General features: G+C 46.0%; 5 protein-coding genes and 1 long non-coding RNA gene across 6 annotated transcripts in view; 3 read left to right on the top strand and 3 right to left on the bottom strand.

Moving 5' to 3' along the window:
• The window catches only part of cacna2d1a (calcium channel, voltage-dependent, alpha 2/delta subunit 1a), a 55,492-nt gene extending 27,474 nt beyond the window's left edge, over positions 1-28,018 (top strand). Inside the window, exons 7-38 of the mRNA XM_076158968.1 lie at positions 400-531; positions 695-764; positions 1,402-1,452; positions 2,759-2,858; positions 4,938-5,096; positions 5,477-5,581; positions 5,671-5,749; positions 5,860-5,909; positions 6,014-6,103; positions 6,816-6,878; positions 7,607-7,690; positions 8,122-8,196; positions 8,927-8,998; positions 9,106-9,177; positions 9,270-9,331; positions 9,983-10,059; positions 13,414-13,474; positions 13,579-13,685; positions 15,406-15,490; positions 15,710-15,772; positions 16,000-16,115; positions 16,204-16,275; positions 16,626-16,693; positions 16,787-16,825; positions 16,929-17,000; positions 18,342-18,494; positions 19,518-19,570; positions 20,667-20,722; positions 21,622-21,748; positions 22,397-22,509; positions 23,107-23,189; positions 25,033-28,018. Of these exons, the coding sequence (XP_076015083.1) occupies positions 400-531; positions 695-764; positions 1,402-1,452; positions 2,759-2,858; positions 4,938-5,096; positions 5,477-5,581; positions 5,671-5,749; positions 5,860-5,909; positions 6,014-6,103; positions 6,816-6,878; positions 7,607-7,690; positions 8,122-8,196; positions 8,927-8,998; positions 9,106-9,177; positions 9,270-9,331; positions 9,983-10,059; positions 13,414-13,474; positions 13,579-13,685; positions 15,406-15,490; positions 15,710-15,772; positions 16,000-16,115; positions 16,204-16,275; positions 16,626-16,693; positions 16,787-16,825; positions 16,929-17,000; positions 18,342-18,494; positions 19,518-19,570; positions 20,667-20,722; positions 21,622-21,748; positions 22,397-22,509; positions 23,107-23,189; positions 25,033-25,155 (2,732 nt within the window). The 3' untranslated portion in view covers positions 25,156-28,018. The remainder of the gene's footprint in view (positions 1-399; positions 532-694; positions 765-1,401; positions 1,453-2,758; positions 2,859-4,937; positions 5,097-5,476; positions 5,582-5,670; positions 5,750-5,859; positions 5,910-6,013; positions 6,104-6,815; positions 6,879-7,606; positions 7,691-8,121; positions 8,197-8,926; positions 8,999-9,105; positions 9,178-9,269; positions 9,332-9,982; positions 10,060-13,413; positions 13,475-13,578; positions 13,686-15,405; positions 15,491-15,709; positions 15,773-15,999; positions 16,116-16,203; positions 16,276-16,625; positions 16,694-16,786; positions 16,826-16,928; positions 17,001-18,341; positions 18,495-19,517; positions 19,571-20,666; positions 20,723-21,621; positions 21,749-22,396; positions 22,510-23,106; positions 23,190-25,032) is intronic.
• Positions 28,019-39,328: 11,310 nt separating this feature from the next.
• Positions 39,329-58,329, top strand: hgfa (hepatocyte growth factor a). Its single transcript, XM_076159001.1, has 18 exons — positions 39,329-39,564; positions 43,529-43,691; positions 43,847-43,959; positions 44,480-44,594; positions 47,981-48,123; positions 48,223-48,340; positions 48,427-48,545; positions 50,073-50,244; positions 50,368-50,501; positions 50,900-50,993; positions 52,015-52,154; positions 53,032-53,064; positions 53,313-53,421; positions 53,526-53,600; positions 54,242-54,379; positions 54,521-54,627; positions 54,719-54,852; positions 54,991-58,329. The coding sequence occupies exons 1-18, from the start codon at positions 39,501-39,503 to the stop codon at positions 55,165-55,167; spliced, it is 2,148 nt and encodes a 715-aa protein (XP_076015116.1). The 5' UTR covers positions 39,329-39,500; the 3' UTR covers positions 55,168-58,329.
• A 1,355-nt stretch (positions 58,330-59,684) lies between these two features.
• On the bottom strand, positions 59,685-62,596 carry pax4 (paired box 4). The gene is made up of 9 exons (XM_076158890.1): positions 62,563-62,596; positions 62,200-62,330; positions 61,848-62,060; positions 61,692-61,773; positions 61,019-61,159; positions 60,855-60,937; positions 60,689-60,757; positions 59,982-60,099; positions 59,685-59,776 (listed from the first exon to the last, which is right to left on the bottom strand). Exons 1-9 carry the CDS (start codon positions 62,594-62,596, stop codon positions 59,685-59,687), a joined length of 963 nt encoding a protein of 320 aa, XP_076015005.1.
• Positions 62,597-66,185: 3,589 nt separating this feature from the next.
• On the top strand, positions 66,186-206,804 carry snd1 (staphylococcal nuclease and tudor domain containing 1). Its single transcript, XM_076159021.1, has 24 exons — positions 66,186-66,433; positions 68,885-69,034; positions 69,760-69,880; positions 70,006-70,087; positions 74,131-74,291; positions 75,321-75,412; positions 76,303-76,461; positions 76,571-76,677; positions 76,848-76,938; positions 81,495-81,599; positions 88,910-89,011; positions 94,999-95,099; positions 97,632-97,742; positions 99,220-99,292; positions 103,025-103,166; positions 111,998-112,107; positions 155,952-156,140; positions 174,829-174,970; positions 185,820-185,943; positions 187,431-187,500; positions 189,597-189,710; positions 192,160-192,363; positions 204,715-204,759; positions 205,885-206,804. The coding sequence occupies exons 1-24, from the start codon at positions 66,359-66,361 to the stop codon at positions 205,948-205,950; spliced, it is 2,736 nt and encodes a 911-aa protein (XP_076015136.1). The 5' UTR covers positions 66,186-66,358; the 3' UTR covers positions 205,951-206,804.
• lrrc4.1 (leucine rich repeat containing 4.1) lies at positions 129,317-133,405 on the bottom strand. Its single transcript, XM_076158833.1, has one exon. The coding sequence runs from the start codon at positions 132,529-132,531 to the stop codon at positions 129,673-129,675; it is 2,859 nt and encodes a 952-aa protein (XP_076014948.1). The 5' UTR covers positions 132,532-133,405; the 3' UTR covers positions 129,317-129,672.
• On the bottom strand, positions 191,494-210,390 carry LOC143007606 (uncharacterized). Its single transcript, XR_012964492.1, has 3 exons — positions 209,915-210,390; positions 208,600-208,697; positions 191,494-191,564 (listed from the first exon to the last, which is right to left on the bottom strand). It is a non-coding gene; the product is annotated as an uncharacterized LOC143007606 (long non-coding RNA).
• Between the last annotated feature and the right edge of the window lie 66,677 nt (positions 210,391-277,067).

Genomic DNA, 277,067 nt, shown 5'->3' with positions numbered 1-277,067 from the left:
AGCTCCTTTTGACAAATGGGTAAATAAAACATTTACATTTCCTCTCCCTGAGTAACTGGTGGATGATTTCATCTCGCTCTAGAAATATCAAATTTAATCATTCTGTTTGCCTTGTTCTCTCTTTTTTCTGTGGCCAGATATTGTGGATTATTGTAGAGTTTGTGTGTTTTGTACAGTACAGTAGGAAATGAATGAATCAATCTCAACAGATTGACCATTTCAGTTCACCGTAAACGTCCTCTCGCAATTAACGGGAAGCGGCACAATCCTACAAAGTGTTTTCTAGCTTCTCAGAGTAAAATTGTTCTTGAAGAGCTTTGACATTTAGCTTCTGTGATCATTTTGTACTTCTGTGCAGACATGACTAATTTTCTATGTGTGTGTGTGTGCGTGTTCCAGCAACCATCATTCTGAACGAGTTGAACTGGACAGAGGCGTTGGAGGATATTTTCCGGAAAAACAAAGAGGATGACCCCTCGCTCCTCTGGCAGGTGTTTGGCTCTGCCACCGGATTGACTCGTTACTACCCAGGTGAGCTGCCCAGCAGCCAATGGGGTGCCTGCGTCAAAATCCTGCATTCAATCTCCCTCACATACGTCACAGAACATGAGCATCCATTTTAGAGTACTATTCAGAAAACTGCATTCATGTATGACCTCGAAGTTTAAATACTTTCCACTCTGCCCGCTCCCAGCGTCCCCTTGGATCGACTCGAGCACTTCCGCCAATAAGATCGACCTCTACGACGTACGAAGGCGCCCGTGGTAAGTGCAGACGCTCATTACGACGCACACTATGCCGCTGTGCGTCTGTGTTCTTTCCAGACCCTCTTTGACGCCTCTCTGTCATTCATCTCCTGAATTAGTGTTTCCCAAGGGCACACAGGGCTCATGCTGTCTGTCTGTCTGTGTCATGGCTGTATTAAAGATGCATACACGCCTGCACAGAACCATATCAGCAAAGAGCAAATACAATGTATATCCATATACACATGGTTCAAATAATTAGACTTAAGTCAAAGCACTCTGGATCACACCTGTAGGTCAAAGGTCATAAACACAAAAGCTTCATTATTTTCTGAAAAGCAATTAACATCTGGCTGGAAGCAACTGCAGCACTTTTACCTTGTTGTGAAATGTCATCAGCCTCCAAATCGCTGACGGCTCCCGAGCGCAGACACGCAATTGTTTGTTGTTTATTAAGAGACTGGACGGAAAGATTTAATGAAAGAATAAGAAGATGCAAATGCAAATGATCCACGCTGATATTTGTTGACTCGCTCAGTGATCGCAGGTTATACAGTTATACAGTGAATTTTCTGAATTATAATTTTATTTGCAATTCTCTTTCTTATTTGTGTGTGTGTGTGTGTGTGTGTGTGTGTGTGTTATTACTCACCAGGTACATTCAGGGGGCGGCGTCACCCAAGGACATGCTGATCCTGGTGGATGCGTGAGTGGCAGCTTCATGATTCATCTCATGCAGTCAGATTCCTCTTTTTCCTTTTCACACCAGAAGAATCGGATGGTGACTGACTGACTGTCTGACTGACTGACTGACTGACTGACCGAACTCACCCCACAGTGGGAGTGTTACAGTCGGATAATCTCTTCCTGATATTTATGCATGATAAATTGATAGTTGTTGTACTGAATTCTGTATTTAAGGTTTCGTTTGCGGTGCTTCTTTATTTATGTATTGACTTAATTTTGACGTTAAAGCATTTACATTTTTTGATTTATGGTTGCCATTGAAATAGAATCAAAGTTTTAATGCATCCATGCATAGGTTTCGTGATGTATTGGTTTTTCTTTTGTCACCGAGCTTCAGAGGCTCTGCGAAAGAATATGACATAACCACTAGATGGCAGCATAAGCATTGTTTTCAGTCGGGCATAGTAACTCTGATCTGATTTCATAGCAACAATTTACATTTTGATTAGTTGCAGCAACAATGTTGCGTAAATAGGAAACTTAATTAATGTCTTAATTATTGTTTAGTACACATGGGTATTTGTTGGCTTGGTTGTGATTCATCAAGTGGTTATGCTCGCCTCTTGTCTTATATACGGTACATGAAGTGCAGTAATGTCTCATGGGATCCTGTGTGAGAGGTGGTTTGTGAAGTGATTTGTCTGACAAATAATAATCAGTAATGCTATGAAATGAGGCTCATGGCACAGCACTGGAGGATAAATTATTGTTTGATAAATGAGGTAAATGAGATAAGTGAAAATGTCCATTCACAGCTCTAAACACCGCTCTGATAATTGGCACACACAGGATTGATGAAGCTTTGTAGACATCAAAAGCTTCCGCCACCGTACTTTAGTGCAAACACTAAAGGGGCTCCTCTCCTTGTTTTTCCTGTCTCTGTCCTTTTCTTTCCCCTTTAGCTGGAGGAACCAATTAAGTGGGATATTTATATATCCAATTTTGCCGCATCCACTTCTCGTTTTAACGAGAGAACTGCAGTATAGAGCGTCTTGGTCTCAAAAACAAAGCCGAGGTCATTTTCACTTGCACGCCAAACGCTCACATTAAGTTAAAGCGCCTCATTGATGACTTAGTGGGGCAGTTGTTGACCCTCTAGCCACCATGATGTCACTTAGTCAGTCTATCCAAATCTTTGCTCTGAGGAAGATGTCAAATTGAAACATTGGTTAGATTTTCAACAGTGAAGCTGAACAGGATCGGAATTGCATTTCTTCTTCTTCTAATGACACTTTCATATTTACATTTATGTTGCAAAACTGCAGGAGTGGCAGCGTGTCGGGACTCACCCTCAAACTCATCCAAACATCAGTCAGCAAGATGCTGGAGACCCTCTCAGACGACGACTACGTCAACGTGATCTATGTAAGTGTCCATCAGGATTAATGCCTATAATGTCTTACATGCTGTGTTGAATTTTTGGGTCCACACGTGGATGAATATGAATGTAGCTCATCTCATCCGCAGTTTGACTCACTGCTTTATACATGGCAGTGACCTTTAGAGCGGCTTAATGCGGCACACATGGATGGATCTGTATTGTGGCAACATACACTGTATTTGTGAATGCATGCATGCTTGTGTGCTCATTTGTCTTAACTGTCTAGTATCCATATATACTGTATCTACGTGTGTATGCGTGTGTGCATGGGTGTATATGAAAATAACAAGAGCACCCGAGCTGAATCTGCGTGTGTGTGCCTAATAGAAACGCAAACCCTGAAATGCCAGGAGAGGAATCTGACAGATTAGCGCGTTGTTTGGCTACGGCCCACGCTTTGAAATAGTAGAATTTAATGCAAAATTCTGTGGGAGATCTTCAGGCTTCAAAGGATTTACTGACAGGGCTAGAGGAAGTTTTCATCCATCACTGCTCAAAGCTCTGTAGGCCGGTTGGTTAAGATAGATTCATGCTGACGAGGAAAATCAGCCATGGAAAGACAAATGTTGTGGTTGAAGTAGTTAGTAGGAGCTGTTTGTGGGCAGGCAGAGTTTGTAAGCAGTTGCCATCATAGTCATCGTCATTGTTTGAGGGGACTCGAACCCAATTAGCTCTGCGGAGGAGGTGGTGTTTGTTGGTTTGGTCTCAAAATTCACTGATGCACACGTTAAACAACAAATTACCAGAATGCTACGTCACACGCGTCATAGATGGAATATGGAGTTACCCAATGGTGACAATGACAGACATTCATTACTTATAAATGAATGCATAATGTTTTCCTCTTTAAAGATACACACACGTACAGCGACCCCCGCTTAATAGATCGCGCCACTCGTATAGATTCTAGATCTATAGGGAAGCAATGTGGGCGTGAATCACCAGATGGACAACACTCGCCAAGTTGCTTTCCTATTGAGAATTCATCAGTGAATCCATCGGCTCTCGATTAAGATGCACTTCGGTTTTTAAAAATCGCTCCCTGGTGACCTAGCATTCATCCTGAGGGGCTTGTCCCTTTGTCCTCCTCCTCCTCCTCCTCTATGCTCTCCAGATGAAGGATTAATCACATTTTCTTTCCATTTCCTTAATAAAGTTTTTGTTTATGCTCTCGTTTGGAGTTCACACGCCAGCTCAGTGAAAGGGCTTTTAAACCTAATGGTATCAGACGGCCGTGTTGTGAGTGTTTGATGGCGTCCAGCAGGCAGGGCAGACTTGCACATGCGTGCATTTGTGTTTAATTGTGTGTTTGTAACAATTATGTGTGCATGTGTTTGTGTAGAGCTGAAGATGTACCTGCTTTTAAAACTTCCAGCTATCCTTTGGTGCATGTTGACTAGTAAATGGAGGAACACGCAGCCCCTGTTCCCGGTCACGGACGTAACCTGTGTGCCATCTTTTATATGAATAAAGCTACATTTATTGAGAGAGAAAAAAACGGAAAATGCTTTATTCCATCAGAGGTCAGAGTTGTTGAAAATGTGTGCATGTGTGTGTGCATGCATATTTTGAAAACACACTCTTGACTCTTGAAGATTTCAGTCTTGGACAAAACAGATGTTGGGCATTAATGAGTCATGTCCCAGTCCTCTGTACTGGGTGTGTGCGTATGTGTGTTTGCATGACTTGATTGGGCTCCATCTGTTCCTCCACATTAACTATTCACCAATATTAATCCTAGGACATTTCATGTTTCGAGCTGTGTTGATGCAATTCAATGGAATATTCCTTCATAATCCAGATCTTTGTTTGTGTTTCACCTCCTCGTGCCACCGTGTTTACTTCCCTTCCTGCTCTCCTTCCTTCTCTTCCTGTAGCTCCCTTCGGTCTGTAGAGATTATATTAATAAGTATTTTTAAGAAAATCTACTTAAAGTACAACATAATTTAGCCCCTTGTGACTGACGAAAGGAAACAGCTCACATATTTATCAGAAAATATGTGCAAGCCCTGAGCACCTTCCCTCCACTTTCCCATCAACCCTCCTTCCCTCTCACCCTCCAGTTCAACGACAAGGCCACCCAGGCAGCGTGCTTCGAGAACCTGGTGCAGGCCAACGTGAGGAACAAGCACATTCTGAAGGAGGCTGTGCTGGCCATCTCCGCCAAGGGCATGACCAACTACAGGGCCGGCTTTGAGCTGGCCTTTAAGCAGCTTGCACAGGTCAGTGTGACGAGTGCGTGTGTGTGGGGGGGGGAGCTCATGAAGGTGTGTGTGGCGTGTCCAGGGAATTCATGAACTGTACTTACACTAACACCTCTTTTTCAACTGGAAAACAACTAAATCTAAGTCAGAATTTGTATGTGAAAATCATAATTGGACAAACTGTAAATCTAGTGGGCTTGAATGTTGAGTGTATGCCACCCTCTTCTGGTTGTTTTTGAGAGTGCAGGTTTTCAAAAAAAACAAGTTTCTCATCCCTATTTGCCATGAGTGTGTGTGTGTGTCGCCACGAGCTCCTTCAACACTGACGCGTCTTTAGTGGCTTTATTTTGTTGAAGCATAAGTTAGAACAAAACATTTAGCGCCCGTGTGTCTTGTAGATGAATGTGTCAAGAGCCAACTGCAACAAGATCATCATGCTGTTCACGGACGGAGGCGAGGAGAAGGCAGAGGAGATCTTCAAGAAATACAACCCCAAGCAAGCGGTAGGACAGGAGACGCACACACTGCAGTCACCTTCATCCTCTACACATGTTTCTTAGCTCTTCATCTCTATCTGTTTCCCTCCTCACAGGTGCGCATCTTTACGTTTTCAGTAGGCCAACACAACTACGACAAAGGACCAATACAGTGGATGGCCTGTACGAACAAAGGTAACATCGTCCGACTCAATAATGACACCCACTCAATTTTGAATGGGGGTGTGTCATCCATCACCAATCTTCTTCTTCTGTGTTCACAATGGATCTGATCTCTGTCTCAGGGTACTACTATGAGATCCCATCTATAGGTGCCATCAGACTCAACACTCAGGTAACAGAACAGCGATTCACTCTCTCCCTTTCTCTATTAAATCATTGTGCACTGTACCATCTTGTGGTTGAGAGTGGAACTGCCTCTTTCGTCCCGTTCTGCAGGAGTATCTGGACGTTTTGGGCCGGCCCATGGTCAAAGCTGACAGGAGGGCCAAGCAGGTTCAGTGGACCAATGTCTACTTGGATGCACTGGTACACACACACACACACACACACATTACCACCCTTCGCAGAGGGGTGAGCAATTGAGGGTTCAGTGCCGTGCTCAGGGGCACCTCGGCAGGGGCTCGAACCAGCAACCCTCCGGTTCCCAAGCGGAAGCTCTAACCACTGAGCTACAGCCTACCCTATACTCGTAACAGACGAGTATAGTTAACATTTCTGCAGAAGTATTTCTCAGCTGTCTTCTAGTAATGAAGTGAAGTCTTGCTCAACAAATACATGTTTAGGGCCAAAATGTGCCCATACATCAGTTTTTTTGCCGCTTATACCCTTGTCAGCGTAGGCGACCATGCAGATAAGGAAGCAGTCTGGTAAACTGAGAGTTGTTTGGACGTTTGTCATCCTACCACTGATAAGAGGCTGTCATGTGTTGTGACCTCCGACCTCTTTTTTCAGCACCAGACACACATCAGCCACCAATTACTGGTGCCAATGCTTATTTTTAGTCTGTGTTAGTTGTTATTCCATCGGCTCGTACAGCAGCACTTGCACCAGATGACACCAATGGCAGATCTGTTTTACAGATGTTTGGCGCATGTCAGGCCATTAGTCAACAGAACTGTGCAAAAACAAACGATACTTCAGGATGAGCTGAAAGATTTGATAGCGAGCGCTGGTTGTGACATGATTTAGTTGCCATTGTAAACACTGTTTGTATGATTTTGTGTGTTTCATCTGCCAGGAACTCGGCCTGGTGATCACTGGGACGTTACCGGTCTTCAACAAAACCAACACTGGCTCAAAGGTAGGCTGACTGCTGCTTTCAGAACCTGACACCACACATTTCACCTTTGCAGATACAGTTAATACAGATTCTATTATAAATGCACAGCTCTTATACATCCCTCGCACACACATTTCCATGCTGCTCTCTTTGCATACTAACTGAATCTATGTCCGACACGCTGACCCCACTCACAAACCAGAGACTTAAGCTCTCACACAGCGTAATGTTTACCAGACAAAAAAACAAACATACATTATGAATACACTCAATTATCATCTCATCCTTTACTTTTATCCTCTTCATACTTTCTTGTGGCTCATCATTATGCCCTTTGTTGATGCTGTGGTCCCTCAGAGCTCTCCCACGTGGAACGTCCACAGGAAGGGAATCTAGTTGTGAAACAAAATCGAGAAGATCAAACCTGCAGATCAGAGAAACGAATAATCCAGTAGCTAAGTGCTTCAAGATGAGCAGAGGGATCCTTTACATGTCTACCTCGAAGGACGCACGGGTCTACCTCTGCCGTGACTGAAAGCAATGCTGGAAAAGCCTCGTTAGTGAGTCATGGCCAAATGTAAAGGCCGTGAGACTGTCCAGATTTTGGATTGCACCCCATTTCCTTGAGGTCATTCACAATCACAGAGGGACGTGACTCACCCAGAAACAACAACAGGACTCATGAGTGAGAGAGGAACCTCAAAGTGATTCACTTTGTAGTATTTGACTCCTTGTTTTTTCTCCCTCAGAAATCTCAAAACCAGCTCATCTTAGGTGTGATGGCCATCGACGTCTCCCTGGAGGACATCAAGAGACTGACGCCTCGGTTTACTGTAAGTGCCCGCACACATGCTGGACACTGGGGGGGGACAGGAAGTACCAAAATCAGAGAGCTGTTGACAGTGATGTGTTTCTGAGTGATGCTCGGGTCAGGCTGTGGTGAAACGTTTCCCCTCAGCTTAGATAAAAATACATTTAGGTTCCGGCCAGGTCCAGATCCGCTATGCAAGTGTCACCGCTCTTGGGTAGCACATTATATTTGTCTTACCACCACATATACACATTTAATTACATACACACTGTTGTCTAAGCTACTTTGAAACGAATGCAAACTGCATTGACATTTACTTTAAGGGATAATATTACATATTGCTGTTTCACTTTTAAAGTAAATGAACTGAAAAATGTAGAAAACAATGTATTCATGAATATGAAAATCTGTGTATCTGTGTTTTCAATCTCCTCTCTTTGGTTCCTCCTGTAGTTTGGACCAAATGGCTACTACTTCGCCATGGACCCCAACGGCTACGTGTTGCTGCACCCCAATCTCCAGCCACTGGTACGCCAAGTCATTAGCTCATAGCACAGAGAAAGCAGATGCGCCGGTCATTTAGTAATCTCATTGAAATTCAAAATTGATTTCAGCTGGAGCCGCTGGTTCTGGTCACTAGAAACCTGGAATTAACTTCCCATTACTATCAGTCAAAGCCTTATTAAGGAACCAAAATGTTAAAACTGGATGGGCAAACTGTTAGAGTATGGAGCACAACAAAGCACTATGCTTCCCAAAAAAGAACATCTCTTTTCAGTAAAAAGATCCAGTTTCCACTTTGGCCTGCAAATCATCAAAGATGGTCTTAGGGATTCGGTCGCTCCCTGGTCGGCGTGCCTTTGAGCAATAGCAGTCTGGCGTGCCGCTGTGTCTCTGCCAGGCTGGCCCAGCCTGCTGCGACGAGCTACACTTATTTAATTTGGCTTTAACATTTGTTTTGGTTCGTGAGGAGGTTTACACAAACGCCCACGTGGCAATATGTTCCTCATTGACCTTTTACTCATCGTAACTCCACACGTTAGTCACTGATCACTGCAACACACAAGGGTGAGAGTTAAGAGTGTATTGTTGCATAATTTAGATGGAGATATGTGCAGTATTCATGTTTGCAGCATGTGGCCAGACTATGCGAGCGCTCCAGAACTAAAGTGATTGCGACTGGTCCTCTGCTATAAAAAACGCCGTAAATTACAATTTTAATATCACATGCTGATTAATTGCTTTCTCCTCTCCACAGACTGTCAGGTTTCACGAACCTGTAACGCTGGACTTCCTCGATGCCGAGCTGGAGAACGAGATCAAAGTGGAGGTCCGGCGAAAAACTACATTAATACTTTTCCCCGAACTCACATAAGAGTCAGTAGACCTCATGAGTCTCTCATTAAGCTATTTTTGTTTTTCCATGTGGTCGCACAGATAAGGAGAAAAATGATCGATGGACTCAAAGGGAATTTCACAATAAACACGCTGGTGAAATCCCAGGATGAGGTAATTTAATGTTGTAAAGGTGACGGCACTAGATCCTCGGAATTGGAGTTCATAAACTGACCAATACGCTGTTCTTTTCCCGCCCTCCAAAGCGCTACATCGACCACGGTTTGAGGACGTACAGCTTCACGCCGGTCATAGGAACGGACTACAGGTAAGACATTTTAGGGTTACTTAGTCAAGGAATGGAAGAAGAACTCCAGATGTTTCACACTGAACTGGATTGGGGAGAAAAATGGGGAAAATCTGTCTGGAATGCACCGCGCGGACCAGGATAAACTGCAGGAGCAATTTCAGCAATGGAGATAAAGACACCGGGGAGCGCCTTTCTCAACTTATGTGTACTTTTCAATGAAAGCTGCTCGTGAAAAACACTTAGCAGAGCTCCCACAGTGTTTACTGTGATGTATTGTTGGACTCGTGCAGTTTTAGAATACAGTGAAGATAAAAATTGCATTTCTATTTTAGTTTATATTTTCTGCTTTTAAAGAGAAAGGATAAAGCCCCTAAAAATGTAATAATATGTTATTATGAAGATGGCGAGGCAATGCAGTCATGATAGGTTTGTGCCTTTGATCTCATTTTTTAAGAAGGAAATGCTTTTGTTTTACTGTGTCACATTCAAGCTTCAGTCCCCTACGATAACCTTTTGATCTATCTGTGTGTGTGTGTGTGTGTGTGTGTGTGTGTGTGTGTGTGTGTGTGTGTGTGTGTGTGTGTGTGTGTGTGTGTGTGTGTGTGTGTGTGTGTGTGTGTGTGTGTGTGTGTGTGTGTGTGTGTGTGTGTGTGTGTGTGTGTGTGTCAGCCTGGCCCTGGTCCTCCCAGAGTACAGTCTGCATTATATCCGGGCCGCACTTGGCGACACAATCACCCAGGCGAAATGTAAGTGTCTTCCTTAAATCAGTTAGAATCTGGTCGGGGCCTTTCAACATTTTTCCACTGGCTAACATTTCCCTCGTATTTACACACACACACGGCAGATTAATGCTTCTGAATGGAAAATGGGCCGCTAATGTTATCCGATGGCGTTATTGCGCTCCATGTAAGGCCGAGACGCGCTCACGCTTCAGCTTATGTTTCCTATCCATCACTCATAGCACTCTCCACACACACACACACCCACACACATTCATATCCCGCCCTACACGTCCTCGTCTCTCGTGTCACTTCAGTTGTGGTCCTCTTCAAAGCCGTTTGTCCCCAGACAGCGGGACGAGCGGGGGGCTCTGGACGGCTCCAGTGTCCCCTTTCACACACACACATGCAGCGCTCATCACTTCCAGTACCTCGCGCTGTACATGTGCATGTGTGTGTGTATGTGGAGACACTATATATAGTGGATCAGAGGTTCCATATGTGTGGCGTTGTCGTCTCGAGTCTCTTCTGAGCCCCGTCTTTTCCCACTTGTAAAAGCTGTCGTTGACTCATAGTGTTACTCAAAGGGAGCTTTTATCGCGCGTGTGACGGAGCATTTAGATGAGTCGATCCTGCTTTGTCTGCTTACTAGAGTATTATATGTCCATAAAAGTCAAATCACACACATTTGACGTTTTCTGACCTTTTTCGGATACATTTTAAGGCTAAATCACCTTTCATTTCAGCGGGGAGGGGGGAGATTGGGAGCAGATTTTGAAATTGCCTGTAGTTGCATGCAGCTGCAGGACAAATCTCTTAAGTAGTGTGTTTAAGACCACATTTAAGGTGCCTAAGATTTGGAGGTCGGCCTTTCTGAAGCGCTGCATTTATCAGACTTTTTGTCACAAAATGTCTGTAGGATAAAGAGCAAGCAAACATAGATGCTTTTCAGACGGGTAATGTAAACGTGGTCATTTTGTGCATGGTTTTGCAGCTGAAGTCTTTGAATGACGGCATGTCCTTGAACGCATCAACAGGGGAGATTTCGGCTATAACTCATCCGCTGCTCACAATTGCATGGCCATACGATGATCTTTACTGAAACAAAGAGGCCGACGACGAGACGCTGGCCGTGATGAACGACCTCTCTCGGGGGCAAAATGTTCATCTCTGTGCTGGTTAGCGGAATGAATGTATAGCGGGTTAGAGGATCAACCTAAAAGCAGTGTGTTTAGGGGAAACTTCAGCAGTAATGTAAATGATGCCTTATCTGTAGTTAATGGTTTAAATCCGCCCCTGTGGTCCTTTTTAATATAACGCCTTGGTCTGTATGAACATGTTAAATCGCCAAAATGACCCCAAACTGCACATGCCACTGAATGCTTAATTAACCTTTACATGCCTTGTACTTTGTCATGCAATATTATTATTCAATACTATTTGAATAAAATATTGTGTAACCCTGTTGGCTTCTCCCTCTTTCCTCTCCTCCGCCTCTTCCTGCTCCTCCTGCTCCTCCTCCGATTCTCCTGCTCTCCTGGTGTGTTTGACCCTCCGCAGCAATTTTCGGTAAATATTCCTTCTCCTGTTCATCACCAGTGTTCTTGTCCCAGCACTGCCAGAACGCCAGCAGGCAAATCTGTTCCAAGGTTTTGTTTTCACGGTTGCGTTGTTCGTTTAGCAACTTCTTGATCATTACTAATGATGCCGTCTGATGTCGGAGCTTCGCATGCAACGCGGCGCCCACACAGCTGGCTGAGTCAGACAGAAGCGTGTGTGTGTGCACGCTTGTAAGTATTTAACCCCCACCTGTTCCAATGGCACTCAGATGTGGTTTTGGCACTAATCCACGAGCGCAGGATGCTTGAAATTTTTTAAGGTGAACTGTGAGTGTGCACCCAGAATATGAGGTTTTTAAAAATGTTTTCATCCCTGTTTTGACTCATTTTATAGAAATGATTATAATTAAAGTAACACTAATGGAAGACAGGATCCACTGAGCTCCTTCTCTAATCATTCTGGTCTTCTTCTCTCACCCATGTGTGTGTGCTGTGTGTAATTTTACAAAGATGAACGTCAGTTTCACTTAAAATCAAGCAAATACGAACACGCCACGTATCCTGCCTCAATTCCCAAATCTACTTGTGAATTCCTGACAAATTGTAACGCAGGTTTCTTGTTTGGGGCAGTTTTGCAAGTTTGACACTGATTCTTGTTGAAATCTGTTCTGTATCTTGGATGCGTCGTGTCTCACTTATTTCATGCTGATTTGCACAGTATCCACGAAACGGGAGGCAACGTCACGATCAATAGGGAAAATATATGCGGCCGTCACTCCTCAGATATCCCTGCTATCCATCACTGCAGGAGATACGTGGTGGGATTAGTGAGCAGCGACCACATATCAAAGGCAAAGCACATGGATGCAATTATTTTCCAATCGTGACCACCAAAGAGGACAAGATGTAGCCCCCTCGTCGTCATGAGAACAGCACAATCAACTGTCGACACGATGTGCTTTGGTTAATGTCAGCGGGATCCAAAAAGGTTACGTGGTTAATGTCACAGTGCATTGTAGTGCTAATGCATCACAGTGTAGCGGCCAGTCGGGAGGTTTATCACCAAAAGAATGCTAATAGGAAGACGTCTTGGCCTCTCTTTGCGTCTCCACTCACATCCAACGTTCCAAAAACCCTTTTTTGTCTGGAGCTGTGCAATATTTCTATTCAGGACTCGTTCTGTGAATGAAATATTGTGTTACCTTTGACCCCTGTGGTTTTCACCCTGTCCTTTTTTCTACCCCCTCTCCCCTCTCTTCTCCTCTCGTCTTTACCCCCCCGGGGACGATTTTGTCGTTCGCTCACTCTCTCTCTGCTGGGACTTTTGTGTTTCCACTCCAGGGAAAGATGGCAAGTACTTTTCCTTTTTACCTTTCATCTCTCTCTCCTCTTGTTGTTTGATCTTTTACCCAGCATGCTTGGCAAATGTCTGTTCCACGCCAATGCTCCCTGCTGGCGTCTACCTGATGTCTAGGTTCTCGTTGATTATTGGCTTCCTGTTGTCTGTCCACACCTTTTGTGAATGCAGATTTTTTGTCAATATTCTTTTCTATTGTTCTATTTTACCCATCACCCATAACCTCATTTGTGGTCTAAGTTGCACAGAAATAAACAGAGACTGGGTAGAATGGGTACTTCTAACACCCTTTGGTCTTTTTAATTATGAACTCCCATCACTGCTTTGTTAAATATTCACCAAACGTTGCATTCTGCCTGATGTCGCACCATCTCGTCTGCATCCAGTGATTATTTCAGCTCGATATTTGTGTCATACTCACTTGTAACGGGAAGAAAACACATAATACTTTGCATGTTTCACCAGTTTCCGAAAGCCTGATGGCTGATAAGTTTGACGAGTACGGCTACACGTTCATTGCACCAAGGTAAGAGGATATTAAATGTTAAATGTTTTTTGCTTTGACAAAGTACAAACACAGCTTTTTGTTTTTGTAGTTGGTTCATTGCAAAGTTGTTCCTGTTCCCACAGGGAGTACTGCAAAGACTTAAAGACGCCCGACAAGAACAAAAACAACACTGAGTTCCTTATGGAGTTCAACGATTACATTGACACCAAGACTCCAAACAACCCGATGTGTGAGTACCAAAAAATGAAGGAAAACTGGCGAAAACCTCCCTGGAGTTCCTTGTTTTCCACCTTATGATTTTGTAGCACTAGCATGTACGACATACGGTATTTGTGTTTTTCCTTGAAGAATCCAAGCTTTTGGGTTGGATTTGTACCCCGTAGACCTTGCTCTCAGACTCCCTATTTGCATCTCAAAGAGCCGCTAATGCTAGACGTCAACGTAAATGAACCTCGGCCATCTGGCTCGGCATTTGGGCGTGGAGTTGAACATTTAATGGACGAGGGCCAAGGGAAACGTATTCCCAGCGGTCTTCCCTTTCCAGGTCTGGCTCGGTGGCTCGGCACACATGACCAGGCAAAAGCTTTGTAATGTGGAGCCCCCGCGTTCGTGTTACCCATTTGATGCTAACTCCAAAAGTCCGACCATCACACGCCTGAGCGCACATGTGTGAAGCGCGTCGGCTTAGATGTGACACACACACACACACACACACACACAAACACACACACACACACACACAGCTTCGGCCAGTAATATACCTTCCACACCCCACCTATAGCCGCTCGACCTCATCCAATTACTGTGTGTTTGTGAGAAAGAGCAGGACACGTCAAGCCGAGCGCGAGAGCGGAGCAATAAAACACAAATCAGGGGCCAGTGGACCTCCCCAACATCTGACCAACGCATTAACATCCCTGCCCCTCTCTCGCTTTCACTCATCGATATGCATCACTCGCTTTAAGTAAAACAACACTCCCAGAGTATTTATTAAAGCGCTCCTTTGCCATGTTTACGTCCAAAAGTTTGGCTTGATGTTTGCAGTCTGGGAAGCCACTTCAGACGTCTCAACTTCATCGCCGCTATAAAACCCTTTCACCCAATTGAAATATTGGTTTCACCGTTATTAGCTGCGATTTTAATAGAGTCCACAGGGAGTCCACAGGGAGAGGGGAGTGAGACACGGAGCGTACAGCCCATGCGATGTTACACCACTTCGCTGGTTAAGCCACTGCAGTGGCAAAGAAGTTGAAGTATATTAAGAATTCCTGGGCTGCCTTCAATAAAGGAGCCGTAATTGAAACCACTGGACGGGAGGGATGGAGGCGCAGGGGGTGGGTAGGGGTGTTCAACCAGCTGCTTTCTCTGATGTGCACTATAAAGGTTAGAGGAAGAGGTGGAGGTGGGAGGCGTATCAACGAGTCCTCTACGTTAATGGACCAAAGCGGGTTTGTCATGGAGTTCAAAGCGACGGGCGTCTTTTAACGGCTTGTGGTGTTTTTTTTTACACCTGTAGCAGCTATCCATCACCAGCTGCACGGATGTTTGAGGACGTTGATTGTTACTGGTAGTCATTTCTCATGACTGTAATGAAACAAAGAAGAAAATGTGAATTTACTGTTTGGAATATTGCAATTCATTTATTTATTTATCTTTCAATCTTTTAATTTTGCATCTACATTACTCTACCTTTTCATGTGATTCTTGCATTCTGCCGTTGCTTTTAAGCATTCAGAGAAAACCTGCCACCTTGGTTTGAAGGCTGTGAAATGGCACAAGCAGGCTGAATGGTTGTCTATGGTTTCCCCCCCCCCAAAAAAAGTTTAAATCTACAGCAAACAACACACCTCTCCTCGCTTAGTTTTCCTGCTTTCCTCCTGGCACAGACAGATCATTTTGAGTGTCAATCGCCTGTAAATGAAGTGGCCTATGTTGCCTTTGTGTTTCAGGTAATGTGGAGCTGGTGAACCGCTTGCTTTTGGATGCTGGAATCACTTCCGACCTGATCAAGATCTGGAAGCAGAACGAGCTGCAGTGAGTGAAGAGACAAAACCTGTGTGTGACGCAGCGAAACGAAAACGAAATGTGGCCCCAATTACATGTTACTCTGTATTTGATAATGAACGTCCGAGGGGAGAAATTGAACGCAGATGGCTCGAGTATTTCAGAGCGACTTGTGTTGCGCATGCATGAAAGCACATTCCACATTTCTGTAACTGTATGTTTTTTAGCTTTATCTTCTCTGCCTGTCAGGCCCGGTGTCTTGGCCAGATTTGTTGCCACTGACGGAGGGATCACGAGGGTCTTTCCCAAAAGGTACATGTCAAGCTGATGGGTGGGGGCGGGGTGGGGGGCAGTTGATTTAGAAGCATGGGAAGGAGCTGCTAATGTGTTTAAGATTGTTTGATAAAGAATAATGTAATGCATTGCACATGTTACTCTCATATTAAAGGTCAAAGCAACCTAGAAGCCAATTAAAGAGCTAAAAACAGTACTGTGTGTGTGTGTGTGTGTGTGTGTGTGTGTGTGTGTGTGTGTAACAGCGCTGGACAGAATTGGAAAGAAGAAGCAGAGACGTATGAATCCAGTTTCTACAAGCGAAGTTTGGACAATGATGTGTACATCTTCACGCCAACGCCCTACCTCGCAAAAGAGAATGGTAAGTATACTCCAGTGTGTGTGTTTGTGTACATGCATGTGTGTGTGCATGCTGTATATACTTATATAGCTTCCCTTTCTCCTCGCAGTGAGTGATGACTCGATCCTGGTGAGCAGAGTGGTGAACCTCGTCGTTGACGATATCGTACTGAAACCAGCTGGTAAAGACACAAACACACACACAGAAAGAGAGAGCAGCTTGAATTTACACTTGCAGCTCATATACACACACCTACACCCTAATCAAGCCTCTATTTCTTCATTTCGCTCTGACACACACACTCACACAGGGAGGCCCTTATTTACACATGGTGCTCCTCATTTGTCCGTTTCTACCACTCCCCCTGACATACACACACAAACACACACACACATACACACAAACCACACATCATGTTGGCCAGTTTTCCCTGTGATCCCTCGCCAAGTTTACCCGAGTTCAGAGAGTAAAGTTGAGGCGGAGGTCCAGCGTGATCGACGGCATCTGGTGCTTTTTTCTGTTTGATCACAGTGGTCGGCGTGAAGCTGGACATCAGCACGTGGATGGCGAGCTTCATCAACACCACGCAGAGGACCAACGTGAGTAGATGGCAAGACACACGGATGCGCACACACGTACACACATGCACGTACACGTAAGTAACTTTTCAGGTGTCTGCTCTGTTTTTGCAGTGCAACGATGAGATCTGTGGCTGTCAGCGGAACGACGTGGTGAGAGATCAATGATGATCAATTATATTTATTGCTTTAAATCCATTAATCAATACTGAATGATTGAGGTGAGTTTGACCCGGTGTCTCTGTATGTCTCCCAGTATGTGGACTGTGTCATTCTGGATGACGGGGGCTTCCTGGTGATGTCCAATCGGGATGAATATATTGATCAGGTAGGCTCGTACAGCAAATGTGATGTTATTTCAATATCAGCTTAGATACTTTTATACAAATCATTAATACAAGAAAGCTCAAGAGCAGTTGAGTCGTGGATGTGATGAGATTGTGAAGTTGTGATTAGTTTGACTAAAGGAGAGGTTGATGACCTGATCTTCTTCTTGGCGAGTTTGTCCTCTGTGTTATTCCAGTTACCATTTGTCAAAACAAAACATTTGTGTCTGTAACTTCTCCACGTCCCAAATCGAACCAAATTAGCCCCTTAAAACTGCAGCCCACCAAACCAAGCCTCACAAACCAGACTCCATCAGTTTTCTCCTCAAACTCTGAGACGACACAGTACGCGCACATTATTCTCCCCTACATGCTAAAAGCTACCAGTGGGCCCCTGCCGTCGTCTGAGCAAATGTTTTTTCATGCGGCCTGGGCTCTTTCCTAATCAGGGCTGAGTGTGCGCCGGATAAATCAGCCCCCCTCTGAAGTTTGGCAGCGGCACTAAAAACCCGAGGACCTGAGGCTGTGTTTGGAGAAGCCAGCGTGCCCTCAATCATGTTACCTACACCAGCAAAGTCTCACTCTTTCTCTCTCGCTTTCTCTCCTTCTTTGTGTCGCTCCTCCCTTGCTCTCTGTTAATTCATTATTTGTGTTATTGCACCAGGGGGGAGGAGAGGAGAGGAGAGAGGGGCTCCATTTGCGTTATAGATGGGAAGATTTATCTTTCCTTTGGCTGTCAGAACAAAGGGAGATGCGTTGATACGTGGAGGACGGGCAGTTAGCGGTGACCTCCAAGTGGATGGAAGGAGGGAGCGCTTGCGTTTTCCCTGGACTTCCAGGATGCAGAGGCGTGTGTGTGTGTGTGCCTGGCACTCACACGCTCCCTCATGGCTACGCAAACAAAAAGCGCTGAAATGCTTACACGCACGCGGCTGTGTCGCACCTCTCAGATGCCGAGACAAACCACTTCCTCGAACCAGAAATTTATGGCTGCGCAGTGAACTGTGTTAATCAGATTATACTGAAGTCCATCATGTTGCCGAGGCTGATTTATGGAGCGTATACGTGCGTCTGTGCGTCTTGTATGTTTCCCCACTGGCGTACACGTGGGCTTCTTTTTTTAAGCCAGACTTCACTGGTGTAAAATGAAGGTGTTTAACTGCTCTGTAAATGAGTAATATTGAGGAAATCCTCCTTTTTTTCCTTATACAGCCCATTAAAACACTAAAACACAGCCGTTTATTTATGCAGTTACAGTTACTTCTTAATAGTGTTGTAAAGGTCTTCTCTCTCTCTCCTTTTGTCTTTGTTTCCGCCTTTCATTCCCTTCTTCTCGTTGGCAGATCGGGCGCTTTTTCGGCGTGATTGACCCCATCCTGATGCTGCACCTGGTCAACTCCTCCCTGTTCACCTTCCAGAAGACCTTCGACTACCAGTCGCTCTGTGACCCCAAGAAAGATGGCAAGAAGGATGCAGGCCTGCGATCTGTCTACGTGGTGTGTTACATAAGCCAGCGACCATACACACTCACACAACCACACACACGGACGTACGTACGTGTCGACACATTCTGATAGCCAAACAAATGCGTGGACGTGTACACACACTCTAAAAGGGACACGTTCACATATATATAAGTACACATGCAGCTACACATTTGTGCTTGTACCTGCTCTCACACACACACACACACACACACACACACACACACACACACACACACACACACACACACACACACACACACACACACACACACACACACACACACAGTGTTCCTCACCAGGGAGCCATAAATCTGGTTGGAGCAGATGAGAGGGGAAGCAGAGGGTATGGTGAAAGCGTTAGAGTGGGAGGTGGAGTAACAGTAACAGGATTAGGTGGTCTAACGCGCTTGGCGAACTCTCCAAGTGATGTAAAAAGAGGCCCTGTTTTTCATCACTCACAAAACACACAACTTCAAGCTAAATAATGCAAATTGCCTGCTGTGTGCTGCACGTGTTGATGACCTCCAGGCGATACCTCTTTCAAAGCACTTCTGAGTCTGGCGAGATGAGGGATGAAGACAACGTGCTCGGCTAAGACTCCCCTGATGACTCAAGGCGGCATCATCGACCCGGAGAGAGAGAGAAAGGATGCGGCGCAGACCAAAACAAGGCCCTTGCATGCTAAGACTAATCAAAGCAATATGCAGGGGCCTTTTTATTCAAAACGTGTGCCACTTTGTTTTCCCCTCTGGCTCTTTGTTTACATATTTATGCCAGTATCTGTCGGGGAGGATTGTGCTCTGATTTCATCCAAAAAGAGTGAAGAACATAAAAAAAGAGATCTGGTGGAATGTTTGGTCTTTGTGCCTGGCTAAGGCAAACAACCTGCTGCCACAGTAAACGCCAGAAGGATTTTCAGAACGGTTTGACCAGCTTTAAGTGATCTGGCACAAAATTAAGGTCAGATGGCAGCGTGTGCTGGTTTGCTAATTTGTTTATGCTATTGATTTGCATTTCATTTGTCCCTTCTAGCCCACCATAGCAGATATTCTGAGTTTGGGATGGTGGGTGTCAGCTGCAGCCTGGTGAGAACCTTTTTACTATAATACAGTTTGGATGTGTGAATGACATCAATCAAATGAGGGAAACCTTTTATGAAATGATTACATATCTTGTGCATTTTTAGAGAGAGTTATTATATCTTCGGAAGGGATTATTACATCCTCAAAATCCACCCTCATATTGTAGGAAACAAGTGAACAATAACAGCCGGCATAGTTTGAAAAAAGCCTGGGTTCCTGCTGAAAAATAGTGCTGACACAATCGATATATTTTATACCAATTGACAGATAAGTCAAGGAAGAGTAATTCAAATTACAAATTTTATAACCAAACTAATGATCATTTTAATAATAAATAATTCAAGTTGTGCTAATTTTACACGGAAGAGTGAAAATGTTAAACACAATGCAGGTGATGCTGCAAGCTTGAAATAATGCATTCTTCTTATTGAAATCGCATTTTATACCATTTGTTCCATCAGTGTTACACAACAAGTGATATTTTCCCAAACAAATTATGCTTCTGGCACATTACCGTCACCTACTGGTCACATGACCAAATAGTGGATTATGTGCATTTTTAGGAGTGGATTAGATTTTGCCTCATGAACAAAATTATCCTGGACGCAATTTCAATATCAAGTTCAGATGCGTGTTTGCATAACAAGTTTGGTTAAGCAAAGTTTGCTTTACTTATTACATCATTGAGAAGAAATTCAATCGCCATGGGAGAGTTTTGGTATGTAATTGGGAAATAAATATAGACAGCGAATGATTAGTCCCACAAATATGTAAAAACATCATCGTCATTATGGTGTCTTCAAGCTTAGATCCTAATGGATGCCAGGCAAGGCTTCTCTCTCCACAGAGATGTATTGCATCTGTTCAACCAATACAGCATTCCGCACAACCTTGATTTATGCTCTCCCGCTGGCTTGATGTTGTTAAATGCTTGTTTTACATTATGTCCACTAAAATTGGATTTTGATTCCTTGATGATATTGCCATATTTAGAATTAAGTAAGAGGCTTTGCACGCTCATATGGAACTTGTTTTTAAACGTTGAGATTACATCCAACAGGGATTCGTGTTAACGTTTGATGTTTGTTTCTGCTTCCAGGTCGATACTGCAACAGTTACTGGTCAGCATCACATTCCCCAATTTCCTGGATGCAGGTGAGTCCACATCGGAATGTTGTAATCACAAGTATGACTGTTATCTCAGTGACGAAAAGTTGTCTTAAGGGCCTCAGTTAATTCCCTGTGTGGCGACATCATATCCATGCAGCACAGAGGAAAGGACAATTCTTTGAGGGGTTTTTGCATAAGATCATGATAGCCAGCAGAATGAAGTGAGCATACACAGGCTCGCCTCCAGAAGACCCAAACGGCCTCATTATGGAAAGCAAAATGGTATTAGATGTTCGTTTCTGTCGGCTTTGACAAGGCTAGCATTTTGGCTCTTTATAGTGGAACTCTGCAGCATAACACACCAGGCGCCAAGAATGTGAGTTGAGTAATAACATTTTCGCTGTAGGAACAGTTAAAAGCTCATTTGTCTTCTGCAGGTTTTTTGTGTATGCAACATTTTTCACACATAAGTGTGTGTGTTTTTTGTGTATGCAACATTTTTCACACGTGAGTGTGTGTGTGTGCAGATGTGCTTTTAGAGGGCTGTGGGTTACGAGCAGATCCAAGAGTCTTCCAGGTCACATGATAAGGAGGATACTGATTTACTGGCTCAGTGAACATCAGCGGCCGTGTGTGCTCTTTGGTTCATTCATCAGCTTTTTCCTGTGTTTATTCATGTTGTTTGTGCCTTGCAGGGGATTTATGGTATGTGCGCCATAAGTACTGTAGAGCTCCTCCATAAGAGAAATCCAGTGTGTGCTTTTACACATGGGGGTACAGAAGCTCTGAGCCAACTGTAGTTTACCGCACTATAAATCTTACTACACACACACAATCTTACTGTGTGTGTGTGTGTGTATGTATGTGTGTGTGTGCGTGCGTGTGTGAGAGTTTATATGCATACACCTGAATACACGTGAATGTGCTTTTGTGCGTTTCCACAGCCGACATGGACGATGAAGCATCGGACGCCATGCTTAAAGAGGTTTGCATCACGGAGCAAACTCAATACTTCTTTGAGAACAGGGATGCGTCTTTCAGAGGCACTGTGGACTGTAAAAACTGCTCCAGGTACAAATATCCACACACACACACCTAACGCACATCCAGAGCACTGCGATGCGTTTAGATCTGTGACACAGACCTGAAGTCCCTGTGGCGTTCAGAAATGGCTATAAAAATTCACATGCCCTGAAGGTGAAGTCGTCAGTGGCGTGGGCCGCTGTCCTGCCATGTTCTGTGCGTGCGCGAGCACCAGTTTTTAAGGTCCCCTCGCGTCGGATAATGGAGTGTCTGCCCGCATGCCGTGCAGTGTTCCTGCACATTAGTCGCACACACGTTTCTCTTTAACGAGCACCATAAAGAAAGGCACAGAAAATCATTTGCGGACCGGTGACCATGTGGGATCGAGTAAAGGTGTCAGAGGACGGCGGGGTGGCACAGCAGGTTCACGTCGCTGCAGGAAAGCAAACAGTTAGGAAAGCATGTTCCAGCATAAAAGGTGGTTTGTTTAGGCACATATGGAGGATAAATGCTGCTTCCTTGGCTTAGCTGTTAGTGTAAGAGATATAACCCAACAAACAACTTAGCATCTCACTCCTGTCGCTCTTTCATTGTCTCTGACTTCCTGCGTCACTTTTAAGCATCACTTTTCCTCTCCTTCCATCTTTCCTGGAAAAGAGCCCACGTGACAACGTGTATGTGTGTCTCTGCTCTCAGGATCTACCACGCCGAGAAGTTGCCGGAGACGAACCTGGTCTTTATCATCGCTGATGCAAAACACACCTGCTTATCCTGTGACGCCAAGCCACTGATACAGGATGAACAGCAATGTATCCTTTGACCCAATGTGTTGATGCTGACATGCAGTAATGGTAATATGCTGAACTTTGAAGGGAAACAAAATGTTCTTGTTTTTCCCCCCTACTCCATCATCTGTAATTCGCAAATATTCATTATGACCTCATCTTGCAAATTCTCAGTCCAACAGCATTGCAACCAGCAAGTGTTTCTGCTACAAGCCACACTCGACACAAATTTTGCCCAAAGTAGGGTTCTCACCGCGACTGTATGGCAGATGCTCATGTGGGATGCGCCCTCAGAGCAGCTTACAAACAACCTATGAAGTTCTCCCAAACACACAGGCAGGGCTGCGGCCAATTACGGATCAGACCGCCATGTTTCAAAGTGACAGCCACGTTGGGAGGGATTGTGCAAGTCCCTCACAGACAAATGTGCTCCAAATTCACCCTCTACTTCCAGATCCATCGCTGTATCTGCATGAGTTGGGCCTGATTACAGATGACATCTCTTGGAGGAGTTGTACTTTCTGTGATCCTTCCAATTTGGCACTCAGAGCTCCAGCGTAGCATCTGAAATTGTTAAATGCTCTAAAAAGCCAAGTCACTTTCCTGACATCAGTCATCCAGCCAATGGTCCCAACCCGTGCGAGCTGGCTCAGAATCCACGCTACAGGAAAGGACCTGCAGTCTGTTTTGATAACAACGAACATGTAAGTCTGGTTGCACCACGCTGATCAAGGGAAATGATGAGGTCGCTGCTGCTTTATTGCCCTCACAAGGCATGAAGAAGCTTGCAGGAAACCCAGCGTGAAATCTAAAAAAGCTTTTAAGAATTTGAATTGGTGCCCCAAGGCCACTAAAGTCATTGGAGAATCACGTAGGGCTGCTTACACTTACTGCTAACCTGCAGATCAGAAACATGCAGTATTTAATACCACAAAGTGCCCGTGAATGGGATTTGTTTTCTTTTTGCTTAGTTTTGTTGGCATAGTAAATATTATTACAAGAAGAAGATTAGAGGTGAATTAATGCTGTCAATCATTTTTAATCAGTTTTCCATCCGCTATCATCCCTCCACAGTGCATGTCCGTTTATAAACGTCGCTCTGCTTAAAAATGGCTGCGTGCTTGAATGCCCGGAACGCCGCGCATGAACAGATTTCCCACGCAAAAGACGAACAAAAGTTAGTCGTTTGCCCTCTGAATAACAAAGATAAACAAACGTTTTTGCGAACTGTCAAGAATCCTCTGCGTGTGAAATCTCTGTGCTTGATCACTGTTTGTTTTTCTCTCTGTACTCTTTTTGCGTTGCTTGGCTCTTGAATGTACTCTCATGCTTGCACTGTCTTGCTCAGACACACACACACACACACACGCTCATACTAACGCCAACTTTCTCTGACAAGTGATTGCATCTGTCTTTTACTTCGTGTCACGATGATCTCTTTTTCTACCTTTTGTGCATCTGTTTGGTTTCTAACCTTCTGCTCACTGTGTGGTTGCTGCATGATTCTCTCTCTCTTCTCTCTCTCTTTTCTCTCTGTCTCTCTCTCTCTTTGTCCGCTGCTCTGTGATTGGGTGGCGATGGTTAGGATGAGGCCGTGTGCTGGCGGAGCGCAGGCTCGCCACTGGCCCCCTCTCCGCTCATAATACTGCTGCCACTGTTCATGTGCTGTCTCGGGTCAGTCCCATAACGCTCTCTGTCTTTCTGTCTCTCTGTCTCTGTTGTCTCTCTCTCTCTCTTTTTGCCTCACTATCTAACTAACTAACACTATCTTCCACTTAATCTTCAGTTGTCCTTCCTCTTTCCATCTTGCTCTTGCTGTCTTTCTCCTTCCCTCTCTCTCTTTTAGTCTATCTGCCTCTCTCTCCCTTTGCCTCTATCACTCAGCCCCCTCTCACTCTTTCATTAACACTATCTTACGCATAATCTTTGGTTTTCTTCCCGTCATGCTCTCGCTCCCTCTCTCTCTCTCTCCCTCTCTGTTTTTTCACTCTTGTTTTTTTTACCTTTCTCTTTTTATCTGATGTTCTATCACCATCTGTCTTCACCTCTCCCGGACATACCTTTATTTCTCTTTCTGTCTCCTCCCCTCTCTCCCCCCCCCCCCCCACCTCACCTGTCTTTGAACTTCGTGCTTCGTTCTTTGTATCTCTGTCCATCTATCATTGTCCGTCCGTGCCCATCGACTCTCCTGTCTGTCTCTACTGACATCTGTTTACTGATGCAGCCAGACGTGAGCTAATGCAGACCCTTCACTTCCCATTTGCATCGGGATGTTTCCATGTCTCTTTAAAGTTTCTCAGATTTATCTACAAAAAAGGAAACATTAAAGTAACCTTTTCTTTGCATTTTGCCTCACCGCAAGCTAAGCCAAGATCAGACTGCACTCAATTTCTGCTTTTGCATCCTGTTTGAATCATTTTTGTAACGTCTGACCTCTTTGCAAACCCTGCATAGTTCCTAATTCAGACGTGTTTATTGTTTTGTTTTTTATTTTAACGATCTTACAGCTTAACTTCTTTTTCTCCCCGCTCGGTCCATTTACACCAGGAGGAGGACCCTGACTGTGGCGGGGCATCCAGCCTGAGTCCCTCGCTGTGTCTCATGGTGGCCGTCCAGCTGGTGCTGCTCTGGGTTATGAGTGACTCCAGACACCACACCGTTCCCTTATGACCTTTGCACCCACCAGTCACGCACTCTCACCCTCCCGCCGTAACCCTGCCCTGACAACCAGCATGTCACGCTGCCATCTAACCGACGAAAACCCGATGAGAAGAGAAAAGTCGTGATCCCTCAACCTGCTGATTCTGTTTTTGATGCCTTCATTTACAGGGGTTACAGCGAGGGTACAAATAAGGAAGTTAATGCCTTTTTTGGATGATTTAGGATTTGAATAATAAGCGAGACCTTGACCTTTGACCACCCTTCATCTCTCTATGTGTCCTCGCCAAGCGAATATTGATGGCCACTTGTGAACTTTCTCTGGCTCGATGTGACTGCCTTAAGGTGTCAGGGGGGGGGGAAAGCTGCAGTTTCCCGATTATGCTGATCAGTTTTACTCAACACTGCCCAAAAACAGCGCCATTCATTTTTAAAAGTCAATCTACAGTCGATTGCTATTTTTGGTTTTTGTGGTTTTGAATTAGGCTATGATAGCTGTCAGGGAAGCCAAATTCTTCCATCAATCGCCCTGCGGTTTCAGGTTGCTGATAACAACGCTGTCTCACGTGTGTTGTGTTGAAGGTGATGCTTCCCAGAGCATTTTTGTGACATCTCTGAGGATTTGGCGCAATGCATCATCCTCACTTTCACCTGGCGTAGGAAAACCTTCAGCTTCCGCCGTTGGACTTTGAAGGATCTGGGCTTTGACCCGTCGGCCCTTCTTCCCCGTTGGGACTGGATTTCGTCTCTTTTGGTTTTGAATTGCTCAGACGAAAAACGTTGTTGCCATAGCGCACATAAACCAACCAGCACAAGTCTGGCTGGTCTCTGGTTTGTGTGAGGAAAGAAATCTCTCGTGCCATGTTGGACTGTGTGTGACTCCGAATGCTTTAGCTTTGTAGGCGTTGGCACTGTTTGCTTTACTGCCACCATGTCGACTTACTGTTGAAAAATGTGCGTCTGACATTTTGGTCAAAAAGAGGAAAATGGTGTATTAATGCTCAACGCGGCCACTTTGTTTGAAATCAAATGACTACTTTCTGCTTTAGCAGACTTTTAACCATTAATTCTTGTTTCTTTTTTCACATTCATAATATAGCTCCCCTGAGTGAAGAACGGTCTCCATCTCTTCACCTTGCCGTTTATTAATCTGTGTACTGTGACCCGGGGGTCCATCGTTGAGTCTCTCTACAACTGCTGTGTGTCTCATTGTGTGTGCTGTGTGTGACTTTCATTTTCCGTGCCTTCTTTTTCATCACGTACATATGAGAAACACCCAACGCGAGTGTGCCCATTTGTAGACCATTCAGACGTTAACGTAGAAGATTTTTATTTGAACGCAGTGACGTCATTTGAGGAAGCGCACAAATCGGCCAATCAAGTTCTTTCGGGGGCAAAACAAAAAATGTCATCTCACTAGACCAAATCTGCACATTTAAGAGGGATTTTCCTCAATTTCAGTGCCAACCTCACACCTTTCAAAATAGTCATGAATTACGCACAATTGGATAAAGTGAGATGCATAATGACTAATTGTGTAATCTCATTTGACCAGTTCCTATGTTGACTGTTTGTAATGCCTCATTAAAACAGGAGCTATCATGGAACTGTCGCGCGTGATGTTCACATACTTTGAAAGCCACATTGAAGACTGAAACCGTGTCATCAAGCTGTACCGGACCACCATGGTCTGTAGTTCTTCTCGAGAGTTGATTAAATTAAGTATTTTCGATGATATACCCTAACTCAGATGAAGGAATGTCTTGTAGTCAAACCTGCTGGCGCCAAAACTGGCCTGCTACTCTCCAAGTGGTCTTAGGTGCACTTTTAACTGAATAATATCTCTGTCAAACTGAAACAACATGGTGAAACTAACACAATGGTATTTAAGCTCCTCATTTACTAACACTCAACAATATCAAGTGCCATATGACTCTTATTCTCTTGTGGAGAAACCCATTATAAAACAGCATTTATGCAAAGGTAAAAAGGTGAAAATGTAAGTCTGATGAAAATGTTTTTTCCTGTGCTGCATGCTTGTGGCTGGCAGTTTGAAAAATCATATCTGGTGTGCTCCTGCTTCAGTGTGTATTGTTGGGAATCATCATAATCTGGGGTGTCAGACCTTTGTTCATGATATGATTCAATATGATCAGCTATTACTGCCTTTATCTTGGGGAGACAGCATTTGGCCCCACCCTCATCTGAGCGCCGGGGCGACCCGATCGGACAGCACGGTCTATGAATCTGTCTTGGTTGGAACCATTTTCGATTTTTTACCCTCATTAAGTCACTTCGGGTGCAGAGGTGCATTGCGCAGATGTGAAACGAGTGAAAATATACATGGGACTGGAGGAAGAATATGATGTTCCGTGCTACTCTTAAGTGCTAAAATCAGATGCTGTCACCTCAGGAATAGTATACTATCAATGTGATATGAAGTGTTTTTTGATTCTGTTGGTGCTTTCTGTGTGTATCGTGTGGGCTGGCCTTTTTCTTTCTGAAATCTTTAGGACTGCTTAATGTGTGTTGTGTCTGTTCCCTGCCACAGTTTGGCAGATGATTGGCCAGCCTGTCAGTCAGTCTTTCACTGCCTTTGGTTTTTAAGGCAGTCCAGTGATGGATGTGTCCGTCAAGTCTTGCCAGACAGCGTCTTGGCAGACTCTTGGTGGGCCTCTCTGTCAATCTCCCTCAATTGTGCTTTAATATGCTACACTTTAGTGGAACTCGATTCTCCAAATCGGTAGTGTAAAGATTTGTACAAAACCAATGTTCTCAACAAAAAAGAAAAAGAACGTGTTTATAATCCCTGGAGGTAAATGTGTTTCTTCATGTGCAAACAAGGTATATTCAGAATAAAAGTTTATGATTAATATCTGTTGTGTGGCATTAACTTGACCTTCCGCTTTTCTCACAAAATGTTTGTTTTGTTTTTTCCACAGTGGATCAGATTACCGTTAGTAACATCTGTTGCATTGCCAGCACGCAGTTCCCATCCAAATGTGTGTGAGAATGAAAAGGAAGCACCCCGAGTCTGCGATCCCAGTGTCTAGCCAACATCAGAAATTGACACCCAGCCAACATCAACAATGTCCAGGAAAAGAAACAAGGAGAGGCGTAGTAGGGCTAAGCCATATCTCTGTACTGCGTTGAATTTGGCCGCTGGACATGTCCATTAGGACTGACCCATAATGTGTCTCTGGTCATAAATTTACTGTAATTTCTCTTTTCCCTATTGCATGTTGATCAAATGGTAAGTGACTTTCTTGTTAGTGCAGTCTGCTTTGCACTCGAACCTGAAACCAGCTGTGCTCAAATCCAGATTCTTAGAGTCACTATTCCTCACTGCCCCCCAAAGACAAACTACAGGCTCATTTTACTCTTTATTACACACATTAAATACTAGTGTGAGTGCGGCATGGTATACTGCAAACCCACCAAGCAAACTCAAATCCTTGAGGTGCTTGGGGACATTTGAAATGAGCCCAATTACACTGTCTTTATTTTATTCTAATAATAAATGGTCTTTATTGTTGGTAGCACAGCTGGTGAACGACTATACAGAGACCAATAATATGAAATGACTTCTTTTACAGACGGCGTGACAGAAATTGATCGCTGCCGTTTGCAAATTTAGTAGCTTATTAAGAAGTGACGGACTAGGTCACCTTTCAATCGGAGGAAATATAAGAGAATTTTAAAACAATCAACTTGATAAACAATCCAATGACTCGTGCTTTTCTTAACCTTGTGTTTTTTCAATGAATACTGTACATAAGATTTATAATCAGGATTTATAATCATCATGCAAGAAATTTGTATTTTCCAGTGTTTCCTGGACTAAACACTTTCTCCAAACTGCCCCCCTTCCCAAAAGTGTTATTCCTTGTCTGTCATGGACGAGTTGCGCTGAGTTGGACTTCCTGCTAGGGCCTCTGGTTTTTGCGTCTGGCAGTGCGATGACCCAGTTGGTGCTCGCCAAGAGGTCGCCCCTGTTGTGCTCTTGATTGTTATCGAGCCCCCTCCGTCAGTGATTGATATCCGGCTCAAAGTCCCATTAGAAAACACCCACTTTAGTAAATATGATATGATGATGATAGAAGTTTGTGATTGGAAGTATTCAGGTCATTTTACACGTATGCTTGTATTTGCTGCATCTTACCAGTGGAATCAATCTTCCATGTTTGACTCATCAGTAGTCGTCGTCTCACAATGAGGAAGGAGCTGCTGGGTCAAGCTCGGAGGATGGATTACACAGGTATGATGCAGCAAATACCAGCAAATGTGTACAATTCCAAACACTCACTTAAACAATCCTCCTTCCGTTACACCTACAGGTTTGTTTTTCCCCGGATGGTCTCATTTGTGCAGCAGAGTGCACCTTTCAATCAGGATGCAGGAACCATCTCGGAGCTCGCCACCTCATTTACATTTGCTGTGGGACAAACCTTCTCTCTGTCCTCCCGCATTCCACGCCGCGCCAGTGGAGAGATACGATTCCTGAACTCTCCCTGCCAGTGCTGTGGGGAGCGATCCTGTAACCGACTCGCAGCCCCTGGAGAGAACAACGTCCCCCCACACAAAAGTGTCAGTACCCACAGGGAAATGCTAACTGGCTGCACTGAGAGAGAGTTTTGTTTTGATGCTGGCTACAAAGCGTCCAGTAGGCACATGGTCGCTGGGGAAGAAAGAAAAACTTTGTGGTTTGCGGTTGGAAATGGCGACATACTCAGGCTCAGCTTGACAACAAAGAGAGAGGATGAGACCCTGCTGAGGCTTTGGTTCATCTCTCTGCCCTTCTGTTTTATTAATTTGAGAAGTTTTTATCCTGGTACGTCTGGAAAGGACACCAGATTTAAATTTCAGACACCTCATAAAGACTTTAATAGTACTGGACTATCTTGTGATACTGGACGATAAGGCAGGAGGGTGGATCTTATTCCAGGGAAACCAGAGTTGATATATATATATATAAGCATATCTTGTTCTTCCCCCACTACAAAACGTCTGTTTTCACTGTACTTCTCTCTTTCAGAAGGCCTGCGCCCCAAGGCAGCGGGTCCCATCGCATGCAACCGCTTATGTTCTTATTTCAATTCGTAGATATTAGATTAACATGGAGGAGATTGCAGTGAAAGTATGACATTGGGTAATCGCATAGGCAGAAGCTAAGCAGCTCCAGGTCGAGACGGGGAACAAAAACACGGTTGTGTCGTGTCCGAGCAGTAAAAACGCAGAGCTGTTTATGTAGAAGGGGCGACGCTGACGGTAACATCCGCTCCGACAGTATATTTATCATCCGAGTCGGGGTGCTGATATGAAATCATTTCTGCTTTTAGCATTACAATGAATTTGATAACCATAAGGGACTCAGTGAGTGATTCTTGACCGCCATCCAACTCTGAGATAAGCAACTGTCCCTGAACTCTGGACGCTGGATCGTGACTGTTCCTAAATGTTATTCTTTATGGAAGGAAAAACTCCAAACTAAATCTGGTTTTACACTCGGGTTTGTCGTAGAGTCTCCCCCCCTCTCCGCAATCTGGTAGGATTTGTGAAGTGTGAAAGCTGTTGAGGAATCCAGGTGCGGTTTAGAATGGTGTTCTTGTGTCCGGCGGACTCGGGGTTCACTCGTGCGGCGGTTTCCCGGGGACCATCAACAGCTCGCCGTGGAAGATGAATAACAGGAGCGGTTGGATGTGTAGCATTTCATTATGCGGCGTGTCATTGCGTCGGGTATGAATCACGGTGGCTGGGAGGAGGAATGTGCTGGTCTGCAGATGAGAATACGGAGTGTGGCGTAGGAAAACAAACGCAGGCGCCGTATTATATGGAGTTCAGCTTTTACGAGGCTTTAATGTCACCCTACTCAACGTTACTGCAGGACTGCTGTGCACACTGAGTGAAAACTAACACAATAATACAGTGGCTACCTGCAAATACTCAACATTTATACAATTTGAGGTGAGGGGTTATGTCGTCTGAACTTACAGCGACACTATACACACATTCATGCATAACCGAGAAATAGGTAAACCACATTTAGGTGTCATGTGACGGCGACACAATGTCCCCTTGAATGTACAGGTACTGTAGTAATAGAATCATCATCACAAACAGATATATACGTTATTAATCTACTGTGCAGTGCACCTGTAATCATGTTTTGTGTAGCAGGAAATAGGGGACGGCTGATTTCAGCGTCAGTCCCTCAACAGTCATACGGGGAGAAATCCATTGTAGCACAAATGAACTCCACTGACAGTAACCTCAACAGACCATAATGCAATGCTCCCAGAGGACGTGTCTCATTTTGGAAAACCTGGCTCGCTCGTTGCACAAGCGATCCATCACGATCCGTATTGCTCCGTCTCCGCCTGCGCATCCCAGAGTAATGAGCATCAAACCTCTTTTTCTGAGTATCGGGAGGCAATCTGGGAAATCACAAACCGAAGAGGATAAACACGACGTACACATCAGTGGATGATGACAGAAATCAATCAGATGACCGCACGCAACTGGACGTCTACAAATGGAGACCACCCGAGAGGCCAGAAGGAGAGCAAAACTGACTCCGCTGATAATTCTTTCCTCCCTTAATCTTTTTCTGAAACATCCCAATCCATCCAAACTTCCCAAACCTCCTCCACCTGCGCTGCTCTGTCACTTCCCCCTTTACTTTGTGAGTCACACGCTGGCTGTTTGTTGCCTTTGCTGTGTTGTAATTGCTGCAATCTGGCATCCACGCTTCTTTCATGTTTTCCTGGCCGAGGGAGAAAGTGGAGGGGAAAGCAGAACAAATACCCAGCGGGCAGATGTGGGACACCCACCTTCATCCCGGCCCGCGCACTGACCAGCACCCCGAGGCTTGATGTGGTTTTTGAATCACCGGCGTCGCTCACGGCTTCTTTCGTTTTTTTCTTTCATGCGTCGTCCATCCTTGACTGGAAATTCTTATCTCAGGGGGGGAAGCAGGAAAACAAGAGGAACACTCACAGAGATTTGCGGCCAGACTCCAAGCGGAAGAAGAAACCAGCCGTCAAAGGTTTGTCGTTAAAGGACGAGGAGGAGGGGAGAACGTGGAGATTGATGAGGATTCTTAAAATGGCCGACTCAGCAGAAACCTGTTTGCATCTGGGACATGAGGAAGGCTGAAGATCTTTGGACAAAGCGATGATGCAGCATGAATCAGTTCACACACGCTGAGTAATTGGCAACAGTAACTTAGTCTTAATAGGGGTGTGATCGCTTCCCCTCCTTCGCTCTTATCTACAAGCAGATGAGACACTTTTGACACCTCATCGTAAAAAATGTAACCTCAAAGCCCTGTTAGGTTATCACATGAGGATTTCTGAAACTGATTCCCGTTTGGTCTGAGGGTCTTTGGGTTTGCGTCCTTTTTTGGGCAATAAAGGCGTAAATGAGACTATAAAGGGCAATTTGTGCTCAGACACGCCAGCGATGACTAACGTGGTAAACAAACGTAGCAGACAGCAACAAAGACAGAGACAGAGACACACACACACATAAACACATCAGCTAGATCAGATACCAACACACACATGCAGCCAGTCAGACTTCTACTAAAGTGTGAGTTATTTCCTCTGCCGAGAGCTCCAGGTGCGAGATCAGGACAGCGAGTCAGCATTTTCTAAGATGTCTAATAACAACTGCTGTGCATGTGTGTGTGTGGCTGTGTGTGATTAAGCAACACACACAAGCACACAAAACTGTGTCTTGTTCTGGCCTAGTTCAGATAAAGATCCTCTGACACGACAAGCCAACTTAACTGCCGGCTGGCTCTGGTTAGAACAGCTGCCGCACACACACACTTGTAACTTGCACGTACACAGATGCTAACACACAAACACACACACACACACACAAGTTCCACTTCACAGACCAAAGGTGATTGTGCTGACTCAATTACAGTACAAACCATAATTTCAAGGCCACTCACGCAAACACATACACACACTTGCAAAGGAGTAATTACAAGCATGCAAACATGCACCTGGACCACCTCATTCACCACAACTATCAAAGAGGATGCCAGGACTAATTAGTGTGTGTGTATGTGTGGTACAGTTATGTAAGCATGAGTGTGTTTAAAACACAAGAACAACAAAGTACTGCAGTAGAAGTACTACATAGCTGCGCCTCTGTTGTGACTCAGTGCGGGCGTGTGTGTGATTTTGGAATTTGTGACACAGGCGTGTGTCTGGGGTGTGTGTGTGTGTGTGTGCTGTCGAGAAGAGGTCAAACGTCGGTCTGGGGTAATTTGCCACATATGAAACCTAACTCCACCCCAGGAGAGCGGCTCAACGCCACGTTTCAAAGCTGCAGGAAATCTATTAGCACCTGGTGGGACTCCCCAACACCACCCGCACCCCCGCACCCCCGCACCCCACCCTGGTCTGTCCTCTCCCTCCCCCCTTCCATCCCTCCATCACCTCTTGCTGCCCCACCCCAGTTAATAAAGCCACACAAGACCACTGCGCTCCCGCTGTGCTACTAAAGCCGGCGGATTAGTACTTGTGTGTGTGTGTGTGTGCGTGCCTGTGGCGTGTGGCGAGGTGCATTCATGCCTGGAGGAGCAGGTTAGCAGCGAACGACGAACTCAGGTCTGTCGTGAAAGGGCTAAGTCTGCGTCCAGTCCAGGGTCACCAAGGCCAACAGTCAGAGCTCCCTTGCCCCCCCCCCCCCCCCCCCTCCCTAAGTGCTTCGAAGTCAGGGCCCAAATGTGGACAAAATATTCGTCCTCCTTTCTTTACGAGTGGGGCCTTGCGTAACAGCGGCCTCCTGGGGGACGTGTTGACAGGGAGCCCTGATTACAGGCACCGATCGACCCGACTCCGTGTCCCCAAAGACTGCTTTGAACAGAACTTTCTTTCACTTTTATGTGTGTGACAGATGTAACAGAGCTGTCTTTTGTGTGATTGTGTGGTATTTTGTGCAAAGTATTTGTTAAAACCCGGTTTGTTTCGTTTCGGTGTCTTGTATGCATTGTCTCGTCTTGTCTCGTCTTGTCTCTTCTTGTCTCTTGGTCCAGAAGAATTGCCGCTTTCCGCCCCCGACCAATGACAGCCCAGTAAGTGAGCCGCACCGATTATCAGCCGCACAGCCACCGTGCAATCAGGACTCTCCTATCCAAACCCATGGGGGTTTCCAGTCCGCCGCTGCTCAAAGCAAATATTTACAAGATCTGATGACAAACTGGTCCGCTGCATGATTTCAAAAACGTGGTAGGGAAACGACGGCTTTGAAGACGTAACAGTCAATAAATATTCAGGCCGCATCGTATTCACAGATAAAAGCCCCTGGGTGTCATCTGGCTACCAGTCTCTTGCCGGATTGGGTTAGCGAAACGACTCTCTGAGGAACGACGATTTCTTCCAAAGTTGTCTGCCTCCCGCTGCGTTATCTGCTCCCAGTGCAGGTGAATCACAAACATGGAGTGTTTCCAATCGATGAGACCACTGGCTGCGGACTTCTGCGTCCTCTGGTCCAATTCTGCTTGCAAAAGCCTTAGGGGCTTTTTTTTAGCGTTCAGGCTGTAATATTTTCTCAGGGTTGCGCCGTGTTTTCTGGAGCAACGTGCTGTCAGCACAGCTCGCCGTCATCATCAAACCAGACAAACCCAAATAACCAAAATCAAGCGTTAGGACATAGGTTTACTTAGGCTCAGCTAATTAAAGCAGGCGAGAGAGCTTTTACCACGACTGCCGCCTCGAGTCGTCCTCTACCTGCCCGACTCAAATCTGATTATTTAAGGCAACTGTGTCCCGTGAACGCGCTCGCCCACCCGCCTGCCGCTCGTGTGCGAGGTCCGACCTAATTGGATTTATGTGCGGGAATGTTTTCCAAAGCCACACTTGTGAAATCGCTCCACATCTGCTGGCCATTAGCAGTGGACATAACACACACAACAGAGGGAGGAGGAGAGCCCCTCCCCCTCACCCCCCATGCCTTGATTCATTGGACCACAGCTCTGCTTTTATTGCGGCGGAGGAAAAAGCGTCTCAGCCCCGCCGAGTTATGGCCTTATCTCTCTCTCTCTCTCTCTCTCTCTCTCTTTCATTTCATTGCTTTGTTGTTCCAGCAGTCACTCCATCTTCCATCACTCCATCTTCCTCCCTCTCACTCCCGTCTTGCCACAGCCATCCCGTCCCATCCTCAGGTGTGGCCTTTATCTCACCACAGGTTCTTTGTCAACTTCCAACTATCTGCACCCCCCCCCCCCCCCCCCCCCCTCCCCGCCCGGCCTTTCAGCTCCTCTCTCTCTCTCTCTCTCTCTCTCTCTCTCTCTCTCTCTCTCTCTCTCTCTCTCTCTCTCTCTCTCTCTCTCTCTCTCTTTCCTGTGCCCAGTCATTTATCTGTGTCAGCCGCTCTTCCATCCTTTCCCTATGTCGGTCCCCAAGGCGAGGACGTCCTCCTGTTTCGTCCCTTGGTGGGCACCAGGAGAAACTACCAAGGCGGTCCTACAACCCCCTGACCCCTCATCTGTCATCTGCGAGGGGAAAAGCACCCTCCTAATTGGGGAGGGGGGGGGCGGTATGGAGGTTGTTATTTTAGTGTTGGGGGGGTCAGAGGTGAAAAGGGGGAGATCACACCGGTGATTAGCCTCCTTCATGTGGAGGAATGGAGGGAAGTGGGGCAGCAGGGTGTGTTTGTTGGGCAGCTGGGGGTGTAAAGTAATTAGGGGGAAAGGGTTAAAGTCCTGCACTTAGGAGGCTTTAGTGCTGTTAATGGTGGCAGTGCATGCTCGGTCACTCCAGTGCGTTTACACTCATGTTAAAGCTTCGATTGGGCCCCGGCGAGCATCTTCAACCAGTTTACTCATTATGTCCATTAGCGTGTACAAGTCACTCACAGGTTTTCGCCTCAATCACAGGCGACTGCTGAGGTGAATCGAAGTAAAGGCCACAAAATCAAAAGTAGTTAAGGACGATAATGCTGCAGATCTTGCTCATGGCAAAACTCTAATTGTGCCTAAATAGTGCAATTTAGTGAAATTGATGGTGGTATTTACTATTTTTATTTGAGAATATTTGACAGGGAATCGACTCAGTAATGACGGCCTGTGTGTAGCTGCTTTGTTTACATAAGTACTTGACTTTTCCTTGTATGACACTTTTCCGTTCAGGGTTTCTGTGATCTGTTTCCGGCTGTTTGCACTGTTAGCAATCAAAGCCTTGAAGCTTACATATACAGTTTACACATTGCATACGCGCTGATGTTGCAACAGGCGCCGCCACCGCCGAGTGGAAGAGGAGCCGAACGGAGGCCTGCTGTGGGTGCTGACAGGCTCTGACCTCAGGGAGCCGATGGGTTGCTGTTCTCCCTCCACTCCCCTGACCATCAAAAACGATCCCTTCCCCTCACTTCTCCTGTCCGCACCTCTTCACTCGGCCACGGGGTAGGTGTGTGCACGGGTGGGAGGACGACGGGAGAGGAAGCGAAGCAAAGAAGGTGAAGTAGAAGTCATGAGTATTGGAAAAGTAATGAGTGTTTGCATTTTGGTGAAGGTGATGTGCGAATTGGGCCTAATCCAAACATTTACGCCGCACACAGTGAACTTGTGAACGCATGACGACCCGTTTTGGGTCTCGCCTGTCATGAAGACACCGCTTGTGCTATTTTTGCGAACTCTGGAGTGTTGCGGCCTACGTGAAATTGGGATTCAATCGGCAGGAGCAGAGCCAGGGTTCTATCACGCTCCGTCTTCAGACCACACGGCTGCCAGAAGAGTGTTTGATGCGTGCGAAGGACGACGGAGAATTATCTGGGAATCTTTTAGCAATTAGTTTGGTATCTGATCAGAAGTTGCTTGTGATTAGGCTTCTCCACACACACGACCTTATTGTTACTGGCAGCTGTGTAATTCATGTCAGTTACTGCGATAGCATCTTAAGCTTGTGTTTGATGGCGGCCGTTCTTGTGTTCGTTCGTGTGTTGCGGCGCTACCAGCCTTCCCACACTCTAATTTGCAATGCGGGCGGGAATAACTGACATTTTGGAATCATCAAAGACAGGCCTGGGATTTGAAATGTGGAAATTAATACCCCTGCCGCTTTGGTCTGTTATGAAATATGCACCGGCCACACTTCCAAAAGCTCCTCTCCCTCGACGCATAATCAGCTGTCAGGCCTCACTTGCTTTACCTGAGACATGTGCAGCACATGAGAAGAGGCTCGCCGCAGTTCAAAAGGTACTAGACGTCAAAAAAATCCACTATGAGAATTTTCAGTGTGTCTGGATTTCTTCTTTTGGCTGGTCGCTGATTGACATGGTGGGTGTGATGTGTTGGAGCCGTCTGTTAGCACACCTCTACACCTGCTGGACACACATGCACACACACACACACACACACACACAAAGGGGGAGGGGGGGGGGGGACCAAAGAAAAAAGAAATGTACTGCACGCGTCTTAATGAGGGGGGAGGGGGGGGGACCTAGGCGTCTGGCATTCACCTCAAACCATTTCTTCCCCCTGCTGCTCTCTCTGGAGGGCTTTAAGTCCGCCGCCCGTTAACGGCTGAAGTGTGGATTTCCTGTCAAATAAGGGTTAGAGCCCAACAAAAGTCCTGTAGCATGGTACCTAAATAGGATCACTTCCAGCTGCCCCACAGAAACACACACGCGTGTGTCTTGCAGCAAAGCCCTTCAGAGACTTCAACTGCGACTGTGGTGCTTTATACTGACCTTATTGCACCATATGGTACTTTTAAACCCCTATAATCACTGTGGTATAGCTGCATACTGTAGTTTGCTCTTTGCGCTGTTCCTTCCTCGTTCTCTTTGCATCGTTCCCAAGTAAATATCATTTATGGATTTGGATTCTTTGGAAAGAGTTTGTTTGTTTTGGTGCTGTGATTGTTTCTCCCCCTAGGGCATTTTCCTAATGAAAAAGAAACAAGAATTCCTTTTATTTTTATCTTTCACCACGCGCGTTTTATGTGAACGAAGCCCTGCGCTTCATTGGAAGAGCGATGATAGATTGATAGATTAGTGCGCTTCAGTCGTTTCAGGTTTGTATGACGTGTCCATCAGGCTGAGTGGTAACTTTGCTGCTTCCTGTCACCAGTGATGGATAAGTACTTGATGAAATTGCTTTAACTGACACATGTAGTTTTTTGGGATAACTGTATTGTGTAATGAATGTACTAGAGATTCCTCATTGTGGTGCTGCAGCCAACACAGTCCATCATGGTTTTGACAAAAGCAGAAAAGTAACATAAATACTCCACCACAGGACAAAGTCTCCCAAAACATATTGTCATGAAGTAGTTTCCTGCTGCATTTTACCACACAGACAGAATCCTCCATCATGTTCTGAGCTGCACTAATGTCAACATGACAAATCATCAGACTGAGCTCTCAAACCTCCAGGGCCTCAGGTTGGTGGATCAGGTTGGTCAAAGCGTAATAACAGCATCTCTGGACTTAGTGCACTCTTCTAGCTTGACCTGTTGTGTGTGCGTGTGTGCGTGTGTGTTTTATGCCTGTGCACCGCATTACGCGTTTTGGCAAGCAACCGATCCTCCGAGGACGCAATCATTGCTCCGTGCCAAGTTGCGCTCTCTTTGCGCACCGTGCAAATCCAAATCCGCCCATCTGCGTTTTCGGTTGTGGTGTGTGTGTGTGTGATGGGGGCGTGAGGGGCCTAAGACGCCGGCGATTTCGGCGTCTCAGGCCATCCAGTCACACACACTGTATGTCCAATGATTATTATGGCGCCGATAACATCAGCTCATTAACTTCATTACAACGGGACCGAATATATTGTTGATACAAGGATTGATGGATTAGAAATGAGTGACGTGACTTTCACAATAAAAGTTTCATCATGAAATGGCACAATACACAAATCTGCGTTGGAGGAATAGCAAAATGATTAGAACTGTTACAGCACACTTATATTTAATTGTTTGATTAAGCATGAATATACATTTCTTTATGAAAAAGTGTGCCAACGTTATTTTCTAAATTTCATACCAACTATTCAACTCTTATTTTACTACATATAAATACACGACGTATTTTACGTAGACACCGAACGGCCTCAAACACACACCAGATGGTAACCCAGCTTTGTTTTCTTTTGAAAGGAGCCACAGGAAGTCCCGCCGCCTATCCAAGGCGCTCTTGACACATGAGAGTTGAGTGGCGACGGTGTGATAGAAGGGAGCACAAACTCAAAGTAAAGGGGGTTGAACCGAGGACGTGTGGCTTCATGGAGAGGGGGCTTGAGCTCATCACACACTGTCGACTTCACCAATCCACCGAGTCGGTCGCTCCATTAATGTAAACTCACAACCTACCGGATTCTAACCTGCAACCCCAAGTTGTTAACCATGAGGACAAACGTGGGGATTTACCAGGCTGCGGTGTGGGTTGTGATCTCTGTTCTGGCTACAGGTAAGACGAGGAGCTGCTGGAGATCTGCAGCATTAATGCGTTTATGGACACTTTCTGCTCTTTAAAATCCTGTTTTGCTGCGAAGATCTTTTGGGGGCGAAACTTTAGGTCTGTTTCCAATTTAGAAGACTGTCAGAAACCAATCCAATGTTTTAAATGGGAGTCCGAACCATTGCAAAATACATAAAAAGTAATGTTTTTATGTCTGCCATCGTAATCATTTTCATCACATTATTAACTATGAGTAATGGACTGGATCTGGAACCTTTTCTTGCACTTCTTGCGCACTTGTTCTCTGAATATGATAAATCACTGACGTTTGGGTAAGTAATTTTGTCACATTATTTAGAGGGAAATTTTGTTACCATAGTCACGTTCAATACCAAATCCAACCCAGACACTTTGAATAAAGCAGATCCCTGATCACATCTCCTCTCCCAAAGCCACATGGAGCCCCAAGAGGGCCCCCGGTGCCCCCCCCCCCCCCCCCCCCCTCTCCTCACATCACTCTGACAACCCAGTTTATCGCTGCGATCTAACAGCCACATGTTTACGTGCAAAGTTTAAAATAATAATTCATAGTCGCCAATTGGCCACCTGTCTGCACAGGATGGGGATGCACGCTGCGCCACCAGCTGCGTCAAAGCGTGCCGATAGATCCGATAGAGGCGCGTTTGAAGCACATCTGCTTTGTAGGTAAACGTTTTTATAGGTCACGGCCATTTACGCATGAGACACCCCTCCATCTGCGGCGCTGGGAGGCAACTGAGGAGGTGCCGTGCGTCCTCCTAATGTTCCAGCGCCTGTCATCCCAAAACGAGCCGGTTGCGAGTCTGCGCCGAAACCGCGTCAAAGCCCCGAATCCTTCCCAAATCCAGGGGTGCCGACCCTGACCCCTGAACATCTGGCTGTTGAGCCCAGGTCCACATTTTGCGCTCTGGAGGTAATGTCTGCTTAATTCCCAGACAGAGGCGCACCTTTAACCTGCTACTTTCCTGTTTTTCATATAACACGCTTCTTTCCCTGCATGCTATTAAATCTCTGAGTTATACACGGCAAGGCTGTTTAAACACAACTCAGGCGCTTTGCTCAAGGGCACCTCAGTGGCAAATGCAAAGGAAGGGTGGACTCCCCTACAGACTGGGGGCTCATCCTGCCCCTTTAATCGTCCACTCCCTTGTCTGAACTGTCATCGGCTCTCACCCGCGGAGGACCTTTTTATTGTAATATTCTGCTTCAGCTAATGTTTGGGATTTGGTGATAGCAGCAGTTTGACTGGAAGGAAAGGAAGAGACTAAGTGAAATCTAATTGAGCAGCCCGGCCAGACATCAGGGCTGGAACAACACCGTGATGATGAGTGCCAGATGTGGTCCAGTGGAGTCCAAACATTAATAACACGTCCTCCCTGAAAACCATTTTCAACCACGAGGACCCACTAAATGCTCCAGAGTTTACAATATCCTAAGTACACACACCACGACTTGTGTCTGCTCTTGGCACAAGAGCGTGTTACTGTAACTCAGTAGCATGAGATTTTCCTCCATGATTTATATCGCACTTGCCCCTAATTATGAAGGGAAATCTTCTGTAACTAAACACATAACGCATTGAAAAGTGGCTCTGTGTGACCTCCTGAAACGGCTTTTTCAGCAGAACTCCATCCTCTTGAATTATGCACTTTATCTTCTCCCAGTAGGTAAAAATGAATGATTTGTGTGAGGGTTTTTTTGACTTAAAATATGGTTTGGTCTGTTTTTGATCTCAGTTGGATCTCTTATACATTATGCTACTTTTTTGCAGTGATAAAATTCCCTTTTGATGTACTGTTTCCAAAGGAACGGTCCTCAGAAAAGGTCCATACATCAAACAACATGAATTATTCGGTTTCTTTACACAACTTACTGCCCCCCCCCCTCCACACACACACACACACACACACACACACACACACACACACACACACACACACACACACACACACACACACAACTGTATGTTCCCTTGTATACGTCTGATGCCAATAGCCGAGACTACGTTGAAGCATTCATGGGAAATGGGAATTCCTTGAAAGAAGTATGTCACACTTAATGCACTAAACAAAGAGGAATAAACAAAATGTCACAGTTGTTATACAACAGGGGTTCAAGTGAGTTCTGTTATGTTGTTTGTGACTCTTTCGTAGTCTTTGGCTTTATTGCCAAAAAAGTCACCGAAATCGAAATTGACAAAGTGAAAAACTATACTCTTACAAAATCAACTGCGTGGTAGAATCTCGTCAATCATGTCATCCATCTGGCTTCCCTCACTATCCAACACCCACTCTTGAGTTTCTCAGTGTGTGAGAGTGCTCGCTGCGTTTTCTGGTCCTGGACACATTTCAAACATCGCCTCTAATTGTCCGACACAATTGATCACCAATAATTCATCATTGATCTGAGCCGTAGGAATCCCTCCCCCTGTTGCTCAGAGATCCCTCAGCAGGATCAATGCAAAACATGGCAACATCGGGCTAGAACCCCAGGTGCAGTTGAAGGATGATTTTATTGACTCATTCTATGCACCTTTTATCAGTAAAACAGAACAGAGATGCTTCTCAATACGCAGTGGGGAAACTTAAGGAAATATCAGTGACTCGTCAGTATTTATGTTCATTTCCTTTGCTGTTTCCTTCCTTGTAGGTAATGGAAACCTTTGGAATTGTATGCTTTTTTTCCAGCGATGTTTGTGCAAGCAACAGGAACACTTGTGTTCTTTCCTCTAAACGACTTCCACCTGTGGAGGGAAGACAGATTTCACTGGAACGAGAGCATTAGCCGAGGGGTAATCTCGGGCCAGTATCACCTGTCATGGCAACCGCCCATCCCTTGATAGAAGAGACGGAATATGTGGCACATAAGAATCCTGGCTGATCTGGCGTGCCCAGGCTCTTCAAGTAACAGTTACATACACTGTACCAACATACGTCAATAAGGAGTATTGTAGCGTTTGCGTGCAGAGTGGCACACATGGCGCGAGTTAATGTGATCTTGTTCCAGCTGATGGTTCTTCGTTTGGCTGTAAGCTGCGTTTGAGTGTTCATTGGGAAGGTACTTACCAAATGTGACAGTACAACTTCGATGTGTTCAACTCCTCTCTATCTGGTTTATCTGCATGGGTGACATCAAAAAGGTTGCCTCACACATCACAGCCGGTAACCTCGTTTAGCAGCAACAATCCGGCGTTTACGACTTGTAACAACTTCAGCGCATTGCATCACAATATCCAAGTTGTAAATTAGGTGTTTCTCAATTTCCCGTATCACTCAAAATGCCCTTTTCAACTCATAGGTACTTGAATTGACCGTGACGCACCTCAGAAAGCCATAGATAATCGACGCATCATCGCTCTGCCATGTTTAGATGTAGCGTAGTTGCTTGTAAAATGCTTTAACAGAAACATCATCTCGCAGTGTTTCGGTTTAAGGTGATGTCATGTCCTGCACTTTGGTGCTTTACAGGAAAGTGTCGGGACCCATCAAACTCTAGTGATAAGCACCCCCCCCCCCCCCCCCCCCCCCCCCCCAACCCTATTGAGGCAGGAAAGAGGCTCGGAGCAAACAGATCTCAAAGAGATCACAAAGAGGACGTGACCTCCCGGTAGGGTCGGCGGGAACGTATAGCGGACAGATTAGTGAACACGGCCCAGCTTAGATTCCGGCCAGATGTTATGCTTCCATGTAAATGCTCAAATCCACATTGATAGACCCTCTGGGGAACACAGTGACATCATTCAAGTATATAGAAACATTCAACTACGAGATCCTTGCGTGAATACGCAACCTGTGTGACCCTGTGTAAGATTGTGGCCACCTGCCCCATTCAACCCACAACCTTGATGACTTCATTCCTAATGTGAATTGAGTTTCTTCCTGGTGTGAATTCTGTTCATTCCCAGTGTCTTCTCTCTAAACTCGTGTTCCGGCAGGTTGCTGCAGAAGGAATAACCACTCATTGCAGAAGTTCGAGAAGACGGAGAACCACATGCTGGTGTGCACCGATTGTCCTCAGCCCACTTTGTTACGCAATAGCCGGTCGCAGGAGCACTGCGCCCGCAAGTGTAAGAAGGGCAAGAAGAACTTCAACTGCAGGTAATTCCTTCCCTTTCTGCTTATCACCAACCAATCCCCTCGTTGAATTTCTACGAGGCCATATTCCCGCTCTCTCCTCCTTTCCTATTTACATATTTTTGTTCTTTATCCGGCATCATCATCTCTTAAACGACTTCCCCTTTTTGCGTCTACAGGGCTTTCAACTTCCAGAGGCACAACAGGAAATGCCACTTGCTTCCCTTTGACCGCTTCACCCACGGTGTACAGAAGCAAGCCAACGTCAACTTTACTCTGTATGAAAAAAAAGGTAAAGCTCTCGACAGATCTCCTCGACTTTGACTACTGCTTGTGCTTTTACGGTCTCGTGCGAACGTTCATCTGGGATTGTTTGTCGTGGATGTTGGCGTCTCGGCATCCTCGCCTTGCCTCCGTATCTTTGCTCTCTCTGTTGACACAACAACACCAACCCCCTCCCGCCGTTTAATCGCGCTGGCGGGGAGAGTAGCACGCACAAATATGTGGATGTGTACACAGAAAAACTCATTGTTTACAGTAGGAGTGCAAAGGCTTGTGCTGAGGAATCTCACACTTAAGAATTTACTGCAAAATTTACAAAGACTCCCACAGGTGACATTTAATGAAGCTCTGGGAGTTGTCTGTTTTGGGAATAGCAGACGTGAATAACACAAAAATCCTTTTTGACCATAAAAGGAGAATGACAATATGTGTTCAAGGTGGTGATACTTTCGTATGCAAATCACATTGTAAAAGACAGCATGTGGGACAGCTGCTGTCAAACTGAGAGGATGTTTTTCGGCCTTCCTCAGATTATATAAGGGAGTGCATCATCGACGCCAAGGACAACTACAGAGGAAGGAGGTCTTGGACCAAGTCGAACATTACTTGCCAAGCCTGGTCCGATACAAACATCAATGACCACACGTGAGTCCTTGTGTTCCTCCGCTCTCTCTTTCTTTTCTTTTCACCATCTCGCCCCCGCGGCAAACCCGACAGTTGTTTTGGAGGCGAGCGATAATCACTCGCTTCCCCTTTTAGATTTGAACCAGCAGCCTTCAAAGCCTGCTTCTCTAATCGTGAGGTTGCCGTCACCTCCCCGTCTGTTCCTCCTAACCCCTCTCCCTCCCACTCTCTTTCTTTCTCTATGCCTGATATTGAGCAGACGCCAGCAGCTGATTTATTGACTCTCAGATCATCTTCTTGCACCTTGGGGGTTAAAGGAAGGTGGAGGCATGGAGATGGTTGAGCGTTTATCTAGAGTTAAGTCAAATTTCTTTCAACACAAGTGTGGAATCTCCTCAGATGTTCCTTCTTTTTTTTTTATAAAACCACTGTTGGCCATCAGGTGGATACCAAAGATGTTTTGTTCAAGCTGCAACAAGGCGAGAGGAGCTGTGGGCCAGGATCTCATTAGTTATGTGATACTTTCACTGCAGGAAGAGAGAGAGGAGGTTATTGTGTAACGCCTTCCCTTAAGAAATGTAGCAATGACACAATCATGACAATTACCCCATTACTCCTGTCTAAACCAACCATTCAAGTAACCAAGTAAGTCTTTATGTAACAAAACAGGATAAGCTGAGGTAGGAAATTAGGAAAATAATGGAAGAAAGGGAAGAAAAATTGGAAGGTGGAGCGAAATGCAGTGAAAAGAAGAGGAAGGAATAAATTACAAAATGCGGAGACATTGATTTTAAGGAGGGGAAGAGGGAAAAGGAAAACTTGTAAAGGTTTACTCAGAATGAAAGAGAAAAAGGGAAAGGTGGAAGGGAAGGGAGTGAGGAGGGAAGGAAGGAAAATGCTGATAAATGGGACTCGATTCAAGAGGAAAGGAAGAAAGCGCAATGACTTATAGTTTGTGCGGTGGTGTTCTGTTTGGTGTCCACCTGAGCTATTCCTCTCTCCTCTCCTCTCCTCTCCTCTCCTCTCCTCTCCTCTCCTCTCCTGTTCCCAGCTTTCGTGCTTTCCTGGAGAGATTTAGGGGTACCGAGGGGTTTACTTACACGAGACCGTCCCGCTGTGTGAGAGTTACCACCATAATGAACCACACGCCATTTACATTTCACCTAACTATTCCTTTTTATGCCTGACCAGTCGCCGTGGGGATTAGAGGGCAGCGTGGGATGTAGGGGTTCCTTTCTCTTCTAGGAATGGCACTTCCACCTGTTCCACAGTGATTTCTCAGGAAGTTCCCCTCAACGAGAGGAACTCCCGCCCAAACCCAGTAGTTCCCAGCAGTTTATAATCGAAAATAATTCACTCTTTGGGAATGTTGTATTTGGACAGGCCAATGGAAGCTTTTCGTTATCCGTGTTGATGATTTATGACGGCGCAGTCATCTCTGTATTCCCATCGGGGGAAAGAGGTCAGACCCCTGAAACTTCACACTTAACTCTTTATTCTCTACGATTGTCAGTGGTGCTCAGACTCGACCTGGCCGACCTTTTAGAGATTCTGTGCAGGCTTCCGTGTCAATTTATAAGCAAATCAAGCCGTTCCTCATAAAGTTGGAGTGAGTTTTTTTTAGGGTTCTCCCTTTTAGTGGTGCTGTTTTATTTGTTCATATAAAGCCATCTCTCTGGAGTGGTGATAGCTGTAAAAATCTCCACTGCCCTACGGTGCCTTGGAGGTGTTATGTGTTCTGTTTTTGAGCCACTTTAAAAGCACTCTTATTTATTTACTACAATCCATTCAAGTTCCATTCCACTCCAGTTCCTTGCTTTGATATCTGAAAGCACTGAAGCGTCTTTAAGCATGAATACATTCGCTCCATCAACACCAGCTGTGTGGACCTGGACATTTTGCAGCAGTTACTTCAGGTTCTAGATTTCATCTTTGGTCATATCCCAAATCTAGCCAACATGTTTCGCCGGCCCCCGAAAGCGAAGCATGTGTGGACAGTGTCCGCCTCTGCTCCGACGGGAATAGGCTTTGGCAAGGAGATGAATAGCTGGCCAACATCTGTTAGCGCAACATCATTACGGCTAACTTGCTCCCAAGCCTCTCTCTGCCTTTAGCCGAGTCTGGCCAGATGCAGTTTTTCGTACAGTGACTTGCGAGGAACATTGTAATTCCATTTATGAACTGAGGACATACAGAGCTGCAGATGCATGTTTGGCCTGCGTCTATAACCTGGAGCACAGGAGTGTCACGGTGGCTTGGATCCACGCCACAATCAATTTGGGGCGTAGATTTACAACAAAGTCTCGACTTTGCCTCAGCTCGGCTCTCTCCCTCCCCTTTCTTCTCTGCTGCTCTCCCTCCCTGTCGGTCTCCTGGTTCAGATGCCTGAGATTTCCTCCACTTCTGGGTTGAATGATGTTGCGCATTAGCGTGGAAGCCTTGTGAAAGCCCCCGGGGCGCAGAGGGGAGAGCGGCGCAGACTCCCCTAAGGAAAGAGTCATTGGCCGGGCCGCGGCGCTCAGACAAGCTGCTGAAGGGAGGGCGACTCTGGTTCTCATTCCTCCTCACCCCCCACCCCCCTACTCTCCTGCGTGCATTGTTTCTCTTTACATCATCACTTTAGCGTCGAGCTCACCCTGCTTCGTTATGCTTGCCTCTCATCCACTATTCATTCTGGTTTCATCTGTTTACTGCCAGGCAATTTATTCATTCATTTTAACGATCTTCTCCTCGCACTTTCAAACTTTTTCCCATCTCCTATGCGTCCATCTCCGTCTTCCCCTCCCATCTCCCTGGGTGGGAGGGAGACTGCGGTGAGCCCGGATCAGGGGGTGTTGACACGGCAGCATTTCATCATCCCGACCTGACAGAAGACAAATTTCACACACTGTCCATTTAGTATGGTCTGTTTCCCATTGTTGCATTCCATCTGCTGGGCTCCTTTTCCCTGCAAAGTGTCTTACAATAATAGCTTGTGTACACGCTGACATGATGTAGTGGACGACAGCGAGGGATTTGGGTTTAAACGCGTGCAGAGGTTGCCAGAAAACTGACCTGCTCGGGCGACTCCAAGTGGTTCGTGGCGTTGTTCTGTGCTGTTGGCGGTTAGTGTGCTGTGACAGAGTCTGGCGGGGTCACACACACGAGGGGGGGAGCTGGGATAATGTATGAACCTGTAAGGCGATCGGGCTAAAGGTGCAAATCTGTGGCTCTTTGTAGAAAACAAGGAATGAACCGATGACTGCAGAATGTCCTTTACATTTACGCGGATTGTTTGAGAGCGCTGCCAGGCAGGGGAGGTAGACGACTCGCAAGCAGCCAAGTGTGCGAGCACGCTGAGTGCATGTGTATAGGTTACAGTATCGGGTCACAATTTGAATAATGTCTTACACCCTCTCTCTCTCTAGGTTTTATCCCGACAGGTTCCCGCGGCAAGACCTGAGGGAGAACTTCTGTCGGAATCCCAATAACGACCCCGGCGGCCCCTGGTGCTACACCACCGACCCCAACGTGCGGGCCGAGGACTGCGGCGTACCTCAGTGTTCAGAGGGTGAGACCTGACCCAACAACCAGATTAATGACCCGTTTACTCTGAATGTAATAGTAAAAGTCATCTTATCGATATGTTTGTGTTTTGTCCTGGCAAAAGTGTGTATGACGTGTAACGGAGAGGACTACCGTGGCAAAGTGGACCACACAGAGAGCGGCAAGGAGTGTCAGAGATGGGACTCACCTAGGCCTCACAAACATCGCTTCCAGCCCAAAAAGTAAAACGATTTCCTCTATGGTTGGTTACGTGTTGTGATGTTCGTAATAACTCAACACACCCTCCTCCCTTTTCTCCCTCCGTTAGGTATCGCAGGAAAGATTTAAAGGACAACTACTGTCGGAACCCGGATAACCGCCTCCGCCCTTGGTGCTTCACCATGGATCCCAAGACGCCGTGGGAGTACTGCAACATCACCGTGTGTGGTAGGAGTCTTGGAAAACTCACAACTTACCGCACCAGACAAAGGAAAACACCTTTCAAAGTTTCCGTGAGGTCTCCGCTGATCCGGTGGCGAGGATCTGCCTGCTTTCATGGTGGTTTTGCGGAGAGACGGGGCTTGCGGTTTGTGGAGTACCAGCTGGTGGTTTGAGGTCGCCGGAGGAGAGGTAGAGGGGGCAGGAGGCACACACAGACTTTTTTTTGTGTTTACGCCACTTAGCATTTCATGTGGGGCTCGGTTTCAATCCCTCCACCTCAACAAGGAAGAGAGAAGAAGAAGAAGAAGAAGGGTAAATAGGTTGTTTGCGAGGGCGGGTTTGGGGGGGATCTGACTTCAGAGTGTCAAAGCGTTTTTTATTGAGACCACTGGCAGATGGCAAGGGTCCGTGAAGTGGAGCGTTGTTGTCATAGAGGCGACGCACAAAGATGCCCCGTGTCGCGTTTTCCAGAGATGATCTGATCTTGTTTTTTGGTCACGGCGACTCCATTGTTCTCAACATTGTTTTATACGGTATGTAAAGTCCTTGTGAGACTTGCGTGAGATAAAGGGATGCCAGAGAAACAGCAAAACTGCGCTTGAGTGGTATTAGATCTGACAGAGTTGTAGTTTAGATATCATGTCCCCTCGTGCCTAATGGGAAAAGGCAAAGAAGAGGCGGCGAGAAGAAGAGGTTATGGTGTTTTTCTGTTTCATTGAAAGCACATTGAAATGTTCCCACATGTGCATGCACACACACACACACACACACACACACACACACACACACACACACACACACACACACACACACACACACAAACACAGTGCGTATCTCTCTGTGTCTGTCTCACACACATGCACACATGTATGATACAGTACATGTTGTGATTTACAGCGAGAGCGGGGGGATCTGCATTTGTCCAGATGTGTGTATCCCTCAATGCCTGCCCTTAGAAAAGATAAAAACCGCTGACCTGTACTACACACACACACACAGAGACAGACAGACAGACGCTGGCATGCGTTACATCAAGCCAAAGCATCCCTCCATCCCTTCTCTCTCTCTGTCTCTGTCTGTCTCTCCCTCCTCCGTCTTCTCCCGTCCTCATTTGTCAAAGGCCAAGGAAACAGAGACAGAAATCCGAAGGGGAGAAATCAGACCCCCCCCCCTGCGAGAAAAACCTGTGTGTGTGTGTGTGTGTGTGTGTGTGTGTGTGTGTGTGTGTGTGTGTGTGCGTGCGCGCGTGTGTGTGTGTGTGTGTGTCCTGCCGCGCAAGAATGTGGGGTGCTTGTGTTTTGGGTACACAGAAAGCTTCGTATCTCACCGGCGAGGAGGGGGGAGTGCTACTGTTTTTGATCATCTGTCTCGAGGTTAAACATGACACATTCTTCTGGGGATTAATATCTCCACTCTCCCTCCCTCCCTCCTGCTACAAGCTGTTTATTTGGCCTCTCTCTCTCTCTCTCTCTCTCTCTCTCTCTCTGTCTCTCTCTCTCTCTCTCTCTGTCTCTCTCTTCCCTCCCCTCACAGACTCGGACCCCGGCGAGGACCCGAGCCTCAACGTCACTTCGTTGTGCGTGCGTGGAAATGGCGCTAATTACCGCGGCACCATGAATGTCAGTCCGGAGGGCGTGACGTGCCAGCGCTGGGACTCACAGTTCCCTCACAACCACTCGTTCATCCCACAGAACTTCAAATGCAAGTGAGTGACGGTGACGCGTCCGCCCCGCCACCCCTGCTCTGCATCGTTTTTTGATATTGAAATGTCAAAAAGGAGGAAAGTGAGACTGGATATTGACGGCGGTGTGATTTCATTTTGTTACAGAGACCTGAGAGAGAACTTCTGCCGTAACCCTGATGGAGCGGATTACCCATGGTGCTTCACTACAGACCCTAATCAGAGGCGAGCCAACTGCAGCCACATCCCCAGGTGTGATGCTGAGGCAGCACAGAAAATAGGTACATCGCTTTCCGCCGTGTAATTTCTCAAATAAGATGCTAGAAATGAGCTGCAGACATGTGTACTATATGGGTGGTGCCTTTTCCCTGTGTTTGCCTTTTGCCCTGCTGCTTTGCATTTCAATTTACCACACGACTCAGCAGGGCCGCTTCTTCATACACGAACGTAAAACACTTACTTTACTTTAGGGAACCACCAATTGCACAAGGGCTCCCTGGCAATAAATTGATCTAAACCACAATGAGGAGACGATACTTTGCTCTCACTTATGCTGTGCCGTTGTTGAAATCTGGTCTGACATGTACTGTATTTGCACATGTGGGCCCCATATCTCGCAAAGGCTCTTGGGAGAACTCAAGGTTGGTCTTTAAAAACACGATCCCTGCTCCTTTCTCAGAGTGTTACGAGGACAACGGAGATACGTACCGGGGGACTTTGTCTACGACGCGATCAGGGATTCCCTGCGCAGACTGGTCTCATCACATAAACAGGTAACGTTGACGCTCCTCCTCTTCCTCCTCCTGCATGTGTGTACAGTGTGTGTGTGTTTGTAGAACATTCTTTACAGCTCTGCCTGTTGTTTGTTGCCATGTGAGAATCCCCATCGTATGAATGGAGCAAAGCAGTGAAAGCAAACAGCAAGAGGAATTGGTGGGGTTCCTCAGGGGTCAGCACCGGGCCCAATTATTATTCATCTAGTTGACGAGAGGAGACCCCGGGGTGCCACGGCGCTGACCCACCTCCACGGAGAGGTTTGTTTGCCTCACACCCAGGTCAGGGCTGTTGGAATTACTTAATTTACAGGAATTTTGAAAGGAAGAAAAAATGGCACGGACAGATGGACATGTTCCAGAGGCCGACCCCTGACCCCCAGGAAGTGCTTTCCGAGCGAAGCAGATCAAAGCCAATCAGCTCCCTGCGCGTGTTAAGACTGCAGCCAGCGAGTCTACCCCGTTCAAGGCCAAGGGTCACGTCGGGAGAAACCGCTGCGAGCTACAGCTTGTTTAACATTCTCTTGGGAAGTGGAATTATCTTCACCCTCTGACAAATTGTTGCTCATCGTTTGCTTTCTTTTTTCTTTTTTCTAAACTCTAACACGTTAATAGCTGGGAGGAGGTTGTGTTTGCTTCTATTCGAGCCACAAGAGACGCGATCAGATGTGAATTCCAAGAATCGGGAGCCAGACCAAATGTTTCCGTGGAGAATGCGGGTTCCTGCTGGTCTGAGCCCTGGTGAACGCTCAGTGTGCATACTTTCATACTCCCATGAGCGCTCTTCACTAAACTGAGTTTTCCTTCTTCGGGCCCTGCACAGCAAACACAGAGGATAAGGAACTATAGGAATGCAACAGTCCCACTTTCCATTCCAAGGATGCCGTGATTGTTTAAATGTGTGCGTGAGACGACGTGTGCGATTCCTCGTGTGTTTTGATGCCCCGGCCCTGAGTGTTCTTATACACTGTGCGCAAAATAACAAACGGAGAATGAGAATGTGTATTTGTGTGTTTTACAGTGGGGATTCTCACTCCACAGTGTCCCACGTCGGGCTAGAGAAGAACTACTGCCGGAACCCGGACCGGGACAAGCACGGGCCGTGGTGCTACACAAACCCAAACAACCGCCTGGCTTGGGACTACTGCAGGCTGAAGCTCTGTAAGTGGCTACAGTACTTGCGTAACATAAGCCATACTTACCGTCAGAGCTTAGAGAAGTTTGATGTGACGAGAAAGACAGCGGTTCCATGCTAGTATCTGAGTAATACTGTTACTAATTGTGGAAATGTGTCAGTACTGTTACTTCTTCTGCGTGCATGATGTAACTACCACTAGATATTTGATTAAATGGTCTGTGTTAAGCCGTTGTTTCACTTCAAATCGGCGATATATCTACATCACAGTACTACATTTACAAGCACAAGCACACAAAACCATTATTGTCCTCTTTTATTGGGATATTTCAGTACGATTGACGATTCCCAGGTTGTACAGTTATATACCACAACTGATTTATCTCCTGCTCTGGTGTTTTTATGCACGCTGTGAGGCGGGCTGGTAGCTTCATGTCATCCGTTAGCCGCGGTTTTGTCCAATTGGCACAAAACACGCCGCGCTCCAACGGCAAACAGATGGCGCTCTTATCTGCCGAAGGAAAACACACACACACAGGCAAAAAACTGTTTGGACCCAACAATTTCCTTGGCTGGTTTCAATCTGCAGCGCATTGAAGACGATTTCTTTTGAGTGGCGGTGCGATAATTCCCGTAATGCAAAACATGCCCACCGTGAAGCCTCAGAGGTCTTGAGCTCATTTATTTGCTGCGGTTGCCCACTGCTAAAGCCTGCAACAATAACGCGTATTCAAAGATAAAGTTAAGTAGGTGCGGTGTGGCGGCTTTGTAGTTTGTCTTTGGTGGTGTTGTGCCTTTTCGCATGTTCGTGCACGGTCAGCGGTCTGTGTCGTTTCCTGCTGTCGAGCCGCCTCTTTGCTGCGTTTCTGTTCTCACCCTTGTGCTTTGCTTTACTTCTTTCAGGTGAATCTCCAACAGCGTCTCCCCAGACCAGCAGTGAGTACCGTGTCTCCTAATTGGCCTTTCTTTTTTCTCCTGCCCTTTTTCTTCCTTTGTCTCCAATCTGGACCCCCTGCCTTTCCCTTCCTGAAATCCATCTCGGATCTCCCTCACCTTGGGTGAAATCACATTTTATGGTTTACCTCCTGGGACTTATCAAGGCACGTTTTTCCACTGGAGAGTGGAAACATGGATTCGCACCAGCCTGTCTGTCTTTAACGTGTCTATATCGCCTCCTTGTTTAGCTCCGACCAGGGCCAAGATCTCGTGCTTCGTGCATATAAACACCAGGATTGTCGGCGGACACGAGGTGCGAGGTGCCGATGGCAGCTGGGTCGTCAGCATCCAAAGAGAGTAAGCACGTTTTAGAGACTTCCTTTTGCCTGAGTCTTATAAATCTCTATACCTTCTGCCTTGGTACTCTATAAAGTGGTTAACAACCCCCTAAATGTTCTCAGGAAGACTCATTTGTGTGGAGGCTCATTGATCAGAGAGGACTGGGTTCTGACGGACCAGCAGTGCTTCACCTCCTGGTAATTCACACCCTCCTGTTTGCCACTCATGGGTTTACCTCTCAGCCAATCCCCCTTCTCGTGTGTGTGTGTGTGTGTGTGTGTGTGTGTGTGTGTGTGTGTGTGTGTGTGTGTGTGTGTGTGTGTGTGTGTGTGTTTGTGTGTCCTCTGCCTGATAGAGTTTAAAGTGAAGATACAGGCTTATATCCTGTTTATGGTTGTGGCTGCTGAGAAATGCCCACTCCCCACTGAGTCCTGCAGAACTGTTTAGCTTCTGGAGTTGTCTGTTATCAGAGACGCTCACACACACCCACACACCCACACACACACACATATTGCGCACATGCATCTGCTTTACAGAGTTGGATGAAACCCTTTCTTTGTAGTCTGCAGCAAAGTTTTGAACAAAGTAAATGGAGACTTCTGAATCCGTTTTAGTTACTTTTGTGATTTTAGTGTAGTGTTCATTTGAATGTTTTAATTTTCTTTCGAGCAAATGTTTCCTTTTACATTTATCTATAGATAAATCCTTTAAAATAAAATAAATAAACAAATAAAAAACAACATACGGTACTCAATAAATGAATTCAATTGAATTGAATTAAAAATTGTCTCAAGTTTCTGTCTCACCATTGTCTCACTATTGTCCCCATGCTCGCCAGCGTTCCAGATCTCAGGGTCTACAGCGTGCAGGTTGGCCTAAGACACCTCAATGAGTCCTCGGCCCACCCGAGGCTCCGCATCTCTCGCCTGATTTGTGGCCCAGAAGGATCCAACCTTGTGTTGCTGAAACTAGCAGAGTGAGCGCTTAAACATATAGATTTTTCTCTTATATTTAAACCAAAAACAGAAATCAGATCCTTCTCAGTATGACAAGGATCATTTCTCTAGGTTTTGCTGTGACTATAACTTATTGTATGTGATGTTATTGTTTGTTCTAGGCCCGCCCCTGTGTCTGAAGGTGCCTCCACCATCCATCTCCCAGTGAAAGAGTGTCACATTACAGAGGGCACCAACTGCACCATGTATGGATGGGGGGAAACCAAAAGTACTGCCTCCTTCCCTCACCCACAAGCAGATCCCTTATTAGAACATACTGATGTGTGTAAGGTCCAACACTGTCTTCCCTCTCTGTTTAGATACAGGACATGATGAGGCGTTGAACGCCGTCACCATGCCGATGGTCAATAACGAGATGTGCTCGCAACTCAAAGGCGACGCTGGGGAAAGCAGAATATGTGCCGGCGGCCAAAGAGGCGAAGGTGTTTGTGATGTAAGGTTCACCGATCTCTCCACAGCATAAACGCCAGCTTATTGTATAGACGGCATGCTGAGGTTCAGTGTTAATGTCCTGCTGTGTGTGCTTGCGTGTGTCCCTCTTGACGTGTCTCCGCCTCTTCTGTCCGTTCAGAAAGACAACGGCGGCCCTTTGGTTTGCCGGGAGCACGAGCGCAAAGTCATCATCGGCGTGAGCATCCAGAGGACCAAGTGTGCCTCGTCGCAGCCGGCGCTCTTCGTCAACGTCGCCTTCTACTCGGAGTGGATATACAAAGTGTTCAAACTCTACCCAAGCGTGGACAGGAACTAGTTCAATGTCGTGAGTGGTGACAAATGGAATTCCGCACGGTACTGCATCACAGCCTGCTAGAGGAGGAGGAGGAGGAGGAGGGGGAGGAAGGGGAGGAGGAGGAGGAGGAGGAGAAGGCTTTGGACCAGAAAATTCCAAGATCTCTCCTACATGGATGTATAACAGTAACAAGCCCAGCGGGAGAAATCATTTTAAGCTGGCTTTATGGAAAGTGGCCATATTGGGATGTTGTGGCTGAACACATCACAGACTTGGATGTACTGGGACTGGAATTCCACCCATTCTCTCACTTTGCAAATGAAGACATTCCGGTTTTTCGCTTCCATACCATTTTTACGACCAAAGTCTCGGGCACATGGACAGTGTACTAAATGTATTTTTGGCACATTCAGACACCCTGAAGCCATGCAAGCTAAAGACAATGAGAACAATGATGCTTGTGTCTCAGTATTGTCTCCTGGAAAATACTTGAATGCGATTTAAACCCAGTTTTCTTGCGGCTGCCAGATCGTTTCCTGTGACTGAGTTTGTGTTTACTTCCAACACGAGGGATGGACAGGAACGTGTTTCCAACTCCTAAAAAGACAACCACATTGATCATTTGTAGAAGGAATGATACAACAGCACGGAAAGTACTGTGAACTTACACTTAAAGTCCCTGTGAGAGTATTGACACGTGGTTATTTTACCATTAAGTCCATTGGCGTTTAAAGGTGTGAGTTTTTTTTTACACCACCTTAAATCCAACAAATGTAAAAAAATATGGCTTCAGACATTAAATGTTTCTGCATATTGCACCGTTGCTGCTTGGAAAGCGAACCCGCGACCAAACCTTGGCAAAGGCAGAGCGCTAATTGTGTGCAGTAGCTGGTCTACCTTCTCCCCAGTTAGCTGTAAGTGTTAGTTTTTCCCAGTGAGAGGGTCTAAGCAGGACTGAGCTTCAGATCTTACGCTAATATTTGTAGCGTGAGAGAGGGAAGAGCCGTGCCAAATATAACACGGCTATTTGGTCTCCATTTTGGAGGGAACTGTGGCCCCTGGCGGGCTGTGTGTGGTCAGTAGAATATTTGATGCTTTTTGATTCATGGAAAGTGACTCTATATGTACATAACTGCAGATCTATCGAGTGTATTTCTGCCACGCTGTAAGATTTTATAGGTCTTATAGATCTGAGATTTTTTTTGGGCTCACTCTGTACAAATCGGACCGGCGTCTTCGTCTTCGCCTCTGATTGCGTTTTGTATTTAAAAAAAGATTGGTGACTTGTAAGTAGTGGCAAGGTATATTTATTTTCTTATTAGAAGATTCCGTTTTTGTTTAAGATAATCCATATTTTTCATGCAATATTTAAAATTCCTTCTATTTCTTTTTTTGGTCCGGTCCTTAAATCACGAGTTTGTTTGTTGGTTCAAGTCAGAGCCGGACAAAGATCACATCATATGGTTGAACCTCTAAAAGGGGACGTATTATCTTTTTTTGGATTCACTGCCACCCTCCGTTGCTGCAATACGGCAGTGCACGCTGAGTGAAAACAGTACGATTTCAGCAGCATTTTGTAACTGTGTAACGGGCATGACCAGGGTGTAACTGTTTGTATGTACACACCTGCACCATCACAGACGCTTTTCGTGCACATGAGAGAAACAGCCGACCCTCTCTGTGAGGCGCCTCCCTGTGGTGGGCGCCGGTATTTCTTGGGCTCGCTGGATTTTCCCAAATCTGATGCCAGAAAAGTGCCAGAGTGACCTGATTTTTCACAGAGCACTCAATTTATGAACTCCTATGAGGATTAAGTTTGGAGTTCTGCAAATGCAACTAAATGTCTTTTTAGAAAACTGTAGCTTTAAGGTCCCCACAGACCCCAAACACTCACTTGATAAATCCTCGCACTTTGTGGGTAAATTCAAATATTGTTCATGCTTATGTGAACACACATCAGGAGTGATAAAGCAAACGCTTTTGAGACAGTTCAGGACCTTTAGGTTTGGCTTATCGGATGCATTTCTACAATCATAAACCTCCAATTTGGACATCTTTCTACACTTTCCCAACTACCTTAAACTATAAAACAAAAATCTATATATGTCCTCTTATCAGTGCCTTTTCCACGCTATTGCAATACTAAGGCATTAATAGTATTGCTCTGAGCAATGTGGGAGTTGTTAAAGTGCCTCCTTATCATCCCCCAATTTCTACTAGCAGACATACTTTTACTGTTTACAAAACCATGTTCTGTCTTCCTGTCCCCTCTTGTTGTTTTAACATAAACCCGCAAAAACAAACAACCAAATTCTGCAGCTTTCGGGACCCTGTAGCATTCTTATTAACATTATTATTATTATTAACAGAGCACATATGACAAAGAAAGTGGTGGTTAAGTGTAATTTGTTGCAACCCCACCCTAAAGTACTTTCTTAGCAGGCTTTGGTCTTGCTCGTGTTCTCAGTTGTGTATGTACTCAGCTGGGCCTGGCCCACATCCAGTTAATCCCCCCCCCCACCTCAAAATATAAACTTGTTCGGCCTCTGTGATTCCCATTAGCAGTTGAATGATTTAGTTCATGTTTGCGAGGTTGTTACGGGAAAACGAAAGCATTCTGCAATCCTGCATATCACAACAGAATCAATGGAGAAACGCAGAATGGTAATGTGAAGGATTAGAGACGATGGATTGTATATTTTCCTATCAGTCCGTGAGTCATTCTGCTCTGCATTTCAGAGGACGCAACTGTGTACAAATATCACTGTGGCCTCCATTATACTGTAAGTTGAAGATTAAAGCACTGTGGACTTGAACGCTCTGTGCTGACGGGCTGAACAAGTTACAACCAAGTGGAAGTGTGTGAAGTCGTGTTCGAAGAGCAAATGAATGGTTGATGATGTCAGGGAAACTAAATGCGTTTTCTCACCTCTGGCAGATCAAACCCTCATGTTGTAATTTGTCGAGCATGCTCTTTTGTTAAGGTAGCTGTTATTTAAATGACTTTCATGTAAATAGCTCAGTGCATATTGTACATTACTATGTATAATTGTGTGTTTATATGATTTGTATACTGTATACTCTTAACTATAAGAGCTGCTATTTTGTGTTACTGAGTTGTTTTATATCTTTGACTTTTTCTGAATTTTTGTAGCCTTTTTTAATATTATAATTTTAATAAACAACTTGACATTACTTTCATCACTATTTCTATGTGTTTGTGTTTAAAGGCCCTGAATGCATCTGAACCCATTTGACATACAAAAGGTAAGGAAATAACACAGAAACACAGTACATCTGTCAGCAAATTATAATACATGAAAAATACTTACACAACCACGAAAGAGTAAAAAAGAATGTGTAAGCAAATGTTTAGATTGATGAGATAAAATGGCAACGTTTCTTCGGACTCTTTGAGTAATGAGTATGAAACAGTCGGGCTCTGGAAATCTCGGTTGCTCAACATGAGATAAGATGTATTCCATAATGTGAATTGTCCAAATATAAGATAAATTTTAGTGTCAGGTCATTCCAAAGCTGGACTCTGTAATTGCATTTTACAGGATAATAATATGGCCCCATTCCAGAAACCCAACAAAAGCTTTTTCTGAAGGGCCACAAATGATTTACGCTATGGTATAAATTACAAAACATACTCGCTGCGTCATGTGGAAATGCAATTTACTTTTCTGGCTTCACGGTGGCAAATTCCAGGAGGTCATTTTGCCAGTGGGTCACTTCCACACTGCTGACCGAGCGCTTTGCTGTCTGATCCCAACTTTTTCTCCCCAGTGACCAATCAAAGAGCAGCTCGGAGTCTTGCCGTCTCCTCTCTGCAGTAAAGGGAAATGTGAAAGATCTCCACGCCTTTGTCCTTTTACAGTCATAAAAACTGATGGCGAGCAGAGCAGATATCGGGTCGTGTTTAGACTTTTTGAAGCTTATAGTTTTACAGATTTTCCCACTGGCTTTCAGCCCAAAGTGCCTCGGCCTCCCTCTGCACTAAAACAAACAGCCGGTTCACATAGTAAAAATAACCTGCATATCATCCAGTTGTATCCTCAAACGATCCATGAAGCTAATGAACGATTGATGTCACATTAACCTGCATTTAATCAGCCGCGTCACTGTTAAGTCACATCTTTCAAATAGAACCTGACCTCTTTCATTACCAAATTGGAATTCTTTCTCTTTCTCTGTTTGTAATAATTTACATCAAAAGCTGTGAGTCATACTTGAGGTAGATCATTCTGTTTCCCCCCCATAATTCAACGCTGCAGATAGAAGTAGGTAGGAATAATGGAAGCAGATTGTAACTTTAGTCCTTTGTCGCCCTCTGCTGCCTAAAACATTTCCCTCCACATGACACATAATTCCAGTCGGAGAGCTGTATAGCCGGTTTTGCAGTCCAGCACCATGTTAGAAATGTGACGTGGCACATCTGTACACCCTCTCCTGAGGCTGCCAGAACAAAGACCTCTCGTCTGTTTGATACTGGCTCCAAGTGAGAGGAATTCCCGCTTGGTTCCAGCTCGGGGTCAAGCGGCAGTCTGTTCTCGCAGCCTCAGGTGCCAACTGGAAGCACGTCCTCGCATCCGTGTGATGGTGAACCAGCGGCAGCGGAGCAAATCTGTCGGCGTGAAGAGCCTTGGATGCGTTTGTGTCGTTTCTCTGGTGGAGGAGTGATGGTGTCGCTGAGATGGATGTCAGCAGCTCGTAATTTCCCATACCTGTGCGTGTGTGTTTGTGTGAGATGAAAGGAATGAAGCACAAAAGCATGTAGGCAGCTGTATGCCTCTTTAACAAAAAACACAATCAGGATTTTACGATCTTACCTGTTTCTGGGGGTATAAAGTAGCTGGGTTGCAGCTTCCTGGTCATGGTGTTGAGGGCCTGGTAGGCATCTGAGGCGTCACCGTAGCCTCCTGGCACTCCCGTGTCCCTCCAGTTCACCTAAACATGGCGGTAAGCAACATTCTCGTTGCTTTTAAACTGTAAATACGCCTTGCGGAGTTCAAATTGACGCTGTACCTGCTGCGGCCTGAAGCTGCCCGTCACTGTTTGAGGTACCGGAACACAATCCCTTTCCTTTTGAAGAGCAGCAGCTGTTTAAAAAAAGTAATTGTTATTTATGTTGCTTAAATGAAGTTGTTTTTGCACTAAACTGGCTGGGATTTGTACTGTTGATGGATGCCATCGTCCCACACTGCATTGCAAATGGAAATTGGGACGCTATCCACAGGTGGAAAACATTGGAGCGCAGCTTTTCTGAAGTGTTTACTGAAGTATGAGCAGTGTGTTAGACAGATCCAGGAACATGTCGGAAAAGTATAAAACATCTTTGGAAAAACACTTTACTTTCTCTCGAAACTGGCAGGAGTTTAATTTGATTGAAGTCTGCTGGCACACATCTGGTATTTCCTGTTAGTACAAAACCATGCGTGTTTGTTTATTGCATACCGACTCATCGTTGCCTTATTCACCCTCACACACAAACGCAAGTAATTACACACGCAAACACACACAAACAGAGACACGCGACCTTACTGTGTGTGCTGCTCCTCTGCTTGGCTTCCCTCCTCCACTTGGCCCTTCTGTTGGAGAACCACACCTAGGAGAGAGAAACACAGCTGTCAGGAGCAGGAAAATCAAAGGTGGTGGTCGAGCACCAACGCCTCGATGATGACGTTTGTTGACGCTGAGTTTACCTTGATGGTTTCCTCAGGGAGTTTGATCTGAGTGGAGAGTTTCTCTCTTGTGTACATGTCTGCATACTGGCTGTGAGAAAACTCTGCTTCAGGAGGAGACAGAGGTGACACATCTGAACACTTAGTGGGAGTGGAGTAAAGTCGTGTTTTTGCTCTTTTGTCACCTTGCTCCAGTGTTCTGCTCTGCTCTGGAGTGAAGGTTGTGCGGTTGCGGTGCTGGGCGCTCTCAGGTTTCTGCTGGTGAATGTTCGCTCCCGCCAACATCTTTCCCTTGCTCACTTCCGCTTGGATCACGGGATAAAAGCCTGGACTCAAATGTTTGGAAAAGCTTTACAAATTGTTGTTCCAATGTCTAAATAACAGTAACATTATACACACACTCACTGGCCACTTTATTAGATACACACACCAGTTGCTGTAAATCCTAATGCTTGTTTTTGTCCAAACCAATTACATACATGATACACCTCTCAGTCCAATCCAGTCTTATTTTATCAGGTATATTGGATTATATTGGATTGAACACTTTAACATAATAAAGTGGCCACTGAGTGTGTAATCTCAGCATACTGTGACCTCAAATCTGGTTCAATGGGTTAAATTCTTGTGGGTGTTAATGGGTTTAGTGTTTTAAAAGGTCCAAAGTTGTAATGAGATCAGGCCAGAATGTTATGGTTAGAGCAGTAAACCCAAACATTTTAGGCTGATATGTCTTTATTTTGATATTAAGCAAAGTCCTGTCCAAATAATCTTTTCTGTGTGTGTGTTTAGATTAGGAGGTCTCTGCTGTTTTGATTGGGGTTTTTTATTCTATGAAGTGTGTTTTCAGGGACTTACTCTGCTCTGTCCTGATGGTCTCCATGCAGTCCGGCCCCTGGTCCGAGTGGATCTTTCTTAAAATCCGATTTATAGAAGACACCTTAAAGACAACAAAGTGTGTTTTCTCACGTGTCTAAACTGTCGTCAAAGTTGCGTAATCCTGACAGGACTCACGCTGGGGATCCTGGAGGGTTTGATCCGCTCGGCCGCGAGTCGTTTGCGGATCTCCCAAGCAAAAGTGGTCGGGTTCTCCCTCTTGCACCGGATGATGGAGGCGATGACCCCGGGGGTGAGGAGGCGAGGGCGGCTCCCTCCGATGGCCTTCGGCTCCAGCAGCCCGGTGCGTCGGTACCTGCTCAGGATCTTACTGACGCAGCCGCTGGACACCTGGAACGCACAATGACACTCAGATCAACGCCATGTCCAGCAAATCCAGGTTATCATAGTGATCGATTATTACCAAATGTAACTGACGGAGATCAACTCTGCTGCGTGTTTAGCAAAGCTTGTTTAGTTTGTTTGATACCCGCAGGATCCTGGAGATGTGGCTCGGTCTGACTCCCTCCGAGGCCAGTTCGACCATCGTCCTCCTCTTGGACACTGACAGAGGTCTGCCGTTATGAAACATCCCGCCCAGCTGGTTCACACTGCCACAACCTGATCACAACACAGCCGATAATGGGGTTCGAGGCGATAATCGAACCAGAGACAGTGCAGTAAAATACTTCACATCCGCTCTTCTAAGTGAAAAAATATCTTGTGTTAAATTAATTTTTGATAATTCTGTCGGTTTTTAAGATTCACCTTTCCGCACTGATTTAATAATAATCATAATAATAATAATCATAATAGTAATCATAACATCATCATAATCATAATAACAATGAACCTTTGTCATCCAGATCCACGTTTGTCCCGCACATCTCCACTTTGATGAAACAAACCGAGATAATTACAAATAAAATGCTCCCAGGTGAAAGATATGAGTGGGATAAATATATTTAAAAACTCCTCCTGGTTCCCTGTGAGTGTGGTTCACTCCGTGTGTCTCTGAAGAATCCCGCCCTTCAGGACACATTTATAGGCCTGCAGGCTTCAATATGACGTAGTGGCCCTGATGCCTAGTGAGTCAATACTGCTTGCAGGTGAATTCAGTAGATTAAGAATAAGAGTTCAGTTTGGTTCCGTCTGCTGCCACCACGATGGCAATGCAGCTCCATGTACCACTGCTATACGGACAGGTGCAGTGATCCAACCTCACACACAAACCAACACACACAGGTTTAAAAATGTGTTATTTTAACTTACACTGTTACATGTTACTTGGTGTGTTTCGCACGTAACCTTAACCTCAGTAACGTACGATTTGATTTTATAGCATTTTATCATTACAATGAAAACAAGTGCACAAGTGATAAAACAATAGAACATTTAATTCAAATGAAATTGTATAAAAGTAAGATCAAAGGGAGTTGATTCTGTTTGGTAACTCGTCTCAAATATGACATCATCGCGACCCAGTATCAGGGTTTGTCCGGGCTTTGTTTGGCTCCTCAGCCTGACGCTCTCCTGGACTCTCTCCTTGATTTCTGTGCTTTATAAGATGAGATCATTTGTAAGGACACACACCTGATTGTTTCCTCTAAAAAACGTGTTTCAAACATATCTGTTTTATGTTCCACTTCGTAAAGCAGCCCAGAGTGTGGCTACAGTATAACGCTCAGGTTTGGGCATTCAGACTGCTTTCCCTTTGCGCAGCTGCTGCCTCTAACTTAATACACAGAAAACCCCAGTTTAATGAAGCATATGAAGGTTTTTGACTTTGTTTTCTTCGGAACACCATCGTATATTTTTCGTCTTATATAATGAAATGATCCACATTAGTGTGTCTCTCACTCTTTAGGGCACTGCTGGTCACGTGACTTGAGCATCCTTTCCTCAGCATGAGTGGCTCAGATTAAAAGGATGTCTGGTCCCCTTCCATAAAACAAACATTTGGAAATCTGCTCCAATGACGACTGCCATATGGTAAAGTGCTTTTGATAAATCATAAATCCATCACGCAGTCTCTCTTTATTACATTTTCTTTCAAAGCATGAACAAATAGACTCGGATATGGGCGCAAGGCAAGGACCAATTGGGGGACCTGGTTTATCCTGAGGAGGGAGGCTAGAATAACCCTCACAGATGTTCCTTGGGCAGCAAGCAGATAAAAATGCGTTGTAAACATTTCAAAGGGAAATATTTGACGAGCAAATATTAGCCTATGTGAAACCCCACACACAAGGCTCGTCTTTGGGCCTGTTTAATGACTAATTGAATATCATTAGTTGGGTCCACACAGATCGAAGTGCCACCGAAATAAAGGCTCGGATTTTAAAATGCCATATGGCCCAAATTATACATTAACCACAAGCTAGAGGACAGTAACACTGTGTGTGTACAATCAGCCAGGTCACATAGAGGACAGCCATTTCTGGACACCTTCGTCTCCTTGCCAACCGAGACAAAGGACAGATAAAATGAGCCCTTTTTATTTATTACTGGGAAGATGATGTAGCCATTTATTTATAGTGCTTTATTGCACATAGTGTGTAAGCGAGCTGAGGTTAATGAAAGCAGCTGGGGATGATGTTCAGACTGCAGCACATGTCCGCGGTGCGTAAATTTTAATCTGAGGTCGCCAAAAGATGAGCGGAAGTTTAAGCGTTTTAACAGCGCGACACGGTCTGTACACGTTTTTCTCACACCTGCGGGGGGTTGTTTTGTGTATGAAACAAGCATTTCGGTGCTTATTTGCGTCTCGAAACGTTGAGAAATTGGCGTAATTCATCCGCGTAAAGAGGCTTCCACGGCGCTCTCCAAAGCGCACCGAGGTGCCGTGTGCGCAACGCAGCTGCCGCACTGACTCTGACTCTGACTGCTCTGCCTGTGACGAGACTGCGCACAATCTGTCGTGTAGTATGACATTTTGAATCTGAATGTGATTCTATATGTTCATACTGTGAAAATATATGATTGTCTTGATTGGCCATAGATTTGTTTCCCCTCAGTGTGCTTTTCCATTAGCGTGGTGATGTGCGCCGCGTTCAGCGGGAGGCTGCGCCGCAAAAAAACCAAATCCATCTTAAAATGTTATTTATTTATGCATTTATTGTTAATGTTAACGTTCCGTGGTAAGTATAGGGACACTTCTCTGGTAATTGGATACGTTTGGGTAAGTTTGTTTTTCATAAAAATGCATCACTTGCACCTCAAAATGATTATTATAGCCAGTTTGATGTGCCTGAGAGAGGAAACATGCTGTTTTGTCACGCAGCACTGTTTATCACATTTTACTGAGAGCAAAGGGATCAAATGACACCCACATTTTTCTCCTACCCATCTCAAGTGTATTGTAAATGTGCCATATACGTCACAATGTGTGTGGTTTATCTCGTTATGGACGCTCCCTGTGAGTTTTATTTTCTATTTTTATTTTTATAACAGCTTTGTTATCTTCAGTGGCAGTAAAACAGCTGATGAAATATATAGAGTGATTGAGATCTGTTCCCCATCAACACATTTTTTGTAATATTAGGTTGCTTTCTTAACCTGCTAACATTAGAGGGCCCCTGTTAGAGTGGAATATTCTGGAATTATAACTATATAAATACAATAGTTATGCTATAGCTGCAGGTGCTTACAGTGGGGTATGACTGAAGCTCAAGTCATTTATTGACAGCGTTGACCCAGGGGTGCCATCACCTGTTTGAAAGTAGAATTACCACATTTAGACAAAACACAAAGCAGTTTATACAGCAAACCGTATGCACGTACATATTGTGTTTAGTGTATGTATATTGTGTAGATAGTGTAATATTTATGTGTTATGAGTACAATGTTAATGCACTATAAATCTATAGATAGATAGGCCAAACACTAATAAATGCACTCGGTTATATCAGGTATGTAAACATCGGGAAGGAAGGGAGGGTGAAAGGTTTTCATTTCAATATTAAAACTTGAAATACATATATTCAAATTCAAAACTTGTCATACAGGCCCGTGTTTCTTAGGCTCTATTATATCTGATACACATTCTCCCATTTTATTTAAGCAATACTTTATCCTCAGTAAATGGAAGAAGTGGAAACTATTACAGATGAATTTATCATTATTTATTATTCTCAGCGAAGTGAACACCAACTAATACTAACACTACAACGTTTTAACCAATATGTCTCAAATCATCTGGGTTGCTTTACCATGAAAAAAATATCTCTAAACTCAGATCTGTGCATAAATGATTCATACTGAAGTAGAGCAGCCGTGCGTAAAGAGTCACTATTTTGCTGGTGTTTCTCGCAAAGTTGGATGATCATATTTCGTACGGCGCCTGAACGCAGCAGCGCCGGGTTCAACGCTATGCTGACGTGTCGCACGTTGTGCTCCGGAAGATCTTGTTTCAATTTGCCGACGCGGTCGTGGCTCCGCTCCGTTCACTCCCATTCACTTCGCTCTCTGGACCCGGAAAGTAACGGTTTTGACGTGTGCATGCATGGCAAAGTGTGTTTCCGGTCTAACGTGTGTGTTGATCAGCGCTCAGCCTTTTCCCCTTGGCTTTCAGTAGAACAGTCACCTCGGACTCCCGGCTTCCTCACCTGGTCACCCCTTTAACGGCGTTATCTATTTAACCGGTGGACATGGCTTCTGTTTCAGCCCCAGCCCAGGCAGCCGCGCTTTCGGCTGCTCAGCTGCAGAGAGGAATTGTTAAGATGGTAAGAGCCCCGAACACGGAATAGAAGTGTAACACTGCTTGAGTCTTGATTGGCTACAGCTGGTAAGCTGAGTGAGCGTGGAGCTAATAGACACTAACGCAAACTTACTGTGCACTGTCAGGCAACTTGTGTTGAACTCTTTGCACGACATTTCTGCTCGTATCTGTTGAATGTCGGTGCTTGTAAAATGACACGAGAAAAGTCTCCAGCGGCTCACTTGGCTGCCTTAACGCGCCAGCTAACATTAGCCGGGTTGCTACTGAAGTGGCTAACTCGCTAACCAGCTGAAGCCCACTGACGTTAGCAGACGCTAGCCGAACCTAGCTCGAGCTAACAACAGTAGTAGAACTTAAACTTAGCCTAAATGCTAACCCATGGAGTCAGCTGTGACGCGTTCAATGTACCCTCTCACGCTCATTCCTGCTCGGTTATTGTAATAGACACTTATTTTCCCAGAGACATAAATGCTAATGGTTTAGCTTAAAGTTTATGTCAGTTCAGGTTGGTGTAACTAGCCAGCAGATGTTACATTATGAATGAAGTTTTTTGCCTGCTTTGCTGTTAAATATGAAGCAAAAATGTGCGCAGAAGTGACCACCTGTGCGTTATTGGCTGTTAACTCACTATCCAGCTAATATCGCAAGTTTCCTCAAATATCCCACACTCCATTCCTAAGCGTCCCACATAAGTGCCATCGTGCCCTATTCCATCTAGGAAGCAAAGCGGTGAGTGGGAAATGTATGGAAATTCCAGTGAGAATAACAGCTGTACTTTGCGCAAGTGTCTGGGAAGTGCCGGTCAAAAGCGAGTTGGACAAACTGACACGTAGACCTTTCTTGCCCCCTGTAATCTCCCCATTCATGTTTACAGTCTCGGTACGTCATGAAACACCACGTGTCTTAAGTACCAGCTTTCTTTTTCAACGAGACAGGATTCTATTCTAATAAAGTCGGTCATGTATCAGTTTATGCACCACACCAGTACAGGTCGGTAGTTTGAAGCTTGGAGTCAGCACACTTAGTTTCTGCACGAGATAGAACTCCTATTTGGCTGTCTTGCTCAAGAGCCTTTGGCTGAGACCTTCTGTCTCCCCATGACAGTTCATACAATTGTACTCGGGTTAAGTTTGGCATCGATGTTGATCCATTAATCTGAAAGTTTAAAGACGCATTCTTAATTGTCACAGAGTTAAATGTGAATGGATTAATGTGTTCAGTATTCAAGTGCATGGCCCTCAGTCATTTACTTTCACAACATCACATCGAGTGTATTTATGTTTGAACTTGTTTTTGGCCGCCCTCCCCTGGGAAGGAAGCATCTAAGCATGGGCAGCCTGTCCTCCTGTGGGTTTACTGCCCAAAGGAATAGAGGAGGGGAGGGAAGGAGATTGTTATAGCGTTGCCTAGTGGACCATATACAATCTTTGGATCTGGAACACCCTTGTCTGTATTTATTATGTATACAGTATACATAATTGAGTAATACAGTAAAATCTTAATTACTGTCCCTTATCTAACGCAATCGACCCTGGGCCTGGAGAGGTGCTGGGAGAGTTAAGTGAGGCCGTGTAGAACATTCCTCATGGAACTCTGCTCTTTGTAAACACATAAGGGGGCAGCAATGCCTGCTCGCCTTGCTTTGCCGTAGTTGGCCGCTGTAAAACACTTTTAACACCCCTCTTGCTTAGCTTCTGCTCAGAGAGGGAGAGAGAAGGATCCAGTTAGTGTTTCGAATGTTTGTAATTTGATGAAAGATGTTATCTTGCCAGCATCTTAGATCAACAGCCCACGGTGATGCTCCCAGCAGACACACTGGAGCGTCCACAGATAAAAGATGTTTGCTCAGATTTGTGTAAATGCCACGGTTGTCAAACCCAAGAGTGGGTTATCTTTTTCCCCCTTTTTTTTGTATTTAGCGATGTTATCACAAGGTGTGATCTCACCTTGCTTTCCAACGATACCGTAGACTGTCACCATGGCAACATGCGGTGTTCAGTGGGTTCCCAGCTCCATAGTAGTTTCAACGTGATCTGTAACATCTTTTAGGTAGATTTTGGTAGCCGTCATGTCATTCTGTCTATGGATCCTTGCATGCACCAACACTACATCAACACAGGTGTGAAATCAATCTGTCAATGTGCCACCCTGTTTGTCTTACACTCATTTCAGAATCCTGCCTAACCACCTTGCTTATCAGTTGGATCATTGCAATAATACAAATGCTCAGATAGTTAACTGTTTATGTCAGAGTGCATGTGTAATGTGAGTGAATGCTTTACCCTGTTAGTTACTGTTTTTTCAGACTTGATATTTGCAGAATGATTTTGTTATAGAATAATTTCTGACAAGTAAAGGATCCATATATGCTTAAAGATATTATCCACCAAAGGCAACAATGACTGTACTGTTGGGTTTATCCTCAATAACAGCCGGCCCTGTGTCATTACTCCAGGTCTTGTCAGGCTGTGCCATCATTGTTCGGGGTCAGCCCCGAGGTGGACCGCCCCCGGAGCGCCAAATCAACCTCAGTAATATCCGGGCAGGGGCCATGGCCCGCAGAGCTGCTCAGGGCCAGACCGAAACAAAGGACACCCCCGATGAGGTGAGTGGCTCTGCATGCTCCTGGATGCTTCTGTTTGCATCTGTGTCTAAGGCACAAGTCCACAAATGTAGTAATGTGTCTTATTTGGAGACTAATCTGAATGTGTACATTTGGGTTGATTCTATGGGAAGTAGTATTTGATTTACATTGCAGGGGTCATTTCTGGTGAATAGTTGCTTTGGGATTACCGTGTAAATTTGCTTCCAAAATGTGATGCTGTACAGTGATGTAACACGCACTATTCCCAAGCCAAGTTTGATACCTCTGTCACTGCAACGGTGTACTTGTATGTAGTATTCCATACCTGCCAGGTGTCTTAGGATGCCATTATGTAAAACATTTAATACAGCTCAGAGATTTAGCTGTCTGCTGTCACAGTGAAAAACAGGCCATCATCGAGCGACTTAGTTTAGCTTTTGGGAGACAGATTTGTTGGGGTATATTTCTTTACGGGCCAATTACTGATATCAAGAAATAAAAGTGACAGTTATGTTGCAGCATCAGGGAGATTGAACCCTTTCAAGAGCTCTGTTTATAGCATGCACCTCACTTTTGGAAAGGGGTAATCAATTTTCATAGCGCCGACATTTGAAAACTGGAACACCTTAATAAATAAATAAATTTGTCACATATCTTATCTCGTTAAATAAGTCTGTCGTCAAATTTGATTTCTGATACTAATTCAGGTCATAAGTACACAGTAACATTCTTGTCCTTGCTTGCAGCCATGGGCCTTTCAAGCCAGAGAGTTTCTGAGGAAGAAGCTAATTGGCAAAGAGGTTTGCTTCACTGTGGAAATCAAGACGGCTCTGGGCAGAGAATACGGCATGGTCTACCTGGGCAGAGGTGAGGGTCGGCACCGCTGAAGCCATGAGGCCACACCGCCACAGTTGTAGAGATAAGCTGCTAACTTGCCTCGACTCTGTGTTGCTGGGTTGTTCATTTTGCACTTCTGTACTTTCTCACCGCAGACACAACAGGCGAGAATATTGCTGAATCTCTGGTGAACGAGGGCCTTGCCACAGTCCGCAGGGAAGGAATCAGAGGCAACAAGTAAGATTATGGCTTATTGATCGCTCTGCTAAAACCAGAATTTATTCACACGCCGCTGTCTCAGAGAATGGAGCTCATTATGGTTTGTTTAGGAGGCTGACAAACTAAATGTGACTGAGGCTGCAGCTTGGCAGGTTGAATACTTGGGCCCAGTCCACTCACTTTGCCCATAACTCTACGCCTCCATTCAGGGTGCCCGCTGCTTGACAGTGGCCCTTTAGAATGGAGCTGTGGGGCTAGGACAGTTGTTAAAAATATGAAACGGATTCCACACATTTGTCTTCAGTGGCCAAAAATCAGAAATGCATAACAAACCCTGAAATGCATTTGAGATAATCTACATTGTAGGGATCTGACCTCTGCAGTTCTCTCCCCTCCAAAAACAGCGGCTGCTTCACGAGCTGCCCTGCCTGCTACTGTACAGCCATACTCATTGTTTCGTAGAGCTGAGAGGAAATCATTGGGCAGCATGATGTAATCTTCTCCTTGCTTAAGCTTACGGTACTGCCACAGTGATGAATCTGCGGGTGCTATGAGCACATCCTGCTGTGGCAGAGCAGAGAGCAGAGACGGAGCCGCTGTGTCCCAGATGGTGGCAGTAGTACGCCGCTTGCAGAACCGATGCTTCGTCTCAAACTTCTTCCTTGCCACATTGCCTGCCCATATGCAGTAATCCCAACACACCCGCCGCTTTATGATGGAGTGCGGCCTATACCCCCCAGTGGCAGTATTTGCACATAACACACATTACGAGCAATTTGACTCGGACTGCTACATTTGTATCTCCCAACATGAACGGAGATGATGTGAATATTTTGCCACTAATGACCCCGTTTCAAGCATTCCGTCCAATGGCCCAGAACAGGCACTAATGTAAATGATGCTTTAAGTGTATGCGGGTGTCGTTTGGCCAAAGGAGAGGGCTATTACTCTGCGAGGACTTCAGGCCTTAGCTTCTCCCTCTTTGCACTAGCCTCCAATATCCATTACTCCCCGTGATTGGCTACATTGATCATGCTAACCACGGTGTGATGATAATTATGGGGGTGATGATAACAATAATGGCTTTGGATGGTGCTGTTGAACATGTGTTCAGAGGCCCACTGTGTGGCTCGGGACAGCGGCCAGCCAGCGTGCCCAAGTGAAGGCTGGGCCCAACACTCAGCAGTTCACCGGAGCAGACTGGAGCGCAGTCGTTTGGCTTGTAACCGATTTACTGGAATGAGCGTAGGCACACACACACACACAAGGACGTAAATAGCTGTTCTTTATTAACTGGGTCGAGTATGTTTGAGTGACTAATTGTCTTACGGCTGTTACAGAATTAATTGCAAATTGTATGCATGTTGCTTTCCTTTTTCTACATTTTCCTTTTGGGTGATTAGACGGCAAAGAGGAATTGCGGGAACTGGATCATTATTTTGAATGTTGCCTTGTGGAATAAACATATCGTCAATTTGGAGAATATCTTTGTGGAATTTGGTTCCTCACAAAGTTGAATGGCAGTATACCCAAAAGAACTGGACACTTTTAATTGAATTCCTAACCAAGATATCCTGGTCATATAGCGGGACAACCAAGTCCAGGGTCTATACTGTACTGTGTCCTGTAAGCAAGAGTTGGTCACATAATCCTTTAGCCTGACTGGGGGAAAACATGGAGGTTGCTTCTATCTGAAGGCAGATGTATAAACACCATATGGTCTCCTGCCACTAATGAGGCTCAGTGTGTGGGGCAAACAGCGTCCACGCTCGCTTCTAACACGTAAATATAACTCAGAGGTGTAGATGAAGGTGAACCCGTTTGTTTTCCCTCAGACTGAAAATGCTGTGTTTTCGCAACCAATGATGCCTCATCATCATTCATCTTGTTCATTGGTGGAACACAATTATTCCACTTTGTTTCACCTCAATTAAAATTAATCACTGAATAGCTTTAGATGAAAGATTAGATTCAATGTGCTGTTTCAGTAAAGGTATTCTTCATACGCACTGCAGCTGTCACGCAGATTTACATTTATTAAAGCCGTGGGTTTTTTTTTTTTTTTGCCTTCGGAGGCACAAGTGTCACTTTGACTTGATCAGTCATAAAAACGCCGTCCTTGATGTGGAGCCACACTGATCCAAGCAGACACTCGCACTCTATCAATCTTCCCTTCTCGCTCTCTCGTCTCAATCCCCGTCCTCGGCCGGGCCGGCGTTCTTTAGAAGCCGCTCACTTTAGTCACTGTGATGCCGAGACCATGAAAATCTGTCAGATTCCCTGGCAGCATTCTAGACCCTTTTTGAAAAATTAATATTGCAGGCTTGACTGATTGGTTTATGTAACAGCCGCCCAGCTGAGAAAACACAAACAACACTGCAAGCCACTTTAGAAAACTTTTTGGGAGTGTCTGGGGCAACATACAGCAACGCTAGTATGGGCCTCAGTGGACACCAGCCATGGAACGCTCCTCCTCCAGGCTTGCACTCAAAGCAATATGGTTAACTAGATCAGAGCACGTTTCTGATCTTTAGTGTTTTGGGTATCGTCTATTCATCAGCATATTCAGATTGATGTATTTATTTTTCCTCAATCTAAAATGAAACTTAAGGTCTTAATCCGCGTCATGAATACATTCACCATCATCCGCTTCCACGTTTCTGTAGCTTAACTGATTTGCGCCGGGCTGTTAACTTTCTGCGTTGCTAGTTTATCTCACTTTCCCGTCGCAGCTTCCTGCACTGCAATTCAGCGCTTAAACTCTTAAGTAGCTTAAACACAATTGACTTCTTATAGCTGGAGCCTTTTACCCCGGAAAGTTTCCCTCTTGTTGTTCAGTAAGCAAGAATTGGTTTCCTTTCAATTTCAAGTTACCAGTTAAATCGGTACAAAGGGGAAGGAGAAGTTGATAGTGTTTCAGGCACGAGTCCAAAACCTCAATTCTAAGCGCACAGCTGGAGTGTGCGAGTGTATTTGTGTGTGTGGCATTTTAATTGAGACCCATTTTGTTGCCTCCGTGAGATGAGCTGTGTCTTTTTTAGCCGTCATTATTTGGAAAAAGCCACATGATTGACGGTTGGTTCCTACAAAGCACCAGTCACCTCTGCTGCCGCCGCCTCTCCCACATTTATCAGCCGGCTCTGTCTTGGCTCTAAGAAAAACAAAAGCCTGCTGGCCATTTGAAGTTCTGAATAATTAAAATCGTACAAGGGCCCTTATAATGCATTAGGCCGCACGTTATAGTGACACAGCGTGGAATTAATTGTGGCGTTTATAGCCGGCTGTGTGGTGGTTTTTAAAGAGCTGTCAAACACGGTTATTGTCTCTTTACAAAGTGCTCCGGTACGTTTAAGCCGTTATAATAATGAAAACAAGCTGCAATGAGAACTGGTAAGTGTTTGAATAAGAAAGTCAAATTTGCCTTGGAATAGGATGAAGTCTAATGAGAAACCAAACGTGGTTAAAGTTGCTGTATAAGAGCAACTAAAGCTCACTAACTGCCCTTTGTGACATCTTTCCACCTTTTAACTGGTGTGAAATTCATTGTGGTCTCAGATCTTTTCAAGTGTGTGGAGAAGAACTTTTCACATTCGAAGACTCGATAACAGAGTTGTTAAAATGATTTTAAGTGGAGCCATAGCAGCATTTATTCAGCAAGGTCCTTGCTTCCCAAAGGCCTTTGACTGTGATGTCGACTCCAAAAGTCCCACTGATATTTTTGTTTCACTCTTGTTTAATGCCAGTGCGTATTAATATTTTTGCTCCTTAACCGATTTAGATTTCATTTTTGTGTTTTAAGCCTTTATTTCATTATTTTTGTAGCAACATTCATTATTAATGTAATTGGGTCTGCTGGGGAGATATGACCATGAGCACCAAACTATTCATACTCTTGTTCTTAATCACATTGCGATGGCTGGAAACCAGTCTTGCTGCGGTGTTTGATTGAACACGTTGGACTGTCTGCACCTCTCCTCCTCTTTCTCTTGTTCTTGTCATCCTCAAATGTGTCATGTGGATTTTGCATTTTACAGCCTCTCTTTGTGTGTTTGTGTTCCCAGTCCAGAGCAGGCCAGACTCTGTGATTTGGAGGACCAGTCCAAATCGTCCAAGAAGGGCATGTGGATGGAGGGCGGCGGCTCACACACCATCCGCGACCTCAAATACACCATAGACAATCCCCGCAACTTTGTGGACTCCATGCACCAGAAACCAGTCAATGGTAATGACAATGGGAGGACGCTCGCTCACACACACACACACACATATATAAAACAAGAGGCTCCCTTTTCAAACAAAAGTCCACTTTCAATGCCGTTTCACATTTCCACCATTTTCTCTCAGATGTCCTCTTCACGTAACTCTGTATCAGGCTTCATCGGGTCGTTCCTCCAGTCTCTCATCTCTCCTACCCGAGGTGTAATGTGCCACTCAATTTATTCCAGGCGACTGGAGTTAACAGTGGCTCAGCTCATTTCACTACCCTTTAATTGAAGGGGGAAATGAACAAGGGAAGAGTGTTTCATTCCTTTATGTCTCGTCCATACCGTTCCTGGCAGACAGTCGGGGCTTTTTGGAGGCAGAAATCCAGCCAAAGTGCTTTAAATGTGCCTTGCATTGAGCTGCTGCAGCTCAAAACCAGAATACCAATTTCCTTCACTTGTCTGCTTCTGCCTCTGTCTGTCCCCCCAGATAGCTTAAAGACACTCAGAGCCCATTCCGGAATGCCACTTTAGTGTGAAATGTGTTTCACATAACTGGCTCATTGGCTTGTCTCATCCTTTAGAGGTCAGGTACAACCGCCGTAAGTGGCATTATTGTCGGAGAAAAAGCGCATTTTATCCGAAAAGCTTTCTGAATGAATGTTGCCTCGAGGCTTTAGTCAGGTTGCACGTAGTATCGTATTGATTGGGAGATGCACAGTCTCGTCTCTGGACAAGCACTGGAGAGGAACCCTTCAGCAAGGCACATCAGCCCTAATGCTCAGTAAAAGACAAGAGTAACTGCTTGGAACTGAGTGTAAAGCTGAGAGATAATACACCATCCAATTTCTCCAGGATCAAGCAAGATTAAGTAAATTTGGACAAATGGACCAGATGTGTTTGGTTCTGGTTTTCTGAATTTATGTGGACCAATAATACTTCAGTCGACTCACTTTGGCAAACTATTGCGCAAAACATGAAACACGGCACAGATTAGATAACTGCGCGCGCGTCCTCATTGTCCTCATTGTCTTTCTTCCTGCTCGCAGCCATCATCGAGCACGTGCGGGACGGCAGCGTTGTTCGTGCCTTGCTCCTCCCAGACTACTACATGGTCACCGTCATGCTGTCTGGAGTCAAGGTGAGCCAGCTGCTCCTTGCGCACGCACACACACACACACACACACACACACACACACACACACACACACACACACACACACACACACACACACACACACACACACACACACACACACACACACACACACACACACACACACACACACACACACACACACACACACACACACACACACACACACACACACACACACACACAAGATGAGATTTGAAACATTGAGCTGATTTCACTTTTTCTCTCTCTCTTTCGAATAGTTGAATTTAATCTCAAATGAAATGGAACTAATAAGAAAGCAAATAATTGAGTTCATAAATATCTTGATCGCAGTGTAATGAAACTTCTTCTTCGTCTTCTTTGATGCCTTTCCCTGCTCCACATCCTTCCTGCTAAAAGCTTCAAAAACTAAAACTGAATTAGGTTTCTCTGTCAACCGTTGTCTATTTGGAAAATCTATTAACAGACATTCTCGCACAATAACATTTGATCTAGCGGTGTCATATCCTCTCTGTACAAAACTTCAGAGTTTTTCCCTCAATCCTCTTCGCCGAGCTTTGCCGATGGACCACTCAAGATTATCTATCTTTTCCATCTCCTGCTTGGAGATATTACATCCTTGGCGAGGTGTTCTCTGTCTCGTCTTATAAAAGCTTATCTCCTCAATGCGCCTCTTGCTTTCATATCTGTCTGTGTTTTTTGCAATGCCACAAGAGAATCACAAGAATAAGAATGAAAAACATGAGGATTTTGTGTAAAGCAAATGCCTCCTGTTGGAATCGCTCCAGAGCGTTTGTTTTGTTCATGTAATCGTACAAATTGAATACAGGTTAAAACTCAAGTTCTCCTGTTTTGTTGAACCTGCGAGCTGTTGTGTTCACTCTTATCTCCAGTGTCCCACATTCAAACGGGAGGTAGATGGTGCAGAGACTCCAGAGTCGTTTGCAGCAGAGGCCAAATTCTTCACCGAGTCACGGCTGCTGCAGCGCGATGTTCAGATCATCCTGGAGAGCTGCCCTAACCAGGTCATACTGGGCACCATCCTTCACCCGGTAAGACAGCCGAGGCATCACCCGGAGACGGCCGTGTTATTAAGGTCCCAGCTTTGAGCTTTTTTCACTGAGGAAGGGAATCTGTCCACTTGCTATGTCTCTTTCTCAGAATGGGAACATAACAGAGCTGCTGCTGAAGGAAGGCTTCGCTCGCTGCGTTGACTGGTCCATGGCCGTGTACACCCAGGGAGCTGAGAAACTCCGAGCTGCTGAACGGTACGGAACTCCGTGTGTAATCACTGAAATGTATTTTCATCTATCGAAGCTTTGCTAATCAGTTGTAAAGTTAAGAATTTTGTGAAGAACGCTTTGTTGCATGCTTGACAGTTGCAGTACTACAAGTTTTATGTACTGATGAATAACGATGCAATTCTGCCTTTGGTCAGAGCTGCGAAAGAGCGCAAAGTCCGGATCTGGAAGGACTATGTGGCACCGACGGCCAACTTGGATCAGAAGGACAGACAGTTTGTGGCCAAGGTGAGATGCTGTAGTGGCTTCCTATTTTTGTGCCGCCTCATGTTTGTAAGTTTGGATGATCACAGTGGAACTACTTGCAGTCCTTCCCCCTGGAGCAGGACATGCAGCCCTTTGAAAGGCTTTGTTTCCGGCTCGTTCCTTCTCTTCTGCCACTGTGGCACTTCCAATTTTCTCCCAGCAACTGCAGCAAAAGCAAAGCCGCTTTGAGTCGTCGGAACACATTATATCCTCCTGACACTTCACATTTTCACATTTGCACCTCCTGTTGGAAAAAAACAAACGGAGAAATAAGCAACCCTCCACTAAAGGTACAAGGAGGAGCGCTTAGCTGTAACCTTGAAGCACTCCCCAGTCAAATTAGGTCCGAATCGCTGGCGTGTGCTGTCGCAGCAGAGCAGAATGACCCCCAAAAGCCAAGAACCAGAGATATTAGCTTTGGAGGATATTGGCCGGAGCCACAGGGGAAAATTAGGTTCCTTAATATCTAGAACAAGGGAGCGCATCCACTGTAGTTGTCAGCACCCATTACTTCAAAATCGGGTGACATGTTGTCCTGGATACATTTGGTGAAGCGCTCTCACCTAGTTGTCAGTTTGAGCTGAGGCATTATAGTTTCCAGTTTGCACCTTTGATGTCGTAAAGCAGCCCCGGCGTAACATATAGGTTTGAAATCCGCTCCCCTTTGTGTGCATTCTGATGTTGCGTCGCCCCACACGCCTCACCTAAGTCAATATATATAAGGTTTTTTCACGAAAGCAGAAAATTTAATACACCTGAAGTTTGTCCTTTGTCTGCTTTTTGCTCCCTCCAGTCGCTGAACTTCTAAGACCCTGGGATGTTTAGAGCGAGCCCCGGGGGGGGGTTTACATAAAAGGTGTTACTCGGACAATCTGCTTACAGAATGAGTTCAAGAAACTGCACACATATATAGACGGTTCAGAAAAACGGATCTGCTTGTATGTATATTTTTCCCTGAGTCAGAGGGAAGAGGCTTGAGGGGATAAAACACTTTATTATCAGCATGGGTCGCTCTCTGCTCGCCCTGAACTCCCCACAAAGTGTGTGTGTGTGTGTGTGTGTGTGTGTGTGTGTGTGTGTGTGTGTGTGTGTGTGTGTGTGTGTGTGTGTGTGTGTGTGTGTGTGTGTGTGTGTGTGTGTGTGTGTGTGTGTGTGTGTGTGTGTGTGTGTGTGTGTGTGTGTGTGTGTGTGTGTGTGTGTGTGTGCAGAAGAAAAAAGGTTGTAGGAAAGGAGGGAGGGGCCTGTCAGGAAGAGTCTCAGGGTTATTAGTATGTAATAATGTTGACGGACAGATGTAAGGAAATGCACCAGAAATAAGAATTCCTTATCAAGATACTGCACTGCTGATGTCCCCAGGTGAACCAGGATGCATTCTGCCATCTCCGTGTCCTCCCTTCGCTTCCCCTCCGCCGCTGCTGTCGCATTGATCGCCTTGTTTAGGGGTTAGAAAACGATCGACGGCTCCTCAGACAGACACACACACACACACACACACAGGTTTCATTTGGATGAAACGGAGCGGTGAGGTGAGCTTGGTAAATGGCGCGAGCGGTTGAGCAAGGCACGCTGAGGTTACCTTGGCCTGTCATGTTCCCAGAGTATTTGTCCCTCGTTGGGCATCGCGCTGTCTTTGTGACGCATTTATCCATCATCGCGTCTTCTCGTCCACTCGCCTTTTCACTTCCCATCTGTGTGATGGATTGAGTGTGGAGGGGCAGAGCTGCCCCAATCCACACAAGGCAATCCCGCTGACTCATCTTCCTCTACGACTGTCATTTTTTGCGCCCCGTCCCCCGTCTACTGGGACAGAAGAGGCAGATGTAGGCCGCGTCCCTGTAGTCTTCCTCCTTTCCTTTCCACCCCACTCTCCCCCCGGGTAACCACTGACCTACCGATGTGATGGATAAAAGGTGACACGGCGTAAACCCCCTTTTACCTTCCTCTCATCAGGAGCTTGACATATCCTGTGAGTACGTGCAAAGGGAGAAATGACTGCGCGTTCAGGAGCATTATAGGCGACGATTTAGTGAAGCCATCACAACACATTTCTTTGTCTTACCAATACAACATTGCCCTTCATCACTGTCATGTCTTTTTCTGGGTAAATGATCAAATATGAGTAAATCTTGCCAAATCTTAACTTTGCCTTGTACTTGAAGCCAACTTAACGATTTCACTAACCACAATGCGTCTCCAGACTAGCCAAAATCCCCATCTTACTGGCCACTGCAGATGTCGTACCGACAGTGGCCAGAGGGTGTCAGTAGATCCCCACCACTGGGCTGATGCGATTGCATCAATGAGTCATGCTGGCTGCCTGTTTGTCTTTCCGGCTGCTTGCTCAACCCTCTTCTCGGTTGCTACTTTGCCAAGACTTGTTTTTTCAAATATATTTTGCTGTATTTTCTCTCTTTTCTCGATCTTTAATTTCAGTTTTTTTGTGACGTTGACAGAGATTGTTCTGCCTTTTCTAGCTGTTTCTATCTTCCTCTTCCTCCTCTATAATGGTGTCAGCTAATGTGTTCTCCCTCCCTCCCTCTCTCTCCCTCCCTCCCTCTCTCTCTCTCGTTCGTTCCCTCTTTCACCCCCCCAGCTGATAATTAGCCCGTAGACGCCGAGCCATTTTCGTCTGTGACATTCTCTCTCTTTTGCACTTTATTTACTCAGGCAGGCCACAAAATGACCTTGTTACAGTGTGAGTTTGTGTAGGCTGACGTGTGTGTGTGTGTGTGTGTGTGTGTGTGTGTGAGAGAGAGAGAGAGAGAGAGAGAGAATGTGCACGTGTGTATGTCTGTGTGCATTCATGCTCCCCCTTGCACCTACTTATTACATCTCTCCCCCTCTCCCTCCCTGCTCCCTATATCTCTCTCCATCTCTCCCACTCAGCTCAGTGATTAGTGTATGATGTATTTTGGCTGCTGTTGTGGGCAGCCTATTTAGCACGTGGGCAGCTCTAATTTCTGTTCTCTGGTGGCAAATGTAATGGTAGTCTGATTTGTTTCCATAGAATAATTAATGTCCCGAGGAGGCTCACACACCTGGATTTGTGTCTGCTGCACACGCTACTGCAGAGACTCCATGTTGGCTTAATAACCATCTGATTCGTCTGTTTTTTTTCTTCTCCAATACACACACGCACACGCACACACACACGCACACACACACAAGCCCACACGCTCGAAATTGAGCTTGACACACGGTGTGGGTGTCAACATGTGCACAGCGATTGATTCCTCAGACTCTGCAGGTGGCCTACTTTCTGGGTTTGGATGCCTCCTCCATCTGAGTCACATTAAACCCCAATCTGTCTCCACGCTCGCGAGGGCACGGGGAAGATGAAGGCGACTCGGGCCCGCGCGAACAATCGGAATTTAGATTAGAATCACAGGATGGAAACGTGCGGTTATTGAATCATGAAGGCTGGCAATTTGTTTCATGGAATACTATCCCAATGTGAAGCCTCATGTCAGAATGACTTCATCCAGCATAATCTCAACATGAGGTTTTTTTGCAAAATCATCCAGTGCTGGACTTAAAATATGTAAAACTTCTCTTAGATCAGTTTGATATGTGGACTTTGACTCTGGGCCAGTGCTTAATTCAAATTAGAATGATTGTTTAAGGCCAATCAGACGCTTCCATGCTTTAATTAATAGAGTTCATTGGTTATCAACGCTGAAGTTCTACACTAGACTCTCTTGGGAACTGGCTTTGGAAGTTGAACGTTTTTTTTTTTTAATGGCTAAACTTGTATCGTTAATACGATGCGGCTGCTGCCTTTGCTACATGGGGAAATAATCCAAAATGCCAAATCTGTATTACTCTGGTGTCTTTACCTGCACTTGTAAAGGTCTCCTGGATGAAACACCGCCTGCCAGCCCAGAGCTGCGTGTTGCTCTGCCATTCTGTCTTTAAGCTAGTCTTCACCCTCACACACATGCGCGCGTGCACACACACACTTACACACATACACACCCAACTCTAATCCCCCCGTCTATCGCCCTCCCACCCAGGGCCAATCTCTAGATAGCGGTGCGTCCTCTCCCTGTCCTCTAAGCCCCGCTGTTCTGCCGGGACGCCTCCACTCGCTGACTCACTCAGTCACTCAGAGATCACTCTCGTCTCAACTCTCACTCCAGTCTCCGCTCTCACTCCCGTCTCAGCTCTCACTCTCTGCTGCCTGCCGCTTGTGACAGCACACAATCTTCTCTGTCACTCTCTCCTCGCCTCTGATCAGATCCCTTCTTCTTTGTTTATCCTCTACCTGCTCCCCTGCTCCCATCCTTCTTTCACCTTATCTGCCTGCTCATTCAGCACCACACACTGCCAGTCTATGGCCTCGCCATTCCTCAGTCTTGCAGGAGTGTGAATTGGTTGAGGGAGCATTTTCCTCTAGGAATTACACTGTTTTAGACCCTCAAATTAATTACAGAAGTTTTCCTGTGACCATTGTTACCTCGTCGATGTTCCCTCACTATGCGCTTTCCCTCCCATCTTTACACACGCACAACTCACTCTCCCGGCTTCTGTCTCTCTAGGTGATGCAAGTGGTCAATGCCGACGCCATGGTGGTGAAGCTCAACTCTGGAGAGTACAAGACCATCCACCTGTCCAGCATCCGGCCGCCCAGGATCGAAGGAGAGGTGAGAGCGTGTGTGCGTGTGTCCGATTGTCTGTGTTGACGCTATGTTTGTTGTGTTAGTCAAGGTGTGCGTGGAAAGATTGAATGCGGTCATATATTGAAGAGTTTGTTGTCTTGCGTAATCAGCCTGTTAATAAGACCAATTATAAGCTCCACAGAGCCGCCTGATGTGTCGACAGAGTTGATTTATTGGCACTCCTCTCCACAAATCTCACTCCTGCCTCCCTCCATTTCATCCCAAAGCCTCGCAGTCCTATTCATGCCCTTGTGCATTTGGCTCCTCGCCTCTTCAAGTGGCCATGGGGATCAATTTAACCACTTGGTGGCGCCCCTGCAACTGGGGCACATGCAAAAGCAGCAAGACATACACACACGCGCACACACACCTCCTGCACACCCAGTGGTTTGGATTGCAGCACTGCAGAGAGCGAGGCTGATCGATTTATCCCCCCTCCCACGTTCACACACACACACACACACACACACACACACACACACACACACACACACACACACACACACACACACACACACACACACACACACACACACACACTCTCTCCCCCCGTCCTAACTTCACAACTGTGAAAACACTCACACATGCACACTCACTCACACAGTCACAGAGGGCGGTGTGTGTGTGTAGGTACAGTGTGTCTTGGCCACAGTGTAAGTCTGTGCTGTGGTGGCTGTCGCTGCCCCCTCCGCCCCGCTCGCCCCCCTTCACCTCCTCCCTCCTCAGCACTGTTTATCCAGGAGGTTATTGCTTGTTGGACGGATATAGAAAAATTGTTCTACAAGTCCCTTTCATCACGGCACGATCGAAACTCAATATTGCTCTTCGGCTCAAAATGGACATACAGCGTTGGAGAAAGGGAGAGGAACGAGCACCGTGTTTCCTTTTTCCATTACCATCGCTGATTACATCCTCTAAATGCGTGAACGCTGTTCATGTTATAATTTTCTTAGAATGACCGGCTTGGGATGACTAAAAGGTGATTCCCTCGCCTTAAGAAATTGTGGATTTGCATCACAGGAGCGGTTACATGGCGCATGAAGCCCCTTTTCTCTCTTTAGTTTAAAACGTCTGAGGCTGTTTCAAAGCCTCACTCCTGCCCGGCGGCGTCGCCGTGACGTCCATGTATATGTATCCTGTCCTCATGAAGAGGCAAGAGAGAGGGGGAGGGGTCGAGAGGATGATGTGCCTGTCCGTCGAGGAATCAGCTGTAAACGTCAGCAGAATATCCGCAGCAGGCCGTCATTTCCCCCGACTTTGATTGTTTTTCCTTTTGATGTTTTATATTTATTGACTCTGCCTCGTTGCAGTTTTACACTTACTCTCCCCATTCTTTTCATCTTTATTGTTATCTAATTTAGTTTTTACTCTGACCTCTCCTCTCACCCTCACCCCTGCCTCCCTCTCCCTCCCCCTCCCCCCTTGCCTGTTAGTGCCCCTGCATCATTACGAGAGCGCTTTGTATCTCTCCTATGCTCCCTTTTCCCCTGTCCTCCCTCCTCCTTAGTCGCTCTCTCCCGCCGTCCTCTCCCTCCGGGTGCTCAGGCCGCAGTCAGATTATTGACCTGCATCGTTGCCCTTCGTGTGTGTGTTCATGGTCCTTAGCTTGCCTGCGTTTGTGCCGGAGCTTGTGGGCACAAACGGCTCTCCATTTTGTCTCTGTGCCCTTTCTCTTGTCCCTCGCTCTGCATGCTTATTAGTCACAACTGACTCCGGGCCCCTGTTCCATCCCCCATTTTGGAATCTCTCTTTTTCCCTTATTCCCTATTTTTCTATTTTCCTTCCTTCTTGTTATCTTCTGTAACCTTTGCTTCTCTTCTCCTCCTCTTCTCTTCTCTTCCCGGCCGTCGCTGCTCTGTCTGCCGCTCTCTCTCTCTCTTTCTTTCTCCCTCCCTCTCTCTCGCCCTCTCTTTCTGGCTGCACCAGATGCTGCAGCAGTATGCGCTTTGTGCTTCATTACGCGGTCGTATGTTGGTGGGAGCCTGCAGAGAAAGGGAGAGAGAGAGCCCAGATGTGATTCTTTGCACTTATTGTATTGGTGTTATCTTGGTACAATGCAGTATTTGGTCCTGCTTTTTAGCTTTTGTTTTGCACTTCATGCATATTTAATTGCTCCTGAGTGTTTGTGTTGTATTTTGTTCCGTGTGTGTTCACACACACAAGGTACTAGCCTACTGGACTTTAATGTGCACTAGCCTCGACCAAGGGTGACAAAAACAGTAAAGGTTGATTATGTCCAAGTGGACGGTTGCAAAAAGACACATTTGCGTTATTTTCCTTTTTCAGTTTAACAAGCTCATTAACTTAAATTCTCAAACTACTTGAATAGAATATAGATAAAGGTAGATAAATATTGCTTTTCCTCTTTTAAGCTTGATTCCGTGAGCATTTGTGGATTATCCCTAATGGTCTTCATTGATCCTGTGTGGCTGCTGGCATCCAGTTTGTTTTGGAAGGTGCTGCTACATAACAATGACAGTGATTTTGGTCATTTGATAAGTGTCTGTCAATGGCGGTGCTGATTACTTGTGTCTGTGAGCTAAAGAGGCTCGCTCGCTCGCTCGCTCGCTCGCTCGCCCGCCCGCCTGTTGGCTCGTCATTGAGAGTCGTCGCTATGGCAGCAGTGTGGATTTGTAATAGATTGGCTGAGGCAGTGATGAGCCTTTGGATTGCAGCGGAATGACGGCGTCCAGCAGAAAGGCACTAGGAAGTTCTTGCACACCTCGACTGTTTGTAACGTCTGCATGCACAAGATTGAAGAAGTTGATGCCAAATCTCATTTTCAACCTCGGCTTGTGCTCCATCCTGGAGAAGTTTCAGTTTCCTAAATTACCTAACTCTGCTGGGTGGCTGAGCTCCATTTCATGGCCCGTCTACACACACATGCCTGTACTTTGTTAGTCCAATTTGACATATTGTGTCACTGCAGCCCAATAAATTAGGGATGAGATGTGATCTTTCTTGAGCTGCTTTAAGGTTTTGCCAAGTATGATGCAGAAGTCACCTGTGATCATGGATCCTTTGGACAGTTAGAGCAGCTGAGTCAGATAAGAAAACACACACACACAGACATGAAACACACATGTAAGAAGCCCAAAGTGTGATGGCCTGTTGGTGAGTGCGGTCAGCAGTGAGTTGTCCTGTCGCTCGCTCACATGGCAGCAGACAGACACAAAGACTTGTGCGTGTATGTCACGCCTGGTTAAGCCTACATTAGCCTATGTCAGGAAACATCTTGGAAATTGGCATCAGTGTGTGCGCGAACGCGGATGGCCCAGCACTGTGCCGCATGAGTGTATGTGTATGTGTGTGTCAGTACTGTAGCCTATCTATTAACCTCCAAGCAAATCTCTAGGGGAACCAAACTCCACAATTTAGTAATGTGATGTTGTGTGTGTTGGACTCCGTCTCTATGAAGAGAGTTTATTTTGCCAGCTGTCACTGTGTGTGTGTCTGGAGGTATGCGTGTTTGGCTGCGCATTGTGCACACCAGACCATTAAAGCTCTAGTCTACTGGTTTGGGTTTGTGTAATGTGAAGGTACTGAGGCCAGATGTGATGTACCAGCGCACTGATGGACTATGACAGCCCACTCACGTCCCTCTCTCTCTCTCTCCCCCCCCCCCCCCCGTCTGTCCCCCTCTCCCCCCACCCTGTGACTTAACTCATTGCATGTACATGACCCCCCCCCCCCAGTTTTGCTTCCCCCCTGGTGTAATTGCCGTGGGCGCATGTACAGATGTGAGTTATTTTGAGCTGGAGAACCGGAGTCAGCTTTTTCTCCCCGCCTCGCTCCTCCTTACTTCCTTTCTTTCTTTGCCGCTCGCTCTGTTTCTCCATTTTTCTCTTGTGCAGCAGGACGAGCGCAGCATAAATACAATTGGGGAGTGAGAGAGAGAGAGATATGTTGGCGCTCAGTGACTCACCATCATACCCTACCACTCACTCACGTGTGTATGTGTTTGTGTGGATGTGCTTTGACAACACAAGCAGCAAGTCCCACGTGTGTGCGCGCGCTATAGCTCATGCATTGTAGCGTGTGTGTGCTTCACTGTATATGGTTTAAGTAGGGTTAAGGACACGCTGACGGAGCACATAGTGAGGTCATCCTGCCGTCCTTATCAAGCAGCACAATGGCTCCCGCCCCCCGCCCCCCTCTGCCCACAGTCCACCTCTGCGACTGTGTTTTGACTTTGTTGATGATTTAGCCTCACAGCGCATATTTCTCTGTCCCGTCTGCCTCTGCCCCTCATAAAGCATCTGTCGCTCTTCCTCCTCCTCCTCCTCCTCTCCCCCTCCGTTCGCCATTTTTCTTTTCCGATTATTAGATTTATTTTCATCCCGGAACGCTGTAGACGGATCGGCTAGATGGATGTGGTTGTTTTGCGTGGCCACAATTTGATTTGATAGTTTCCACTTGTTCATTCGCAAAGCAAGTGATTTTTAGAGTTATGGACCCGTAGACGTTCTTGTTTTTATGCATAAAATAAGAAACCTGTTTGTTCAATGACAGTGACTTGAAGAGATTTGTTTGGGAGCGTTCGACTTCAAGTGCAGACGGGATGGATTAGCTTGGATCAGGCTCACTTGCTCCTCCTGTGTAGCACTTTAATTGTGATGTATGATTGAGTGACGTTAACATAAATTGTCAGAATAAATGTGGATTTGTCCAGTACAGTGTGTTCACGTCTGCCCACAGATCACACACTCCGAGTACTTTTAATGCCAAACGGAAGGGAAAAAAACAGACGTTTCTCCTGCCGACTTGCAATTTTCCATTTTAAGGTCGAGGTGAAGTAGTTTCTGGGAGCAAACCATCACCCTTCCTGCAGAGCCCCGTAAAGCTGTAAAATCCAGCTGCCATGACGCCTTTACAGTTGGCAGAGATGATTGCCAAGCTTGTAATTGAGAACGGACCAAGCTTAGCCCATATAGAGCACATTCACCTCGAGGATACTGTGAGCAAACTGCCGTTACCGGGTCGTATTTGAGACCTAGAGACGCCTCTCCAATTTCTTGCAACCTTCCCACAACTTGGTTGTCACCATTAGCGCTTGATGTGCATTGATTTTGTCTTGTTTAGGTGCTTCAGCGATGCTAATGTAGTCGATGTCTTGTCACTGAAAGCTGGAATTGGCTCAGAGTCAACAAGATGCGCCGCGGTCCACATTCTCACACACACTGTGTTGGTTTGTTTGAAAAATGTCGGCAGAGGTTCACCTCTGTCATTTGCTGCTACCTGTTTCCACGACGATTAGAACCAGGAAAACTTTTCAGGTTGAAAACGTCCTCAAGCCCCGTTTTCGGGTCCAGCTACACTTAAACGTCCCAGCATTTATTGTAAGATAGATATGTGCTTACCACTGCCGCCTGTCATAGTGTTTGAAAAGTCTTGGAATGCTAGTTTATTAATTAGTATTCCTTTGAAAATGTCTACCGAAGCCCAATGTGAAATATTGGGCAGTTGCAGCGGTCAATTGCCGTTATTGATACTCCTCTATGCCTATGGTCATGATGGCTGCCCCACGACCACCAGGGTGACCAGATCACTGCCTGGGGACACGAGTCTGTGTGACTGGACAACTATCTGACGCCTCTATTTTTAGTCCATATTGTTTCATTTCCAGTATGCTTCCTCCTTCCTGCTCCAGCCTTGTTCCGCTCCCTGTAGTATCTCTCAAAGATGGAGTACTTGCCTCATCCCCCCACGTGTCTACATTTCTGCTCCTTGTTTCTAATTGGCATGTAGTGCTGACATTTACACTTCTTGTGCCCTGTATGACACAGATCCCCTTAAACCTGGAAAGTCTCATTACCTAGAGATGAAATTTCCTTCCGCTCTTCTATTTTTTTCCCTGTGCTTTGTGAGTTATTGGGTTTTAAACTGCGTCCATCAGAGCCCCAGTGGCCCCTGGATCAATAGGCCACATGTAAAAGCCCCTCAAGATACAAACCTATCATTATTTTTGGAGTTTCCAGTGACAAAAGCGGAGACGTTCAGCTGTTAGTGTTGTGTAGAAGCAAACGAGGAGGAACAGCTTGAGGTGCAGCAATGCCGAGCCAGTGGGGCACCCACACCAAAGCCGGGTTTTACGTCAGGTGTAGAGTGGAGGATCTTGCTGCTGGCAGTTCTCCTCCTAAAGGCCCCATCATCCCATCACAACTGGCAGACACAAAATGGAGGACACCAGCTCTCAGCCCACAGCGGTGAGGCATGTGTGAGATCAAGTCACCTCTGAGGTTCCATAGTGTGCTGACTCCGCTGGTGGAAGTGGAGAGGGGCTGGAGCCGGGGAGTAAGAAAGATGGGAAGATGGAAAGCTATTAGACTCAAAGGTTATTACATCCCTGCCAAGGTTAAAGGAACTCTGTTGGCGGGTAGATTTGCCCGTTTCCAGAGAACAATCTGTCACTCTGAGCTTTACTCCAAATACCCACATTGTTCTGAAACACTTTTGTTCTGCTATTGGACATCAATGGAGTTTGTGCCCCTGTCCGAGGAAGTCGGGACCCCTTTTAAAGCGGTCATAATGTGTGTGTGCTTATCCCCCACACACACAGCCTTCTGTCCAGCTGTACACCACGCTTGGTCCCGAGCTGCTGGAAAGGAAAGAAGGAGAGATGAAGAATAGAGGGAGTCTGTGTTTATGTAGTGATAGTGGTGTATGTATGACAGATAATAATGGTCCTCACTGAGGAATGCAGGGCCGGAGAACAACACGATGCTATTGCCATTCACAGCTGCATTTCGTCCGTCTGTCATTTAGTTTCCCACTCTGTCACTGTCATTCTATCTTTTATTTATTTATTTACTCTCTGTCTAATCCAAGCCCTCTGAAAACTGCACCTGTCACTGTGCGTGTCTGTCTCGCCGACACCAGGAGCGACACTAGAACCTCCGCCTCCTTTAGAAAATGCAAATGGCTTCTATTTGTGGCCGGCTCAAGTCAGAGAGTGTGTGTGTGCATGTGTGTCAACTTGCCTTTGCGCATCAGCGTAACAATGTTGTTTTTATCTCGTCTGTTTGCGTCTGTGTGTCCTTCGACAGTATGTGTGGGTTTGCGTGTTTCATCGTCTTTGAGGTGTGCGCGTTTTGGTGAAATGTTTCCACGTCATTCCACAGTTAGTCGAGAGACGAGATTTTCCTCTGACAGCACGTGTGTGTGTGTGTGTGTGTCTCTTACCTCTGCATCGGCTACGTTGAGCCTTATACCATTAAAAGTGAATAATTTTCTCCTCCCCTTTCTTTCTGTCTCTCTCTCTTGCCTTCCCCACATCCCCTTCCACCTCTATTCAGGAGAAGAATAAGGACAAAGACAAACGCTTCCGTCCACTCTACGACATCCCTTACATGTTCGAGGCCCGTGAGTTCTTGAGGAAGAAGCTGATTGGGAAAAAGGTAAGAGTGGACTTCTCACATGGTTTCACACACACACAGACATATTCGCACTGGTCAGTAGCAATACACTCATGGCCGCATCCCCAAGTCAAACTTCTACTCGGGCTCGGTCTGAATACCAAGTCGTCTCTATTGATGCCCCGGGGCTCGGCCGGGACAAGCAGCGTTGAATTCCTTCTCCTATGTCTATCGATCTGCCAGACCTGTTCACCTTCGGGGGTTTGCTATGATTTACACACATCTGACCCAGCAGAGCCTCGGCTGAGCTAAAGAGCACCCCAGACACACACACACAACGTGAAATGTCTGCTTATAATGTGTTTGCTATACAAGATGACACGGAGTCTTTGGCCATTAACCATAATTGCCTCAACCGCTTAATTAACCGACTTAAATTGGGCATATTTGACATACTTTAGTTGACAGTCATTACTGTCAGTTGGTGAGATAATGTAGTTACAGCTTGTGTTGTCAAAGTCAGACTGTTGAGGTAACAGATTATGTTGTTTTGTTACTCTGCCCAGTCTTAAGCGTAACTTATGTCCCAATGTAGCAAAATGGTATGGAGGGTGTAGTAAACATTCCTGTGCCACACACTTGAAAGGCTAGATGTACATTCATTTGCAGTGCGGGCTGACAAACGCAACCGCACCCGCACAGCCCCACGAAAACAAACGTGTGGGGAGTTCCTCCCGGCACGGGTAGATTCATATCCACATCGCAGCCTCTCATCACACTCATTTGAATCATCCTCATTAATGTTTTTTTAATGACAGAAAATTCCGCTGTAAGCCGGCTGTTGACAAGCAGAGCGAGAATGATTCCAGCGCTTGTTCGTAATGTGCGGCGCAGATAAACAGAGTGAGGCTGTCGAGATGTGAAAACGCTATTAAATGGGGGAAAGAATGACGGTAAAGATGCGTGAGGACCAGGATGAATGATGATGCGTCAAGCTGAGGCCTGTGATGAGGGCGCAACTACCTCTGTAGCCGTCACACACTCCCCCCCGCCCTCCGACCATTGAGTGTTTGTGTATGCCAGCAATAATGTCCTCCAACCTAAAGAATGTGCGCACACACACACACACAATCAGTCAGATCAATGCTCTCCGCTTTTTTATCTGGCTCGATTCCTCAGTATTGCTCGTTCAGACTCTAGGGTGTTTCAAAGTCGACTCAGCTAAAATATTTCTGTGCCTCAAGCAAAATAGCTGTTTGTTGTGTTGTATCAGACAGGAACACATGCACAAGTGTGTGTGCCTGGTGTGTGTGCCTGGTGTGTGTGTGTGCGCGCACCCGGGTCAAATGGAGTCAGTGTCGCTGGTGTCCGTCAGTGTCCAGCCGATTATGATCAATGGGCAGATTCAGAGCGAGTTTACAGGAGGCAACGTGGTCTCGACTGCAGCTGCATTTAATCGCCTCCTCGTCATTGCAATATGCAAATAGCGCAGCCAACATCTCCCCATAACAAAGACGACACCATCTTCCCTGCTCGTTTGCATCATCATTCCTCTGTCTCTCTTTTTTACAACTTAGCTTTGCATTTTGTCCTTGTCTCTCTTTCTCTGTCTCTGTCTCTGTCTCTCTCGCTCGCTCGCTCTCTCTCTCCCTCCCCCCCTCCCCCCTGTGCTCGGCAGCGTTTCCTCACTGTACCTGACATTTCTTCCAGTGCCCGCCATATATCCAGTCTCTCTCTCCCCCCCTCTCAGTCATTAAGCTGAATATATAGGCTATACGCGGCTGTATTCCTCTGCAGTTGATTGGTATTGAAGCTGGGCCTCCCCAGCGTGTGCTTATAAGCTCTTTGAAGTGAGTTAGGTTTAAGCGGAGAGCCCTCGCCCATTTGCCAGCAGTACAGTCTCTCCTCCTCGCTGCAAAATCAATAACGGAAGAGCTCTGGAATGTAGCTTTCCTCCCATCCTTTGTTGTTGCTAAGACACAAGGCTAAAGCTCAAATTAAACCCTCGTCACCGTCAGGTTTTTTTTTCTCGCAATTGCAGAGCCTCAAAAACTGAAGTTTTTTTAAAGGTACAAGCAACACCCTTCGGCTGCCTTGGCAACAAGAGAGAAGTAGCTGCGCTGAGATGATCACAGGCTTGCCACTGGTGATTATTATTGCAGTAGATGGCCTTTACGTCCTGCCGCAGTCTGCATAAATGATGTCTTAATCTGGTTGGTCTTTGAGTAAACGCGTCCGTGAATTATTCTATAATTTCTGATGTGCCTGATTGACTGATGGTAACGGGCAGTTTTGTGGCCCCTGCAGATAGAACACACAAAGTGAGCCGCGAGCAAACACTCTGCCGGGGGAGATGAGGCACCGCGCGTCATCAAACAAAAGAATGCGTTTGATCTTGGCCGAGACTGAAGACAATCCCAAACCCAGACAGCACAAACTTAGACGCTTTGATGCAGTGGTGTTGGTGTGTCTGCGCGCCTAATTTTTAATGAGCAGATTTCAGAGCGAGAGCCGGATCGGTCAGGAAAAAACCTCGGCTCCCTAATAAACAGTGTTTCCAGTGACATAACTGTAGGCGGAGCTCCCAAAGATGGCTCGACTGTTGGAAACACAGATTACATCACTGCACAACAGTACAGGTACAACATGCCTCTTAACTAAAGCTATAATGAGAAACTGATCAGCGGTCAGTGTATGGAGAGTTTTCTGGTTCAATCAATACTTCCTTCTCATCGGTAATCAAAACAAGACTGGCAATTTGCCTTTTATCAAACGTTCCTAGATGAGGAAAACCATTTCTCAGTGTGGAAATGAAACGGCATGTTTGCTGATCCGTCTTCACCATAATTTAACTATTCGTCAATTGTGGTAAATAGAAGATATTTCAGAGTAGAACTCTGCTGAGATCTTGGCTAAGGCTAAATGCAGCACTAGCATAAACAGTATGTGCATTTGACCTGCGCGCTGACGTCCTGTCTGAGACGATACTAAACCGAAGACAGACAGGGATAGTTCTGGAGCAAGCCGGCTTTGGTGGAATTAGTTCCAACACAAACGGATTCTAACTGGACCGGGTAGATTTGAGAAGGGGAGCGTCTATGCCTGACGGCTCCCCTACGAGATGAAGGGATAAGCGAGACGGCGTGCTTCACTTTCAGGCTTTCCTCTGTAACAAAAGTACACAGCTTTGGCTTTGTGATGATACACGTGTAAGATCTATAATTGAAACCTTGACTTTTTTTATTCCGCTGCTGATTAGTGCAATAGTAGACTGGCTTTCTCCCTCCGCCAGTTTGTCCCAGCGGCTGATTAAAGTTATTTGGCCTTGTATTTTGGTGTCTGTCTCTGTTGTTCTCTCTGTCTCTCTTCTCTTTGTTATCCGTTCTCCTTCCCTCTCTTCACATATCCCCGCCCGCCGCCGCCATTGAAATCGTGGCTCTCGCATGCTGACATAATCCCCAAAAAAGCTTGATTTGGGTAACTTTATAAGTAGCGTTTCTCGTGAGCCCGGGTCTCAGCCTCAGCAGAAAAAAGTCCAATGGAAACGGCTGCATTAAGCCACTTATCAGGCCTGAGCACATTCGGATAATCCTGCAAGCTCAAAGTGGCTCCTGTTACGCGGCTGCTTGTGTAGTACTGTTAGCGCCAGAGTTTTACCCCCTCTTATTGCTGTGAGCGTGTGTGTGAGCGAACGTGGCGAGAATGCAGGGTGGCGTCCGTTTGTGCGAGTTTGTCAGTGAGACTTGATTCGCGGGAAAGCTGGAGGTGTGTGTGTGTGTGTGTGTGTGTGTGTGTGTGTGTGTGTGTGTGTGTGTGTGTGTGTGTGTGTGTGTGTGTGTGTGTGTGTGTGTGTGTGTGTGTGTGTGTGTGTGTGTGTGTGTGTGTGTGTGTGTGTGTGTGTGTGTGTGTGTGTGTGTGTGTGTGTGTGCAGATGCAAAACGTGCAGACCGATGCATCATCAGGTCCCGTGGTTCAAAATCCAGATGGGACTCCCCTTCCTCCTCCTCTTCATCACTGGCTTGTGCCTTCCCAGCCTGAGGTTTGTCCTCTCAGCACAGCTCTACTTCATTACATGATAGCCAGCTGCTGTTACAGCCTGCTGAAAACGTGGCAGCAACTTGAGCGCATCACTCTTGCACACACTCTCGCTCTCTCGCCTGCCCGCCCGCCGTTTACCTACCAGCCTACCTCTCTTTCTTGGATCTTAAGGAGTCCAAAGATCTATTTTTGTCTGACCATCAATCCATGTCTGACATTCAGGCTCCAGCAGGTTAAACCTGGCTGACATCCACAAGACAATTCTTGAGGCTTCTGCAGCATCAGACACTTTGTCTGGCTGAAGCTCCCCCCTGCTGTGTTCCTCATCAGTCTCCCCCTTTCTTATCCACCCGCCCCCCCCTTCTTCCCACTCTTCTGGGGCCTGTGTGTGTGTGTGTGTGTGTGGGTCTTATAGATAGCTCTGCCCTATCAGGAGATCAGTTAGATGGCCCGTGGAGAATGGGCCTGGTACTCCTGTAATCTAATATCACTTTGTCAAAGTTTTAAATCTATCATCACCTCCCTTAATGGGGAAGCAATGCTGTTCCAGGTGCTTGGCTTATGAAATTCCAGTTTTACGCCGCGTTTTCGTTTCGGTTCCTTTTGACTGACTCTCCTCCAATGTTCCTCTCTTCCTCGTCTTCTTTCTTCTTCAGTTCATTTCATTGTGTTTGTTGTCACTCAATTCAGGTCGGCCCACGAAAAGCCATCACACGGACGGCGCGAAACATGTTGTTTTTCCCTCATTCAGACGTTTCACTTGTTAATAAGGCTGCACAGCGTGTGTTTTTCTGTTGAGGGTCTGCTTTGGATGAAAACTTTCAAAGCTGGCAATTAAATAAAAAGTGTTGCTCGCAGCGAGCGGACTTTTCTGTCGGGGGTTAAATCTCATCTTTGAGGCCAAACGTGACGGGTCAAACACGGTATAGATGCCAATGGGCTAATTAGGCTCTTCCTTCATAATGAAAGGGAAATGCTCCAAATATTATTTGGACATGTCCTTGGATTGAAATATTCCTGTGATCCCTTCCTGACAATATCCTCTGACCATGAAACGTTCATTTATGTCAACCCAAAAGCCCCAAATCTAACACCAGGCTTCCAAAAACGCTCTTTTGTACTTGAAGCACAAACGGGCTGTAGCCTCCAAACAAACCCCCCCCCCGCTCCCCGTCCCTGCTGCCTGTGTGTTTTCCCTCCTGTCCACAAAATGAACCAGGCCCGGAAACATCCATTCCGACTAGACAGAACCTCTTTTCTTCTCCAGCCCACGTCGCTGCGTCCTCGTCCCTTCATCCACTTGAATGAGCAGTTGTCACACTGCTTCCTGTCTGTAGAGACTTTCATGTTTGTATAATAGCCTTGTCTCTGTCTTTATGTGCCTCGCGTGGAGGCCGTGATGAGGTGCTGCCATGCAGAGCCCGATTTCCACATTTCCCTCCCATCGCACTTGTCTGAGTTGGTTGACGCATCCTTTTTTAACTGTCCGTTGTGTGTTGAGGCGTCTCGCTGCTGCTGCTGTCTGTTTGTGTCCGGCCGGCCCACTAACGGATTGCATTCCTATGGATGTACACGCACGCAAGCACAGTCGTATCTTCAGGGTGGGCGTCTGTGTTCAGTTTGGGGCCCTTCGAGTTCCATGGCTGTTGCCCGTGTGTGTTGATTCTTCCAAACACCCACAGCGCCATGATACTGCTCTTCTGGGGGGCGGACCACAGTGCTGCCTGATGTGATTCACTCTGACTGGGGGGTGACCTTGAGAGCTGTGACACACACACACACACACACACACACACACACACACACACACACACACACACACACACACACACACACACACACACACACACACACACACACACACACACACACACACACACACACACACACTCCCACAACTCAAAGTTCTCCAGCATTAATTATTGAAGGGATGTTGTCATGCCTTTGCTTGTGTTTTTGTCTGTTGTTGACCTTTGTTTGCTCCCCTGCAGGTCAACGTGACGGTGGACTACATCAGAGCGGCCACAGGTCCAGGTGAAAGCACACCGGCTTTTTCAGAACGCACCTGCGCGACGGTCACAATCGGTGGCATGTAAGTCACGTGAAACGACACGCCGCAATGTATGTTCATGACGTAATCACAGAGCTGCTTAAGAGCTGTTTTTATCTAAGGTCGACATATATGAGTTTCACACAAGGTCAGGGGTCTGGATCAGTATCGGCAAAATGATAACTTACAGACAACACACATCCAAGCCTGCTAAATACAGCTAAATATTGAACATTCTATTCTCACGTCATGAACGAAGCATTCTCCTTAATTTAAAAAAATATATTTGATAGACATTTTAATTGAAGAAAGCACTTGACATGATGATGAGCATACACTTATGGGACATTTGGAAGATCGTTTTTTGATACAGAAAGTGGGGGGGGAAGAAAGAAATGTTGACTGGCGACCTGTGGAATGTGATACACAGGTGGACAAAATGTATAAGGAGGTGAGGGGACGGTGACCGGAGCCGACGACCTGTACAGGCGGGTTGTTTATAACAGCGTCATTGGAGATGAATATTTGTCTTCAGCTAGTGAAGCCACCTTATCCCACTTCTGCCAGAAAAAAGCATTCTTTTAATGTTGTGATCTGATATCTATTCGAAGCTTTCAATGGAAACTCGTAACGGATAAATACCCGTTCCATCGGCACATTCAATCTCTTTCCACCAGAGCAGGGTTCACCTGATGTAGGATGACACAGAATCAGCACTCTGCAAATCAGTAGAAAGTCTGATGTCAACATGAATGGAAGAAGGAGCCTGAATGAGCTTCTTTGTGGGATGAGTATGAGGAGGGTCACCTTTGTGAAAGCGATTATTCCCAAGCTTCAAACGGTGTTTTGACAAAAGTCCAATTGTCCAGTTTGGAGCATTTTTATCTTCCCTGTACCGCTGCCCATATAAACTTTTCCATGGTTCAGATTTAATCAACTGCACAGAGACGCTTTAATGCCACATAAGCTGTTGCGAAGCTTCCCCCCAAAAGATATCTGTACGGATTCTTTATCTCCTCAAGTCAAGTACACGGTGTACAGTGCACAAAGGGCTCGCCTGCATACTTGCTGATTGGCACACTTGAGGCGCACGAACAGGCAATGGCTTTTATCGTGCATCTGTGTGTGTGAGGGACTGGTAACCATCATGGCTTTTATTCTCTTAAAAACTATAAAAGCTTTCCTCGACCTTACAAATCTAGTGAATTGTGTGAGGGCAGTTTCTTGTCAGAGGAAACTAATCATATTTATGTTTTGGACATATTTTTAGTTGTGCAGTGAATATTTCCCATTGTGGTCCCTTAAACCTCAAACAACTTGATTTCTTTTCGGGACTAGGCACTCGCAGATTAAACAGGTGTGCCAGTGTGCCGTTGACCTGTCTCGCCCTCCCTGCTGTGCCCCCCCGCCCAACGCGAGCCACCAGATATACTGAAACAGGTGCAGGCAAGGCACAAACCTCACGCAGCAGCAGGAAAATGCCACTTCCTGGCGCTTTGCACAAAGGGACCCACTGTATGCTGAAAGCCACCCATCATATGTGCCATAGCGCCCACGTAAACAAAGGTCGGGGCCCTGTCTGGGGGAAAACGCCGCTCCGCTCTGAGGGTAACAGTTGGCGCGGCTGCTCACGGACTCCCGGGTCGAACCATGAAGCAGTTGGCGGGGTGGAAAGGGTTTGAACTATCACAAACTTCTCTTGCCGCTGACCTTGCGCCAGACTTTGCAGAAGCTACAATAATTTTCTGAAGCAGCCATGGAGGTGATAAGGGGGAAGAGGATTAGAGCCGACTGGTTCTGATGTGACATCCCGGGTCATGTTTGTGTTTTTCCCCCTTTGAGTGGATCGAATTAACTTGTTTACTTACTGAGGCGTTGATAACGAAGCACTGGAAGTTCTGAACTGGAACGCGGCCAAAGCCCTTAATTATATTTGTAAGTTGAGTAATTATCAATGTGTCCTTTACAGATGCACTTCCTGTCTTGTGGCCAGTAACCTCGCTGACACACCAGCACACACGCTTCTCTTGCCATTTTTGGCTATATAAATATAAAGCAGAGACTACAACAAACAAATGTCTGCTGCTGCCGCTATCTCTTGTCTTGCTGTTATTTTTGCCTTCTGCTATATGCCAATTAAAGCCTGTTGCGATTGTCTGTGTGTGTTTGTGTGTGGGGGGGTCATTTTAGTGTTGACATCGGGACGCAGTGCTGTTAATTACTACGCCTGGGACAATGTGACCAGCAAACGCATCCGGTGACACAAGCTCATTTCAGAAGATGAGCAGGATATCTGTGATCTCCCACACTTCAATTAAAACTGTTATGTCCAAAGCTTGTGACTAAATGCATCATTATGTACAGCAACACCCCCCCACCCCCCAAATCTTCCTCCATTCAATGTAATGAACCCAGGCAGGATGTGGTCAGTGAAGCGTGCACTCTTCTTATGGGTTTAAACGACCTTGGGTTCTAACGTAAAATGTGACCTTTTGGTTTTTATCAAAGCCTGAATTGTGTTTGATGTGTTTGTTGTTGAAGCCAATCTCCCCTCCTCTTCCTCCTCCTCCTCAGTAACATCGCCGAGGCTCTGGTCAGCAAAGGCCTGGCCACAGTCATCAGGTACAGACAGGATGACGACCAACGCTCCTCCCACTATGACGAGCTGCTTGCCGCAGAGGCACGGTGAGGACGAAGCACAAATATCGCTCACACCAACAGCCTTCCAACTCGCAAACTCTCACTCTCTTGCTTTCTCTTTCTCTCGCTCTGCCTCCATCCACTACTACTTATGCTTGACCTTGAGGAATCTTGCTCTCGCGCTGCAGAGCAGGAGGACTGACCACGAGTCGCGCTTCCTTTAATTGATTTAGCTTGCTTTACTTTAGCCATGGCGGTGCTGTTGTTTTTGAAACGCTTCAGGAAGGAAGTACTGCCGTTTAAGACATGGCCCCTGTCAAATAATTTGGCGGTGCTGCTGTCATAACTCACAGCCGATCACTGTCCTGCCACGTGTTTTCCTTCACACACACACACGCGCCTCCCTGTCACACAGTCACTCATACATATATTGGCTCCCTTTTTTTTTTGTGTGTGCGCGTGCAAGAGCTCATCCATCCTCTCAAATGCTTTGTGTTAAATCAGAAGTTCACTTTGCACCGGCCCTATGAATATAATTATGTGGAGGTGCGGCGGAGAGATTTAGTATGAGCTTTATTACTCTGCCAAAGATTAAGATCTGCTGGCTATAGCTGGAGTAGATGCTGCCACAGCCTCTATATGGGACTAATTCTCTCTCTCATGCAGTGTTGCTGCCCACCCGGCCTCCTTTTCTCCTCGCTCCCTCCTCCTGCCTTTCTTATTACGCCTTTGCACATTTTGTCCCTATTTCTACACCTTAGACGTCTATTTTGTCCTTCTATGGCCTTGCTCTTCTGCGTCTTCTGTCCTTTCTCTGTCGCTCTCTCTCCCTCCCTGTCTTTCTCTCTCTCTCTCGCTCTCTCTCTCTCCCTCCCTGTGGGGTCTTATTAGAGCTGATGAGAGGTTTCTGTCTATAGCTTTGGTCTTATTTTTAGTTCCTGGTGCACGCGGGGTGGGGGGGCAAAAGCCTGCAGCCTTTAAGGAACCACCCCCCGGCCCGTAAATGCACATAAACACATCCTTGCATATACATCCATGCGTTATCCTAGAGAGACTGGTGCACATCTCTGCAGTGACAGGGTCCTTCTATAGTCCCCTCCATCAATAGACCCTTGAGGCTTTTTGTTACAGTAATCGCCAGCACGAGTTCTCATCACTAAACCCCCTTTGCTGCTTCTTAAGATGCTGCCTCTTTTCTAGCTCTGCATGCATAGGATTTCACTTAATAATCTCTCACACTGTCATTCCCAATTTGTATCGCAACCTTATAGATAGATCTAGTAGTTTGGGCGACATCTCCCCCTAGCAGACCTAGTTGAGCCACGATGGCAGTATAGGCTAACTGCTATGAAACTTCATCGTGCTTCATGAGCAGCAATTTTGCCACTTTCTTTTTGTGGCATCAACCGGTATTACTCAAAATGCTTGCATCCCTCCAGGTCACTCAAGCCTCCAGCGTTGTATGTTTTCACTGTATTACCACAGTTCTCATGCGATGTTGCTGTGTTGTGTCTGACTACAGGGCCATCAAGAACGGGAAAGGGCTGCACAGCAAGAAGGAGGTGCCCATCCACAGAGTGGCTGACATCTCCGGGGTGAGTATCTTGTTTTGTGAGGAAAGTATTTGCTTCCATGACACATGGTGAGATCAGCATCGCTTTCTCTCTCTGTGCAGTGATATAATTGAATATCTATGAACTTATTTGCATGCAACCCCAATGAGGACTGGGAGCTGCGACCGGGCCCAAATGCCACTGACTTGTTCCATCACACGTGGCCGCTCTCCACAGACCATCTGTGAACTTCAGCCCGCTCCCTAATATACACAGCTGTCCCTCCTCCTATTAAAGAAATGAAGCAGCCTCTAAAAATAATCAGGCCCATTAATAAGGCCATCAGTGGAGCTCGGTCCTAACTTGTTTACATGTGCTCAGGGGCTTGATAGAGGCATCATTTGGCTAATGAAGCCTGATTGGGAGTGTTCACCAAAAGAAGATTAGCTCCAGTGAAGGACCTCCATAAAATCTCTCTGTAACAAGTAATGGGGGGATTGGTTCAGACTCATTCGAGCGTATTGCTTGTGTTGACGCAGCTAAGAGAGGCGGTTTCAGATTCGATCCCACAAGCTGTCTTAAGTCGGTGCTGTGCTTACGTTCTCTTGCAGGCTGTAGTTCTCAGGCGTGTAATTACCTTTGCCGTAGTCCCCCCCCACCACCAACTCCCTGACATTCCAAAGGGGCGTTTGCTGTATTCAGGCGCTGGTTTTGATTCTTCATATCGTCACAGATGCAGCCTGACACGACTACAGGTTGTCCGCCTGCGTTTTTGGATCCGAAAGTGCAATTGTGACATGTGCTCCTCGCATTGTGCCGCACCGTTGTACCTGCTCACACAGAATGGCTGGTTAATATAAGTGCGTCGGTTTGCATGACGAGTGGAGGAAAGTGCTGAAATGTGCACTAATGGTGCAGATAATGGCGTGAAACGCTGCCGCTGGAGCACTCGTAGCAGCTCGCTGGCTCGTATTGCTGCTTATTTTTAACTTTGCGCTATATCTACAACAACTAGGAGGCAAACTCGGGCTTTGGATTCTACCAAACTGTATCATGTCACGGATTTTCGAAAGTGTATTTCTGGAGATTGTCTTGTAAGTGATCGTTATCTTGTGAATGAAGCAGAATACAGCGAGCTCAGTTATAAACTTTTGCCTCTCTTTTTCCGGTTTCATTATGTGGTTGCAGTGTGCTGCTTATTGCTAATTCCCAGTGTTGCTCCTGGGTGAGTTTTGACAGCCGCGCGTCTCCTCTGCTACAAATGGAACTGGGGAAGCAGCTTCTTTTCACCTGACAGCAAGGAGCTTCACTTTTAATGATTCGCACTAGATCTCCCCCCTCATCCCCGCCAACACCACATAGGAACATGGGGCCCGCCGGTCCAATCGCTGGTGCAGGGATGTGGACGCACCTCCAGCTGTTAATGCTCCCGTTTTGTTGTCATGGAGCCAATAAATCAACCCCGGGTACCCAAAACTTTTAGATTTACTGAGAAATCTGTGCAAAATCTGAGAAAAGGATCAGCTAGTTTGTTGCGTACAGACAAGAATATGCAAGACATTAACTCCAAATTCATGCTCTGGGCTCAGATTGGTCCACCGGTTTTCCTGGTCATATACGATCCCCGCAGAGTCCAGTTTGACCTGTTAGCCGCCAGTGCTTGATTGCCTAATGGAGGCGTTTGGCCAAGTTATTTTAGCTTTTTTAACACCAGCAGGATTTTTAAGATTCTGGCTATTAAAGCTACGTAATTACTTTGGGATGGTGCTCTGCCATTGCACGCCGCCGCCGTCAGAAGCTCTCCCTCCATGTCTTAATGTGTCAGCAGGACAGATAAATTGCCAGGCCCTGTAAAAAATAATTATGACGGGGAATTGATGTGCTGAGTGTGCAGACCTATACTTTTTCATCAAGGGCCGTAATACATTTTATACTTACACCCCCTTAACTTAACTTAACTGGCCAAATTGACAAGGGGCACATTCTACATAAAGTAATGACCTGGGAAGTGGCTGCAGGCAGAGACGGGTGCTCAATAATGAATTTTCTTAATAACAGTAAAAAAAAAAATATAATAAAATATTCACCCCATCCAGCGAGAGATTGTACGCATCCTACATATATCGCAAGCAGCTGTCCCAGTAACCCAGTAAAACCAGTATCAGCATGCTCTGTCTCTATATGTGTGTGTGTGTGCGCGCGCTCAGCGTGCAGGTCAGCTGCAGCCTTTTTACATTTCACTCTCCGCCTTGCATTACGATGCATGCAGGACTAGCGGCACTTCATCAGTCCAGGGGCGCTGCCAGTCAGCTTGGAGGTGTATGTGCGTGCGCGCGCACACACACTCTCACACACACACACACACACACACTCCAGTTGTTTGGCTAGGCTAATGTAATGAGTGTTGTAATAAAAGGACCAAAATAGCAACATCCCCTCCCCCCCTTCATCCTCTTTTCTCCCTCCGTGGTGCAGGCCCATGCACAGCTCAAACGCCTGCCCACACACACACACACTCCTATACATCGGCCTCCTTTGCGGTGCTAAAGGTTGTCAGATGGGGATTATGTGCATTGAGTGGGATTCGGATGAAAATAGAGCAGCGATACGTTTATAAATCTGTATGTAGGAGATGAGCAGGGGAGGTGGGAGTTGTGAGAGAGGCACTTGACTCACCTCATACCTCTGAAGGTTGTATAATGAGGTCCTCTCCTCTCTCCTCCTCTGGGTCTTTCCCTCTTTCCCCCCCGAGCCACGTCCGGCTTGGCGGCGTGTGACACAATGTTTGCCTCTGTTGTCTCCCACTCGCGGGTTATTTTGGATGAGGGGAGTTGGAGTTCAGGTGGGGGGTCTTGTGACTAAGGTGCACACATAGTTAACTCACAGCATCGTGTGCTTTAGTCCCACCAGGTGAGGTTTGTTGCTGGAGGCTTTTTCCTCTCTACTCTCCCCTGTTTGTCTGCCTGAACAGAAGAAGGCAAAGACATTTCAGCAGGACAGACAACTTCAAATCATCCAAAATATCCCCATTCCTCCCTCCAAATGATCCTTACATGTAGTTTCCCAACTGATATATTCCGGCTGCTTTTTGGCTCCAATCCTGATTTTTCACATCAACCTCCCCTGAGCTGAACTCTGTCCTTCCCTCGCAGGCTTTGCCCCTTCTGCCACATGCACTCACCGTCCATGACTCACTGGTCTGTGTTAACTGCCCGCTCTTGCTTGGGATTCGCCACATATCTAATTATTTTTATCTGTACCTGTTGATTCTCCCCATTCTTTGATTTCAGCAGTCCCTCTCCACCACACGCGATTTGGCTTTGCCTGTAAATTTTGGGTGACTCACCCATGGAGACGGAGAGAGGAATTATTTTTGATTGCTTGAAGTTCCAGACGTGCCACAGTGACGCAGAGAGGACTTCATTAGTCTAGTCTCAGATTTGAGGTTGCCTGGAAATAGACCATTGATTCAGTCAGTAAACCAAAGTCTGCTTTGGTAACTCTCCATTTGGCTGATTACATATCTGCATCGGTCACAGATAAATTGTGGAATGAATTTTGTGGATTCGGTCTTCTGACATGGAATGTGTTTTCGGTACTTAATACTTTGAACATTAATTGAACAATTACATGTAGTCGCCGAATGCGGAAGAAGGCATTGGGCCAAATATTCAACAACTACAGAACAGATAAACTCCTGAAACAAACCATATGCATTATATAACACTTTTATATTGCCTATTTAACCTCTTGTCTCTGTCTTTGCTCCCTCAGGAGACACAGAAGGCCAAGCAGTTCCTGCCCTTCCTCCAGAGGGCCGGCCGGTCAGAAGCAGTGGTAGAATATGTCTTCAGTGGCTCGCGCCTCAAGCTGTACATGCCCAAAGAAACCTGCCTCATCACATTCCTGCTTGCTGGTGCGTAGCCTCCATTCATCTGGCCGTCTCCCTCCCAGATCAACTTTGTGATGGATGACGGGCTGTTTCTGTGTGTGTGTGTGTGTGTGTGTGTGTGTGTGTGTGTGTGTGTGTGTGTGTGTGTGTGTGTGTGTGTGTCTGTGTGTCTGTGTGTCTGTGTGTCTGCTTGTTGCAGCCGGCGCAGTACATATTGAAACACTGTCAGTTCAGAGGTGGAAGGTTAAGCCCTCTCACCCTCTCGACAGTCAACGATGAGAGAGGGCAGGTGTGAAAGGTGGGTCACTGTGTGTGTGTGTGTCTGCATGCGTGCCTTCTTTCACAACACAGGTTGGCTAAGAAGCGCATGTCCCCTTTGGCCTCACCTTCCCCCTCTCCCCACGCTCTGGCTCCCTGCCAGGGTGGACAGGTTTTTGCCCCCTCGCCGTCTGCTTCTCCTTGAGCTCGGCATCACGTTCATATGGAAGCTGCCACAGTTCACTGTCCAGGAAAATGGGCCAGTTTGATCGTCCACGCAAGGCTGCTTTCACTCTGGCTTCACCCCCCCCCCCGCTGCCTTGGAGCGCAAAACTAACTGGGTTCCGACCCAACTCGTAAAGAGCTTGCGCAGGTTAGAATGTGAAAACCTAAAATGAACCCTGAGCGTCTTGTTAAGTGTAAGTAGACACTGTAAAGTTGTGCGTTTTAGCAACATCCTTCTTTTTTATGGGTTGTCTCTCATACCTAATGTGTAATAAAGACACAGAGGCCCGATGATGAATAGGAATCTAATTCATCCTTTTCCCAGTCTTTCATATCCGCTTTCAGCGGGCGAAATTATGAAGTTCAGGGCAAGATGCAGATGGGATGAAATACGGACGGCGGCTCAACTCGTTTATTTGAGCTGTTCGGCTGTTATGACAGTTTGTGCTCGTAATAAAAACTTTGAGGTCGTATCTTTGGCAGCCACCAATGATTTGCACATCCGCCCCGAACACGGCAGTGGTAAGAATTCATATCCCTTCCGAAATGGATGATCCCCCGTTTGTTATTGTGGCAATAAAAGAAGACGTTTTTCAATCCATCTCAATTTCACTCCATCATTCGCCGTTTGCAATAGAACAAACGCTGTATATTTCTGACGAGCATTCAGGTTACATTTAATTAGCTTATCTTAACTGTAGATGCATCAGTTCATTAAGTAATTTCCTCCTCATTGCGTTGATTATACACTGCTGGTTTTTGTAGTCACACTTCCTGTTCTGTCTGATATGCAGTGAGATACGTCACCACGCCTGCCTCTACATAAGCTGCCTACCACTTCTTGGGCTTTTGTTTAGTGCCCTGACATATTATCCCTGCGAGCGCGCAACAAGATGGTGTCAAATGTGAGAGATACAGTTTTAAACAGGCGGCCTCATTTTTGGAATGATTTCATTCAATCAGCAGTCATTACTAAGTCACAGTAAGCACATTAGGGCTGATGGCCCCTGAGTGGATTTGATTAAGGTCGTCCCCAGTTGAAAAGTTCATTTGCTGGAAATGAGACGATACTTATTGTGTTTAATACGCACATAAGCCCATGATTAGCCCTGATTGATACAAACGATCATTTGTTAGTTTGTATATTTTTAACTTAACTGTTCCAATTACTGTCCTCAGCATCACAGCCTTTTGGCCTCCGTGTCTCCCTCTAGGTGTGTGTGTGTGCGCAATTACTACTTCACAAAGATGGGACGCCCACCAATTGTTTTGGTGGGGGTCATTGGGTCGCGAGCTCATCACTTCTTGTGTCTTTGTGTCCGTAAGCGCAAGTCAAAAATGTAATGGGTACGTGACGCAAACGACTTGGGCACAAACAAGCCGCTTATTATCTCTGTGCCGCTAATCTCCAAGTGCTTCCTATCTGCTCCCTATTTCTCTACCCTGTCAGTTATCTCTCTGTGTTTTATTCGCCTGTCTCCACCGCGGGCTGCGCTTCAAATGGCGTGTTTGTGTGTGCGTGTGTGTAGAGTGAGAGCAGTTTGTAGAAAACTCAACAGGCTTACCTAACGCAGCAGTATGCACCGGTCTGTAAGGAGTTAGTGTCACCAATACAGCAAGTGATCTTGAAAACATAAACCTGTAAACAGCAAATGGATTTGGCTTCTTCACATGTAGCGCACATGAGGCGTAAAGGTATGATGTCGTTCTGTAACCACATTCCTTTTCCATTATCCTTCCAGAAACACCCCCGATGTTCAGCTATAAAAGAAAGCGCTTAAAGCAGCCATGGCCAACCGTGTCAAGTCTTAAAAGCGTCAATTCAAATGGACACAAAGCACAAATCCTTCACAACAATAAATGTGGACATGGAGAGAGAGAGGGAGAGATTCCGACTGCATCCATTAGCTGTTTTTATTCATCCCTTATTTATGTGATGGCTGCACATGTCTTCTTTCCTGTCTGGAGACTTCTCGGCGTGTTGGTGTTAAAGTTTCCGCGTCCTTAATTAGACGGCTAAATATTTAACATGGTGATATACATGAATTTGATCGATACATGTCTGCATTGATTTGACTGATTAGTCCGTGATGCTTCCTTTTCCCCCCATTGACTCAATTACCCGCCTCCTGTTCTTATGTCAAATGTCGATGCCTAGCCAACGCAAATTGGTCAGAAGCTCATCTCGAGAGCCGACCGTTGTTATTCCTAGAGTCTCCTTAGGGAAGACACGTGCAAGGACTCCTTCCTCTACCAGACTTTACCTTGATTGATAAGGACAATCAGGAAACAGGAGGTGAGAGAAAACGAGGGGAAAGCCAAGCGGACGACTTCAAAGCGGGCCGGAGGTTTGCCTCAGGTGTTGGAGTGAAAGTTTCCTTCCCTCTTACCTCACCTCTGCTTTCTTCTGCCCTCACTTGCTGCCCTGTGTGCCGTTGCTTCCGTTCGTGCGGTTTGATAAAGGCCAGAGGCGTCATCCTGCTTCTGAGAGGGAAAGGTGGCGCACTACAAAGGAAAAGGGAATGCACTGTGTGGGGGGGGGGGGGGTGACAGGTGAACGCGGCGAGACAGAACAGACAAAATGCAGTGCGGACGCAGGGCGAAGCAGTGTTGGAAGTGAGGGAGGTCAAGCAGTGTAAGAGGCTGCAGAAGTTTCCCAACCGCCGACGCTTTGATGGAGTTTTAGTCAGGAGGCCACGGCGGGTGAACTGTACTTTGAAAAGTGCTCAGAAATGTATGTTGAGCAGCAGTCTGTCAGAAAGATGAAACACCCTTAGCTTAGACACAAAGATCTACAGTGTCAGCAAGACGCATTAGCCATCAGTGTGGCAAGGTGCCATTCGTCTGATTTTTGTGTCTATGCATATGGCTGTTTGTGTGTAAGTGCGCGTGTGTGTGAGTACACCTGAGTGCTGGAACACTTGTGCGTGCGTGTGTGTGTGTGAGAGACGAAGATGGGAAGATGGCAGAGAAATGGAGCGTAAAATTTGTAGAAACTGTCTGTGTGCAAGAAAGAAAGTTATGCCTGCAGAGTAACGTGTGAATGTTCCCCTGTTCTAAAGGCTGGTCTCAGTTTTGTGACATGAATATAATACCACTTATTAACCTGGCTTTGTGTGTGTGTGTGTGTGTGTGCGAGTGTGTGTGCGCGAGTGCCCCAATCCCCCAGGTCTCTATCCACCTCCTGGTCAACGTAAAAGGTTTCTGGTTAGGCACGAAATTAATTTAATAACATTATCTTATTGCGAAAGGCACGGCGCAATAAGCCATATACTTGAAACTTCATTACAGTTAAGCGCAGGCTATTAGATCCATCAACCTGCAGACAGATCAATACGCATCCACTTGAACCCCACGAACCGCCGCGTTGGGAGGAAAGCGGCTCTCACACACACGCACACAAAGGAAATAACCCCATGTCTCTTACGTCGATAAATGAAAACATTTTATTTCCAGCGCAACAGATTTTAATTAAACTTTAAATGTGTTATATTTTATGCTGCTGCACACACAGGATGTGTCTGTGTGTGTGTGTGGTACAATACATCAGGTCGGTGGAAAAACATTTTTACTTGGTCGCATTAATATGAGGAACCTGTCACCTTCCCTTACTGGGCCGCACATTTAGGGGAATATGGGGATGTTTTGGTTTATGACAATGTAACCAATACACAGTGTTTACAGAATGTCAAGGCTTTAATGGGCTTACTGGAGGAAGGGACGCCGCGCTTACTCTGCCTGCTCCGGGCTAATGGACCCTTGCATTAGAGCGCCGCGGTGAAATGATGTGTGCAGCGCAGAGTGATAGAGGATGAGAGGGGAGAGACGGTTACACAATGCCGGGGTTTTACCTAACAAGGTGCCCCCTTCATCGCCTTCTATGCCCCCAACAGCCGCACATCACCAGCACCCAGCATGTGAGATGGGTGAGAGACGGGGACGAACAGTTGGACAAGGACGGTGGAAAAAGTGAGGGCAACACATTTTGATGTCAATGTTAGTTATATGGCGGATTTAGGGAGGAGTTATTAGTTTTAGGGCAGACGAGCATAAACGCATAACCCAAGCTGAAAGTTAGCACCGTAAATTGCACGTTGCATTGCCAATTTGAAAACGTGCATCTCTGCCGATAACAACCTGTCCAAAGGTAAGAACAGGTAACCTTACCGTATTGAAATGATAAACAGTAACCACATACATTGCAGAGCCCATTGTGTCCCGTAAGGACTCATTTAAATCTGCAGGGGCACCGATCGTGAACACAAGGCGTCTGCCATTCGCCTGAGCAGCAGCGTAAGTCACCAGCTCATCAATATGCACATGATCAGGACAGGAATTTGCAAACATGATGTATGTGTCCATAAATTGCGCAGATGACACCCGGGGCACAGCAGTGGCACCGGCCCACATTCCTCACACAGGAACTATTTCTGCGGTCTGAAGCTCATTAATCTGGCTTGGTTAGCAGAGGAGGAAGGTCAACTCCATCTCATTCTTGCCATATGTTGGGTCAGCTGAAAGCACGTTCAATTACATATTATTAAACATACATTGGAGAAACAAGCTGCTGACTGCGAGTGAATGCGTGTCACACTCTGTGTGTGTGTGTGTGTGTGTGTGTTGGGGGGGGCCCAATCCAGGCACGTTTTAATGAGCTGGTTAATCTGGATCCTTTTGTTTGTTGTGAGTGACTGAGCTCTGTTGGAACACTGAACTCATCACAGGCACGTCGCCAGCAGACCTCAGCGTTACACACAACACTCGCACAACCAGCAAACTATCTGTGTGGTTATCGAATCGGGAGCCAAATTACTCTTTTAGCTCACATTTTGTGGCTGAACTCCCCATTTAAAGTACCGCCGGTGGTTAGAAAGTGTTTTTCTAACTTCAGTACAGTATATGTGGAAGACGAATTCAACTGCATGTGCACCATTTAAAAAAAACCTTAGTTTAGATATTTTGGATGATATATGATGGGTCCTTCTAGTTGTCTGTCTTGATGGCTGTAAACGGAACACATATGTCAGGACACAACAATTTATGAATGCATATATGCATCAGAGTTCACCGCTGCCCATGCAAAGTGATTTTGTCTCACTGCATTCCCACCTTCGGGTTTGCAGCTGCAGAAATAATTATGTTGACAAGAGAGCAAAAAGAGAGGAGACCGAGACGGAACAAGGGAAACAAGAGCTGAAGAAAACCCTTTGGAGAGTTGCGACCAAATAATAGAGATGGCTGTCATGTTTCTGTCGGGAGTTGAGGAGATAAAAATGATGCCTGAATATCTGGTCTGTGAGTGTGTGTGTGTTTGCCTTTTATATTCCCTTTATTTGGGGAGAAAATTTGCATTCCTCTTTTTGAGACACACAAGAGGTAGAGAGATGGGCTTGACGAAGGGGCAATTGGCCAATAGTCCGGTGCAGATGCGTGTGTATCTGTGCGTGTGTGTGTGTCTATAGAGTGCAGGCAGTATTTCATCTGGTCCACCCGGGATCGAAGATTAAAACGTTACATCTTCTGCATACAGCAGTCGGTCTTGGGGCGGTGCGATGGCGTGGCGGCGACACCAGTCCTCTGCATTATTAAATGAAATCTTTGTCACCCCTCTCTCTCTCTCCTTTAGTGGGGCATGCTCGCACAGTTCCCGAGACGGTTGCAGAGAGACGGGCAGAGACGCGCTGTGCCTACAAGTGTTTTATCTTGAGTCTTTGGTCCTCCGCTCAGCCTCATTTATTCTAACAAACATTCCTAATTAAGCGGTTTTCCAGTGCAGCCAGGGAGGCCTGAGGCAGAAATGTCCCCCAAATGAGAATCCTTAAGGTCAGTCAACACCAGCGTGATTGATTTGGCCGTGCGGTGTATTGACGCGTCGGCGTTTCCCCCCCTGCGGTGCGATGACCACTCCGTTTGCTTGACGTGTATGCAAAATCTGTTGCCATGACGTCCATACCGATGTGCGGTTTGTTCGTCTCTTAAGATTTGGACGTCCTGTAGCTTGTAGCTTCCCAGCCTGTTTTGTGTTCTGCCCGTTCCTTTGCCTTTCCTCTCTGCATTATTGATCACTTGTTAGCCCCTCGTCTCTCCCCCTCCTCCTCTTATTTGGGTTCTTATGTAGTGAGGACGTCCCACATGAAAGCCCCGTCCCACTCCACTTCTATAAATACGCTGATGATCTCGCCCCTTTGTGTCTCCTCCTCCTCCTCTCCTTAGGAAGCTTTATTTTTTACTGTATTTGATTTAACCTTTATTTCAAAGGGGACCGATACATAACCGGGAAATGTCCAACCATAAAGTGTAATGCCACATATAACGTTTATAGCACCACATCTCTCGCAAGTCATTTACATGTCTGAAGAGGTTTTTTTTTCACAGAATCGTGCTGATTTTGTGAGTCTCTGGTGGATATTTGGAGTTTAATTTGGAATTTATATTGCCGTACTTGCTCAATGGACCATTTCTGATATGAATTGTCAATAACAGTAATAATAATTGTCGGTACATTTCAGTTGGTGAATCCAACTGAAATGGCGGTATCGCTCTGTGGTTGATGAGCCGTTCTCATCGTCTCCACACACAAACTATTCGGCCCAAACTGCTTTTCCTGCGTACTTTGGTTCCTAAAAATGTCTTTAAATCTTCAACTGTGGCAGCTATAAAGCGCTTTGAACGTAAATAAATAAATTCAATTTGGTGAAACTCTCACATCAGGACATGCCAGGCTATTTAAATGCTAATCCTGGTCACTGCACTATTTAGCAGCTATTAGCAGCTAATGGAGTTGTTGTAGTTTTCCTCTCCTGGGAAAGGCTGAGATGGATGTTGTGTGATTACGTGTGTGTGTGTATGTTGATGCACCTGAGTGTGTGGGCTTGTGAAAGACCTTTTTTTTTTTCTCGCTGCCTCTGGCTTTGGGATGAGCAGATGCCAGGAACGCTCGGTACGTTTGCAATACGAGTGTTTGTATTGAGCCGCACGTACGTGGAGCGACTCAACAGGAGGCCGACGCGCTCATAGTAAACAGGAGGTGTTGCGTAATCGTACTAGGAGGCGAGTCCCCATTCAGGATATGCAGACGAGATGGCAACACAGATTAAGACGCTTACAAGCATTAATAAATCAAGGCTCATACACATTTGAAAAAGCTGATTTATTGCTTTAAAGGCAGTATATTCAAAGTTTTAAAGTGCTTGTAAATGCACCGACTTGACTGTGATCACCCTCAGTGTTCAAGTACCATCTGACCCCGTCTCCATTTAACGATTAAACGATCACATAAATTGTATTATGGAGCAAATAAGGTAGTGAGAGCACGAGAACGATGCTTCAAATAAAAGCTAGTGGGGTACAGCCATATTCTTTGTGCAATATGTAATACATTTGTACAGCCACATCTCCAAAACCATCGTTGTCTGCAGGAGTAACCCCGAGAAGCAGAATCACTCCTGCATGCAGGTGACCTGACTCGACCTCTAGACAAACACTCACAGCGTTACAGTTTGACCCCTCCGCAGCACCACAGCGTCATAACGTGTGGTGTCATCTCACAGGTGAGAGAGGAGGGCTTCTGATGTTATGTCGGCGAAAGAACGGCAACATTTCAAAATCGCTCTCAAACACGATCGTCCGTTCATCATCATCATGTCACGTACCTGCCCAAAACTATCCCTGTGACAATCAATACGGCTAAGATCTGCGTGAGCGTGCGTGAGCGAGCGTGAGCGTGATGTGCGCCGCTAAAAGGGGCTGAATGAATAAGTGGAGCTCAGCAGATGAATGTGTAGCTCCTGTTTTGTTTTTCATTAACAGCCTTTCCGTCTGTTTGAGCATACGCCGTAGTGCACGGTGCATTAACTTATAACAAGTGGAGGTAATGTATGAGCCGCGTGCCCCTAATGCAGAGTTTGTGTACGAGTTTGCATGGAGCTTAGATTCACGAGGATCGGATGAGACGCGCGCTGTCACTTCCTTATAGAGCAGCCATGGAGAGCAGGTTCTCTTATTACTCATATTTTCTACTCTGCAAGAAAGGCGCTGAAGATCTACTTTAATGTAAGATAAAGTGGAAACTCGTTGAATGTACCCTTGGCCTCGATGACCAGTCACTCATGTCGTACTCCACCAGTGTAGTGAGGCTCATCTGTACTGAGCCGCTGACATGCCTTTGTGCAATCGTGGCAAGCTGTGTTTGACACTGACCTGATAAGTGTGATTTTAAAAAGAGGACGCTCGATGGCGGCATCAGCGACTGGGAGGCATCAGGGGGCCAGAGAAATGAGACTCATACCCCGCCTCCCCATTGTTCCCATTGTTTGGTGGCTCTTTGGTCGCTGTGCTAACCTCCTACCGTTTTTTTTGCTTTTTCCGACCAGGTATCGAATGTCCACGCAGTGCCAGGAACATGCCGGGCGGGATGCAGGTGGCCGAGCCCTTCAGCGATGAGGCCATGCAGTTCACCAAAGAGCTGGTGCTGCAGAGGGAGGTAAGCACAACTTCCACCGCCGTTCACCGTGTCGGTAACTCTTGGTGTTCCACCAGTCTGGGGGCCACAATGCTGCCGTTTTTAAAACAATTTCATATTCAACAAATGTAGTTTTCCTGGATCACAACTATATAATTTAGGCTCACATGTGACAAACATATCACAGCTACTTCTCCACTTAGTTGCCCGCAGAAAGTTCTTTGGCTGGAAACGTCTAATTTCTAAAGAGGACGGCGTTGTGTTAAAGTAAATGACACGGAATAAACCAGACAAGGGAGAAGCTGTGAGAACAAAACTAACAGTAATCATGATGGCTCTAATAGTCCTAATCATGGTGAAAGTGTGTGTAATGGAGAGGCCATTGTGTGCTGTGTCCTCAGAGGCAAGCCGCACTTGTGGAAGGAGAAAGAGTTGAATTAAAAAACAAGGACCAACCTTGGACTTCAGTGGAAATGCTTTGCATGTTCATTTGCATATAGGAGCCTAAACACTTCAAGAATGAGGCCCAGCAGAAAGCTTCTGGTGCACACTTCCCTTAATATTCCCTTTTCCGCATTTCTGGGAAAGCGCCTGCGTAGACTAATAGAGAGCTGATAACCATCCCCCCTCCACACACAAACAAAATGCCCTTCCTTTCACCTTGTGGCGGTTGGTTCCGTTCGCACGGCTTGCCACACTGTTACAACGCCGAGACAGATATGTTATATTAGCACCGCACCAGCTCTCCGACTCGGCGCAGCAAGCAACTCTGGTGAGCTTTTCCCTCTCTTTTTCGCCACGTGTGCCTCATTGCAATTGTAACCCAGCAGAGAACTCTGATTTCTGAATACACACACACACACAGACGCACACACACACACACACACACACACACACACACACACACACACACACACACACACACACAAACACACAAACACACACACACACCCCTCTTCACTTATTCCCAGTTCATGGAAAGCTCACCTGATAGTGGATCGGTGCTCCAGGGCTTTAGAAAGTCCAACCACTGTGTTGCCTGTTCATTCACATGCTAATAGGTTTTTATGGGGAGCAGTGAACGGACCAAAGCCATGATTGAACCACGTTATAATCCTGCTACCACTTATCCTGTCCACCCCCCCACCCCCCCTCCAACCGCTCCTTCTCTCCCACCCTCCCCCCTCTTCCCCCCTTCTATCTCTAGTATATTAAAGGGGCTTTTTGTGTGTGTAGGGTGGCTAACTCTGCTGTCCTCTGGTGCTTGATTGTCATGGAAATGTGGCCTCTGTCACCCTCGGAGGTGGACTTGTGTCACAGAGTGTGTGTGTGTGAGAGCCAGTAGTACGGATCCAGAAAGCCTGGGCCGTGAAATAATGATTGCAAGCCGACAGGGGATTTTGATTGACATGGGTACAAACCCTCAACCGTGACTTTAGTGTTGCAGTCGTGCGGTGGCCGACACACACAAACTGATTTGAATTCGTAGCATTTTTTCACACACTCAAATAAATGATCCAACCTTTATTAGGCTTTGCATGCTTGTTGTACCACACACACAAACACAAATTAAAGCAAGGGATTGTTGAAATACACACACACACACACACACACACACACACACACACACACACACACACACACACACACACACACACACACACACACAAACTCACGCACACATTTTCACCCTCGCTACTCATTGGCTGCGTCAGCAAGTTTTTCTCGCAGGTAGGAGGGAGTTAACGGGGATGACGGAACCATATAATGAGTCCTGGGCCCAGTGCGGGGGCCACTTGGCTCGCTGCACTGACCTGCTGTTGTAGACTGAGCGCACACATACACGCGCACGCACGAACGCACACACTCACCATCTTTCTCACAGTGACATTTCAGGTACATACAAACCACACAGTTATGCATTCACACATATGAGCTGTTACTTCTCAAGAAAATTTATTAATTACCCAGAAGATTTTTAAGTGGTTGATAATGAATTTTTGAACCAATATGAAGTATTATGGAGCATAGGAGGAGACATTACATTACATTACATTACGGTCATTTAGCAGACGCTTTTATCCAAAGCGACTTCCAATAAGTGCGTTTAACAAAGGTAGATAAATGAACTTCAGGTCACAAGAAATCGGTAGAGCATTTCCTTCCAAAACCAACAGCTAAGAGACAAAACGGGTACTTGCTTCTTTCAGTAATATAAGACTTAAGGATAATTCTGACACTTTCACGGAGTTGGCGATCCGGCGTTTCCTCTCCCGGTGTGTGTTTGATTTAATGTCATTGAAACATTTACGTGCTCCCGAAGCTCAAACACACTGCGCGGCTCTGCTTCCCTCAGACTAAAGCCCCCGTTGGTTTGGGCGGTAATGAATAATGTGGGGACGTCGGGAGAGATGTTTCTATCGCTCGTCCATAGAGGAAATTCTGGGGCTGAATCACCTCCCGTTTTTTTGGGCCGAGAAACCTTTCCTGACCTCTGCTAAACGCCTCGGGTCATGTTTGCGTGCGGTAATGAAGGGAACGAGGCGAGCGTGCCAGAGGAAATCAGGTTGAAATTGAAGCTTCCTGGATTCAATTGATTCAAGGTGGACGTACGTGACCTTGACCTAGAGGGTTGGTAGCCATGTGTCTCGCAACGACAACGGCACACACACGTGCAAACCTGTGACGGCAGCCTTTTGATAAAGGTATACCTCTCCTAAATGAAAAAGATGGATTTGTCTCTGGGTTCCTGGGTTGTTATTGAGGTGTGCCCTCATCTTCCTCCTCTTCCTCCAGCATTGCATGTGTTGTGTTTGATTTCATTAGCATACCTCTCTGCTGTTGGTTGGGTTTGAATAGCTTTTGATTGCGGGAGCCTTCGAGAGGCGCCAAGCTGGCAGCCTCACGTGAATAACATTTGATTTTGTTTCGGTTGTGTTTTTATTTGCATTCACGCGTCTCGTCTGTGCGGCTCTGTAGGCTCATTTTTTTTCCGAGTTTTCGAGGACTTCATTGATCTTGACAGTGTGGATGTCATTGTCGTTGTCTCCCTTCTTCATTCCACTTTTATATTGTTAACCTTTCTTTGGGGTCAGGATGAACTCCTTTTCTCTGTCACTTTAGTTCTCATGTTTCTCTCCACCTTCCTTTGTACCCCTCACTTGTCCCTCTCCTCTCCTTTCTCTCTCATGTTCTTCAGCGTCTCGTCTACAGTCTGACTGACACTCGCTCGTCGCAGCTCCCTTCCTTCCTCGCCCTGCCGCCTCTCCTCTTCCCCTCCTCTCTTGATTTCTCTCACTCTTCTCTAAGCTGCCACACAGCTATGTCTTAATTTCTCCTGATGCAGATGCGCATAATTAATATGGCGCGCAGTGAGGGGAGAGGCCCTGGTTTCTGTCCTCTCTATTTATAACCTCCTCCCATCCCTGCTCCTCCATCTCTCTGGTGAATCTCTGCCTCTTCTTCAAGCCTTCATCCTCTCTTTCCAAAATCACTTTTTGTGTTTTTTCTGTCTGCAGCTTTCTCTCCGCCTTGTCCTTTCATCCCTCATCCCTTCTTTCCCTCCCTCCCTCCCTCCCTCTCTCCCCCCCTCGCCCTGCTCTCTGTGTAGTCTTAATCTCTGACAGACACTGCTCCCGTTCCCAGCATGGAACCGAAGCAGCAGCAGAGAATTCTGAGGGAAAAAAGAAGACGAATTGGTAAACATCCCTCCGCAGATATTCCCCTTAGTTTTTGATGTTTTCCATTAAATTTTTCCCCTCACCTTCCACCTCCCATTGACTCAAACATCCATTCAGTATCTTGGTGATTGAGCGTCTCTGTTGATGTTGCTGAAAGCATTTGGGTGGCAACCCAAAGAGTGAAGCACAGCCTGAACAGTAGGAGGGGGAACAGCAGAACTGTGCTGCATTGAAGTGTTGATCCAGCATGAGTCGGCTGGAGACGGAGCATACATTCAGTCAATAACACACAATTTAACCTTGTGATCTAAAACATTATTCATTTCCTATTAATCAAAGCTGAAACCTTACCAGATTGCAATCAGCGGTTGTTAGTTGTGTATAACTTTGATAAGAAGGGGAGAAAATATTGACACCAAGAAGAGGGTGAAAGCAGCGAGCCGAGTGTTTGATTGAGCTGAGACGAGAGCAGGCTAAGTGGACAGTAATATGCAGTGTACTGTGCCACCTACGTACGCTGTCAGTCCTTTTGACCTCATTCAGTCTGGGTGGTCTCATCTACAGTGCTGCCTACTCGCTCATCATTGCGTATACAGGAGTGCACACAAATGAGTCTCACTCCATCCCATCGGCGTACAAAGAAAGGCACGGAGACCAGACGCATGTCCTCCATTTGTGCATAAAGCTGATGTTAAGATGATACTTTATGTACTTGCGTTTGATTCAAAGGCTTTATTGTTTTGTCACACAGGCATCTGAGTCCCAAATTAAGTGAAATTCCACCTCGCATGAATAAGCAACTTGGAAGCTGCTCATCACCACACGCAGTGGAATCATTGTTGCCTCTGAAATCTACGCCGTCTAAACACAGTCATTGTCCTCAAACAACACAAGAGTAGCTGTGACTTACTGTGACTTACTCTTTTACAATTTGTCAGATCTTTTATTATTGTTGTATTGCAGCTCTGTTAAATGTCAGTACTTTGTTTCAATCAGGACTTCCGCTGGAAATGAAGACAATTTATGACGATTTGAACACGAAGATGATGATTTTGGCAAATGTTGAAAAAAGGCCAGATTAGTATCTTGAAATAACCACACAGCCCGAACGCACGCGCGCGCGCGCGCGCGCGCGCGCACACACACACACACACACACACACACACACACACACACACACACACACAGACACACACACAGACACACAGACTTACCTCCGTCGGTATTCACTGCCTAAGTTTGGTCCCACCCCCCTGTGACCGTGCACAGTACGTACCCCATGCATCAGGCTCCCATGGGTGGACATAAGCGCAGGCTGGTGTGGGACCTGCGGGAGGTTGAGTCGAGGACCTTTGAGATGACTCCTAGATCTTTGACTGATCAGCTTCAGTGTTTCTGCTTGTGAGTTTGTATTCCAGTGAAACACTTGGAGCTCCCACACCTTTGCAATGTCAAAAGGATTCTGCTTTCTGCACGTTTTTTGTTCCTTCTTTGTAACGTCGTGTAATGTGACTGCAGTGCTAATGCTCCTTTACCTCAGTCACGCCTGTACAAAGGCGCCGCTTGGCAGGAGGATTATAAAGCGTTCTACTTCCCCTTGATCAATCGTTCCCTGTGAGCGATATGCCAGTAGAATGGAGATAGATTCACTCTGCATTCTTCACACACGCACATACACACACACACACACGTCTTACATGCTCTTTAACACATCGTATTTGGCTGCCGGCGCCATAGGACAGGATCCGGTTTCTCAGCCTCTGTGCCCATATTGATTTCTGATCATACTGGAATTCTTTGCTTTCGGGCCTCTCCGTCTCTGACCATCGCTCTCTCTCGCTCTCTCTCTCTCTCTCTCGCTCTCTCTCGTTCTTATTCGCCTCACGCTGCTGATGTAGGCGTGGGTCTGTTTTGCAAGCGTGCTTTCGTGCGCCTTTTTTGTTTTTGTGTTTATTTTTGACTTGTTTTTCCCTTTCTTGTACTCTAGCGTTCCCATACGATGAGAGAGGGAGATAGGAGAGAAAATGCTCCTGATGAATAATGCATGGTGTGGTTTTCTGGCCGGAGCGACGGGCGGTGGGAACGGCGTCTCCTGGGGCTTGTTTTTCTGTTTAAACAAACCAGTACAGAAAACGTCCACCAAACCTAGACCTCTGCAGCTCCAGGCCACAGGCGGCGTTTGTCTCCATACCTTCACAGCTGCAGCAGTTAAAACGGCAAAGACCAGTTTATGTAATTTCCATACTAAAGCCCTAGATTAATATTTTGATCTGTATCAAATCTCCTCCATATTAATATTGTCACGATCCAGTTTGAGATTCCTAAGCTGCTCTTATGTGGAGGGACAGTATTCACTCTACCGTTTTGCTGTAGTATTTGGTGTCTTCTTGTCAAGTTTAAGCAACTTCATCAGCGTTTTAACTTGTGATTTCATGTTATTTATTATAAGACTTCAAATGTCTAATTTAAAGTTTGACCTTGAAGTAGTTTTAGTGAGTAAAATGCCATAAACAACAGTTTATGTGCAGTATTGACCATAAATTCTGATCCTTACAGTAGCCAGTCGACACCATTTAATGCTGGCTGTCAGTGTGGTTCAGGTTCTGTTTTCCTCTGCAGTTTGCTAATAAAGTGCTCTGCATGTTGTTCCCCTCGGGGGTTTTCCCCTTAAAACCCTGAATTATGGCTTGAAGGTGCGTTAAGCGATCCACATTAACATATTCACGCTATCTCGGCAGCAGAGAGATGGATGACGGAGAGGTGGAGGGGAAAGAGGGAAACCTGCTCACTGTTTTATTGCCCCCAACTCGTTTATGAGGGCGACCTTGTCGGTACATGTGTGTGTGTGTGCTGTGTGTGTGTGTGGTAGAACAGCAGCTCCTTTGATTCTGATAAGCACAGCTCGACACAGGCGCAGATTGTGCTCAGGGACCGGCTCAATCCTCTTAGCTTCTCCTCTCCGTCAAGGGCACTGCAATACTCATCCACGTCAGGCAGGGTGATGGTGTGATGTAGTTTCTGAGCCTTTATTCCTGCCACACTTCCTCTTCTCTTTCATTAGCATCCTATCATTTTCTTTTTGTCCCTCCAATGTATCTACTATGTTAGCTGTGTTCTCCTGCTGCTACTGAAACATTCCAACTTCAGGGCTTGGAAGTGTTAAAACTTGAAAAGTGTGGCGTGTTTGTTGACATTCTTAGACAGTCACATCTTAACCAGAGGCCAGAAAGACCAAATGTGTTTCATAAGTGATTGAAGTGGCAGGAAAAGAAATGGCCCCGGCCGTCTGGCCTCCTTTGACAGTCTGTGTTCTCCTCCCTCTCCGTTAAACAACAACAACAACAACATATTGAAGTCTGATCCGACAAGCACCTGAGCAATTACCTGGCTGATGTCTCAGTCATATTTACCGGTCTCCTCTGTGTAGACTGTTATGTTGCCTGTTGTTTTGTCTTCCTCTATCAGACTTTCCGAAAATGGACCCTGGCTGTATCATTTGCATTATCATGTGGCAAAGCCAGAAAGGAAAAGAAAGGATGAAGTAATTTTGTCCTCTATAACACGCAAACACATGTCCCCTTGGAGTTGCTGTCTATGAACTGACCCACCAAAGTACACACGGTGTTGCAGACCTCAAAAGTGTAAAAAAGCATTGTTAGAATACATTGACAGTTCATATGAGCGCACGGTACACAGTAAACAATACTGTACGTACTCAGTTCTATGCCATGTGTTGGTTAAATCTAGGCTGAGCCGGCCTTTGGATGCACCTCCAGGGCTTTAATGCTTTATTGATGCTTAGATTGATCCTATTCTGTTGATGACTGACACATTAACACAACCTATGTACAATTGTTGGCAGTTAACAAATGCACGCACACACACACGCACACGCACACACACACCTGTCTATCTCTCCGTTTCAGTGTCATACATACACAGTTAGTATTCACTTTAGAGATGAATAGTTTTCTTGCAATGTATCTTTCATATCTATACGTCCATATATAACGGCCATGTAGGGACATTCTGATCCCGTCATTCACCCTTGAAGTGTGTGCGAGTGCAGAGCACATGCCGTCCTCTCATTCGTGCTCATGGTTCCCTTGACAACACAGCAGTTGCTACACATCGACTCTTCTTGGCTGTAGGGTTAAAACACACACACTTGCGGGCACATACATACACATGGGGCAGCTGTCATGGTAAAAAGGGCCAACCCTCTTTTCATATACACACACACACACACCCGCTGTGCGCACAGGCCATCCTCACCTGTTCCCTTTCCCACCTCTGCTGTGTGTGTGTTTGCGCCTCACGGCGGCCTGCCATTACTCGCTCGCTTATTGAGTTGTCACTGTTTGTCTCCTTGCTGCGTCGAGGGCAGACCCCCACACAGACATGCCCACACCTTAAATCACAGCCGGGCACTGCTCTCTCTCTCTCACACACACACACACACACACACACACACCTACTGCTTTATTTTCCCCACAGCTTTGCCTTTGCCTGTGCATATAGACTAGGTGCCCCAAATCAGCCTCAAAGGAAGGGCAAGAGAGGAGTGATGCAATTGTGTGTGTTCTGGTACCGGCTCTCCCTTCTCCCTCATGTCTCCCCATCGTAGCATCTCCTCCCATCTCACCCCGTCCATCTCCTGCTTTATATCCCTTAACAACGAGACGAGGGCTATCTCGTCGGCTGTGTCAGCGATTGGCATCTCTTTGCTTTTCCCTCCCTCCTTCACTCACTTCCTCCCTTGCTCGCTCTCTTTCTCCCACCATCCCTAAAGGAGAGTTAGTGGCTTTTAAGAGAGGGAGAAGAGGGGGTGGGGGCTCCTGGCAAAAAATCTCCTTCAGATACCAATGGGGATCTGGTTCTTTGCTTTGAATGAAGATAAATCTAATGGCTGGAGTGGGGGCGACACGCACAGATCTGTGTGGGTGTGTGTTGGATGGGTGGGTTGCCGGCTGTAAGAAATGTACTTTCTTTAGACTCCTTTTACCGGCTGAATCCCCCTGTGAAAGACTGGCTGGGCCAGTGCAGCTCCCTAAAATGCTCCAGGATTGTGAGTGTGTTCAATTTGGATTGTCCAAACGGTGATCATACTGCACGCTGATCAATACTTACTGGGTTTAAATCTCATTAGTGTTGACGTGTGTGCTTGCCTGATGGGCTGCCTGCGTCTATGCAGTCGTGCCATCAAATGTAATTGCGACTGGGGGAAACATATGGTCGCCTGATGAAGATGGCACCCTCCCTGTGCCACTGTGGCCCGAGGTGGATGACATAGTGTGTGTCTGTGTGTGCAAACGATATACTTTATACTCTGAGTTTCAGAGTCCCTGTTGAGCCAAACGTTGTCACTGTGACGTTTGTGTAGTCCCAATATTAAACACTAATGCCAGAGAGAGAGAGAGAGAGAGAGAGAGAGAGAGAGAGAGAGAGAGAGAGAGAGAGAGAGAGAGAGAGAGAGAGAGAGAGAGAGAGAGAGAGAGAGAGAGAGAGAGAGAGAGAGAGAGAGAGAGAGAGAGAGAGAGAGAGAGAGAGAGAGAGAGAGAGAGAGAGAGAGAGAGAGAGAGAGAGAGAGAGAGAGAGAGAGAGAGAGAGAGAGAGACTGACTGTCGCAGTTCCTATTGCAGCTCCATACTGTTTCTCTGCCGTCGCTAGTCGTTTGCCTCTTTTGGCTTTGAATTTACACTTTAAACATGCGCGCAGACACATAGCGTTATTATCTCCTGGAACAATGCTAATAGATGCATGTACTGCTGTGAGCAAACAGTTTGTGCCGCTGCTGCCAGCTGAGTGGGAGGGGAACGCTTGCCAAGTCTGTTACCCTCAGCCTCCTTGCCGCATCCTTTCCTCCCTCTCCTCTCATTCCTTGCCACTTCCCTTCCCTCTTTGCCTCAAATCTTCATCCCGGTTCTCCTCTCACCCTCTTCCCCTCGCCTCCTCTTTGTCGTCCTCACTCTCTAATTTCTCGCCCGCATGCGTGCATTTCCCTCAGCTCCTGCTTTCTGCTTGTCCCACGAGCCTCCTCCTCCTCCTCGTCCTCCTCCTCTCTCTCGTAGTATTAAACTGCAGTTGGAGTGGTGACTGCGTACGGCTGTGCTCAGCATATTGTTGTTGTGTGATACCACCTCGTTTCCTTTTATTTCTCCCCAGTTAATTGACCGTTTATGTTCACATACACACAGACGACGCTCCCCTCTGTAATTCCATATGCTTATTGATAGGACACCTAAATTGAGATGCTAATCCTAATGTTTTTACATCTATCTCCATAAATGTAACTGATGGACAAGTGCCTGCACTCCTGCATGCACAGACTGCGTCCGTTTGTGTTTAATTAGCTGGAGAGAGGGAGGGCAGAGGGGTAAGCAGAGAGGAGAGAGCAATATAGTCGGCTGTCTAATAATTTGCTCCCCCACCGGGCACGTACTCGTATCGCTAGGATTTTGCGAGGTCACGCTCAGCTTGGGGCTGCGCAGCGCCTCTCTATCACCTCTCGTCAACCAGGAATTCTCGGTTCTGTACTGCTTTGCCCACGGGCCCCAAAACAGCTGTTATCTGAGGAATCTGTGCAGGTCTGATTAGAGTATAGCTGATGGATCGGCCCTGATGCACACAGGCTCCCCTTGAAATGTCGGCTAATATTATACAGTTTTCAATAAAGCTTCATAAGGTCATAAAAGGTTAATTTTGAAGTGTTTTGGTGTTATGGCTTCGGCTAGGGCATTAAACGGCTCTTGGATGTAAACGTTCTTTGCCGTTTGCTCTCGGGGATGACATGTTTGACACTTGCCCAGGTCCATCTACAGTCACTCCTACATCCCACTTAATTAGGTACAGGCCGGATCCACTGTAATACATTAGAGTTGCAGTAAATCCTGTCTTTATTAAGCCCATCATAGCTTTGTAGATGGGACATCGCAGTGTTGATTCAGTCAGGTTTGAGTCGAGGCGTAGTGGTCAGATTGCATGTTACATACATGACGTAGGTGGTGCTGTTGTGTATCTTTACCTGCATTAACCATGCGGTCTCCAGGGTTTATCCTTTCTTAAATCATATCACACCAACACTGTGATTTGCAGCTTTTAATGAGACCTGCTGTACAAGTAAACTTTGATTGATGTAAATTTCCCTCAACCGAACGATAAAATTAGAAGTAAAGGTAAGAAGCTTCGACTCCCCACGGTGCAATGTGCCATGGATTTTCCACAGCAAAGCGAGAATGGCTATTGATTTGTTTGATATTTAAAGATCACCGCTGACCCCTGCTATGCACACACACACACGCACACGTTTAAACATACACACAGCAGCTTATTGCAGCGACTGAATTCTCCCTCCACCTTGTGAAAGCCGCTCCAGCTTTGTGCAGCTCGCCAAAGCTTTTTATTTATCTCCGACGTAGCTTTCATGTGCCACTCCGTGCTCGGCAGTCGGCGGTTTCGCTCGCCGAGGCCTCTGGATTAGTGCACAGCTCGTCATCTCAGGAGTCCACATTAATGCAAATTTTTGCTCCTGCCTACCGGTGCTGCACAGCTGATGCTGCCCTCCTTAATTGCATCAAATACGTACCTCTTATCTGCCGCAATCACCTCGCCACTTCCCCTTTCTGCATGTTCCGCTCTCCTTTCCTTGCCCACCTCTCCATCTCTCCCTCCACATCCTCCTTCCTTTTCTGTCTCTCTCTCCCCTCTCTCTCTCCCCTCTCTCTCTCCCTCTCTCTCTCTCTCCCTCTCCCCCTGATATCGTTGATAAGTTCTTTATCACTGCTGTCCCCCTGACACACTGAATCGGCGTGTCTGCGATAGCACGCTGCCCTCGCTATCTACCGTCGTTATTTTTTCCTTCCTCTCTCCATTTCTCCTCCTTCCCTTTGATGTCTAGAGGAAAGCGGGAGGCCATTTTGTCACCCCGGTTATACCTCTCCACCATCACCAAAGCATCTAAACCCAGATAATGGCATTCTCATGCTCGCAAAGATGAAATCCCCAAACGCTCCCTGTGATTCTCCACACAACCCCAAAACAAACTTGGCCTACTTGCTCTATGAAACGGCCGACGCTCTCTGCTTTGCCTCGCCTCGCTTTACAATTCAGTGTTAGAGGTAAAGATATATCACACTGCTTGATGGTGTGTGTTTTACTTGTTTTACATGCCCCTAAAATCACATTTACCACCCAACACTGCCCTATATTTCACTTCTGCAACCAATCCTGTCTTGTTTGCGTTGACACTGGAGAGGGAGAACTATAGATTCTGCATTCTGTGTGTTCATCTTTGAAGTCATTTTTTGTGGCGTTTCTTGTATTCTTAACCCCTTCGTATATGTAAGTGGAAGAAGCATTGTGGCTTATATACAGTAGGCGTGGCTCCAAGTGGCCACTAGATGGACATGCAGATGTGGATAAAGTTAAATATGTTGTACGCAGCGATGGCAGTGTTTACATTTGGAAAAGGCAGTTGAACTGTTTGCCCCGTGGAAATTAATTTTGTGTGTTTTACGAGTGTGTTTGTGTGTGATCCCAGGCACTGTAGCCTTGGCCGACGACTGCGAACAAGATTTCTCTCCAGACCGTAAATCTCAACAATAGCAGTGAAATTAATGGCCAATGGCTTCATTTTCTTGCTTTGTGCCTGCGTGTGTGTGTGTTTATGTGCCATTGTGCGTTGTCGTGTTTGTGCACACAAATGCACACCCCCCCCTCCACACACACACAAACACATATGTCTGAATCCCGGCGCTCTCTGGAACATGATTTACTACATGCACCTTGATCTCAACTAGTGGACAGGGGATCATAAAAGTGAGGCTTCGTCTCTGGCTGCTTGGACGGAAAAAAAGATGTTTTTCACCCACCAGAAGGCCAATAAACTCTCTCATGGGGAGTACCACACTTGACTGGGCCTCCGTATCGCAAAAAAATAGCCCACGCAACCCGACCATCATTCCGTCTTCCAGCAGCGAAATATGTGTGAATTTCACGGTGGTGTATATCTTCAGTATAGTCTGTCGGCGTGCACTTATTCAACACTACAGCCTCACAGCACCGGGGCCGTAGCCAAGGTGATGCCACCATGGAGATTTTTCTTCCGCCTCTGACCTGACTAACAACAAATGGTAGCACAAGCTGGTGGTTAAATATGGCTCTTTGCATGCATTTTCACACCGCTGAAGTCCCTATGCACCTGCAATAGATCCCCTGACTCCATCATCTCCTGCTGCTCCTTATCCGTTTGGACTCTCTTGGATTTAATGTAATGATACAAGAAATGGTGTGTAGTATAGTCCTTGAAATAGAACAAATTGCTCACTTGCTAATGAATGTCTTTTGTCACGAAAGCCTTGCAATTCTGAAATCACTAGTTTCCATAACTACCACATCCCTGTCCCTCTGCTTGACATTAGGACCAAATCGCTCTCTGCCCCTGACTCATATTGACTCACGCAGCAGCACGCTCCCAGGCCTGCCTAGAATAGCTGCACGTCGTCCCCCACTAGAACACTGGTTACAAGGCACAAAGTGTGCACGACACTGCTCACTGCGGTGCAATTTAGGGGCAGATATGCCATTGTAGGAAAATGTTGTGAACAAACGTCTGAAATTGTGTATTTTGGATGTATTTTTGCTCCGTTTGTTGCTGCCAACTAACAGGCTCTGACTTTGACCTGCTGAATTGACCTTCGCCCTTTTCAACGCGCACGCCCCTTGACAGTTATTGTCTCTCGTCAGTTTCATTTGCGCTGACCTCTTGATCTCCTTGTCCTGCCCCCTTCCGCCACATCCCCTTTTTACTGGTCTCCCTTCCTCAAGCATCCCCAGTGGTCCAGTCCATTACTGGTATCAGCACTCCTCATCTACTCTAACTCTACTGTGGAAACACGTCCTCTATCATCCCCTCCCCCTCCTCCCCCCTTGTGTGTGGCGCAGTCCAGGCCATTCACCACTCATGCTGGAGCCATGATGGCCAGGCTACATATCCCCCATTCCATCTGTAGCTGGCACTCTTGCATCACGTTCACTCTGCGTCCTCCTCTCCTCTCCCCGCCACCCGTACCTTCTCTCTCTGTCTCTCTCGCACACTCTCCTTTCTTCCCTTTGTTCCTTTTGCATTTGGTCTCTTCACCACGTCTTGTTTCTCTTTAATTTTCCTTTTATTTTGACTCAAATTGCACTCATTGTTTGTGTTCCTGAGGTCCCTCTTTAATGCTTGTTTTCCTTTCCTTTTTCTTGCCCCTTCCTCCTCTTTCCACACTCGTCTATTCCTCACGGTCTTTCTCGCCTCTCACTTTTCTACTTTTTCTGCTTTCCGTTTTATTCAGTCTGCCCGAATCATCAGCACAACCCCATCTTTCTCCCCCGGATATGATTATTTTCCGTTTCCTGCCTTAAGTAGCTCTCAATTCCTTCTTTCAGATGAACTCTCACTCATTCCGTCCAGTTACATGTCCTTTCCTTCCTTTTTTCTCTACCCAGCCCCCCCTCCCTCCTTCCCCAAAGCTCTGTACTGTGGCTAAATAGGTGCATCTCGCTTGGCTTCCGCTTACTAAATGGCTTCATGATTGGTAATGCATCACACAGACGGAAAAACATGACATGGATGAGCAAGGGACGCAGGCGAGGAGTGTTTTCGGGCCTTTCCGTAGCCGCCTGTCTGATTCGCTGATTGACGAGCCTGGAGCATAGTCGGGAGGTCGGTACGAAGCCACCCCATCACTGTACCGCTTCATATGTGACCCCTTTGCACAACATATGGCGTCTAATGCAGCCCTATTATGCCGTACCCGACTGCAGTGCAAAACTAACTATACACAATAACACAGCCTCATGCCAAGCACAGTTGTTACATCTGCTCATGCAACTGTTCACAATTGCTCTAACCTTTTCACACCAATCCTAGATACGACACACAGATACACTCGTCCACTCTTGTGTTCATTCCCTCTCACTCAGAGAAACCAGTCTTTTGTCTTTTGCATAGTTACGTTGTCACAGCAGTTGTGCATAAACAAGAGTGGGAGACGTTGCCATGCTTCCTGAGGTGTGAGTCAGCACATTGAAGAACGGTCAACTCCAGGCAGACATGTTTAAATCTAAAATTCTCCTCTCTCCCCTTACACCCTTTCTCTCTTTCCTCCTTTTATTGGTTTGCTCCTTTCCTCTCCACTTTTTATTTTGCCCTCATTTAGTTTCAGCCTGGTGTACGACAGAAAACACTATCGGCACATGCAGGAGCAGGAGACGCAGCCCACTCTCGTCCTGTAGAAAATGTCTCACGAGTTAAAAAGCAGGCTGCGTCATCGACAGAGAAAAAGTGGGCAAGGGAGCGAGGTGATTATTTGATCATGCCTGGTTTTTGCCTAAGTGACCAGTAGTCATGGCCCTGGGTGCACTGCAGTAAGTTATTTTTACACCAGTAAGATGGCGGAGGATAAGACTGTGTGAAATGGCAAGACACCGATGCAGTTATCACCAACGGAAATACTGTACACTCCCCTAAGATGTCTTGCAGCAGTGGCAAATTCGAAGGCTGTAAATTGCTGCCACTGTTCTGCTTAGTTTGTGCCCTTCGTTGTCTTTACATGTCAGAATTCCTACTAATGATAACACTCAGCATGCAGGGTGTTTTTTTTTTTTTAAATCTAGTGTCCAAGCACAGGGTGTCTCTCCTAAAAGAGCTCAATGTGCAGAGAAAAAAGCTGATGCAATGTGTAGGTTCTATTTCTGCTTGTTGCCTTCTTCAGCTGTTTTCTTTAACCTTGTCTCTTAGCTGCCCTGTTCTCCCCCTCCCTCTGTCACTTCCTAATTTTTCTTTTTTCTTTATGGCTTGGTTGTCGCCCAACAAACTTAGATGTCACTCCATTCTTCTGACGCACACACTGCATGTTAAACACACCAAGGGCTCTCCAAGCTCTCAGGAAGCCACTTCACTACTTATGATGCGGCACATCAACCTCTCGCTCTTTTTCCTTTTTTTTTTTTTTTTTCAGCCAACGTTCCCCTTCCCTGGTTAACTTTCTCTCTTCTCAAACGTGGAAAAGCACACCAAAGGACGTGTAATTCACACTCTAGTAATTACTCCCCAGGCTCTTGCAGATACTTTTGCTACTTTCAACAACTGCAATCCAATGCCAGTCAACATTCAGACTACTACTCTAACGCTTTGCCAGCTAACTCAGGCCAGGAACTGTGGATGTGCACTTGTCATGCATCTCACAATCCTATTTGTTGTGTTTCTTAATTAGCTTAGTTTCATACTACTTAATAAAAGGCCTTCAGTCATACCCATGGATTTCTTAGAGTATTCTTCTCATCATGTCTACACAACCCGTCTCTATGCATATTTTACTCCTACTTTCACTTACCCTACTTCAAGGGTGTTTCATCGCATTTTCCCCTCTTTTTCATTCATTTAAATACACAGTTAAGCTTCCTAGACGTTCCACATAACGACCAGATGGATCTTCCAGTTTTATATAGCTTGGCTACATTTGGCTACGTAAAACAAACCGTTTCACATGTCCCACGCCATACATACTAATCACTGCATCTGTGATCTCTCTTTGTTACCTAGAGAACTGGGAGACCATGCTATGACTGATATTGTCGAAGATACATGTACAGAAAAATGTACAGTTAACAGTGAGCCCCAACTTCATTTGTCACTATAAAAAGCCCATGCAGTAATTGATGAAGGTGCAACAGCTGGCTATGCAATGAAAAGTGAAATGAGGATCTATATTTTTTTGGCAAAGAACAAGACGGTAGCCACTTGCAAACACCGTTTCACCCCCTAATTGTAACCTTTCACTCATTAGATACATGACCAATTACAGTTAAGGAATGTAAGAAAAAGTGTTGTCTATATAACATTATCAGCTCATATCAGCATCAGTGTGACAAGCTTTTCAACTGTTTAACATTAGGGCCTGTGATAGTTTACCACACTTCATTCACTGACCTTTATAGACCCTTATGTACATACCCTCCCTGTATCGTTTGGCATCTGTCCTATTGTGTTAATGGAAGTTTATACCTCTGCATGATTACGGGCTTTTGAAGCAGCATGACTCACACAAATGGTATATAGACTGAACAAGGTCTTGCATGTTAAAAAAAGATGAAAAGAAATGGAGGTATTGAGCGATAACACAATTTACTTCAACATTATGATTCATTCTGCTTCAGTCTGCTTCAGTCTTTGGCACATGTAGGGTTAAAGTAAGCTGCAGCGTCTTACTGCAGTGTCTAACGCATTTGGCTGATCGTTACAGTAAACATCAGGAGAAGAGGAGAAAGGGGGAAAACATTTCTCTCTAATGCTTCCTTTTTTCTTCCAAAAATCCTTTTTATTGCATTTATAACATTTGGCACAGTACAAATTGGTGCTTTTACAAGATAAACCTGTAAAGATCGACACTGACCTTTTACTGTTTTTGTTAAAGAAAGTCATCTCCGTATAAATATTTTTCTTATCACTGCATTCTCTGTAGCATGGTTTAAAAATGACACAGAATGCCCCCATTTTTTTTTTAAACAAGACTACGCTCATTTGTCAAAGTCAAGACAGCATCTTAAACAACTCATCATTTTAAATAGAAGTTACAAGTTAGAAAATAGTTTCAATTTCTTTTTAATATATGTTTCTCTATCACCAGCCCATGGTAGCTTCAATTTGTCCATATATATATATTTATTTATAAGCATGTACAACAAGAAATCATCAGTCTTTAAGTTTGCACTCTGTACAAAAAAAGTAGTTCCTGTCCTTTTTACGTTGTGCATTCTATTGCATGATTTTATGAGAGAGGGAGTGGTTAATAGGACGGTGTCGGTAGGGAGCTAGCGGCCTAGGTAACAGAGAAGGAGCCATTTGTGGGGTTGGTGGGGGCTTTTAAATCTGAGTTTCCTGTACCTTTTCCTTGGTGTGAGTTTTTATCGCAAAGGGCTCAGCCACTGCTGTGATGGTGCTGGGCAAGGTTCGAGGCAGAGAGTTCCCAACATTGTTGTCCGTCCATTTAGCCCCATGACCACTCACTTTATAGGTGTTGTATTTGGGCTGTAGAGTGCTGTAATCCACTTTATGAGGGCTATAGTCCACTTGCGAACTGTAGTCAGGTTTAGGTCTCTGAGTGTTGGGACTAAAATCAGACGTGAAGGCGCTGTAATCCGCTTTGTGAGGGCTGAAGTCCGTCGTGAAGGCGCTGTAATCAGCTGCAGTCTTATGGGGAGTGTAGGGGTCCTTGGGTTTGTATGTAATGTCAGATCTCTGGACACTGTAGTCTGGTTTGGGTTTAGGCTGAGTATTGTAGTCGGGCTTAAATGGGCTGTAATCAGGTTTCTGTCTTGGATGAGTACCGAAGTCGGGCTTGAATGGACTGAATTCAGTTTTGGGTTTAGGGTGTGTACCGTAGTCAGATTTTAATGGGCTGTAGTCATGTTTGGGTTTTGGTTGGGTGCTGTAATCTCGTTTGAATGGGCTGAAGTCAGATTTCTGTCTGGGTTGAGTGCTATAATCTGGTTTGAAAGGGCTATAATCTGTTTTAGTTTTTGGGTGAGTGCCAAAGTCTGGGTTGAATGGGCTGTACTCTGCTTTAGATTTATGAGTGCTGTATTCTGGTCTAAACTGGCTGTAGTCAGGCTTTGGTCTATGAAGGCTAAAATCTGGTGTAGATTTGTTAGTGCTGTAATCTGGGATGGGTTTGTGGCTACTAAAGTCCATGTTTGGCTTGTATGTAGTATACTCAGCCTTGGGCTTGTGGAGGGTGAAGTCAGGATGGGGCTTGTACTCTGCCTTGGGTTTGGAAAAGCCATAATCAGTCTGGTGGCTAATAAAATCCAGTTTGTGTATGCTGTTGTGGTCCCGAATCTCAGGCAATGTGAGAGATGTCTCTTGAGCTGCCGACGCTGGTGGTGGAAGGTCCTCCTCATCCACCTGGATAATCTCCACAGTCCGGGCAGCTGCCACTGTGCTCCTCTGCTGGTGGCGCTTTCTCAGTTTATAGAAGGCAATGAGCATGACAGCAGCCAACAATGTCACTGCCACAAAGCAGCCTATTATGATCTTGGTCGTCTTCATGACTTCGTCCAAGCTTGGGCCCGACTTGCCTGGCTTGCCAGTGGCACCTTGGGGTCCAGGTGTGACAGATGGCTTTGATGCTGGACTTTGAGTACTTTGTAGCAGCACAGTGGGTGTGGAGATGAAGACTGGCTGAAAGACGGAGGGAGAGGCAGTTGTAGTTGTTGTCCCTAGGCCTACCCCTCCTCCTCCAGCTACTCCAGCTCCGGCAGCAGCTGTGGCGGTGGTGGTTTTAGTTTTGGGCATCTCTGTGGTTGGCCCCAAGACTTCCACGGTCACTGTCGTGAAGTAACTCAAGTTGGACGTATTGAGCTCAGCAGCACTCACGTTTAGGTAAGCTGAGGCATTGGAGTTGCCAGCTGCATTGGACACCATGCAGGTGTAAGTTCCTGTGTCGGCTGCGAGGACGTTTGAGAAATTCAGCGTACCATCATTCAGGACTGATATTCTTGGGTGACTGGAGGCATGTGTCAAGATAGTCCCATTGGGTAGGAGCCAGCGAACCGATGACATTGAGGCAGTGCGGCAACGAAGTTCAGCAACTCGCTCAGCTGAGATGTTCAAGTCTCTTGGTGCATCAGCAATGAAGGGTGCAGAACACTGAAGTGCTGCGCCCTCACCTCTGTCCACCTCCACCAGCTGTCGACCTCTCATGCTGGCAGGTGAGTGGCAGCGTCCGCAGCAAGTGGAGTTAGTGGGGATGTACTCCCTCAGCCATCGTGCCAACCACACAGCTTCACAGCCACAGTTCCAAGGGTTGTGGTGGAGATGAAGCTCCACTAGGTACCTGAGCGGGGTGAACAGGTCATGTGGCACAGCGCTCAGATTGTTGTGGGCAAGATTTAGCTCCACCAATGATGATAGGTCATCAAAGGCATTGCGTTCTATCACTGTGATCTGTGAATTCATCACCCATAGTTTTTTGAGCGAACGCATCCCTTTGAAGGAACCTGGCTTTATCTCTGGGAAGTGATTTTCCGAGATCTCCAGCTCCTCCAGGCCCTTTAGGGGGCTCAGATTTGGCATTTCACCTCTTATGTTGCACATGCCCAGGTTGAGGTACTTGAGGTTTTGTAGGCCCTCAAAAGCTCCTTCAGAGATATACTCCAGTTTCCTTAGTTCCCCCAGGTCCAGTCGCATAAGAGAGGGCACCCGGTTGAAGGCATAAGAGGGAATGCTCTCAATGGGGTTGTTCCTTAGCCATAGTTCTCTTAGTTTAGAAAGATACTCAAAGGCCCCACTGGGCACCACCGTGAGTCTGTTGTCAAATAGCTCCAGTGTGTTGAGGCTGGTGAGTCCATTGAACGCGCCCACCTCAATCTGCCTGATGGCATTTCGCCCAAGCTGGAGCACCTCAAGGTGGTGCAGGTGCCGGAAGGAATCAGCCTGCACCGCCTCGATGGCGTTTTCCATTAGATTGAGGTGTCGCGTGTTGGCAGGAATGCCTGGCGGCACACGGGTGAGGCCACGTCGGGTGCACACCACTTTCCCCTGCTGATTACTGCAGGAACACTGCGGTGGACAGCCTTGGGGTCCTTGAGACACCGCCGCCCCCGCCAAGGCCAGGGAGGCGCTGCTCCACGCTCGCGCCATCAGAAAGACTACACAAAGCAGGGCGGCTTTCCTGGCACGATGCACAGCTACCCGCCCCAGGAGACTCATGATGTGGCACATTCATAATTCAGCATCATCTGGGGGGGAGGATGAGGGGGTGTTTGAGGGTGGTGGTTTGGGACTAGGAAAGTACGTGGTTGGTTGACAGTAATGTTAAGGGAACCAGAGTAAGGAAGTTAAAGGGCCTGAAGAGGACAGGGAGAAGAGGTGGGGCTTGGATGTCCACTAAGGGCCAAGAGGACCTAACCTCAATTAAGCAATGCTTCCCGTAAACTGTGCTCAACAGCAGAGGGAGTGGGGTGGGAAGAGGGGGCTGGCATTTCTGAAAGGCATGTATGAGGAGGACATAATGGCAAGCCAAACAACCAATAACCTTATCACAAGACGTTCAAGGAGGGCAGGGTGTTAGAAATTGATGCAAAGAGAGGTTGAAACACTAGACACCTACCTCAAGTAATAATTATAGGTCCTTGAATTGAGATATATAGCTTTCCTCCTTTTTTTGCAATCACAGAAAAAGCTGGGGATTTCAAATCAGACGCGTGTATATTCCAACAACAGCAAAGGACGCCTTTTTATATATTCAAAAGAGGCTTCAGTGCCAAAGGGCTAAACCAAGACGAGCCCTTTTTGTAAATCCACACATCCAAATAGAAAGGTCTGAAGGCCCTTTTGTGAGTGTTTTTCCTTTCCTTGTTGGTAAGGGGGACAAAAAGAAAAAAATACTGTATGTAGGAATCCAGTCAAGCTCCCAAAGCAGCAGTGCTCCTCTGCTCACTTCTTGCTGTCGGCTCCTCTTCTCTCGCTTGTCCTTGGAATCCGACAGTCGATCCCCCTGCCAGACACCTTACCCAGTTCTCCATAGCACAGGCAAACGCACAGGAAGACGCGCACACAATTTTCTTCTTTTGCACCAAAAAAACCCAAAGCAGAAAAGACAAAAAAGAAGGAAGGCAGGAAGGAGGGAGGGAGGAAGTGGGGGGGATGATCGGAGAAGAGAATGAATGAAAATTCCACAGTCCTTTGAAATGTTCTTTGCCTTTTGTTTGTGACGGTGGGGGGTTTACCAAACCGAAAAAACAGACCCCCTCCTCTCTGTATCCCTCTGTTCACTTTTTAGTGGTCAATCAGTTGGTCGGTTAGTCAGTCTGACCACCCTTCTCCTTCTCTGTCTCCCTCTCTCTCTCTCTCTCTCGTTGCCTCCTTCTCTCGCTCACCCTCAGTATGCCGTCGTGTCCACTTGATTTTTTTCACCCTGTAGTGCTCGGTGGGGGTTGAAAAGGCTAGGCGACACACTCTGCCTTCATTAGCTTCTTCCTCTTCTTTAACTAGCAGCACGTTCCAGCCTCGGCAGCCGCGACGGCAGCAAATGCAAATGCGCACGCACGCTCACCATCCCCGTGAAGCACACAGCAGCAGTGGCGAGCACACAGCAGCAGCTGCAGCCTGCCTCCCATGCACTTCCCAATAATCCGTCAATTTCTTCAGAGGGGGAGTGTGTTGGCTGATGGAAGGGGGGGCAATGGGGGGTGCTGGGAAGAGTGGGGGTGTTATAGCTGGGTTGATCAAGGTTGGTTGGAGGGAGGAGGGCTGGTGCGCAGTTTTTCTTTCTCCTCTCTCTCCAGCTTGTTTCTCTTTTCTTCTTTTCCAGTTTTCTCTCCCCGCGTGGCGATCGGCACCGCCACGCTAACGCAGCCTTCGACCAAGGAAAGCAGCGAGACAGGCAAGGCGAGCACTAAGAGCGCGAAAGCTTACAGGCGTGACATTAACAGTAGCGTCGATGTGGAAAGGATCCGTTGTAGCGGTAAAAGAGAGAGCGTGCGGTGCGCCGGCTTGGATCTCTCTCTCTCGCTCTCTCGCTCTCTCTCTCTCGCTCTCTCTCTCTTGCGCTCTCTCTCTGTGTCGCGCTCACTCGCTCTCTCTCACTTGCGCTCACTTGCTCACTCTCGCTCTCTCTCCCTCTCCCTCTCCCTGCCTCCTCTCTCTGCAGTGTCCTGAGGTACTTTGCTGAGCTCAAAGCACTCGGTCTTCTTTAGCGATCTACTTCTTCAAAAACCGGTTTACTCTCACTGTCCTCCATTCTCCTTTTTAAAAATGTTCTTAGTCTCTCTCTCTTTCCGTGTCTTTCTCTGGCTTTGTGCGGCATACAGGAATAGACGGGCTGTCCAGGCTAACGGCAGAGATGGACAGTGGCATCCCCGCAGCAACCGGATTTTAACCCCCTCCTCCCCAGGATCAATGCAGCCACACAATTAGTTCATGCAAAGCTGACCATTGCTACTATCGTGGCAAATGCAGATAGACGGGACCCTGCTTCTCGCTCTCTGTTGCTTCGCCCCTCATGGTGCACATTTCTTCTTCTCCTCTCTCTAATTGCGTGTTCTCTCTCTGCCTTACTCCCTCACTCTTCTTGCTTTGTCCTTTAGTGAAAAACAGAGGAACATGAATGGACTGCTGACGCATCCTGCTTGGAGCAGTACTTCGGTTTGATGCAGTGTGTTTTGTGCATCAACCTCCTCCCCCCCTTACCCACTCCACCCTTACACTCCTCGCTGTCTTTGTTAATGTCTCACTGTAGACTGCTTTGATGATCTGTTGCAGGAGACGGTAACACGGTCAAAGCGAGAGTGGGTGGCAGTCGAATAACGACGCAAACAGTAAATGTGATGAATGGTTTTGACACCCAGCCTCCCTCCATCTCGTTCCCCGATTTCAGATTGATTTTAACATTTGGTGACCCTAGCCTTATAAGATTCTATTTGCCCTCCAGACTGATTTTGAGATCCAGGGCTTTAAAGTTTCACCACTGTGGATACATGACCTCTCACAAATTTTGACTTTTTAAAATATAAAAGCCATAAATTTGAAGCATCCCTCAATGACTTAGTTCATGTGTTCATCTCATTTCTGCCTAAATGCCTGATTAAGCCTTATGATCACGATTTAACATTAGTTCATAGGACAGACTTGCAGTGAGACATATTCCTGGAGCATCTGTAATATTGTCAAACATTGCAACATTCTTTTCCATATATTGGTGGGCTTCACATGTGATTGGTTTCGTTTGAAAACATCTGGAGCTCATTTAAGTAAAGGATGTGTGCTCATGCAACTTGAGTACCTATTTCAATAAATGTATAATGGGACTTTTACTTGAAGCTTGTTTGTTACAATGTCACAATTAGTGTGAGATTGATTTCTTGCTCTACATCACAGAAATTGCAGTTTACATTTTTCCATTCTCTGTACATTATGTTGCTAATGATGATGAATTCATGAGCTGGCGTGTTAAAATGAAAGCTGAAGTTCCATTGAACGTCAGAAATCTACAATATTCAAGCGTTTATGGGTGCTGGATAAAGGCAAAGCATAAAACAGCCTCTTCCTGCAATTTTCCCCTCACACTCCACCCCCTCCATCATGTCTTTGCAGGTAGTTAGAGCACTCTAAACAGGCAGGCCTTAACCCTCAATTTGAGCACAAACTGTCGCTTCAGGAAGCACACAGCTATAAAGGTCATGTTAAGGAAGGCGAATGGGAGAGAACAAGTAAAGGTTTACCTTCCTGCTGCAGGAGAAGAGGCAAAACAAACGGACCCTACTGTCCCATCACCCCCTCCATCTGCAATGATTCGTACCAGCCTCATGTCCATTAAACTAAGAACAACTGTGGGTAATTGATGTTTGGTAAAGCTAGCTGTGACAGTGCTGCTAGGTGTGTGTGGGTGTGTGTGTGTGTGTGTGTGTGTGTGTGTGTGTGTGTGTGTGTGTGTGTGTGTGTGTGTGTGTGTGTGTGTGTGTGTGTGTGTGTGTGTGTGTGTGTGTGTGTGTGTGTGTGTGTGTGTGTGTGTGTGTGTGTGTGTGTGTGTCAGTTAAGGGAACATGTGAGAATGGGGAGAGGGTGGAGAGAAAGCATGCCAGCTAGAAAAGGTCACAGTGCCTGTAGCACGGTACGTTATTCCCACCGGCACAGAAGTAGAGCCAACTCCTATATTACACAGCACACACATCGCTCCCTGAATTCACTGCGGTTGAATCTGAATAAGCTCCAGTGAAGCACATGTAACGGTGAGGTGGCAGCCATGGGAGCATAGGGCGATTTTCCTCCCGTTAAGGAAGAAGGACAATTTAGTTTCCACAGGGATTCCCTGGCAGCGGGGCTATATGGAGTGTGTTGATGCACTCCTGCGTAGACGTGCTGCATTATTTCGATTTCACACCTCCAATATACGTGGTGTTTTGACTCACTCGCTGAAATTCCCACGCTTACACAGAATACATCTGTGAGGTGCCGTTACCTTTCCATTCTTACAGAAACGCAAATGGCTGCAAATATGTATGTCTGCTCATGTCCACTTTACTGATGCACTGATAGCTGTTAGTAGTAGTAGCAGCAGCGTATGTGGTACATTAGTAATACTTGCAATGCCTGTTTGCTGGTGTAGATAGGTTTCCTGTGTGTGTGTCAGATGGCACCTGTGCAATGCTCAGTAGGAAAGGTGTGACAATTCTGAGGAGCAAGTGACCCAGAATTGGTTATGGCCGCTTCAACAAAATTCTCCACCCAAACCCTCACACTGGCCATTTTCTCTCCCTCCAATTTCTCCCTTTTCACTCTATTTTGGTCACTTAGTGGACACTGTGCCTTCTTATTACTGATGTGGCGCGGCTCATGGCTTGCCAAGTACTCTAATGCTCCACTAACCAAAAGTCTCCCCCCCCCCCCCCCCACACACACACACACACACTGTAGATTTGTGCTGCCCATATTGACTGATATGGGCAGGATTTGGTGGTTGGCCAAACCTGAGTAATCACAGCAAGATTTTCCTCCGATCGTGTGTGTGTGTGTGTGTGTGTGTGTGTGTGTGTGTGTGTGTGTGTGTGTGTGTGTGTGTGTGTGTGTGTGTGTGTGTGTGTGTGTGTGTGTGTGTGTGTGTGTGTGTGTGTGTGTGTGTGTGTGTGTGTTCGCTCGCATGGCATTCCTGACATTGGCAAAGAAGTCAACCAGAAAAGTCTTTGCCAAGCTGCTGGGCTCTTTTGAGCTTAATAGCATTTAGCATTATTGAATTCTCCAACATTGCTAAGCTGTAGAAATTTGAAGTGTCTGCGGCGGTCTATGTGAAACCGTGGTGAGCAGCAGTCGTAACCCAGGTCTGAGCGGTCCTGTGTTGCCATGGCGTAACATACATACAGTAACTCCACAAGGGCAGTGCTGTCAGGCCCGGGAATCACCTCCGGGACTCACTGATGGACGATGGCTTGATGAGCTGTCAGATACGTGGGACACCCCCCCCCAAAACTAACTGAATGACCGTTACTTCCCCTGGGTCCCCCCAAGGCTTTCTGAGGTCCTATTGCAACAGGCCCCAAGAGCACTGGGTGTGGTTGGGGGGTACCGGGTGACCCAGTTTGGCTAGGCTCGCCTTTTAATCAGCCGGCATGTTGGCGCGGTGAATGCAAACAGGGCATAACCCGTCCCCGAGGTCGAACGCCAGCAGATCTGGGATGCAGCCAGTCACATGTAGGTCAGCAAGCCTGCGTGTCTGCGTGTGTGTGTGTGTGTGTGTGTGTGTGTGTGTGTGTGTGTGTGTGTGTGTGTGTGTGTGTGTGTGTGTGTGTGTGTGTGTGTGTGTGTGTGTGTGTGTGTGTGTGTGTGTGTGTGTGTGTGTGTGTGTGTGTGTGTGTGTGTGTGTGTGTGTGTCAGTAGTTCCATTTGGGTGAATGGCCTCCAGTATGGTATAGCAGCTACGACAATCAGATTAGACCAATGTACAGTCAAATGATAGATCTAATGATAATGTCATTGCATCTGCCATTGCCATCACCAAGGATTTACAGTACAGGCCCTTTGGCCAAATGGAGGATTTGTGTGTGTGTGTGTGTGTGTCATTTTTCTCAAGGAGACAAGAGACTCACTATTTTTGGGGTTGTCTTGTGGTTTGAGAGCTATAATAAAGTGTTGCGTGTGTGTGTCCTCCACGCCACCCAGTAATGTCCTGGTGGCTGTTTGCGCACCATTACCTAACGTGGCACCGTGCTATCTTGACATCTTACCAGGCCACGTACACACACACACACACACACACACACACACACACACACACACACACACACACACACACACACACACACACACACACACACACACACACACACACACACACACACACACACACACACACACACACACACACACCTCCCCCAAAATGATGACCTTGAGGTAAAGGATTGAGTCCAGACACTTCCTTTTCCATTTTAGTTTCCAGGAATTAATTCTGTGAGAGATTACTTGTGTACACACACACACACACACACACACACACACTCTGCTATCTGTGTGCAAGTAAAGGCTTAAACTGCTCGGTAGGTTGATTTTTTTTTTCCTCATCTCACTTAGACACGCACATGCAAACACCCCAATCATATGGCAGCGTATCAAGAGATTAAAGCAGGCAATAGGGGATATTAGTTGCTGCGTTGTGGAGGCACGAGATGGCGTTTCATCTTGGTACCTGCTCTGTCTGCCCATCTGCCCTCGCCGACCTTGAGTCACCGCCATTCAACACAGCTGGGGGGAGATCCAGCGGTGGAAGGTTTTACCCCCCCCCCCCCCTAAAAAAATGTCTAATTACTCATCCTGCTTTTATAATCTAGTCCTAGTGGTTACATATTTTCACATTTCTTTCATCTGGCCCTTTGTCCCTCTCTTGTCTCATGTCCCTTAATCCCCCCTCTATGCCCTTTTTACCTTTGCCACTCTCCCCGTCCTGCCTTTCTTCTTAGCTACACACACACACACACTCTCTTCACACTCGCGCCTCTTTTTTTTGCTCTAAGTGCCCTGTTTTACCCCTGCTCAGTTCCTTTTCTCTCTCTCGCTCTTCCCCTGTCCTCCTTTCTTTGTTGTCACTCTGCATCTCCAGACTATATCTTCCTCCCACGGTCCCTCGGTCTAATTTTTGCGAGCCAGTGTCAAGTTGTTTGTTTGCTCAGCCCACGTTTGTGTGTTGGACACTCTGTACACAAACCGGGGTGATATGAGGCGAAGCTCACAATAAGCAATAAAAGAGGACTGTTCACTTGTCCCTCTCGTTCTTCCTCTTCTGTTCATCGTAGCCCTGATAGACCTTCACATGTACATAAACTGTGCAGAATTTGTTTATAATCATTATGCTGATTTTTGAAAGTTTATCCTAATACCCTTTGTATGATCTCTCTATTTTCTGCTGCCTATATGCTAATGCCTTGTCTTGCCCGGGCCACATCATTGGTCAGCTGGCCTCGTTAGAATTCATGGAGCATTCCGGTATGCACGTTCATCACAGCGTTGCCTTGCCAACTGCCGGGCCATAAGAAATGGATGGCTCCTTCTTTGAGCAATGTGGAGGTAACAACATAGTAATTCACCACAGCAAGAGAAGTTAAATCTTCCAGACTTTTAGCTCCTCTGGAGTAAAGCTGAAGATGTGTCTTAATCCAGACTCCACCCTTCCTCCTACCTTCCCTTCCTCTGTCCCTCTCATGTCCTTGGGCCCTGCTGACAACAGAATTCTCTGGTCCCCGCTGAGTTGTTTGTATGCAACATTGGCCATTAAATGAGACATTTGTCCAGTGGTGGTGATGCAACGCTGACTGTTTTGCTTTACTTGTCGAAGGTAATTTCCTCCCTCGGTTTCATTTATTGTTCACCCTAACAAATGCTTAGTTTTGCCTCGATGCTAATACGCATAATCTGGTGCTTTGTTTAGTCTTGACAGAATGACAACTACTATGACAAGCTTCTCGAAGTAACTGAATCTGACATGTAGTGCAACAAAAAGCTGTTGGTTTGTCTCTACATGTACATCTTGCTGTTAAAATTGCGTCCTTTAGGCCTCAATGACCTCCACCGCTAAACAGCCTGTTAAAGCCTGTCCTTAAAACTTATCAACTAATCTCATCTCTCCCAGAATTGCAGCACGTTTGCCGAGTTGGAGTGAAACACTCTATGAAACCCCAGATCCAAGAATCTCAATCAAGCCGTGTGCACAGGGCAAATAGCCACAGTATGGCCTGGTACAGTGGGAATGAATAAGCATGTTGAAACACATGTCGTTTTTGGCCATCAGATCAAGGGTGTGTCAGTCCATATTTTTCATTAATATCTGCTATGTTGGTTTACTCGTCCTGTTTACGTACCATTCTGTTGGTTCTTTTCTCTTCTGTGGTCATGTTAAATGTTCAGCACACGCAGGTACACGTATACCTATGCTTACCGTGAAGTAGTATCACCCCCCCCCCCCCGGCCTGCGTCTCTCTTAGGGTGTTGGCTTTCGCTCTCTTTCTCTTTGAGAAGCTAAGCTAAGTGTGTCTAATCTGCAAGTGCAGCGACAAATGTTCGGTGCCAGCCTACCTGCCGGCCGTGACAATACCACACTCCTGGCAAGTCTTGTCCGCCCGAGCAGGTAGAAGGCGGTGGAGGCGGAGGAGGAAAGACGGGGGGGGGGGGGGGGGGGTTGGCTTGCGTCTGAGAAGGGAGCAGTTGCTAGAAGAATATGGAGAAGGAAAAGGAAGGAAGCGATGTGAGAAAATTGAGCATAGGCTTGCAGATAAAGGGAATATGGGTCGACGGGTCAAAGAAAAGTAACCTGGCCGCCCCCGCCAGGCCTCAAGGTTCTGCGACCTTGCTTAAATGCGTTTTCTGTAGCAGTGCAGTCAGGGATATCCCAAGAGGTAGGCTGAGGCCGGAGGGGGGGGGGGCAGCAGGATCCCGGCGATGAAAGAAAGGGGGGAAATGGCAGCAGGCAGCACTTTCTAAATTGAAGTCAATAACACAGCAGTTCATTCTATCAGACCCGGTCCTCCCACACACACACAGCCTGCTTACAGTCAACTAAGGAGAACTGAGGGGAGAATGTCGATTGAGTTCTCCGGAGCGTCGCTGTGCCGTGACGCACGGGTGTTTGTGCAGGTGAGCGCACACGGAGGGGAAATGGTGCCGTCAGTGAGCCAGAGGCGTAGAGACCAGAGCAGTACCATGAATAAAACTCACTATACTAATAGAAAATAGTCTTCTGTGATATCTGACAGTGAGCACATGCTGCACAGTTGATGACAAAGAAAAATAGAAAAACGAAATCATGCGACTCGGAAGCTAAAGCAAAGGGCTGATTGAAAAAGAAGTGACCGAATTCTCTGAGGCTGTGACACGGGAGGGCGTTCATTCTACACATGGCCGCCGTTTGATATTTTGCCAATGCATGCATATCTGTCACACACATGCACACGCAGCCTTATTTTACCTCTAATCCTTTTCTACGTTAGCACTACATAGCTTTGGGGGATTAAAGCCGACATGGTTTTCCAGCTATGCGTTGGGCTCAGAAAGGAAATTAGTGGCTGGTAGAGGGCGAGACATTCGGCTGACACGGGGTTTGCCTGCCAGTGGACGCATCTGTGTTAAAGCTGACGTACTTTTAACACAAATCTGATGACGAGCACAGTTACCGGCACATCTGCTCAGAATGAGACCAACGTGGTTTCTTTGGCGTCACAAGCACGTCTTTGCTTTTGCTGAGGTGAACACCAAATGAAAGGATGCTGCGGTTGTGATGCGCCGCCGTTTGTAGTGGCGTACTGACGCGGCCGCGTGCGCTCCATCAGCTCATCACAGGTCGAGACGAAGGCAATTTTCACCCACGAGATTAAAAGCTCATCTATGCTTCAGCCCGTCCATAAACTGTCTCGCTGATGGCATCTGCATAGATCAGGTGTAGCCTAGTTGTTTAATGGTGGTTTAATGTGGCCTGGTTCTTTGCAAAGCTGTGAAAACAAACGCATGCACACAGGATTACCTCAGCATATTGAGTAAAGTTATTTCCCAAGGCAGACATTGATTTCCTTTTCATTTTCCTGCCACTCATTGTTCGACATTTTTCTGCAAATTAAGATTTTGACATGAAAGCTGGATTGAACTGTGCTGTCTCTAGAATCACAGCAAAGGATGAGGTCACGTGCATGAGGGGGGGGGGGGGGGTTCTTCAGCAGGCGGTTCTATTCACACAGCTCCAATGTGCTATTAGAGAATCGCTCCGAAGGTCTGGTTAAATTGTAATTAGAGGTTTTGCTCCGGAGCCTAAAAACTTTTCAGCCGAGCCAACACAACTTCTGACTCGGTTCGGCGTCTATTGTTAATGTGACGAGCGGCTCGAAGGGGCCAGCGAATGAAAAGTGTGATTAATTTCAGCAGCGGCGCCTCTCCGCAATCACACGCCGTGGGATGACAAAGACGCACTGAATTCATTCTGGATCTTTTCCCTTCGCAATTACACAGGTCTAGACTACACTGCTTGGCATTCCAGAGGCGTAATGTAAAGCTAATCTACAGGCCAGGTTCACGTGGTGGACCGGAATTAGGGTTGATTCAGACAGACAAGGGTGCATCAGAGGTCTTAATTTCGTGCCCTTCTCATATTCAATTCGATATAATTGGAGTGTAAATCAGAGTAGAAGCTGCCAGATTCAGGCTGTAGTGCTCAGCTGGAAAATTTTTAAGTTGGAATCAAGCTGCTGCCCAAAGTGAGTTCAGTCAGCTCAGCTTCTCGCTCCTGAATCGAGCTCAGGTGCCCCGCCAGGTCAGGAGGGGAGTTGGGTTTTTGTGTCTGCCGTTAAGGGCGATGTCATAATGAAGAATTTAAGTTTATACATTTGCTTCTGTTCGTGAGCTTTGGGGGCAGTTGGAAAAAGAATGAGATTGACATTTAAACGGCCGAAATTAGTTTTCTTTCTCTGGGTGTCTGGCCTCGCCCTGAGGAGCTCAGATACCTTGGAGGAGTTTATGGCCGCGGATGCTGTCGCCTGGCTTTCAAAGGAGTCACTTGGCTCTGTGTTTGGCATCTTGCACAGTTTGCCTCCTGGACACACCGCCTTGTCTGCAGATAAACCCTTTATATTTGCATCCTGTGTTCAGCTTTTAAATCCATAGCTTACACTAACAAAATCACTCAGATTCAACTCTCCACTCATTCATCATAGATCTTTCAAATTAATTGTGTTCCGGGTTTGTTCAGCCGTGTTTATGGCCAGTTTCCAACAGTTGGCAGGACTTTGTGTGTGTGTGTGTGTACGTGCGCATGTATCCATTTAAATACTTGTGATTTGCTGACGTAATCGTCAAGACGCTTTCCTTCCAGGGCGGCTGTTTGTTTTTTCGTTTTGCCCACCAATGTTCTGCCTTTCATTTGTTAGTAGCTCAGCTGTGCACAGCAACAAATGACTGGAAATTGATGAAACCGCCTGGGACCCTTGGGTTGAATTTTTCTTTTGAGGCGAAACAATCGAGCTCGCCACTAATTCATTCAGTGCAAATTCCATGAGACGGCACCCTGTGGGCTCGGTGTTTCATGTCCCTTTTTAAAAGGTGCCCCAGGGGGACTTTAATGACTAAATTTTGGCAACGTTAGTGTGGCGTCGTCCATAGTGCTGTGTTGTATCTGTGTTGCATTGTGATCTGCAGTAAGTGACTAAATGCTTTTTGGAAGCACAATGTCGCCTGTGAGTCAGTAAGAACAGAGTTGATGTGCAGGATTACAGGTGTTACATTGAGCACGTATCTGTCAGTGCCTCCACAGACTTTCTCTTCAGACCATCAGTGCAGCTTTAGTTACAGGTGCTGCAGGCGATCTCAGTTGCTACCTTGAAACTCAACCACAAACACAGCGGCTCCATTCCATTTCCTCCCATAGAGAGTGACCTGTACAATTGAGTTTGGAATTGCACAGCATCGTCGAGAAGCAAACACAGGAAATGCTTTAGAGCTCTGGAATATGATCGAGATGACTCATACACAAATACAATACTTCTGGAATCGGAATATCGGACTGTTAACACAGAGCGAAGAGGCCCTGAAGCTCAAACAGAGAGTGAAGAGTGGTGTGTGTGAGTCATGGTGTTCCCAGTACCCACGTGTTTCAGGAGGTACACCTGCAAATAAATCAGGATGGTAGTGTGTGTGGTCTCATTTGTTCGATGCAACGTGTCTCCCGGGTGAGTAGATTACCTCACATGGGCCGACGATTGCAATCAGGCCGTTTTTAATATTCGGAACGTTGTTGATGGCAGGCGAGAGACCAACTCTGGTATGTGGTCTGTTAAAGTTTACCCCATGACTTAATTCAGTCACAAACACACACACACACACACACCACCCGGTCCAGTCCCCCTATCTCATTGGCTGATTGTCATCTGCCATTTACTGTATGTGACTGAGCATGCACAGCAGTTGAATTGGATTGCCAAAATTGAGGAATCACAATAGGACGATTTGTCTGCAGAGATGTGTATCACGTATGCCTTTGACTTGGGTCAGCTCATCTTTTCCCATTATGTGTTCCCTGCCTATTTGTTGGCATGAAAGACTCATTTTAGCCGGGAATAATATGCTCTATTTGGTGTCCCTCCATGTTTGCGGTCGGGATCAATATGGGATTGAATAGAAAACTAACAAGTCTGCTCTGCCGTACGGCATTTTGCACTTTTCTCATCTATCAGTGCTGCGCCGTGATGGTATGTTTATTGTTATCGTGCTCCTGGCAGCCGTCCATCAACGCCTAGTCGTCGCTGTGCTGCTTCCTAATGGATGCATGCAGCACCCCATGTCCCCACTGCTGTTCCCACGCTTAAATCTCAGCAACCAACCAGGCAGTGACTCTCTTTGATGGCCATGTTGAAATTGACTAAAAGCCACACTGGCAAAAAAAAAGCTCTCCCCTTGTTTTTCCTCTTCCCTTCGTTCCCTCGTTTTTCCCCCTTCCCCTTCATTCCCTCACTCTGTCAGCACAGGCGGCGTCTGAAAGGACAGAAATGGCTTTTTGAGTGACACAGGCTGGCATTGCCATTTGCTGTGACAACTGGTGAAAGGGGACGGGAAAGGAGGTGGAGACAAATGATGATGACCCGGCAATGATTGTGCTGCGCCCCCTCTTGCTTTCAGTCACTCACGGACACATCCTCCCTCCCTCCTGTTTGCTTTCTTTCCCTCTCCTTGCTCTCAGGGGTCACTGACGACCAAATAAGATTTCCACAGTGCAGGAGGTGTGGAAATGTTATTTGGCATGACATTGGGGTTTCTTTCATCTTCTCGTCTTCAGCGCTTTTGACACGTAATTTATCGTGAAAATATTTTTGGACACACCTGGAGTCATCTCGCCATACACGGATAACCTCCAAGCGTCGTTACATATGAATGAAAGTGTGGAGTGAATGGAAACATCCAGTAGATGGAGGCGGCCAGTTATAAGAGTGCACTTAAGATGCATCAGTTGTTAATGAAGCAGTGACGCATTCGTATTCGTCTACACGTCCATTCTTACCCCTGGCGGTTTCTATTTTAATGTAAAGAATGTACGGTACTGAATCATGTGTAGGAATCACTGTTTGTGCAGCACATGTTTTGCCACCCTGTAAATATTTAAATTCCATTATGAAAGCTAAAATCAATTCAAACACCTAAATTAAGTGTGTGTGCTCATGTTGAAAAAACAGTATGGCTTGCAATATGGATTCTAAATTGCTGCTTTGCGATGGCAGGAACATGTTCATTACAGTGTGTCGCTGCCGATGTACCAATGAGAAACGTATTAAAAGGCGAAGCGTCGGCCTGGACGGGACCTTTAATTATCAGAAGTGTAGCAAGCGCACAGCAGGTGCTTGTGGCTGTAATAAATATTTGGGCTGGAGTGAAAACACACACCCGTGCAGTCAAGGGTGAAAACCACTGAACCGCATGTGAAATATTAAATTCTCCCCTGAAGAAAATACATTTGTGACAGTATGAGAAGTAAAATAGTCCGACATGTTTGTTGTTTGCAGTTAATTTGAATTCTAAATGCTTTCGGTGCGACTAGAATTACTTTACCTTTCATCAGATTTTATTGCATTAGTTTCCCAAACACTTGTTCCATTTCCCAGTGATTGTGAGCCAATTGGGAGGCGTTATTGGTGATATACTGGGTGGGTGGGTGTGGGTGGGTGGGTGTGTGTGTGTGTGTGTGTGGATCTGCAGGAGAGCAACGGCGTCATGTAGAGATGCTTAATGTGGACGCAATACTTCGGTCCAATCGCTTTGACCGCTCTAAATGTGCACCCCCACCCCCAGCGTCCCCCTCCTCAGGCAGTGATTTCAGGATTTGGAGTCTTACCCCTGGCTGCCCCCACACTCCCCCGGGCCTGGGGACGCGGTGTCTTAACTCTGAACACAATGTGCCTCTGCCAGTTTAGTGAAAAAGGCTCAAAAATCTCATTCCGGCTGCCGTTCCGGTGTGTATACAGCTGCAATGAATTTCTTTTTTTTTCCCTCCAATGTTTAGATCTGTAGTGTCTTGAATTTTAACGTCTCTTTGTCCGAGAAATGAGAAAATGGTTCCAAACTTCTAACTTTCACACAGCCTTCTGACATTTGCTTTTAACAGCCGCTCAATAACCTGCAGCCTGGTTCAATTTGTATTTCCCACTTTCATCCTCACACCACCCATGTAGGGGGAATTATATGATATTAGTAATATTACAAATGTAGCTCAATATTTATCGACCGGTGCCCCGTGTCACCCTCCCTCCTAAAAATGAGATGGATTGTAGTTATTGCTGTTATTGATTTTAATAACCAGGCTGCTAAGGCCCAATCCAGAGTCTAGCTCCTGCTCGTGCCGTCTGAGAGCTGCGCTATGCTTTCATCAGGATAACAAAGGATCTATAAACTCATTTAAGTGCAGTTTTAGCATGATTAGTTTGCTGACTCTGGTGATTTGTGTTGGTGTGCTTGCATGCAATAAAGAGAGAGAGAGAAAGAGAGTTTTATGGTAATCTTTGGTCTTAAACTAACTGAGCTATAGTAGATTTTAGCATCTATGTATCTCTCTCCTATCAAATGACCAAACCATGAATACATATCAATCATGGAGATTTAATGGGCGACCACAGGAGTACAAGGGATCCAGGTAATAGACTCCAGTGGGAGACTTTTACCAAAGGGGGTGTAGTGTTGTTTGTGAAAGGATGTAGCTTCCTTACGTGTACACTTATCGATCTGCAGGGGTGTCGAGGTGTGTGTGTGTGCGCGTGTGTGTATATATGGGGGGGGTGGGAGGGCTGAAGGAATGCAGGATTTAGTCCCTCATTACATTGGGAGGGACCTTGCATTACTCCATGTGACTGACCCCCTGCACGGTGTCGGTATTGTTCAAACCCCATCGTATGTAGTGGTTGTACACGCTGTCGACCTTTGGGGTCGACAATGTCAAAAAAAGGTGAAGGTGAGTGAGCAGCAGACGCCTGCAGATTATGAGCCGCGTTTAGGATTCTTCTTGAGCTTGACCGTGTGTTCTGTAAGGGTTAAGATGGAGGATTCTGAACACAAAGCTAGCAGGAAAGATTTTAAGGTGCAAGTTTTTTTAGCTCAATGACTGGACAGTTCACCTTTATGTTCAGGGACCTTCGGTACATCTCAGCAATAGATTTGAATCCATGTTCTGCCCTTTGAAAGCCCTCAGCAGATCTCTCCACTGCTTTAGATTGTTTCTCTTCTCCAGCTTCTGCTATGATCGACCCAGCATTGACCCCTCTTGACTCCCAGGCTTTTCTTGTAGCGAGACATTAAATAAAATTCTGTATCATCGGCAGCCTTGTCACAAACTCGGCTCGGGCAGTTTGACAGACACCTGTGCAATGGGCCTCTTCGGTAATGGCTTCTCTTTTGTGTTGTTTGGAAGTGTTGGAGTTGAGCCTGTGTCAACATCGCTCCTCTTCTTCAGGAGGACCACAGGGAAAAGCAGCAGCTAAGTTTTTATTACAATTTCCAGTGTTAGCTTTTCTCTCCCTTTTTATAAAGCGTCCCCCCGCAAGGCGCAATGCAAACGTACCTTTGATCGCTTCTATAAAGGGGAGCGGCGCTGGGACAGAACAGAAATAAAAGGACCAGCAGATAACAAAGGCAAATGGTTTTCCCTCACCCACATTTAGACGCATATCTATCACATTCACTCCAGCCACAAATTCCCATTTATTCACCTGTTTTGTCAGAAAAGTGATGCAGGGCAAACATCAATTATCTATTGATGAAAGAAAAACTCATTAATGGGCATCGGGCAGGTTTAACGGAGGGGATCATGCTTTTTTCCCTCTTTCGCCTGGCAGTTAATGACCCCGGCCGTTTGAGAAGCCATTTGACTTTCCTCTACCCGGCCGCCGACAGACAGCGGCCTGCCACTGACAGTGATGCATGGGAACCCCTGAGTCACATTGATCACCCTGGGATAGCGTGCGCACACAAACACCTTCCTGCCCCCGCACGCATGTTGCCGTACGCATTGACGGCGACCCCCGGCCTCGATTGAAACCAGTCAAAAAGCCCCTGAAGAAGCAATTTGCGTGTCCTATGGGAGTAGTCGCCATTCTTATAGACATTCCACTGCACATGTGAGCGATGTGAGGATGCTTCGCTCACTGCAGAGTGTTACAGTCCAGGTGGAGAATGCGACGGCGCGTTTGTTTACAGTAGCACAACCAAACCAAAGTTTTTATTCCCTCACTGCATCTGCTGCTGTAACTTTAGACTGGAGTGGGTGAGCGTGTAGGTGTGAGGGCCCTGCAGCAGTCCATCTGCCACCAGAGGAATTCAGACAGACTGAGATAGGAGGCGCTAAATGTTTATGAGGATTCCTCTCATATGTGGCGAGGCATCTCCGACTGCATATTTCACCCCTGTTTTGATTTGAACAGATGGGATGTCTTTACTTATCACCTCTGACCTCCATCTCTGTTTCTCTGGCACCACTAAAAGTATTTTTAAAGTAGAGATTTTCCCCATAATTTTTATTTTTCAGTTTGCTCTCCGTCTCATAAGGGCTTACCTCATTTGCAACGAAGCCAAACACGATTATAATTGCTTGTTTTTGGAAGTGGGGTTTGTGTATTTCCAGCACACTTCATAACCCTCCTGGCCTCGTGTGTTTATTGACCAAAAATCTGACAAATGGCTCTCTGTCAAACCTCATGGTCCACTTATTGGAAAATCGGGTTTGGATTTGGTGGACGCCAGAACCTGCTGGCTCCCTGCCCGAGACCCAGGCGTCACACTGGCATTCCAAATGAGAGGCGCACCAGGTTGCAGCCACAGAAAACAGAATTCATCTCATGAATTCAAAATTAGGAGGGATGGTGGGGGGGGCTGAATGTTGGCTGGACCTCAGCTTTGCCTTTTAGATTACTGACATCAAAGGGTCTAGTGTAGCAATTTAGATTTAGATTGTGTTTGCTGTAAAATAAAATCAGAATAAACTTAACAGCCAAGATACATCAGCTCGTCTCTCCAGGTGACATTTGTTTTTTATTTATTTTTTTAATTACAGACACCGTTAACATGCTATTTACATCCCTGCCTGATCTATGCCATTAAGGGATCAATAGCAGTTTGTTAAATTCATTCATTTATTCTTCTCTGCCTCTTTTTTTTTTTTTTTTTTGCTTTATCGATCTATATTTATAGATTTCGGCCCCCAGAGCGGCCTTTTCCCTCCTCTTTGATTGGGGCCCCGGTGATGCCACTAACCGATTTCTATCCCGGCTTGCCTGGTGTGAGTGAGGGAGGGAGGGAGGGAGGGAGGCGGCTTAAATGCTGAACAAGTGGAGCAGTTGAGTAAAAGGAGCATGATTTGAGAGTCCCAATGAGTGTTTATCTGTCGGAAAAAGGTTAATGTAAACAAGAATGACTGTTAGCAAGCCAGTGTTTCAATGAAAGATTGAGGCGTCTCTTTATGAACTTTACATCGTACAACTATTTTTGTCACAGACGGACTTGTGTGTGTTTGTTTTTAACTAAACGAAACCTTTACCTTTGGGCACGTCTGGAATCCCGACATAATCCCACATCTGCGTTATCTGCGTCATTCAAACTCCATTGTCACACACACACACACACACACACACACACACACACACACACACACACACACACACACACACACACACACACACACACACACACAGAAACAAAGTGGTGAGACAGGAGCAATGTTGAAGCTTAAAGCAATTTCCCTCTGACAGAGCTGTCATACCTTGTAGCCGCTCTGTCACAACAATCTGCAGCGTGTTTTTATTAGCTAATAGTAGTTGTCCATTTATTTGCTCCCTGCTCATCAATTTGTCTCCAATGCTTTGATACACTTTCCAATTTTCCTGTGATTAATTACAGCCAACAGGAACACCTATCACACCATATTGATTTTTTTTTTTGGAGGGGGGGGGGGGAGGGGTTGATCAAACTTGCGCCTGGTATGCTTTGGCTTCAGGCTACATCTGTATCGGTTAATGGAACTAGGAGTGCCCACTTACAGGAATGATCTATAGAAACCAGCGCGTGAGGCTATACTGCGAGAGGTGTAGAACTTTTGTTAGATGCATGGAGGGTTCGTTGGTATGCTGAGATGAAATTTTCACAGCAGACTGGGCTCAAAGCATCCAGCGTGAGCCATCAAATCTGTATTTGAATCCACACACACGCCGCATGTTACGAGTGTGTGGAAATTAGGAACGTAAAGGCAGAAATTGATTCGATTGCCTTTTTCACCGCGTCACCGCTCAGTCTGGTGCTTAGGAACGCTTGTTGTTAGAGATTTGATCTCTGCCCCAATGAATCCACACACACACACACACAAACACACTCACACACACACACACACACACACACAGACACACACCACACAAGGGGGCGAGTGGAATCTGTGGTTCAGTAACATAGGGGAAATTGAAAGAAAGGCCCCTTTCAGCGCGTGTTTGAGGTCTGAGTCTGTCTCTCCGTTTTGCTGCAATTAGTGCTGCCATTGTTGGAGGAAATCACGTAACAAGAACACTCCTTTTATACATCTTCACTAATTTGCCCCTGTTCGTCAGAGGCTGAGAAATTTCACTCCAAATTAACCCCCCACGCTAATTGTGTGACATTTTAGTAAATTCAACAGAATACATGATCAACAGCTCTTACAAATATCCTCCCTTAAAGGTGTTAGTTATTGCATGAAGGAGAGCAGAGCACCTTGAGATGACTCACAGAGCTCACGTGCAGACCCTTGCTTCCATGCTCGTGCCCCCGTTTGATGCACACGTGTCGTTTAGAGTGGAAGGCGTCATATCTGCACCCCAAACTGCGCAAACGCCTCAGTTTATCTGGCCCCTGAGTCCCTGATCACTTAGAAGTACGCACAAAGCCACCTACAGAACATTAATGGACTGCCACAAGTATTGATATTTTCATTCTCCTTTGATATTACTCCAAACGTACGCAGGCCCGCTTGAGAGCTGCACTAAGTGGCAGAGTACAGCAGGCATAAAGGCCGCCGCCTCCTTGCTGCTTAATGAGAATGAATGAAGACATGCCAGAGCGTCTCCACCTGCCGTTTTGTTTCCCCACCTCTCGCTGCTTACATCTGCACATCACGCCGCAATATTTGACCAATGTTTACACACAAACACAGAAAGAGAGAGAGGGGGACAGAGAGCATGATTTAACCCCTTACTGTGTTCCAGCTTGGAGTACAGCCTGAACAAATGCAAAACACCTCAGGTGCCATTATATGAATCTGTGGCGATTAGCTTATTTCTTAGTAATTGGACTCTGTGGTGAAATGCAGATTTGAAGATACTGTCAGTGGAAATGGATTCATTATCTACTGTGCATCAGTTGTTCCCCTCAATAATGAAGCATAAAGCGACACTCCGGTTGAGCTGCTAGCGTGGGTGCTCAGTTCATTTGAGACCATTTAGTCATCGGGTCACATACAGAAGGTGGACACAGCTACATATTTGCATATCTTCACATGGGGAACGTCTGCCCTCATATTATCTACTAGGCTTTAGATACGTTCTTGTGGATGTGTCGTTGAGAGGAAATCCCATTGCTCACATTTATCAGATTGCCTGCCCACAGTGTTGCTCTTGTCTTGGTGAGTGAGGGAGAGCGTTTTGGCTCCGATATGTTGCGTCACACAACCGCAGCCCTCTTTGTACTTTCCTTTTTACACTCAAACCGCTAAATGAATCAAATCTGCTGCAGTTTTAAAACAAGCCCCCAGGCCCGTTTTCACCTCAATGATACCAAATGGCTCTGTCTTTTCTACTGGTGAAACACACACACACACACACACACACACACACACACACACACACACACACACACACACACACACATGTGCATGCATTGTGTGTTTGTTTGTTTTTTGTGCCCTTTTCTATTTTCCGTCCCCGGTGTCGAAACAATCCCAGCGTTTATGAGATTACCAGAGTCCATTTGTGTTCCGGCGGAAGCCATCTTGGCTCAGAGGAGGCCTCCGCTGGGAACCATCTGGGCTCGACTCGAAGCAGTTTCCACTCCGCCTCCCCTGTCCTCTCCATGATGTGACCGAAGCCGCTTTGCTTTAAAAGGAGGGGGAATTGAATGTCAGTGTGTGTGTACATACAAGTGTAAAACCCGGCTGTTTTATCTTTTTACAATGCGAGACGCTGAAAAGCCCGGCAACATTCAGGCTCTTGTGCACTGTGATAAAGTCAGTCGCCCGCGTTGATGCGTCCACTTGTTTTATTATGTTTTATTGGCTGTAAAAGTCTTTCAATTAGTAGTTAAAGAGTGCACACGGTGTCCGGTCGTTGTCCTCGGGACCCCAAGTTGTACCTGTAAACACGCAGGCCAACACCACACACACGCGGTCAGAGCTGTTGGATCAAGAATCACAATCAGTTGAAAGTGTGTATTCCAAAGTGATGTCAGTGTAGGTGTGTGTGGTTTCCCGTCCCGTGGACACTCCAGTGACTTGTCCATCAGGACACATGCAGTAGATTTGCATGTCTCTGCATGTTGCCAGTATTCCCCAGTGGGCTTGTTTTTATCATTAATTCTGTGGGTGGTAATGCCAGTTAATTTCGTTTTCATAATTTGAGCAGTATGTGGTAAATGAAGTCGTTCCCTGTAAGTGGTCTGGGAAATGTGTGTGTTTGCCTGTAATTTCACCCTCGCTTTGCCTCTCATTCATCTCTGAGCGTTGCCATTTAACGTGTTGGCGCGGCGGCAAAGTCGTCCTCTTTCTGGGCGCCTAAGCGGGCAGGATCACCCGGCTGAGTGTGGGGGTGAATGGAGTCGGCGGAGAGGATCTGCCCTTCACCTTTCATTCCAGACTGAAATCACTGCAGAGTAATTTGTGGAGCTTTTGAGATAAATTATTAGTGTGGAAATGAGCAGGGAAAGTGTGTGAGTGCGTGTGTGTGTGTGTGTGTGTGTAATTTTCCCCTGTGGAAGTATGATTCTATCTCCCATTTCATGCCTTTTTCTTAACCTTATTATTGCATGAAGCATCTATATCTTTTTAATCTGAAGAAACAGTACCAGGGCGATTTGTAGAAGCTAGTGTGGGCTAGAATCACAGATCATTCAATTAATTAAAGGTTTTTAGACCTCCCGTTGAGAATAGAGGCCTAATCAGACTAAAATAGGCGCCAAAAGGCTTCGGCTCTGTCTGATTTAGCAAACAATCGCACCGCTCGGCCCCGTGCCGAATGAAACGCTTCTCTGAGCTGAGGCGTCTCGTCTCTTTGCACATCTGCTCAGGAGGAGACGAGCAGAGAGATCCTGTCCATATGGGGTTTTGAGATCTGGGATCTTTGATCTTCCCCAAAAAAGCTTTCTCCATACATTACAGTTTATTGCATCTATTTGTGTTGTTATTTACATTTCTTGCCTTTTCTTATTTTAGTTGGTACCATTTAAACTCATTCAAGGCGGCGCCCCGCTAACGAGCCCTTTTCCCCCCGCACTCCTCGACTTTCTAGTTTGACATTTGGGCGCTCGAAGGACCATTGCTGCTCTAATAGCCCAGTTATGTAACCGCTTCTGCACTTAGAGACAAAGGGAGATAAAATGGAGTGAGTATCCGAGATAGCAGAGAGGACGAGAGGGAGAGAAAGAGAGAGGGAAAGAAGGGGAAAGCAGATTATACAGAGGCTGATGAGGTATGAGGGAGCTGAGATGGTATCGTGGCCAGGCAGACTGATGTCATAGCTGCTGCTTTGTCTTTCATGGAGCCTCTGGTGTTCCATTTAAATGTTGGAGACAAATTTGCCAATGGTTTATTATACATTCATCTGTACAATGCAAAATATATGAATTGCCTAATTACATTCAGAATGATACGATTCCATTAACTGTCAACAATGAGATTAATTCAATGAGCATTAAATATTCTTAAGTGTTTCGTTCTGTTAGGTTTGGAAACGGAATTGATACCAAGTAAAGTTTTTTTTTAAATATCAGGCAAACTTCATATCTATATGTCAGCAGTCTGGTACAACAAATAAAAATATGAAACTATACTTTTACACCATTCATGGCAGATGAGAAGTGACAGACACTGCTGATGGCATCGTAACAGGACACCTCAACAGATGATGTAACAGATTGAGCCAAATGATAAGTAGGTGTGGAAAATGGAAACCTACATCGGCGCCTGTAAGTCCAGAATTGTAAAATGGCTTCTATAATAATAGAACGGCTTGTGTATTCATAAAAATCAGCTTTTTTACTTTAGCCGGGAACAAGACGGAGCCGTTTACAAACTTAATTCCCCTCAGATTTCCCTGGTGGCTGCGAGGCTAAGCAGGCTGAGTCTTAATCGCTTGACTTCTTCCTATCTCCTCTGCACACCTGCCCTCTCACTTTCCCGCTGACTGAGGCAAGAACGGCCAGGAAAAAAAATCAATTGATTTTTTTTTTCACCCCTGTCTGTCCATGGCTTATGAAACAAAACATAATGAATAGATAATTAGCCTGAAGAGGCAGAATTTGGTTATAGTCCATCATGGGTGAAGTTCTGAGATCTTTGCGTCGTTGTCAGCAGGGTTAGCCACTTCAATGCCCTCATTTGTTAACTTAAGGGAGTAGCAATTTAGCTCTCACTAATTGCGAATGATTTTCAGGTATACAGAAAAGTAGCGTGGCAATATTAAGCCTTAATTAAGTCTGAACCACACACTCAACACTAATTTCAAGTGAGTCATACTGCGTCTGAAGCTCCTTGTTATGGGCATAATCGATTTCCATCGTTACAAGAGGAGCATTGTTTGCAAATAGTCAACAATTCTGTCCGTGCTAACTTGTCCTCCGTCTTTGCTAAGACCAGAGACTGTTGACCAGGATAATCCACACCACAGGGGGGAAACAAGATCTGTCTGTGTGTGTGTTTGTGTGTGCACGCTTGTGTGAGTGCATGTGTGTGTGCACGCTTGTGTGAGGCCACTAAATCAATGGCGAGCTCTGGGCCCTCCAGTGATGTGTCTATTTAAGTACAGCACACTGTCTCCTGCACCAGTTCCACCCCCCTCCTGCTCTTCCTGACTCTAATTGAATCACATACCTAATCTCAGATACTGAACATTGACCAAGCTTCTTCCTCTCTTCTCTGCCAGGTGGAAGTGGAAGTGGAGAGCATGGACAAAGCGGGCAACTTCATCGGCTGGCTGCACATTGAGGGCTTGAATCTGTCGGTGGCCCTGGTGGAAAACGCCCTGTCCAAGGTCCACTTCACAGCAGAGCGCAGCTCCTACTACAAAACCCTGACGTCTGCAGAGGAGGCGTGTCGCCAGAGGAAAGAGAAGGTCGGTCCCCTTTAATGATGCCAAGAGAACATCATCTTAGATCTTTAATGTTCCAGTCTGATATGGAACTGAAGTCATGAAGGTTCCTCAAAGTGAGAAGAAGATCTGAATTTGTTACAGAATGCACCCCAATTGCATATACACATGTTACCGTGGGCACCTCAGCATTTTCACTATGACACTTTAGCTGAATAACAGATAGCATCAGTCATGGCAGAGGCACGATCCATTTCTCCTCTGAAAATGTATTTCTCTCTGACACTCCAGTGGAAATGCTCCACGCGAGCTTTGAGAATAGCCACATATTTGCCATTATCATTGCAGCTTTTCTTCCCTCTGTGGGAGCGCGGTGATGGATGGAGGCCTCTCTCGCACTGATCCCAATCTCACCCTGCATTTTCATTATGGCTCCAGCAGTCGCCCCTGCCAGATGAATGAAGTGCCCAGCCAGCTGTCAGCCCCATCCTCTCTTCTTTCTTCCTGCTTTCTTTTTTTTTCCTTCTGTCCTTTTCTGGTCCATGTCTACCTGTTTGGGAGCTTTTTAGGAGATGTACTCTCCATAAAAATACTGAATATGATCTATCGCTGGAGCAAAGAGGGAACTGTGTTCTCTGTCCTCTCTCTGAATCTATCATTGCCATATTCAGCTTGTTCTTCCCTTTCTTTCTTCCTTGCTGTTGGGTTCTGTCTCTCTCCCCTTTTTCCTCCTCCCCAAGATCAGATGCAGCACACAGAGAGAGCTCTCAGTTCTTCACCAGCAAAACCCCCCCCCCCTCCCCCCCGGCCCTGATATGAGCTCAACGACTCAGCCGTGTTTAAATTTTTACTCGCGGTAACCGGGCTGCATTTCCATACGTGCAGTTTTGACCCTAGCTGACCCAGAGCGCGGCAGGGCAAAGAAAGACGGCGGCAGTAACTGCAGTCAGCTTGCGATTACATTTGATGTCAGTTCACTGCGTCAACCGCCACCTGATTTGTGTGTGTGTGTGCGCGTAGTGTTGTGTTTGGAGCAGAGGGCAGTTGGCTGCATGCGTGCGAATGCATAGCATGCAACTTGCAGACGAGATGAGCGGGACTTTGTGTTCTAATTAACCCGCAGAGACCAGCCACAGAACCTGAAAGCTTAGCATCTCTCGCCTTTGAAGTCCTGGCTGGTCTTTGTTTCCTGCGTAGGTTCACCCTCGCTAGATGGGATCTCTCCACATCTCCTCCTTCCTCTCTCCTTCTCCCTCCCTCCCCCCCATTACCCCTCGCTTTATTGTCCCTGCGGCTGCGGATGTGGAAGGCATCAGTGGTAATGCTGTGTCAGGCACCCCTACAAGAAAAGGTTGTCGTAATGAAGTGGACTCGGAGGGCGTACACACATATTGACGCGCACACACGCACGCTCGCTCGCTCATTAAAGAAAACTTTGCGTTGGTGGTCCAGCTGGGACCCGGTACAACAAGAGGGGATCAAGGCTTTGCTGCTGTAGCATCCAGGCACCGAAAACTGCTTAGCTGGAGTGACTTAACTGAATATGAGTTTTTGCCGCAATGATGCCGATGGGAGAAAGTGATTGTGTTCTAAACGAAGCGTTCCGGAGCGTTTGAAGGGAAGAGCTCAGCACATTGCCATCTTGCGTATCAGCATCTCCTGTAGCAATATCGGGAGCACTTCTCACCGTAAACCCAATTCTCCACACACACATGCGCGTGAAAGGATCAGGGGCCTAGCAAATGTCTTAATTCGCTCTCTTCCGTCTCGGTTATTTATAGCCGAGCTAATATTTGCTTCCCGTAAAGCTCGCATGAAGCTTCGTCGCCCCGTCAGAATCCGTTGTAAAGCTCCAAGTGGCAACTTCTACATGATCCAACCGGAGGAGAAACCAGGGACAGTGTGCAGTTTTATATATTTATATTGTTTTTAACACGAAGCTAACGTCTGTTGCCAAGCAATACTTATGTCTTTCCCTTAAATCCGTCGCCTTTTTTATTTGCTAAGAATTGTAGTTTATTCAGACTCTCTAAAGGGCGGGGAAGACGCGCTTGTTTTACAGAGTCCTCGGGAACAAAAACACACACTGTATTTTGTCATTGTACTTCAAGACTTCTCATTGCTGCTATTGATACGACGGTGCATTGTTACACCTCTCCCCGCCGCGTCATTTGAGAGACACATTTGGCACCGTAGCAGTAGCTTTCCTGCTTAATGTGGATTGGGAGCCAAGGCTGTGGCTGCAGCTTTCTAGTCAAACTCCCCAAAGACTGAGCGAAGGTGTGGGAGTCGGTTTGTCAGTGTGTGTTTGCACCTCGAGGGATGTTTTTTTGGAAGAAAACAACAAAAAAAGTCCTCTGAAATGACGAGCACGGTAATGAGAAGGAAGTCATTCTCCACTCTGGGTAGCTCCTCGCCCTCTCCTCTGCAAGTTGGATATTTAACTATACTTCAATGTGGAAGACTTGTTTTGTCCTCGTTTTTGTCAATATTAAGGCATCTGACTGCCGCCGCCTAATAGCTGCACAGCAGCAGGGGAAGAGGAGCGTGCCTGTTATTGAAGCGGCCTAGTTATGAAAAGGTAAATCAACAATCGGCCTTCAATAACAGGCGGCGTGCGCTTTCTGTCGAGCAAGGGGTTTTCAGCTGTAATTGACCAAGCGTGAGGGAGATTGCCACGACGACTGGAAAAGGGTGGGAATGGAGTAAGCGCATGACTTTCCTTGTGTCACAACCCCGGCCTGTCCCATGTCTCAGTCTGATCTCCCTCTATTATTCTCTGCCCGGTGTTCTTAAAACTGTCTGCTGTCCCTCTTTGTTAGTCCTCACACAGCTAATTACCTTTGAATTCCCTCTTATTAACCCCATTAACGTCCGCTAAGGCGCCTCTTGTCCGGTTCCCTTCCCGTCTTTGCCGCGCTCCAAATTTCAGCTTACACAGGACAGTCCTCTTCCTCCCAGCTCAGGATGAATCAAAGATAAGTCGGCCCCTTGGATATTACCGCCATGGCTACTGACAGAGCCATATTGGAGTTCCAAACATCCAACCCAAACATCTGGTGCATTTTTGGTCACTTTATCTTGATTCTATCAAGGCTGGCACAATCTCTACAGAGTCATGTGGCCCGACTCGTGAGCCAAACATCTCAACCACCCCCCATCAACGTCAGTGCTTTCTATCCCCATGATGTCTCAGTTTTGCAAAAGGCAGCACCTCACTCAGCACATCACACACCTGGCTAAACAGAAACACGCCGCGGATGATTCCAGTTAATTGGGCTCTTAGTGAAGATAATGGGTGCGACTCGTGTGGGGGGAAGTTGAGCTCAAGAGGACGAGGAGCCATCCTGAGCATCAGCTGCGCTCTGAGAATTCTGTCTTTGTCGAGCACTACAGTAGCAATTCTATGAAAGCCGACGTGGTGGTATTGTATATTTTACCTGCAGCCATTCTGCATTCAGCAAACTCCGAGGGAAAGCATGGTTTGCACAATGGAGGGCCATGTTTTGTTTATCATCATGCATATACTCAATCTCTGCATTCTGTAAATAGGCTGTGTACAATTACGTACAAGCAGCCTTGTTTGGATTCCTTGGATGACAGTCCTCTTCTATTAATACAGAGCTCAGTGCTTTCTTAAGCCCCGGAGCCATTTAAAAGCCGTGCTTACAATGTTGCAATCTTTCCCTCCTTCCCCTTCCGTTTGCCTTGTTCTGCGGCAGTCACCAGGCTATAGCATGAAACAAGCCGCGGATTAATACCGAAGCGGCTCATCTGCGGCTCATCTCTGTTGAAGTGCTGCGTTTCAGTCGTTCCGTTGTACATCTGACCCTTAGTTTCTGTATTTTAGAGCCTTTTTTCGCCAAATCCCAAAGCTTCTGCAAATTATCACCTTTTTGACTTCAGCCATTTCAGCCGCAGTCTCTGGCTGTCATCACTCCATCTGTCGCTGAGAGGTTTTTGGTTGACCTGAAATAAGTTATTTTGGCCAAACACAAATTGCATTAGCGGGTGTGAAGCATCGAGCATTAGTGGCATTCGGGCCGATCGGGCTGATTACATGTTTATTTCCATTCTAGTCACTCGCCTCTCTCTGTCCCATCCACCGCTAACAACTGTCAGACATCCTTCTAATATGACTAAATTAAGTCAATACCATGTGGGGTAGAAACAACAGCCACAACACGACCAATCACAGAAAGACACATCCAATTTATACCTGTCCAGTCTCTAGAGAGGTAACAGGAATGCAACTTTAGTAAACTGTCAATCACGCCTGGGTGATGATGAAATGCCTCAGCCGTGTGTGTGAGGCACCAGATCAGCATTAATGGGTCTCACCTTTAATAATGTAAAGTGTGTGTGTATATAGTATATGAAGTATAGCCAGTGTGTAATCGCAGTTGGTAAGGAAATGGTTTTTGCTAAACTGAATTATTGGCTTTTTATTTCCCGGCCTATTCGTCTTCAGAGCTTTAAAGGGTCTAATGAGACGATGGCAAACCATTACTTAGAATACAGTAATATATCTTCCAGTTTTCCCAGGGTCACCTGTGTGCGCGGCTTGTTTGTGTTTCACCGAGCGTCTCTTTGGAACCATTTCAGAGCAGTCAATTGTCGGGCTTGGGAGTTAAAAAGGAGGGCACTTTGTCTGCTCGCATAGTGCCAACTCCAGCAAGCCACCTCATATTTAATTAATAAGTTTGGATCCCTGCCCCTTTGTTTGCTTTTCGGCTTCTCTCCTATCCGTGTGTTTCCCCCCCTGAAGGCACTTTGAGCCAAAGTCCTCGGGAGGAGGACAGCAAATGTAGGTTACAGGCCCTGATAGCTCTCCTAACTTCTAATAATACAATGATATGGCGTATAATCATTGTAGTAGGAATAATAGAATTAGTGGTAATGTGGATGTACCTGAGGGTTGAGCAATTACTGTTGGTATGTCATCTTTTTACAGTGAGCATTAGTAGGAGCTGCATTAGTATGTGCTTGAGGTCAAAGGTCACTGTTCTGTATTGTAACTTCATTTGCATATTTTCTCCGTTCTGTACGGTTAAGCGTCGGTACATGTGCTCAGCTCAAGAGCATATTAATGATATCAGCCGAGTGCCGAGGCCCTCTGCGATACCAGGATGTAATTGAAAAGTAGTAGGGGTCTGAAATGGATTCTGTGGCCGTGTTCTGCTCGGCCATCACAAAGATGGAGGGCCAGGAGAGTCATTATGTCAGTGGTGATTAGCATTTTTCCTGCCCTTTAGGAGACGAGCGGCTAACTGTGCCAGAAGTCACTGTAAATCAGCTCATCCACAGGCGGCGTCTCAACACTCACGTCTTCTGTTTTCGGCCACATCATTCATGGTGCAGTCAGAGCCGATAGTGGTATTTGTGGCAGTGGGTTGTCACGTCAACCACTGCAAGGTTTTGGTTTGTCCCGCCACAACGTTGCTCCTTTGTTTCATCATTTGCTTATTATCTGTGCCTGCGTAGCTGAAAGAATTTCTCCTAATCAAGCACCAGTAGGGAATCTGGAGTTGAATTACAGCCCGATAGTGTAGAATCAAATTATATCCACGGGTGCCTTGGTACTCTGCTCTGCCCTTTAAAGCGCGCTGGTGACAGCCTCCTATCGTTCGTCAGATCAGGGGCGCGGGAGACCCCATCCCACGCTGGAAATCGTGACCACGGCTGCATGATGGATTCATGAATCAGCGAGTGAGACATGTGACTTCAGGGCTTTGTGGCAGCGAAGGAAAATGTATTCAAGCGCATGCATGTGCACATTAAGCAGCATAAAGTAAAATTGATTGGGATGCTTGATTGTGCACGTACCAATATGTCAATAAGTGAGTGAGATCTACCTTTGAAAAGGTCGCTGGCACGCGTTGAAGGACAGCGGGATCACAGCGAGGGCACATTATTGCCTGCAGCGTAGTAATGGGTGGTCACAATGGGAGAGGTGACCCGTGTGAGACCTCAGATCTCTGCTCAGAACGCCGCGTGCTGTGTGGTACGACCAAATCACCAGGCTCTTCATTTTAAGTATTTGTACTATGTGAATGAAAATCTATGTACACTTGAGATGACAAACGCAGTTTTCTTTTATGCTTGTGTCATTCTTTCCCCTCTCAGCACAAAATGAACCATCTGTGACACAACAGCACAGAGCTGACGGTGGCTTTCTCATCCGGCTAAAGGATTACATAATGTACTGTGTGCAGAGACGCACACGCATGTTTGCATGCAAATAGAACAGTGGGCACATGTGTGTACGGCACGCTGTGACAGTCTTCTTCCGGCTTACTCACACACTCTTTGAGCATGTGCAGAAATACTGGGGGTGCTCTCACTCCACGGGATGCCCCCCACCCCAACACCACCACCCCCACGCCCCTTACTGTAGACGGCGATCTGGACCCTCGGTGCCCTGAGGCAGAGAGACGCAGGAAGAGATCAGTGAGCCCAGTGATGTGTGTGTTATTTACACCCCCGCCCGCCCCTTCATCTTCCTTTTCCCCGAGTTTCAAGCTGCAAATTCAGCAGTCTGTCAGCTCTGCTCGCACTCACGTGAATACACATGCAAACAATCTCTTTCCCTCCTCATCCGCCTCTTTCCCTGTCCTCCGCACAGCCGGCGAAGCTGCCGCCTTCACCCACAAACAGACACAAGCGATGAAGGGGTGGAAGTGTGCTTGATCTGTTCGTTCGTTCAAGGCCTCTCCATTACTTGCCGGATCGCATGCCGACTTTGAATAATATCATCAGAATCATGAATCCGGCCGCCCAGTTGGTGCACATGCGTGATTCTTGTCATTGCATGCGTTTCTGTGCATTTGTCTACATGTCCTTGGCCTTTTGCTCTCCCTCCTCCAGTCATGCAGGGGATTCTTGCAGGCTCTTAGCGGAGGGTCCTCAGGGGCACGTTTGAGGCTGCCTTCGGTTCATCAGTGCAGAAATAACTCAGGCAGCCTGTCCTGCCCCCCGCTGCACTCCCACCCCCGTTACCCAGCTCATGGGATGAAGGGTTGTGGCCACGGAAGGAGAGAGAGGGCTGGAAAGAGTCAGAGGGGGCGAAACGCTGGCTGAGAGCATAATGTGATATGTCACCGTGCTCTGCATTATGGCTGATTAACACATGCTCAGCTCCGCCACCTGCAATAGAAAAGACAAACCCCCTCGTTTGCCCGCCTTTCTCTCCCTGTCTCCCCTGGTTCCCGGTTAATAGGCTTCCCTCTTTGTTCCCCCTCTCGTGCTCATTTACTCCCTCTCACACAGCCCTTCCACTGATTCCAGCTGATGAAAGTGAGTGTGAAGGACACGCGCCGGCTGGAGTTGCATGAACGGACAATTTTTTTCCTTTCCTTTTTTTGTCTGTCCCCCCTGGGACACTGTAAAGAGACATTTTTCCACTTGGCTGGCCGAGGGCTGGTTGTGGCTGACTGCTTCCCACCTCCGGTAGAATGACTGTGTGGAATACAGGCAGTGAAGCTTGAATTTCAACTCGTATATTTGACCTTAGACTGCAGAGCTTTGATTAGTCACTCGCAGCAAAGCGTTATTACCTCGTGCAACAGCCTTTAATTGATGCAGTGGCTGAGATGTTTGCCTAAATACTCTGGCATACTTATCTGACACCACTTAGTCTTGCAGCTGAGCCTAAATGTCTGCTTCTAGGTGATTTCGCCGCTTAATAGTTGACAGCCCCTCTCAATGTTTGCACCCCGCCACATTACGAGTGGATTCGCTAACGTCTTCCCATGCAGAAAGTTGACATTTATGTATTTTGGAACCATCAGGCAGATGCTGCGAAACCATCCAGAGCTGCATTACTGCCCTGCTTCAGGTGTCCTCTTTATGAGCCATCCAAGCTGGCACACAAACACACACACACGCGTTATAGCCATTTACACACACTCTGACATTTTTTAAGGCTCCTGCTTGGAGCCACACTTAACTCCATTTAATATAGGTCGGATATGGAATACCACGTCCTCGCCTTCCCTCCCTGGTTGCTTCGTTTTTCTCTTCTGTCTAATAAAATGCTAAATATTTGCTTCTCGGGGGCACAATTTAAACGCTCTCTGCTGGTTTGAGTCTGTCCTCCATCCCTGCCCCTCTTAATCACTTACTTCTCTGCCATTTCCCAGGCACTAAGAGGGGACATCGGATGACTTTGCCCCAAAATGGCCAAACTGTTGTCACCCGAACCAGCTGGCTCGTGGTGGCTGTGTTTGACAGGCGTGACCTTGACTGCTACACAAATTCCCTGCAAAGCAGCCAAAACAAAACCTTTCCAGGGTTTACTGGCTGTACATTATTTTACATGATGGCCAACCCGACTTTGTGAAGCCAGTTCTGTTTTTCACTGCTACAAACGTTGTACATACACTCACACACACACACACACACACACACACACACACACACATACACACATACACACACACACACACTTCCACACAACCTTATCAAGGTTGAGGCACATCAGGCCAATTTGCCCTTAAACAGAATTGGAAGAAGAAGCTTATAGCCGGTCTGGAAGCTAACGCCTCATCACTTCTCTTTATTACCTGCTTGCAGACAAAGTCCTCCCCACGCTGGCACTCTCTGCCAGGTTCAGCAGCCAATTCCACTCCTAAATGCATTTTCGTATTCCTTTTCCTCCGTTTTGCTACACGATACCCCCCCCCCCCCCTGTTCAGCCCTGTTCCTTCCTGGCTCCCTCCTTCCCTTGCTCTCCTCCTTACAGCCCTGGGTTTTCTCTGAATTAGGCGTCCTATTTACTATTCTCCACTTACCTCACAAGCTCTCCAATTCTCTCTCCCTCACTATGTGAAATAAGTGCTAAGTGCGTTGATTCATTAATGCGTTTTTTTCCCTTTCTCTCCGCCGCTCTCTCGTCTGACTAAAGGCGCCTCTTTAGTGCATGATTACCAACAAGGCCACTCAAGTTTGGGTGTCTGCGGCTTCCCTGAATGAGATGACGGAGGAAAGTTGCCCCGCTAAATTCCTCCTGAGTGGCTGTGTTGCCCTGCGGTCTTGTCAAGGCAATAATCTCTCTTCACTGCGTCTCATTTCCTCACTCAATCCGAAACAGAAATACACACAAACATGCAGTCAAGACTCCACCTATAACAATTTTAATAAATGATAATCCACACAGTTTTGGTATGGATTTGCTATTGCCATTTAAGACCAGTCAATGGTGCGCTGTGGCTTTAAGATGCGATGTGTTGTGACCTTGTGACGTGAGGATGTGAAGCTTTCATTGGTTGTTATCCAGCAGGATGCTTATTCACAAAACCCACAAAAATTAAACGAAAGCACCAAGAAATGGAATTGTGACGGCCGTAGGCTGTACGCAAAAGTCCGCAGGAAGTCGCTCAATATGAGGTGCAGCACAACAGACCAATGACGTCGTCTTTTCACGGGCTGCCAACCTTGACACGCCGTGACGTGCGTGAATGGAGCGCAGACAGGTGTAACATGAGTGAGGATTAGAGGATTTGCTGTGTGCTTTCAGCACAGTTGTGTTTGTGTCTTCGCTGCTGATCATTAATTTGGGATTCTTACTTTAACGCTTTGTTGATTTCCCGCTCGGCAGATTTGTATCTTAATTAAGCTCACTTCCTGACGAATGGGCCTTTTGTCTCCCTATTGTAAATCCTGCTTTGTTTAATTTTTTTTCTATCTCTACCTTTTATCGTGTCTTACCATGTTTCTGTGCAGCCTTGCAAATTTATTTTGCCCAAAAACATTTTTCCCACAAAGCTTGAAGTTCTCAGACTCTCTTCCCTCAGGGACAGACGCTCGCATAAACAGAGTCAGACTCTCATGTCATCCCTGCATGTCCCACTGTCATGTCTCTCTCTCTCCCGCTCTCTGTCTCCCGCCCGCCCGCCCTTGCCACCTTCACGTTTTCCCTCTGTTTCTTTATTTTCCAATATTCACACGGACCGGAGATGACAATAACGCCACCTGAATTTAAAGTGGAAATGCAGCTTCAGTGTTTCACTGCACACAATGGGAACTTTGACAAAGAACACAGAACTCATTTGCGTTTGTGTGCTGTAATCGCACAGCTTTAACACAACAGAGCGGATCATGGTAGGAAATGATTTTAAATCAGGCATTTATCTACATCTGCATGCATTGTTAATGTAGTTAGGGGCTCTTTGATAAATACAAGAATTAACAATGTAATGAATAACAATTGATCTTGATTTCAACAGAAAAGATTACATATTAAGCAGCAGAGAGCCTGGGCCCTTATTTCGTCAGTCAGAACCGAAAGATCAGGAAAGAAAAATAAAGGTTCTCATGTCATCACAGACAGAAACCATGTCGCTAGTTAAAGTCGATGTTCATCAGATCAAGCTTTGATTCCTGAGCTATTCAGTCACATTGCTTAAAAAAATTCTGAATTCATTTATAACAATTTGTCAGTTCTTGCCTCCTCATTTGAGATTTAAGTGGCTAAAATGTTACCTGCAGGGGCAATTTTGCCCTTTGACCCTTGTTATTTCTAACACTGTCTCACACACGTGCACAGTGGAGGGTTTAGGATCCTTCCCATTTTCAGACGGGCGTGGATTGACAGACCATATAAACCTCTTGCTTTTGCACGTCAACGTCCATATATTAATTAATAGGCAAACATGTCCATTTTTGCACAAGCAGTTTTCTTTAGAAGTGCTAATACCTCTGTTATCAGGTTAGCTTTTCCTTTCTTTTCCTTCCTTTTTTCTTTTTCTTTTGACATGGAGAGAGCAGAGAGAGTTGGAAGGTGCGATCAGAGAGAAAAATCACCAGGAGTCTGGTCTCCTACATTGAGAAGGAGAGAGAGGAGGAGAGAGAACGCCTCCCTGGAAACTGGTTGTCATGGCAACACTGTGGCAACCCAGAACAGATGAGCCTGTTAATTAAAAAGTTGATTAATTGTCTTTTAATTGCATACTTATACATTGTAGCATTAAAGTAGTCCTATTTCCTAATTATTCTACTTTATCCTCACGCTTTGCTTTCCCTTTGTCTCCCCGCTCTTGACGCGCTCTAAGGGTTTACATAATTTCCTCGGTCTGGATGACGAGCACGTTCACGCGGCGAGGTTATGAGGAGATCTTCGGGTAGAAAGGAGGAAATGAAGAATGGATGGTGGGAGGGGGTGGGGGGGGAGGGCACAAATTCATTGTGAAATTCAGCCCGTGTGCTGTTCTGCCAGGTGGGCGTATTTTGAGATGGAGGCGGTAAGCCGACCCGTCTGACGGCACCAAGGTCACCGACAAGACACTGTTAAGTAACGCAGACCTGGCACAAATGTCGGTCTTGTCTTTCGTCCTCTCGCGTCTCTGTCCGGCCCCGTGTGAAGGTTGTCGGTTCGGTGCCCCCCTCCCTGGCTGGTTTTAATTTGCGCGCTGGCGTCCCCGCGCTGCTTTTGTTTTGCTCTGGTGACATCTCGCCTGGCTTGAGCATCTTTTAATGACCGCAGACAGACACACTCGTGCTGCTGCTGCTCCGGCAGAAAGCGCCCCACATGGCGTAAGCCTCCATATGCTGGAGCGGCTGCCACCAGGGACTGTTTGTGTGGTGCGTGCATGTGTGCGTATGTGTGCCTGTGTGCGTTTACAATCTGTGAGCAATGCCTGGTGTGTATTGTCAGCCGTCTGCCCTTCATCACCAGCCGCAGAGTGCGGTGTTGCCGCTGCAGACAGGTGTAGGCGTTTGTATGCGACGACCCCGATTTACTCTCAAACCCACCGTACATTTCCGTGGCGATATGACACCCCTTTTGCCAAACTCACGCACACGCCTCCAATCCCAGGCAGAGTTTGCAAGTTATGTTCACTGCTGATAGCAGCTTGTTAGTGGGGCCGTCAGACCTGCCCCCTACTTCCAACCCAACACACACTTCTAAGTGGATCAATTTGTGTTACAAGTTGCCACCATGATAGCTTTAGGTCATTTCATTCCTTGGCTATAGCGTGTGCGTGTGTGTGTGGGTGGGGGGGCAGCTTGGGGGGGTCATATTAGCCATGTAAGCCTGGGTTGAGAAGCCTCGTCGCCTGCTTGCCGCTTCTTTGATGGGAGAACATCTGTTGGCTGTGATATGAGGCAGGGGAGTATATATCTCTCTCTCTCCCCTCTCTTCTTTTCCCTCTCTTTGGCTCTCTATCTGTCTGTTATGAATTCCCCAGCCGCTCGGCTCCCTCCCTGCACCTTAAAAACCCTGTCCTGCACCACCTGTGCAGTTTTAATGCATAATTTATCTGCTAAGTAACCACATCTGAGACTCATCCCGCCGCACCACGTCTCCTCTCCCTCTCTGCCCTCCATGTGCTTCGGCCTTGCCTGCCGGCCGGCACGTGTGTTTGGTTTTTCAATGAATTTATTTAGTGAGATTTGTCTCGATTGGAATTTGAACAGTGGTGGCCCTTCAAGAAATTCAATATAATATCAATAAATCAAGATCCACTTTAGGATGTTGGTTGCCTGCCATGATACATAAGTAAGTTTTACTCAAGACCATCATACATACACAGACCGAGCATACACAATTCAGTACGGTGTATCAGACTGCATTGCTTCTTATTAAATGTATACCTGAGCATTTCTCCTCTCCCACCTCAGATATGTCAGTTTTACTGATTTTGTTTACAGCTTGTCAGAGGTGCCCATGTGCAGCTGACATGTTTTGTTACCGTGCACATACGTGTGGCCTTGCCTACAAGCGCTCGCATCGAGGCAGGACCATTGTTGCCGCGCTATCTTAGCTCGGCTTAGACCAATTCCTTCCAAGGCCACGGCTGTACGTCTGTGGACATACTGTACGTGTATGTGTGTGTGTGTGTGTGTGCGTGCGTGTATCACAAACCATATGTTTTATGGTTGTGCAAGTCTGCCATGTATTGCATCTGAATACTTGGCGGAAGGAATGGCGGCGCGGCCTGCATATGGGCAAAGCCCTCTCATAAATCAGCTCTGCTTCCACCACCACAGCTGCCTTTGGCCCGGCCCACCACAACAAGGTGAGCCATCAGGGTTAATGTACCATCAACAGCTCCCCTTAACCTTGCAGGCAGGCCTGTTCAGACTCAGGATCGGCTTCATGTCTTTTCCCCTTTCACGCCGGGCACCGGAGCGCCTGCCACTCATCTCCTAGACCGATCTAGGTGATTGCCACCTAACCCTTTCTTTTCCTGCTTCCATTTTCGCTGGTTGGACTGGAGCTTGTGAAGAACACTCAAGTGGCTGTGGGGACAGTTGTCACACACGTCTGATCATTTCGCCTCAAATGGACAGAAATGGTCAATAAATCAAACCCAGGATCCTTGGTGGCCACACCGTCAGTCAATCAGGCAGCACTGCTCCTTTATCAGTTCCCGAAGATTTAACAGACACCAACCTCTTGTCGAGTCAGTTATTGGAAATGAGTCATGCTGGTCTGAGAGGCCGAGGGTTGAAAAATGAACATTTGCGCTTATAAGCGAGGGGAAGAAGAGAGAGGTGATTGATTAGTTTTATTAAAACGCCATTTGGACATGTGGACAACTTAGAAGATAGATCCGAGCGATGCGCACATACACATGCGCGCACATACACTTATCCACAGTTGGATTCACATTCACTGTGCTGTTAAGTTGGTTAAACAGTCGTAGCTTTGCATGTAGTGGGAAAACAGTCAGACTTGTGCCTTCATTAGCCGCTCACCTCTTGACCTTCTTTACCTCATGTGGCATGCAGGAATGAATCATCAAATACATCATTGATAACAAAGGAAATCTTGTATTGTGTCTGCATTGTGTTTCGTTATTAATTTAATGTTTTAGAAGTCGATTTCTTTCCGACAATATTTGACCACAACAATATTCCTCCGTCTTCTGCTACGAGTTATTAGAAACCTTCCAAGGACTGATGGAACCTGGTGTTGCCGTCTGCGCCTGTGGAGGATTCACGTATGTAAATGGGGCTGTAGCTGCTCGGAGGCACATATAATTGCAGCACTCTCATTTTCATACCAGACAGAATCCAAACAACTCGTTCAATTGCATAGATTAAGTTTTATACAACTCCAAGGTAAAGCCAAAAAAAAAAAGCCATGTTGTGCAGCGCGGCGCATTCCCATGAAGGAGTGAGTCCGTCTTGTTAATCTTCCCCGCGTGTAATGGCTTTGTCGATAGAGGTAACATTGTCGAGCAAAAAAGAAATTCAGGGTCGTCCGCCCGCCGCCTTCGCCAACCTGTGACTCTTAACGCCAGACTCGGCAGATTTCCTAATGAGCACTTTCTCTCTCACCCTCTTCAACTCTGAGGTAACGGCCGGGGGGGCTTGTCTCTGTCAAGTTTTAGTTCGAATTCCAGGGTGGAAAGTTTCCAAAGATAGTAAACGTATCAGACTGCAGGGGAACTGTGTGGAAAATGATACTCAACACATAAAAAAAAGGCCAAGCCATTTTGTCTTGCCTCCGTGTAAGACTCCATTATTAATGAGATACTAATGTGCAAAATGCTAATTAAATGTTTCGAAAATCCTTTAAATGACCCTGAACTCAATTACCAATTAATTTCCCACAGTTTAATAGGTTAATATTCCTTTAAAATCATTTTCTACACAGTATTTTGTTTAAAAGTTTACCAGTAATGGAAGTAGAAAAAACAAAGCGTTAAACTGTCCTGTTACTCGTCAGCCTTTATCGCCTTTTCCTTTGGAGCGACCCAGCGTCTAAAGAGGGTCAATCGAACCATGCAACACCTTTTCCGTTCTGGCGTTGGGGCTCGTGTACATTGAAGCGCTCGGGAAAGGGGGCCAGAGAGGGAACGCGGGAAGCCAAAAATGGAACAAAGTGCCCTCTGTCGAATTAATGAAGCGTTCTCTCTAAAAGCAGATTCATCAGATGTAATGGGGACGGAAATGATTTACAAAGTGCACCCTCACCAATCCTTAAGCTCCCACTGATTTCAGTTGTTCTCCCAGTGTAACGGGGTAATGAATTAATGATGCAACGGCGCGAGTCCCAGCAGTATGAACGGGAGGAAAGTATGAGCTCAGTAATGTCACACGCATCACTCACGCCGGATCAGAGCCTTTGGGTTCATGTTGGGTTATTGGAGATAGTTTGACGGACTGAAGGACTTCCGTACTCTAAGCCACGTGAAATCACACAGCAAGCACCTTATCTTTCCAATTTCATAGCCGCAACATAGGAACTTCAGCTTATATTTCCTCATGTACCCTAATTTTAATGCCTATTTTGTTGTTTGTTTTTTGTTTTGTCCTCTTATTTGAGTGATTGAGCAGAGCATCCAAACTATAAATCATCACACATCGACACTATTTCTCGTTAGAGGTGGTCACGGCGATCTGAGCTACATGGATGGAAAGAAGTCGCCCTCAAACAAAATACACAGCGTGTACTTTGGGTAGCAATGGCAATTTTGTCTCAGCAGACCATGCCCTCGCCACTGGAATTGACACACTGGCAACTTTAATCAATGTTCAAATGAGCCCTAACCCCCCCCCCCTTCACTTCAGGCGCTAAGCGTGTTCATTCATCCATTATATTCATTCACCTGTGTGTGTGTGGGGGAATCTATGAATGTAGCGCCGCAGCTTAACAGCTTAGTCCGTCTTGGCCAACATGCACTTCATCAAATTAAAAATAGTTGGGCAAATCGCCTCCAAGTCAATCAACTTAACCCCCCATGAATGAGCTGCACCTATTGTCAGAGAGCTGCTGCGTCATTGAGTGTCCAAGTCCATGTGTTTCCCTGCACGGAACAAATCACCTGATGAGAACTTTATTTTCCAATTTGTGAAAAGGGTCAAAAACCTTTCTCCATCTTTGTAATTTGCCTCGGCACAGCGAGTACAATGGAATGTCGTTTAATAGTAGAATCAAAGTGAAAGACTGCAGAGAAGATGGGATGAAATAGAAAATTAGGAGGATGAAAGATAGAGGATAAAATGAAAACATAAATTTACAAAATGGAAGTGGGTACAGGTTTAATCCCGACTTGATGGTTAATGGCCAATTTCTGTCACCTCAGATTCTTGCTGATCTTCCTCTGTCAGTCCTACTGTACAGGTATGCGTCTCTTCCTCTTCTTCTCTCTCTCTGTCGCTCTCTCCTTGCGTGGCAGCTTCGGTGGCCGGAGCGCCCCGGCTGCAGTTGTTGGAGAAGCGACGGAATCGGCTACCGCGCACCTGCATTCAAGTGGAACAAACAGGGACGGTTGGCTGCCCGTGGAAGGTCATCAGCCCTGGGCTCAGCGTGTGTGTGTGTGTGTGTGTGTGTGTGTGTGTGTGTGTGTGTGTGTGTGTGTGTGTGTGTGTGTGTGTGTGTGTGTGTGTGTGTGTGTGTGTGTGTGTGTGTGTGTGTGTGTGTGTGTGTGTGTGTGTGTGTGTGTGTGTGTGTGTGTGTGTGTGTGTGTGTGTGTGTGTGTGCGTGCGTGCGTGCGTGCGTGCGTGCGCATTTGTTTGTGCTCTAAAAAGCGCCGTGGCTCTGCAGCATGTCTAATGATGCACTGTATCGCTGTGTAATCATACAGATCCCAGTGTTTGTGCAGCGTGTGGGTATGAGCCACAGTAGCCCAGTTTGTCCATTAATGCCTGTGTGTCATCTTCTCTGAACACCATCAAACCATTTAACGTCTTTAAAGAAGCTTCAGGTCTTTCGGTTTTTTGCCACTCAGTTTTACTTTTCAGTCTCTAGATAAATTAGGTGATTCTAGATGATTGCTGTGTGGTTTTAAGCTTCATTTAAATCTTTTTCCATTGACCTCAGGCGTCTTCAGCTCAGGTTTTGCCACCTACAGTGAATCATAAGCATTTTTCCGGCGACTGCCTACATTTCCCAACAAGTTTGTGTGTGAGCTCATCACGAGAGGACACGTTCACGCACTGCCCAGGAGTGTGATCTTGCCTGTAGCGCATAAGCTGCCGCACACAGATTTCAATAGTGAGTCAAGGGTACGTGTCCATTTGTGTTTCTTTGACATGCATATTCAACGCAGAGCTACAGGTCAAGCGGCCCCGCGGCTGTGCCCGGCGTCTCGTGCGGCCATAAGCCCCGCCCCCTCCCCCCACAGGTGCCATAGTGACGGTCACCAGGGTAATGAATGGTGACACGCTAATCTTGTCGTCCTTAATTGATGTTGCAGGTTTGATTAAAAGTCTGGCCGTGTCGCCCCAGTTGTCTTGTGGGTAGCGTCTATATAACCAGAGGCTGTGTATCCGACCGCACATGGAATGTTTGTATGTGGTCGTGCATGCTTGTGTGTGTGTGTTTGCATGCACCAGCCTAACACTGTCGGGGGAAAAAAAGTTGTGCGGTTGATCTTGAGGTTTACGAAGCGTGGCTGAGTTTTCGGTCTTCATTAACCTTGGCTGCCCTCAATCTTCAGAATTCCGCCTCCTGTTTTTCTCCTTCCCCCTCTCTTTTTTTTTGCTTCTTTGCAGCTCCTTTCTGTCTCTTTTTTTGATGGCATTTGTGGGATGAATAATTGAATGTAATTGGTGGTGCGACCCCGTCTTTTGTTGGCCGGTAAGCAGGCCGGCAGGGCTCAGATCTGCTGTCACTTCCTCCCTGGCTAATAGTTTGAAACATGGGCTTTTTTCCGTGCCCAGATCTTACCCAGCCGAGGTAGTTTTGCGTCTTTCACTTGCGTACGCTCTTCACCTCATCCTTCAACTGTCAGCATCCCCTCTGTAAACGCCTCGCCGCTGCACCACAACGAGGTAATTGAAAAGTGTGTAAAAGAAGCTGTACGACTAACTTAACACCAGCGAGCTCCTCAGTGCAGAGCAGGCAGAGGGGAAAATAACAACACCATAAAAGAAGCTTATCTAATTAGCTATTAGCAATGATAGCATGCAGTTAAATAATTAGCCTGAACCTAATTGGGTAATATCACTGTGCTGTATAAACCTGTCTGCCTTCTTCTTCCTCAGTCCTGTGAATGTTTACACCTCACAAATAGCCTGCAGACATGATCCCCCTGTGCAGCGCAGAGATTGGTTGCACTTTGTGACTTTTCCTCTTCGCCGCATGTCTCCAGCCCGCTTCTCCTCGTTTTTCCTCTCCTTACCCTGCCTCCCCCTCCTCTTCATCTGCAGAGAGCCAGGCTTCCCAGTTTCCCTTTCATCCTGACCACCTTCTCTTTGATGCTTGTGCTTCGAAGCTGTCGCTCTCCTTGACGCCGCGTACAAACGCTGTGTTCCGTTTTTATAACAACCGCCCACTCTTCCTGAAGCATCCCTCATTGTAAACACACACACACACACACACACACACACCCTGACACAGTTTGAGATGTGGCCGAAGGCAAAGCACTTCTCCCTAATGAGCCTCCTGCCCTCTGCCTCTCCCGGGGAGCTGAAAGACAAGCAGCCTTGATGCAGCATAGAAAGGATGTGACCTGCTTGTACATTCAAACACACCGGAACCCTTCTGGCTGCATTCATTCCCTTGCCGATAAACTTATCAACCAGCGCTACACGTCTGACCCCCACCTTTACCCTCATCTTTAAACTAATCCAAATTCTAGGACCCGGTCTGAATCTGACACGCGCACACACACACACACACACACACACACACACACACACACACACACACACACACACACCTTTTAGATCAGTTACAAGGCTGTCATAAGGATTTTTTTTTTCTTCAGTTAAAGCCTGAACATCTGTTATAGTGTTGTGTGTGTGTTTGGCGCAGGTCTGGGCCAACTATGAGGAGAAGCCGGTGGAGGAGGTGGTACAAGTGTCGGAGGAGAAGGAGCGTGTGGCCAATTTCAGAACGGTGTACATCACAGAAATCAGTGACAACCTGCACTTCTACACCCAGGACGTGGAGACAGGTACGTGGAGACGAGCTCAACTGGACCAGAACGTCCACAATGCATAAAGGTTCCAGCTTTGGTTCTTGTATATTTTGGTTGTGTGTTTGGCTTATTTTACAGTGCTACAGTATCTCATGACTGAATCAGGCTATTGTACCCAAAGTTTGGGCGCATTTGCGTTCAGTTGTTTTGCGATAAAGGAGACATCAGATGACTTGATGATGGCGCTAAGAACACTTGTTCCCCCACTGTGTTTGGAGTTCACTTTTTGTGTAACTTTCTACCGTGCCACATTGAATACAGTATTCAGTTGCCCCCCCCTCCTCTCGGCCCCTCCCCCCGCACATGCGGAAACAACACATCTTGCGTTCCACTTGTTATAACGAGTGAATGACGGAAATAAATCACACCGTCCCCTCATGTCACAACCAATGGAGGACGGAAAGCAAACAGAAGTTGGGAGATGGGAAAACTAACAATCCCTGGTATCACTGCCTGGCTGCTCCCCTTGACGAGGTGTGTGTGTGTGTGTGTGTGTGTGTGTGTGTGTGTGTGTGTGTGTGTGTGTGTGTGTGTGTGTGTGTGTGTGTGTGTGTGTGAGCATGTTACCTCCCCCGCTTCTGTTCCCTGCCGAGTAGCTGACGCGATACATCCTTCAGGTAGTTTGCTTTCCTAATGATCCGTCCTCTACCACAGTAAGAACGCAAGTTGCGCGTTACGTCCACACATCTGTATCCACACGCTCTATCCAGCTCTATTTCGGCCAGACCGCTTTTAGGAGAGAGCGTCACGGCCATCGGAGGAGTTTGCAGACGGCGGCGCATCGTTGAGTCAGCATTACATATAGAACTGTGTCAGGCCGTGACATTGACTTTGACCACCTTTTAATTTACTCCACTGCTGTAATTATTTCACCTTCTCTTACTGCCAGTGAGAGTCAAGCGCATCACGAGTACCATAATAATCCAATCACTTCCGAGTGGGGAGAGCATTTCACCTGCAATTATTCCTCTTCATTGTCTATGTTCTTCTGCTCAACACACGAGCGATGCTGCCTCTCAACGAACCCTTGAGACATTCACGGCCAGTTTCGCTCCTTCTCCCTTTGCCACAATCTGCAGATTCAAGTCGAAGCCCTTTCACCCACCTCTCACTCTCTCTACGCACAGTTGTGATGATGGCGTGTGTTTACGAGCAGGAAAAACAAGAGCACAACGTATGAACTTGTGAACTTGTGAATCTTAAAGTTTAGTTTCAGTGGCTTTTATGTGGTCTATCTAAAAGGCATCAGGAGAAGTCATGAAACAAACTCCAGCTGCAAGTGTTTTATTTGTATGGATTTCTTAGTGTATTTTCTATAAATTCCATGAAGTATGTATAAGGGATCTGAGGACTGAGGGGGATTTTTCTTCCCTGTAAGTGTTGCATTTAAAGAAATCGTACACAAGCTGCATTTTTCATATTGCTGCTCTCGGTGTATTCTGACAGGAGGCCTGTGAGTTATCTAATCTTTCCTCATATACGGGCTTGATTTTTAGATGATCCAGCACTGCTGCAGCCTTTTATTTATTTATTTCCCCTTTAATTGGCCCTTGTTGTTGCACCAAGAGGCTTATGTGATACTTTTTGCTTTTTTAAGTGTTATTCTCAGCAGGGAAGCAAAACCTGACCCCCCCACTTTCCTACCTCGTCTCCCTCGCCGTTTGTGCGGTTTGCTCTCCTCACCCCCCCCCCCCGACGGTGTCTTTTTTTTCTCTTGCGATCTCTTTCATTTTTCGCTGACGCCTCCTCAAAGCTGCATTAAGTCATACCAGCCCGTTGAAGAGCACATCAAAGTGTTGGGACCTGTAAAATCACACCAGCTGAGTGCTTTGCAATATCATTACATGTTGCCCACCAACCCTCCCTCACCTACTCATCCTTCCTTTATCCCTCGATTTCTGGAGTGCAGGAATTCATACACAAAGACGAACCCCAGAGCAGAGGCCTGATTTTATAAATACTCTCAGAATGACATTTGATTGCAGCATCTCGCTCTCACATAACCACCAAATTGGTCGTAATGTTTCAGGCATTGATTCTCATCCCAGTGTACGTCTCCCAGTTTTACATGGAACGTTGACTTGAAATCCCCCATGTGAAACTGATCTTTTATGAGCACGTTACTCACGAGTTTGGCAGAGGTATTGATTCCGGACAAGAACAAGCACACTACAACATCAGACGCGAAACTATTTCAGGCCTTTAGTGCTCAGAATCAAACTCAACAGCACTAAAACACCTTTTGGTACTGCGGGATCTAATACAACAACACAAACTGCTCCCGCTAAAGTTGAAGATTTTGATCGATAGCTCTTCCGCGACCTACAATACACTGACAGAGTTTGATGGTTCATATCCCCCTACACCCACCCGTCTGCTCCCGTTACAAATTTACCATCTAAGAAGCGAGTCAAAGGTCAGTAAGTGTTTCTGGCAGCAGCTGCCAGCGCTCCATTTTGCCAGCAGGAGCGAACACTCAGTAAGGACTCCTTGACCAACCTTGAGGTACGGCGCGTTCGTGGCGGCGAGTGTAAGACTAACTGGCTTTCCCGAGGCCTCTTCTCCTGCACGCTTCTCGCAAGGTAACATGAGAGGCTCTGTCTCTGATCCAGGAACCGACATGGTTAAAAGTGTTGAAAGATGGAATCAATCAATAATCTCGGCTCCTGCCTCGTCGACGCCTTAACCCGGTCTGAAAGGCGACCTCAGGAGACGCAATGCGCGATGTTGAAGGAACTGCATGCTTTGTTTTGCTTTCACGATTGCCTGTGGACAACACACGCATGGTCACACACACATGCACACACACACACACACACACATACTACACAGGCTGATGGAATAATCTCTATGCTGATACTTTCTAAGCGGTTCTCAAACAGTGTGGAGGAAAATGCATGTGTGTAATATCTTTTATTCTCTGGAGTCTAAAACCGCTCTGCATTTTACCATTTCCCCCCATTTTAATTATTCACATTTAATTACTCGTAAGTGTGGGCTTTGTGCGAATAGATATTCTTTCCTCCTTGCACGAGCTCGGCATGTGATTAATTACTAGTTGGAAATGGTTTCCACTCTGCGAGTCAGCGAGGAGCTTGAGGGATTTGTTTGTTGCCGTGTTTGTTTGTCTCTCGCCGTCTCACTTTTTTGTGGCCGTCTCAGCCCCCCCGCCCTGTGTGTGTGTGTGTGTGTGTGTGTGTGTGTGTGTGTGTGTGTGTGTGTGTGTGTGTGTGTGTGTGTGTGTGTGTGTGTGTGTGTGTGTGTGTGTGTGTGTGTGTGTGTGTGTGTGTGTGTGTGTGTGTGTGTGTGTGTGTGTGTGTGTGTGTGTGTGTCAGCGTCCGTCCGTCCGGAGGCCATATGTAATTACTGTCGGAGGGGGACCTGCATAGATCTGTGTGACCTTGGACGCTGTGTAAGAGACAGAGGCCACTCCAGGCACAGGGGAGGAAGCGACTTCATACTGTACTCGGCTCTGGGTTTCAGTCCACATAATTAAAAGCTGCTAAATATAGCCCCAAAGTCTTTATGGGTGCATAAGCATAATGACTGGAACCCCAATACTGCACGCACTGCCAATTTCTAGTTTCTACCAATTACAAAATGTACAGCAGAGTCTTACTTCGCTCCATTATGTCATGGATCATCCTGCCAGGCTGTGTTATGTATGTGGTGAGAGTGTAAGTCTGTGTGTGTGTGTGTGTGTGCGTGTGCGCGTGCGTGCGTGCGCTGCTCAGGCTCTGGCTCACTTCTTCCAGGGTCTCCTTTGCCTAGTTAGCAGCCCCCCTCTCCAGGTTTGGACCTCACACGCCCCGTAAGGCCTCGCCATCGACCGTCAACCCCCCCCCCCCCCAAACTGAACCTCAGCTGCAGCGCAGTTGGCGGTACATCCTGTCTAGTGCTCCTTTCCTGGCACCCTTACGGACTCATAATGAGTGGAGTCGTTCCCTCCCCAACCAGGTGCCACTCTGTCCACATTATTCACACTTCTACCTTTTACACAGAGCAGCTGTTCATCACCTAATGATGCTGGACCTGAGCTGCTGACAGAGAGGCGAGCAGGATGCTTCTCTCTCTCCCTTTCTCTCTCGCTCTCTGGCATCCGACATCTGAAACTGAATTCCGCCTTTTTGAAATGTTGCCCCTGCCTTAACTTGCATTTTTTATGGGCCGTTATATTTACTGCTGAGGGAGAATTTTCATATTGATTTATTTTATATCCCTCGATTTCACAGTAGGGGTTTCCTCTTAAATGTTTGCTTACCCAAGTCAAACATCTTCAGCCAATATGGCCTCCCTGCAGTGGCCTCACAGTGCTGAACTTGCCAGCCTTCTGTTTTTTCTCTATCAATCCTGAATCCGTGTTCTCGGTTCAATTTTAGCTTCCACAGTAGTGCTGGCAGCCGCTGCACTTACACTCAGTGGCCACTTCATTAGATTCACCTCTACAGTCAGTCCAAAGGCCAATATTCTGCCCCCTAACCTTCAATCCAACACAACAACTACAGCTTAGTACCACCAGTACTTCTAGTTCACCTGAGACAACTTGCTCAAAGACTCACTGTCTCTACGTCTCACTCTGTTTGCTGGATTTGAAGGGGGATGTGTTTGACAAGCCTTTGTCCCGAGCTTGGCCACTGTATCCGTCCAGTCCTCTCATGTTTTATTCAGTCGCGGTGTGTATAAAGCCATTCCGCTGTGCCATCCTATCTCCTACTTCACAGCGAACAAATAAACAAGCGATTGAACGAGGGCCGCCGCCGCAGAAGCAGCCAACGCTGCTGTATTTCACTTTTCCAGCTCCTCGCTACCGCAGCAGATGCAATATTTAGAGGTCAGAGCCCTGCCCGGATGATCCCTCTCCTCTCCCCCCGCCAAGCCATTCATTATTAAATCTGATACGCCACTTAGCTTCTGAAAGGTCGCCTCACCTGTCGGTTTGAGGCGAACTGCTTTGGATTTTCACGCAGAAATGGCGTCCCGGCCCACATCCAGAACTACCGCTGGGTTTGATTTGCACTAATGTCAACTCTTGGCCTATTACCTAAAGCTGAACGGCTGAATGACACTTTTCACAGTGGTGCAGCACTTACAGGTCCAAATGGCGTTGTGTGCAAAGTTGTCCCAGCTGGACTCTCTCGCTCTCTCTTTCTGTCGCTCTCTCAGTCTCCCTCCTCCCTCCCCGACCTCAAATGAGGCGCAGGGCCATCTTGCGAGTATATTTGGCCTCCCGATAAGCGAACACGGCACTAGCTGCACTCAACGAGGCTCGACAGGTGGTCGAGAGAGGAACGGGGACGAGCTGAGAGAAGGAGAGAGCCGCAGATGCTGTCTGTGTTTAGAGTTTTCACTGATGGCTTTTCCAATTACAGAAACAGTAATTTGCTGTAAAAGGCTCCAGACTGCCAGGAAGGGTGGAATGGAAGAGGGTAATTGGTGGTGGTTGGGGTACTGCATGAGATGTAATCCATATCACTCTGCAGTGAGAGTGGAGCAACATTAGTCAAGCAGGGCCAGTCTTTTGTTTATATAGCAGGCGGCCTCCCTTTAATGCTCGGCAGATGCTGACACCACTATAAACATCACTCAAGAAGGGGGAGTAAATGGTCTCTCTCTCTCTCTCTCTCTCTCTCTCTCTCTCTCTCTCTCTCTCTCTCTCTCTCTCTCTCTCTCTCTCTCTCTCTCTCTCTCTCTCTTCCCCCCCCCTCTCTCAACCAGTCTCGGCTGCATCCCTGTCACACTGTCTACACAGAGCCTCCAGACGTCCCTGATTGAGACGTAGTAGCCTTTGGCTCTGATGTCGTCGTAGCCGTCTCCCCCTTTTTTTTTTTAAGTCGCTTACTTTATTCCTAAAACTCAAGTCATTCCTGTCACACAGACAGCAGCAGCCGCTTGTGTAGCTCCTCTCTCTCTCTCTCTTTTTCCGGCCGACGCGGTTACTGGTGCTTCACGACGGCGCTTCACAACCGGGGTTAAATGGTACGCCAGTCGCACTTAACCTCCCAGTTATTTTATGATGACACCACACCTGACAAGTCACATTAAAATTGCTGGTCGAGCTCTGTCTCTCTCTCGCTCTCTCTCTCTCTCTGTCCCTCTCCATCTCTGTCCGTCTCTCTCTCTCTCTCCCTCCCTGCCTTTGGCTCTCTGGCTCAGGAGCCCTTTGTGGTATGTGCCTGTAAAGCCCTTTCATATACTGCCTGTGGTATTGTGCTGTACAAACTTGACTCGCCTTCACAATGGCTCTAACACTGAACGTCCATGTCACAATTCTGTCTTTGTGCCTTGGCTTCTCTCTTGAGCGGGCAAACGCGCCTCCTTCTTGTCTGGACTTTGCCTTCCTGTTTTCCCTCATCAATCCTCCACCAAATGTATTCGCCGTCCTCCTCTGTGGTCACACTTTGTCGTCAAGTGTCCTCCTCACACATGCACACACACATTCCAGTGTCTCTTAATTCCTTTGCTCTTGTAAGCCTGGAAATGAGAACGCTTTCATGATCAGCCACTGCTCTCTTGGCCTCTGCCGCTGTCATATTGTGATTATTTACTCATCTCTCCTTTAATGGCTTTGGTAAACAGCTTAATAGAATCCAGTGCGGCCTAGGGATGCAGAGTGAAAGGGCAAGATTCACTGTTTTCATTGGCTTTTTGTTTCCCATCTCGTCTCTGCTCACACACTGTGTGCCACACTATAATCAAATATGATCATAATCTACCTATAAAATTGTTCTCTCTTTATCTTCCTCTCTCTCTCTCGTTGGCTGTCTCACATTCTGTCCTTTTTAAAACCTAATCACTACTTCACTCTACACTGGGCATTTACAATGTAATTACATATGATTTACAAACAGCTGCAGCTATAATGGCACATAAACAAATTACAGAATGAGGGAGGAAAGAATAAAAAAAGCCCACGGAGGAATAAAGAGATAAAGACAGAGAGAAATTGGCCAGGATCAGATGCAGTCGGTGGTTAGGTTGTTTTTTGGATCGACGCTTTGACTCTCTTCCACACAAAATGAGCACAATGAGTCTCATTTTCCTGCTTCTGCATACAATATTTAACATTATCAGCTGATTGAAAGCTCATTTTGGCATCCTTACATAATGAAACTAAGGTGTAATTCCCTCCACATATTCTTTAGACATCTCTTGTGTAAATCTACGCATATTTACACTTTGTGTTACAATTTGAAACTTGCTTCTCTAGAAATTCGCCACAAACTTTGCACACACAGACGATGTAGTACAGATACATTTGTAGCGTTGGTTGCTGGGTCACCCTGGTCCAGGACGCACAGCAAATTAGTCCTGTAAATGCCAGTGGGTAACTGATAATTCATGAGGTGCACTCTGAATATGTAATCGGATACAGTCAGCAGTCTGCACACACGCACATACGCAGGGGAGGGTGTGTGTATAGGCATTAAAAGATATTAGTTGTCATTTTCCTTCTCTTATCAAGGCACCACTTGAGACGAGGGAGGAGACTGAAGCTTTGTGTTTGTGAGCGGGAGGATAAAAACTGGGACAGTATCTGCAAAATATGCGTTGGGGCGTGCAACCAGCAACTCCTCACCGTCACTTTGACTTAATCCACCCAAACATACTTATCGCCAACAAGTCTCCCCAGTGCCTCTTGGAGAGACTTGAAGAGCTCTCAGGTCAACAGGGACGAAGCCTCTCGTTATTTGCAGAGGAAACCCACACACACTCCATGAAGTTACTTTAAAATAACAAACCAGCTGCAGCCATTGGTCGGTGGAGGGACACAGATTTACCGTTTAACAGGGACCGGACTTGACCTGGAAGTAATTGGAGTGCATCGCAGGTCATGGCAGATCATAAATCAGTCCATTAAAGTTGGTGATCCATAACATTGCACCGTCTGTGCCCTTTGACTGGGCGAGCCTGGTGAGAGCTCGCACAGAGCCGGAACGCACCGAGTTCAGCTCCCTCTTTTTATCGCCGTGGAATCGGTTATGGGAGGACTGGAATCACTTTACACCTGTGATACACACCGACCGGTCGAGCTTCAGTGCGTCGCTCACAGCCTGCTGCCCTCCAATCGGTAACCAGAGACAAACAACTTCTGCGTTATATTGTTTGCCTTGTTTTTCTGCATTGTCAATCCAAAATCTTCAATCTTCCTCCAAGCTGCAGCGGGTCTCAACCTGCAGTGTGTGTGTGTGGTGATCATACAGCCTGACAATCTGTTGCGTTTCTCATTAAAGCAGCCACAAACATTAACAGGCGCTAATGAAGTGAGCCGTCCTGATTAAAGCGCTCGTTTTTATCTTCGCCTATTTCTGGACAAAGGCTCAGAGGCAGCTTAATTTATTGGTTAGACACGTTTAGAGAGTTTGTCCTTCACAGATCCTTGTGTATGTGTGTGTGCATGTTTTACGCCTTAAACCTCCGTTGTTTACGTACTGTAGTTCCACATGAACTGGGAGTGGAACAGCCCATGTGACCATACACACTCGGGACGCACACAGAGACGGAAACACAAGTTCCCGGGCAACACATTAACTTTTCTAAATTAGATTAATAAATGAAGGACGTCTGCAGCTGGATGTCATTCCACCACGTCTGCACCGGCCTGCTGTGGCAAAGCTCTCGCACAGCAAGTTGTTTGACAGCTCAGCTACATTAAGAAAACAGAAAGGTTTAGGGGTGAGGATGTAGACTGTAGTGTTGCCCTCCTCCAATTCACCTGCATACTAAGCAGAACCTGATCATTTTAATCAGACGTACACTCGCACACTTAGCCCTCCTTCCTTCTGAAGCATCGACAGACCAAGTCGACCGCTAAGCTCCTGTTGATGAAAGGCGAGCGATGTGTCACCTCGAGCCGTCTGTTAAAGAGCCACATGGAAACAGGATAGGAAGACCAACGACCGCCGCCAGCTGACATATTTAATGCACATACACACACACACTCAACTGCAACCAACCATGTCAGACCAAACATGATGCAGTGATCCGAGTTTGCGTCCCAAAAAGAAAACACAATACATCTCTACAAATTTTTTGATTGGGCCATTAATCAGAGTTGACTAAAGCCGGGCGAGGGCGGTGGCGTCATGGTTACAGGCGCTCTCAATAATTTTTCAGCACTGCATTGTTGACGATTATGCAGCAGTTGTACAAACATCTGCACAGATGTCTGAGCTGCTGCGTGTGGCGCTCAATAATGCAGCGCCGACGTAGAGCAACGAGACGAAGGCGTGCTGTGATATTGTGACGATGATGACTAACTGCTCTAGTTTTTGTACCAATGGTGATGAGTCAAATACCTCTTACCAGCACAGCCATCTTTCAAATAACACAGTAGCATGGTGCAGGTATCAGTTAGTTGCAGCTGATGGTAAAAAGGGTTCAAGTTCCTCCATTTTCCTCCTAGTGAGACTGAAACGGGCTGAAAACCATCACCTGGAGTCTCAGGGTGGCCTTGAATAAAGCAGCTGCTGCAATCATGTCTACACAAACACACACACACACACGCACAGCCTCACACACTTTGCGTAAAGACTAAGGCTTTTCTCCTCAATAGCGAGTGTTTATTGGAAATCAGGCTGCCGCTTCCAGCAGTCAGCGAGTCGACGGCGCGCTGACACACTATCTGATTTCTCCGACTCCCCGCCATATCGACTGCCACACTCTCGCCTTGAATCCGCCATAATAGATCTGCCGCGCATGATATAATGGCTTGATCGGCCATAAAGGCCCATTGGGAGAGCTGGCACTCTGTATTCAACGTTGAGTTTCTCCTACAGGGTCAAACCGACATCAGCTGTGTGGCTCTAATGAGCTACAACCACACAGAAAGCACAGATGAGGTTTCCTGTGCGAGTACGGTGGCGTGTTTTTGCGGGCGCGTCTCTCCGGGGCGACGCTGAAAAGGCGAGCCTGGGGCCCATAAGTTCTGGCATACTGTTCCCAACACTGATGAGCCTCTGACTTTGTCCCCTCTGCACACCCGGAGCCAAGCGGTGTGCTCTGCCTGCCAGCGCGTATAAGTGTTATTTGTGTTGGAGGATTATTCTCGTTATTGCATTATTTGCGTGTATAATCTTTTCCATAATGGCGTCTGTTGGATCCGAAGGCTTACAGGATGCTCTACAAGTCGGCAGTGACAAGCTGGCGATGAATTTTTCTCGTAATGAAGCGTCCTTGTATACAATACAGTATCTGACGTAGTTTTCAACAAATAACTCCAAGTATTTGCTGATGAGCACTTTTGTAAATGAGTATTTCTCACGCTAAAGGGGTTTTGCATATTCTGATGTTTACATAACTGAACATTTACACTACTTTTGGTCATTATATGTATGGAGGGGGATCAAAGATGTCGGAAATATAATAGTCAGAGTTTGTTGTTGCTCCCATTTACTTGCCATCGGCTTATAGGACGTAAATAAGAAGTCAGCAGAAGAGTGCAGCTAGGATTTGAATATCAAAGAGTAAACTTTATTAGTAGTAGTATTTATCTTTGCATATTGATGCATTTGTTTAGGACCTCCGCAAAGGCAGGGAGTGCTTTTTGTTTGTTCTGTGAAATGACATGACAAACCTGCGCCCTGTCAATCAAGGCCCTCCGTGCAAACATGCAAACCGAAGCACATCGCCTCCATCTGGTTAGAGTTTGGAAAATAAATGGGATTTAGAGTCAGAATTGGACACAGACACGGCAACGTCTGAATTCCTTCCTTATTGTCTTAAGTCAGGTTGAACTGAACTCGAAGGAGATGCCGCACAGCGTCCCACGAAGGACCCGCAGCGTCTCCGTCCACTCTGACTGCATGTTCTGGTCTTGTCTTGACAGGGAGCCAGCTGGAGAGTCTGATGGAGACCATGCGGGCAGAGATCGCCGCCCAGCCGCCCGTGGAAGGATCCTACGCTCCGCGCCGAGGGGACTACTGCATAGCCAAGTTTGCTGATGGCGAATGGTACGAATGTTTAACCGCCGTGACATTTACTCCACATGTGATGCAGGACGTCGCTCGGCTTCTCACCCAAAACTAACTGCTTTACTCGGGATGGCGCAGAATCCAACCTCCACTGTAGCTGGAGGCTGCACCAGTTTATTTATTACATTTGATCCGTTTTCATTTCACTCAGTGTTTGTTTGTTTCATGTTTCCTTTGTCAGAGGAAGTGGAGAGGGTTTTATTTCTTTACCTTGTCTCTGTTTAGGCCTCTGATGCGTTAACTGCAGACAGCCCCAGGGTGTAATTAGCTCACTGCCACTGCACCGGCCCTTTAGAATCAGCAGTAGTTTGACAGCGCACACACACACACACACACACACACACACACACACTACTTCCCTCCCTCCCTCCCTCGATCACTGTGACTTCTATATGTCCCCGTGACCATCTGTAAACTTCCCCAACATCCGGTGTGGAAATGTGTGTGTGTGTCTGACTCAGTGTGTGTGTGTGCGGGCGGGCGAGTGATAGCATGACCGAGACACAGAAGACAAACACAAAACAAATTTTTTTTTTAAAACAACAAAAAACCATGCTCCCACGCAGATGCTCGGCTTTCTTCCTCTGCAGCTTTTTGGCGGTCGAGACTTAAATCTTCTCCGCGCACCAACAGAAGAAGAAATTAACGTGTGTTTAAAACGGCCCATCTGCTCCCAATGCACCGCCGCTCTTCAGCCTCCCGTTTGTACAGGAAATTCTTTCTCTCAACACAAAGACAATGATGTTGCTCCAGGTGGCCAATGTTTGAGATTCACGTTTACGTTCTCTCTCTCTCAGCTCTGTATTGTTCCTCGAGCTAATTACATTCATGCTCGCACTGCTAACGTGTCTTTTCTTCTACTACGCACCGAATGTTGGCCGCTTTTATTAGTGAGCTGATTAGAAATTCTCCAGCTTTCACAGTTGGAACACTACACACACACACACAAATATAAACATAGATAGAGCAATCCTGTGCTCTCATCAGTCACTCACTCTCTTGCGCTCTCTCTCTTTATTCACTCGTTGCTTTCCTCTCCGTCTTTCCATGAATCAGCAGTTTTAACTTTGTTCTCCGGCCTCTCCGTCTGTCCCGTGCTGGCCTAATTATTTTGAGCATCCGCATTCCTCACTCCATCTGTGGTCCAGATGAATGAGACGCCGCCTTAGAAGATGGGAGGGAGCTAAAATGTTTGTTTCTGTGACGACGCACCAAAGTTCGTCACAACCAAGGCAGAATAATGGTTTAGGTTTTATAAGTCTTTTATTGCGATGGAGGCCTCGGTGCACTTTCCACAGGCCTGTCATGTCCTGATAGATCCCCCCGCCCCCCCACTCATCCTCTGCTGATCACAACAGACACATTCTCCAACACCGACTCCCCTGGGAAATAAGCACAGAATCATTTACTCATTTCCTTTTCTTCTTGTCCCTTGTATATAAATTTCTGTCTCTCGGCCGCTGCAGGTACAGAGCCAGAGTGGAGAGAGTTGAGTCGCCGGCAAAGGTTCATGTGTTCTACATCGATTACGGCAATGTGAGTATCTCTTGACTGTGTGTGTGTGTGTGTACGTACATCATCATTGTTCTTCTTTCTCATATTATTGATAATTCACACAGCGTTGTCGCCTCCTTTCCGCCGCCATTTGTATTCTACGGCAAATTCCCAGCATCCTTTGGTGTAGTGAGGATAAATAGACAGTCTGTAATCAGTGTATTCCATGTAGCCCCTCACTCGACGGTGATAGAATATGCAAGTTTGAGCTAAACCGTAACATGTTAGATGATGAGACGAGATGTAAGAGCATAAAGACAGAGAAGAAACAAGCTCTGAGAATGAGGAGGCCTGCGTGGGGGGAGGGGGGGATTTCCCATCATACAGTGCAGCGGCCTCCCCGACTCGGGGTGCGATTCCATCCTGGCGCTTTATGTTGTAGTTTTATGTCGGCGAGTGCCGTGTCATTCTGCGTGGGTGACACGTCACGTGTCTCAGGTAGGGTCAGTGTTTTAAAATGTCACGCCATAACTTACTGCCCCGTCCACCGTCCTTCCATTTTAAAACCCACATTTACAGTGCAATCAAAATGTAATATGGCTTAGATAAATCTCATGTTCTGGCCCTAATAAGTGTTCTGTGTTCCTCCGTTTAGACCGTACAGTCTCAAGAACACATTAACCGCAGATATGGGCTCATTAAGTCGACTCCCTGCCTGTAATGGCTGTGCTTGTCTTCGGCGTGTTCGCTCAAGCGCATCTTTGTGCCGCACGGTTCAGCTCCGGGAGATAACGAGGATCTGCGGAACCAGAACGCAGAGCAAGAACGCCAAGGTCGCCCGTGGTTCTTGTTTAAAGGAGCGCTTTCTGCCGTGAGAGCCAACGGTATTTGATGACACAGCAGAAATGCATCTCGTGTTTGGGTTTCATGTCGACAAACAAAAGGAAGAAAGAACTAATCTCCAGATCAATATATTCAGTTCCTAACCCTGTGAACTGTTCTGTGCTTGGCTGAGCTCCATGATTAGCTCCAACACACGCATCCACTGGGACACACTAACCAGTGTGACGTACCACAAACGTTTCATAAATCAAAACACGTCGTCATAAACTTCCTGCCTGCCAGTGAGAGCAAACCTGGCGGCCTTGTAGACGTACGTGTCTACGGGGGCGTCTGTGACGTATGTTTGATATGAACGAGGGAAGCTAGAATAAAGTCTCATGGGTTCAGCCGAGGCGCAGTCCGTGGTGACGGGGCTGAAAAGATGCTGAAAACATCTCAATGGGAATTATCTGCGCAATATTGAGCGCTGATGTTGTTGAAAAAAACAATAATAAATGTTAAATAAATTGAAAAACAAAGTAAAAAGAACCTGTTGGTGCCCCGCTGCACAGGACCTGCAGGAATACGACACTGTTGTTTGTCTGCCGTCGCAAATTTGGCCGCAGCCCAACAGTGAGCCGGAGCCCAGCGGTCATCTGGGTGTTCAGATGCGTGTCGCTTTTGTTGAATTTTCACTGGTTTTCAGTTTTGATGCTGCAGTCGGGTGCCGTCTATACTCTGAGGTGTCTGGGTTCTGCTATAGAAACAGCTGTGACACAGACAAACATGCCCTCGGGCAACAAAATGGCATCTGTCCATCTCAGCATTACAAAAGAGCCGTGCGGCGCTGTCAGGATCCTAGAATCTATTCCAAGTCGAGGAAGAATACAAATCCAATAAAGGGGATGAAGTGCGTGTGTGTGATTGTGTGTGCGTGTGTTTGTGTGTGGCCATTAGAGGTGAGGGATGCGTTACATTTCTCCAAACGCTCTGAAAAACCAAACCTGCATCAGTCGCTTTAACAGCTTCGCTCCACGTTTCATTTGTGTTTGACTTCATATCGTTTTATGCTAAATCGTTGTAATCATCATCTTCCTCCAAATCAGCCCTCAGATTTAAACAACCTCACCTGCTCTCACGCTCCATTTAGCAGCTTGACTTTAAGGTCTCATAACTTCGCCGCAATTAAACCCAAAATATGTGTTTGATGTTCCTGGGGGTAAACCCTCAGAGTTTTGACTTTACGGCCTCTTTAAACCCGATCAGTAATCAATAAAAAACCAACACGTCACCTCTGTCCTCCCTCCTTCCCACAGAGAGAAGTGGTGTCCTCCACCCGCCTGGCTTCCATTCCTCCCGCCTTCAGCACCAGGACCCTGCCAGCACAGGCCACCGAGTACGCCTTTGCCTACATCCTGGTCCCAACTGATGTAAGTACACGAGGGGAACACATACACACACACACACCAGCACCTCCACGAACATACTGGAGAGAGAGAAAGAGAGGGAAATACAGTGCCATCCTATTATTGAGTCTCTCTCCTGGAGCTCCAGCCTGTAAATGCAAACAGGCTTTCAAATGCTGCCTGTTCATCCTCTGTCACCGGCTGTGTGTCTGGTTTTGATTACAGGGTCACAGCTCCACTTAGACCAGATGATGAGATGAAGTGTGTGTGTGTGTGTGGAGATCAGACATGCTTCAGATTAATTATTATTTGGATACACAACTTAATGCCGTTTTGAAGCAACACTGTCAATTATTGTGTTCAGGTAGAATCCTGGCATCTGGCTCCAAGTATCAGCTTCCACCTTTTACCGGGTCCCATCCGTGACTCTATGGAGGCCTTGTGCGTGTGTGTGTGACTTGTGCTGTCAGCTCTCCGAGTATGTGTTTCCTGGAGGATGAAGTGGCCCATCTGTCTGCCCGGTGCAGAGGACACGCGGGGGCCGTCACCTACACTTTAGACCCTCAGACACGCAGGCCGGAAGCTGACACTCGTCTTCTCACTCTGCTCCCTCTGTCGCTCTCCATCCGTCTCACCTTTTCCCCCGTTCTCTCCGCTTTTTCCCTTTTTCACGCCTTTACGTGTCTTCCCCGATGTGCCGTCACTCACGCTGGTGCTGTCATGTCTTTTTGCAGCCTGTGCAGGAAAAGGTTGCTCTTCCGACCTGCTACCTTGACACAATGCAGACGTCTGTCTTAATAAGTTGCGCCGCTTGCGATTCTGGCTTTTTGTTACGCTTTGAATCCCTCCTGCAGCGTTTCCTATTTTCTGATGTGGTTCAGCTCTGTAAAGCGCCATCAGCAGCCTTAGATTTTGTTGGAATAAACGCTGCCTGAACTCAAACTTGTACTTTCTAATTTAATCGGTTTGGTTGCATGATGCTTGGTTTGTCTCAGTGACAGCCTGCGGCACTGCCACTGTCAGTATCGTCCTCCCAGCCTCATTGTGGCTGCGAGCTGTCAGACGGCTGCATTCCGGCCGGTCCCTCCTTTACATACCGTCTCTATCTTTACCTGCCCGTTTGTCTGCTGTTGCATTAGTGAAAGTTTGCCAAGCCTCCCACCAGATATAAAGAAGCAGTAAATGGTTTTCGTGGAGGCTTTTGAGTGACGTGTTAAGAGATAGAGGCGCAGAAGAACGAGCCGACCCAGCTCACTTTTAAACTCGCCATGTGAAACTTCCTCCACTCTGAAAACAACAAAACATCTCTTTTCCCCCCTGATTTGTGATGCCCGGTGGCGGCCGCATTAAAAACACTGGCATCAGCTGTAAGAGGGAGGAACAAAGTGATTGCGCCCTGCGGCTGATCACTCCACTCGTATCAGGGGAACGCTGCGAGATTAAAGAATAAACGGTTAAAACAAACGCCCCTTTAAAAAGCCGCTGACATGTGTTTGAAGAAAGATCAGAACCCGTTAATCTACTTCATTTCCATTAATATATCCATATTATTTAATTATAACACGGAGCCCTTTTAATGTACGTCTTCAGTTTGATTATCATTGATTTAATATCACTTTGAAACCGTGTCCTGCTCTCCACACGTCCCGGTGCTCCGGCTGCGTCTGCTACAGGCATACGGTGGACTAGAGGGGGTCGGCGCTCGCCCATCCTTCCCATGGTCCTTCAGTGCTCGACAGAAGGCTCTGGCTTATTTCCGTCGCCCCCTCAGAGGCGTCGAGTCATTGTTGATCTGAGACACAAACTTCTCTCTCGCTCGCGCTGCCGTGCTCTTCCTGTCTTCCCCCCGAGGTCTCCCACGGTGATGGGTTCAGCCGGCTGGGGGACAAAAAAGGCCCTTAGTTTTGTGCCTCGAACAAGCTTTGCTGCCCACGCATGTACACACATGTACGCACACACACACACACACACACACACACACACACACACCGCGCGCGTCGTATACACCAGACACGCACATACTCAAGGGCAGCTAGCTCGGAGGGGGTTGCCATGGAGACAAGACCAGGGTGAGAAGAAGGGATGCGGAGAGATGCGTGGTGGAGGGACGGACGGATGGATGGTGGCCAGGGACTGATGGTTTTAAAGTATCTCTGTGGCTTTGAAGAGGTGCCTCCCCTGTGTTTCTCCTCTGTGCCCTCAGCCTCAGAGGAGGTTAGGACCCCGCCACTCCTCTTCCTCCTCCCTCTTCATCCTGTGTTCAATCAAACGCCGGCCATTCACTCTCGCCAAGGTTAGGAGTTTTGTAAAAAAGGATGAGGTAAAGGTGAAACGGGAAAGAGACGGAAAGAGAGCATGTGTATTTGTGTGTGTGTTTAGAAGTGATCATTGAACCTCTCAGCACAGTAACCATCCCCTCCACCCTCTTCTTCCTCTCTTCCTGTCCCTCTTCCTCCTCCTCCCCCCCCTGCAGGAGGATGCCCGGGCGGACGTGGTGGACTGTGTGGTGCGCGACATCCACAACACCCAGTGCCAGCTGAACGTGGAGTACTCGGGCCCCACCTGCCCGCACGTGACGATACAGTTTACCGACACCAAGGATGACGTGGGCCTGGGCCTGGTGAAGGAGGGCTGGGTCATGGTGGACATGCGCAAGGAGAAGCACCTGCAGAAGATGGTGAGTCACGCCACACTGCACCTGTACCTTCTATGGAATCTAAAGGGTTAAATGTTGTGCGGCTGAGTATGAATCTCTCCGGACACTCCCCTGGTGTCGTCCGTTATGTTTGATGCTCTTACTGAGTGACTCTACAGCTGTGCCGCTTATATTTTAGCGCATAGTAAATGTTTAGCGCTCTCTTTACTGAATGTGGCCCTTTTTAGCATAATGATCGTTTAATGTTAAAATGCCCATATGCCCCTCCCCCCTCCCATAGCTCTTACCGTCTCACTGCCAATAATTACCACATTCCCATGCTAGCAAGCGGCTTAGCACTCGTTTCCATCTTTGACTTTGACGTTTATGCCTTTTTTGATGTATGGAGCCGCGCATTAAACTGAACACTGTTAGCTGTTTTAGGAGGAACGCTGTAGCAGCGAAGACATAATATCTTCACTCACACTCACACACACAAGCACACACACACTTTCCCTCCAATGGCAGCCATTTTGTCAACCAATAAACGTGCCAGTTATTTCCTTTTCCTCTCCTTATGCTAATTTGTGCCACACACCCAAAGCAAATCTGTGCGTTACAGATTAAGAAGCCAGGATGTTGCTTCTGCTCACACAAACGTCACGTCCGTCAGTGTGTTTATTCAACATTTGGGAAGCACAATTGCTTTACAAATGACAGCTGATCCACTCGTACACGGAGACTGGCTGGTGCTTGCATACTCTCACCACTAAATCGAACCAATAAAAGCCTTCCCCCGCCTTGCCGTCGGTCAATAATGCACTGTGCGCCGACGAGTGTTTCGACCTTTGAACCCACCCGAACAGTAGCCAGGGACCATAATGCAGTCTGTGGGTAATGGACCCGACAGGAGGAGCAGTGATTAAAGCATAATGGGCTTATAGATGCACAGATTTAGGTTGTGTTGGCTCTTTGTCTCTGGGGTTTCCCCCCCTTTTTCCTGGCTGCTGCCTCGTAGACCCACATGCTCGTCTGCAGACACCTTAACAAGCGGCCGTGTTGCCAAAAAGAACACACATTCACATTGTCTGTGTGTGTGTGTGTGTGTGTGTGTGTGTTAAAGTGCGCTCTGCTCTGTAATTACGCTCAGCAAATCCAGTTCCAGGCACAAAGCCGGTGTAGATATTCTTTTATGTCAGACTTGCCGAAAACGAGCTGAAGTCTTCGTCATTAGGTGTGAGAACTCATGTGTCACTGTTAAACTGTGGCAGACAATGAAATACGCCTGTTAATTCTACATATCTGCAACAGTTTACAGTGTTTAAAAGTTTAATGTTAGAGCTGCAAAAAAAAGTCAAACGCAGGATGTGAAGATGATATTGTAGTATTTAGAAATCAGAAAATGGGTTTAGAATTCTCCCAAATAAAAGTTTCCCAGTGCCAAATAAGGCTTCCTGCTGCTGTTATCTGCTTATACAAACAGGCTTTAGAGGCAAAGGTCAGACTCACCCATAAATCAAGAATAAAGTCCCTACAGCACGATCAAAATGTTAAGAGCGCAGATCATAAATATAAGAAACATTTTACAAAATAACCCTATAAACGTAAATGTTCACATTAAAGTAAACGGCAGCAGCATAGTTTCTCTTTTTGGTTGAAATAAATAAACACAAACTAGCATCTGAGATTACAAAGGCATCAAAACAAGAATAGCTGCTCAACACTTCCTTTGAAGCATAAATCTTGTTGTAAAATGTAGAGTAGAAGTAAAAACAAAGTAGAACAAAACACATCCCTGAGTGTTAACACATCCACTCTGGCATTATTAATGCAGGACTCAGTGGTGCTCGCATGATTCAAACCAAAGTGCCGAAGACAAAAAGCTTGGATGAGAAATTTCTCGCTTTTGGTCAATATCATGTTTACAGAATCTGCAATAATTCCATAGAGCAGATTACAGCCGTGGACACTTGGCCACGCAAAACGTACATTTGCAAATCCCCGTTGCTGCAGGTGTAGTGGAGTGGTGTGTGTCGCTGCATGCAGGACAGGAGATGCTTAACAGTGTGTGTAATTGTTTGTCGGCGAGGTGAACGCGCAGCTCGCAGATTCGTGCTGCTGGAAGTGTTTTCATCCGGGCTGCAGAGCGGAAACTTCTGTTATGAATTCGAGGCTTCCGTTGACCTCTGAGCCCCACCGCCCCCCATTCTGTACCCGTTTATACAAAGTTTCCCTTTAAGCTCTTGGTGGCGACCCATCGGAGCTCTGCGAGGTGTTTCTCTCCTTTCCCTCATCCAGACGGTGATCCCTCTTCTAAAAGTGACTGATTTCCTCCCTCTCGGCTCTGTTTTGGCTCTATTCTTTATCCATTATCCATTCCAGGGGATTGGAATGCGGTCATTGTAATCCGCGCTGGGGCTCTACACATTGCGTAACAGATGGGCTGTAATGTTTCCTGGCACTCCTGCGACTTTCAGTCGTCGGTCGTAAGTGCGTCGAAGATTAACACCAGGCACCCAGGGTGGCACCGTCCCTCCGGGGGGGCGGGGTGCTCGTCATCCATTTGGGATTTAATTTCATTTGTCAAATCCGTTTGTCTTAAGCCCCCCCCCACCCCCCCGCCCATCCACGCTCAGTACGCACGCCATATGGAGCGCTATTGTTGCCATAACACAGTGGTATCATGGCAAAGGATAAATATAATCATGATATGGGAGAGTCGGCGAAAAGCCCATCGTATGCGTGCCAGCTGCCGGGACGTGATTGATGGGTAGTGGGACGGAGGAGCTGGGAGGTGGAATACATAACAGGCGGGCGGGAGACGGAGGAAGTGGGAGGTTGGATGAAGGGAAGAGAGGGAAAGACGTGTGTTGTGATATCCTGCACTTGGAGAGGGAGGTGACGAACTGCAGGGGACTGACCCAGAGGTGTGGACGGACGGAGGGACGCTGAAGAGCCATCAGATTAAAATGTTGCATTTTAATGGCACTTTGTCCTTGTGCCAATGGAGTGACCCAAAAACACACGCACACACACATATATGGAGTCACCCGCATACATTTACCATTGTGTATTTACTTAACTCGTGCTTAGAGTGAATGCACTTACATTTTTAAGCAGATTTAATACAGTTTAAATATTAAATCTGTCATGCATCTGGCATATGACATGTGGTCGCGTGCATTTATCTCCCATATCCAGGTTTTATGTCCCACATAAGGGTCAGGATGTACTTTGTAGTTTCGGTAATGTGGTTTCGTTGTACGTCGTCCTGTGTCAGGCGCCTCTATCGCAAAGACTCCACTCTATATGAGGGCCACAGTGTGATATTGAGTGTAGAGCGGCAAACGGAGCAGTCTGTCTCCGACTATTTAAGAGATTATTCCAAGTATTAGGACATTAAATGATTGTGAGAGAAAGTGTCTAGTCAAAGGGAAGGGAAGGGGCTCGGCTGTTTCCTCTGATTTTCTCGGGACAATATGACTTAATTCTCATTTCGTTTGGACTTTTTTCTTTTGCTAAATTCCGTCTTCGTTCTCCATTTCCCTTTAATTTTATTCCGGACAATGGCCCTAATACTTGGGTGTAGCTTTTGTTGGATGTTATCTTTTCTGGCTGTATTTGTCAGTGTCAGGTTCCACAAAGCTAATCTCAGAAGGCGTGTCAGTGTAACGTCATATTAAAAAGGCCGAAATCCAATGTGACGTACAAAGAGTTTGTTCTATAGCTCAGCCTTTGTCCCTGTGAGACGACGGGACAAATGAAATGTTGCGGCAACATAGAACCGATTATCATCTCTTTGTCCGTCTTTATGTTATTATATCTCTAGGTGATGTTTCCTATCGAAGACGTGTTTGTGTGTCTGTATGTGTGTGTGTCAGTGTGTGGATGGGTGGGTGGGATCCCCTGTGTTCCAGACTGGCAGGTTAGCCAACAACAACTCCTGTAAGTCTGTAAGACATTAAACCATGTTAGTGAGCTGACTCAAGAAATCAAAGTGCCAATGCCTTTCTGTAGCTAATGAGTTTGGAACAAAGTTTTGAAAAGAGTCTAAATATAAACTTAATGTAACATGAATTACATATAAACTTCACAGGTTCAAAAGGTTAATGTGCTACATCTGCTTCACTTAGCTTTCTTCTTCTTCTACCTTCATCAGATGGAGGAAGCTTATGTTTATTCCTGCTTGTTGATTTTATTTTTTATTTTTTTAAAGGAGATAAGTCACGATTCTCACTTTAATGTTCAACAGTTTGTTGCAGTTGTCACAGTGATGACAGGAATGAAACACGTTCACACACCAACCTCATGTCTCCTCCTTGTCCATCTGACTGAGTCATCCTCTACTAACTCACCAGCCCTCCCTCTTTCTCCCCCTCCCACCAGTCGCTCACATCTGATTCCATCCATTCTTCCTCCCCCTCCTCTTCACTCCACCTCCTCGTTGTCTCTCTTCTTTCCAGTGCTTTCCTGCCCGTCGCCTCTTCTCCCTTAATATGCCCCCTTGACTCCTCTCTCTTCCTGTCCCTCCTCCTCTCCTCGGCGACTCGCCACATGCCTCCATCACACACACACACACACACACACACACCGAACACACTCTAACCTCGCCTCCTCCTCGTCATCTCTTCTCCTTTCCTTCTACTCGTTGGCTGATTCACTCTCCTGTGCTCCCTCTGTCTCTCTCTCTCTTCTCCCTCCGTTTGTTATTATCCACTTTATGCACATCGTCTGATCTGGTTGAGAACTTCACTTAGATGGCGGATGAGGGGGGAGGCGGTGTACGTTTGGCTTTGATGTGTGCTAATTTGCATCTTGTCATTGAAGGCTATATCATGAGAAATAACCATAATCCTCCTCCTAAAGTGGCGAGATGCTCAGATCAAACGCCTGCCCAGTTTTCAGCTGCGATTTATGATGCTGTTATATTTTGATGCTATTTGTTCCCTTTATCAGCTGATTCAGCCCTTTAAACCCATGCTCGTTTCCTTTTATGTATATGTACTATATATGTATATATTTATATATATACACACAGACACAGGAGAGACATGAAATGTGTGTGTGTGTGTGCTTCCTTGTGAGTAGGAATGTCTCCTATTCCTGCTTCAAATTACCCAGTAATGCACACTCACCGCTACGAGCCCTGACCCACACGTGTTCATACCATTGTCCTCATGTGCAGCTAAAATGAATGCGTAATGGCGGCTCAGAACCAAGATGGCTGCACGTCTTCCTGTCAGCAGCTTGACCGATTCAGACTCTGTCCTCGCCCAGTCGCCTCGGCTGACTGACACTCGGCTCCAGCCCCCAAAGTTCATTAGTGTTACAACGTAATAATCTGCCGTTTGCTAATTACAAGTTCATTACGAACGCGGAAGCGACTGTCGCTCCCTCCTCGGCCCAATTATTATCAATCACCAACGGCGCCAGATCCTGACGTGCCGCGCCGAAGCGTCGCTCTCCGCAGGAATAACGTAAAACGAATCCAAACACATTCGGCGGGTTAGAGACGACGTGATCCGTCTGTTTATTAAAAGGTGACAGAGGTTTGTGTGTGAGAGAGTGTGTAAGGCAGGGGGAACAGCTGTGAGGAGGCTTCCACAGAGTGAGAGGAGTGGATGGAGGAAGAGGATGTGGGGCTTGGAATCTTTAATTACCCAGCAGCCCCTTGGGGGAATGTAGGTTTTCTCCCTTTTATCTTGTGTCCGCTCATTCTTAGGTGGAGCTTTGTGTGCATGAGCGGCAGAGAGAGCGGCAGAGAGAGCAGCTTTCAGTGTGATCTGTTTTTTTGTGTTCATCTGCGTCCCCTCAGATTAACGACGGTGTGTTTTCCTTGCAGCTAGCGCTCCGTTCCCGTCTAGCTCCCAGGCCTGTGCGGTGTGATTGTTCTAATGGGGTTTGAGCACATAGATGTACCTAAACGTGTTGCGTTAAGTTTCGTGAGGCGCCGACGCAAAACCTGAACCGGAGCTTATGGAGGAGGCTCACACACACGCACACACACACACACACACACAACACCTCTGGGGAAGTTCTGTTCCATTTATCACGGTGAGATTGTGCTGCCGGCTCAGATAAAATTGTGCGACGCATTTTTTAATTTATTTTATATTTCTTGCCGTCGCGCTGTGGAGGCGGCAGTGCGCGAAGAAGAGGTGCCTCATGGGAAGATTGGTGGTCTGGTGCTGTAGTGTGATTGCACCAGAATGAGGCCTCCTGGGCAGGCCATGTGTCACATGTTGCCCTTAAAGGTTCGAGTTAGGAACTGAGACGACAGCCCCTGGTCCAATAACCCTGCAAACACACACACACTCACACACACACACAGAACAAACCCTCACCACCGTGTCCATAACTGGCTTGTAGCTGTATCCAGACCACCCACTGGCTGACTTTCAGGTCACCTCTCTTCCCTTTCACCCCCGCGTCTGTCACGACCCATCCGGATACCCCCACTAGGCACAGATAACACACACACACACACACACATATACACAGACACACTGCTTCATGGGTTTATGACAGCATGACCGCTTTCCAGCAAGCGGCTCAATACCTAATTTACAAGTAGAGTTACAGACGGGGCATTTTAATGGATATTTTTTTTGCTTCCCTATTATTGATACACACACAAACACACACACACAGTTGCCTCCCCTGCTGGGATTCCTCTTAAGGCCCTTTTGACATGTCCTAGCTAATGTGCAACACAAAACAAACATCATTCCATCCTCTGCACACACACACACACACACACACACACACACACACACACACACACACACACACACACACACACACACACACACACACACACACACACACACACACACAGGCCCAGGCCCAGGGGGTTAGCAGAGGTAGACTGCTGCTTTGGACGCTCTCGGTTATACAAACTTATATTTAAAGTTGCGTAACCTCGGGTAGAGAACAGAAAACACACATTAGAAAACTGTGTTGTGTAATCCTGTAGCGTCTGTGTGTGAGTCTGCATGTGTGCTGTTTGTATGATACATGAGTGTTTGCACAAGTCTTTGTTTGTTCACAGTGCCTCTGGTGGGACGTTTTCTGTTCCCTGGCATTTGTTTAGAGTGTGTGTGTGTGTGTGTGTGTGTGTGTGTGTACAACATGTGTGTTTGCTCCTGAACCAGAGCTAGTGGGATTGTCACACTGTGTTCACGCCAAAGCGCCTGATCTCCAACAGCCATGCTGGGGAACGACCAGTTGTATTGTTGTCCCAGTAAGCTTCAGTCTGAACAGGAAACTACTCACACACACTCACACACAATTAGCCTCCATAACAGACGTTTTTAGCGTGGGACACGTGTGTTTCTGTGTATAACCATCTTGTGCTGACTTTGGTGCTTTTAGGTGAGTTGAAAGGAGGCGACGACGTCCAGAATTAAACAGGATGAGAGGAGAGAAAGAAGGGTAGATGACAGCAGGTGTTTAGAGAGAGAGTTTGTTTACTTAGGGGGAAGGTTTGCCGTTGGTGTGTGATCCTCATTGCTGTTAATGAGAGGCTGTGTGTGCGTCCGTGTGTGTGTGTGGAGGACGAGCCTGGCTGTTCCCTTTACAGTCTGAATATTTTGTAAGAGGCCCCACAGAGCCAAAACTTTGATTTCTCACTCGCTGCTTTTCACGTGTTCTCCGTCCAAAATCTTGTTTTCCTCAGAGCTGTGAAATCAAATTTGAAAGGAGAAAAAGAAAAGGGAGTGAGTTCACCTACGCACCAGACGCACACAACCTGTCAGAAAGCTGCCGGCCAGTCTCCATGGCGGATCCCTCTTTCTCTCCTTTTTTTGCGCCATGTTTACCAGAAACGCCACCTGGGCACGATGCGGCGGCCAGCACACTCGCTCCCCCGGGCAGACGGATTCACAGCCAGGCAGACGCGCCGGCCGGAGCCAAAGCACCAGACTCTCGCCACCTGTCACTCAACTCACCCAAACCACACTAAGCCACACTTAAAGAGAATTTCACCTGTGCGCACCACAATCTGATGGCTGTTTTGAAGTGAGGCACCAGACTATGCGATGTGAGACGGCTGTACAGCAAAGGCATCCAGTAGATAATAAAAAGTGTGTGTCAGCGTGACAACAGGACCCGTCTAAAAGTGGCATCGGCGTTGCCAACACACCTTGGATTGCAGCGTGGCATCAGTGTTACCATGGCAGCAGAGTAGAGGTCCAAAGCAGGAACAGTGTACATGTGTTTTATAACTTTAACCATACTGTGATTTAGGCAATAACTCAGCTGTGTCAACGTCACACGTACACAAATTGGCACCTATTGGCGATTACACAACTGTAAATCGATTTATTCAGGCGCATAAACGTTTCGCCGCACGTCGCCTCCTCGCGCAGACTTGCCTCAAACTGCGATTAGGCGACGCAATCCTGTTGGTTCCATGCATGTGTGCGACTTAGTAGCCTTTGATGAGAATGTTAGTTTTAATGTCAGTTTGGAGCGGAAGTTGTTTTGATTTATGGTTTTTGTGCGATATTGTGCGTCATTGCATTGAGATCGTGTCATCTGACCAACACACACACTCCGACTGTGAGGAAGAACTAATAATCTGACCTCATCTAACATCTAAAGAATTCAGTCATTCAGATTCAGGGACACACACACACACACACACACACACACACACACACACACACACACACACACACACACACACACACAGCTTCCTGTTCGACTCAGCAGCATATTATTTGAGTGCTGTCCGTGTCCATGGCCACTGCTCACCAAGCTGGCTCACATGGCATCTGTCTGGCATATGGGAGCTCTGTAGGGTCATCCAGACCATCACGCCACGTCACCCGCTGCCTTCTGCCGCCCAGACGACTCCTCCTCCTCCCCCTCATTGTCCTCTGACTCAGGGACTGACTCAACTTTTCCATGATAAGGACCCCTCTTTACCATTATGTTCCAGCCAAGGCCCCCCCCCCCCCCCCCCCCCCCCCCCATATGTAAGACATGTTATTAAACACAGCGGGCCAAAGGCTACTACAACAAAATAAAATACAGGTAAATCATTCATTTAGTCATTGTGTATGCACCCTGGTTTAGGGGCTGGTGGTTTAGGTGAGGGACATGTCTGAATGTCAGCCAATCAGAAAGATCACAGATGATAATGTTCAGATATGCAGTCAATGATTAAAATGCTATTTTTTAACAATACCCATGATAATTGGAATATTTTTTACGTATTTTATTCTTGTGTAATTCTTTGCTTTAATTTTTCCCTCCCACTTGCCCCCTGGCGCACCCTCGCGGCCCCCCAGGAGGTCTCAGCCCCCACTTTGAAAACCTCTTAAAAAGTCTAACTCCTTGTCCCCTTTGCGATTGCAGTCTTTCTCCCTCGTCGTCTCCTCTCCTCTGCTTCTGTACCTGCCGTAACCGTGCGAGCACCTAATTAACCTCGTCTCTATTTGCTCTCTGTGTCCTTTCTTTTTTGGCAACCGTGACAATCCCGTGTCACACCTCTCCACCGCCGCCGCCCCCTTTCCTTCCTCCCTCCCTCGCTCCCTCCTCCGCTTTGCACTTAACTACGCACTCTCGCTCTCATAATGAAAAACCTTCCTTCGCCTCGCCACTTGAAAAAGTCATTTCCACGATATGAGTTTTGACGTCTTTGTTTGGTTTCTGAATGCTCCATTATGCCTCCCTGCTGGAGCCCATAGAAGAGCCCTGAAAGGAGGATCCGGGACAGGATACAGGGGGAAGCTGCGAGTCATCACTGGTGTTCAGCTGCGCCCTGATTGGCTGTTGTGTGACGCTGTGGTGAAGTGAGCAGAACAGTGAGGGATGAGTGTGAGCGAGTGAAGGCACCCAACCAACCTCGGCACAAAGACTCGCCGCCACAGTGTCATCGCGCCGCCGCGTAATCTGCAGATATTGTGCTGTAGTGCTCTTGATCAGGCAGCTTTCATGGGAGACATCTGTCCCAGGACGGCGTGGGGACAGTATGACTAAAGTTTGGCCCGTACACTTTTGAAAAACTTGAGCTCATTTCCTTGGAGGTGTTGCTGGAGTTGGCTTTACTGGGTTTGTGTTTTTCTCGCCCCTCTCTGTTTTATATTTGAATATCGTTAAACTCCCCGCAGGTAATCTGGCAGCTCTTTGCGCTGAAAATCAGCAGGAGAGCCGCACGCTCCGCGTCCCAAATGGCATGGCAGGCCCCCTTTTGTGTCTGAAGTATCCTCAGCCGCGTCCTCCATATGGTGACATCTGCCACGTCCCGACACCTTCCACAAAAACTTGTCCCCTTATACTCGGCTTTGATGGATGGCTCCTGCCGCCGCTGCACTTTCCCCGAGCCGCCGCCGCACGCTCGCTCGCTAAAACACGGGAGTCGCTGAACAATCCAGCTGCAAGTCGTGTTATCTTGGTGTGCAGTGCAGCTATCAAATCAACCTCAGAATATGAGCAAGCTAAGCACTTAAACTCCTGAGCCCCAAAGGCACGTGCCAGATCTAACATCTGGCACCCTGGTTTTGTCTCTGTGTGTGTGTTCACGCTCAAGACGGTTCGGCTCCTCTCTATTATTTTTAAAAAGCTCTGGTGCGTGATGCACAATTATCTATTTACAACACAGTGACTGATTTACTCCCCCCTCCTCCTCCTCACTAGTGTGCTTCATCTTTGTTTGTGTGGCGGCTGTGCTGTTGTTTATCGACCTTTGACCTTGTTTTTCTAGGACGGCGTTGTTTCACAGGCTGTGCTGTGTGTGTTGTGATCACTGGCGTCTGTCTGTCACATTGATAACTGGTAGAGCTGAAGTGGCGTTTGGATCAGATGTGTGGGGTTGATGCAGTGTGTGTGTGTGTGTGTGTCAGGACCTCAGTCACCCTGCAGCCTGATGGTGGCGCTGTAATGAACACTGACATTTAACCCTTTCAACGTTGTAACTGTGGGACCGAAAGTCGTAGGATCAATCTGGAAGCATCTATAGCGCCCATTTTATTTGCCAAAGTTGAGTGGGCGTGGCTTCTTCTACAAATAAACTGCATCTCGTTGATGAATCCGTCCACTGTAGCCAACTCCCCAAATACATTACATTACATTACATTACGATCATTTGGCAGACGCTTTTATCCAAAGCGACTTACATTACATTACCACCCTTCGCAGAGGGGGGAGCAATTGAGGGTTCGGTGCCTTGCTCAGGGGCACCTCGGCAGGGGCTCGAACCGGCTACCCTCCGGTTCCCAAGCGGAAGCTCTACCCACTGAGCCACTGCCTCCTAAATACACACTTCTTCTTATGCAAAAGACGAGTCGTAGCAGCCGGCCTGATGGTGGCGCTGTTACAACAGCAAACTTAGTGTTCCGATGTTGGGTTAATGCTCTCTGACTGCCTTTCTAATTAAAGTCTAATTTTCTTATAGCCAGCGTGTGAATAGAATGTGGCCAGGCTGTGTATGTGTGTGTGACATTATAATGGCGGAGGGCAGCAGCTCCATTCTCAGTGTCTGACAAGCCCAAAGGCACACACACACACACACACACACACACACACACACACACACACTCTCTCTCTCTCTCTCCACCAATCTCACTGTTTGGTGAGCTTGGTTTGGCCTTATGACTCATCAGCAGCTCAGTCAATGAGGCTAAGTGTGTGTTCTAGCAGAAGCAGTCAATATGCTCGCCGCTCCTCTTTCATCCTCGCTCCCGTCCACCTGGCTCTCCTCCATTTCCTCGCTGCGTCCACATTACGGCTAATTTGTCTTTGAGCACAGCAAAACAAACACACACATCGGAGGTTGTTGTAAATGTGTGTTTATTAGAATCTTTATTTGCCAAAAGAGAAGTGTTGGTGCAGGTTAGTAATCACCAGGATATGACAGTTATGTGACGGTAGTTTCAGCTTCACCTCCCTCCGGTTATAAACAAACAATATGACAGGCGGCGTGAGAAAATTCAGCTCAAGTCAACTTGATGCAAATTCCAGGTGCATCTGTTTGAGTGACGTCTGCTTGTGTAGCGTCTGTCCAACTTCGGCACGCAAACTAAAACAAAAGTCGCGAGTCATTAATCTTCATCAGTCTTGGTTTGAGTTTGAACATAATCTGGCTGTTCTCCTACAACACGGGAACACACTCAGACAGCCACACGCACACCCTGCGTGCCTCTGTGATGTCACCGCCCTGTTTTTAGCCATCATCAGACTGTGTTCACTACTTCATTTGATGCCTTTGAAAAATAGAAACTTGCTGCTCAAAGTAGTGGATGATCCTGTAAGCAGGTAAAATGGCTCCAGAGGCAGAGCAGGTTTGATGGGATGCATTGATTCACCTTAATCCTCTACAGTCCTCTGTGTGTGTGTGTGAGTGTGTGTCAGTGGTGTAATGGCTGCTCTCTCCCCTCTGTGTTCTAGGTGACAGAGTACCTGAACAGTCAAGAGTCTGCCAAGAGTGCTCGGGTAAGTCTCAACTTCCTCTCTTTGTCTCCTCTTCCACCCTTGTGTAGGCCGGGGTAGAACAGCAGAGCGCGTTAGAGGGGGAAGGGGTTAACGCCTGAAACCAGTGTGACCCTGACACGTTACTGTGGATCCTAATCTGCAGATCTACATCAGATCTATGTGTGTCACAGTAAACATTAAGTGATGTCACTGTCATGTGTCTGCATTACTCAAATGTTATTTAATTTTAAAACACTACAACGAAAGTTAAGATGAGGAGGTCTGTCCCAAAACCTAGCGAGGGACCTTATTGGGACACCCTACATGGCGAACAGCTTTTCAGTTACTCACTCTTTGAGGTGGAGGCGTTCAGGCTCTGGGTGTACAAGTGGGTTGTTGCTGCGTTGTAGTCGGCGGCCCTGCGCCTGATGAAAGCATCGTGTGACAGACACACCAATAGAGGGCTCCAAAAATGACAGCGCAGCGTCAAAAGTTTGGTTAATGGGAACGATTCAGTCTTACCTATAGCCAATCAGAATCTGTCCATTCATTCTAAGAACTGCTGCTAATTAGCACGGCCGCTAATTATCTGTGAATCACGGCTGAGTGTGCAAGCTTATGAACAAAGGTCCTTGTCACTCCCACACACACACTTAGCATTTTCACATTTAAGTAAAAAATAACCAATTCCACACTGATTGCGTCAGCAAACCCCCTCCCCCCCACACACACGCACAGCCAATCGCAGCGTGATAAAAGTGGCATTTAGCCCTAAAATGTGCGGCGATGCTTTATGAGGCGAAGCTGTGGGAGTGTGAATGTAATGGAATAGGAGAAGTAATAGACTGGGTGGTGTTAGGGGCTTTGTGAGGCTCCAGCTTGGATGGGCGAACACAAAGAGTTGGATTTCATGATGATGATGATGATGATGATGATGCAGGGGCCTTTGTGCTGGGCTGTGGAGGCAGTGATCCTTCCCCCCCTCCTTCTCTCTCTCTTGACCATTTAACATGCAATGTGCTAGAGAGGTTATTGAAGTAGCTGCATTTTATGGTTATTTGTTTCATTACCCTCTATAAAATGACTCTCTCTCTCTCTCTCTCTCTCTCTCTCTCTCTCTCTCTCTCTCTCCCTCTCCCCCATCAGCTCAACATTTGGCGCTATGGAGACTTCCGCGCAGACGACGCTGATGAGTTTGGTTTCAGCCGTTAAAAGGAAAAAAAAAAGAGAGAGAGAGAGAAACGACCATCCCAACCAACACCATTCCAAAGACCAACACGGGGGACGAGCGAGCGATGGGTCTGACCCAAAAACTTAACGACAAGCATTGACACTTCCTGTTTATCTGACCTTTCAACCCCTGCCGGTCCTTTTGTCTTCTTCTCTGGCTTTGACCTCCAGCTAAAATAAGATAAGATAACCATGCAAACATCACTGTCCATCTTGCCATCCTGTCCACCCTTTGGGCTCCTGCCAGCTCAGCCTGCACTATTGCCAATCTGCGTTACATTTGCCATGTTTCCTCTTTTTCAGCAGATACCGTGTGACTGATAACTATTGATAACAATGTCAGCCAATCACCTCCTTTTCCCCCTTTAAGTCCCCATTTTCCTTTTGCACCGGAAGCTTTCTGGGAGATCCTTTCTTTGGTTTCGCTGCCCCCCCCCCCCCCTTCCAGATGAATTGCACGTAAATACAAATACACGTTGAGAAAAGTGTAAATGGTTTTGTTTTTTTTAGAGAAATGGCTGGCGCCACGCAGGGGGAGGAGTTTATTTTTGTCTTGGATATATATCTGTGTGATGATGACGTTTTTGTGGGGAGTGTTTGTCATTTACTCACTGTTTCGCTCTTTTATGACCAGTAAATATGGACGCCATGATGTGGCATTTTTAATCATATCTCTCTCTCCTTCCTTCTGTAAAGTTTACATTATCAAAGTTCGATTCACGTCTTTGGCAGTCACTCTTCTCTCTTTCTGTCTCTGTACGCCACAGCAGGAACGGTGTTTGAATTTGTTTCCTCATCATGGACCTTTGCATTGTATTAAAAAGAAGCAAACTCAACCTGTGTTTGTTTTCATTGGAGCGGTTTACAGCTCGACGTGCAGGTAAAGTGAGTTGTTTGTGTAAAGATTGAATAAAGGTGATTGTCGGGTTGTCTCCCCCTCATACTGATTGACAGCTAAATGGGTTCTGCTCATAATTTATGAAGCATTTGCGTCAGAACGGAACATGAAAGGTGTTATTACCTGTCGCTGAAAACAAACTGTGACTGAAAGCTGCGTATTTTCAATAAGAGTGAAATTAGCGAAGCGGATAATGTCTAAGAATCCACAAAAATTAATTTCCCCTCGCACACTCTTAGTCATAAGTTTGCTTTCTGCCACCAAACACTGAAAGATGAAACAAAGTTGTTTTTTATTTTAATTAATTTTGTGAAGTTTGAAGGGGCAACTTTGTATGATTGAGGTTATTTTTCATTTTGAGAAACAAAACCGTTTACAAATTAGTTTCAGCTCTTTTGTTCTCTGCATATCAGAGAAACTAAGTACATTCTCAATGCATGGACATCATTTCTTAATTGTCTCTCTTTTACAAATATTATTGACACTAATTAACGCCACAGAGAACAAAGCTCATTACTTAAACGGCAGACCAACATGGATGCTATCTTTGTTCTGATTTGTTGCTCCATTTTGTAATACAAATTTCGAGTCATCTGAGTAACATGTTTACATTCTAGTTAACTGATTTGTTTGTAAAGCCGACAGATTGATTGCTAAATTCTGAGCCTGGCCACTCGATCAGTAATAAAACTGGTTATAAATCTAAACCTGTCAAGAAGACTGGCATTGATGGAACTGATATGGAACTATATATTCCAATTATTTTGACAAAATGAGAATGAATCCTTAAAGTTTAATTTTCATTAAAACACATCCTCCACTCTACACTCCTAATGGTGTGTAGTTCATTTTCCATCGTTTTATTTGTCATGTATAAACATACATCGAGTAGTTCTCCTTTCTTTGATCAGATACCTAAAAACACCTGGAGAGTCAAGAGAAATGATTTCTATGACAAAATATCTTAAGGGCCGAATGTGAGTCAAGTTAGATAGAGATTATGTTGAAAGATTCGGCTCAAAACTTCTCAATCAACCCCTCACCCTTGGAACAGATTACAGAAAGCTCACCCACCTGCTGTACATGTTGAAGTCTCTAGATGAGCCTAAAGCCTCCACTGTAGGATTATTATTAGCCGTTTTGAAACAGTGCTTTGGGAGATTGGCTGCTCCATCAAGTTGAACTCTTAAAATTTTAAACCCATGAATTAGAAAAAGACACAAACATCTCCAGCAGAGCTGAAAGTGCTGATCACTGATGAGTTTACACGCTTATCTCATTTGCAAACAAAACGCCAGATTGAAACCGTATAATTCACACCATCATCATTCCTCTCATCTGCCTCGGAGTGCATAAACAGACACAGGAGGAGTTTGTTTGGTGTTTTCATCTTAGCGGTGGCAGCGTTGAACCAAGGGCTCATAAACTTTGAGGATGTCCTGCTGTATAAATAAACGCTCCGTCCTGCATCTTACACCAACGTGGCTCTCACGCTTTGCCAAATCTGACAGCTACTCTGTTGCCTCCCCGTCTAACGCAGTTTTAAAGCTGCTTCCTCAAACCATTAAACCCCAAGAGGATGAAGCCTCGACAGCACTCGTACCCAATATCTCTATATACATCAGGCCGCTGCATCATCAGCATCATCATCATCAGCATCATCTCATGATCATAACCACCTTGGAATAAATGGACTCCAAATAAAGAGAGAAACTTAAAGGGAAAATACTCACTGGTTTCCATGGAGAGTGGACATCCATCAGTGGTGAAGGTCAATATAAATAGACGCTGGGCACAGGACGTAACCGTGGGTTTCCCCAGCAACCCACATCTGCAAAGACACACACACACACAGGCCAGAGTGTTTTAATGCCGTCAAACTGTTTAAACGATCTTTTTGTCTTTAATACAAGTAATATTAGCGCACATTAAAAGCCTAAGTGATGGCGTTCAGTTGTATACCATATGGGTGAACGTCGGCTGCTGACAGGGCGCGATTAAATCTAATTTGGCCTTAATGTGGAGCTCTAATAAAGCAGCATGACAGCACTTCATTCCGTATGAGAAACAGGAGTGCGTGATGTGCGGGAAGTTGTTGGGTTAAATAGTCGGCGAAGAGGCAGAGAAACGTCGTCAAAACTGTGAATCAATCCTGCTGAATGTGTTTAAAATATCTCTAATCTCTCAGCCCCAAAGACACGCTTGTTACTATGCCTTTGGCAGCTGATGCAGCCTGAGCGGAGCAAAGGAGGAACGTCATGATTCATGTACGCTGTGGAGCTCAACATCTCCTGCTACAGACCTGCTAAACACTGAGACGCTTTAGAGAATAAACAGACAGACGGGAGACTCAGGCCTCCACACGTCTGACACATGCTTGCTTGTGTGTATCTTTCAGACCTGAAAATGAAGGAAATGCAGTTGATTTTTGTTTACAGAGCAAATGTAAGAGAGGGGAAGAAATGTCCTCAAATCAAAAAGTAATCTTTAAGCAATCTGCCCCATCAGTTCTGGAAGTTTCTATTGGAAACACTTCATCACCTCGGCTCAGTGTTGTTCACTCCTTTTAAGAAAATTTAAACTTTCAAAGCTCAACAACATTTCAATTGATTGCTGAAAGAAGCTAGCATGGTGGTTTCTACAAATAGATGTTTGGAGCATCAATGTGTCGACCTTCCAATCTACTTGTCAGACTGTAAAGCAACCTGACGTCCTGACTGACAGAAACCAATAGCACTTATCAAGAATAGCGTCTAACAATCAAGTGCGGAAGGAGCGTGACGAGGTTATTTACTTTCACAGAAATATGGTAAAAGAAGAAAGGTGTTGAACAGAGCTGCAAGTCATCAAGAAAGGCAACAACAACACAAACACCCTACAGGAAACGTGTTGTGTATAACATGCGCTACTGACTGCCAGCATGAGCTCAGTAGAACAAGGTCTACCCGCTGCCATGTCACTCTTCATCCCAGGTGCCACAAAGCAGCCAGGAGCCACCAAATCAAAGCTGGCCTGAGCAATTTATCACCAGTATTTGTGTCCAATTACCTGCGAGCCGGGATGAGAAATCGACTCTAAGGGCAATTAAGAGCTCTGTCTGTCTCCGTCCTGCGCCGGGGCGAGACATCTTTGTCTTCCCGGATCAGCGTCCTTTTCCCTCTCCCTTTTTTTTGTCACAAACTATTCATCCTGCCTCCCTCCCCGTCCGCACGCCCCATTGCTTCTCCTCTCCGAGCTGATGAGATCACTATGAAGCGTAGAAATAGGGAGGAACGCCACCGCGGCGGATATGAGAGTCGGGCAAAAGCCGCGCCGTCTGCTTTCCTCTCCTCTCCGTTTGTAAAGCTGTCATAGTTGAGCCGGTGCCCGGCAGACGTACCGGGCAGATTACAGAGGAACGTTGTCAGCCAATTGTTTGCTTTGAAACCACAAGTCTTTCGTTTTTTCTGAAGGAAGTGGAATCACAGGGTGTCAACAACAATTAGGCCGTGAAATGTTGCCTTGTGAGAACGTGTAAGTGAAAAGCAGCCGGGGCACTTTTAATGAGGCGGATGGTAATGTTGTCTATGCTCGCCGCGCTTGTTTACATGTTTTGCCAATGCGACAGAGAGCCTGCGAGGGGAAGAATTCTTTTTGGAAAATCAATAATTTCCTTTAATCGTAAAATAACAGCTTCCACCAGCCCCGAGCATGTTTCCCCTGTCAGGGATTTGGAACAGAAAATGAAACTCATCTCAATAATTCAGCAACCTGAGGAGGACGGGAGGGGAGAGAGGGGAAACTCATGCACAGGCCAACCAGTATGTGTGTGTGTGTGTGTGTGTGTGTGTGTGTGTGTGTGTGTGTGTGTGTGTAGGATTACTGAACACACTGCTGGATGGCGAGCTCGCATCGTCAAATTGTTGTTTACCGAGGACACTAAAATGTTTCCTGCCTTGAGTCACACAAAGACGTTTCTGGATTCTATTGCCTCCACTAACAGTCAATCTCCTCTTGTCTGTAAATGGCGACAACAACAACAACAACAGAACTCAGTGAAATGACATGGAAAGCAAAGTCACGGAGCAAAGACAGACTGCTTGGTGATTGAAGTGGATGAAACCTGAATTCCTTCTTTGAGAGAAGAGTTAGGATCATATAAGGCAGTATCTACCTTGCTGTGTGTGTGTTGTGTGTTGTAAAGAGTCGTGGCTCTGGTTCAGGCTGCTAGAGAGTAATGTGGTCGCAGCACTCTGTAATTATTGTGAGATGTTAGTGGCTTTAAGTTTTGCCTGAAGGTTTAGACTGGAGCACATTTCCCTCCCTCACCTATTTCACACCAATGTGGCAGGAACAGCATTAAGAGAGAACACTCTCTGTGGACGGGTCTGAACTTGTGGTCCACTCACAGCGGATCCACAGGGATCACTGAGTTGTTGAGAACCAGGCACACAAGCGTCCTCTGAACCCTCAGATGCCTCTGAGACGAGGACTTCGCTCAAACCCGAGCCGCTCTGGCTTATAGTGATGAGTCCATTTCAGGGAAAACTCCCAAAAGTCCTTTCGCCGCAACCAGAGAGCATCCAGGGCAGAGAGAGACGTGATGGTGCTTCAGCAGGAGATGGAGGCCATCAATCCCTCTGCTGATAGGGCATTGAGGAGATCTTCAGCCAGCTGATCCATCTCATGGAGAAAATAAGCTCTGATGTGATGCAGCGGCTCAGATCCCAGTACAGAGAGAGAGAGAGTACAGAGAGTTACTGGGAGGTGGAGAGGAGCAGGAGAGGAGTTGCATCAAAACGAAAAGGAGCACAATCTCCTTAAGGCAGAGAGTCATTTTCTCTGTCATGTTCTTCTTCTTCTGTCTTCTCCGGGTTGTTTCAAATATTGCGCAGGATAAAGCACAGGGATATGAGATCTGATAGCACAGGTGGCACTGAACTGTCAGATACAGACTTTCAATATCCGATCCTAGCAGTGTAGCCTCCAACATTATATTCTCTTTCAAATGCTAAATAATTATTATGAGAGAAATTGCACACAACACAACACAAGGCTGAATTTTAAATAATTAAAATGTTCCTTTGAAACAGTGCAAAAACACTTGAATGCCTCTCAGTTAGTGGACATTGTTGCTTCCTTAAGTATACAGAGATCTAAGTCATACTGCGACGATGACAGTAATCCTGCGGTTCCCTGTGGAGGCTCCAACACGCGATTTTAGTCTCATCATGCAACAACATGTGTGTGTGAGCCAGAGGTACTGAGGCTAAGTCTTTTTCTTTTTTTTTTACGTTAATCGCTGTTGTAGTATTTAAATAAATCATTTATATGAAAGGAATTATCCAAAGGCAGCAGCAGTGGTGGCATGGAGCTCGTGTCTCTGTGTGTGTGTGTGTGTGTGTGTGTGTGTGTGTGTGTGTGTGTGTGTGTGTGTGAACCAGTGCAATTTCACAAAAAGTGTTGTTTTATGGACCTGCAGTATACAGTGGTGCAGTTTTATCAACATAACCTTTCAGCCATCAGGGCTGAAATCTACCCTGAAAGAGTGTTTTTTCATCCTGGAGAAAACAAGTGGCTTCTCGCTTCAGTAATCCCAGCAGCATTAGCGTTGCTCAGCTCGCTGTCATATTACGGCGCAGACAATGATAACACACAACACATCGAACTGGAGTGGATCTAAATCGCCTCCCTGGTGCACTCCGAGCGTTTGGTCATATATTCCTCTCGTGTGTCTTTGATGCCTTGTGAGGAGACAAACTGAACACACGTGGGCCAAAACCATACAAGAACAATGTATAGCTGTAAGTGCACGTAGGAGGGGAGGTGCGTTGCCACGGTATCTTATCTCTTAGCTCATCTTGTTTTTGTTGATGTAATGCGTCCCGCCATCACAGCACCGTCAAGATGATGGAGCACCTTGTTGTATAAATCTGCATATTAATTGGGAGGAAAAGTGAAACCGATTTAAGTTCTTAGTACTTTAAAGATCTTGTAAGCCCCTCATTTAAATATTATAAATGAACTTTGACATAATGCAGGCTTAAAATGGGATTGAAACCAGCGATACTCCCGAGATGTGTTGGTATTATTCCTGCGAGGTGCGTCTGCGACCTTTCCTATCCTTCCTATCCCATTACATCCGAACATCCCCACACCCATAATGTTAATAAAGTGCTTAGTATTGGACTCGGCCGCTGGGATCCGAGACCACTATTAATGTTCCCATCGGACCTGCAATGTCCACAGTCACACCATCCAGCCCCACAGCTCGTCTTACTCCTTATCATTTATCATATTTAAATGAATTCACACCACCGTACAAGTATTAAGCTCCGCTCGTAAAAGAGGATTTATTAACGCAGCGCATTTACCCACGAGGCTGATTTGCCGTCTTCGGACATTACGCTGCTACAAAGTGTGTTTACCGCTTAAGAAACGATGAAGAAACGCAGCGAGCTTAGAGATATTCTTACGTGAAGAATTACCCATTTGTTTAAGACTTTTCCCAAGGGCCAAGAGAATCCACACGCCATTAGCCACGTTAGCACAGAGCGTACAGATCTGCATGCCAATCCTTCTCTAGCTTATGGAATCGTCTTTATAATCGTTTCCACATGGCAGAGCCTTTCCCCCTGTATGCTGCTGTTACACCTGCAGGTCCAGTCCACTGCAGCTCCTACATGCTGACCTGACCAGTCCTGTCCGCGAGGTGCAATACCAAAGCAAACCACAGGGGTGGCATCAACGTTATGGTCACCTCGTTACGCTGTGATCTTTTATCCAACTTCAACAAATTCACACACAAATTGATAAAATTAGAAGAGAAACCCTGACCTACTTCCGTGTTGCTGCACATATGTGATGCACAATTCACTTCTGTATCATTAGCTGTCTGTATTGTAGGAGCGAGGGACGGTGCAGGTTGTGTTTATGGTAACTGTAATCAACGTTCCTCCTGGCTGGGACTCAAATCTTGACTCAGTAATTCCGCTCTGATGAGAATATCATGAATAAGGAAAAGTCATATTCGTATAAACGTTCCGCCTGTTCAAGGAGCGATGCGCCGCAATTTACAACGCAGCCTCCGAGGATGCTGAGCGATGAAATTGCCCACAGATTAATCATCTGTCCAATGGGCCAAATATTCCCCCGAGGTGCCGATAAGCAACAGCAACACAGATAAGCTATCCTCAGATGTTTTTCAAACGACTCTGGCGATAGCAGAGGCAGGTTTGTCCTTTGGAAACATGTGATTTGTTTAGTTTGGTTTGAACTCGACGTTGATTCATGTGTGTGTCTATGTCCGTGTGTGTGTGTGTGCGCGCTGGCGTGTCTCCGCCCGTCTCCTTGTTATTTCCCAGTGGTGCCACATCCTGATAGAAATGCTACAAAGTTCCCTTTTCAGTTGCCAAAATGCAAACCCTTGACCTCTATGGACAGCCAATAAATTTGGGAATGATGCCACCTGAAATGATGGATGAGGCTGTTCTTCATCACCGTGACAAGAGCTTCATCAAACAGGATGGAAACACAACAAAGCAAATGTGTTTTACAAAGGTTAAAGTGAAGGGAGGGCCAGACGGGGGCAAAGTTCACAAAATGAGGTTTCTTCCACCTATAAATTTAATATTAGGCTGCAGCTTTGTGCCTTTTATTCACTACAGCTGCACATTGATGCTTTAGTCATGATATCTTTTACAAATGATCAGATTTCAAGAACAATCAGAGAAGAATAAGCAGACACATTGGAGGTTTAAAAGCAGATCTACCACCAGAATGATGTTAAACTGAAAAATGAGACGTTAATATGATTTCATTTCATGTGTGACGGATCAGAGAAACATTTATTTTTACAAACAGATCTTAAGAAGCATTTGAAATGGAATGAAAGAGACATTATCTAGAAGAGTTTTCCCCCAAAGATGTGATCACGCGGTGCAAAGGCGCCTGGTGTTAGAGGATGAAAACAGAAACGATCCTCTATTGATCGGCCTCTTTGTCCACTCTGGAAGTCCAGATTATCTCCGCTTTCATCTTCCCGGCCACTTTTGGGTCGGAAATTCTGTTCTATTCTGTTTTGACAGAGCATCAAAGAAATCGATTCACGGCTCCGCGACTCAGACAGAAATATTTGCGCTGCTTGAGTTGGAAGTTTGGAGATGTGCAGCTCCACTTATCCTCCATGTAGCTAAATAGAAATCAACAGTTCTTTTGCAGTTGAAACGTGGCTGAATGTCTGAATGAAGCTCCAGTGGCAGCGATTGTGATCAATATGCCACAGGACTGATTAGGGAGCTTGTCATGGCATTTCATGAGGCAGATGTAATTATCTGCCTCATGTATAATTTAACACCATATACCTTCAACTGCTTAAATGGCTGCACCTGTACAGACACGCAGGCTTGAGAACACAAATTAACCTGTGTTTGATTAGAGAGCAGTGGATGCTACAAGTTGAATGCCAACGTGCACACACACACGCACACACACAAACACGCACACACACACAAACATGCACACTTGCATAAACAGGGAAAATGGAGTGAAGGGTCTGGGGGAGGATGAGGAGCTGAGGCAGAGAGAGGACACACACACACACAGACACAGACACACAGACACACACACACACACACACACACACACAAACACACACACACACACACACAGCACCTGTTTTCCTCTCCTGTCTGCTCCTCTTGCACGTTGTTGTCGGAGCACCTTCACTGAAGTGACAGCACACACCAGAGGGTGCTAACCTCGTCGCCTCCGCATGCCTGTGCGCCGGGTCACTTCCGGTACACTGTCACCACCGCCGCTACAGGATGTCCTCGCACATGCATGACACACATTGCATACGCGTTGGGAGAAGCACACCAGGAGCCGGACATGGTGGCGGACACGGACATGGACACCTGCTCACTGACATGCACGGCACCATATGTCAGATGTGGGAAGTGACAAACAACAGATACTGAAGTACTTCACCCCCTGAAGTCTACATTAACCTGTTCTCCATCTCTGTACCAGGTGCACCCAAGGGATACGGCATTACGGAGAGGCATGCTGGTCTAACTAGGTGCCCCCTGTAGTTTGCACGTTTCCTGCTGTACATCCTGCTGCTCTGGGGGTGCTCGCCGCCCAGGGAGTCCAACTTTCCCCCACTCACAGAGGAGGGGTGTGTGTGTGTGTGTGTGTGTGTGAGTGTGTCTGCCAGGCTTCGTGAACCCACCGCAGCAGGTGATGGCAGGGGGCGGGTGAGGGATCTCGAGTTGGCGGGGTGGCTGCATGTCGGAGAAAAACACAGTGTTGTGCCGGCGTGGTGCGATTACATAACATGTGAAACGCGGCGCTCATCAGCACAAAAGTTCTGATGATTCACAGCAAATTTAGCCTGTTTGAATGAGTGACAGCACCTGTTTTTTTGCATTATTTCAGCTTGAAACTTGTAACTTCAAAGTAGAGAAATGCACCTGGTGATACGAATGCTGTTGTTAAATAACGTAGCAGTGAGGTAAATGTAGATTGTTTCTGATAAATCCTTCTTCTTCACATTTGTTAATCTGTTTTGGCTCACACAGAGAGGGTGTGAGGGTTAATGCTGTGCATGTTTACGTTCTCCTATTTAGCATTGCTGCGTTTTCTTACTGGCAGTATGTGCGACAATATGGCCGGGCTGATACTTCCAGACTTCAGCCATGTTGGGATTAATCCTCCGCTCGCCCTGGCATCCCCGCTGAGCCATCACTCACGCCGCCATGGCGTTAATGAGAGCACATCCCCTCCATTTATTGAAATAAGAAGTTGATATTAATTGATATTTGCTACGCGAACCTCCTCCGACTCATTAGCCAGCTGTGAGTTTGACAAAGAGCAGATTAGATTTATTATATTTATGTTGTAATGCCGCCGTGCTTGGCCTGTATTTGTTTGTATGTGAGGAGCATTTTCTACTTCTTTCCATTTAGATGTTTTCAGCCCACACAGGTTTGTTCCAAACTTAACTTCTTCTTTCTCACTCTCCAAAGAAACTCACCACCCATATTGTTCTGCAAAGGAAAACCACTCTTTTCATTTCTTTGCGCGGCTGCAATAATCCCCCCTTTTCTCCGTCTCTAATTTTAATTCCTAATCGCCATAGCAACAGGCTCTGTTGTCAGGTGTGCTGCCGACGTGCACCCCACCCATGGCTATCGCAAATTTACATAAATAGCCATTCATCCCACCAGCTTGTCTGTTTCCTTGGCAACACCAGGTGATTCTCCAAGGCAACATCCTCCCACAGAGCAGGTCCTGCCGCATTCTCCTCCGTTCAATTACTTCCTTCAGATCCTCATGCAAACACACAGACGCGGTTTAATTTGGAGGAAGGAAGGACCCAGGGTGACTCGACAACATAAAGAAGAGGAATAAAGTTGTATGCGTCTGTGTAAATTAATATTAAATTGTGTGTGTGTGTTTGTGTGTGTGTAATTTAATATCAAGAGGATCTATTAGATTTTGTCTCGATCCTCATATTGTGTGACACACATCCAACTCTCAGAAAGCTATTGTCCTCAGTTATAAGTCACAGGCTGGTCAATATGAAATAATAATATGATCGCACATCAACTACTTGTAGTCGACAGCCATTGTGTTTACATCCGACTATCTATATGCAAATGTTGACATATTGACTAGGAAATGCTTTGAAGAGATGGAAAGTATTGAATACATTTTTTAAATTACATTTCAAACACGCTTGAACGCTCCTGGATGTGGAAATGCATTAAAAATTCCATTCCGGACACTTCTTTAAGGATTAAATGAGTCTGAAGCAGCGCTACAGAAGAGGAATGATTCCTTTATGAAATCGGCTTTTAAATCAACTTTTCTACTCCCACAAATATTGTTCAATTTTGGTTTTCCAGACTTCCGACTGTGTTGAGTTCGTCTGTGCTTTCGCTTGTGCGTACAACAATATGCAATATTTTCAATATTTTGGTTCGATTTTATTCAACACCTGGAAGGAGACGATGGCTGGCGGCAAACAGAGCAGAGGGATGATTGGCATTACCTTTCCCATCTGTAGCCATAGATGATCTCCATAAGTCATTACACTGACTGCTTTATGACAGGAAACTGACATCCAACCATCGCTCTCTATTCCCTAAGACTCACAAATCAATTTCATCCGTCCACACGCACACACACACACACACACACACACACACACACACACACACACACACACACACACACACACACACATACCCAGCTGGGGCCATTTGGATTGTCTGAATCGCGTTGGCATTTGTTTGTTACGGGGAGTTTATGAAGGGGAAATATTTCCTGCCCTAAATCTGCCCTTCATCATTGATGGGAATAGATGTTTCGGCGGACATCATAACTCCCTGGCACAGACGAAGGTAATGGGACAAGAGAGATGAGCTGTCTGCTTGTCTGGCTGCTAATAGTCTGAGGGTTTATCATGCTTTTCATTGAGAGAGAAGAGAGACAATCAGGAGTGGGAACAGACATTATACTCTCAGCCTCTGAGCTGCGTTTGCTTTTCGATTCCACTGGCAGACAAACGCCGCTCTGTCCTTCTTCTTCTTCTTCTGCTGCTGTCAACAGGTTTGTGTGGGAAAGCGATTATAGTGTAGTGGGAGATATTTGGGGATAAAGTGCCTGTCTTGTTGGAGCACTAAACACTACAGCCACCATCCCACAAAGTGGAAAACAAGGTGTTTGTGCTTCTGTGAAATGTCAGACGAACACAATGGAACCCACCTTGGCGGCGGCTCTGTCTTTCATGCCGTGGCGTCTCGGCGGCTCCTCGCCTCTTGATTCCTGACATTAACACTGTCCCCCCCATGCCATTTGCTGCGCATATATTAGCCTTTACGTGATTGATTGAATTAATTCATTATTTCACTGTTTTTTTAATCTTTCCAAAAAACTCCAAAGTGCCTGTGGGTTGGGCCTGAATAGGAATTACCCTGTGGAACATAGCTAATTACCAAGCATTAGCATATGCAAATGAGCACCGCTATCTGTGTGCAAAATGTTGCTTATGGTAAACACTGGCTAATCACTTTAACGACTTTAGCTGTTTAAATGCTGGTAATTGCATATTGTTTAAACAGATGGGCTTAATTTGATGTGAATATCAAGGTGGGAAGACTGAGGGAGGGGACGCTTGTCTTTGGCGTCCACTTCCTGTTGCACCTCGGCCGCTTTAACAGTGAAAGATTGAAAAGGGAAGAAAAGATTGTAGTCACAGACGTGGTAGCTGTGACGCACACACACGCACACGCACACACACACACGCTAACCTTATAAAAAACCTTCTGTGTCCTGACGGTGTGACTCACGGGAGACAGCACAGACAGCGATTAGCGCGCCGCCTCAGACGGTGACGACCTGAATGGTGTCCGTCCTCGCCGCCTCAGAGAGCAGAGGAAGCGCCTGAGAAGAGGCTTCTGAGGTGATGAGGAGGGGAGGCGCCTGTGGCTGAGGAATCTGTCCCCCCCCCCCCCCCCGAGGTTAAAGAGACGACGGGCAGAGCGTCGGTCCATCCTGAGGACGCTTGTGTATTTACACACTTGCAGAATCTACTTTGTACCATGTCTACAGGGCGTTGCAGAGATGATGCTTCTGTCTGTCTGTCTGTCTGTCTGTCTCTCTCTCTCTCTCTCTCTCTCTCTCTCTGCGCATGCTCTCTCTCCCTCTCTCTATCAAACACTCTCACACACACACACACACACACTGAGGAAACAGAAAGACAGGTAGATCAAGCAGGAGAGTGAATGCGTGTGCATGTGTGTGCGCGCTAGTGTGTGTGTGTGTGTGTGTGTGTGTAAGTCACCCTGCAGACCTCTTACAGAGAAGATACAATCATTTCGTCATGTCTCGGTGAACACCCACCTTATCTTTTGCTGTAGGGAAACAAGGGTGTGAGTCAACCCCTCACACACACACACACACACACACACGAGACAATTTTGCTCTTGAAACGCTCTTATTTGATGATACAGAGGATCCTTGGCAGTAACTCAGTCCTCTGTGGGGGGTTGGGACTTAAACAATGATTGGGAGCAAGTGGCTCACACGTTTACTGTAGTGGAGAGTAATTACAAGCTGCACCTTTGAAGTTTGGCCGTCTGTAGAGAAGCGCAGCTGGATGGATTTGAATGGATCTGCTCTGTGTTTACTGTGAGAGTACATACGCGCTGGTTTCATTCTGGCTTTGGTGTCAACATGGCGCTGCTTTACCGTGCAGCGTTTGTAACGACACCGAGCACACCTTCACCAGTCTCACACACCATTCCACAGTTATCCATAAACTCGGGTAAACACACACTTTGTTAGGGCATAAAGCAGACTCGCTCTGTCCTTTGTCTGACACTGGCGATTTCCTCTAAACGGCGGCGGAGAGGCAGCAGCGATGTTTAGCACAGCTATTACACGCTGATATACGCTGTGGGATGGAACCGTCTGCTGATCGATGGCGCGTAACTGTGGCGTTTTTATGAGCCAATGTGCATTATTAGCATTTCCACAAGAGTAGACATCATGTTAACCTCGCAGAAAAGAATACACTCATACATGTGGAAATAAAGAGTGCCGGCTATAAACACGGAATTCCCGCTGTCACATCATCCTTATGTTGTCCCTGTTATACGAGCGGATTCTGCGATTCTGTCCAGGTTTTAGTTTGGGTTCCCCCTCCCCTCTCTGATTAACATCCTCCGATGTGTCTTTGGTTTTTGGAAACTTGCTTCGCTTCCCGCTCAAGGTGAAGGTCAGTGCAGGCGCGGGGGGCGGCTGCTCTCCCGGGTCGAGCTGCAGCGTCGTGCAGCCTGACAGCAAGTAACCAGCCGTGTCAGATATTTCCATGTCTCCAATGTTCACCTGTTCTAGTCTGTAAATCACCTGCTCCTGAAACACATCCATCTTCCTTCCACAACCTCCCTGTATGCTTTCCCTTCCTTACACACCTCTCAACCCCTTCGCTCCCTGCTCCCGCTCAGGCCTCTGGGGATAAGTGAGTCATTAGCAGGTAATGAATGCAGGGGATGTGTGATTTTGGAGTGTGTCTTCAGGGGAAGCCGACGGGGGGAACTAGAGAGTGGACGTTTTCCTGGCTGCTTCCTGTCCGCACTCAGGGGAAGACAGGGGGGAATTTGGGTTATTTTGCCGGCGCTCTGAAGGACAGACATCATAATTGGCTCCCCTCGGAGACTCGCCAGTGTCGGAGCAAAATGTGCCCAATTTGCGGTGGCCGGTTCATTCGGCACAGCGTCTTGCACCATCTATAATAGATGTGCATCTCCCTCTGTGTCTTCAGAGTGGATGAAGCGGCTCTGATTTTCTCCCCGTAGCGCCGGAGCGGGAGGGGAGTGAAAACTCTGCTCCGTGATTGGAAGACACGCTGGGTGATACATTGTTGAACTGCTTTGACCGCTGCGCTGCGAACGTTACCCATCAAGAAGCCTCTCACTGCTGAAATATACATCAGGATCTCTGCCAGTTAAATATAGATAGAGTGTACAGTATGCATGCCTGGAGAGAAATGTAGATGAGTGTGTGTGTGTGTGTGTGTGTGTGTGTGTGTGTGTGTGTGTGTGTGTGTGTGTGTGTGTGTGTGTGTGTGTGTGTGTGAGTGTGTGTGTGTGTGAGTGTGTGTGTGTGTGTGTCCTGCTTTTCCCCTCAGTGTCACCATACCCTGTTGGGGAATGTCTGACATGGAGTCGGGTTTGTTTACCAGACTTTAAAGGAGGGTTTCTGTTCTTTCATACGGCTCAGTTACATAACACACCTGCAAGATACCATCCCCAGAGCCCAGAGCGCGCACATGCGCGCACACACACACACACACACACACACACACACACACACACACACCATTATGATCACCGGCATGCTACACACAATGAGCAACTGAAGGACAAAGGCTTGTTTTGGATCTTGCTGGGAATTAAGGCTATTGTCACAGGGCTGTGGGTCGTCTATCCTTCACAACTATGTATGTCGTCTTTACTGAGGTGGTGGAGGAGACGAGAAGGAGGGAAGCACAAAGAGAGAAGAAGAGAGAGAGAGGGAGTAATGATGGGGCTTCACAGGCGGATATACTTTAACTCTAATCATAGATATGCAGAAGGCTGGAGCTGGAGCTGGAGATCTATAGGATGTTGTGCATTCCTCCATTATTTAAGGCCAGATAGGGCTTTGTAATTGTTTTTTAACGTTATAGGCCTGATATTTACGCTACGTTATAGCCCACGCTGGCTCTCCATCACAGTCTCCATTACGTTCAAAAAGGTTGGAAATGAGCAGATTCCCTCCTCGGATTCCTCTCCCAGAGTTTCAGGCACCTGGAAACACACTGGCCCTCCCCCGTCCTGCTTAATGCCCAGGTGAGCTCTGCAATAAAAGGTGCAGTGATGAACTGTGCTCATATCTACACGGGGATAAAAACGGTGTCGCTAACACCTCCGGGCCGGCTGCGACTTGTGCCTGCGGCGAGACGGCGTGCCAGGAGGCCAAGGAAATCTCATTCCCCTATATTTTCTGGTTGACTTGGGTCAACCTCAGATGAATGATGAATGAGCTGTTAAAGCCGAGGTCCTGCGCGCTCCCCTCACCCGCGCCATAACTGTCAGTGTGACCGCTGTCACTGCTTTGCTGTGAGTCACAAGAGCAGCAGAATAATACAACTCCCAGCAGTAATTTGAAGTACGTGTGGTGCGTCGGCGTGTAATACTGACATGTGAGAGCTCTTCATCTGGCTCCTCTTCACCAGAGGTCTTCTCAATGACAATAAAGACTATTTCACCGCGGCGGCGTCCACATTCCCCTTTAATAAGAAATGCAACGTGTTGTTTGCCTGCAGCAGGAGCCGTCTGTGCCAGCCCGGTCTTCCCAGCACTCATTACCATGGTTACTCAAGAAAAATGAGATATTTCACTCGTTTGCTCTTAAGTCTGTGTAATCAATGCCTTAACGATTCCTCTGCTCTGCCAGTGTTAGTCTGTCTGCTATGTTAAAATACTGCATACGGGCAGAAGCACTTACTCACTCTGTACTTTTGCTGTCTATGCTTCTTTTTAGTTTTTCTCCTTTATTTGTTCTCTCCCCTCCTGACTGCAGCTGAAAGAGTGAAAGTATTGGAGCCGTCCCAGGCTGCACACTGTGGGCTTATACGGTTTGTTCTGGTTTTAGTTTTGATGGTCAGAGCCAATAAGGGGCTATAATGAGTACAGAATTTGGAGCTAAACGTGGCTAACAGCCCCGTAGAGCTGCAGAGGCACATCATAAATCTCTGTGTGTTTGTCAGTACACACATCACACAAGGCCGTGCAGCGTGAATAACATGTCAGCTATCACAAGTTTACACAGATGGACTCGCATTTTTCTTTCTCAGAGGAGATTTGTTTGCTTTAGCCGCACTCGGGCTGATAGTCTCCAGACTAAAGAAAGGGAGATGTCATGGCCACGTGCTGCCGTACTTACTGTATGCACAAACACTCACACTGTGTTAGTGCACAAAAACCTCTATTCCATCTCAAGGACGCTCCTCTTCACGTTACATCTGCTGCAGAGGCAATGGGCAATGTGAACGTTAAATGACCCTGAACTTGATGCATCCTGTTTTTGTGAGACTCCCTCGGGGTCTAAGTGGCCATTTGACACATGTTGTTGCCATGGTAAATGGAAGCTTCACTAAAGAGGTGTGTTAGACTGTTAAAGGTTAAGAAGTCAGCAATTGGTTGGTTGGACGCTAGAACAAAGGAGGCAGGTATGAATGCGATGCCTGTGATTGGACAGAGAGGAAACAGTTCATCCCTGCAGCTTGCAGCTTTAGATCCCAGACACACACACACACACACACACACACACACACACACACACACACACACTCACCATGTTCTCATCTGCTCCTGCTAATTAGCTGTTTGCCTGAGAGAGCACTCTGCTGCCCGCCAACGCCATTAGCCAAGCAAACTGTCCCCAGAATCCCTGCTCCACAAAACACACACACACACACACACACACACACACACACACACACACACACACACACACACACACACACACACACACTCATGCGTGCGATCATACACATCTTTCCATCACAGCACAGCTCCCACCAAGCTCGTCTGCACGGGAATGACAGATTGTATTTAACTAAAACTCCAGCTTTGAGTGACGTGTTGCTGCTGAAATTACAGAGTGTGCTCGCTTTAAGACCGGCCAAAATGGAAAATGTCTAGGGGTGCACTCATCTCTCATTCGGCTCTTTATTCTGCTTCAACAGCATAATGAGCCATCAGCTACTGCTGACAACCTAACATCAGCTGGCCAATTAATGCCCATGCTTCTTCTTCTGTTTTAATCAGGGACCCGTGCATAGGGAGGCAGTGGCTCAGTGGGTAGTGCTTCCGCTTTGGAACCGGTGGGTCGCCGGTTCGACCCCCTGCCGAGGTGCCCCTGAGCAAGGCAATGAACCCTCAATTGCTTCCCCCTCTGCGAAGGGTGGTAATGTAATGTAAGTCGCTTTGGATAAAAGCGTTTGCCAAATGATCGTAATGTAATGTAATGTAATGTAATGTGCAGACGCCTCAGTCAATGTCTGGGCCCTTTGCTATTTGGAGGGGGCTCTGTAATGATTTACTCCAGGATTCACATTCTGCCAGATGATGCTCAATGGAGGCATGTTGGATTGAAGCCTGGAGATAGTGATGCCTTATATCCATCGCATTCCAGACCACACTTCACAATAAGCTCAACCAGGGACTGAGTGACGAGAGCTTCAAGAGGTTAGCTGCCCGTGTGACTCATGCATGTTTCAAAGACATTCTGCTTTACTCTTAATGCCACTCCAGTCACAAACAACCTGCTTGGCTTGGATAGCTGTTTCTGTTAATGAGGTAATGCGAGATAACGAGCTGCGCTCTGAGAGAAGCGAAGCGATGGCAACAGATGTTTAGAAAGGCAGCAAAAGAGAGGGAAAGAGAGATAGAGAGCTTCTCAAAAAGGAAAAATCCAACACTAAAGAAGCCGTTTGACAAAGAGGCCCATTGTCTCATTGTGAGTCAACAGGAGACGGGCTGTTTGCGATGCCAAGAGGAAAGAGGAGGGGCCACGCTATTGAGAGGCGGATAGAAGAGCCCGAGCCCTCCAAATGCTACTGTCAGGAGATAAGGAGAGCTATTTGGTTGAAGCTGACGGGTCACACATCGCTACTTTTGACAGCCACTCAGTCCGTTGTCGCTCAGTGGGCTCTCTTATCGGGCTCACACCAGCACTGAAGCCCACCACATCCCCCTGTGATGCTACTGTGGAGCATGCATGCTTTCTGATCACATTTCCCCGTGTCCTACATTGCTGGAACAGAGTGTTGATATGAGCCGCGGCCTGAATTCTTCCTTTTCCGACTTTTCTATCCTCCCGGTGGCATAAAGCTGCTCTCAAGCGTGGCTGCTTTATGAGCGTCAGCATCGATTTATATGTTAATTATGTCCTGGGACAGATCTTACAAGCTCTAATGCAAGTGTGAGGACTCCTAGGCTATCTGTGTCTACTGTATCTTCTTCTCCCTCGCTCCCCTTTCGCTATCAGCGGTGACCCGGCGTCTGCAGTCTCATCACGGAGCTGACACAGGTGATGCCGATGATAGCACATGTCATTTAATGTGATCTGTGTGTGTGTGTGTGTGTGTGTGTGTGTGGGGGGGGGGGGGGGGGGGGGGGGGGGGGCTAAGGCTAATGGAGAGCTGAGCAAATCTGATTTTGGTTTGACAACATTGTGCTCTTTTCTAACCCCACCTGCCATATTGCTTCCAGCTGGGCACCCAAAGCCAGACATACCTACGCCGGGGGAGGAGGAGCGTTTCATCTCAATCCCTTTTTCTGTTCATGGGTAATTGATAGCGTTGTGACATTTGAGGGATATATTGATTACATTCTGTTGTATCTTTACCTCTTAATATTGCACCAAACCTCTACATATTCCTAAAAAGGCCCCGTTTCTGTATAAAGCTCTCCCAACAGCCCAACGATCTTATCAACATATCACTGGAGGAAAAAAAACAACAACGATGGACATCATTGGTCAGCAAATAAATCAAACCCAATATTGCCGTTCTGTCAGGAGAAATGTTACTATCAGCGGTGCCCTATAAAGGTCAGTGGTAACGTTTGCACCCAGATGACGAGGGATGACTCAAGTGGGAGACATGAAGTCATCGTGACAGCGCGGGCAGGCCGAGGGCTCGCTGGGGGGGACGTCTCCCATCCCAGATTTAAATCTACGGCCGCGCAGACGTACGGCACGGCGGCTCCACAACAGATCAATCTCTGTCACTGGTTGTAAAGCATGATGTCAGCTCGGGATGTTAAAGCTTGATTAGCAACTTCTTCATGTGCTTCACTGCCAAGGCCTATTAAAATTTTATATTGCACCATTTTTGCAGTGGCTGTGATCTGAATGGGAGCTTAACAATAAGGTGAAAGATTTACTGGACGTCTTAATTGGCTCCCGCACTGCCAGGATGGAGTTCAAGTAAGTTGCTGGATGAATCAATCTTGTTTTTATCTTTGGAAGGGACATTAGAAAGAATTGTAAGTGCTATAGTGTTGGACGCTTTGGAAGATAACTGGTCTTCGCCCTGTATTGAGAGGACACACACTAATGTTATGCTGCTAATCATGTCCAGAGGTTCCTGCAGGTTGCGTTTATGCAGATCAGACTGTGGAGTGTGATTGCAGTGGTGCTTTTCCTGTGAAATAGCACTTGTGTTTGTGCCTGTTTGGAGCGCCTCTTATCACAAAGGCAGGTGGGAAGGGCAACGTTCATACTCTCATGGCAGCATACCTTTACACAAACAAAAAATCCCCTTTTAAACTTTTGCTTTCCACTTTTCACAGGATTAAATGCACATTTCAGGCGGCCACATCACATAAACAGAGTGTTTTCCATCTCAGCTTCTCAAACAAATGTAACGTTGTCGCTCTAAATCAGGACTGGTGCCGGTGTTCCATCTGGAGCCTCCGATTGAAAGAATGTGCTGTACATAATTTACACATACAGATCAAACAGAGCGGCTTCCTTCATTATTTATTGAAATCTTCCTGTGTGGTGCTGCTGTCCAAACAGAAACGGAACACGACCTCACTGTGCTTTTAGATGTGTTAGACTGGCGAACCACACAACAGAGAATACAGGTTTGCACAGAGCGATAAGATAGAGGAGTAGGTGTCCTCTGCTTATCCTGATTAAAGGTGTTTAATTCACGAGCGCATACAGAATGAGAGTGAGAGATTCCTCAGCTGCCTTTAAAGGGGATAACAGGTGCTGGTGTCCCACTTTCCTCCTTCAACTAATCTATTCATCCTGCTTCAGCGTCGTTTCCAGTTTGGACTCTAGTGATACAAACGCTGCCGCTCAGGCTTCTAATCATAGAAATTGCCAAAAAATTATTCCCACCGGCCTCCATGTTTGTACATGGGCATCGCAATGGCATCCAATTTTCCCCAAAAATCCGAGGCCCTGGTGTCCAATGCCTAATCAAAGCTAATCAAAGACACAGAATGCTCTCCCCTCTGGCAGGCTGGCTGGTGTTAATCAGACGGTACTACATACCATGTCAAGCCTCCTCTCTGGCAGCTGGTTGGCCACGCTGTTGCACAGTGTGGCTGCATAGCTGTTGGGCTACGATCTGCACTGCAAAATGCACAGCACGTGGCCAAGCAGGTGTGTAAACGGATCATGTAAACACACACAAGACGCACGGGTGCACATGCATGTTGGAAAAAGCCAAACCGCACACAAAAATGAACTTACACACATTGCGCGTGACAGTTAAATGGTCTTTTCTTTGGTGTCAGCCAATATGGCAGAGAGCAGACGGCTTATTCTGTATGCCCAATGTGTGCACAGCATACGCCCTTATCTCTGCAGCTGACACAAGAATCCCTTAATTAAATGTGACTTCTGTCATCTTTCCAACTCAAACGAATGAAATGCCGACACACACAGAGACACGCACATACACCCAGGGGTCTTTATGACGTCTAACCTCCCTGCCGGTTGACTTTAGGGCGAAGCCACAGCGGCGCACCAGGCTGCCGCCATTCAGATCAAAGTTGCTGAGACACAAAACGAGCACTGCCATGTGGACTAATTCTTAAAAGTCTACAGCCCGTCAAAGGGCTCCACTGGCCGCAAAGAGATGTGCTGAGGGAAGCATCCAGAGTAGCCTGTGTTCTTACCATCAAAGTAAATGACTCTCTCACCACGGGTCATTACTGCGTGCTGCCCCTGTCAATAACCAGCAAGCAGCCATTCATCTAATTTGACAGAGAACCACAGCACAAGTGAAAAGCCCACCTCTCTATAAAGAGCAATGGAGTGCCCGTTGTGCACTCTGTCTGAGTTGGTGAGCGTGCACACACACACACACACACACACACACACACACACACACACACACACACACACACACACACACACACACACACACACACACACACACAGAGCGAGTACAGAGATCACTGCTCTCACGTACGTCGCCCTGCAGCTGCGAGCTCCTTTGCCTTCACTCCTGCTCTGTGATGCCCGGTGAGGACTCTTCTGCTGTGATCAAAGCGCTCCGGTCCTTACGCCAAAATACATTGAGTGTGAGTGATTCAATTATTGATGGGTGGCTGCTTGGTTTTGCTGACTGACCCCGTCCGGCTGTCCTGTGTAATGCCCTAAGGATGGCAGCCCTCTCTGGCCCCTCACCTCCTCCGCTCTGGCTCAACCACCACCGGGCTCCTGTCCGTGCCCCGTCAGCCCGCTGGACGCTAATGCTTTGTGACCACTTCCAGCCCCCTGAAACACCCTCCATAGGCCCTGTACCACTTTTTGTCATGTCAAGGGCATATAGTATATTGAGCACTGTTAGAGTGATGTGGCTGTGCTCGCTCCGGCTCCGTCACTGGTCGTAGCGTGGAACCTTCTGCGGTGCTTAAGGCCTGTGAGGGTAAATTACAATGACAGCAAAGGAAACTCATTTCATGCGTTAAAAAAAAGCAAAATTACACTTTTTTTTTTTTAGATAATATTGTGTCGAAAAGGTGTCAGCTGAGTGTAGTTAGATAGTAGGAGAGTGATAGTGTAAGCTGGAGTTATAAAGAATCTGTCATCGTTGTGTGATTGTTAGACACTAACATCTAATAGTAACAGTCTGGCGTTATTGGAGGGTGAAGCTCTTACCTAACTGTGACTCTCCACCCACTCCTGCTCAATCCTCCCCTGGGGTCACCGTTGGCAGACCATTTGTCTTTCAGACCTGCCTGTGATCACATATGCAAATCTGATTAAATATTAAATAATCACACTTAATCCACACCAATCACCACCCAGACACTCAAGTGGATTGACAAAGTGGGTCGCAACATCTGCTTCCGTTCAGGCGCTTTTAGGTAATCCTGGATTAGTTTTCGATATTTTCGGTGGGATTTTATGACGTGATGAAAGCCAAGGTTAGAGGAGAACACGGCTGGCCTGGAGTCTGCCCGTCAACCCGCCTGCCCACTTTGAATTGACAACAGCGTTTCCACATGTGTCACAAATGATTAATTAACAGCCGCCTGTGCAGATGAGGCCGTCTCTGCTTTGATTACAGGTAACTCCTACTCCATCATGTTTCTTTAGCTCTCCCAGCAACGTGGGGGAGAGCTCAAGAGCGCTACACTCATGAAGCGTAAATATGGGCATTTACACCCCATTTACAGACTGAAGGCCTAACATCAGCGTTTGACAAGCGTACTGTATGAGCTTGTCAAAACATCCAATACCTGTTTATGATACAAATGAAAAGGTCAGACCTCTGTGTGTGTGAGTGTGTGTGTGTGTGTGTGTGTGTGACACTCATCTTTGGATCAAAACGACAACAGCAGGGTAGTGGAGAGAAAGAATAAAAAGCACACAGCGTCCTTGTGTGATCATGTCATTTTAATATGCTACTTTGATGAGCAGGTGCTGGGGGTGACACACACACAAACACACACACACAAACACACACACAAACAGCTCTGCTTCATACTTCTCTGATCTGGTTAGCTTCGCTACTTTTACCTACTGCAGATTTGCACATTAACATCATCACACTCGCTGCTCTCGGGTCCTTCCTCCCTCTCCATTGTCCCTCCGCCATCTCTCTGTCACACACACACATCTCACACACGTTCACATTTCTGCATGACTGCACACACAGTAAGGAATCGCACTGACACACGCACGGGTACCTCCACATCTCTGACCCACACATGTGACCACGCGCCACCAGATAGCATGTGGATTTGGACTAGAGGCCTATAGAGAAAGGAGTGTGTGTGTGTATGTGTGTATGTGTGTATGTGTGTGTGTGTGTGTGTGTGTGTGTGTGTGTGTGTGTGTGTGTGTGTGTGTGTGTGTATGTGTGTATGTGTGTGTGTGTGTGTGTGTGTGTGTGTGTAGGTGGGACAGTCCCATGTGCCAGTTATGCACTTTCCCCTTCAGGGCAAGATGTACTGAGAAAGCGACAGTGTTACAGGGATGAGAAGTCACGCAATGCTTTTTTTTCTCAATAGCCGAGATCCTCCTGAGTATTTGCCTCCATCTGCTCATTGTCATACAAACAGATGTCTGAGCTGCAGACGCAGGACAGAAGTGTTGCATCACAGGCAGGTATGGACACTATAGTGTTTGGTGGCTCATTGCCTCAGGGTTGTTGGAGATGTGCTGTCAGTATGTGTGTGTGTGTGTGTGTGTGTGTGTGTGTGTGTGTGTGTGTGTGTGTGTGTGTGTGTGTGTGTGTGTGTGTGTGTATACAGAGCACGGTTCAGCTCAGCCTTACATGAGGGACGTACAGGTCCACCAGAGATCGTCCACTTTTACAGGATGGTATTGGTATACAAAAGTTTCCATCTTCCCTCTGCTGCCTCCTCTTCTTTCCGTGGGTGCAACATTAACGGGCCTGCACTTCATTTGTCAAAGCGTCTTCCTGTGTCTCTCTCTAATGACCTCACTGATTAAATAAGGAAACATCTCCCTCTTAATGTCCTCGTTAGTCAGAAAATGACGGTGCCTCTCCTGATGTGGGGCGGTCCGGTTTCTCAGCACATTAACGGGGACTGCATGTCAGAATAACAGAGGGGGGAGTGGTGGAGATGGGTCAGGTGTGTGTGTGTGTGGGGGGGGGATTCGCTCAGGGCCCCCCCAAATTGCTTCGTGTAACTGAAAACCGAGGCAGCACAACGGGCAGCAGTGATACTCTTGAGGGGGACGAGGTGTTCTCTTTTCAACAACATCAACATGCTGTCACACACCTACACACACACACTCAGAAATCTGTCTGTACACCTTCCAACCCACCGACACACACAGTCTGAGCCTCCACAGAATGATAAAAAAGCTCTGTGTATTATAGCAGACCCAAGCCCTCGCAAAAAATTTGACAACTTTTAAACATATGTGCCCAAACTATCACACATGCGTGCACGTTGAAGGTGTAGCTCATCATTAAGGAAGACACAGCTGAAAAAATATAATTGGGCCTTCGTTTTCACTGAAACGCAGCAGGCATACACTACCAGGTGTCGCTAGGAAAAATCTACTCTATTCCCGATAATGACAACAATCTATGAGGCAAAATCCCCAAAAAGGAAGGAAGGTGGACTCCACATGCCGCCATCATCACCGTTATATACTATACATCAAATACAACTCCTTATTTAATGCAATTCAGCTACTTAAGCAAGCACACGGATGGTATCATTAAGCATCAAGGTGCATAATGTGTGTAAATGAATTCAATATGCTTTCTTTAAATCATAACAAGGTGCAGCTGTACTGTATACATTAGTATTTATATGTATATGTATGTGTTGTATGTGTGTGTATTTGCAGCTTTGGGGGATTTGGGTTTTGTTTGTGATTATTTACCCAGAGACAAATTCATGAAAGCCTTTCTTATCTCTCTGCATGCAGTTTGTTGTTGTATTTTGAACAGGAAGCTTAACTTAGTTGGGCTCAATCCCTGCAAGTCTATCTGATAAAACAGGCAGCTCATGGAAAAAAAAAAAAAGGAGGAAAAGAGGTTTGGCTGATCTGATGTAACTGCATAACATCATTTATTACTTGTGAAGTTCACTCGTTTCACTCACTTTGAACACTCAAACGTTGCACGTGCTTCCTGTTTATGCGAGCACAGCTGGAGCGATGCTTTTTAAGAGGAAGTAGCTCTGACTACAGAATGCTTGAGTTGGAAGGATTCTGTATGCGCTCGTGAAACTTTAACGCAAGACTAACAGGTACAGAGGCGGCTTTGAAACGCTCCCCTTCTCTCTTTTGGAGGAGGTGCATTTCGCCGCCTTTAAAAGGAGCGCCGACCAATTCTATTCATATCCAGGAATTGAGATATACCCAGCTTATCTTGCCATTTGGTACCCCCAGGCTGCAAGCAGAGACATAAAGAGAGAGTTTTTCCTCACTTTGGGCAAGTTGGAAAATAATACAATTTCATATAAAACAGCCCTGCTGCATTCACATGGAAGAGCAAGAATAAAGTCCCTGCTGTGCTGCACTGTGGGCTGCGGCTGGCTACACATCAAACACTGATTGCGGAGCTTTAGCATGATCTCAAATCACCGACATCCATTGTGCTCCATCCACTTCACATGGACCATTCTGAATCATTCACAATTACGCACTTGTCGTACGTATACTCAATTCTGGCTTTAAGAGGTCTGCAGCAACTGAAAGTAAATCGCTTAAAGCGTTCACCATGACCACTACCAGCGCTTTATGTGCGCGAGAGAGAGAGCGAGAGAGAGAGAGAGAGAGAGAGAGAGAGAGAGAGAGAGAGAGAAATGTGAGCAAGTTGAAAACAAGTTGCTTGTGTGAAAGCTTTGGGCAACTTTCATAAAAATAAAGTGAGACTTTATTGATCCTGCAGGAAAATGTTCTTTTCACTTTCTCATTGCTCAGACAATTTGAAGGTCAGGCTCTGCTACGCAAAAGCACCCCTGGTACAGATTCAGCACCTTGCACAAAGACACCTAAGCAGCTAAGCGACTCCTTGTACTGGCTGCAATTTTGTCCCACCGTGTGAGTAATATAATCTTTTCAAATATCACACATTATTTCCACGAAGCTTGTTCGCTAACCTGCGTCAGGACCAGAACAGATCAATCGCACATCACTCCATCCAGCCACAGTGGGGATGAATGATTTAACATTCAGGGAATAATGCAGATCCATCAAAATTGTCAGGAGGTCCTCATACTGTCAGCGTACAAACAAGTCCTCGCTTCCTGTGTTGACAGAGGCCCTGACCTGCCCGCCGAGCTGCATGTGGAAACACTGCTTTTGTTATCGCACAGCATAATTCGACATTGCTCTGCTGGAATTGTTAAAGCCTGGTTCTGCCTCTATGTGTGTGTGTGTGTGTGTGTGCCTGTTAGTGTGCGCGTGTGTGCATATGTGTGTGTGTGCGTGAGGAAAGTCATTTCAGATTATTGGTAGCCTCAGTGTCCTCAGAGAATCGATTCCACTCTAAATCTGAAACAAACTGGCTTTTTGGCTTGAACTGGCCAACTTCTGATGAGTAATTAATAGAGCCGTACATTTTAGAACTACAGTCTGAGGAAAAATAGTATATATAAACTGCAGAGGGAAGATAATAAATCTGCTTGTATTGCGCCTTTGACCACATGTGCCCATGCAGCACAAATCCTCCTGATTAATGATTTTGTATGTTAAAGACTAAATATAGTATTCATCAAAACATGAGGAATGTCTGTGACAGGTTATGGCAGCTTTTGTGTGCTTGGGAAATGGATTATACTTTGAATCTGACACAATTTTGCCTTTTTACTTTCCTTGCCAAGTTCTAACAGGTAATTATTGTGTGTGTGTGTGTGTGTGTGTGTGTGTGTGTGTGTGTGTGTGTGTGTGTGTGTGTGTGTGTGTGTGTGTGTGTGTGTCTGTGTGTGTGTTGATTTGAGACCTTTGGCTGGAGCACTTTTGATGGTGGATGAAAAAGCATTTAGACTTCAATGACTTGTACTTACAGCCACATGCAACACAACACATCAACTTCTATTACCCCTTTGACAACATATGCTTGTGCTCGACCATGTTTATACTTCTTGTTTCATGTTTTTCAAAATGTGTTGAAAGTCTACTGCCTTCTGAATTAGCAAGCAATCAGACAAATTAAGAGCCAAATCAGTGTATCAGCTAAATTAGTTTTTTCCATCAATTTGTAATCATTTCATTATAATCCTTGAGGACAGAGTAAACCCTTTCCTGCTGTTATATTTATTACTTCTGATGTGGCGTCTCTCTCAAGCATTTCTCAATTAATTGGAAATCCTGCTCACTCACGGCACAAGAGGCACTTTGAGCTAAAAAGTCAATCTTTGAAAGAATTGCTCTGTTTTGGTGGCGATGGTGGGGGTTAATTAAGATGTATAACTAAGAGATTGCATTTAACACCTCCTCACAGGTCATTTGGCAGTTGGATGAAATGTGCTGCACTGCATACGTTGTGGGATTAAGATGAACATGGTAAAATCAGCCTAATTAGCAAATCTGATATCACCCTTTCTCTTCATACCATTCTGTGCCATAGGGACTAATGAATATGAATATGGAGGCCGTAGCAGCACGCCTAGAGCTTGTGATGGAGATGAGATTTCAGGATAAACGTTGGAGCGGCCGGGGCTTCTCACAGCGGGTGGCACATGAATCAAACGTACCCCTGTGATTTGTCCTTCACGTCGGACAGATGGGATTGCGTCTGTTGGTGGGCGCGTGTTTAATGGTCACCGAAATGAATGAACCGTTCATTGTGTGAATGATGAGAATGCAAAGGACGCTACAGAGCAGCTATAGCTACAATTAGGCCACTAACATATCAAACATTTGATACACAGTATGAATCCAAGCAGCTCTTTGGATTCTCTGCAACTTGCAAAGGGACTGAACATTTAGCTTTGATCATTTTCCTGAAATGCAGCTTCAGTGTGACTGCATTCCTTAATCCAGGAATCCACAATCATTTTTTTTTAATGATTCAAAAGGATTTTCAGACAATGTGAGATAAGTGTTTTCACTGTGAAATGGACCCATTAGCACCACTCCCCAGGAGGAATCATCTTAGAGATATTCCGGTCTGATTTAATGTATCAGGAGTGGTCATGGTGGATTACTTTCTACCTGATCTTGTCTGCTGGGCAATGCAATCTATCAGCTTTGTGGTGTTGTCGAATCCCAGAGGTAAAGCTCTCTGGTCCCCCAAGGTCTTCTTAGACATGACTGACTGACCACATCCTCATCCTTTCCATCTCACTTACATTTAAAGAAGGACAGAGTAATGAGACAGAACATAGGTGCTGCAGAATATCTCCATAAAAAGACAAAAACAAGGCATGGAGCGCTGGGACACTAGAGTCACTATAGCATGGACAGATTGTTTTTCTTGCCCATACATGGAGGGCTCCATTTTAAGTGTGTGACCTTTACCAGGTACCAGAGCCCAGGGTTATTGTGAAGAATAGCAGCTGCTTTTATTCATGTATACTTATATAAAAGCAAATCATCCTCCCAGGTAAAGAACCATTTCTCTTTTTCCCTTTATATTAATTTGCCCCCAATGGATGATACCGCTCTGTTAATTGGTAGCTTTTGATTCCCTGGGACGAAAAAAGGGAGTAAGCCCTGTCTGGCATTGTTTCTATGACAACAAGCTTATAGATATATAATCACACTCCACTAATCCCCACCAGCAAGTAACCTACCACACACACACACACACGCACACACACACACACACACACACACACACACACACACACACACACACACACACACACACACACACACACACACACACACACACTAACACACACACACACACACACACATCCTGACTGAAGCAGTGGAGGCATACATCATGCTGGGCTGAGGCGCAAAATTGTTGACTAGTTATCCTGCCAAAAGCGCCCCACCACCCTGTTCATTGGCCCCGAATCAGCATCCCCAATTTGTTTATGTTATGATATTAATAAAGGGTAGCATTTCCATATGAATATCAATTTTTCAGCAGCAGGCGAGGCGTTGCTCTTAACACACAGGATTGCTGGCATGGTGGACAGGGCAATATGAATGGGCCTCCATTTGGAGCGTAATTTCACTCATCTGATTTTCTCTGCCTCAGATGATGTGAAAAGGAAGGTATTTTTAGAGCCCAGGTGCTTATCCTCTTTGTGCTGCTGGAGGCTAATGTTAAATGAACACATCAATCTCAGGCGTTTCAGAGTCAGGGGGAGCTGCGGCACAGTCACAGTGGTAGTGGGTTCCCTGCCAACTGTGCGATTCAAAAGCCTCCTGATTTTCAATGCCCGGCCGGAATATTTGTTTCTCTTCCAACAAATTCAATTCCAGGCACTCAGGTCACTGCCATTCTGATCGTTGTGATAAAAATCCAGAAAGAGTATTATACTGTATTATATCAGTTATTCTGTCAGTGTCAAACCATAAACAAGACTTTGCTATACAATGCAAGCAACACACATTTCTTCACACTATTTGAAGACGCTTTCACTCCGGTTCTAGCCTTGTAGAGGGCCTGGATTTGAGCTTTTCCACAAATTAATCTCTGTGTTTCTGCAGTGAGTCTGTGCATTGCAAATATCCCAGTAACACCCTTGGGCCACCACAACAACAACAACAGCAACCAAGAGAAGTAGGCCGACATGTACTGTGGGTGGTGCGGATGGAGGAGACAGATACAAAAGTATTGTCCATATCTACAGGTCTATATTCCGTTGCTATCAGAAGCAAGATCTGATGAAATCGTAAAGCATTTGCCCATGCTAAGGTGTCAGTAGTGTGGATGTGAAGTGGCTAAAAATATAAATTTCATAGATTGGAAAAGAGTGGGCTGAGGCATCACTTTGAAATAATGGAGGGCAGCTGCAGACAGAAACGTCTGCAACCGTGATTTAAAAGAGCTGAGAGTTGCAGCAGAGCTGCAGTTTCAGAACAATCAAATATTTGGTCCATGGTTTTTGGGAATTTGACCAAAAATGTATTCAGTTTTTTCCATACTTTTTCCATACATTAATGAATACTTGAAATTCTAGCTTCCCATGTATTCTCCTGTAGGCCATCCAAAAATTGTTAAATTTGGCCCATTTCTTTTTGAGAATTTAAAAAAAGAATCTTTGTCCAAACTCACATAGTACCATATACTGTAGGTGCGGTGCCTGACATTCTAGCTTTCTAGCTCCATCCTGGACCAACATATGAGAATTTGGTCCCTGGTTACACTTTTTGAGAATTTGCAAAGAAATGAGCTGGTTCAGGGATATTTAATGTTTGTCTAATTCATCATGGCCATGCATATTGGAGAGTGGTTAGTGAGTAATGTGGTGTTGTTAAAGCTCAGAGCCAGACCAGAGAAGGAGATGAGAGAGCCTATCAGTCGTGTGCTTGGTGCTAGATTGATGTTTAAGTCTGTAAGTGTGTGTGAATGACTAAAAGCTTTGAGGGAATCTCTTGGTTATAAGTTTAGTGCACCGCTGCAATCATTCCTGATCCCTTTTACGTTCTGTCATCACTAACAAAATACAGAGTAAAGGGCAGATCAATATGGTGGCAGCCATTATAATTGTTCTGCATTGAGAAGTTACTCTGTATCATCACTGAAAGAGTAGTGGATAAGGTTTTAATGAACCAGATTAGTGGCATTTAATACCTAAATAAATGTAGCTAAAGTACTTATTTAACAGACTTTTCATTATTCCGTGTGCTGCTGAAAAGTCTTCCACTGATTTTTAAGACTTACTTTTTGGGATTGAAAAGAAATGCAGCACTGGTTCATGTTAACAATGTAGTAAAACAAGACTTCTACTATAACTGCAACTGTAGGTGCAATACACATTTATTTACTATTCAGGCGATAAATAAAGTGACGTGTATTTTCCTAAAACACGGCCACATTGCAATCAAACAAATTTCAATGTTCTTATCTTCACTGATTATGTAGAAATAGATCATGACAAGTGAGCGTTGTTGAACTGGTTTTGCTGTAAATAAGTTGGGAAAGATTTGAAAGGCTATACGACTATATGAGAATATATATGTTTGGGGGGAAGGCAGTTTTATGCACATTATTTATCCACCCATAACAATTCCACTGCACTATTACCAGAAACAAAACACTATGTTTTCCGCAGACCAGAATAGAGATGATGACCTACCTGTCATCAGTAGATATTCACATTTAACAACCAGCAATACATGAAAACAGATCAATAACAGATCCATAACCCCTCAACATACCTGCAAGACAATAGGTGCTCTGGCCTCACTGACAGCTGTGCATTGATGATTTGGGATAATGCATCTTTGAACCTCCCCAGTCAATTCCTATAATGCGGTTTGTTGGGATGTCATCATCTAATTTTCCATTGCTTCCATGCAGGAAGGAACCTGATTGATTAGCCAGTCGACTGAAAGTTGACTCGGGAATTGTTTTACAGCTGACCCATTCCGTGATGGCCTTTTGTAGACCATTGATCGATTTTTAAGTGGGACAGCATTCTGATGAGTTCAACCGACTATTGATTCAACACATTCCATATCTGCTCTTCGTCACAGCGTAAGTGCAGTGCTGCAGGCCATGTGATATAAACTGAGGTATTTCTGTTAAGCAGATCTTGGTGATTATTTGTAAGCTCTAGTTGATCAGCGTAGAGCTTTAGCTCTAATCATTTCACCATTTACTGCACTTCATGTCCAAGCATCTGTGATTTAAACATGATTTATTTATTGATTTAAACATGATTTATTGATTTAAACATGATTTATTTGAACATGATTTAAACATTTAAACATTTAAACATCGCTTATAAGATCAGTTTATTCAACTCTATTTGGGTCTGGGTGTGCAGCCTCAGCCTGTGACTACAGCACTAATACATAACCATCATTATATTTCACACAGGCTAGATTACTTGGCAGCATCTCAAATGTGCTTGTCCCCACCACTAGAAGACCTCATTTAAACCGCAAACTGTGGCAGAACATAAAACAAGTTTTGGGTTCACCCGGCCATAAAATTCAGGAGAAAATCTGTTTAAAGCCACTCAGGAAAATTCCACAGAAAACAACAAACCTTACTTATAAAATGTTGCTTTGAAAAAGTGTTCAGCAATAATACAACTACAATCTTGTAAATGAAAACAAACAAGACACAACTCTTCTTAACTGGGTTTGTTAGCTTGTTTTCTGCTTGCTGGCTTCTGCCAAAAGAACTAATTCAATGTGTGAATGTTCCTTCTGTGTGAAGTGCCTCCTAACGATTACATAAGGCAGAAAGAACATAAATCATGTTCAGAAATCAATAAGTACAGTAACGGTACAGTGCGTTCTGCAACACCATATCATTTCAGTCACAGAAGGGCCTCAGCTTCACTATGTGCTGTGAAACACCTCAATCATCCACACAGCAAAGGGATAAGGACGTCACATTGGGCTTTACGCTACACAAATACAGACAATTCTCCTTGAACAAAACTGTCAATAATGGAACTAGATGATGTATTTGTGCCTCCGCATTCAATATTTCTTAGCTGTACCATAAAGCATTTTGTTGGCTAAAGTGCTGTAGCAACCATTTGTAGCAGTAAAAAATGAGTCAAAGAGCTGTAATGGGGCTATATTTTGCTTGCCTGTTCATCTGTGCACTTTCTCGCAATAAAACCTCTCTTTGAAATCCCATTTCTTCAAATGCAGCTCTAAATGAGGAAAATCAAAATCAGAGGAAACTAACTTAGGCTGAATGGAGGCCGGTTGCATTCATGTCTCCTTCATTTACCGGCTTACCGTATGTTGGACATTGCGATCCTTGTATTATATTGTGATTTAAGCAGTATATGAGATTAACACCAGGTGTATGTAAGGCAAACCTGATGCAGAGACGGTGATAGCGTATTCACCGGCCGTTAGGTTACTGAGAAAGAGAACAGAAATTAGTGCAGAATGATCTTCAGCTCTAAGACCATAATTTGTCTTGATGTAAATTTAATCAAAAGATAAATGTCTCCACATCTTCTGAAGCATACGCAGTTGCACAGCTTTAAACTAGACCATATGCCCAGTGATCCACGACTAAGGTCACCTTGACAGTATAAGGATTTAATATGATTGACCGTGCAGTCTTAGCGCAGGATTAGTGTGATGTTGGCTGCACGCTCCCTGAAAATGAGAGAAGTCAACATTATGCTTTGAGGAATAAAACAGAGGTGAAATAGAGCCGTGGTTCGAAGTGTGTCTGTAATGAGTGAACATGGACGAGCCAGTCAAGCTGTCAAATCAGAGGATGAGTATCCTATTAGCTTAGAAAAGTCTGAGGTGAATGTGAAGAGCTCCAAGACTCAATAATGTTCCACCCCTCCACCTTCATCCCCCACGTTCAGGCTCCAGCATGGCTCTATAAATGTTATCTGACTGGTGAGAGCTTTCCAATGCGCCGATTCCACGGTGAAATTAATCTCTGACTAAAATATTGACTGTACACAGAACCTATCAAGCAAGGCGAAGCAATCGGGCAATAAGGGAGGAGTTTGGAGGTGTGTGTGTGTGTGTGTGTGCGGGGGGGAATACGTGCTGCAGATAAGCACAATCAATCGGACAGTGTCACCCCTGGGTTTGGGTGGGGTGCTTAGAGTTTGATCAACTGCGGTAGTAGAGAGAAAAAGGGGAAATAAAGTGGATTTTATCTCAAATTGTCTAACCTTGAAGTCTAACCTTTCATTAAGGTAATCCCAGTTAATAATTATCATTCAATATTTTTCCATTACCTCTCAAAAATCAGCAAGGGTTTTAGGGTATTACCGGCATGATGATAAAGCAATTCTTTTAATCAGTTTCCAATTTTCCTGATTAAAGTGCCATTAGGGTTGAACTTTGCCAAAATGAACAAACTCCTCCTCCATCCAGCAGTTACACAGCTCCACGTGTGAAAGAATACACAGAGCCATAACAGTTACTGGTGCGTTACAATGGGCCGTAACCTTGTGGTTGTGGTCTCAGCTGCCATTCTGTATTCTGTGGTTAAGACATCACAGCATTTTTACAAGGTGTCAGCTATTATATTTCCATTGGACAGGCCCTAATCCATGACAACGGCAGGCATACTTTACATTATACAATATACAATGGTGACCTTCCACATTCACCTCCCAGGCTTTAGAGGAATAATACAAAACATGCGAGCGTTAATCTTCTCCGCTATGCTTCAATCCTCCGTAGAACCTTGGGGGAATGTCACAAAGATGCTGTCAGAATGCCTATTGCACAGACCTCCTGGCAACTATGGGAGGGGGGGAGGAAATAATATAATAAAACATTCATCATTCATTTTTGTAATGCTGAGGTTGACAAAAAATGTGAAAGGCGGAGAGAGCGAGCGAGAGTGAAGGAGCTCCAGAAAATCAGGTGCACACATGTAACAGAAACTGACGGGCCCTTTTCATGTGGAAAAATGATACTAATTCATTTCCCACACAGCACGTCTTCTTTGTTTGCAATATTTATGTCACCTAGAACAATGAAAGGAGGACAACCCCTGTTCCTGCCGTGACTCTAAGAATAGACCTTTGTGCTTGATTTGGGGAGGGGGGGTTGTGAGGAGAAACCCCGCTCGCAAACTGACCCAGATAGGAACAACCGAAGGATGAAGTCTGGAGGGGCAAATATAAAAGAGCCAGCACAGAAGAGAGAGGGAGGGAGAGAGAGAGAGAGAGAGGGAGAGAGAGAGAGAGAGAGAGAGAGAGAGAGAGAGAGAGAGAGAGAGAGAGAGATGGATGAAGAGGGAGAGACAGAGAGACTAAAGTTAGTTGAAAAGTAAGACGAAAAATATCAATATTTCAAGATGCAAAGAGAGCGACGAGTACAACTGAAAATAAAAACAAGCGAACCGTCGACTTGCAAAAAAAAAAGAGGGGGGGTTTCCAGAGTACATGAGCAAGCAGCATGCGGAGGAGCTGGTTTCTGTCCCCACGCCTGGCGGACTGCACCATCAGCTCATTGGGGCAATCATCTCAACGGGAGAAAACACAGATATGGTAACCGGGCGCTGGCTCCTCAAACGCTGGAACATCTGCAGTTGTTGCAGTTCTATTTCCAGAACGCTTCCGTGGTCGCGCTGAGCTAAGTGCTGGTGTAAGCTGAGCTACAGTGCTCAGTGCTACACAAAGCAGTGCGGTGGTTTAAACTCACATTAAGCCAATGTAAGACTTTGCAGATGGAAGGAATTCAATTAAGCTTCGTTGAGTGCCAGACTACGCTGCCTCTAAGAGAATAGCACACTCCCATGCTGTAGATTGTTGTACTGCATAATTAATATGCATATGGTACTTTTGGATCATTTATTATGGCTCATATTACACTGCAAAAACACAAGAGGCAAGCAAAGAATGCTGCAGTAAAGAGAGTTTGGGAGACAATACTGTCAAACAGGTTGGTTGAATTCAATCTAGCTGAAAATCAACTGAATACCAATTATCCTGTAAAAGAAGAAGAAGAAAGAAACGATCTGAAGCATGTGGCTGATATTGATGAAATGATTTTCCTTCAATAAAAAAAACGAGATTGAGATTGAATTATGGATTTTCTTAAATAGTTGTTTTTGCAGTGTAGTACCAAATAAACACACTGAACACTATGTCAGAGTAAAAATGCTAATGTGCTGCAATATGTTCATTTGTCCTTGTGCCTGGCTGGCCTGCAGCTCCACTGAGCATGGCCTCCGGTGTCCAGACTGTCAACTCCGCTCCGTTGTCCTACTCCCTTCCTTGCCGGAGAGAGGGGACTCTGACCCTGCCATGATGACACGGCTCCAAAAGAGATCATAGACCCTGATACTCCGCCACGCCAGCATTATGCACACACTGCCCTTTAACGAAGATACACGGGCGAGCAGCCAGCCCTATCAGATCAGCCTACTCATGTTTGTGCAGGAGAAGTAACAGAAACGGGCCAAGGCGGCAAATGGCACGTATGCAGGAGAAATGGAGGACAAGCGTTGGGATGCATGCAAAGAAACAAACAAAGCTGAGACAATGCAATGACCATATAAACAACCAATGCATTTTAAAGGGATTTGAGAGGTGAAACTGAGGCCACTTGTTGTTTTGTAACTATATCATATTGTAAAAGACATCAATTGGCCAATTTCAGCAATATACCAAACTACTGGGTAAACCATATAGTGTGACTTAACACAGGGCACAAACTGCTGATGCACGGCTCTCTAATGGTGGAACCTTTCAGCCATGTCACACTTTTGGCCTCTATGGGCACCGTTACAGCCGGCATTTTCCATCATATGTCAAAGGCAAAAACAAATGCAGCGGCAGCACTGATTGGGGTGTAGCCAGAATTGCAACTTGCTTGAAAAGCATAAACCCACAGAGAGCGGTGCAGCGTCGCTGTTATGCCCTGTGTGATTAAGTGCTAAATTACCCTTTAAAGGGAAGCATGATGGTGTTTTCCACAAGTTCCAAGGTTAGTTATATTAAAAAGCTTCCAGTCTACCGAGGTAGCCTAAACAAAAGCTATGGACATTTCATTATTTTCTTTATGGCTTGTGCTCTCATGTACTTGGAGCAAACTACCTTCCTCCCACTCTTAAGGGTATTTCACTGAGGGTGGTGGCGACTCCATCACCGCTTTCCAAAAGCCATAATTTCCAGTTGCTTGTGCCAAGAGTGAAAAACGTTCTACTGCAGTGTGAAAACCACAGCTGTGGCGTCGCGTCCAGCTCAGTAGCCCGGGTGCCTTGTTGAAAAATTTGTGCCGCAAATTATAACACAAAGGGAAGAGGAAACAAGGGAATTGGCTCGGCCGATGGAAAATATACAACATAATTCAAAGCTAAGCAAGTCTGTGTGTGAAGGACATTACGCGTCATATGTAATTGAGCCTACACATTAACAGTAAAAACCGTGAACCAGTTCAGGCCGAAGATTTCAGTCTCACAGTTACATTCACACCTGGCAAACTCCACTTTCTGCAACACAATGGAGTCTTTGCGATGAGACGGTCCAATTATAGGTGTAAATGTTCTGCTCAATGGTATTCTGCTAAACTGCAAGCATCACCGCAGCTCACTTATAGCAATTACACTAATCAGTCCAACCCCAGCATCCTCCTGTATTAAGTGTATGCAGCAGGTCAGAGCCCAGACAGCAAACAGCTACACACACTCCTATTATATTTGGCTTACTGAACCGTTTTGCATTCATTTAACGGCACTACACTACAAAAACATCACATAAGAGATGTCACAGGAAATTAATCAGAGGTCAACAGACTCCACTCTGTACAGATCTCACACACTGATAGTAATGTAAATATGGCTTGTATGGGCTTAATGCCAACAACTCCCCAGTCACCTTGTATTTTCATCTTATACCTCATTTGCATTTCCTTCCTAAGGACCTATAAGTCCTGAATGTCATGCTGTGGAGTTCCCGGACTGAACTTTCACTCTAGTGTTAAATTACATCCAGCCCTGCTTACATCGCCATTTAATTACTAAATTAAAATTACTTTAATTGAATTTCTCACTTTGACTTTGGGGAGTCACGCATGTCACTAAATGATGAAAAAACCCCTCCCAGACCGCCCCTCTCTATAATGAGAGTCTGGATATCTGCGCTCGCTCCCTCCCTCCCTCCCTCCCTCCCCGACACTCCAGCCTGGCAACTTTTCTTAGCACCACTGTCATTTCATGTAGAAGTAATTTTAGTGCATGACTAGAGACCTTGACCTGCCGCGCTTCTGAAATGCATGAGCTGCTAAGAATCGAGTGCAGGCTGGTGAGTCTTGCTTGTGACGCACAGGGTGAGATCAGGTCAAAAAAGTTGAAGTACCTGAGAAGGAGAGTGAAGAAGAGAGAGAGAGTGAGATGGAGGAATAGAAGCTTATTTTATAGCGTCGTCTAGGTGAAAGAAAAGTAGTTCCAATCACAAAAGGCACTTGGGAGTCAGTTGCATGGATCCACATTCATAAGGTTCACAGTCTTCAACTCAGGGCGGATGCAGATTATTTGTGGGTCTTTAAAATTAATGCCATCGTTACCAAAAACTAAGCGAGTTAACATCAGAGCAGTGCAAAATCAATAACGTGATAGTGTTGCACACAATTGAATCAATGAATCCCAGAGGAACTGGGGGAATACGACTGGATTGTTCTATTCCTGGCACTTTGCTCTGTGCGTCACTGGCCAGGCAAAAAAGCTGAGAGGGGGAAGAGCAAGAGAGAGCAAGATTTTGTGTGTGTGTGTGTGTGTGTGTGTGTGTGAGCGTACATATTTCGATCCAAAAAGATTCCACTCTCAGGGCAAAAGACCTGCTGCTCTCTAATATAAACAATGACTACTGATTTGACGAACAGGCGATGATAAAGAGCTTATGAAACCTCATTCAAAATACACGAGACTACTTGGATGACTTCATCAGCACAGAAGGATGAAGCAGATTCTGACATGGATAAAGTAAGGGAACGCAATGGAAAAATCCTTAAGTCTAGTATAATTAAAACCTAACTGCTACGAAACACCCGTGTACACAGCAGTTACTCACGGTCGGGCAGCAGTCTCATGAGACAGCCATGATCAGAGACAGAACAATATGCAAACTGATCCCACCATCTTGGTCGGCTTGAAATTAAATACCACGTCTTGGCATGAAAGCAAGCCAAGAGATGCCTGTGCTTATACCGGCTCCTTCCCACCCATACACTCACCGGTGGAGAAGATCCGGATGGGCCTTGTTGCTGTAGACTGGAGCATTTCTCCATCAGAGGCGTGTAGCTGTGTGGATTTTTGGTTGAACGTCTCATGCTCACGTTGGGTCCTAACAGCGACAAAGCGGGAGAACAGAATGAGCAGGAATGGTAGAATGGGAAACATCAGGGTTCAGATGGTGGGGCTGGGGAGTAAAGAATAGGAATCATTCATAAATACAGGAGGGATCATAATTCTGAGGCTGTCAGTGGGCCAAATATTTTTCTACCGGCAATGATAAGGAACATGGCCTCACATGAATAGAGGCTTATTAATCTTCCCATAAAGCAAATCATTGTGTGGCAGGGCAGAGGACTTCTGTTAACATGCCAGTTTAAGTTTATGGATTCATGGCAATCGCTCTGGTACTGTCTCACTCAAAATGGAAGGCTTGGGCTTTCCGTGCGTGGCTGCAACCTTAATAATGGTGCTCCATTACAGTGCCCTTTGACAGCAGCCTTATCAACCACAGTCAACTATCATTTAACAACAGAGCAAACTAGATGATCTGAATGCAGCATCTGTAGCTGGACAATTAAAAAACCATTGGATCAAACAGCAGACTTCAATGTTTTCACTCCTTCATATCCTTATTACTCAGAAAGTGGCTTACTAACTGTGCCTGTGCATAAACACAAGCAAGCATTTTAGTCAATTTGCCTTGTGATTGAAGCTGAGTGGCCCCCTGCCACTGGCAAGGCCGGATTTACAGTGTCAATCATGGTCTTTAGCTGCACTTTTATACCTGTGCTTCTGCAAAAAGATGAAGCTGCTTGAAGAAAAGAGAGCAAATAGGCTTATAAGAGAAGACACTTCTGGTGATAGCAGGAAGAACGACAGAGAGCAGACACAAGAAAAGGCTGGCAGTGAAGAGGCAACGTTGTTTTGAATAATACAGCCAAAAAGACAAATTGCCTGAAAGAAAAATCATTAAGTGAATACATGTGTGAAGTCTTTTAATAGGATGCAGCAGTCCGGATTCTGTCATTTTGAGCCGTAAACCCATTAAGGTGGAGTAGATGTAGTCAACATGTAATAATGCATGTGTGATCCTTCTACACGCGTAAAGCTTCACATCACTAATGCCGCATGTTAATGTCGGCTACATTTGAGAGCCACTTAATTTCCTTCACATCTTCCTCTCCGTCTGCCGAGCTTCATACATGCAGAATGCTAACTGATTAATTCATAACATTTGACACGTGGAGCTGAAAGCATGCATTAATGATCTGAGATGTGACCAGTGTGAGGTGTTGTCATACATGTCAATCGTTTGGTTTATCAATGTCTGACATAAAGATGCATCCTCTTCTCACATTACATTTGAGTCTCAACCACTTCTCAATTTGTTCAAGATTAACATATGTACATCTAAGCATGCAATCAAGTAGGTGCACACATGTGGAATATAACCAAGCTTAATCTCAGACAGTGTAAATAAATTCCTCAGTTTGCCAAGTTTAATTTATCAAAAGCCTCCTCAGCTAAGTCTGCTCCGAGGATAGAAGGGAAATGTTCAGACACATTAATGATTGGTTGCTAATGACTGATCAAACAAAGCAGCCAGGCACTAGTAAGTACTGCTCTAATGAAAGTCGGCTGAACACTTAGTAATCAATAACCCACAGCCCAATAACTGTTAACTCTGTGAGATATCAGCTGAACAAGCCCCCTTTTAAAGAAGTGGTATGTGTTATGACAAAAAGACCAAAACACTCAAAAGTTTTCCTGCCGTGCTGGTAAAAGAATTGGAATGCCCTTTGGAGAGACTTACATTTTGACCAGAGATACATTGTATAATGTCACCAACCCGCTTATATAATGAATCAATGTGCCTTCTCTGTATTTTAGTCTCCTCTGCCCGCTGCTTTCTCTCTAACAAATGTTGACATTTGGCTCAAAGTATATTGATTTATATTGGGAAGTGAAGCACACATACACAAAGTCTTGGGAGTGTGACGCAGGGGGTGCAAACGGCAAGTCTGTGGATTACATTTGAGGTTGCGACTTTTATTTAAAAGCATACCTCCTTCTTATCAGTGCTAAAAACCAGGATCACAACTGACAATTCATTTTTCTCTAGAATATGTCTATCTATTCATACGCACTCGTTGAACACAGAGCTGAGTGTCCTTCCGGAAGATAAGGTGTACAGCAGATAAATGGCTTCAAGGACAAATTATGAAAGCAGTTCGGAACTTTACAATAAAACTGACTTTAACAGCATTGGAACGGGGAAACATTTCATGGCCAAAAGCCACAAAAAACCTATTGTGAATAATATTTCACACAACAGAATTCCATCCTGTTCAGAGTGCTCTCAGCAGCTTGCCTGTGATTGCCTGTGTTTCCTTCATTTGGTTGAGTGGGAACATTTCTGCAAATGTACAGGTTTGCAGCTCAATTGACTCCAGATCGGTGAATATGTACAAAAGCGAGTCTTGAATAATGTATCTGAATTGAGACACATTCACGACGGTGTGGCTTCTATTGTCACGCTCAGTTGCAATGTTTGATGTGCATCCAGAGCTGCAGATATGGAAACAAAACTCACAGCTGTGGATTCCTAGTGTTACCTGAATGCGTAGATTTATTAAAAGTAACATTACGGCGATGAAGAGGCGTAGCTGCATATGAAATGAGGCTATATCTCAAATTAGAGTAAAAACAAAAGTGGGAGCTCTGGGGAGGAGGTTTTCCTACTCAAACAGGTCAGAGGTGTCATTGCTGCAACAGGTCTGCTGAGTGGAACTGGCTCGCTTCCATCTAATATCTAAAATGAGAGTGCAGAGGAAAGGCACGATGGATGATTCATAAATCAGGCACACTCAACGTGTAAATCAATACAGCCGTGTTGGCTTTAATGTTACACTTTGTACTTCAAAAGGCCCCTGATCGAACCCATGTGGTTTCGGCGTGCATAGTCAAACTGAGGGGTAGATGGTCACACCCCTCCCCTCACTGCAGTCATACAGTGCTGGCGGGTTATAAATGACACCACTTTAATTAATGTGTATTCTATCAAAGAAACTCGATGCCTGCCAGGTATCAAACTTTATTACTGTTTAAATAGGACCGAAATGTAAAAAAGTAAATTCAGTCAGTCCTCTGTGTTAAAACAAACTGGGAAGGAGCAAGCAAGAGAGGGGGGGAGAGAGAGAGAGAGAGAGAGAGAGAGAGAGAGAGAGAGAGGGAGAGAAAGAGAGAGAGAGCGAGAAAGGGAGAGTACAGATGAAGTGAGATCATTGGGAAATATGCAAATAGAGATATGAATAGAGATCAGGCCTTTCCCTCGGTATGAGACGAATACATTTACCTCTCATCTACATACTGATGAACAACAATAAGCAGCTTTTTTGGCTTCGACACAGTCGAGTTTATAACGCTCTGGCAAAGCTTTCATGCTCCGTGGTTGGAAATGAAAACAAACGATATTGAAAAGGAAAAGAAAAAAACTAATTTACATCCTGTCTTGTGCATAGACATCTTGTTTTTATTGTGCAGTTTCCCTCCAGGTAAGCACAAATCTACAAAGTGCAGAGGCAATTTACAGTTGAATTCAATGCAATTGTACCGAGGGTTGCTGTGGCGAAATTACAATAGTTATCAGTTATTAATGTGTGCAAGTAGCTGTGGGTAAACACTTGCTTCTGGACTTTGCATGGGCGTCTGTGGGTTTATTCATTTCAGAATGTGAGCCTCTGTGGTGAAATCTGCCCGTTTCATGCTCCTCTTACATTCACCAGAGGCCCAATTCATCAAAAACAAATGTTCATTTCACACCTATTCCTTTCATTTTTGCACAGCAACAATTTCATGTTTCCTGGGCTTACGTTACCACGCGGCTCCTCTGAGTCTTCGTTAGATAGTGTAGGTCTGAGACAGTGACTGTAGGCAGGAACCTGGCACTGCCGTCCCCGGGCTCCCTCAGAGCACTGGTTACTGGGAAGAGCTGCAGGTTTACTGTTTCAAGTGGAGAAAAGGCCTCAGCAACCTTTGTGGCGTTATACTCCTGTTTCTGGCCTCCAGGCCTGTGGCTGGAGGGGATGGAGTTTCCCCGGCCATGGATTTGGAAGATACGCTGATACAAACTACCAGATATCTCTTACCACCTTTGAACCACCACCCAACACTTCATTTGTATTCATTTCCCCCCTGGTAAAGGTGTTTGAGTCCATATTCCATTTACTTCCCAGTCTCTCCAGGGATTTTACGCAACATGCATGCACTATATCAACATGTTACACAGCTGTGTCTGGTCGTAAATGTAAACGATTTTTGGCAATCCCGTTTTCATCTCTGGCAGTGTATTGCTATACTAGTAATTGAACTTCACGTTTTGCACAACCCTTTACTGAGCCATAGCTTGAGGTGTAACCTCAATCTGTCAGGTTTGTGAAAAATCTATATGCTTTTCTCTTCAACACATTGCATACATACTGGATTAAACCCTACGGTGCTACAGCGCATCTATATAGTGCAGAACCGATTGTATCAATGTTTTAACAACTGCGCTTTGGTCTCTGCAGGGTTGAGAACTGCATGACGAATAGGTTGTAAAATGTCTCTTAAAACCTGTTCAACTAACCAAAAGTGTATCTTTCTTACTTCCTTAAAACAACTGAAGTGATATTAAATTCTTATCTAACAGCAAGGAAATGTGTATTTGATGTTAGACTTCACCAGAACAAGTTGTACAACAAGGTCGGGCACAGAGTCGCATTTCAAAGTGTCACTCAAGGAAAATAACAAAAAAGACTACAAGGTTTACGCTAATGAAATTTCCACAGAACAAGCATGTTTTCGCTGCCAAGACTGTGCAGGGAGACATCTGAAAGGTATATGTCCAAGTAATTATTAAGCTACTCACCCAGCGGAAATTATTCATGTAACTGTCTCCACCAACCTGAGCAATTTCTCAACACTTGTGACTCAGAGGTTAAACGGAATCACAGGTCCTATCGTGGTTTTTCAGCAATAGCCGATTCAGTGATGTCCTGTGAACTCGGATCACATTCTCCAAAGCAGTTGCGAGCAGCAGAACACATCACTGTAGAGGAAAAAAAGAGTGTGTTGCTTGGTCGGCCATATGCCTCAGCACCTGCGTGTGAGGATGGAGCCTTTGGTGTATAAGACAATACGTCCCAAGGATCAGTTCTCCTTTCTTTTTCGAAAACATTTCCGAAAATTGTCTCCAAAAGGCAGAGCTCTTTTCCAACACACTGACTGCTCACTGTGCGTGTAAACATTCTGGCAAAAAGGTACACGTGAAAATGATCTTAAGTTTTCCCTAATCTACCTGGCACTGACACCACCATGGCCACCTTTTCATAACGTCCTTGATGGCGAGTCATTGTCAGGTCCTGTCTAAACTGAATGAAAATTAAACGTGCATGGCTCATTGCAGAGTGAAAGTCAAAACGTTGAAGAGCTGAGCTTTGTGGTTGCTACTGCACCCTGTGGTCCTGTTTTGGAGAAATAGGGCAGCTGTAGAGTTCTGCAGTTGAAGATGATGGTGATGATCTGATTACAAAAAGATTAGACTGCTTTCTGGGCTGAAATGGATAAAGTAATGTGATTTAAAAGGTTAAGACCAAAAATGTAACTATGATTTAAATCTATCCAGGCTGCTATCCTATCATGGAATGAAATAAGGTATGACAGTGTAAATGAGCTATTCCTGTCAGGAGTGTCAGTATAAAGAGGACACACATGCAGGTAAACATGTTTGCACTCATATGAGAGTGAAATTCCCCATTAGCACTGTGGATTACCACCACACTGCGTGTTGCAATCCTGATGTGTTATGAATATTATGTTTACAGGGTGCCACTTTGACTCATCCATTATGACCCTTGACACCCAACTGGCGAGCCAATCTTTCCCCCTTTTGTTTGTAAAAGCTCGCAGCACATTCTGCTCAATATCACAGCCAGAATTTAGTCTACAAACTCACTTTGAAAGCTGTCCTGCTGCATCACCTTTGGGTTCTCGCATGCATTCATATTGTCCACTAGTGCATGGCAAACAAGCTAAATATGAACAAAAACAAAAACAAAACTCACTCTCGAACAGAAAATACAATTAAAATAATCCAAATACTGACTGACTCTTTTTGCTTTCTTTGTTGGATGGGCCTCAATGCTAAAAACAGCATTAAAAACAAAACAAAACGAAATGCATGCATACGATACAAAGATTGTGAAGAAATGTGATTTATCAATATTACTACAATCAGAACCTATCACTATGAATCCATAGGTGAATTGCAGAGACGCTGCAATTGTTCGTGTCCATTTCTCTTTTTGCATCTAACTGACGCAGCGTCCTTATAGATGTTCACAAAGCGAAGAAATGACAATGACAAACAACAAAACACAGTTAAAGCAGGCATAGGGGCATTCTCAGCTATTTCTGCCCACTTACAGCTTCCTTTCAAAGACGAATATAATGCAGTGGTAAGGTAGCAGCTTTGCTTCACACACCTCTGGTCCACACATAAACAGATGAATCTGCTTAGGAGCGGCTACAGCAGGAGACATTCTCCAATTTAATCACATTGTGCCTGTATGGTAATTGAATCTTGTTAACGCGCAGGGAGAGCAACAGGCCTAAAAGAAGATCTGCTTTGAATATGTGGCTGCCCGAGAGCCAATTGGTCCAAACTACAAATGGGATTACACAGCCTGGAGCCACTTCAAACACACTGGAGCAAGACTGGATGCCGCTGCGGTTAAATATATACAGTGTGGCCCAACGCGAGCTGATTGTGAATAACTGAGCACCAGGGGAAAGAGATAATACAGCGATTGTCACTGATAGCTTGTTATCCAAAACCCCAGTGCCAACCTGGGCTCAGACGACATGAAACAAGATGAGACCAGACCTCCTCCCTGGGTACAGCTTCTACTTTGCACACGTCTAAGCTGTTAGAAAATACATCAACAAGAAGATTGCAATCATTTCCAGTTACATTAAAGGGATAAGCTGGTGATTTTACAAAATGTGATCTTCAGGGAAATTCCGTATAAACTGGGTCACTGTCATTTGGCTATTTAAGGCAACCCGATGCACTTTTGGCAATATTTGGTATGAATGTGCCAAGTCTATAGGCCTTTGAATGAAACCATGTTCTATTTCTCCAGCACAGCAACGATAGCAGTTATGTACTCTGCAATAAAAGCTGGATCTCTATGTTCCCTTACAACACACCACTTGTGCAGTGTGTGTCTGCAACATTCTCTCAGTGACCTCACCTCACTTATGGAGGCAGCTGCTACTATAGGATAGCTTCACTTCAGGACGCTTCAGGGTCAAATGTCCTCAGAAAACGATTCCCAAGGCAACAGTGAACAAACTTGTCACTACAAACACTTAAAGCTTCATATACAGTAGCTTTAATAGGCTTTGCCATATGGGTCCATTTAGAGGTCTAGAGGTCTACAGCCTGGAGAGTGGACGCCAAAAATGCTCCAACTAACAAAAAAAACTAAACAATGTCAGTGACCTAGATTAGACTTAATTTCCTAAAAGATCATTACAATTTGTAAAATTGCCAGGAAATCGCTTGAAAGCATTCCAAGCTCTTTAATTATTTCATTAACTTTCTGCTGAGCAGTTTCATTCATCATTCCTCTTATTTATTTTTTAATTTTCAGCAATGCCCAATTTCCTTTATTGCTTAGTTCAAGGGGAAAAGCCAAGAAAAAAAATCCAGACTCTGCAGAGAAAACAGGGCACTCTTGGCATTGTGTAGGAAATTATGAATAAATAACAGAACATGCTGTTAGCCTGGGGATAAAACACACACTATTAGTATTAGCTTCTGCCAAAAAGAAGAAGTATTCACCACTGCCTGAAACAGATGGCTGAATCGTCCTCTATATGTCAGGTCTGTCCAGCTCGCACAACCTTTGGCTGCGGCCAGCAAGCTTAACACACACATATACACAGAATGAGTTTCTCTCTCTTACACATACACACACACACACATATGTTCATATCCTGCTCCTCTTTCTTTCCCTGCCCATCATTTCTCCATTTCCCTGATATCTTCTCTCTCCAAAAAGCCTGCCTGATAAATATTAATGTCGTCTCTCATGTGGCGGGGCAGGGCTTCCTCACAGCCAAATCATCCTCACACGGAATAATGAAGCCGCTGGGATCCAGGTGAGAGGACGGAGGGAGGCTTATGTAATTCGGTGCCTTGTCAGGTAGGTTTCATCCATAATTTAACACCCGGGGAAGGAGGTTGAAGGTATAGGCGGAGACGTGAGGAATTAGCCCCATAACCCGGGAAAGATGTGGAAATGGGGGGGAAGCAGATGTAATAAGAGAGCAAAACCCATCAGAGATTTAGTGCAGGAAACAGCTCTACAGCCAAGTTTGGATGTGTGATAGATGCGATTAAGTTGCAAATACATCATGCAATACCTGCTGGGGCATAATGCCTTTCCTGCTAGTAAACCCCAGGAAATCTGTTTGTTCGTTCATTCAGTAACAACTAACAAAAGACGTCTACAAACAAACTTCCACCACAGCTGATCCCGGGGAACTCGAGCAAATCAAACACTCTAGGTCTGTCTTATCTACAAGTGTCCCCTGTTGACACATATAAACAAGACAAATAGGCCTGACAGACAGTTTGATGGAACAGAAGTTGACAACCTCACATTTTCTGTAAATCATTCTGCCACACGGAGAGAGCAGTCATACATGGGGCAAACAATCACACAGAGGCGGGAGGCAGCATGTCGCTATTGATTTCCCCGACCTTTGAACGCCGCCTTTTGACCCTGCTGTAATCACACAGTGTCGCTTGTCACATCTGAGGGTGGAAAAATGCTGCTGGCTCCCGTTCCTGTTGCTTCCTTGATTCATACGTTTGGTCGAATGTGTGATTTCTTCCTGAGATTACATTCCATCAAGCGCAGGGGCAAACACAGATGAAATTTCTGAGCATTATATCGAATTCACACACTGTAAGAAAAAAAAACACCAGGAGGAGGAAACGCGGTATGCTGTTAAAAACTCACAGGGGCAATTGCACCTCGTGGTTGGTTGTCACAGCTCACACAACAAAGATCTGTTTTAAAAAGAATCCCACGCATGTTTCCTATAATAAAGGCCCCTCTAAATGAGTCACCTACAACTCATTTGTAAGTGCTACACTGACAGATGCAAAAACTGTGTGTGCGTGTGTGAAAGAACGAGGCATGTCCTGCCATCTCAGTTCAGCCAGCAGGGAACGTGTGTGTGTGTGTGTGTGTGTGTGTGTGTGTGTGTGTGTATATATGAACGTCTTTGAGCATGATAATCACTATGGAAATGTATATGTGCATATTCATAATCCCCTGCGTCTGCATGCATTGAATTGCTTTTAAGTGTGTGTATGAATAAATAATGCGCCTGTATCCTTGTGTATTTGTGTGTTTGCCCTTGCATCAATAACGTTTGCCAATACAGTCAGTCTTTGCTACAACGATCTGAGGGTCACGGATACAACGGGGCCAGGGGCCAAACGGGGGCCAACTCACCAGATTGATCAGAGGTCGCCTATAGAGCCCCAGGAGGCCACTAATGGAGCTGTCATCATGCCACGTCCTTGCTGTCCAACAACCTCCTCTGCTGCCACATATACACGTCACTTAGACACACACAAGCTGTACGTACGGGCAAGTTGGACATTGCTATCTCACAGCGATGAGGAGGAATGTTCAAGGTCAAACACAGTTGTTTAATATTTACATCGTTCAACTATTTGCCCTACAGAAGCACAAAAGATCGTAGAAGTCAGTGCAGCCAAGTGTTAAAAGCAGCATTTTGCTCATTGCTCCTGCGTTACGACCAGTCGTTTCCTTGGGAGTAGAGGAGATTTTGAAATAAGGTCCATAGACTTTCATTGTGTCTGTATTTCAGCTCAAGGTAATAGAGTTAAATAGGCCAAGGGTTTAAATCATTCCCTGGCTAAGTGTCTTCTGATGCTGAGGAGATCCAAAATCACAAGAGAGGCTTGTAGAGGTTAAAACGTACAGCCTTTGGTGCTGTACAGTAAATCCCTGCATCCTCTCACAGCCTGGGGATTTGATCTAAGGTGTTTTTTTTACCTTTTCAGGAGCTCAATTTTAGAGCTTAAAGAATCTTATACAGCAGTGCACGCGTGCGTTTGTGTATGTAACACTTTCAGGCAAGCTTGGGCATTAAATTTGGTCGTCTTAATATTTGCATATACTAATTACAAAGGTCCAAAAGGAGCTGAAGTGGTGGCGGTAGCTTTGAAAAGGTAGGAGAGTGAGAGTTCCTCTATGAAGCGAAGTGATACCTGGCAGAAACTGAGGGATTAGCGTTAGCCTAACCTAAGGAAGGGATCTACGCCTTTTAAATTAGTCGTCTATCTCTTTCTCCTCTGAGGTGTTGTCAACTAGACTCAAGAGTGACACTAACACTAATCCAAGCTTCGGAAAAGTGCACTCACAAGTCTTTAGCCTGGGAGAGAGCTGATGAAAAGTTTGAATGCTGCAGCCCAGCAGGTTTGCACGCAGGCCAAGAACATGTCCAAGGCAGCTAGTTTACAATGATAGTTCCATCGAAATAGGTGCTGAAAATCTATAAATAACAGCTGTAAACAATGAACCCTAACACACAACTGCACAGAGACCATGGCAGCCTCACAATAGTGGACTGGATGTGGCCAATGTAATAACCTCAACGCAGATATTGAGTAAAGCACCCACGCAGCTCAACTCTGACAATGTTCAAATTTCCCTGAAGATCTTTTGACTTAAGTGTTGCACTTATGTGGCCCACTTTAGTTACCATCTCTTGGCCTAAATTGAAAACATAATGACAGGTTGACAAAACAAGGAAATAGTTTGTTGAGCCATCTACCATGTACCCTTTAAGTGATATGTCTGAGGAGAACAGCAAACATTCTGCCAGACAAAAACAATAATAGGCCAAAAGTGCATCCAAAATGCATAACAAAGTGACTTAGCCCGGTGTTGAATAGGCAGGAGAGAGTAAAATTGGTATCCTGAGGATACATTCCAAATGTCAGGTCTGGTAAGGAGAAGTCAAGGCGGCCTTGACAGAGCAATATAATTTGAACCCAATTTTGTGACTCAACCAGATATATCTGCTCTTTTCCTTCCGAGTGAGTGGAAATATCTGCCACTGTCATTTTTAGAGGAGAGGAGGGAGGAAATGAGCCGTGGAAAAGACGGATTGGGAAGATGGGCCTGTGTGAGTCTGTGTGTGTGTGTGTGTTTGTGTGCGCCCATGTGTGTATGAGAAAGAAAGTGGGAGACAGGATTGGCGTCGTCATAATCTATGCCGCTGAGGGAGAGGAGGGGAGCTGTGTGTCATATGTGCAACACACATGATCATAACATGAGCTATAGTCCTCAAAAAATGTACACTACTACACGCATCATAGCATGCACCAAAAGTCAATGAGAGTGTTTTCAACCATGGGTCTCTGTCATTGCTGGCGTGATAGTTGGGTGTCAGAGTGTCAGCCATCACTTGTCTTGTCATGTCAGCCATAATACTGCCAGTGCGTCAATCAATGGTCTCTAGGCAGCGACTGGGTGCCGCGGTAATAGGAGAGATGACACTGGGGGTAATGCGTCTCCCTACCCAGGCTTGGAGGTTCGGTGGTGATGCATGGGCCTGTGAGCACCCTACAAATAAGAATGACGACTGACAAGAAGATGAGGGCACACGAACATAAAAATGTCTATAAAAGAGAAAGAAGAAGAAGGGAGACGGAGTAAATCTGAAGGTGAGGTGAGTGAAGCTACAGCTGGTTTGAGGTCATGCTAAAGTCATACGCCAACGATTTTACAACATTTAATGATTTTCTGTAAAGTTGTCAAAACTGGTTCGCTTTTTTTTTTTGGCAAGTTGGAGCATTTTAGAGATATTTGGTTCACTTACTGGTTCCCTTTTGGAGCCCCTGTGCTAGTTCTCCACACACCACAATAAAAGCTTTATTCTGGGTCCACTGTGTTGTGCGATAATGTTGGTAGCACCTTGCAAAATACATTTTCTTTGGGTACCATTTTTCCTTAAAACACTCTGCCTCTACGTCTCCCGACATTCTCTCAGCTATGTCATGTTGATGATAGGGCGACGTCACACGAGAGCCAGGCTGATGTGAGACGGCAACTGGAACTTACTACAGGGGAGAAATCCATAAGAAATGGTGAACACATATTGTATATATTGTAAGTAAACATATACACTAACTTTTATCCGTTCCACATGTTCCGTGAATGGTGTTCTGTGGATCCATCCTTTTTTTGACACTATTGGCATCTCCAGCTCATCGACTGAGACACAACTGAGTCTTAACACTACCTGCTGCTTCCTCAATTTCCCAGAAACGTCGAGGCTGCAAAAGACACGCAAGGTATTGATCACAGGCCCTTGACATGGCTGCATCTCTGTGATGAAATCTCTATCATGAAATGAAGACACGGCAGGGTAGAGTGGGGGAGCGAGGGGCAGGGGAGGACGGGGAGGACGGGAAGGACGTAGGGAAAAAGGCAGAATGCGAGGAAAAGGGGACGAGGGAGGTAGAAAAAGAAAAAAAAAAAGCGGGAAAGGGGAAAGAAAAAAATGTGATGTATGCAGGTGGTGTCAGCTGGTGTTCTCCTCCTGGCAGGGATTGTAGAACAGATCCAAAGCCTCCCACCTGCCTCCCATCCACCTGTCAATGGGGAATCCCTATTACAGTTGCTGCCTTGCCGGCTGTGGGTATGGACTTGACACAACGGACTCACGGGAGGTTATTGGCTTCACTTTCCTTTAAGAACCACTACCCATCTGCGTCCTGCCTCTCTCCATTACTCAGCTCTGTCACACACACTGTGGTTTTCCTCTGTTTTTTTTGTCTTTCTTGTTAACCTTCCCTTCGTCATCATTTCCATCACATTTTCTCGGCATCTTCACGTCACGCCTTTTAGAGACGCGTACCTCGTTTTCAGTGGCTCCTCTCGCTCCAGATGCTTCTTCGTTTTCATTTGCATCATCCCTCGTTGCCTGGGTCTCATGCTTTTTTTAAATTCTGCTCTCCCTCCTCTTCTTTTCATTGCTCCATCACTGCCTGCAGCGGTCCACCGCAGAGCAAAAGATTTAATAAAGCTCTTTATTTGTTGCCAAAGAGACAGCAGCCCACGCAGATGTGACCTGTTCATTCATGCTCCTTACCGCTATTCAAGTAAAGTGCACAAAATATAGAAATGATTTCTTTGGTAAAACCTTCAACGTATTTAGATCTATACAAGCTTCCAGCAACCACTCACCAGAAAAGGTGTTCTGCTTTGCAAGCTGGATGGCGTCAAGACATCAAATTGACACCAAGTTAACCCAAGATAAAACCAGACACACACCCACTGCATATACACTTGTTTTTGTGATGTCTTAATCCCAAACAGGCAGTAATGATCTCAGAATTATACAAGGAGGAGACATCCTCAGACACGTCATTGCTGTTCTTCATGCAAACTGCAATGACGATCTCCCATATATCTACACTCACCACTCACTTATTCATTCACTTTTCCTATATTTATTCCTCAGAATGTTTTCCTCAAACTCAGCAATTGCATGGATGTCGATTTGTAAAGAAATATTCTTCAGTTCCTTATGAGCACTTACCAGCACAATAAAAGCCTCTTGCCCCAAATAACATTACCATAGTAACATGGTTCTGAATTTGTCTGGACCCAGCTGTGTTCTCACCTGCAGCTAACTGAACCAGGGTTGGCCACAGATCTTTGGCGGGCCTGATTTCCAGTGTTTAGTGTTTTTGCACAGTAAAAGTGCCATAAGCGTAGTGGCAGCAACTTCCAGAGTCAAACAACATCACCTTCCACACAAGCCTTAGGTGATCAGTATATATTGGAATATTTGGCTAGAAACTGTACTGAGCACTGTACTGCATTGAGGGAAAAATGCTCAAAAAATAAATAAGTCTATAGGCCGCCACGGGCAAGCAAATCATGCTTGTTCAGTGCAAAGAAACTAGGATGGATAGCTCCTCCTTATTCTTCCCCCCGCAGCTTAACATATTCTACTGTGCCTGGCATAAAAACAGCAACTTCTCTCCATCACGGGAAAATACAAGATTGGATTTGGAAAAAAAGGGAAAGAGAGATGGAGGTTGAGAGAGAGAGAGAGAGAGAGAGAGAGAGAGAGAGAGAGAGAGAGAGAGAGAGAGAGAGAGAGAGAGAGAGAGAGAGAAGGCATGAAACCAGCAAATCTGTGCATGTGCGCGTAAGGACATAAAGAGATGTTTGATTGTGGGCTCCTGTTTCATTTTCCTTTCACGCTGCATGCCCCCTTCCTTACCCATTGGGGGATTGACATGTGAAGATGGACAGAGAGAGAGAGAGAGAGAGAGAGAGAGAGAGAGAGAGAGAGAGAGAGAGAGCCAGAAGAGAGAGAGCGAGGGAATGAAACCATAAAGCTACAATCATTCTGACAAAGTGAAGGCCATACTGCTGATATTTAATATTTCCTTAGTGCCTTTTTAAAGTATTATCATCACTTCCAATTTCAAAGGCCAGTCATAGAAAGGACCGCCGGGCTGCTTCTTCTCAGTTATATCACCCGTTACCTCCCTCCTCCTTTTTTCCTGCCGTCTGAGTTCCATGCCTTTATTCGGCCTTTCCGTCTTCCAGGATTATACAGCAGGTGATATAATGAATCAGCAGGTACAGTAAATATGGGATTGAGAGCGTGCCTGGCCAACTCACAAACCCCCCTATACCATCCCCACACCGCTCACTCCCCTCATTCTCCCCCCGGTGCTCTGCCAAGAAACAGAAATGAGATCTTATCCTATCCAATCATACGCCCCCGAAGACACACAATGCACACACACATACACACACAATTTTTGCCCTCCATCATTGCATGCTGTCTTTGATTATAGCTCTGTCTTAGATGCACACAACTACACACACACACACACACACACACACACACACACACACACACACACACACACACAGGACAGTATAGGCCAATGGGAAAGTGCAGAAAGTACCGAAACATGCAGAGGAAAATACACGAGGCACCACAGACATACAAATCAATGAATCCATGAATGTGGCTTTTGCAAAAAAAAAAAAGTGTGTTCATATGTGAGGCAACTGTTAAAGCAGCAAACCCAGAAGAGGAACTTAAACCCATATGAGCGAGTAAAGAACAGGCTCGAGATTTACTGCACAACTTTAAAACCCATACACTGTACATCATCATGATATTATGTACAGCTTTATATTATTAATATGCTCTAAAACACTGCTCGCCGTGGTAAAAGCATATATATTGTCAAGACAAGGAAGTGATATATGGAGGGAGGATGAGTTCTGAAATATTACCACCACCCCCATTCAAAATACATCTCACAGGGCTTGGGCGGTGAAAGCTCTATTATGCTCCGGTGAATGGAGGGTGTAAAGCTGTCTTCCTCAGTGCAGCACTATACTACTCCAAACCTCCTGAGTGTGGTCAGGGCTCTCACAACACACTGGACTTCATGTCAGAGGACCTGAGTGACGAGTTGAGACAAAGTCATGACAGGGATGGAGGTGAAGGATGCGTGTGTGTGTGTGTGTGTGTGTGTGTGTGTGTGTGTGTGTGTGTAACATCGTGCCTGCATCACAGGAATCTCAGGGCCTCATCAGTATTCTGAATGAGTGTGTCCTGTTTCCACCAGAAGCCTCCTGCCCACCCCGAGCCCCCGTCTGCGTGATAGGCGGCACGTGTGTGTCCATGCGAGTGGTGCGCAAAGTGTGCACAGGCATGTGTGTGTGTGTGTGAGATCAGTGGGAAACTGCAATATGAGGTATATGGGTGAAAATACAAAATTTGGAACTCTAATTACCTAACCAACACATTTAGGAGAGTTTTGCGTGTGTTTAATCCTTCAAAAAGAAGAACCATTGTTTGAACCTTTTTATGTGCATGAACAGAAGATAGATCACATAGATGTGAAACCTGCAGGTCATTTGAATCTCTGCACTCGGTCTCAGCCAGAGGATTACGCAACGCTCACTTAGGTAGAGTTGCTGACAGTCTTTTAGCAAATATTCTGAAAGGCATTACATGCAAATATGTTCCGTACATATGCTAATACCTTGCGAGGCAAACACAGCTGAGCTCAGCTGTAAAAAGGGAGCACTGATAGTCAACTGTCATTAGAAACTTTAACCAATGATTTGTTGAAGTGGCCTGTGTGAAAATAGGCGATTCTTCCTACACTGGCAGTACATTTTAGCGTTAGAAGTCTGTTAAACCGCCCAACTGTCATACAACTCAAATACTAACCAAATAATCGATGTTAACAACTTTAGTCACTTAACAGGGCTGATCAGTGCACCATGTTAATGCCTCAGCCGCTCCCATAAACAGGATCTATGGTGACAGAACCAAAAAGAGGCCGGTCACACTCAGAGTGGAGAATCGCAGACCTGTGTAATTAGAATCGATAATTCATTTTCCCCTTTTCTGCCACCGTTCCATTCAAACGACCCCTAACACACTATTGTAAGCACTTCCAAATCTCTTCTGGGTCACAGTAATTGGACTGGGATTCCCCCCCCCACCACTTCTTCTCTTAACACTTCACCAAAATTCCATCAGCTAAATGCAGAGGCGAGCGTTCTTCGTTTTGGTAATTGTCTTCCACTGCACTGAAGTTCTGCTGCCCTCTTTCAGGTGCCGGTGGCGTTCTTTTGTTTTGGGAAATTTGGGAGCCACTGGGCTTTTGGTCTTTTATTGCGTGGAAACTCGACAACAATTGATGTTTGCTATTTATTGATTTGGCTTTAATGGAGCCCATTAGAGTGGGCAGGAATTAAGAGTTGGGACTCTTTGTGTGCTGGCTGAAATAATTACAGGCTCTCAGTTGAATGGTGTCTTTAATCACCACTTAAATATTGCTCATTCAAATGCTCAGGGCCTTGTCTATATGTGCGTTTGTGTGAAGTAATTAAACCCTACTGGAGACGTAACTGTACACACATCATCATCATGGTCAGCACGTCACACATATTGATCATCATTGTGACTGTCGCTGGCATCATAGTGATCATCATCATAGAGTATTGGTGTGAATATTATCATCATCATTGCCGTCATCATCACTGCTGTCACCATCAGTTGAAGGTATCGCATCATTTCAAACACTGAAGTGAATCCCAGGCAACTGTCGGGCAGGAAATCCCTGTGGGACAATGTAAAGATCATGGCTACCTAAACACCTCTTAGCTTCCACACAGGCACACTACAGCTGCACATTTCTATCTGTGGGTGTCACCCACAGAGACATAGATAATGGTGGTTGTGAATGGCTTCTCTGTCACACTGCCATTCCCGTCTCCCTGGCTGGGATTTAATGTGACACTTATAGCTATTGCATAGCTTAGCCTCTAGATATCAGGGAACCACGCCTGAATGGAAATGAGATTGTCATCTGTCAGCTACACCCATCAAACCCCTGGACGACTGACAAAGAGAGTACGGCGAAGACAGGGAGACGTACCGAACGATAGAGAGGAGGAGGACTGACAAACAGCAATGTTAGTGTGGCTCATATGGCACAGAATACAAATGTGGGCAGGAGTGCATTATCATTAGTTAATATTACACAGGTCGTTCACTGAGGCAACTTTTCATTTGAGTGACACTGTGTAACAACAAAGTGGTGCTACATGGAGAGTAAAGATGTTTGTGCATCACTTCAGTAATACAGGCTACAATAACAAGCTGTATACAAGTGCGTTTTGATTTTGCAAATGGTACCATACATACTAATACTGTATAAAAGCTATTATAACTCTTTGAACATGACCAATTGCAACAAGAGGGCTGCACAGGGATGGGGATGCACTTATTGGCATTCACACAGGAACTCCATTCTACCAAGGTGAGAATAAGCATTTTGGTAAACTAAAACCGTGCACCCAAGGAATCAGGCCCAAGTATGCTTACTAATATAATCCAGGGAGAGAAAAAGAGGATTTAAATCCCAGAGCGGCGCCTCTTTTTCAGCACAAACCACCATGTTGCCCATGACAACATAGCAATTTTGTTTTTGTTTACTGTTCACCGCTGTCTTAATCTAAGCTTCCGTGAAGGTGAGCGCAGAAGGGAGCGGCGGGCCGGTGAGCCTGAATGAAATTAGCATTACAATAAATCAGCAGCAGAGAGACAGCAGTCGGTGTAAAGGTGAGGGAAGAAGGCCATGGATTTTCTGCCAGGGAGGCGACTCGCTGTCAATCAACTGCCTGGAGGAGCGCGGTACAGCAGCAGAACCACAAGGGGATGCAGACACACACACACACACACACAAAGAATCTCACACACACCATGCATTGATTCCTTAAAAATAAGAAATCATTGACTGTGGCCAAGTTGAGTGGGTATGTTGACAGGATGGTGATCGATATTGATGTCCTGGGCTACAGTGAGAGCTCTCTAATACAGAGGAGGTGCCTTGAATTGCATTACAGCACAGCAGATGCACACACATATACAGTAGACACTCTCTCTCACACACACACACACACACAGACACACACACGTACCAGTTGGTAATTAGTCAGACTGACAGAACATCCCATGGCAAGTGAGGACAACTACAGCTGAATTAGACCAGGGAAGCTTCTGCTGCAAACATGCACACAAGCTTCAGACGAGCACACAGTCACCAGGGAGGAACACCTCACAGTATGAGGACCTAATTAAAGACACAGCGATAATTGAGGAATGAAGGGAGGGGCGGGGTCAGAGAAAGCATGTGTGTGTGCGCCTGTGTTTCTTTCAGGAGATGTTCTATTGCCTTGCACTACAGTACATGCATGGGGGGGGGGGGGTCAGACTGAGAAGGAGGAAAGGTGGGGGGAAGAGGGAAAAGGACAGAAGGCCACAGGCAAACACACATACACACGGTCACAAAGGAACACACAAATATAAGCCAAAATTAGCTGAGAGATGTAGGCGAGAGAAAGAGAGATAGGAGAGAGAGAGAGAGAGAGAGAGAGAGAGAGAGAGAGAGAGAGAGAGAGAGAGAGAGAGAGAGAGAGAGAGAGAGAGAGAGAGAGAGAGAGCAGGGGATGAAAAATGAGGCTTCCTCGCAAACGGGCCTCAGATGACACCACACAATCCCGCTGCAGCAGAGCCTTGGGGATACACTAGGAATTTTGGGTAATGCGGTCCGACGTGCCACAGCTCTGTGGCCCCTTGACTGGCTGCTCTGATTGGGCAGATGAGCTCACAAGGGGGAATGGGGGGGACGGGTCACGACGGAGCCACCCGATTGGTCGCTGCGTTTCTTCAGACAGCCAGTGAGATGGTGGGCTTATGTAGGTTTGTCCTAGACTAAGGTCGTTAAGCAGCGGACACCAAACGACACAGCATTCATCATGGGCAGGAGATAGCACAGTTCCATTTCCTGGCTAAAAATGGCCTGTAAAGATCTTGTCTTATGTATCTACTCAGACAAATTGTACACATGCCGTTTATTTCATAATAATGTCTTAATATTTCACTTTAGGCTGTCATGTTTAGGCTCCAGGAATACATAGATCATAGTTTCAGGTGTGTGTGAATTCCATGACAAAACAAATTCTGGCCTATGATGGCAAATTCATGACATTAACTATATTCAACAGAAACAAAACAGATTGAAAAAAGGCAAATACGGTTCAATTTATCTGGCTGGATGTGGAGTTGTTGTATAGTAGAGGTTCACAGGCTATGATATTGTAAACATGTATTATGAATTCTTTTTCAAAGCTGCAAACATTTCAACTCACCACTGGTGGGGACCGCATGTGTCTCTGCTAAATAATATGGTTGACAACCGATTACTATTCGCAGCCTTTACACCAGTAATACCCGATCCAAACAAACCCAGTATCATTCTAGAAATCAGCATGAAATCATTATAAACATTGCTTAATGGCTACTATTTCATTTTGCAAAAAAACAGTAATTAAAAGCGGAGTTCAATATTCAGTACATTCTTATGTTTCAGTGTTATGAAGGCAGTAGGAGGTAAATTCTATTTTCACAACGCCATGAAAAATGTAATATCACTAGCAATCAGTAGCCCGAAGGCTTAATAGCAGAAGTATTATTTGCTTAATTGGAATGATGTCAAGAATAGAAACTAATTTAAGAGCCTAACACTAACCAACATGTGCAGTAGTTCACATCGAGTATAATTTAAATCAATAAAACAGTAACGCAACAAGATTGTATCTATGGTTATGTTTCTTAATGTTTGCCTTCATATGAAATTGTAGTGTTAAGTTTAACCACTCTTCCCTTTAGGATTATATTTTTTCCATATAACAGTGTGAACTTACATTACATTACATTTACATTATGATCATTTGGCAGACGCTTTTATCCAAAGCGACTTACATTACATTACCACCCTTCGCAGAGGGGGGAGCAATTGAGGGTTCGGTGCCTTGCTCAGGGGCACCTCGGCAGGGGCTCGAACCGGCGACCCTCCGGTTCCCAAGCGGAAGCACTACTAAGTACTTCATCCAGGGGTTTAAATAATTTACCACAATAAATGACATACAGAATTCCACGAGGTCATCAAGTCATGTATGATGCAACATGATCACATCTATACATCCTCACTCATTACATGTTCACAGCAAATTATATCTGTGTATCTGTGTGTGTGTGTGTGTGTGTGTGTGTGTGTGTGTGCGCGCGTGTGCGTGTGTGTGCATCTTTATAAGGTGCTACAAGTGTATGAGAATCCATGCTCATTGTTGGGAAAATGTTTTTATCACCAAATGATATTTACAGTACACATTATCATTCACCTTGTACATCCTCTCCTATACTTCTCCTAAGTCAAGGATAATTTCTTGCCAGTATGCATACATTCATAACCTCGGGCTCCTTGCAGAAGCCTCAGAAATGCTTAGGAGCACAACCATCAGCCACATGGAGTGATATTAGTTTAATGCATGGCATGATTAATTGAGCACCAGAGAGACTCTATGGCCTAATTCGTGGTTGCATTTAGATAGAGACGCATCCCTTCAGTTAGAACGGGCTGTCCTTTGGTTGCAATGTCATGTATCATGCATTAGGCAACGTATTAATCACAGTGAAGATGAGTCAAATATAATTAGATTTCTTTTCCCCCCAAAGTACAGGCCTGATTTGTTGTTTGGCTTTGTCGTTGTGAATTTGAGGTCAACCGTGTTTCCCAATCTCCCAGCAGGAATGTGAACACCAGGTGGAGTTGTGTGTGTGTGGGGGCTATCCCTCACCTCTTCTTGCATTAGGAATCTCTCCCTACACACCTCTCTCTCTACTTCACACATGCAGTACGAGTGGTGCTTTAATGGATGAGCCGCCTAATGAAGGATCTATCTTCTGTGATTAACATTTTTCCCAGCTTAGGAATCATCTCTGGACTCAATTATCACTCAGGAGGCCACCTATTGTTCAGGTAGCATGCGCCTGCTAAGTGGTGGTTCATACCTTCCACACTGTGCATTAGTGCACATCAATTATGCAGGTGGCAGCGATTACATATTTATGTATTCTGATAATTACATTTTTAATACAGCAGATGTCAGCCTCATTTATAGCAGTTAATGAAAATGAATGACAGCCATTTTTTAGTGGAAGTTCGTGGGAGAGCTGAAAACACAACCCTGAGTGTCAGGGTGGGCTTGGCAGCACTTTGTTGATGAGTGTGGTTTAAATAATTGAAAGGTCTAATTCCACTGCACAGATCATGATTAATTCCTTACATCACATATTAAGAACCTTAGTGTAAAAATTGCTCCTACATATACATACATACAGTACGTTCCCTGTATGTGTGTGTGTGTGTGTTTCTATGCAGGTCCCACTAATGCGAGGAGGGCACTTTATACCCGCAGCATCTACTCCACAGTGCAACACTCGCTTTGCTTTGCAAGTGGCAGATCACTCGGCTTGTTCAGCGGAAGCGTATTAGTTGCGCATTTTGGCCAAAGACACAATAATACAATGGAATAACATTCCTGAATAGCAAAATGACTCTGCAACCAAATTCAAGATTGGCCGACGACTCGCATTTGAGCAGTGAGTCACCGGCTGTAAGTGTCATTCTCAGAAATGAACCTCTGGGAGGGAAAAGGGAAATGAGTGCGATTTGTTCTGATTTTCAGGGGAAATGTTGCCATTACTGTCCAGTCATCTGTACCCATGCAAGGCTCATCATCATCCAGTGCCTGTAGGAGAATGCCTCCACACACTAATGTGGTAGTCACATCTCCAGAAATATCCCTGTTTCAGTCGCCCACCATAAGGACTAAAAATACAATCAGTGCACATTGGCAACTGCATCACAGGCCGCAGCCTCTGACACCATTTCCTTCCCCTTCTCCTTCCCGTGTTTCTCTTGTAGAAACACATTTCTAGATGTGTGAATTCTTTGGTGGCCAAGTCAAAGACTCCTGCGTCGCTGGAAAAGTGAAGATACATCCACTCTAAATGCAGATTTTATGAAGCGCTTGTGGAAAATTCAAGCACAATCAAATAAAAATACAAGAGCCCTTCAGTTATATTTAACACTGTGACAGATGATCCGGCCAAGCACGGCTACCAAGGTTCAACGTGCAGCCTTGGGCAAGGTTTTGGTGGTCAGACGCGGAAAATCTGAATATATTTATTGTGCTCAATAAACCGAATCGCCCTGAATGTTTATTGCTTTTATGAAATGTTTTTTAAATGTATTTCTTCACTAAAAAATGCCAAGAAATGACAGATCAAAGCTAAATCACTGTAGCTGTTTGTTTATCTCCTCCGCTGTCATGCACTATGATGTGGAGAAGAGTAGGGAAAGTAAAAATACTAAATATAACAACATCTCTATTCCGGGGTTGTTGATACTAATGGAGGGATGGCAATTTGGGTAGATGCTTCACCTTATTAACTACATAAATAAAACAATCGATTGGCTCACAAGACATTTCACCACCATTCAGAGTTTCTATTCACTTTCCATTAGAGAGTTTTGTGTCAAAGTAATTTCTCGACAGTGTTAGATTTTTTCTGAATTCAGCCTTAACTGCAAAGCGTACTGTCCATGAAGTGCAAAATTGGACAACTCCCCTGGGCGTCGGCCAAGAATTCCTTCTGAGCTTAGTTTGGTTTATGCCGCTTGTGTGTCACATCCACTCGGAGAACATACATACAAAAAAAGGTGTGAAGGTGTGTAAATGAGTGTGATGTTACCAAGAACATCAGGGCCTATGCATTTTCAATCACAAACTTCTGAAAATAACAAAGTTAAGGGGACATGTAAAGAATGGACAACAACAACAAATTAACACCAAAAATCATTTGTATAGCTCCACAAATTGTGATTATGTAAATAAACAAAATGCCGCCAATGTTTCCTCCTTTCACAAACGAGTGATTCACGGCGTGGAAAGGAGAGTCCATCTTCCTTAATGTCTTACATTTCCATTCTCTTATCCATCACGCTTTCTTCCTTGAGGAAAGATTCCAAAATGAAAGAGATGTACAAAAATTTGACAAGGCGGTGTCAAAACAATTCACCCACGGTAATACTGGAATAAAGAAGCTTTAACATTGTGACAGCAACGCACATGCAATATTCATGAGATTCATTTCAAAAGCTTCTCAGATGGGTTTCATGAGCGAACTGATGATTGACTGGCTTATAATTGTCTCGGTCATCAATCGCACAATGCTGACAAGGACAAAAAGGACAATTCAACAACAAACGGCGAGGAAATCTGAGCCAACGCCAGGATTCACACAGGGCCAACAAGCAAGTGACGACAACAAGCAAGACAAGTATGAAATTAAGAATGAAAACTATTTTGGAATCCAACAGTGAAAATGTACACAGTCAAGGCTGATGATGACCGTTAAATTCCTCGTCTAACTCTCTCCTGCGTGTCAATCCAGCCACTGTAGTCAGGCTTCATCGCAACCTGTTGCCTTGGAGACAGTAAGGCTATGGTGCTGAGAGCGGAACAAGCAGACACGCAGTGATTCACTTGCCCTCTGTTAATTGGAAAATGTGCCAAAGCTTTTGTTTGTTTCCCCCCCGATTTGCTGGGGCTTAATTGTTTTTGACGTGGACACTTTGCAGCAAATGGCAGCTAGAGAGCTTATCCTGTCATGCAAACATTAACCTGATGCTGGTCATTCCTTCACCAGTATCTGCAAGGGTGTGACATCCCAATTATGGTTTGAAAGTGACACCTTGCACGTTATTTCAATTACAGTTAAACGGATGTCTGTCAACTTAGGCCCAATCTAATTATGGAAGAAAGAGGAAGTCATTATCCCATTACTATATTGCTACGTAATTAAGTAAAGAAAATTGCTACTGGTTATTATCTTCTAATTATAAGTCTTAAGTCACTCTACACCTCCTCCTTTCCTCTTGCGTCATCATCGCCACCTTCAGCCTTTTCCACCGTCTCCTTCTGCTGCAGTCTTCCGAGGCCCAAATCGTTCACCGAGCGTCTACTTTCCTTTCCTCCTTCTTCCCCCTCCTCTTCACATTTAACCGCTACTCTCTCCGTTCTTTGTTAACCTTTCCTCCTTTCCCACAGCCCCCCTTTGGTACACAATCCTGCGATATATGTTGCTTCCCTCCGCTGGGGAAACAAGCAAAATAAATTGATGGATGAGGTAGGCCGGACCGCGCCATTTCCCAAATCACGTCCTGAGGATCTTAAACGCAAGGGGGGAGGAAAACAGTATGGGGCTCTGGTCGTTTCAATCTGCCGGGTCGCGCTGCTGACGGATGGCCCAAACCACTATCCATAATTACCTGCTTGTTAACAAGAGACAGAACACAGCAGGCCAAGGGAGGAAGTACCACCACTCACACACACATTTCTTGCCCACCTCTGGCTGTGGATGCTGCTGAAGGAAGCCCTGGAATGTTTGCTTTCTTGCGTCTTGTTCAGGAAGATAGGCATCAGTCATCAAACTTTGGCTTACCGACAACCTTGCTTCGGTCAATGTAATGGAGCACCGGCCGGCAGCTGTGGACCCACAGATTGATGCCGGTGTGTTGATTAATGCCAGGGCACACCCGCCCAGGTTAGCGGAGGCCTGACAGTTTTATTGATAAATTAAACACATGGCCACATGAAAAGCATAAATCTCCCAGCTCCTCTCCTTGCTTTTTCCACCCTTGAGTATTCCTCAGCGCTAATCTGACGAGGTGGATTTGACATCCTGTCAGTTAGGAAGCGACTCAGTCTCTGCTTGTTTTATTGGCCACTGCAAATATCAGTTTGGTATTAGAAATCTAGAAATCGATGGTGACCTCAAAGTTCAAATGCCATGACTCACTGGAGTGGAACTTCTTCTCAACTTCAGCGGTAGTAGGTTATCACTCTGATGTCTTGCTCCATCGGGATTAAATATAACTGAGGGAGTCTAACTCCTACGGATAGACAAACATTCAAATGAAGGTCTTTAAAGTCAGAAGTTTGACTGTTAAATCTGCTCAGGTCTAGTGAGATTGATGATAGATAGATAGATACTTTATTAATCTCCAAGAGAAATTCACGTTTTCCAGCAGCTTAAACAAGGTTGAAACATAAGAGGCATGCAAGGTGAAATAATAAAAAAGAAAAGAAAAGAATATAAACATAAAACATGAAATATTGCACTGTGTAAGTATGTATGAGTCCAAGTTCTGTTATTGTTTTATCGCCCCCCCTCGAGAGGTGTTGAAGAGCCGCATGGCGTGGGGAGGAACGATCTCCTTAGTCTGTCAGTGGAGCAGGAAAGTGACAGCAGTCTGTCACTGAAGCTACTCCTCTGCCTGGAGATGGCGCTGTGCAGTGGATGGTGTGGATTGTCTATGATGGACAGGAGCCTGTTCAATGCCCGTCGCTCTGCCACAGATGTCAGGCTGTCCAGCTCTGTGCCAACAACAGAGCCTGCCTTCCTCACTAGTTTCTCCAGGCGCGCAGTGTCCTGCTTCTTAAGGCTGCCCCCCCAGCACACGACTGCGTACAAGAGGGCACTCGCTACCACAGACTGGTAGAAGATCTGTAGCAGCTTCTTGCAGATGTTGAAGGACGCCAGCCTTCTGAGGAAGTACAGACGACTCTGTCCTTTCCTGCACAGAGCATCTGTGTTGGCAGTCCAGTCCAGCTTATCATCCAGCTGCACTCCCAGATATTTAGGTGTGCACCACCTCCACACAGTCCCCTTTGACAACAACCGGCTCTGGGTGTGCCCTGGTTCTTCTAAAGTCCACCACCATCTCCTTAGTCTTGGTGGTGTTGAGAATCAGATGGTTGGAGTCGCCCCATGTGACAAAGTTCTGGATCAGTTGTCTGTACTCCTCCTCCTGCCCACCCCGTGTCGGATATGCTGTCACCCAGTCGCACATACTGAGGTCTACCAGTCAGGTAGTCTGCTATCCATGCCACCAGGTGTGATCCTACTCCCATCTCTGTCAGTTTGTCCCTGAGGAGCAGAGGCCGGATGATGTTAAAGGCGCTGGAGAAGTCCAAAAGTGTAATCCTCACAGCACCACCGCCTCTGTCCAGGTGAGAGAGAGACCGGTGGAACAGGAATATGATGGCGTCCTCTACTCCCACCTTCTCCCGGTAAGCAAACTGCAGAGGGTCAAGTCCGTGGTGGGTCTGTGCAGCCGTTCCATGGTCTTCATCACGTGCGACGTCAGGGCAACCGGCCTGAAGTCGTTCAGCTCACCAGGATGTGGTTTCTTTGGGACTGGGACGATGCAAGATGTCTTCCACAGCTGGGGGACTCTCCCCTGTGCCAAATTAAGTGCAGCAAATTAACAGCAAACACGGTGTATGTAGGTCACAGACATGGTTTTAACATCCACCAGATCAGAGTTAACACTGTTGATCAAATAACCACCAAACTCGAGCTGGAGGGAGACAGATCTTTAAAAAGTGAGGCCTACTCCAGACCCATCAGGGACTCAAACAGCAGGAGGGGGAGCGTCAAACTAAATTAAATCAAAGGGTACAACACAAGGACTCAGATGGAGAGATAATGTCCACCACACACCCTCCTTCTTTACATTCTCCTCCGTCGTCTCTCCTTCCAGACAGATGGATGCCCCCTTGAAGAGGAGTCCAAGGAAACTTTTAATGAACTAGACGCGGGCTGAGGGGCTTTTTGAATTATCTCGCGGTCGATATGCATCCCACAGCACAAATGGCACTGGGAAGGGCTTCGGTCAGATAAACAGCGTCTTTTCAGATGGAGAACAGAGGAGGCAACTGACACTCAAAGAGAGATTAGCAGGGTCTCCATTCAGGGCCTGTCAGGTCCATTGAACAGGAATCGAAGCGATGACAGAGAGCTTTAGGAAGAGGAGGAGGAAAGGAGACAAAAATGTCCCATTTCAAGGATTTCTTTCACCTTTGCCTTAGAATGTCTTGTATGATATGGCGATTAAAAAGACAGATGAGCATAGGATTACCCACGCATACACACACACACACACACACACACACACATGAATAAATGCATCACTCTTCCTGCCACATGGCTAAGCCTTATGGGAAATGTAGTCAGTTCTTTGCATCGCTTTTACCTTGATATGAAACTGTGCAAAGATTTATGTCCATGCTTTCATGAATCCAAATAGCTCTTTTTTTCAGTGTGTACTTTTGGTTAAAAATACAAAAAAGAAAATAGAAAAAAGGTTGTTATTGTGTATTGCTATGGATTACGCTACAGCAAGAAGAAGGTAACTTTTCTAATATTTCTGAAATGTGCTTTCACGTAAAGTAGCAAAATACATCTAAAATTGTCCATTGATGAAGCTGCATTGTAGATAGCTACTTTTTCTTCGAGTGTAGCTAACTGCCATCTTAAAAGCCTCGAATCTTCCCTAGCACTGCTTTGTAGTCCAGTCAGCTGTAAGCATGGGAAAGGTGCATGTGCTGCATCACTTCAAATGATACGCTTGTTTGATTTGGAGTCTAAGCTTATGACCTTTGACCTTTTAAGAGTGCCGTCACAATCTCTCTTTGATATCCTCCGATCAATTCAATGCTCCCGTGGGAGGCGTGGTGATTGTGTGCTCTGACACGCAAAACAAACAGAAGCGTGATGGCTGCCTGGACTGAACACGTGTATGCTCGCATGCAGGGCTTAAGCCAGTGTGTCATCCTGTGTAAGCTCATGTGTAACAGGTACACACAGAGTACACACAGCAGATACTTTAGGCTTTTAACCTACACGTACAGAAACAAATGATATCCAACAAAACCTTGTGCACAAACACACAATCATATGAGATACTAGTGTTTATTCCTGTAACAACCACCTCCACAAACACACACACATACACACACACACACAGACACCTGTAGTCCTGCATCCTGCCAATATTGAGACTTTTAATATCACACCAGAAGACTTGAAAAGCCGATTACTATGGTTATTATTTGCTATTGTGGTGGGTGATGAAAAATGTGTGCATTACTGTCGAGGAGATAAGCCCTCTCTGTAAGTCATCAACAAATGGTAATACATCCAGTGATTTTCTCATAATCTTAAATGTGTTTATGGGAGGCCATTCATCAGTCTTAGTGTTTTACAAAAAAATGCAATAAAAATGAAGAATAATTGTGACACGGCGTTTGACTGAATTATTGAGGCGACGTCTGAAGGCGAGGGAGTGCCGTAACATCTTTCACTCAGCGGCGGCATGAGGCAGCCGAATCTGAATACTTTGCGGTCTGTGCCTTTAAATCAGACCATCATTCACTGCATTGCAGATAGGAAGTCAAGTCATTAGAGGCACCAATCGTACACTTCACTGACCCCAGCAGTATTAATGAGATCAACCTGCTAGCCTAATGGACAACCTCCCACTGGATGCTTGAACGGGTACATTTGATCCCAGCAAGACCAGTATAATTTGTGTGTGTGTGTGTGTGTGTGTGTGTGTGTGTGTGTGTGTGTGTGTGTGTGTGTGTGTTGTAAAATGTTGTGTAGGCTCTCTATGTGGAACCTGGTGTAAATGAATGATTAGCCTGGGGAGACCTGCTTTCAGCATTCTTTCAGAGCTTTAAAATCCCCACTGACCTGTGAAGGTGAGCGTTTTAATGACCCCTCATAAGCAGGGAAGTATACAGGACTATGTGGTTAATGAGATGCTCCCTTAATTGAGCTTAGGTCTGCACATTAAGTCAGGTGAGATGACACGCACTGATAGTTTTGAAGGGAGGGCCAAGTTTGTTCACTTAGAGGTTGGAAATTGCTAGAGAACATGAAGCAATGTGACATATTGATGAGCGCTTCCTTGATGGTTTGGCAGAAGGTTTTACACATCAGAGAACACGTGCAAATGTATCATTGCTGTGCAAAATTCAAACCACTGCAGGGCCAAATGGCTAAATGAGAGGAAATTACACTATGTGATTCCTTCTTCTTCATTTTCCCAGTAAACTCTTCCACAACAAGCAGTAAACATAACCATCATGGCAGATTTAAAAACTTCTAACACAAAGTTCTATCACCATGTGAAAGCCATTAGGGTCCAATCAATGCCAACAAGCCGACACCCCCAGATGAATCTGTGAGAAGAATCTCCTTAGCCCGGGGAAGATGTGGGCCCGGCGCGTGCCGCGACATTCCTAAGGAGCGATCCGTCATAACAATCTGAGCACATGCCAGAAACTGATGATACACAAACATAATATCATTTGCCAAAGCTTATCATGCATGAAATATCATTCCTCCGGATAGTGGAAGGGGAGAAAACAGCAGAGAACGCATTTCTTTGGATCATTTGCATTTTTTTTACTCATTTGTTTTCTTGCTGCAGTCATTTAATAGGCAGAGTAATGACATATGGTGATAGAAACAAAACTAAAGATATGTTTGAAAAACCCATATTAATGCAAACACCAGAGAACGCAGTCCTGTCACAAAATTAATTATTAGTCGGAGCTGAGTCGGGGATATTCTGGTTAACCTCGGGTCAGTTACTTAATTAATTCACCTCCAAAACAACTGCAGGTACTTCAATTATTGATTGATTTGGTGAAACTTCACGTGAGGTCTGACCCTTGTGTGAACAGAACAAAACAAATAGTAGCAATACAAATTCGGACTAAAGGCGTAAAACGGGTACAATTCAGGCCAGCTTAACTCGGCCAACTAGTAGAAAAGACATTCAGGAGTCCTTGAGATGTGTGTTAGTGCTGCCTCTGTAGATTTAGTGGGTCAAGGGGAGCTGGGCACAGCAGGATGTTATGAGCACTGTGGGAAGAGAACAGGATACCAGACAAGGGCTGAGGAAGGTCAGCTTATGATTAAGACCTTTCTACTACAGCGCCTGTTTGGAATTTCCACCTGCACAACTGCTGCTTGAATACAGAAAGGTTAAAAGTAGTGGTCGCCCTGAAAGTCTTTAGCTGTCACCTCTAGAGAAGAGTGTTTGGGCAGATGAACTGTAACTGTCACTGTAACACTACACACGACGAGTGGTTTCTATCAGAAATAAAGAAAAGTTGGCTTGGCTGGATGTTGCTGGATGAAGTGCTGGTGGTGGTGCAGACTTCACTGAGTGACAAGCTCTGTGTGTGTGTGTGTGTGTGTGTGTGTGTGTGTGTGTGTGTGTGTGTGTAGGCGACGTGGGGCTTATATGTAAAAACAGAATTCAAGACAAAACATGAAGTGTTCTTGAGACCGCTTTTCTATCAGCACACTTGTATCTTATATTAAGCATTGTCTTTATGCTTCACGTATTCTGAAAACTTCATTTGTAAGCAAATGAAGCAAATAAATACATAGAAAGTATCACCTCATCGCTTCATCGTTTCGACTTTAATAATAAAAGCTCATCTGATATCAGCGGAGACTCTAGCAAGTGCACCTCTAAACTATAATTATTTCATGCTTCATTTAGCTCCGTTTGGCATTGCGAAGAGCTCCCAGCCTCCATCATTCTGTGGAAGTAGCTCCAGAAAACGGCTCCGTACAGATGCACAGCGCCCGCGGCGGTGGGACTGGCTCTGATGTGCAAACAGATGATACCGAAACTCTACTGGTGAGGCGCACTGATGCCCAGTCAGAGCTCAGCACCGCGGGCTGACGGGCCACCCCATGGGGATGTAAGTATCTAACCAAGCATGGCAGACAGGGGAGACAGAAAGTAGGAAGGTAAGGATGTCTAGCTTGGAGGGAGAGGAAGAAGCATTGGACAGCAGAGCAAGTAGGAGAGACATGAGGGATGGGAGGATGAGGAGGGGCCTGTGTGTAAGACAAGACATGGTCAGTTAACCCCTCGTCTCT

The sequence above is a fragment of the Genypterus blacodes genome, unplaced genomic scaffold (genome assembly GCF_046128005.1).
Source record: "Genypterus blacodes isolate CSIRO-AG114 ecotype Tasmania unplaced genomic scaffold, CSIRO-AGI_Gbla_v1 ptg000090l_1, whole genome shotgun sequence".
Lineage (NCBI taxonomy): Eukaryota > Metazoa > Chordata > Actinopteri > Ophidiiformes > Ophidiidae > Genypterus > Genypterus blacodes.
The sequence above is the reverse complement of the archived record's forward strand: the minus strand, read 5'-3'. Positions and strand labels throughout refer to the sequence as shown.

Bases quoted from the DNA above. Each gene is read 5' to 3' on its own strand.
- hgfa (XM_076159001.1), top strand. From the start codon at position 39,501: ATGAGGACAAACGTGGGGATTTACCAGGCTGCGGTGTGGGTTGTGATC. The intron at 48,124-48,222 runs GTGAGACCTGAC...TCCTGGCAAAAG, and splicing joins CGTACCTCAGTGTTCAGAGG to TGTGTATGACGTGTAACGGA. The intron at 54,853-54,990 runs GTAAGGTTCACC...CTGTCCGTTCAG, and splicing joins GAGGCGAAGGTGTTTGTGAT to AAAGACAACGGCGGCCCTTT.
- pax4 (XM_076158890.1), bottom strand. From the start codon at position 62,596: ATGTGCGGGACAAACGTGGATCTGGATGACAAAG. The intron at 60,100-60,688 runs GTCGCGTGTCTC...CGCCATGTTTAG, and splicing joins GGAGCAGCACACACAGTAAG to GTGAACTGGAGGGACACGGG. The intron at 59,777-59,981 runs GTAAGATCGTAA...TCACGCCGACAG, and splicing joins CTTTATACCCCCAGAAACAG to ATTTGCTCCGCTGCCGCTGG.
- snd1 (XM_076159021.1), top strand. From the start codon at position 66,359: ATGGCTTCTGTTTCAGCCCCAGCCCAGGCAGCCGCGCTTTCGGCTGCT. The intron at 75,413-76,302 runs GTGAGCCAGCTG...TCTTATCTCCAG, and splicing joins TCATGCTGTCTGGAGTCAAG to TGTCCCACATTCAAACGGGA. The intron at 76,678-76,847 runs GTACGGAACTCC...GCCTTTGGTCAG, and splicing joins AAACTCCGAGCTGCTGAACG to AGCTGCGAAAGAGCGCAAAG.
- lrrc4.1 (XM_076158833.1), bottom strand. From the start codon at position 132,531: ATGTGCCACATCATGAGTCTCCTGGGGCGGGTAGCTGTGCATCGTGCC.